The 227762-nt window shown below is 47.1% G+C and overlaps 1 protein-coding gene and 2 non-coding genes across 6 annotated transcripts; 1 reads left to right on the top strand and 2 right to left on the bottom strand.

Annotated features, from left to right (window-relative positions):
* Nucleotides 1-7627: 7627 nt before the first annotated feature.
* Trnaw-cca (transfer RNA tryptophan (anticodon CCA)) lies at nt 7628-7699 on the bottom strand. Its single transcript has one exon. It is a non-coding gene; the product is annotated as a tRNA-Trp (tRNA).
* A 1155-nt stretch (nt 7700-8854) lies between these two features.
* On the top strand, nt 8855-8946 carry Trnay-gua (transfer RNA tyrosine (anticodon GUA)). Its single transcript is given in 2 exon segments — nt 8855-8891; nt 8911-8946. It is a non-coding gene; the product is annotated as a tRNA-Tyr (tRNA).
* Nucleotides 8947-27181: 18235 nt separating this feature from the next.
* Nucleotides 27182-204098, bottom strand: LOC119461215 (protein lin-28 homolog). 4 transcript variants are annotated; one of them, XM_037722439.2, is made up of 5 exons: nt 203977-204098; nt 139594-139644; nt 97976-98127; nt 36118-36290; nt 27182-33250 (listed from the first exon to the last, which is right to left on the bottom strand). In XM_037722439.2, exons 1-5 carry the CDS (start codon nt 203996-203998, stop codon nt 33052-33054), a joined length of 597 nt encoding a protein of 198 aa, XP_037578367.1. In that variant the 5' UTR covers nt 203999-204098; the 3' UTR covers nt 27182-33051. The 4 variants fall into 4 exon arrangements, with proteins under 4 accessions (XP_037578367.1, XP_049528002.1, XP_049528003.1 ...); XM_049672045.1 differs by lacking the exon at nt 203977-204098 and adding an exon at nt 191006-191171; XM_049672046.1 differs by lacking the exon at nt 203977-204098 and adding an exon at nt 144700-144742.
* Nucleotides 204099-227762: the final 23664 nt, after the last annotated feature.

Below are 227762 nucleotides of genomic sequence, written 5' to 3'. Positions count from 1 at the left end.
CGGCTTGCTTAGCTGTGCCCCTTGTTGAAGTTGCCGCCATTGGAGATGCCCTTTGATTCCATTTTTCCATACAGTTGACGTTCAATAAGAAATGTCCCTGTACCGCAATACATTACATGTTCCTAGTGATGACACGTGTGGGACGGTGGAACTGGTGATGTCAAAGAACGCACAAACTTCGTTACCGACGTGTGATCAATGCCAGCGCTTCGGCATTTTCCGAGCCTAAAAAAAAAAAAAATGTAACTGCCTGTCGCCTTGTAAAGACTCGTCACTTGCCATAATTAAAATGAATGCCTTGTAATGCCTTGTATTATACTATTTGCTGCTACGGCGCTGCTCAAAACTGATTTACCCTCTTGTTGCACATGTAGTGCAACTTTCGGAACGCAATATTAACACCAGATTATTACTGTGCGCCGAACCTAACCTTGACATACTCGTTCTTTGATGACGACCTGTCGGGTCCACCGTTCCACGCATACGCACGCAGTGCCGTAGTATCCCCCACCGGAAGTTGATACCAACTTCCGGCTCCATTGGCTCTACATGTTGTATCACTGTATATCTCTTACTGTCAATCGTCGTTGGTTTAGCTGCACGGCTGAACTCGTAAACCGTTCCTGTTCATTAGGTTCCTTACCTATTCTCTACATTGTGTAAGGACTCAATTATCTTAAAAGAGACAGAAAACAAAAGAAAGAGGGTCGTGGCAGACTTTCATTACGTACGCACCTCTTGTACTTATTACAGGTTTTCAAATGAAGAAACTCGCCGGCTTTGTTCCCATTTCTCAAGTGTCTTTCTTTTTTTTTTCTTTTGCCCTTGCAAAGCTTTTCCTGACTTTCATTACATCGCGACATTTGCCCCCTTCACGCCAGTATTGGCGACGTGCTCTATTCTGTCGTGCTCGCCACAAGTGTCGAATGTGGAATCATAAGAAAAATAAATGTTTCGTGTCACACAAACCATACCAATGGCCTCATGTTTGAACTTACTACAAGACATATATCGCCTTCGCCAAACAAGATGCAAGAATGGACTCTACACGTGTAAGCGCTTGCTTACAAGGTAAGAAACAGAAATAAAATGAAAAGGGTAAGCATACATGCAGCAACGTTAAAGTGACATTAAAGGAAGGGGTTGAGCAGAGCTGGATTAGTAAATTACACGTAGCAGTTACTAGCTATAGCAAAACGGCCATTACGGCGAAAGGAGACTTGGTAAGCCATGCAGGAAATACGCAAAACCTATAGAAACAGGTGGCGCCGCCGCCGTGATGTTCACGCATCAGCTTGGTGTGACGTCATGAACTTTTGACAACGTACACTCGGGTCTAGGTAATTGCTTTTCGGTAAAGAAGGAAAGCATCGTAATGTTGAAGGGCGGAAAGCTCGACCTAGTTGGCTTCGAGAGCTTGCCCGGCGCCAAAATGTCCGAAATGTCTAAAATAACTTGAAATTTGTGACGTCACGCTGACGTATATACCGGCGCTGATGTTACGGCGCGATACTGTAGAAGGGAAAATTTCGCCCTGATTTCCTCTAAGCAACGCTTTTCCAGCACATGAACGAAAACCTGACTTAGTGTTACAAATTAGTTTGGTCCCTTTAACCAAATATAAAGAGTGTATAAATATAAAAATAAGCTTAAGTATAGGCTTCCGGATTTTTTATTATAATCGCAGAGATTTCAATCTCACGGCATCTCAAGGGAGCGGGCGAGATCGACGTGATAGTTCTAGCAAGCGGGCAAAGAACTCTGCAGCGTAGGATTTTTCTGGTACGCTGTTCAATTCAGGAGGTTCCACCCCCTGCCAGTTGTCCGGGTAATCTGCGCCATCGGACATACAAAAAAAAAAAAAAAAAACAAGGAAAAAGCAAGAAGAAAGGAGTCGGTCTGAAACAGAAGACGTGTACTACTGGAGGGGTCATCTGCGATGCCCTTTGCATATTGGTGTTTTCATTTCAGCATAACTTATTAACGGCGTATCGCGTAAGTATAAACATTACATGAAATTGCATACTACATAGCGTGTAAACAAACGCAAGTGTAAAAATGCACTAGGAGTGCATTTAATTAACCGATTCACTAAGGTTTCGCTTCACATAGATTCTAACACAGGTGCGTGTTGGATCAGTATATATTTTTTTGTGTGTGTGTTTTGGACTACAGGCTATGGCAAAACGTCTATAGAATGCCGGGAGCGGAACAGTGAAAATAATGTCGTTGCTATAACGCTTGTTCTTTACCCTTTTCAACTTATGCGCATGTGCATAGCGCCTAACACATACTGCATTTCTACTTTCTATGCCACATCTGGCTGTTTCATAAATTGAGTTTCAGTTTCATAAACTGAAAGGCGTGGATGTCAAAGCCGCAAATTGGCCTTATAGAGACAAGGGGCGCTATAATGTAAAATGATTCCAAACTGTTTTGATTCCAATTTCTGCAATCACCCTCCACGATTGGTCAAAACATTTTCGGGCCACTCCCAACTTCGCCTGTCTGTCACGCGACGTCACGAAAACCGCGATAGCTCCCCATCTGATATAACGTGTACACACTGATTATGCATGATTAAACCGCACAAAAGAAAAATAATCATTCTTGATTCGACGCCTTTTCACCATTAACCCTATGCTATTGGTCTAATGTTTTCTGGTTACGCCCACTTCGCCTGTCTGTCACGCGACCTCACAAAACCGCGAAAACTCATCACGTCAAAGTGACGTGTACGCGAAAAAAAATGCATTAATATGCCGAACAAAGCTGAAAAATTTTCGGAATAGCCACAGACTGCCCCGTTCCGAAAGGAATAGAAGATGGTTGCCCGCCGATCGCTCAGGCCCTCGCTACTCGCACCTGCCGGTGAGCATGTATTTATTTGCGCATGATAAAAATTTTTGCGTGGCAGTAAAACGTTATCGAGCCCTTTCTGCATGCATACGACATCGCTCTGCCAACTCTTCCTTGCTGAGGATGCGTTTTAGCGGCATTTTTATCCTATCGTAGCACGCCGCCGCGATTTTCGACCAGCCACCGCAAGCTAAGTAAGGCGAAGCGGACCAATCGGAAAAATTGGCACCACCCTCTTCATGCGGTTATCTATTTTCACTGTACTGGCTTGGCCCCATCGAAACCCTCTAGCGTGCTCCTCGCCTCTTGTCATCCAATTAGATAAGAAAAACCACCGAGTGTAGACAATGTTATTGGTTTTGAAAGCGAACAAAGGTGACCTCCTATAAACGAGGAGAGTATTTGATTGGGTTGTTCAGACAATGCTGCGGGTCACCGCCCGATGCTTGCGTCGGTGGTTACGTAAATTTGACGTCAGGAGTTTGGAATCAAAACAGTTTGGAATCATTTTACGTTATAGCGCCCAAGATTTGAGCACAGCTGCCCTCAGACTGCGATTACTGTTCCATGGGAGTGAGCATGCTCCAATCAAACATGGTCATTCTGCCTTTCTACTCATGCCAACTGCCTCCATCGTGTCAGTTTCCACCGTTATTTCCTATAGGGCAAGTGTTGAAAGCAGCTGCGCGTTCACATGACGTCTCCGCTAAGAGAGCTAGAAAAGAAAGGGATAGGTAGATAAACGTACGGTTGACTGCCCTATACGCTGGGTGAGTAGGATAGAGCAATAAGAAGATGAGAAAAAGAGAGAGGAAGGAGTGACGCAGCGAGCGTGCGGGCAGCAAAGGCCCTCACACATGCAGGTCAGTCGTTCTCAAAAAGCACGAGACTGCCTGCACAACCTTCCGAGTCGACGAATGGTGGAAACGGTACTCCAGTAGCGTATGCACGGACAGTGGACGATCGTGTATAGTTGCCTCAATGCGTGAGACATCGATCGGCTCTGTAAATAAAATCGAAGAGAGTGGCATGGGAGCTTGTCGATGCTCTCCTTGCAGCCGCGGTCGTCCATGTAGCCTTGCCAACCTTTCCAATTTAGTGCTGAGTAAGCTCCTGAGAAGGCAACTCCTAACCGCAAACTGACACAGAAGAGATGTTTCGCGTCGGTGCTGTTCGGATGGAGGTCGGACTCCCAAAGCAACGCACACGCCCTAGTGGGAGCCTCCGGATTAATTTCAACCAACAGGCTTTTCTTCTTTTTATTGCGATAGCAATTATATGGACACTTCAACCGGATTCTGCCGTCGGCGTCACCGTCGTCGTCGCCATCGCCGTTGCCGTGAGGTTCCGTACATATTCCAAGGGCGATAAAATCGTCGCCGCGCGCCGTATGCGCGTGTGAGAGCGCGCGGGGGACGCGCGCTATCACGGAGAGCCAACGCACGGCGGAAAGCAAACGCGACCGTCGCGCGAAAGGCCGTGGGGGTATGGGGGGAGGGAGGTGGGGCGACGCTGTGCTACGGCACCAAATGCGTATCTTGCAACCGAGCGCAAGGGAAACTGGTAACGCAATCTCCCACGCGAAAGCAAGAAAGCGGGAAGGCAGCGCGGGGAGGGAGGGGGGGGGGGAGCAGCTTCTACTCTGCCAACAAATACGCTTGCACTGGCTGTGGTGGCGGTCGCCCGCACCGTCTTTTATCTCCACACGGCTCTGACCTTTGTATGCGCTGTGCATTCGCCGATCAGTTTCCGTTGAAGCGATAGACCGCACGATTCTTCGCCCGCTGTAGCGGCTGCGCTTGCTGCCAGCGTTTTGACAGTCGTTGTCTGCGGTCATTCAGTGTGATCTATTCATGGTTGCTTGTGCGCGATGACACCACGCTTGTAAATTCAGTTAGAAAGCGAATGTGTCCAAGTTTATGCAGCCGATAAAACTACTATCCCTACTCCGAATAGCTCTCTACCAATTTGCTATCGCAATTGATGCTTCGCCTTTAGGGCGAAACTGCGACATTTTTCCCCTTCTTTTTCTTTATTTTTCTTTTTGTTTTTTAGCGTGCACCAAAAATACAAGTACATGAGAACTGACCAGCAACAGAAGGCGCCTTAGCCACTGACTCATCATGGCGGGAATAAACGTTCATTCCTGCTTCCTTAGCAGCGACATTATGCTAGCGAGCAAAAAATAGAAAGTTTCAGATATATGTGAACGAAAGAACTCGAACTTGGCCATGAGTTAAAGCCTGTTTTCAATCAAAATACTACAGACATATACAACTGTCGTTGTAATGAGCTGAGGTTGCCAAAAGTTTGTTCAGGCCTACCTAGTTTCTATGTCACTGCAAAGAGCACCGCAAAGAGCACCGCAAAGTTTCTGCTCACAGCCTCACTTTCCCATTGTTTACACAGGAGCATCGAGTATTGAACTGGCGCTAACACTTCAAACGACTGCCGCATGTCTTCTGCCGTTTGCGACGTTGCTCTTTTCCGCTGAACACCAAAGCATACGCTGTGGCCTGCTGTCAAGGAGGCTTCGTGTGGACCACCGACTTGCCGTGTTTGAAAAGCTTGTGCGGCATAAAAGGATATCGGTGGGGAAAAATTTAATGATGAAGGAAAAGATGTATCTTGGGATAAATTGGGGAGGGGGGTGGTGCTTTTGGTCTAATACAAGAACCGAAAAAGCGAAGGGAAAATGCCAGAAGGAGAACGCGCGCTGCCTGGGGCAGGATATGCGAATGGTGTAATAGCCCGGATTCCCTGGCCAAAAGCCAGGAGAGAGACACCAGTTTCGAGACGTCATTTCCCAAAGTTTGGAACGAAATACATGGGCGTTCCAGTTACTTTTGTGCTTCGGTGTATAAACGAGAGTTTTGCTAAAAGAGTAAGTAAAAAACACTAAAGAGCAAAAAATAACTTGATCTCCGTCAGTACGTTCTCTTCCACCATATCAAGGAAAGCAACTCCTACCGTGTCAGGACGCTCGGTAAGCCAGAAGAGACGCGACGCCAGCTTGTCAGGACGTCACGGATTTTGATGCCATCTGCTCGAGATTAGTTGAATTGCACTACGTTTTATTCTAAAAGAGCGAAAGGCTTAATCTTGGGAAGGTTCAAGAATATTTTCTGAACAACAACGGCCGAAATGGGGAAAAATAACTTTCCAGTCTGTGACATCACACACACGTACGGACTCTCGCGTTTCGACGCAAAACTTAAAAATGGAACTTTATTTAATTTCTCGTCAAATAATCAATGTATTAGCGCGAAATCAACGAAACGAAACACTTTCTAAACCGAAACTGATTCAGTTTAATGTCCCTTTAGTGCCCCTTTCAGCTGAGTGTAAGGGGGAGGGGGGTGCAGATTACGTAACGCGTTACGGGCAAGGACACAATGAAGAAACAAACGATGTATGCACCCGCCGTGGTTGCTCAGAGGCTATGGTGTTGGGCTGCTGAGCACGATGTCGCGGGATCGAATCCCTGCCACGGCGGCCGCATTTCGACGGGGCGAAGCGCGAAAACACCCGTGTACTTAGATTTAGGTGCACATTAAAGAAGTTGGGAAATGAAGTTAGGAAATTCGCAAGCGCAAGTTGGAATACGCTAGCGCAAGACAGGGGTAATTGGAGATCGCAGGGAGAGGCCTTCGTCCTGCAGTGGACATAAATATAGGCTGATGATGATGATGAAGAACCCCAGGTGGTCCAAATTTCCGGAGTCCCCCACTACGGCATGCCTCATAATCAGATCGTGGTTTTGGCACGTAATTTAATTCAAACAAACGATACAAACACACTTCCTACAAACAATCGCCGTTTCATATTCCTTGTTGCATTCTTGGCCGTGACGCGCAACACAATCCGTACCAATGGCACACGATGACGACGACAAAGGTGCAATCAAAAGTACTCGCAGATGCGTGGACACAGCAAAACCCGTTTTGAGCTTATAACTGTTGCCACAGCTAGTATGAAGAATAATATCTATAAAATACAATTGAATACAATTCAAGGTTCAGATGCATACTTGGATGGTACTCTACGTCCTGGATAATCACCCTACCATTCATTCTCGCCAGATGACACGTAGGAGGATCGCGCGTACTGGAACTTCACCAGATTTTCAGTCTCATGTGCTTTTACCCAGGCTTCATGTCCTTGATCTATTACTGATTGACGCATTCATTAGTTTCTGTATTTTTCGCAAGGACGCTAACTATGGTATAGATAAATCGAACTTCCATTTGGCAACTCGGTTATAATTCGGAAGGGTCCCAGTGGTCACCGCAGATCATGGCCATCATCATAATGCAAAAAAGCCACAGCGTCTGTTCTTAGTCTTATCTCTACTTGAAGATTTTGGCGACTTTTTAAACCTTAACATTCGACATCAGCTCGTGTACTACATACTGAATAATAAAGAGGCACGACTTGGGCCGCGATTTTGTAGCGATGCCTTTTCCGATGCCATTCCTTTTCGCGCTTCGTTGGTCAACTTCGCCAAGGCTCAGAACGACACCCGGCTCGCGTTAGAGATGGGGTCAGCTGGCCGTGAACAGTGGACGATTAGAGTAGCGTATAATCGAGCGGAAGGTATCGCCACGAACTCGCGCCCTTGCGGAATTCATATTGCAGTGTCGTATTTTGTATCTAATACGGACACCGCTGCGCGTCTACCTGGCCGCAAAAAAGTACACTTGTCCATGAGATAACGCGAACACAAATGTTTACGCCAAGGTATATAAAACACACACATAAAAAAATTTGACCCGGACGTGATTCGAACACGCAACCTTCTGATCTGGAGTCAGACGCGCTACCGTTGCGCCACCGAGTCAGCTGCAGAGCAAGGGTTTTAAAAGCACGTTATAAACCAAAGCATAAAAACTCCAACCTTTTAGTTTGTTATTTTTTTGTTGAATTGTACCATTCCTCTATACTTGGTCGTCTTACAAGTTCTGCGAGTGACATTTTAACGAGCCAGCATGCACAAGTCTAAACGCTCGGTCCACGACCGAGGCATAAAAGCTTGCGGAGGGGTAATGTTTGCGCGCGGTATGCTATTGCCATCTAGCGGTCATACCGAACACTAGAAGGCTAAAAACGTAAACGGCGCTAACGCGTCGCGTCATTTTAATCTCTGAGGCAATGTATTTGTGTTGATGTAGGCGACATCTGGCGGATAATTAATAAGCTAAATATACTGCCGAATGCGGCAATTGAATCTCAGAGGCCAAGCTGGTTCGTTATTCTATGTGCCGCAGATGCCGGCGATGCGCGCCCAGCTTGGCTACCTGCTGGGTTGTCGACTGTGGAAGCTGTGTGAGGAGTGGAATTGTGCATTTCATGTATGCAATTTGCAGCCACTGACATAACTGTGCATGTTGTGACTGCAACGTCTTGTGAAGCGTATGGTGAGCGCGGTCGCACATGGACGTTGGTAAAGGACAATGTGTGCCATGATGCGCTTTCGTGATTGCGGCAGTTTGCGCGATGTCAGAGCGCCAGTGTACTCGGTTACTTATTCTGTGGTTTCAGTTTTTAGCAGAGTAGCGATCATATTTGGGGCCATCGTATCGAAAAGTGCCCAACCTGCACGGTTATTCACGAGGTGGCGATAGTAGGATGGTAGGTGCACTCCTTTGCTTAGGCTGCAACGTTGCGATAAAGTCTGTGTTGGTGCTGTTCCAATGTAAGCACACGTGGTTGCTTTCCGATGATAACTGTGCTGAGTGTGGTATTCTCATTGTGGTGTTCACTGCCATGCAATTTGCATTGCAGCGTACCAATGAAAACTTTAGATTGTTAGGCGGCTGTCGCAAAAGATATGTCGTACCTGGGACGTTATTGTTCGTTGAACATGGCCGCCACCACCACTGCCGCCAGAAGCAGCAGCAGCGATGTCCCTAAACTTACAAAATTATATTTGTAATTGTGGACTTAAGAACACAAAATTGGCATATAAATACAATGTTTGCCCACTGCTGCGTCGCCGTCGATAGCTCAGTTGGTAGAGCGGTGGACTGTAGAGGTGAAAACACTATGGAAATCCATAGGTCGCTGGTTCGAATCCGGCTCGACGGACGAAATTTTTTTTCTTATATTTTTCTTTCAAATATTTGACGCGAGATACAGAAGCGCTACGTAACAGCGTTCTAATTTTAGAAATCGTAAAAAGAGTGCAACCTTTTTTTTTTTGTAACGAATAAAGTCAACCGGTGTGGTGGTATGTATGATCACCACATCCGAATTCTCACATACACGATATTGATAAATGACGCTTGTTTAGGGAGCCTTTGCATGTAGGCTCCCTACGCTTGTTACGATGACAGCGCTTTCGCGAGAAAGTTGCAGGGCTCTTCTGGCTAAACCACGAGCTGATTTGCATAAATGCGCGACCTTTGGGGACAATGTCGCACCAACTGGTCTGGCATGCTGGCTGGCTGCAAGTTTAGTTTGTTCAGAACTGTTGACACGCGCGCAAGTACCCGCATGGCAAGGAAAATGCAAAATAAAGAAACGAAAAGTTATTTGCAGCCACGGTTTGCCGCGCTAAGAATGGTAGTTTCATCTGTTGCTGAAAGGCAAAAGCATCGGCGATGTCACTGCGCCTCCGGGACGGTCGCCAAGGGTACAAAATCGCAAACGTAGGACGTTTTGCCGTGCATACAACATTACGCTCTGAGGCCATGTTTCAAAAATTATATTTTGTCCTTTTTATTTACGCTAGCACGAAAGAGATGGCGCAACCACTCCTTGCGCTACAGATTCCGCTAGATTGAACGACAGATGGCAGCACCATCTAGTGTGGAGTAAAGCCCTTTATGGAGAGGCGGTGGACGGCGCGCTTTGAAATGTACACGGCGGAGTTGGCGGAGTTCTGCTGTGAACGATTTAGCCCAATTTTCTGGTAACGATACGAGGTGACAGCAGTGAGCAGTCATCTCGTATTGCTCTCAAATGCCACATTTTTTTTACACGAATTACACAGAATGTTTCTATTTACATTTCACTGGGGACTCGCACTCAGCTACACTCTCCATTCGGTACTTTCTTGGGGCTTTTTGTGTGTGTTTCGCTTGCATTCCGCCTATTCCGTAATAATGTTGCGCAAATTGATTATTACCGCATTCTCCGAGAATCTTTCTCGGGTTTGAAAAGCTCCGTATTCCTGTACGACGAATTAGGGTAAAGCAGAAAGTTAATGCGCACTCTCTGCTGCTCCCTTTCTCACAGCAAATATTTGCTGTGAACTGCAAGCAGTCAATAATATCAATTAAGCAAGCTAGGTCACTGTGACTGACAGTACGTTAGTATGACCATGAGATTGCTTCAGACGAGATTATTTTATCGCCCTTGCACGGTTGAGCCGCGCACACAGCGATGCGACAAAGTTGTAATTATTTGAGGAGCTAAAATCATTATCTTGTTTGATTTCACCTAATATGGACCACTCCGGGTTGTGTCAGGCTAGAACGCCAGAATGAGGAGCGAAAGGAAATTGTAATAACCACCTTTAAACTCAATGTTATATAATCGTGTCCATAGAGAGTGCCGTGTCACACATGATCCCCGTATAATGCTATATTTTAGCTTTCATTTTGCAGCAGCTATTCAAAGAACAAAAACCCACGATTTAATGCGAGGCAGTTTATTTCGGCGTAGTGGCATCAGAACCACATATTGAACACCCACTTGTCTGTTAACTACTAACCGAGAGTCATGCAATTATCGCAATTATAATGGTGCATTTGTCGTATTGAAAGTGTATGACGCGATATGATATGAGTGCACGTTTACGATTCTTTTTTTTTTCTACTGCTGAAAGATGTTGATGCCTCCGTTTCTGTTTCGTGGTATCACAGACATTCCGGGGTGATTAACGCATCGTGACAAGTCGCTAAAGCGCGGCGTTCACATCTCGCTGGTACAACTTCATTGGTTTAAAAGAGGGTAAAATTATTCGTGTGATGTACTCGGATACAAAAAGCGATAATAAAATTTATGTGCTTGTGGAAAGCGCAGGGTGCGAGAATCATATATCCCGCGTTTGACTGAGCTCACTACAGCGAAAAGACGACAGCACAAGGCTAAATGCTTTTGTACACCATAAAAAAATACAGAGAAGCATTTACGACTGCGTTGCAAAGACGGAAGAAATGTTCTTGAAAGATATTACTGCCGTACAAGCACATTAAACACGTAGTGCTTAGCAGACGACGCGTAGCGCAATCCACACTGGAGGCCTTCGCGATCAGATCCGGCAGCGCGCTGCCGGAGCTCATCCCGGAGGCTAAGCCACACTATCAGGGGTTCAGCCAGCGCCCGCCAGGCGGCGACTCTGCTTGATCTCACAGCAGGCGTTCTCAACGAACAAGACTGCTTTACGACAACGAAGCCAACTATGCCATATTTATTGCTGAACTTTCGGGTAGCGCCCATGACCGACATAATTAACCAAATACGTGACATTTTTTTTTATTAAGACCAAATCGTTTAACAGCGTTGGTTCATCAAAGCTAATAATAACAGTGAACGTTAGAGTGAGAGTCACGTGACAAAAAAACTAGCTCAGTCATAAAAATAAAAACAAGCAATCGCGTGGAAAGTACACAATAAGCACATGGTGGCAAGCGGTGTTTTAAGGTCACTACGCGCGGCTACGCTGGGTTCGTCATCTGCTTCACCGCTCTGGAATTAGTGTCCCCGTTGCTATAACCCAGACAACACAATGACATCCTCAGGACGTCCTCAGTACGTACAACTGAGTACGTTAGGTCGTCCTCAAGACGTCCCCGCATGAGCCTCAAAACATCCCGATCAAGTCCACATGTCCGGCCTCGGCACGTCCTCGGGACATCCTCAGGAAGCATTCGAGTATCTTTTCAGTACGCGTTCAGGATATTTTGAGGACCTAGGCATTCGTTGCGCCCAGTAGATATCCTTTTATTTTGTTCACTGAAGTTCACTGTTTTTCGTCCACTAAGTGAGAAATTCAGGCTTAAAACTGCAATATGCACTTACTGCTTGACAGAGCATATACTTTTGAGCCCTGTTGCACAGGGCTCAGTATATGGCCACACGAAATGAAAACGTAGACCCATAGCGATGCACACATTTATTAATTTTACTTAATAACGGCGCATATGTCAACGTTGAAAGTAGCATGATAAATCCAGGAGACTTCACCGCTTGAAATGTCTTCGTCCGAAAACAGAGAACAGCGAGAGCCCATAGGAGACACTGAAAGAAATGATAAACAGCACATTGTCAATAAACAACTTACGTTCAGACACATAGAAATAACAAACAAAACAGTTTATGCCACATACTGGGAAGCACTGCAGCACAAAATTATTGTACGAAGCACCAAAGCAACCTCTGCTGATTGAATGTTGCTCTTTATGGCATAATCAATCCACTCGGAAAATCGTTTCTTCCATAACAAATAATACTTTTTCACTTCCTTAGCCGTGACAAGATTTAGAAAAAAAAAGATGTACAAGTACATCTACCTTTGAGGCTGAGATAGCGCGATATTTGCCGCCGGCCAGTGCTAAAATCTCAAACTGCTTGGGTGTTTGCAACAATGCTCTTGTCGGTAAAAGCAGCGTGGAAATGCAGTTGTGGTAGCGGAGAGGCTGCGAGGGACGTTACAGCGCCGTTTAAACATGGAGAAGCGACCGCCAGAAACGCTGAAATCATGACTTTGAAAATGTCCACTATCGCGACCAAGCACAAAAGTCACAAACCTATGGCAATAGCCTTGGTGATATTTTGTTCTACAGGCAAAGTGACATCGCGATTTCCAGCACCCGTTCCATCCGACACAAAGAGCTCCGCGGCAAAGTCGCGCGAAGCCGTCTGATTCACAATGTAATTAATGAAGGACCTGTCCACGCTGTTCGCTAAGTGAAAACATGTGCTAATGCGTCCATTTCTTCCCCGCACAAATCTACGTTCCGATTTCTGCCACCACGAAAAACAGGAGACTTACCACTGTCCGCTGCCATGTTTTTCTTCAATGCTGCGCTTGGCTTGGACTGGCTTGGCTTGACTCTTCAATTCAAAAGTGCCAATGTGGCCCCAAGGAAAGTAAACGGGGTGGCATGGTCGCTGACATCGTGGGATACCTCGCTGGTTCACTCTCCCACAACTGTTATCGCTGGCGGGTACTCAAAGCAATACAAGTTGCAAAAAAAAAATGGTTCCATCAAACACAGTCGTAAGGCATCAAGACCAGTTGATCAGAGTTTAAGTCCACTTAAAAAAGAAAAAACAAATACAGAAAAATCGAGCTCGATGGTCGTAATAACGACCGCACATGAAGTATAGCCCCTAATTCTTCGTTCATCAACCGAAATAATCGTAAAAATTTCAATTTCATGGTCTCTTCTAACATAAAACTAAATGTCCTCAAAAGGTCCTGCAGTGGACGTTCTTTGGACAATCAGACATCCTTAAAAAGTCCTGCAGAAGATGTTTTCAGGATGAACCAGTGAATGTCGTCCTGAGGACGTACCGAGGACGTCGTAAAAACTGCGAGGACGTTTGAACAACTTGAGGACGTCCTGAGGACGTCGAGTGTTGTCTGGGAACGGCCACAGTGTTTCCATACATCGAAGTCGGGAATTAAAGTGATAAAATGGTGGGAGCAGAAACCGAGCAGCACAAACTGAAGAAAGTGGCGGAAACTCCGGCAGACAGCGCCACTAGAAATTACCGCGAACAAAGTCACGTACGGCGTGCTCCTTCCACGATGCCAACAACCGATGCGCAAATTTCCCATGATTCACTGAGTCAAAGCGTGCAGAAAACGTCGTCAGAGGGCTTTCCAGGGACCTGACTGCGCCAACGTTGTTTCTGGCTATAGACGGAAACACTTGAATTGCCATGGAAAATGATGTACATGCTCGGAACCAGCGGTTTCCGGAAGAGTAGGTGGACATGGCTGTGGTGACATTCCACTGGGCTATAGGCTTACCTTTTTTTCGCAATTGACAATCTGCACATATATCCGTTTATTCAGCTTGTGGATCGGCGGAAACACTTGCGTTGTCACGGAAAATGATGTACATGCTTGGAACCAGCGGTTTCCGGAAGAGTAGGTGGACATGGCTGTGGTGACATTCCACTGGGCTATAGGCTTACCTTTTTTTCGCAAATTGCAATCTGCGCATATATCCGTTTATTAAGCTTGTGGATCGGCGGAAACACTTGCGTTGTCACGGAAAATGATGTACATGCTTGGAACCAGCGGTTTCCGGAAGAGTAGGTGGACATGGCTGTGGTGACATTCCACTGGGCTATAGGCTTACCTTTTTTTCGCAAATTGCAATCTGCGCATATATCCGTTTATTAAGCTTGTGGATCGGCGGAAACACTTGCGTTGTCACGGAAAATGATGTACATGCTTGGAACCAGCGGTTTCCGGAAGAGTAGGTGGACATGGCTGTGGTGACATTCCACTGGGCTATAGGCTTACCTTTTTTTCGCAAATTGCAATCTGCGCATATATCCGTTTATTAAGCTTGTGGATGGGCGGAAACACTTGCGTTGTCACGGAAAATGATGTACATGCTTGGAACCAGCGGTTTCCGGAAGAGTAGGTGGACATGGCTGTGGTGACATTCCACTGGGCTATAGGCTTACCTTTTTTTCGCAAATTGCAATCTGCGCATATATCCGTTTATTAAGCTTGTGGATGGGCGGAAACACTTGCGTTGTCACGGAAAATGATGTACATGCTTGGAACCAGCGGTTTCCGGAAGAGTAGGTGGACATGGCTGTGGTGACATTCCACTGGGCTATAGGCTTACCTTTTTTTCGCAAATTGCAATCTGCGCATATATCCGTTTATTAAGCTTGTGGATGGGCGGAAACACTTGCGTTGTCACGGAAAATGATGTACATGCTTGGAACCAGCGGTTTCCGGAAGAGTAGGTGGACATGGCTGTGGTGACATTCCACTGGGCTATAGGCTTACCTTTTTTTCGCAAATTGCAATCTGCGCATATATCCGTTTATTAAGCTTGTGGATCGGCGGAAACACTTGCGTTGTCACGGAAAATGATGTACATGCTTGGAACCAGCGGTTTCCGGAAGAGTAGGTGGACATGGCTGTGGTGACATTCCACTGGGCTATAGGCTTACCTTTTTTTCGCAAATTGCAATCTGCGCATATATCCGTTTATTAAGCTTGTGGATCGGCGGAAACACTTGCGTTGTCACGGAAAATGATGTACATGCTTGGAACCAGCGGTTTCCGGAAGAGTAGGTGGACATGGCTGTGGTGACATTCCACTGGGCTATAGGCTTACCTTTTTTTCGCAAATTGCAATCTGCGCATATATCCGTTTATTAAGCTTGTGGATCGGCGGAAACACTTGCGTTGTCACGGAAAATGATGTACATGCTTGGAACCAGCGGTTTCCGGAAGAGTAGGTGGACATGGCTGTGGTGACATTCCACTGGGCTATAGGCTTACCTTTTTTTCGCAAATTGCAATCTGCGCATATATCCGTTTATTAAGCTTGTGGATCGGCGGAAACACTTGCGTTGTCACGGAAAATGATGTACATGCTTGGAACCAGCGGTTTCCGGAAGAGTAGGTGGACATGGCTGTGGTGACATTCCACTGGGCTATAGGCTTACCTTTTTTTCGCAAATTGCAATCTGCGCATATATCCGTTTATTAAGCTTGTGGATCGGCGGAAACACTTGCGTTGTCACGGAAAATGATGTACATGCTTGGAACCAGCGGTTTCCGGAAGAGTAGGTGGACATGGCTGTGGTGACATTCCACTGGGCTATAGGCTTACCTTTTTTTCGCAAATTGCAATCTGCGCATATATCCGTTTATTAAGCTTGTGGATCGGCGGAAACACTTGCGTTGTCACGGAAAATGATGTACATGCTTGGAACCAGCGGTTTCCGGAAGAGTAGGTGGACATGGCTGTGGTGACATTCCACTGGGCTATAGGCTTACCTTTTTTTCGCAAATTGCAATCTGCGCATATATCCGTTTATTAAGCTTGTGGATGGGCGGAAACACTTGCGTTGTCACGGAAAATGATGTACATGCTTGGAACCAGCGGTTTCCGGAAGAGTAGGTGGACATGGCTGTGGTGACATTCCACTGGGCTATAGGCTTACCTTTTTTTCGCAAATTGCAATCTGCGCATATATCCGTTTATTAAGCTTGTGGATCGGCGGAAACACTTGCGTTGTCACGGAAAATGATGTACATGCTTGGAACCAGCGGTTTCCGGAAGAGTAGGTGGACATGGCTGTGGTGACATTCCACTGGGCTATAGGCTTACCTTTTTTTCGCAAATTGCAATCTGCGCATATATCCGTTTATTAAGCTTGTGGATCGGCGGAAACACTTGCGTTGTCACGGAAAATGATGTACATGCTTGGAACCAGCGGTTTCCGGAAGAGTAGGTGGACATGGCTGTGGTGACATTCCACTGGGCTATAGGCTTACCTTTTTTTCGCAAATTGCAATCTGCGCATATATCCGTTTATTAAGCTTGTGGATCGGCGGAAACACTTGCGTTGTCACGGAAAATGATGTACATGCTTGGAACCAGCGGTTTCCGGAAGAGTAGGTGGACATGGCTGTGGTGACATTCCACTGGGCTATAGGCTTACCTTTTTTTCGCAAATTGCAATCTGCGCATATATCCGTTTATTAAGCTTGTGGATCGGCGGAAACACTTGCGTTGTCACGGAAAATGATGTACATGCTTGGAACCAGCGGTTTCCGGAAGAGTAGGTGGACATGGCTGTGGTGACATTCCACTGGGCTATAGGCTTACCTTTTTTTCGCAAATTGCAATCTGCGCATATATCCGTTTATTAAGCTTGTGGATCGGCGGAAACACTTGCGTTGTCACGGAAAATGATGTACATGCTTGGAACCAGCGGTTTCCGGAAGAGTAGGTGGACATGGCTGTGGTGACATTCCACTGGGCTATAGGCTTACCTTTTTTTCGCAAATTGCAATCTGCGCATATATCCGTTTATTAAGCTTGTGGATCGGCGGAAACACTTGCGTTGTCACGGAAAATGATGTACATGCTTGGAACCAGCGGTTTCCGGAAGAGTAGGTGGACATGGCTGTGGTGACATTCCACTGGGCTATAGGCTTACCTTTTTTTCGCAAATTGCAATCTGCGCATATATCCGTTTATTAAGCTTGTGGATCGGCGGAAACACTTGCGTTGTCACGGAAAATGATGTACATGCTTGGAACCAGCGGTTTCCGGAAGAGTAGGTGGACATGGCTGTGGTGACATTCCACTGGGCTATAGGCTTACCTTTTTTTCGCAAATTGCAATCTGCGCATATATCCGTTTATTAAGCTTGTGGATCGGCGGAAACACTTGCGTTGTCACGGAAAATGATGTACATGCTTGGAACCAGCGGTTTCCGGAAGAGTAGGTGGACATGGCTGTGGTGACATTCCACTGGGCTATAGGCTTACCTTTTTTTCGCAAATTGCAATCTGCGCATATATCCGTTTATTAAGCTTGTGGATCGGCGGAAACACTTGCGTTGTCACGGAAAATGATGTACATGCTTGGAACCAGCGGTTTCCGGAAGAGTAGGTGGACATGGCTGTGGTGACATTCCACTGGGCTATAGGCTTACCTTTTTTTCGCAAATTGCAATCTGCGCATATATCCGTTTATTAAGCTTGTGGATCGGCGGAAACACTTGCGTTGTCACGGAAAATGATGTACATGCTTGGAACCAGCGGTTTCCGGAAGAGTAGGTGGACATGGCTGTGGTGACATTCCACTGGGCTATAGGCTTACCTTTTTTTCGCAAATTGCAATCTGCGCATATATCCGTTTATTAAGCTTGTGGATCGGCGGAAACACTTGCGTTGTCACGGAAAATGATGTACATGCTTGGAACCAGCGGTTTCCGGAAGAGTAGGTGGACATGGCTGTGGTGACATTCCACTGGGCTATAGGCTTACCTTTTTTTCGCAAATTGCAATCTGCGCATATATCCGTTTATTAAGCTTGTGGATGGGCGGAAACACTTGCGTTGTCACGGAAAATGATGTACATGCTTGGAACCAGCGGTTTCCGGAAGAGTAGGTGGACATGGCTGTGGTGACATTCCACTGGGCTATAGGCTTACCTTTTTTTCGCAAATTGCAATCTGCGCATATATCCGTTTATTAAGCTTGTGGATGGGCGGAAACACTTGCGTTGTCACGGAAAATGATGTACATGCTTGGAACCAGCGGTTTCCGGAAGAGTAGGTGGACATGGCTGTGGTGACATTCCACTGGGCTATAGGCTTACCTTTTTTTCGCAAATTGCAATCTGCGCATATATCCGTTTATTAAGCTTGTGGATGGGCGGAAACACTTGCGTTGTCACGGAAAATGATGTACATGCTTGGAACCAGCGGTTTCCGGAAGAGTAGGTGGACATGGCTGTGGTGACATTCCACTGGGCTATAGGCTTACCTTTTTTTCGCAAATTGCAATCTGCGCATATATCCGTTTATTAAGCTTGTGGATGGGCGGAAACACTTGCGTTGTCACGGAAAATGATGTACATGCTTGGAACCAGCGGTTTCCGGAAGAGTAGGTGGACATGGCTGTGGTGACATTCCACTGGGCTATAGGCTTACCTTTTTTTCGCAAATTGCAATCTGCGCATATATCCGTTTATTAAGCTTGTGGATCGGCGGAAACACTTGCGTTGTCACGGAAAATGATGTACATGCTTGGAACCAGCGGTTTCCGGAAGAGTAGGTGGACATGGCTGTGGTGACATTCCACTGGGCTATAGGCTTACCTTTTTTTCGCAAATTGCAATCTGCGCATATATCCGTTTATTCAGCTTGTGGATGGGCGGAAACACTTGCGTTGTCACGGAAAATGATGTACATGCTTGGAACCAGCGGTTTCCGGAAGAGTAGGTGGACATGGCTGTGGTGACATTCCACTGGGCTATAGGCTTACCTTTTTTTCGCAAATTGCAATCTGCGCATATATCCGTTTATTAAGCTTGTGGATGGGCGGAAACACTTGCGTTGTCACGGAAAATGATGTACATGCTTGGAACCAGCGGTTTCCGGAAGAGTAGGTGGACATGGCTGTGGTGACATTCCACTGGGCTATAGGCTTACCTTTTTTTCGCAAATTGCAATCTGCGCATATATCCGTTTATTAAGCTTGTGGATCGGCGGAAACACTTGCATTGTCACGGAAAATGATGTACATGCTCGGAACCAGCGGTTTCCGGAAGAGTAGGTGGAAATGGCCGTGGTGACATTCCACTGGGCTATAGGCTTACCTTTTTTTCGCAAATGACAATCTGCGCATATATCCGTTTATTCATCTTGTGGATCGGCGGAAACACTTGCATTGTCACGGAAAATGATGTACATGCTTGGAACCAGCGGTTTCCGGAAGAGTAGGTGGAAATGGCCGTGGTGACATTCCACTGGGCTATAGGCTTACCTTTTTTTTCGCAATTGACAATCTGCGCATATATCCGTTTATTCAGCTTGTGGATCGGCGGAAACACTTGCATATTCATGGAAAAGGGTGTACTGCTTGGAACCAGCGGTTTCTGGAAGAGTAGGTGGAAATGGCCGTGGTGACATTCCACTGTGCTATAGGCTTACCTTTTTTTCGCAAATGATGCTTTTTGGCAAATGAAGCCAATCTGTACAAATCGGTTTATTCATCGTGTTAATCGTCGTCAGCACGTGCATTAGCATGGGGAGCGATGTATGCACCGAATGAACGCTTTCCTGGTAAGGGGGCACCTGGTGTTGTTTCCATCAGCAGTAACAAAGAAGTTGTTTCCATGAGCCATGTCGAAAGAGCAAAGAAGTTCCTGGTAGAACGACGCTTATTGACCCATGCTTATAGGCTTATTAAAGCGAAGCTTTCTTTGTCTCACTGATGCGTCCATGAGCGCCGAAAACGCACTGCAGGATAGCCAACTTACCCAATGGAACTATCTGCGCACACAATAGAACAAGGGCGCACGACATACGTATCGTAGAACACTACAGTTTACATTCGCAGTTGTACCGATAAAAACAATGGGAACTACAAAGCCACGATACCCAGACTAACTGTATATATCTGCATTGCATTACACGCGTCACTCAATGCATTCCCGACCGTCACCATGGGTAGGCCGCGGGTGCAGCGCACGGCAGAAGAAGAGGTTGCCGTACGCGAACGTATGCGCGAGCGCGATCGTGCCCGTAAGGCCAATCCCGTGTACCGGCAACGGCAGAGCCTCTGACCGTCTACCACAGCGATCACAAGGTACTGTGTAAGTGTATATAGAGTCATCCGTGAAAGTGTGAGTGTGTGCGTGTAATGAACGGCTACATGATTTAAATAAAGGCTACGCAACTTAACGAAATGTGTCTTCATTCAACTTCAACGTTCACAATATACAATCCTAAACAAGCAATTAAATCACATATGCATCGCATCGGGTCACTCAGCATTTCTTGGGTTGCTTGCAGTGGTCGTTGGCTTTGGACTTTGATTCAGTTTGCATGGGAGAAAGCTTTGCGTTCAACCATCTTTCTTTAAGAAAGGGGCTTTGATTTATTACTCGGACGAAAAAGGTTGCCGCTATAGCAAGCAGTGCTCGGCTTTTAATCATTTGCGGCGCACGCGCACTTTGCAGAGTGTCTTTATCAGTGGTGCGCTATCGGACACAACACTTCATCCCCTTTTAATTACGTATACAGCCCAATTAGCGTCCAGCTTAGAATTCGTCTGGTGGGAGCCGATCTCGTGTTGGGTAGCGTCCTGGCCTGGGTGCTTGAGCATACTATTGGCGTACCTGTTGTGATCATGGACGGCGGTGACCTGGGAGGAGCTTGTGCGCAGCCAGTAGTGGGAAAAGCCACGAACTCACTGCCATCAGCTTCGCCATTGGTTCTATGAACAGGAGGAGCGCCCTCTGCATGACTTCGTAGATGTATAGGTCCTGGTGGCGACGTCAGGTGAATGTGCCCCAGGGAGTGGCTGCACGAACTTGGAAAGAGACAGGTCCCATTTGAGCACCAATCACAGCGGCAAGCCACGTTGGCTTTCCCGAATAATTACGTGCCAATGCTCTGTCATCCCCGACGAAGTGACGGTCGCTTCACGGGCGAGTTTGTGCCCGAGTGAACTGTTTGTAGGCTACCATATCTTCCACAGCAGGCTTCACGGTATCTAGCCGACTGCGAAAACGTCGCCCCGAAAGCGATGCCGGTGGTGATTAATGGGTAGTAGCATGATGCTAGTTGCGATATGACAGCAAAAATTTATGCAGCTTTATCTGCAGTGTCTCTCCTGCGGCGCCTTTAATTACAGTGGCCGATTTGGCGGGTTTGAACTGAAGCGTTCTGCGAGCGGTCCATTATCCGAAACAATTGTTTCTGGAAATCCAGAACACGGGTAAAAAGCTCCGTCAGATAACGAATCGTGCTTTGCGCAGTTGTCGATCGCATTTCGAAAACCTCTGGCCATTTCGGGTGCGCGTCTACCACCACTAGAAACATTGATTACTGAAAAGGCCTCACTAAGTCGATGCGAACACGTTGCCAAGGCGATGATGGCCATGAACACGTGTGGAGAGGTGCGCTCACTGGAGCGTTATATACCTTGCTCTTAACAACTGACGCAACTTCTAATGTGGCGTTCCAGGTCTGCTTCAAGGGATGGCCACCACACGTAACTACGCGCTATCTCCTTGCTGCGCACGATGGCGGAGTGGCCGTCATGGAGTTCGTCCAGAAGGGAACTTTGCAGCTTTCCAGGGACAACCACCTTTGTGCCAAGCATGGCGCATCCTTGATGCACTGTTAGTTCGTTGCGCCTGTGAAAAATTCAGTGATATTCCACTAACTTACAACGACATCACTAAATACTACTACTTGGGGCGTAGGCAATTCCCACTGCCACACGTAAAGTTGAACAGGGATTAGGCAGTCACGCTACGTTTATGGCAAACCGTATTTCGTAAATAAAATTCACCCCGAAAAGAAATTAGGAAAGAATGTAACGTGTGCGATGGCATCATTGAAATCAGACACATGCTGGCGGGCTGTCCCGCGACTCTCGCCGACCCCGAAGAAAAATGGCTTTACTGGCACAAGATGATATCAAGCCCTTCATATCAAGATCAACTACGGGCTGTCCAGAGGGTCCACGATGGCACCATAAGGCTCGGCCTGACGGTGCCGATGTGGACGCGGCCCGCCTCAGTCTGAAAAGACCGGGCTTCAGGACTCTAATAAAGTTTTGTGAATGAGTGAATGAATTCCACTTTGTGAAGGTGGATGAACAGCGACGCTGTGCATGTGGTTATTGACCATTGCTTCGGTGAAACGTTCAAAGTTTGCGGGATCGGGGCAACATGGACGGTTCGCATTTCTTTCCGCCTCGTGGTCCCGTCGAATAAAGCCTCTATATATAAAAAAGTAGCGCTATTCTTAGATCTTGCCGCCACCGCGCTCACCCCGGCGTTTCCTCCTCGTCGCCTCCTGTCGCCCCAGGCTCCTCCGCTCCCCCATTGGCCAATCTGTGTCACGTGGAAGCACGCGTAGCGCTTTTGTATATTTTTTTCTTTCCAGAGCGCTCCGACAGCCATTCTCGGGCCTGTACGCAAAGTGTTGTACGCAAAAACGGATCAAATGTGTTAGGGACAAGAACTTCGTTGTGATGGCATGCTGCTGCGCCTTAAGTTGCCGCAACCGAGAAGGCAAGGGCAAAAGGCTTTTTTTTTTTTTTTTTTTTTTAACATCCGGCGAGCGCCAACACTTGGTATTTGCGCCGTCTCGCATCGTCGCGTTGCTACTTCCCAAACGGCATTATTAAGGCCAGTTACTGACTGACGACGCAAAATCGCGCCTCATAAACTTCTCCGCAGGGCGCGATCGAAGTTATCCGCGGATTTCCTCTGGTAGCGCGTTAGCTGTCGTCTGCCACGGCAGGCCTGACGTAGGCGGCGCCACTGTCGATATCGCGCCTCGATCGTGCTGGCCGCGTCGAGCGCGACAGTGAAACGGAGGAGGAGGGAAGTGGTTGGCGCTACTTTTTATATATAGAGGTTTTACCGTCGAAGCCACCATAGCGCCAATCATAAGAGGAGCATCTCGCGGCTACACTCGGATATCGCCTGCGGGCAAGGAGGAAGCGCGGAAACATGCACGCTTGCAGTCGCGGCAGGACGCGCATGCGTGCAAGCGTCGGTCTCGACACCCGGGGTGAAGCTGCCAGAATATTTTGTGGCCGAGTGTACTCTGTCGCCTTCAGGAACCCGGTTGACGATCAGGAATGATGTTAGCCGTTCTTCGTATGACGTCCAATCATTAGCGCGAGCGTCGAATGGTTCCGTTTCGCCCAGTTGACCGGCGAACTGCGTCGAAACTGCACCGGCCTCGTTCGCGATATCAGTCCGCGCAACAGCAGCACTCTTGAAACTTCGACTTTGAAAAGAGGCTGAATGCAGGGAACAATTTTCCTTCCTTGACGATGTGCGATACTTCGTAATCCTATCTTCGTCGCCAGTTATGTTTCCATCAGCCGTGACGAAGGAGCAGACAAGTTCCCGGTAAAACGAAGTTTATTGACCCATGCTTATGGGCTTATATGACTCGCACGAAAAAGGTTGCCGCTAGCAAGCGGCGCTCGGCCTTTATAACCATTGGCGGCACATGCGCACTTCGCAGAGTAGTGCCTTTATTAGTGGTGCGCTATCAGACATAACATCTGGCTTCACGGAAATTTTAATGGGCTATATAGGCTTACCTTTTCTTTCCGTGAACGTCAATCGGTAGAAATTTGTTTATTCGTGGTGCGAATCGGCCTCAGCAAGTACATTATCATGGGGACTGATGTATGCGCGCCGAACCAACGCATTCCAGAGAAGTGAGATGACCTGACTGCGCGGACATTTTGATGGGTTTTTTCCATTTTTTTTCCATGAAAGTCAGTCTGCATAAATTGGTTTATTCATTGTGGAAATAGGCTAAGCACGTGCGTTAACAAAGGGGGCGATGCAGGCGCCGAACCAAGCGCTTTCCATATTGAGCTAGTGGACCTGGCTGCGCCGACATTTTAATGGGTTATAGGCTTACATTTTTTTTCCCTGTGAAGTTCAATTGGCACAAATCGGTTTATTCATCGTGTGAATTGGCGTCAGGACGTGTGTTATCATGGTAAGCGATGCATACGCGCCGAATCAACGCTTTCCTGAGAAGTGAGATGACCTGGCTGCACGTACAATTTAATGAGCTATAAGCTTACGTTTTTTTTTTTTCCGGGAAAGTAAATCTGCCAAAATCGTTAATTTTTTTCCTCGTGTGAATCGGCCTCAGCATGTGCATTACATGGGGTATGATGTAAGCGCCGGACCAACGCTTTCCGGATAATTTTTGCCTATCTTTATGGCCCCTGCAGGGCGAAGGCATCTCTCAGCGATCTCCGATTACCCCTGCCTTGCGCTAGCTTATTCTAACTAGCGCCTGCAAATCCCCCCACCTAATTTTCTGCCGTTCTCGACTGCGTTTCCCTGCCCTTGGCACCCATGCTGTAACTAATGGTCCACAGGTTATCGGCTCTACGCATTACTTGGCCTGCCCAACTCCATTTTTTCCCACCTGAATATATACTCACTTGCTCTTTGATCCATAACGGTCTCTTTCGGTCTCTTTCGTTCCACTGCCTCTTGCGGGGTCCTTAACTTGTTCTTGGGCTTCTTTGTTAACCTCCAAGTTTTGCCCCGTATGTTAGCACTGGTAGAATGCAATGACTGTACACTTTTCGTTTGAACAACAGCGGTAAGCTCTCAGTCAGAATTTGGCAATGACTGCCGTATGCACTTTCCTTCTCATGGTCAGGGTCCCCTGTGAGTAATTGACTATAGATAAACGTACTCCTGCACAGACTGTGGAACCTGACTGTCGATCATTAATTCTCTTTGCCGTGTCAGACTATTGAAGATTTCCTTTCTCTTCTGCATATTAATTTTCAAACCAATATATAATTTATTTAACTGAAAATTTGCAATTATAGTGTTACTGAGAATTGCGGTAGCGAGAGCAAGCGATCGATTTTTGACGCGATATTGTAAATTTCCTGCGTCAAGCAATGCAATAATATTTGGCTGACATGTTCACAGCAGCCTCTTTTACAGATCGGCAACGTTTTCTTACTATGTTCAAAAAAGTGTTTCAGGACCCGTTTAACTTTTGTTCAATGTTTAAGAGTTGAGGAACGTCTTAGCTTAAGCGCATTACCAACGAAGCTGAGATGGACTTCAACAAATATAGACGAGAACTAACAGATTAGCCAACTGAGACGTTTCCCAACTGCAAATCGAGGGACCTTTAATTGGGCTACTAGACGGCGTGTAGAAATCTAAGGCTACTCACTATTCGGCTTACTCTAGCTCACGGGTAGACATGTTAGCCTAACCAACCAGAAAGGTGCTTTTTGTGAATCTTCTCATTCCAATCTCCGCTGTGTACGATAGCCAAGATCCCGTAATTATCATTACAAGATAGCGCCAAATTATAGCAATTTTTCTGCCTATTTCTGTTGTTCCGCTGCGTGAGTTCATAGTAAAGTTATTGGAGCGTTAAACGCTTTATGCGGTCTGTACACGCTGAAGTGGGAAAATTGATTACCCCAGTTAGTTTTCATGCTGACAATATTTCTCTTGCTTTATATATAGATAAAAAAACCACGCATGCACCAAAAATGACAAGTGACAGCACGTTTTTGTTATGGCCTTTATTCTCAGGCATACAAAGTGAAAACACCCTTGCGATCGTGTCTTCCAGCTTTTATTGACAGATCACTTTTTGAAACCAACGGAAGTCACCCTGCGTTCTCACTTCAGCGTACTCACGACAAATGCAAACACCAATTTGTTCGTGTGCTCCAACAAAGCAGGTTCCGAACCAGATGTGACACAAAAACGCACTAATGGATCCGCTCGGCATTCCATAGCCGTGGGCATTGGTGCAGCGGACACAGCCAAAATAAGCGAGCTACAACGATTTCCCAATAGTGCGGCACGGCAGTAGGAGCTTCAGTTGGCATCGTGCAATCAGACAACGTGGTTTTTTAGAGGTATAGTGGCGCGTGCGTTCTTTCGATTGCACATTTCACTAGCCTTTTATAAGCAACGGAATGCTGGCGGCTTCATTGTACGAGAGAAAGCTGCTTGTTTTATGTTCATTTAGGGACATTAATGACAGAATTGGGTTGAGCTAAGTTCGTAATTTATACTATTGGAGAAGAATAGCGAAAGGTGACGGTTACAGTGAGCGGCGCGACTTCGTTAGCCACGAGACTCAAAAACGACCGACGGCTCGCGACGCCATCTTGTACTTCGTGAACTAGCCCCACGTGACGTCACGCGTTTATGACGGCGTCTGCTTGGGGCTAGCCAATTGTTGGCCGGTAAACAAGAACATTATGTCGCATTGTAAGAGGACGAAGGAATGAATCTGGCAACTTGTTTTTTGACGAAAGAATAAAAGCGACCACTGAACGAATGAAATTACTTTGAAATTTCGTGACGTCACACTCAACGAATGAAAATACTTTAGTGACGTAGCTACAGTGCTACGATTTCGTCATGACGTTCAAGCTTTCATCGTTTATAACCAACCATTTTTTTCGCCGAATACATGGAAAGAAGCACTTCACGAGTCTGAAGTGATTTGGCTTTGCTTCTTAAGGTGACGCTATGGCGTCTCTGTGTAGCATCGTTTACGAGAGTTCACACACATTCCTATCAGCGTAATTGGTTACTCTCTTTGTGTCCAAATGTAGTGAACGTATATTATGTTAGGGAGTAAGCGGAGTCTCGAAAAGGGAGTCAATTAAGGCACAACATTACTTCCGCGTAATGGAGTTGCCATGACTCCCTTTGTCATTGTATACAATGTACGCCGCGCCTCGACTGCCGTCAAAGCATCATCTGATTATCCTCCATTTCAGTTCTGGCCGCCAGAGGATGCCCCGCAGCTCCCACTGTGGTGCGCATTATTTAGAAACGCAGTGTACATCGGCACCGTCCTTTTACCGATTTAGTGTATTTTCAGACGAGTGAAATTGAAAGATCGTGCGTCTTGCACAGATAAAAAAAAGCTATTTATTGTGAAACAATAACATAATAACTACTCTTCTTAAGGGATTATTCGCTGTATAAAATGTAGCACAACCAAACACGAAAACACCGCCAAAAAAAAAAGTATGCTTTAGCATACTCACCTTTCTATATAACAGAGCCATACATAGTCTCTCTCTTTATTTTTTTTTATTTCTCAGAGAAAATTCATACAAAACACGCCCTAATGCAGGGAAATATTTGTGTTGCCCGCCTTTACAAAATATGGGCATTTTGCTTTTGTTTATTTACTTTTTTTCAATTATTTTTAACCATGTGGGGATTCGGATGAGCATGATACACGCTCAAGCCTTCCTTTGCAATTGATTTCGTTAACGCGTAATAGACTGTCAGTGATTTTTTTTGTTGAGTGTCAACTGAATATTTTGCAAAGGTCCTCATAGCTAATTGCCCATTGCCCCCTTAATCTCTAAACACATAAATTAACACATTAGTGAGTGTGTACGCAAGACATACTGGCTTGCGCACTCCGAGTATTACAGACGACCGCTACTTCTCTTTGGGCCTGCTTGTCTATGTTGCTAATAAGGGTTCGGCTTGCAATTTTTTTTGCTGCTACGTTACGTTAGGAAAACAATATTAAACATAATAAAAAGCTTGTGGCGTCGTACGGTGTGTGAAGCTAATCACTGGCATAAATTGGAGCATAATATTGCTGTCCCTAGCTCAGCTTACTTAGAAGTGCATTTGCGAAGTTATGTTATGCCAAACGTGTGAAGCCGAAGGATCGGATTGTCGTGACTGTCGCCTTCTATAGTACGTGTTTTAAACAAATATTACTAGAAACGACTGTCAAATTTAACGAAACGCATCTAGTCGGCAACAATGGGGCATTGCAGCACAAACATCTACGCCTTATCTACCAAGCAGGCCAGAAGAGAAGCTACGATTGTTGAGCAAACGCTCACTAACTTTCTACCGGCATGAACTGAAACGCGAGCAAGTATTTGTGTTCATTTCTTTTTTTTTTCTTTTCGTTTCCGCATTCCAGGTGTTTACGCTGGACCTAGGGTTCAGGTTTTACCGTATTACAGGGACGGACACGCGAACGGTAGTGCTTCTGGCGATACCTCCTGGGGAGCTGCGTTCAAGAAGAGTTTACTAAAACGTTCCTTGGTTGCACGGTAATATTTGGAGAATAAGCCGATGGTATTTTTGCTCATTTTTCCCGTGTAATCTTTGATGAACAAACATGAGTAGTCGAAAAGCCTTACGCCAATAAATTAGCTATAGTCGCACAATACGAGAAGCTGCACTTGATGTTTGCCTGAATGCAACGTCACAAGGTCTTGCCACAAATGCTGCTGTTCGCTGCTTCGCCCTGGATTTACGATAAATCTAAAACGCGTACTTTCAAGCTAAATCTGTTTGCAGAAAAGTTCCAGCATAGCATTACCGCTTATACAGTTACGGTTACCACCCTCGCCAAGTACAATTACACATACGCTCGCTAATGCGGACCACGCATACGCAGATGCAACCTGGCTCGTGCGATAGCGCTAACAGTATAGAGCCTTAACGCTATACTAAACGTTTGATTAAAGCGATTAAGGCTCGGTCGAACCCTGCCGCAGCTAATGTTTAGCAACTGAATTCCGAGCAGTACCACATCACAATATGAGGCGATATCACGCTTGAGAATTAGGTTCGCCCGTACTTTTCTGCCTCTCGGCGTCGCTGTTCTTGTACCGGTGGAATACTATGTCGAGATTTCGAAACGTTAGTAAGACACCCCTGTGTATACATATATAGTTTGTTCCTCTTTTGGCCACCTCCCAAAAATGTCTCGTTCAAGCACGCCTTTTGCGTCATTCTACAGATGGCGCTCCGTGCGATGACACCGAGACGAAACACCTATACAGTATATAGTCCTTTCATATATAAACAATTTTACAACCTGTCTTCCGCCTACAGAAAAACGGTGTTCTATTATACACTCACAGGTTTGATTGGGTACGTGTGAATGTACTCGTACCAGTGTTGCGGTATGGCAGGGTCACATGGCAGTTGCACATACAATATCTTTTTTTTTCTAACAAAAAAGAAAACGAAGAGCACATAAGAGTATACAAACTAGAAAACTTTTTTTTTGTTCTTCATCTAGACTATAATGATTGATCCTTGGCCTCCGGCTGAGAAATAATACCAACCACGTGCTGGTAATGGAGAGGTCGTTGTAGTCGATTGGCCAATAAACGGCGACGATTATTGAGCATTTCATTCGCAAGATGCTTGCGTGGCAAAAAAAGCTATATGCGCACACCAAAGCGGAATAACCAGAACGCGTGATTCTTCGTAAAGAAAGCAAGGCCAGAGTTTCAATTTTCTTTTCTTCTGAAATTAACTCAAGCATCGCTTCGTGTTATCACTTTTCACCGGAGGTCAAGGATTCCACCTAACAAGCAATATTAAACTTTCAAACGGACAGTTTGTCATCAACAAAGCTGGTCAAAGAATTAAACGCAAGGAAAGCTCAGCTATACTATATAGGGAGATGAAACGTAAATCTCGCACACCATTTCTAAGGAGGCACGTAAAAAATGCGAATAAAGATGCTTGTCGAATGATAAGCAAGTATACTTGCACTTTAAAGGGACGTTAAAGAGAAAACATACCTTGAGCTGTATTTATAAATAAATTTTGAACAAAACGCTGGCGGTGACGCCACCGTCCAATTGCCGCACTAGATCGCTGAATACATGACGTCACACTGACTTACTGGCGCTGGTGTTTCTATTGGCGCGAAATTCAACTAATGGTAATTTCACCTTCATTTTCTCTTCTAATAACCAACGCCTTATGTATACCACAAAACAGCGAGGGTATTTTTTAAAGGAATATTTTAAATTCATTTAGCGTTTCTCAATAGTGTCCCTTTTAAGGCATTAATGAAGAAGGCGGAAACCGGCTTCTCGTCCGAAGCCTTAGCACGCAGGGTCGTCTCTAGACCACACTTATAGACTTCTTTGGGATCGTTACTATACGCCCACAAAACGCGCATCATCACGCATATATGCGCACACACGCACACGCACACACAATTAAGTGTTCTTCTTTTGCACGACACCGCACACAACGGCTCGGGAGAAGAAAGCAACAACATCGTCATGTCACTCAAAAAAAAAAAAATGATAGAACGGTCTCAGAAGAAGGTCCTACACAGCTGTGGTCACCACGCAACAAGGTTGTGTATATAATCTGTACAATTTACCGGCGCAGTCAGCGCGACATGTACACACAAGGCGCGATTGAATTACACTCGGAAGATTTGGCAGCGTATCGAGTGCGTTTCATGGTAGGAAGAAAGTCCATCGTCTCAAATGGAGACGTCTCGGTGAAGTACTCGATTTTTTTTTTCTTCTAACAAGTAGGTTTCCTTGCATGCTCATTTGCAAGGACAACTTTCGTGAAGCGCTGCTTCATGTAGCGAGCCGACATTGCGTTCAACGACAGATTTATATTCGCTTGTTGCACCTATACGATACGACTCGAAATGTAATTTTCCTCAGTACACAGTCAATTGATCTTTTGGCACAGCGAAGTCTACACGTGCGAATATGCAGAAGTCAGGCAGTGGCAGTTCATAATAACTGTTCTGATAAAGCTCTCGCTATTTCTGCGAGCAAAGTGTTGCATTAAAGGGTTGCTAAAACTGGAAATCCAAAAAAAAAAGAAGGCTGCTGAAAGATCGCCCTCTTTCCCTATATCGTTGTTTTAAAACTATTAAAGCATTGCTTGAGAAAGCATCCCGTCCACCAATCAGCGTGTTAAACATACTGAGGCAGGAACCAAAGCGTGCTCTTCGAGCATCTTGCTGATTGCTATTTTTAGGTCTACAACATTTATGATAACTACGTCTGTCTACACTGTGTTTACCAATGCAGAATGCTCCCGTGTGATCCAAATTGAATGCCCTGGTAGTGATATGTTGGAGCGAAAATGCGCTGACCGGTACTGTGAATCATGTGCCACATGACCATTTCGAAGGCAAGGGCCATCAAGGTGGTCCTGTGCAGGAGCCTGGATGATTACCTTGTACACAACTGCGCGCAGGTTAAGTCCTCTCAGAGCTATCGAGAGTACAGATAGACCAAGTACGAAAATTCCTTCGCATGTCTTATTTACCTCTATCTCCTATTTTAAGTACGGTATAACTAACAGATGTTCGATTTATGTGTGTGTAGTGACACCAAAGGATCCATTCGACTACCCGATCCAACTCAGCCTTGCAAAATAATTATTTTCTCTATTCACCTGGTTTACTTTCCGTTCGCGCTAACAACCAGGCGCTTCCTGAGCAATTCCAGCGTTCGTCCTATCGATGATCGACGTGTACTGGACATTAATGAAAAAGCCAAAGCACTATGCAGCAATGCTGGTGTATGCATTTGTTGCTGCTTTGTATACGTCGAGCTGCCTTTTGCACGGTTCTCGTACACTCTGTATCGCCGAGTGGTTTAAAACTGTGCACTGCGAATGAGTATCCATAGAGCACTTAGCAAAGTCGTTGTTTTGATTGTGCACACATGAAGGCGGTTCCCCTTTTCCCCCCCAATTACGTTGATGGTCACTCACACATTCCTGGGACCAAGGCTCTTGAAGGTTTGCCAGGCTACCAGATAATACTGGCGACATCTACTAACGCTGACACTTCGCTCCGGTCTCTTTCCGTTTGTTTTCTCCAGCTTTTGTTCGCCATTAACGGCAATGGTTTCACTCACTTGCCCAGATAAGTTTAGCGCGGCAATTGATTAGTTTGCTACAAGAAAGCCAGAGTGTGAGACACTCTCTTTTGCGAGGTTACACTGATTCTCTTACATTTAACTCATCTTCGACAGTGCTCGCATCTCTCAGTGGAGTTAGGTTCAATCCTATTGGGCACAAGCGGAGTAGACGTACTCCAGCCGCACGAGAATGCTCGAAAATTTAGCTAAAAGTTGGCACGAATGGTCACTCCTGCATAAGCAAACGATCAGCATACTGTGCGGTTTTCACCGATTACCTGGCTAAGTTGGATGAAGTGTCACGTGTTGAAGGTTCGAGTGATCGTGTATAAAGTGAAACATTGGGCCGCCACTGAGCTATCCGGATTCGTTCGGGCAACGTTAGTTTCTCCAAAAGATACTTGAATGATATCCCCCTTAACTCCTCCCTTCCTGTTGCAGGGTAGCCAACAGCGACTACCTGCGTATCTGTACATACTGTCTATTTACTCCGCAATCTCCCAATGTAGGCTTCCAACAGTCCCGGCAGTTTCTATATAGTAACCGAAAAGCACAATTAGCCATTTGAACTTTCTCGCGGCTCTTGGCTCGTGCAAGCATACCCCCGAGTTTCGAGCTTTCTGCGAGGATGCGTAGCTGTCGATGCGACAGCAACGAATAACAGCCCGCTATCAGAAGCATCGTAGTTTGCTCCAGCCGTGCCATCGTAAACAATCCCTTATAAGGTATATATATCTATATAGATAGATCTGCGCTGACGGTGCCTCAAAGCTCACGCATTCGTGACAGATTACGCGAAAATAGAGAGTTTCTAGAAACAGCGGACGCAAGTGGTCTATAGCGCACTCGCTGAACAGGCGTCACCGGTGCTGCATATGCGCAGAGACCAAAACACCGCTTGAGCTTCTTTCGTGCGCAGGGCAGATAGCGTACACTTGTGGGTCCGCTGTTTCTCTAAGACTCCTCAATGAGACAATCTCTCTATACACGTTGCTTTCCCACTCTGCAGTCCGGCGAGTTTTCGCGAACAGCTGCTAACTTTAGCGCTGGGACTTTTAGAAGAGCGCCGCCTTAGTGTGTACGGGCCCGCAAAAGCGGGAAGAAATAAAGAGAGAGATAGAGATAGAGACAGTGTGAGGGGGCTCTCTTTTTACGCCTCGGCGTGTTTGGCGAGGGGCGCGGCGCTGTTGTTGTTGTCCACGGCCTCGTCGGCCGCCGTCGCGGCGTTGTCGAGGGGCTCCTCTGGAAGACTGCTGTCGCCGTTAGTGCTCGCGTGCTGCGGCGGCGGCTGGCGTCGTCGTCGGTGACGCGTCGGCGCCTCCCTTGGCGCGCTTGTCCTCGCGCTGCGGGCAGTCGGCGATCAGGTGATCGGCCGACTTGCACTGGTGGCAGCGCTTGGGCTGCGGCCCCATGGTGCACTTGGCGGCGATGTGGTTGGCGAACTCACCGCAGTTGTAGCACCTGCGCGAGAGTGGGGCAGGGAGAGGATCGCATGTGTGGTGTGACTGTGTGGGTATACGAGTTGCGTTGGCATTTGTGTGTCAGGCGATATGCACAATCGCACAGGCACAGCTTCGCTAACAACAGGGAAGTAACAGTTCACAATAGCACAAGAGACTCGTCTAGTATGGTGTTAAAAGAACATCAGACGGTAGGGCACCACAAAGATAAAGGGCTAGAGGGACACTTGAATCACACCAGCTATAGATAGCAGAAGGCCTGTTCACTCCGATCCATGACTTCACGCTTCTTGGCCCGACTGCCATTGGGATGTTCCCGAGTAAGCAGCGGTCATTTCGACGTCACCGATTCCGTCACGCCAGGCTCGGCAACGTAAATTTCGAGCCAGGTAGCATGACGTCATGGATCGGAGTGAACAGGCCTTGTGCTATTTAGGTGGTGTTGCTTGAATGCAGCTTTCGCAATAATCAGGCGCTTGTAAGTATGCGCAGTTGAGCGTGATATGATCGTTATTCTTTTAGGCTTAAATGGGCTGCCTGAGTTAGGAGGTTTTTGGAGTTTTTGGAAAGACAGATGAAAAAGTTCCAGTGGTATCAAAATTAGTCTCGCAAGCTATCGAACACTTGCTGCGTTTGGGAAAAAAAAAGAAAGAAAGAAAGCAAATGGCTGGTGCACTCAGTGTCAATTGAGAACTTAACCAAGAAGTACAGCAATTATTATCTCGTTGTTACGCTGCTGAAAGAATAAACGAACCACGGAAACCACTCTTCCCACTGTTTCTTAACGCAACCCCGTATGCTGAAAGTCGCAATACCAACGTAGAGAACACACGCGAGCTCACGCGAGACTCACTGTGCCACCTATCCCGCCAGATACCAGGAACGCTCGAAAGCTAAGGTCCCACGCAAGCCTATAGCAACAGGATGCGTACAGCGCGGCCGTCCCTCCCCGTGTCCACTCGAGAATTCCTCGCGGAGCCGTTAGAGGCTCGAGATTTATGGAGCCTTCGTCACGCCGCGATAGCACAAGGCGGCAACTCAAGTCAGAGAAGTGGAAGAGAATAAGAACACAAAACAAAACAAAACGGGAACACGGGACGAACTACAGCCGTACCGAGCACGCAGCTGCTGTGAACAGAGCAACATCGAAGTTCACAGACAGCCAAGCCATGCATCGGAAGCACGTAGAGACAATGACTAACGCAAGAAAAAAAAAAAAAAGAAAAGGGGGGGGGGGGGGGACTCAGCGGTGGGCGCGAGTGCAAAGTGTGCCCGGAAAAATAATAAATAAAATCACACAAGCTGGTACTGTGTGATTTTGGTCGTGGTCCATGCGTCTCCATCTCGCAGATCGAATGTCGACGTAGCCGCGTCTTCTTTTCGCTCTCCTGCTTCGGCACGCGAGCGATCACGCGGAGGGACGCGAACGTCGGTGCCTTCCCCTCCGCTGGGTTTTGCCCCGCGCCATGCGGACAGGACGGCAGTCTAGCGGCACCCTTGTGAGTCGTTATTTAGAGAACCGTCCCTCCTCCCACTTCTCGACAGCCGATCGACGTGGAAGCCATTAAACCGGGACGGAAACCGAGAGGACACTGCAGGAGCCGCGCGATCATCATCAGCCGTGCGGAAGGCGTTATATATACGGTCGCTTGTTGCGTGTCCACTGCCCCCTTTATCGCGGCAAGGCAGACAAGTGTCGACGCGACCACGGGACATTGGGGGATGTGGAAAGATAAAGAGAGAGAGAGAAGCGAGGGCTTGCAAGGATTTTGCTGCGTGTACGTACTTCACAAAACGTATTAAACTTTATTTATGTGCCTCTGAGTGCTGCTCTGTAAGGTGGCCCGCAGCTGTTGGTTGTTTCAGGTAAGCTTAAATGTTGTGAAAATCACGCGTTTAGGACATTGCGTAAGAGAAAGAATTATATTTGTAGAATGGAGACAGGTCTGACCAGCATCTTGCCTGCTCTAACCTGCTGCTCTGTGCTGGAGAAAGGAAAACGATAATGAAAGAGGGGTGTGTGGTGATGAGGGGATAGTGGTACGATTAATGGTGGTTATCAACGCATCAGGCGTACTTATGAACTGAAGAAAATAAATCATTTCCGTTTCTATGCCTTTGTGGTAATCAGGCCTCCACAATCGCTAAAACATTATCGGCCGAGCCCTCTTCGCCTGTCTGTCACCCGACGCAGAAGTCTTGTATCCAGTACTCTGCTGAGCAGAAACTGCATCATTGCAAGAGCTTTCTGTTTTGCTTGGGCGGACAATATGCCGTCAATTTTTATCAATCCGTTAAGCCCTGCATCTCATGGCACACATACCTGGCGGTGCTTTTCGCTACCCTATACTCTGACCGTCAACAGCTTCCCTCGTGGACATTCACGTGACAAGAAAGCGAGTTAAGAAGCCTCGAATTCACCACCTATACATAATCCATCTCACAAGTCGTTTGCAGCACTGCAGAATGTACGAGGCTGTACACGGGCAAGATCCTTGCGCAGGTGAATATAATTCTGGGCGCAGCTGTCTGATTATTGGCGGGATTAAATAGTTTTATTTCTGCCTGGTACATGACACGCTACAGCGATACGTGAGATGTTAAGACCTTTGCGCATGTAGGTCGTATACCGCGAGTTACTGTGAAGGTGAACAGACGACGCGGCGCGGATGAACACATCTCGAGGGGCATTCGGCATTCCTATTGCTCAGGAGTCCTGTAGCTTCTACAGTTCTGCAAACGACTTGTGAGATGGAGCAAGTCTAGGAGGTGTTGGATGGCGTGTAGGAGTGCAATGCTGAGAGCTCGTGTGATCGGGTATGTGTCATTTAGTTATACGTGACCTGGACAGAGTAAGGTGATGCGTACCTGATCTTTCGGAACCGCTTCTTGGACATGGGCCTCCGGTGCGACCCCTTGCAGTCGCCACCTTCGGGTCCCGACACGGCCGTGGCCTCGACGCCCTTGTCCGAGGCCTTGCACTCGAACTCCACCTCTTCGTCGTCCCCCAGGCTCCTGAAGCCGGACATCTGGATCACCGACTGCAGAGCACAAAAGCAAGAAGGTTTTCGGTTACAAGAAGAAGAAGAGAAAAATAATAACGAATGGCTAATGAAAGCCACGTATGCCAATTTTCATTTCATAAAGATGCCATAATTATCATCATCGTCATGATCAACCGTCTATGTAGTGTCCACTGCAGCACGAAGGCATCTCACAGCGATTACCAAGTACTCCAGAGCGTCAGTTGACTCCGTCATATGCCCGCGTAAATTTCCAAACCTAACCTCATAAAAGCAAGAAAGACTGTCCATACGCTACATACAGTGTGGTAAAGTCGAATGATCAATCGATCGATCGATTGAGCATGAATGAATGAATGAATCAATCAATCAAATCAATCAATCTAACTAGGTCAACTGTAGGACAAAAATGTCGCGCTCTCACGAAGGTCATCACTTAATTTAAAACTGCAATTTTCTTGACGTCATCTGTCCACGTCACTCTAACGCAACCGGCGGCATTTGCCATCCCTCGATATCTGGGGCCGAATTCACAAATCTTTTCTTTCGTAAGTGCTGTCTTGCCATTGGCCAGCCGCCTTCGCTAACGATATGTCCATCACCGCGATTGGCTGACACCTGCTTCTACGAACAGTTTTGACGTAAGAACGTTTTTGTGAATTCGGCCCCTGTTCTTTAACTCGTAGTGCACATGACATCTGTTACATGTCAGACTTATTACACGCCAACCAACTCCGCTAGTTTCGTCGAAACATCGGCTATTTCGAATATCCAGTTACTTGCGCATGCGTGTGCTCTTAAATTGTAGCTGTATTTCAGCCGTCGCCTGGGTATACACAGCACACAACGTGACGAACTGTTGCTGCCCTGTAACCATGCAGTGGTATGCTCCTGTATGATTCCCTTGACCTCGGCAGTGCTCTAGACAAAGAAGTCGAAGTGACCTCCCCGCTCCTAAAATTTCTGGAACACTCGCTAGGTTGTGCGAAATGGTTTTAGTATTAGAAGGCGCAAGCAAAGAAAGAGGGCGAGGGGGGGGGGGGGGGGGGGGGGAGTCAGGGCACACATAGCGTTTCGTGTGCCCTAGTACCCCACCCCCCTTCTCTGCACACGTCTTCGTCTTCTGGCGCACAAATAATTTCGCGATGCATAACCAACACGCCTAAATCACCACTTTCGGGTTGAACAAGCCTCAAAGCACGTCAGCGTGATAAGTTTCTTGACTTGCGCTCTGACTCGCGAACTTTTGACAAAGGCTGTACAATCTGGGGTGGCTTGAAGGCAGTGTCCTAAGCGCACAGTACTCGTATATACGCCGACCAAGTCCTCATAAAACTCTCGACATAATGACTTGAAGGCAGCATCATTTTTATGTTAAAACCGTTAGTGGGTGATGAACGAGCCAAACAACAAGCTACAAAGCATGCGTACCATATCGTACAATGGCAACGCGAACAAGTTAGGGCTATAACTAGAATGCATACTTTATAGCTTTCGCCATCGCGTGAGATGTCGGCATGATTTCAGCTTGTAACACGTGGCTTGCACGCATTGGGGTGATGCCTATACCATCTTTGAATAAGTGGCGATGCGAGGTCGTCCTCTCGAGTTATCGCATGCGAAAGGTGTTCTACGTTGCAATTACACGTTCGCGTTTCGTTTTTCCACGATGTTACTTACAGCGAGGACCGCGTAGCGTGGCGACGCTTAATTTCTCCTCCGGTAAGACTAAAGTGATAAACTTCAAGTTGATTTCAGACTGTATACATATCCCTCCTGATATACGTCGGGACAACCCTGAACCAAACATCGATTACATGATGTAACTTCGGAGCGCGGAAAAAAAAGACAGCATGGCCAATTGGTATCATGGAATACCAACTAGTCTATATCTCTTAACACCGTCGATTTGATTCGCCCTGTAGAAACTCTCCGCGTTCGCTTATTATCCTGTCGCTATGACACGATCGTTTCGTTTGCTCTCCTCACAAAGTCATCAGCAGAGCTTGCTTCGGCTGCCCGCTCTTCATTTACTACAGGCAGGTCCGCGCTGTGGAATCACATGTCGCTGCTGTTGTTGCCCGATCGAAATGGCACGTCGTATACCAGCGACATGCCATTGACAAAAATTATGCAGCAAATAAACCCCCTTGTAGCAACGATGAAATCGGGAAAAAAGCTCACACTCTTCCTTTCATGATGCTCGCATCAGAAGGTAAAAATACAGAAGCACCTGTAAACACCTCTCACGCGCAGACAGTTTACTTTGCAGGGAGCAGGTTCCCGCCTCGATCACGCGTTAGACGTTCACATGCATGTTTCGCGGGGCCACAAAAGTGGCGCCGTAATACCTATACTCGTTACGTTTAGGAACAACTCGCATTAAGTACAACTCGGTAAGTAGTAGCTGTTACGTGAGATCTCGCTGAGCGATCGAATCACGGCACAAGCGTCGTCCGTGGCCTGCCTCGTGCGTCGAACTGTCTCATTCCTCGCAAAAAAAGGCAACACGCGAAGAAAACCCGTTATTGAAAAGCAAACGCTCCCGCGATAGGAAAACGGTTTCATCACGAGAGAAGCATGCGAATCGGTTAAATAGAGGCGAATTTTGTTGGCAGCTTACGAGAGCTCATAAAACTGTGGTCCGTACCTTATCGTCGTCTTCGTCGAAAATGGGGCAACTGTCACTGTCGGTCATTTCGACCGTGGGGGCCTCTTTGGCTATGGATCTTAATTTGTTTAGATGTGATAGCTATATCTCTATAACCAGTACAAGTAAACAAATAATTAAAAAATGCGAGAAATAAAATATTTATGACGATGTAAGCGGAAATATTTGTGCCATCCTGGAGAATGCGGACAGAACTATATTCTTATGCGTTAACGTTTTCGAAGCTGCGCGAGCGGAAGAAGAAGTCGAAGAAGTTGAGGGGTTTATGGAACGTAGCCATCGACGAAGGAAATCCAATCCAATCCAATTCAATCTATGGAACGTAAGGCAGTGGGTGAGTGCCATATATTAAACAGATGTAGCAATATAATGAGAGGAAGACAAGAATATTGTTTCCTGTATCCATGCACGTTTCCTCGCGTCGAACCCTTCTGCCAATTAACGACCTGGCCGCGTAGAACAGTCTCGTCGCGGGAAGTTGCCACAGGGCCTACACGCTCCCTTCAGAGCACGTCATATATGACGCAATAATATTTGCGTGGGAGCTTCCTCTATGCAAATCGTGTGCAGGAATGCGGATTAACGTGCTCCCGAAAACATGGTGGTGCACGAGTGTTTTCCATTCTGCCTAATCAGCACACGGCCGCTGTAACGAGGATTCGAACTTGCTACCTTGTGCGCAGCAGATGAAAGCTATATATCCACTGAACCATCGCGGTTGGTCTGGCGAAGAAAGTTCGACGTTGGTAACTTTTTGTGTAACGTCCGATGAACTTTGCGTGCACGGTGAGCGACTGGCATAAGCGTGTGTTTCAGTATTCATACTGTCATCACACTTCTATTATAATAGGAGGTTTCCAACTCGGTCATGTGCTACCATTAAAGCAACCCAATATATAGACATTGAAAGGGAAGAAAGAAAAGATGCCCACATGGGAAAGTGCTTGGAACCGCGGTCGACAATTTTTTTTCTGTTTAATCAGGATACCTACTCAAGAAAAGATCTCTATATTCTAGTCGCTCTCACTTATTTATCATAATTACATATTTATACGTTCATACATCTAACACATTCTTAAATCAGGCCAATTCTTGGCCAATCTCCCAGAGCGGATAGGTGCCATCGCTTTGAAGGTCGTCATCATCATAATCATCATCACTACCAGCTTGATAACCGTTCCCTTAGGGGAAGCGGAATACTTGGACCCTGGTGCACAGCCGACGTCAGCACGAGTTGCTTTAAAAACAGTCTTCTTTTTTAAAAAAATCGGAACCGTAAATGTACGGGATCGGAGGGACTATAATCGTAGTCAGAGCCTTCACTGTGTTTGCGCACACAAATTATTTTGTATGCGCAAACAAATTTATGTATGCACAAACAAAAATTACGAGAATAGTGGTTATTACATTGAGGCGTCTGTCGTGTTTGCTTGTGGCTTCAAAATTCTTGTGAAATCATTTATTACGCTCTAACTTTTTGAAATTTCCAAGCACTCATGGTTCTCAAAACACGTCAAGGCAATAAGTATATGCGCGCATGCGTAGTCATTGCCGATTGTTGCAGTTACAACGCGATATTTTGATGAAAAATGATCAATTTGGAAAGTCACAAAGTCGCTCGAAGCTGGAGGAATACAAAGTTTATGCAAATCCATGTAGCTCCTTTCAATACCGTGCTGGCTCAGCCGCTATACTTTGCATCTCCTGTAGACACTAGGGCCAAAGTTTCCTCTAGTGCTTTTTGTAGAAAACTCTATGCTCGACGCGTGGCCTCCGCGATTAGCTCCGAAAGCGCGGTGTTTGCAACGGCGCGCTGCCGCAGCTGATCGCGGAGGCCAGGCTCGACGCAACACTATACCCGACGACAACTTTCTGTGGCAGCACAGCCAAAGCTACGCGAATGCGCTCGCACGTTTGGAGCTTCTGCTCTTATATTACTACGCCAAGTAGTGCCGGCATTTTGCTGGCGGTTTATGGGACCAAGAAAACCAGACATGGACGCCGGAAAGCCAAAACTGAGAACAGCAAGTAACGGAAATCCTTTTCATCAGCAAGCTTTCTATTTGTCATTAAGTAAATATTGAACAAGTAAATTAAAATTGTCGCCGGGTTTAGCTAGGCGTCGAAGCGCAGTGGCGTTGACCGCGCGGTCATTTCTTTCGGCCGAACTCCCTATGATATAAACGGTAGAATTACTGCATACGTTTCCATTTGTCCGCCCCCGTTCGAGGTTATTAGATTTGCGAAGTGCCGGAGGAAAGAAAAAGTGATGAACGCAGGGATCCGGTCGGCGGGTGGGTGCCATATATAATACACATGCGGCCAACAACACACGCGCGCTGTGCGCGGCTCTCGCTTGGCGAGCGGCCGCCATTTGCGGAAATGGAACGCTTCCGGGGCGGTTGTTTCAAAGTTCCGGTCACCACATCCGAGCTCTCCGCGGGCGGGCCCCGCTCGGGCGGAAGCTGACGAGACTTTCAGTCTCAGCGGTTCTCTCGTCGGCCCATGCTCGATTAGGGCTCAACGCCGGCCAGACCTCGCGTGCGCATTCACTTGTTTTGCTCGTTGTTCTTTCGTTATCGTTTTGGTGCGGCAATCTAGGCGTTATTAAGAAGCAAAACGGCGAACAAACACGTACGTATATGCGCATGCGCGACAAACTATATAGCGAGTAGTCCGAGAGCCTTCCAGGCTAGAGGCCTAATCGGATTCCGCCGCATCATGAAGCCCTGGCAGCGCTCAATTTATCTCCTTTAAGAAGAGGCGCGCCGTGTCAGTGTTTGTCCACGCAAACGATCCCTCAGAGGGCAGTAACGGTTTCCGCTGCACCCTGCCACCCGTCTCATTAGGTGCTTAGAACGGCGCGTGAAACCAGTTGGATAAAGAATTCGCTCGGGACGAACAAATACAAACGCTAATCAAGATCGTTCACACGTTCTGTCGGTCCGCTGTAGAGGTTAGATATAGCTCTTGCCTGCCCGCATATATATCGCCGTTTACGCAATGCCGGAACACAGGGGACACGCACGGTGGCAGCAGCGATGGTTGCGACATCTTGTAGTTTTTTGTTGAACGACGCTTTTTCAGTTGAAGGAAAATAAACTAACTGCCATACACTCGTGACTATGTTATTACCAACACCTTTAGGATACCGGCTAAGTTGCACGCAGCAATAGTAGTTTTGCGTGCTCCAGTTGAACTCAACGTATAGCAAGATGGCGCATACAGTGATGCTGCTGACGTCAGTGTTTCCTGTGTTCCGGTATTCCGCAAATGGTGACACGTTATACGGGCAAGCTGAAGCTGTCTGTTGCGAAAGAAACGGCAGGTGCACGAAAGTTCTCTATTAAGTAGGAGTGTATCCTCAATGCCCGGCGTTCTGGCACCTGCCACTCATGAAAGCGATCAATCGATTGATTGGTCGAGCAGCATGATAAAGATGCGATCGCCAGGACAATCGCTAATCACCTGCGGCGCTTTCCCAGAGAAAACTCTGTGAACGCTGGCCCGGGACGCTATATAGGTGGTGTCCAAATCCAGCACCCAGCCACCAGCTTCCTTGGAGTAACAGAAAGAATTCTCCAAGGCGACATTTTTTCAAAGTGTTCAGTGCCGGAAGCAATTGCAGACCTGAAAACAAGTCATAGCCGCCATGTTTTAGACACCACTTATTGTGGACAAAGTCAAATTCTGTCATACTGTCAAATTAACGATCTGGTCAACTCTGATGGGCGGCAGTGCCACTAAGCCCTCTCTGGCTGGCTCAAAGCGCAAGCACTCGACAAAGCGGCAGACTTTGTAAACAAGAGTCGAAGAAACCACCTCCGGGGTTTTGCGCATGACAAAACACAGACGAATAATGTTTGGCAAAAAAGAGAAAGAAACATGTACTCCTATATTCTTTCTTTCTTTCTACTTTTTACACGAAGCGGTGTGCAGGATAATCTAATACAGCAAGCATGGAGAGATTCAACACGAGAGAAGATGAGATCTCAGTATACATATTAGTCGAATTGGTCACTGACCAGAAATATGTAATTAACTGGTGCAATAAGTGGGCCGGCCATTTATGCCGAACTGTGCGGCATGTCAATGTATAAATGAGGAACGTGTGTGAAACTGACGTCTTTTAAATTTTGAGGGACAGCAAACGACAAGAAACGGACGTGTGTACAATGAGGAATCAATGCGCTTACGCGCGCAATTGTACAACCGGCCACAAGGTCTCAATCCCATTCTTAGTCCACACTGCGGGTCTGACATCAGCGTCTGCCCCCGCGAGATCTTTCAAACCACAATTCGCAGAAGCGGGGTCGCTGGAAAGATTATCTGTACCGAACATAAAAGTTTACCGCACAGTGCAACAAAGCTTGGATCGTGTCTCTTTCAAACCGCGGAGCCTTCAAGTGGCGCCAATCAGGATTTAGAATCGGTTGTAAGGACGTCGGTATATACATTGAACTGTATAATCCCCGAACGCCGGCGACCATACAGAACGCGACCACGCCAGAAGAGTCTGTGGGATGGGCGCTATCCGATACAAGCAGCGACGGCACTGTAAATGGAGATGGGAACTCATATGCGGTTTGGATTCGGAGCCGCGGGGAACTGTATCTCATCTTCGTCAAGTCCCTGCCAATCTTGGTTCAAGATCGCGCCCGCGCACTCTGGCCGCCGGTCGAAAGCATCACGATGAAAACGTACGTCCCTCCCGATACGGACCCGCCGCCCCATGAGACGTAAAGGACTCTCCAGAAGACGGCTGGCTTGTTCGAGCAACAACGGACCCGGAGAAGAACGTAAGCTGAACACATAGGAAGCACTGACAGGCACAGACGAACGCACAGTCGGGAGTGACTGGGGTCATCACAAGGTGGCAGCACACAACAACGGCGGTGGTCACTCGCCGACAACGCCACCCCACCACCGGCGACGGGCTCGAAAACTGAGGCTTAGGGACACAGTGGGAGGTAGTGGAGATTGGGAGGGGAGGGATGGAAAGCAGGTGGGGGGGCTGAAAGGGGGGGGGGGCACGATTTCCTTTTCTCCTCTCGGCACTAAAAACCCGTGACCTTGCTTTGGCAGCCACCTTTGGGCCAGCTGTCCACATCTGGACCAGGGCGCGAGTGACCGTTGAAAGCGAACGTGTCCTCCCCCGCCGGCCGCCAGTCAAGCGGGCGTCAACAAGAGGGGGGCTCGCAGACCGTCTTTTCCTGACCCTGTTTGGCTATTCCCCTCCGACTCCTCTCTCCCTGTTTTACCTGCTCACCCTTCAGCCTATACCCTGGGTCTCTCTCCCTCCAACCTTTCGGAAGGGCGCTCGAGCCGCAGGCTTACATCACTCGATTCGCATCTTTCATATTTCACGTCTACTTTCATTTTTCTTTCTGTATTCCTATCACACTCTTCCCTACACATTGACCTGCTGCCTTCGTAGATCTTTTTCTTTCTTCACCCATCGGTAAATTGCATACCCCTCGTCTGCCACCAGCCAACAGAAACGGCGAGGAGAATGCGAGAAAAGTGAAAGTAGGCGCATGCAGGCGATTGTGACGCCCCCCCCCCCCCTCCCCCTCTATACTTTCGAAGGCAACACGATGCGAGCGAGCGCCCGCTCCTTGAAAAGCCGGCATTATTTACGTCCCAGGACTCCTATCTCGCTGGATTCACGAAAAGCGTGCCGCCGTCGCCCGCACTACAACCACTGACCTCCGCTCCCGTTTTCCCTCCTTCCTACTCCCCTTTCAAGGTCTCCCTTCTCCCCCAATGCGCTCACCGCCGGCAGCAACTGGTCTTCGTTGCAGCCGCCGCCATTCTGTTGGCACCCTCCTTTCCCTCGCGCCCCTCTTCACCTAATGATGGACAACACGGGGTTTGGCTTTGTGTGTCCGCGTCTCGAGCGTCGGGGCCGGCGTGTGCTCGGGCGCATGTGCAAACTCCGTAACTATGCATAACCTGAGCCCACGGCGATCGTTCTTCGAGTCTACACACACACGCACGCACGCGCGTGCCCGCGCGTGCCGTAAGCGCGTGCGAGAAAGCGTAAAGTTGTGCATACAATCCAGGGCCAGCTGCCTGCCGCCGGTGGGGTCACGGTCTGCCTTGACCCCCCCATGTCCCTTCTTCTTCCCCGTCTCTCCGATCGCCTTGGTCTTGTCGCCGGCTGCAGCCTCTGACTCGCGTTCGCCCTTGGGTCAACAGAGAGATTTGGATTAGCTAGGGGACGCATGGGAGCTTGCGTATACGCAAAAACCGAAACTCTGATGGCGTCTTGCGTGGACCCAAGCGGCTTGCGTACGCAACCGTCCCCTATAGTCTAATGTCGACTGCGGCAGAAGGCGCAACGACGCAGAACGTGAGCATAGCGCAAGTAGGGTAACAGATGCTTCTTTACAGGTGGTTAATCGTGGCGCCAACGCGATTCGCAGTGTGAACTGCCAAATGTTATTGGATGTCTTGCGGTGGGAAAACGGTGGCAACGCATGATGACGTGTTTTCAGTTCCACCGCTCGGCATTATCACGGACATACGAAAAAAAAAAAAAAGAACTGATTGAAGTCTCGTGAGCTAATGGGGAAAGATAACATTAAATAACGGGCAATGAGAGAAAATGAAGAAGATAAATCCCTATGCGTGGGCACGGTTATTGTAGTTTGAACGGCACGTGGAGGATGCAACCGATCGCAAATGGAACGTAGTGCTGACGTAACGTACGAATCGCGCGTCAAGTACTGATAGTGGTGATCTGAGTTGAACAGTGGGGTGGTATTGTCACAAACGGTGCGCGACGACGATGCTGACCTATAACAAGCACGGCTACGTGGCGTGTAACCCGCCATTTGAATGCTGCGATAACGAAAGCAGTGGTTTCTATTTTAACTGATGAAACGTGCATTTCTTTTCTAGAGAGATGAATACACACAGTGAGGTTTTCAGTAATGTCCTGTCTTGTTACTATGTCAGTCATCAGACTTCATCACGTGACGAGATGTTCGAAGCCGAAATCTGACTATAAGGGTTTGCTGTGCCGCCTGGCCTTCCATAGACTGTTAACATGACCAGGAACATTGCGAACACAGTTGACCAAAGCTGAAGAATGGAGTGGCAAATACACCGCTGTCCGACTAAAAAGGAATTTGTAAAGATACATAAACCAATCACGTTAGATTATTTCCATGACGTCACCGCGAAGGCGAACTTCTTGCCTCTCGGGAACTATACGTTTCGGAGCGCGGATGTACGAATGGGAAATGCAGTGCAGTTTTTGTGGGAGGGGCCGGTACTAAATACTTAGGTTGTCAACGAGTATAAAGTGCTCCTAACAAGAGTCAATTCTTTTTTGTCTTTTGTGTTGTCGAGTTCTGTCACGTGAATTACTTCTGCGTCAAATGTCCCCTTCGTCAAGCGCTCAGCGTAAGTAGCTTGACGAAGGTGACATTCGTAACACCGCTGATCGCCTTGTTTCCTCGTCTTACTGGGAAATCAGCACGCTAAAAAGAGAAACAGGCTACTCATCGCGGGACCCAACACCAGGAAATACTTACGCCAATTGTTAAGGTATATGGTACAGTATGAGCCAAGCGTTCATTAACGGTTTTCTGGCAAGAAGTAATTAAATGGGCCAGATGGGCAAAACATAAACGAATACACAAGCGCTCGTCGAATGTTGTTCTTGGTTTCGTGCCTTTGTTGCATGGCTATAGTTCAAGTTAATTGCGTTGTTCACCTGGAACGACCCCTAAAGAAAGAGACCATATAGATATAGAACGGCGACACCAGGAAAGAGGACATAGGGACGTTTTACTCGACGCAGAATCGCCCAAATCCTGGCAACCTAATGAGCCGCTTATACGCTGCTCGTGAGACACCAGCCGAGCTTTCGGCAATTAATGTCCCGGTATACGACTCGTAATCCTCGCAGGTTATTTTTTTTTTTTTTGCTGAAGCCCCGTAATAAAGGACTGCAGACGAAAAAAAACAAACAAACAAACAAAAAACATGGGCAGCTTGCACTAGTGGTGCAAGGCTGTAGTAAAGAGCGGAGCTGGTGATCGACCTGGCTTCTTCCAGATTTTACTGGGCTCGGCTAAGTTTTGCTAGGTAATGCTAAGTGCTGCTCTTTTCAGAAGCGCTCTCACTTGTGCGCGCTTTGCCTCCGTAGCTTTCCCTTCATTGCCACAGAAAGTTGTCTGCGAGTAAAGTGTGTTCACTGCATTTTGCACCTGTAGTCGGTGACAACCTATGAATTCAGTAAAAGCTTCACCCACAAAAACGCAGTACACCTGCCTTTCACCACTGAAAAAGAGCGCCGAGCCAGACGGATTCCGGTCACAGCCTAATGACTTTGCTCTGCTAATGTAAACGCTAGGCTAATTGGAAAATAAAAGCTCGTTGTTTCAAACTAAAATATTACCTTTTTTTTCTGAACATCGACATCAGGATCACCCATAAAATTTGCCACGACGTTCAGGTTTCATCCTAAAACCAGTGACACAAGGAGAGATGCATACAGATAAAAGCACGCAAGAACGTGTTTCAGTTGGAGAGCGTACAGGTTACTTATAGATGTTTTTGAAAGGCTCGTACTGAAGGCTTGCGTCACACCAGAGAGACCACTGCGAACGCTATGTGACTGCAGACACCGGAATCACCACGTCTCTTCTCTAGAGAGCGACAGAAGGGCAATGGTTCCGCTTGCCTGCACTGCTGCCGTGCACTGTCAAGAAACCGCCGCGCGTGTTTAGCTTCTCCCACTGCTAGCCACATTCCAAGCAAACCAACAAAAAAGTAGTGAGCAAATATGAAGCTGTTAATAAATACACTGCCCACAATTTTCGCGAATATTGCATAACACCAACAAAAGAGCTATGCCGCGAGTGAGCCGCTGGTCGCGGAGAATCGGGAGGTATACGATAGCACATGATTGAAATGGAAGAGATTCCTTTGCCTCTCGTATAACCGAGCGTCGACGACCCATTATCCTGAGAGTCGCGTCCCCGAAGCGCTTTCCATAACTCCGGCCGCGATGCCGACCGGAGAACAACCGTTATCTACCTCTTACTTATACGCCGGCGAATAAGGACAAATCTCGTCCCTGGTTGTCCTCCATTCTTCTTTGACTTTCTCTGTTCTTTTTTTTTATCTTTTCAGACTCTGCCCGCCGTCCTGGTTGCTTCAGAGGAGGACCATCTCGCGTTTCTCGAAACGACTCGGCCGGTATATGTCGTCGTCATCAATTCTCTCCGACTCGATCCACTGCACGCCGGAAGAGAATACGCCGAATCAAAGAACTCTGTATACGTCTCCGCCGAAGCTGCGCAGGGGTGCGTGGCCTTATACTTTGCGTCCTGATAGAGCAGGTCGGGTTTCCAATGGAGACGGCGACGTCAACAATCGCGACGCGGCAGCGCGGCTTTTACTAATATGCGAGGAACCGGGGTCTGACTCAATTCAAGTCTCGGATCGCATTGCTTCAATTGCAGGCTTAGGCAGACGCGGATCCGGGATAACATCGAGACGGGGTGCCTCATCAAAAAGATGGCGAATGGAGAAACGAGGGCGGGGAATGAGGGGGGGTGGGGGGCTGACTGTGGTCGACCGTGCTTTTACTCTAGGGCACGCCTCACAGCACGCCGAAGCTTATCAGCGCATGAATTTCTTGGGCAACATGTGCCTATACTAAGATCGAGTCTTGTGTCTGAAGTGTATAGGAAAGAGAAGAGAAAAAGAAAGAAAGAAAGCTTCCTATCTTCTTCTAGTCGTTTTTATCTCTCTCCTAAAAAGAAGGCTACCCGAAGAATGTCGCTAAGAACTGAAGAAACGAACAACACAATCACGTAAAGACCGAAAAAAAAATGGCAAGAAACAATCGGAGGATGATTGTCAGAGTCGAACGATTGTTCTGTGGTATATCCATTGAGATGTGCTGCTGGGGGCACCTCATGATTAACTCTATTGGCAAATGGCGTAATTGGTGTCCAAATCAACGCCCCAACAATGGATATCTCTCTCGATAATAGAAACAAATCTCCGAGGCTATGCTTTTGATGGCTTCATGCGCCTGATGCGATTCGGGAGCCGAAAACACATCATAGACGCTATGTATTGGACACCACCTATGAGGCGTGTGGGAGCTATGATACCTCACTGCACCCCAGCATCGCTCCGCGTTACAAACCACATTAAAACACTCGCGGGGACATGGATTGGTATCATGATTAGACCACCACGTCGCCACATTCAATTACACTATGTTCGAGACCGATGCGGCCCAGTTTACACGGTCAAGCAGCCGTCAACGCAAAGTAGGGGGGGGGGGGGGGGGGAGTAAGAAACAAAGCTTCGCTTAATAGACAATAAAAATGCTGAAATAAATACAGCTTACGACTAATAGTGAAGCGCACAGTGCAATCAAGTGAAGAAAGTATGAACGGAAGAAAAACTCGGCCGGGTTCCCGCGCGCAGACGCTTTTAGAAGCAAAAGCAAACTCTACAGGCACGACGTACGAGATCTAACTTCAAATGTCAGTCACGCGCCTCTGGACGAATTCACGCCCGCAAAGTGGGCTGGCGACAGGAATGCCAGATTGCGGCAGGGATGTCACGACGGAGGGCGGGGCTGGCCTACCACCACAGATGGCGCCGACAACGACGACGCATCACTGACAATCTGCCGCCGCGATGATAACAAGCGCGTCAGCACGGTAAGCGAAGGGGAAGCGACGTGGGCCGCAGGGGCAGGGGGGAATGGGGGACACTTCAAAAGGAGGGGGGGGGGGGGCAGTTGAAACATTAACCCCCCCCCCCCCCCTCCGCCCTGCCCCCCTACGCCTCCGCTCTCTCCCAACGCTTTTGGAAACCTCTTCGCAATCACAGCACGTGATTTCCTTTCTTAAGCAATGTCCCATCAACACGACTTTAGTTTTCATAACTCCCGCATGGTGTTTGTTTCTGAAATGATCAACAGCTGCTATTGCAGGGGAGCTCGCCGGCTCTCCGCGACTTGGAAATTCGCGCCTGTAGACAGGGCGGAGATGCCAGCTGTTGCGCGAGATAATATTCATGTAGCAGCTGCAATCCCAGCAGTCGCCTTGTTGCACAGTGGCTGCTCAACGGGGGGCTCTGCCGCTCGGACAATTACGCCTTGATAGAAGAATCTCCTAACGCATAGCTTTACCGTCTCAGTACGGCAGGAAAAAGAGGATATATTCTATGGTACATTCGGTAAAAAAGAAAAGATCAAGAACAAGACACAATTATGGAAACAGGCAGAACCCGAGGCTGACCTGTTCTTCCTTTTTTTTTTAAATGCTCTGGTTACAATTATGATAATCAGGGATTATCATTGCGGCATTTCATATGATTATAAGCGCATCTAATCGATAGTACAGATTGAAAGTAAATAAATTATGGGGTTTAACGACCCGAAAGTGTACAGTGGGCTATGAGCGAGGCCGTAGAGGAGCAACGGAATGTGGCCGCCGGAGGCGGGAGCCGAACCTGCAACCTCGGGCTCAGTAGCACGACGAAATAGCGCCTAAACCGCTGCGGCGGGCAAATATGTAAGTTTACGAAGATATCTTACGAGTGTTGCTTTTTGTGCTATATAGTTATCTGTCAATAAGTGTGACCTGTATGATTTCTTAGGACCTATAATATCGTCTGGAAACGACGGATATTAGAAGTTTGTGCAGTAAGTGTATGCATTGTTTTTTTTTTCTTATGCAACAGTCCAGTTGACGTTTCCTTGCTTAGCGCCTTCCAGGAGATTCCCATTAAGCCCTTGGTAGCTTCGGCAGGTCTGTATGATGCGCTTATCTACATAATTTATTTTTGGTTAGGAAGCTTATTATTTTAATATTACTGTTATAATCATTATGAGCCTATTTTCAGCCACTGAAGGACGGAGCCATCCCCCAGATGTCTCGAATTACCACAGTACTGCGCCAGCTCACAGCGGCTTATGCCCACAGATTTATCAATTTCATCACTCCACCTTGTCCTCCTCCGTCCTCGGTTTGCTACCCTCGACTGCGCTTCCTTTCCCTTCGCAGCCATTACGTAACCTTATTAAACCCCCGGTCACTTCCCCTGCGCATTACATGGCCTAGCCAACCTGATTCCTTACTCTTCATCTCAACGAGAATACACTGAATTTTCACCCTTAAGGGTGCTTTCTGTCTATAACTCGCACTCTTACACTTGCGTGCAGTGAATCGGGTGCGCGTTAAGGAACCCCAGGTGGTCAAAATTTATACCCCCCCCCCCCTCTAAGGTACGGCCTGCCTCATAATTATATGTTGCAGTTTTGGCTCGTAAAACACCAGAATTAAATAATTTTAATTAGTGTGCCTTTAGCATTCCATCGGTCACTCGCACGCTGCTGGCGCTCTTCGTGGTGGCTGTCAACAGGACCTGCTATTCGCGCGCCCACAACAAATGCTTTTTTTTCCCTATGTACTAACTACTCAATGACGTTTTCAATCAAAATTACATCTTTATATTTATTGCTGTGCTCACTGTCATCCTTGTACCCTTCGTTACTTCTATAATTATTTTTACTCCCATTTTCTGTGTATTCATTTCGCTCGAATTTCATTTCGTATGCTGCATGCTGTACTGCTGCACCATATTGTTCGACTAACTTAATGCATTCTGTAACTGGAAGTCCCCTTTCCAACCTTGTGCTATGGGACCCGCTCCTGTACACTCACGTATCCATGTCTGTATTAGTACGCACATCGTATGAATAAAGGAAACCAAACGACCACACCAACGTTCACCGAAACAAAGAGCGTTGTCGAGTCGTACAACGAAGAATGCTGTGTTATTAAAAAAAAGTATAATAATATCCAAAGAGCCCGGTGCTGATCCCTGCGCGTCGGAGAGCGCCACAACGAGCCGCCACTGTCGTTCGTCGGCGTTTTGAGCGCGCCGCCCGCCAACCCCGGCGCTCGGCAGCCGCCTGTGTGCCAACTTATGCGGGCGCACGAGTGAATGAGAATGCGTTTGGCTTGTCGGGCGAGCGTGGCGTCAGCGTGGACGCCCGGCTTGGGGGACGGGACAGTTTAGGGGGGGGGGGGGGGGGGGTTGCGTGAGAGGCCGCTTTTTTTTTTAAAGCTCCGCCTCTCTCCCGGTTTTAGAGCGGAGGAGAAGCGTGCCCAGTGCAAGAGAGACAGACGGCTGCGGTAGAAATGAAAATTTGTCAGACACCGTTTCGGAGAACATCAGAGAGTGAGCTCGAAGCGAAAATAAGAGCGGAGTTTTTAGCATCGGGAGAAAAGAATTGCAAATGAAAAGAATTGCAAATGAACCAGCGTTCCGGAGCGAACAGCTCGACAGGTGTGGGCATGACGCATTTCGGACAACATCACGCGGACACATCCTATCTATGCCTGCTTAATGAAGATTACATCGCGAGCGTGCGTTGATATCAAGCCAGCCCCGTGCAACTTATCGCGTTGCCGTCGTGCGCATGTGGATTGCTTATGCCTGTTGTCCGTTTCATCGTCTTTTACTTTTAACTCTTTCGCTATCTTTTTTTTTTTTCTCTTTTTTTATCCAATGCGCACTTCTCCATCTGCTGCAATACAGATGCACAGCTATATAACGCGCATACCGATATCAACGAGCGTTTTGACGGGAACAGTTTCAAATGACGAAGCAGACGCGAAACTCGACCGCAAGGATATAGCGCGGAAACACGTGCAAACAACGTAAGCTACGAGAAGGCGTGCCTTTTATTGGAAATTGAGAACATAATTGTGATCCGCGAAAAGGAATTAAAACAGTAAAAGAAAGCGTAAGAGAACAACGCGGTGGATTCGAAGGACAGTTTCTTTCTTACTGAATTTTATCCAAGCGCACTCCAATTTTGACCAATGCTTGAACGATAGGGCGCCTTTAATACTACGACATATATGTTGTCCTCGGCTCTTCACGCTGACTCGATCATTTTGTAATTGCAGAACGGCGATAGTACAAATAAAGAAATAAAAACAAAGACACAAGAACGATAGGAAGTGGGGCGATCTGAACAGCGAGGTTTGAGGAACGAAGAAAACAGCAAACAAAGGAAGCAAGCCAGGAAACGAAAACTGAAAGTCCAGCAATACAAGTGGCGGAGCACAAAGGATTCCGAGCAATAAAATGGCCCCCCGGTCTATCGAAAAGCACCACTAAACGCACCGCGCGCGCTTGAAAGGAGACAACGAAAAGGTGGAATGGAAAATGAACAAGAGCGACAGGAGGTTGGGAAGGCGGACAGGGATATATAGGGAAGCGGATGGTGTTGAGGGAGGGGGGGGGGTGGAGGCGGTGTTACCAGCCGAGGAGGAGGAGGCGATGCAACGGCAGAGAAACTGTGGCGACATTCGCAAAGAACAGCCTGGCGTCACCGCCACTTTCGGGGGGAAGGGGGGGGGGAGGGGGAGCAATCGCGCGCGCAACCTTGAAGTGCGCCTCGCTTATGGGGAGGTAGGGAAAGAAAAAGAATGGGGAAATCGGGAAGACACGCGGGTACTTCGTGAATGCGCCGGGCGGCGCGGAACGAACCGCAAAAAAGGCGCGTGCTGAGCGCGTGCGCTGTGGCGACGGGGGGCACGCCTGGAAGTTGGGAATAAAAAAAAAAGAAAAAGAAAAACGGAAAGTAAAGGAAAAGTAGAGATACAGGAAAGAAAGGCGATGCTGCCCCTCTGCATTTAGGTGCACCTGGCTGTTCATGGGCCACGTACGTAGTTGAGGCTGTACTTCCAGACCGTCAATGCGCGTGTGGGGTCCGCATCGGGTTGCAACCTTTTCTTGGCGTATATACAGTGTCGTCGACGTTCATGTCAAAATGGAAGACGAGTCAGGGTTGGATGAGGATGCTAAAGTCGGAATGGGCAGCGCGGGCCGTGACAAATACGAAAAGGAGGAGAAAAGAAAAATCGATGAAAACATAGGTTGAGCTCTCGCTATTGAAGTGTATTTGTAGGAAGACTTAAGCAGTAGTTAAAACAGCTTGTAGAGTGCATACGTGCGTTAGCTGCGTAAGCAGTGATGTCGAAAGCAATGACGCAGTGATAATTAAAAATTAGATTATGGGGCTTTGACGTGCCAAAACAACGATCTGATTATGGGACACGCCGTGGTGGGGGACCCCGGAATTTTTTTGGACCACATGGGGTTCTTTAACGTGTACCTAAATCTAAGTACACGGGTGTTTTCGCATTTCGCCCCCAATCGAAATGCGACCGCCGTGGCCGGGATTCGATCCCACGACCTCGTGCTTAGCAGCCCAACACAGTGATTGCACGCAAGCAGTGATGTCGAAAGTATATGTCGAATGACATTACTTAGGGCGGCATTATGCCTGTTCGCATGTCAGCACGAGAATTGCTTGAGAATATAATGACGCGCTTGCGGTATAAGTGCATAACCGTATAATGAGGTGATGAAATTATAATGTCAAATGCAGTGACATGTAATGACATTAACAACTTGATGACGATACCGTATGGCACAGATGCAAATTTGCCGAACCGCCGAAATAGAAGGCCATTACAACGATAAAGAATTGACTGAGCTGGAGTCTCTCTCTCTCTCTCTGAATTGCATGTACTCCCTAAGAGCAAAAGGCTGTTGTTACTGTCGCATGCTGGGCTGAAAACTCACGTCCGCAGCGCCCCCTCTCTCGGAGATCGCACTTAATCCTCTTTTGCGCACCCATTGTGACATAAATACAGATTAAGCGACGACGGATGCCCCGGTACTATAGAACGGATGAAGAGACTATGCGATACGTGTTTTCGTGTGACAATTGTTTTGTCTTGTCTGTAGCCCACGCCCACTCGAGCGATTCACTCCCACAACTGCTTCGCTTCCAGGCTTCATTCTAAGCCTCGCGTAGAGTACGTTAGTTTCAGCGACGCTTCTTGCCTTCTGGACAGAGAATCGTCGTCATAATAGATAGATAGACGTCACCCCAAACTCTGTACTTTGTCGCTCAGGTATGAGCGTAACTTATAAGACCCGGCGAGGGCTTTCTGCGGGAAAACGCGACAACGAGAACAGAAATGAAGAAATCGCAATCGAAAAGCCGATTCGGCGAGGCTTCCTTTTCGCTTCAGAGCGGCAAAGTGGCGGAAAGCCCGCGGGCGGTGCTGCTTCTCCTCGATGCTGGAGGGAGACCTTTTGAGTTTATATCAAAATTTTGCCGGACGTCGACCGTTCGTCGGGCGAGCGAAAGGAATACAACCCGCGGGGTATTGTGAGAGAGAGAGAGAGAGAGAGAGAGAGATGGAAGCATACAACTGACGCGCGAGCGACTCCAAGTCGCTCTGGAAGCTTTTTCATGTCTCCCAAGAAGCTTAGCTCCCGCGCGATCTCGCGAGGGAAAACAGCAACGCAGCGCGCCGCGACGCGGCTCTCCTGCAGCTCTCGAGGTCGTACATAGCGGCGATGCTGATTCCGGGACGCGTTGTTTTCTCGCGGACGTCGCGAAGCCTTATTCGGTCAGAAAGCGAGACGAGTTTTCTTTTTTTTTTCTCTCTTTCTCTTATGTCATTTTTTCAGCGCCTACGATATAACTTTGGCGTGCACCCCCCTCTCCCCATAAGCCCAAGTTTGAGTATAGAGCTTTTGCTATCGACGGATAGTGGAGAAATGGAAGAACCCTGTAGGTCGACGAAATCGCGTTTCTTTAACGCATTATGTCCCCTTGGGCGGCGCAACGAACGACCCCGAATCGGCGCTTTATATATTCGGGCATGATTTCATGCACCTCCCTCGCCGAATACAGAACGGCTTTGAGGAAAGCGAAAGAGACCATGATAACACTCGTCCTATTGGTGAAACTGCCGAAACCTTCAGCGCTCACGCATTGGCAGTCCGATGGCATAGCTTTGATCTGATAATCCTGATCCTGCTATTGTTAGCTCCGCGGGACTGGCATTATATACACGCTTGATTTTCTTCGCCACTCCGTTACTCTGTACTGGCCGAACCTGCAGGTTGTATGTAGCGTGGGTGGGACTCTTCGCCTGAGTGAATGACCAAGGGCGATTCGAGTTCGAAAAATGCGGAATAGAATCACTGTGTTGAACGGTATAAACGCGCCCTCGTTCAATGGCGTCCGATTCGTCAAAGGGTGCGTCGGAAGGATACCTTCTTGGACTGGCGGAATTTGAAACCCGCCGTCGGTTCTCGGACGTGCATAGCCGGAACAGGTCACATATACAAAATTGTAAAATTTCACCACCTAGGCCTAAAGAAAAAAAATGCCCTAAAATTGTTTTCCCAAGTGTTTAGAGAGAGAGAGAGAGAGAGAAAGGATACATAGAAAGGCAGGGTGGTTAACCATATGTAGTTCCGGTTGGCGATCCTGCACGGGGGAAGGAGCAGGGGGATAAAAAGATAGTGTTTATCTGGCAATCGCGCGGGATCGGTGTAAACGATTACGCAGACAAGACTGTTCAAGCGTCAAAACAGGAAGAGCACAGCATTCCCGTTCCACCCTCCAGGACAGACGCTGCAAGACAGCTTCGCCACCTGGTACGCACACTCTCGTTAGCAGAGTGGAATACCCCCAAACATGAGGTGAATCAGACTACACGGACTGAACCCTTGGCTGCAACTCCCACCTTCATCCGAACTCCACCGACGTGAGACATCGCTTCTGTGTCGACAATGGTGTTAGGAGTTGCCTTTACAAAGGCACTAACTGGAATGACCAAAAGTGCTGCTTGTGATGTTTGCCGTGCTATCAACTGTTGCGCTGATATAACACCAGCCACAAGCTGGCACCAACCAGCGCTAATGAAACGACAAATAAGGCGTGTGTCATGCGAGTCACGTGGGATGGAGGCGGCTCTCACTAGGACACGGGTAACTGGAGACCACAATTGGAGAGGTTTTTTGTCCTAGTAGTAGACGCAGATAGGCTGACGGTGATGAAGCTGCCCAGTCAAGCGTTATAGATACACCAGCTTTAAGAACCTGTACGCACACATGTCGGAAATGGAAACAGAAAAAGAATGCGCTTCATTTTCAAGAGGGCCCTGCCTTACACGTCCTAAAACAGTCCCCACTGCCGAGGAAGGGTCAACGGATGATTGCATAGCGCTTTGTCTTTCACGCCCCGAGCCTTTCTCATCGCTACTGCCTTTTCAGCCTGGGTGGCCGGCACCAACCACCCTGTCGGCCGAGGCAGAAAAAAAAAAAAAAAGGAGAATCACGTTCGTCTCAACTTGGATCCTTTCAATCTCCTCGTTCCGTTGCCTGGTTTCGCCGCACAGCATCGTCGTCTTGAGAGAAAGCCCAGCCACAAAACAACAGCAGCGCCTTCACTCGGATTGGAGCCGAGTAAAACGGGAGGGGAAGGGGGGCTCGCAGAGAAGCGAGGAATATGTAAGGGAGGGAAGGTAAACACCACCGAGCGGAACAAGAGAAACCAATTGTGAGCCCAGGGTGTGCGGCTGTTGCCGCTCTGCTGGAGCTTGTATAATTCAAATGGAGAAAAGGCGGTTGCAGTATCCGATCCGTCAACGTCACGGCCACGGACGGCCCTTCCAAAAAGATGCGCACCATGCGACCGGCCTCGGTGCGTAACTCACGGGCACGCGCCTTTTCTGGGGCTAGCTTGTGGGTGGGGGCCCCATCTGCCGTGAACAGCCCCGTCGATGAAATTGAGACCATCCGCAATTCACAAAATTGCGCAATAATGCTGTACGATACCGATCTATCTATCTATCTATCTATCTATCTATCTATCTATCTATCTATCTATCTATCTATCTATCTATCTATCTATCTATCTATCTATCTATCATCTATCTATCTATCTATCTATCTATCTATCTATCTATCTATCTATCTATCTATCTATCTATCTATCTATCTATCTAATCTGGGATCGTGAAGGTGCCAGGTTCGATACCAGCTGAGATGCCCTTTTTTGTTCCAACACCTTTCGTAAACGCGTTAGTCTGCTGTTTGCACGTCGGCATCAGGATCAATGAGGTTAGGTTAACTCCAATACGGCGACGGGCGTACGGCAACTCCGCAAAAGCAGAGGTTATCTCCCTATACAACTGGCAATCGAGACAAGAAAGAAGAATTAAAGGCAAAACTACTGCCTGAGATCACACTGAAGCCCGTATGAGGCATGGTCGACACGCAGTTCTTGTATATAGGCAAACATAGCACAATTAAGGAAAAAAACTTAAGATCACGCCCCTACTTACCCTCGTTACTTAAATCCAGACAGGAAAAAGACAAAACGCAGTATAGGCGAGATGTCAGTGCAACGTACAGTGTATAATCGACGGATTGTACGCAATGCGCCGATTGCGTAATGTACTCAATGCCGCGGACCACGGGCGGGTGTATACATACATCCGCCGCATTCTGTCAAATTGAACCTCCCGCAGAGCTCGTAATCAAGTGGACGCAGCCCACGCGCACAAAACCCTCCCGCTGCTTCTGTGTAGCGACCGCACCACATACTGAAAAAAAAAAGCGATAGAGCGAAGGATTGGTTTGTGGAGATTGAAGACCGATCCAGCATGACGCACAGCATATGTGTGTGTGGACGGCGCATCTGGATATATATGTATACGGGAGCTTCCTTCGCCTGCTTTCGAACTTCTATACGTTCCGACCGCATAGATGAGAACGTGTATACAGTCCTGTAGTTTGTATATATGCCATCCATCTTCCGAGCATTTTTACTGCAACCCTGGAGAGATGCGGCAGGTATATATAAAAGGTTCTGCCGAAGGACGGGCTCCGTGCATATCTTGCTTTAGGATGATTGTGATGTAGAACCGGCGAGATGAGAATACTGGTGAACGTCCGCTCGGTCGGTACAAATTGAAGAAGGCGCATAGCAGGCAGTTCTGCGCATTCACTTCATCTCGAGGGTTCTCCCTTCCCTGCCTCCTTCGTGCTTGGCAAATTCGATCAGGCGGGTTTATATCGTGGGGCTGAATTTCTACGCCGGAATTTTCCGTGCACGTAAATCCAAGTACACGAGCGTGTTTGCATTTCCTTCCCGTCGAAATGCGGCCACCGCGGCCGGGATTCGCACCCGCGACCTCGGCAGCATAACGCCACATATCCACTGAGCCACTACCACGGGTATCTTCGACGTTCATTTGCTTAGACATTTTCGTATATCCTCATTCTTTCCGCTGACCGTGTTTTATTTGCGCTGTACGGGCCTTAAAGAAATGCCGCCGTATCAACTGGCTCGGATACAGGCCCTAGTTAGGGTTAGCAAGATGACCGTGAGTGTTCTCGGTGACAGCATGCTGCTGTCGAAGTTAGTGAGTCCAAAGTCTAAGTAACACTTAAATCTACAATGATGTTTTTAATGTCTACCTCTTTTTCAAGGGAACATATTATTTGCATGCAACTGCAAGCCGGAAAGAGTGCCGGTGTGTAAAATAGCGCTCTAAACGTTTCGAGCCAGGGCTGAACTTTTCAATTATAGTATAATGGCACAGTTTCCCTCCTTCCTTCCTCGCTGCAACGTCCACGCGCGAGTTCAACTGCCTGTATTACTAAATAGGTATACTCTGCTTTTTTTGATAACTTTCACCACACACTGCACCGCGCTTGCCATACATTGGAACAAGAAATACGGTGTGAAAAAGTCATGGACGATGAAACGCATGCCGTATAACGACAAGCTTCACCCTGTATACGCCAAATTCAAATACGCGAAGCTCACTGCAAAAAAAAAAAAAGAAAAAAAAAGAAAAAGCAAAGGTCTGAGCCGGAAAGGGAAGCCCTTGAGGTGTTCCAAAGCGAAGTGATAGGCATACGTCAGTAAGGGAACTCAGTCCCTCCTTGATGAAGAAAGGTCCTTTCTTTTTTGGAAGGTCAATTATTTTACATTTTAATGCGCGTGCCCAACTTTCTGCTGCTGTTGATGTGTTAAGGTTCTTTTGCTCCTGTCGTCAGTGCACTGTTTGACATCGCATGAAGAATGTGGTGGTCATCATCCTCATATTTTTATGTCCAGTGCTGGACGAAGGCCTCTCCCAGCGATCTCCAATTACCCCTGTCTTGCACTAGCTGATTCCAACTTGCGCCTGCAAATTTCCTAACTTCATCATCCCACCTGGTTTTCTGCCGTCCTCGACTGCGCTTCCCTTCTCTTGGTATCCATTCCGTAACCCTAATGGTCCACCGGTTATCCATCCTACGCATTACATGACCTGCCCAGCTGCATTTCTTTCTTCAGCTATAGAATATCGGCAATCCCCGTCTGCTCTCTGATCCGCACCGCTCTCTTCCTGTCCCTTAACGTTACGCCTAACATGTTTCGTTCCATCGCTCTTTGCGCGGTCCTTAACTTGTTCTCGAGCTTCTTCGTTAACCTTCAAGTTTCTGCCCCATATGTTAGCACCGGTAGAATGCAATGGTTGTACACTTTTCTTTTCAACGACAGCGGTAAGCTCCCAGTCAGGATTTGGCAATGCCTGCCGTGTGTACTCTAACAAATTTTTATTCCTCTGTGAATTTCCTTCTCATGATCAGGGTTCCCTGTGAGTAATATACCTAGATAAACGTACTCACGTACAGACTCTAGTGGCTGACTGGCGATCATCAAGTCTTGTTTCCTTGCCAGGCTATTCAACATTATCTTTGTTTTCTGCATATTGATCTTCAACCCCACTCTTGCACTTTCTCTGTTAAGGTCTTCAATCAACTGTTGCAATTCATCTTCAGTGTTGCTGAACAGGACAATGTCATCCGCAAACCGAAGATTGCTGAGATATTCGCCGCTAATCCTCACACCTAAGCCTCCCCAGCCTAATAGTTTGAATACTTCGTCTAATGCAGTGAATTAAGATTGTGACTTCTTGCCGGACCCCTTCCATGACAGGTAATTTTCTACTTTTCTTGTGGCCATATGTGGTTCCATATCTCCAAGGAATTAAACCAACTGATGTTTGTCATTTGTGTAGTCGATGTGTGTTTCTTCGTCTGTTTTTTTTTTTTTTTTTTTTTTTGTGCCGACTTCTTTGTTACAACATATCGCGACCAACTCACTCGTTCTATTTTCGATACGGCCACATTGATTCCGTGCCGGCAGTCGAAAAAATGGCTGCGTTTTCTCGCTTCTGGAGACGTACGTACTATACTCTACACACTAATGGAACGCTCTCTTTCGTGACCCCGGGCCGTGTGTGGTCGAAGCCAGTCGCTCTCGAAGTCCTCGTTAATGCCCTCCCTTAGCGCTCTTTTTCCTAGAAAAGAAGAAGAAAAAGAAGAAAGGACGCCAGCGATCGAGGTCTCACGTCCAAGAGTAAGCGCCGTTCAAAATTGCGCCACTTCGTTTTGTCCCTCCCCCACCCGGCGAAACACAGCCAGAAGCGTGTCGCTCGACAAATGAGCCGTACACCGGCGTGGCCTCTGGTGCGACAAGTGCGACGTCTGGCCGTGGGGATCGCGAACTGGCTGGCTGGAGTTGGCTTGTCGCGGCTATTTCGCACGCTCCGATGGACGAGCCATCCATTGCGTCGCGCATGGCACGGCGCGCTATACCGCCGCCGCCAAAAGGCGGCGCCACCAGTTAAGCGAGCGGCCGTGTCGCGCTCGCGCGGCCGAAATTACCGTTCAATGTGCCCCATTTGCGCCCACACATTAGTATAGCGTACGTATATAACAGCCACCGCTGCCAACGGAGGCGCGCGCGATGCACCGCCTTCGATATCGTCGTTTTTCTGGGTGGAGGCCGCGAAGCGGCGTCTAGGTCTTTCGATGACCGCAAAAGAGGAAGGGGAGAACGAATACAAAAGAAAAAAAGAAAACGAAAACAAGGTTTGAGAGCGAACGGCAAGCGCGATAACCATTGCGTAGCTTTGTGATATGTCACAACGTGGTATACCGTATGAGTTATTTTCCATCAGCGCAGAAGTGGAGTATTGAGGGAGGTACGGTAAAAAGGCGCTCGACGCAGCTTGACCAGCCCCGTAGCCCCTAAGAGAAAGAAGCAGCGGACTTCAGATATACAGTTTTGTTAGGAACGGCAAGATCACAAATCAAGCAGCGATGCAAAAGAGCACAGTCGTTGCGAGCGAAAAAGAGAGAAACGGACTGATGGTGAGTTGAGAGGGAAAGTGTTGCCAAATGGTTAAGTTTCATACGACCGGTAAAAGCATAGGAAAAGCCAGGTGAATTGGTATTAATTGATAAAGGATAGAGAGCTTTAGCGGAGTGTCAAGGCTTTACCGCTATACCATCGTGGCCATCCGCTATAGCATGCGTGTCCGCGTTGTTCCCGCAAGGTGAATAAGCAGTGCGATCAGTTATATGGCGTGGGCTAAGTTGGCATGTATAGCGATAACCGCAGAGCGTTAACGCTACGCTGAAACTCCCCTGTTATATGGCTCTGCTACTGAGGCGCGGGCAAAGTACACGCCCTCTGTGCCCTTCGAAACTGTCACCGTATTGCTTCCATAATAGGTGTGACGTCTTGTTCTCTATCGAGCTCCGTCCTCTCCGGACAGCTTTAAACCGACTTGACTAAAGACCGTTTGGAGAAGCCAAGATTCTTGGACTATGGCCGTGCGCGTACATCGCTGACGCAGATAAGCAGGAAGGCGTTCTTGAAGTCGACAGGTCTCTGGGTAGTGTGGTGTTTCAGTTACCACTGTTCTTATCGGTACAACTGCGAATGTAAACTGTAGTGTTCTACGATACGTATGTCGTGCACCGTTGTTCTATTGTGTGCGCAGATGCGCAGATGGTTCCATTGTGTAAGTTGGCTTTCCTGCAATGCGTTTTCGGCGCTCACGGAAGAATCAATGAGACAAAGAAAGCTTCGTTTTAAAATCCCCTACCATTCCACCCTGTGAATGCGGATCTACAGCGAAGTTGTTGCCGACGTTACACAAGCACCACCACCACAAGCGGCTTACGTCACGCGCACACGCACGTGTGCGGAAGCGCAGCATATATCCTCGTTCTCCTACGCCAAGTCTAAGCGCCTTATTGAACTAATTGAATTTCGCAAAGTAAATTGCGTCAGAAAACGCGTAAAGTACGACTTGCAAGCTGCAGACATGATAGCTTCGGATTGTAATATAAAAGAATAACGGCGTCGTCCCGTGACAATATCGCCTGATGACGTAGCCTGATATGATGACTTCATCACGTCAAACGTGCCGTCACGCGACGACGTCTTCGTCAAGTGATGATGTCACCTAATGGCGTCATGTGATGCCTCGGAGAAGTAGCACACTGTGCGCTTCCCGCTTCTTTGCACTGTCTCTGGGATCGGCCCACATTTTTGTGTGAGCACCGCGCACGCGGACACGAAAAATCCCGACCAACTAGAGGCTAACAGCTTCGCATGTAAAACCAAAATGAAATGATGACGCAAATGTGACTGCACCCGTTTAAAATAAACGACTCGTTCGCAGTTCATTCATTCATTCATTCATTCATTCATTCATTCATTCATTCATTCATTCATTCATTAATCAGCGTAGAGATATCGCAACGTATACTATAATTACGCAGTTGTTCTCGCACTTCGCAAGTATGGCAGACATTTCTATTATACCTTACACTACAGGTAATCTTAGATTCTCTCCCTCAATCAAGCATTACCGTTGCCTTGTCATCCCTCTTCACGTAGCAACAGAGCGAACAAAAGAAACGCTTCCACAGCAGTCTCCCAGAGCAAAGCTATATACGCAGACTTCGAAACCTCGTCCAGTTCGTCTCGGTCACCATATCTGTCGGCGCGCGGACCCTCCGTCGTGAGTGACCGCCTCCAGCGTGTCCACCCCGCGGCCATGTGTCGTCGTCCAGCGAGCGCCTCAACCTGCTGATGAATCGCGCGAAACGCCGCCGCGCCGAAAGGAAAACGTGACGTATGGGTGGCTGTGGGTCCGGCGGCCCACGTAATAGGGGAGCCCCGGGTCCGAGCGCGGGGCCCATCCTTCGGCGACACCGGGCTCTCGCGCACACGTCTTCAGGCGGCGAGAACCGCCGTCGCCGTGTCTTTGCGCGCCCTGAGTTACGTGTCCCCCGGAGTAACAACGGCAGCAGTAGCAGCCGGTGCGGCTCCTCCTAAAAGCGTGCCCGTACATCAGGCATCCCGTTTTAGACCCCGCGCGTCATTTGCAGCGTCCGCCGCTGCCGTTAGTACCCCCCCTCAACCCCCTTCAGGGGTTCTCGCACTTATTGTTTCCGCGACAAGCCTCCGCCTCAACCCCCCCTTGCCACCCCCACCCTTTTTTCCTCCCAACTATCCGTCCAGCCCGCAGGGTTGGCCGACCTTTGCAGCAAGATGCTCTCTAGCAGCGGAGCGCTGCTTGTAACCTATCGCAGGCCCCGGCGGCACCGGCAGTATATAGCGTTCTCTTTTAGCGTCTTTTCGGTCTTCGCTTTTACGGAAGGAGTGGGAAAGGAAAAGAGAGCAGCCGCAGAATTTTGGGAAGAGCGGTGAAAGGGGGTGGTTGGCCTTCGCATCCATATTGGCATCGCGCGTGCTTGTGTGTGTGTGTGCCATCATCGTAGTCATCTCACACTCTTCGTGCGCGCTGTGTGTTGCGGCTGTGTCGCTTGTTACGAGCTCGGCGCAGGAAAAAGGAGCTGCTTCTCGAGCTCCAAGACATGTCGTTAGTTGTGGCAGGCTTTTTTCTCCCCGAGGACAGACTGCGTTTGTCAAGAGATTGTCTGCACGCGTCGCACCGTCTTCCCCTTCTTTTTTATTTTCTGTTTTTTTTTTTTTTCAACTGATTTTTTTTTGCATGAAAAGATAAAGGCGCAAGGAACTGCTGTATAGTGCGCAAGAAAGATTATAGATGCACTAAAGGGTTTCCACACGGGAATTTTGAAGGAAAACAAGTCGTTTAGATGGCAGCAATATTTGCTGCTGATAGTCTGGAGGAAAAGTAATGTCGTTAGAAGCGAAACTCGGCGTGTCGCTCTGGAGACAAAAACGGAACAGCAAGTGCAAACCTACACGCACGGATGGGTGTTTTGAAATATAAAAAGAACATTAGGACACAAGCACTTAAATTTCCTTTTGAAGGCTACTTGTTACTCCGCATACCGTATGTAAGAGACATCGAAGACGAACAATTTTGTGAGTTTAGAAAGGTAAAGTATTTGTTTCAAAGGCGTATTTTTTTGCCCATCTGGTAGTAAAATAAAAGTTGATTATGACTTCCTTCTCTTTCGAACTTCGCGCCGAAAGCTCGGCACCGGTATCCTAGAATGACGTCACGCATTTCGCATATGTGTGTGTGTGTGTGTGTGTGTGTGCGTGTGTGTGTGTGTGTGTGTGTGTGTGTGTGTGTGTGTGTGTGTGTGTGTGTGTGTGTGTGTGTGTGTGTGTGTGTGTGTGTGTTTTCTAGTATTTGGGCCGTTTTGAAGCAGGATGGTTTCTCGAGCCTTGATAGGCTCATTTAACACCTTTGTTCCTTTAGAAGTCAATGCAGGCCTCCCCTACTATAACTAGACATGAGCAGACGATATCGAAATGCCTGACGATCTGTGACGCCACGGCGTGGTGGTGCGAAAAATTCAATACGGCGTCGCCACATGCTTTCCTTTCTGTGTCTGTTCTCGCTTACCAAGCCTCCTCTTAAGGTAAGAGCGACCATTTCAATATTGTAGAAGCGTAACTTTTAAATACAGCTTAACTTAATAATTAGAATGTCTTGAGGGGCTAGTTGGTTCATTCTAATGACTGATTGCTAAATGCGTAAAATTGGAAAACAGGACTCCACACAAGAAGAGGCACACGGAAAGAACGAGCGCAGACTACCAACTGGTTTATTGCAACGTTGGGCGTTACAAAATATAGCATCACAAAACAGCTGTATTGCGCAGGTCCATACCATTCGAAACATAGATAGATACCCTTCCACACAGAACTTTCTAACGCATCTTATTAGTCACAAAGGGCCTTTCTCCACTAAACAGTGATATAGATGTGTCACTTACACCGGCGTTACCTCTTCTTTGATAAAAAACACCTGCAAAATCTCTCGGGCACATGCGTTCTTACTTCTTCCTACTATCTTGGTAAGAAGGAAATAGCACCTCGCAGGTGCAGGCAGTGCATTTAGCAATCAGTCTTAACTTAATATTTCTTTTATTTATATATTTAACGTTTACTACTACTACTACTACTACTACTACTACTACTACTACTACTACTACTACTACTACTACTACTACTACTACTACTACTACTACTACTACTACTACTACTACTGACACTAATAATAATAATTAATAACAAATAAATAAATAAATTGATGTTCATTATAGTGTTCAGGAATGACTTATTGGTCTTCCTAGTGGCGCACTTGCCATAACAAGTCGATATAGATTAGTTAATGAGCTGACGAAAACAAGAATAATAATGCTAGTGCACGTTAAAACGAACAACTGATGCTAGTGCGCGTTAAATGAGCATTAATACCGACAGCAGAGACCAGAATAGGCAGGTAAACTGCCTTTCTCCTTCCTCGATATGTTGTATATACCAAGGAAATGTAGCAGTGGAGATTATTCTAGAGGCTTTCTGATATCTCGTGCAAAACAAAGAATATAAGAACAAATTACACGTAGGCTGCAGTCCTTCTACCGCACTCATTTAGTCTACAAAACAGACAGCGCATAAAAAGCCAAGACAATTCTGAAACCTCTAGTGGCACTCCGTCAAGAAAGTCCATCCATAACGTCCCGACACGAAGAATTGGCTTGATCCGTTTATCGCTGCGATTTATTATTTTTCAAGAAACCAGTGTGGGAGGATGGCAACAAACAAAAAATTAAAAAAAGAAGAAAAGGGGGATATTGGCTTTTCAGTCGGGACACTTGGAACCTGGTAAAAAATTCTTCGCACGTTCTGCAGGCAGAGGGGGGAGGGACGTTCTCGGAAACAGAATCCGCTGCAAAACTTGACCAAGCGTGGCGAAAAAGCCCTCGACGGCGCGTTCACAGAAGCGCGGATCTTTGCCGCGAAAGCGAAACGCCATCGCAACGATCAATCACGGTCGAGGCAAACGCGACAGTTCGCTGGGACCCGGCGTCCGAAGCCCCAAGGGGGGGGAGAGCTCCGAGTACCTTGATGGAGATGGTGGTGGGAAGAAAACTGCTGTGGATCGTCAAAGCGAAAATAAAGCAGAAAAGGAAAGCAGTGAAGCGGACAAACTTTACTGCAATTCGCGAGCACGTGTCGGCGTGCGAATTCGCTGACGTGTGTCGAAATTTGAGGAGGCTCAAGCTGAGCTCCCTGAACATCGTCGCTACACGGCAGCGAGCGTTGAAAGAAATAGTAACAAAATTGTAGGATTTCCCCTGCCTGTTGCTCTTAAGCGGCATAGCGAAATGCAACGCTATAAGTTGAAGCTGCGTAACTTAATCCGCGTGGCAAGTCGACTCCCTGTGAGTCAACTTCACCGCAGTGACGACATGCAACAGAGTTCTCCTTATGGACAGAAAGCATGTGCGCTTTTAGCTGTGACGTCACGCGCGAAGGCGGTAAGTCCACTGATAGCCATGCTTTTGAAAAAAAAAAAAGAAAGGAAAGAAACGATTTCACTATGCATGGCCTGTAAAAACCATTTTGTCTTTCAATACGTTTTGTGTGTGATACGTACAAGTGTATTTAAGAGCAGAAATTATAAAATGCTTGCATTGAAAGAGCTAGCGTTTTCAACGTGACAGCACGAGTGATTAAAGCAGAGAACTGGTCTATACAGACTTTTGTTTGTCACGATACTTTGACGTTTCTCTCTGTTACACTTCAATGCATGGAGACCAGTGCTGGAGATCTGATTTACATCAGCACTGCGTCATCTCCTAGATATTGTATAACAGGCGGGATAACACGAAGCGTCTGCTTTTCTTACTTGAAAGTTTTTTTTTAGAAAATGGTGGTGAGTGAGGCCTGAGGTCACATACTGGTCACTAACTGCTGCGTAAGTACCCATTAGGGTGCCCTTTGATATCGAACGTTACAGTTAGATTAGGTTAGCATAGATTTGTATGGAAGAAGCCAACGGGTTTAAAAAGACACCACAATTTATTATCAACTCAAAACGGTTTATGTGATCACACTTGGGGCCTCACGTTGTTTTCGCGAGTTTAACAAGATGTACACTTGGGGTAGTTGGTTGCGATGCATATTTGACATGCAGCGGTAGTGACTGCCGCCAACACAATCAGCACGTATGTCTGACGCTTTCCTCTGCTCAGATATCATGCACGAGTACAATTTGACACAGTCATAAAGGAAGCACTCAGTATACCACCATCGGTTGCAGCCGAGAAGGAGCGCGAAGTCCAGCGCAGAATTTGACATGCGTATTCATGCCTTTTTGACGCGTTATATTACACACATTTTACCGACAATGTTTAGCATATTACCACGAATCGCAGTTTTAGACATAGCTCACGACGACCGCTTTCACCAAAGTGTCACTGTTATCGGGTTATCTCTCTCACGCAAAACGCGTGTTTTGCATCCGATACTGCATGAATGTTGTCGTGATTTCGATGACGAGTCAAGCGTGTTGAATCAGGTTGCACGCACGACGTGAACAGTGTTGATAACAAAATTAATTAAATTGCGAGTTTTTTACGTGGAGAAATCACGATCAGATTACGAGGCACGCCGCTGTCGGAGACTTCGAATTAATTTTGGCCAGCTGGGACTCTTTAAAGTGCACCTAAATATAAGTACACAAGCGTTATTTCTTTCCTTTTTTTTTCATTTCGCCCCCATTGAAATGCGGCCGCAGTGGCCGTGGCCTCGTACCCGAATCGCAGCGGGCGCGAGCCGTGTCGCACAATCTCGAATCTATATTCTTTTTCTCTGGAAAGCGCGTGACGCATGTATAAATACCGGGACAACTGCAGCCTTGGCATTATTATTTCGACCACCGCCGACTACATTCATCGCTATCGCTGTTGCTATAGCTGTTGCTATCGCTGTTGCTTTAGTGTTAGTATGCTCGCTGACCACAATTTCGCCCAATAAGGTGTTAAGGTAATTTTTTTTCAAGATGGAAGAAAATTATTCACTATTTCTAGTGCAGTGTTTTCTGCTTCTTCACGGTCCCTATACGTGGTGAGAATATGTTGCCGTTGTGTTGGCTTTGTTATGCGCTTGAAGGCGGTTCATCTTTCTCTGAGAGTGGACGTCATACTACGCAGTGCGCGCCTTCAACCGGCGCGCAATCATGCTCGCTCACAAATGGGTACAGTACGCATCTTCGCGCGTGAGCGCCTAAAAACGAAACCCGAAGAGTCACGCATGCGTAGGCTAACCCTTATAAACTCTCACTAACCTTCGCCTCTCATCCCGCCCGCGAGCATCTCTTCGAGCCCGGAGATAACGGGAACAAGACGAGCGGCGAATCATCATCGTCTCGAGAAAACTCGCCAAATCGCCGACGCTGCCAGAAAGAAGAAGAAGATAAAAAGGAAGGATGAAAACGAAGATGGGGATGAAACCTTGGGATGAAAACGAAGAAGTGGACGCAGGGCTATAGTGTGTGTCCATGAGCTGGCGGGTGTAAGAGCAGAGAAAGTGCGGAGAAAGAGAGAGAGAGAGAGGGGTCAGGCAACTGAAAACCGGGCAAGTGTGAACCATTTATCCTACTCATTGCCCCGATCGCTTTCTGAAATTGAACGCGCGGGGGCGTCCGGCCGAGGCACGGCTCGCCCATTGGCCCTGCACCTATTATACGCGAGCGCCATTGGTATCTCTCCCTTTTGTCGGCCACTGTTCGTTCTCTTCGAGTCGCGGGCTACGACGGAACAAGGGCACTTGTAGCGAAGAGGGAAGTTGCGGCAAGCGTGAAGAGGGGAGAGAGAGAGAGATAGAAAGAAAGAAAGAAGAGAATGGCGCTTTTTTCGAAACACCTGACAACAAAGAACGTGCGTACGATTCTGCTAACACAAAAGAGACAACGCGCAACAAAATACAATTCTGCTGCTTGTCTTTCGTTTAAGCGAGTGTTTTTTTCCATCGAGAGGGCCGGTGGATATAAACTGCGCAGAAAGTGAGGCGACGTGGAAAATGTTGCTGCCTGCAGTGTGTTGCGGTGGCAGGCTCGCACTTGCACCGTGCTCTGCTGCGCACGGCGCGAATCGTCTTCATATATACGCTGCGCCAACCATTGCCGATACATGTGTCTTCTTTGTTTTTTTGTCTTTAACGGCGTGTTACCGGAAGCACAACGAGTGGGCAATGCGTATACGGAGGGAATGGAGTGGTGAACGTGAGGCGAGCACCTCGTGCGTAAGAGGGGTCATGCCCTACGCGGATGTTAGCTGGGTTGGCAAGCTATATGGCTTCTTAACGTCAGCGATATACCGCAAGCTACGAGTGTGGTTAGAAAACGAAAATCTGCAGACTTCTGCGTTTATACTATACCGCTTGAAAACTTATTCACTGCTAGAGAGATGAACGGTTGTATTCCGAAGAACACCGTCGTATTCCGAAGAACAACGCTCCTATTTGCGATGCACACTATACGTCGTCCTCATCTGCTATGATGAGGCATCAACATTTTGTTCGCTCCGAAACACATGCGCGGACGCTAGCATTCTCAGAGCCTGCGCTGCATTGTACGCGTGCACAGTCTGAAACAGCGTGGGAGACGACGGCGACACGAGGGTAAGGACACAGGACGAGCGAATGTCGCACAATAACTCAGTGGCTATAGCGCGCTCTTGCTCCCATGTGCACGCGTTGCCGCAACGGCGTAGGTTTAATCCCCTGACAGTGGCAGGTGAAGTTGTTTTTCTTCACGATATACGGCGGGGATGGGAAGTCTGGAAATGAGGAGGTCACCTGAAGGCGACGACTTGGCGAAGAACGAAGACGGCGTAAAGGAAAGGACAGATGGACGGACATCGAGCTTCTAAACCGCTGTCGCAGCAATGCAATACTATGCAATACTGAGCAACAATTTGACATTGCAGACAAGACAGAGAGGCTCACAGGACGATGGAGACTTGAAAGTGATCGACAGTTGTCGAGCAAGCGATGTGGCCGGTGGCAATGCGTCGACAAGGGGGCGTGTCTTAGTATGGGCGATGACGATTGATTGATTGATTGAGGATGCTATCTTTTTAATTATTTAACTGTTCTTGTAGAAATGATTGATCCAGCGATACCACTCGTTCGAGTCGCATGATTTAGCTCAGTTAACAGTCACGTATTTCTTCACTCGAGCAATACCTTCACATACCTTTCTTGAATTGCAGTCGGATGCAAGGAATTAAACATTACTGAGCTGGAACTGCAAGTGCAGGCGAAAGAAGTTTTGCACGTGAAGGAATGAAAGCGTGGCCTCGAAAAATGGACAACAGAGGGCGTAAGAAACGCGGCGAGGACGGGAACACAACTTCTGATGAAAGACGACAGCGGCGCGCCGTCCAGGGGCCCTTAAAGGAGCGCGGTCGCTGTTCTCTGAAACAAAGTTCTTTTCCTTTTTCTTCCCCCGTTTTTTATTTCTTCATCGCAGAAAAGGATAGCGGAGGTAACGCAAACAATAACTCACGTAATTAATAACGGAAGCCTGGAGATAGAAGCGTGGTGATATGAAACAGGGCAAAGAAAAAAGAAATAATAAAGAAAGCGAGAAGTGATGTGAAGGGGTATGAAGAAACCACCTATAGAGGTATATAATACGGCCCCGTCCGCGGGTAAGAAATGAAAACCATTCTTCGTCGTCTAGGAGACGTCCCTGTGTCCCCCATTTTTTTTTTTTTTCGCGACCCGTTACTTTCAGCTTGTCGCGTCCATTACGTTTGGAGCCGTTGCGTTACCATGGTCTCGGCGAGCAAGCTGCTTTTCTCCCTTTATGTCACTTTTTTTCACATTCAGGTTGTCTTAACAATGACTTTTTTCTTCCTTTACTATTTCTTTTTTTTTTCAGAGGTGCGACGCGTTTCGTTAGAGTTACAATGTTTTGTGAACATGCCCCGTCGTTTCCAATTTGTTCCGTGACCGTTGCAGTAACAGTGATAATAAATAAAGCTTACTGTTGTTAGCCGCGCCCCGAAGCACAGATCTTAGAAGGCGGGGGCGTGTTTGGGAGCCAAAGTAAGCGACGGCAATTGGTATTATGTTTATTAGCTTTTTTTTTATTTTTCGTGCGTCTGTTTTGTTTTCATCAGCAAGAATGCTGCATTTTCTCACGTCCAACAAATAATAATAATAATAATAATAATAATAATAATAATAATAATAATAATAATAATAATAATAATAATAATAATAATAAAGAAACGTGCGGCCTTGAACTAACACCCACCATGAATGGTGGCTCAGTGGCGAGGTGCTGCAGAGATCAAGGTCGCGGGCGTAAGTCCCGGCCGTGGTGGTGGCCGCATTAATCGGAAGCCTTCGACGACGGAGTCCCTCATAAACCCCGTGTGCAGTTTCGGAACCTTAAACCCCACATTTTATTTCTCTCTCTCTTTTTTTTTAACCAAATAGTTTGTCTTCGGCACAGCAGACCGGTTTCTCTCTTTTTTCTCTTTGTATGAGCAATTGCAACCACAATCTATGTATGTTAGCATCGGAGCACACCGCTCAGTTTCTGATATGCGAGTGTAACTCGGGCGTAACTTCAATGCCGCGGCATCCTCCACGGTCCGCAAACTTCAGTCCCCGGTCGTAATCCTGCGAGCCGTTTGGGACCAACGTCCTTCTCGACGTTGCGCTAGAAAAACAAGCGACGGTCTCCGCAAATACTACGCGCTGTGCCATGCGACGTTAGCCGAAGATCGTGATTTCGAAGATCATGATTTCGAAGGCTGCGGGCGAGTATTGGCTCCTCTTCGAACGAGGACAACTACGGAATTCTCGGGAGAAATTAACTGTTCAAGCAACGAGCAGGCAGGCTTTCTTGCCTCGTACAAGCGCAATCTTGTCGCTAAAGTGAAAGCAAATAAGGTCCGTACCTGCTGCGACATTGGCGAAGAAAAAAAAGTAATAAAAACATATCTTGAGATTTATCGTCCGATGTCCCCATCTTGTCCGCTCAAGCAAATAGGCGGAAATAGATTAAATGTTCTTGAAGGCAACAATAATAGTGACAAGAAAAGAAAATACGGAAGAAAAGGAAATATATAGTACCATTTACAGTAAGCAAGATGTATGTCACAAACGATACTCATAAAGCCTAGCTAGTCCGCTTCTTAAGTTTTGCCATAGAGTGTGATTTCATAAAAAAATTATGGGGTTTTACGTGCCATAACCGCTATCTGATTATGAGGCACGCCGTAGTGGGGGACTCCGGATTAATTTGGACGACCTGGGGTTCTTTAACATTCACCTAAATCTATTACACGGGTGTTTTCGCATTTCGCCCCCATCGAAATGCGGTCACCGTGGCCGGGATTCGATCCCGCGACCTCTTGCTCAGCAGCCCAGCACCATAACCACTCAGCAACCACAACGGGTCGTATTCATTCAAGCAATTAGGACATACTTCTACAGCAAACCGGCTCAATTTACCGACTGTCTCACTCACTCACTCACTCACTCACTCACTCACTCACTCACTCACTCACTCACTCACTCACTCACTCACTCACTCACTCACTCACTCACTCACTCACTCACTCACTCACTCACTCACTCACTCACTCACTCACTCACTCACTCACTCACTCACTCACTCACTCACTCACTCACTCACTCACTCACTCACTCACTCACTCACTCACTCACTCACTCACTCACTTTTAGTTATCTCGGGAAAGGACGGAGAAGTACAGAAAGTTACCAATTGTGGACAGGCAAGGTATATCGGATGACCGTTACGCGTTTTATAAGAAACAATTTCGACACCTCAAACGGCGGAAAAGAAGAGGAGGAAAAAACTGGGAACGGGGAAAGGGGGTTCAGAGAGGGATTGTACGCTGTCGCACTTGTAAGGCGGCAAACGGCGTCTGAAGTTGCACCAGCGTCTTTCGAGACACGACCAGGCCGCTTCACTCGGTCGCCATGGAAACAACATCGATTTCAGAAAAGAAATATGGCCACGTGTTAAAAGCTCAGCCATCTGTCCCTGGCGAAAAAAAAATGCGACCAAACAATATAGATGACACAACTTTCAGAAACAGAAGGAAAGCAGTCACACACCACTAAGAGCAGCAAGCACGCTTGATAAACAGAGAAATATAAAGCGGACGAAAAAGTTGCGAGCTAGATAGAAGAAAAGAGAAGAGGAATGTGCAAAGAACACACACATAGAGCCCAGAGCCCTCGGCAGACTCACACTCGCCTGCCGCAGCGCGTCAACGATAAAAACTCCCGACTCGACAAAAGAGAAACGCGCGCTTGAAGGCTAGAGTGAGAGGGGGAGGGGGGGGGTGGCGGGACAAATAAAAAGAGGGAGAGGGTGAGAGATGAAGCGTGCCTTGCTCGGGAGCCGCTCCTCTCTCGAGAGAACGGAAAGCGGGGGTGTGAAGGAACAGAAAGAATGAGCAGAAAAAAAAAAGAGAGAAAATAAATAAGAAAAGAAAAATGCAAGCCAGGTCGTCCTCGATATCGCCTCTTCTCTCCAAGCAGCCCTCGCGCGACAACGCCTTCCGAGGCGGCCGCCTTATTTATCGCCATAAATTTTTACAGCGTCCCCAAGAGCGGCGACATGTCGGAAGCCCGGAGGCGACGGGCGAGAGCTCCGCAACAGCAGCAGCGGCAGCGGCGGGAAAGCGTGCTTCACTGCGCGACGGTTGTGCCACGCGGCAAAGCCACATCTCCGGGGCTTGCGCGCGCGAGCGCGCGTTTGGAAGCAAGGAAGCAAGAGTGGGTGAGGAGGGAGAGATATATTCCAGAGCGCAGGCAGCGCGCGCTTTGCGCGCAGGGTTCGGGTACTTCGCGCCGTGTTTTTGACGCGCCAAGCACGTAGTGGGCGCACTGTGAGCGAAAAGAAACGAAATGTACAAGAAGACGACGAAACTGTGAGCGAGAAAGGAAGGAGAAAAGTAATAGTGTGCGCCACCTGTGCCGAATGGGCCGTTTAACGCTCGCGCTCATAACATGCACGCTTTTCTGGAGGATGGAAGGGAAAAAAAAGAGAGAGAGATAGAGAAACGGCTGTGAAGAAAAGTGCTCGAGCCTGCCGGGCCGTGGACGACGCGATATGTTGGCGGCATATTTCCGACGTGACTGGATTGTGACGCGAGGCCTGCAGCGTCTGTTCCTGACTTAATCGCGTCCTTGTAGAGCGAAGGAAAGACGCGATGAGGCCTGATGATCGGCGAGCGCCGAAAATTTCTGTGTTGCGACGACGCATTGGCTGCTATAAACCGTGGCGCGATTTCTAGGGTAGTGTCAATGTATCGGAGTAGTTCGTCTTACTCTTTAGCTAAACCCTTAGGTGGCCACGCAAGCGGCTTCCGTCGTTCTGAGGACTCAGTGACGCTGTCGCGCACAATTGGGTCAGTATTAGCGAAGTGGCCCATTTTGCTTGTAGAGCAAGAAAGGACGTCGGTACGATGGATAAAACACAAGAGAGAGGCTGACTAACGATTTACATTTTATTAAGAAGAACAAAGAATAAACATAAACTGGGGGTGCGTATACACTCATTGCAAGGCAGCTTTTAACAATAAGGAGAAGCGAATGGCATTGATACGCAATTACCGAACTGTCCGCCCAACTGCATGCCTTGCAGTAGCTAAGTCGTCTTAACTTGCGGCATAACATTTAAGTACTAACAAAGATCAAATCTATAGTATATGAGAATAGTGTAATACACTCGCAATAAATTTTTATTGCGGTAATTTGCCCAATATAAGAGCGCCGGGAGGCATAACTCATTCTAGACCTATAATGATACAATTCGCGAAAGAACAGAAACGATAAGGGAAAAAAAGTGAAAAAAAATCACCACAAGCTACAAATATAATTGAAATACACGATACAGCCGCAAACAGACACTGAAACAGTGGCTTCAGCGATTTCTCGCCAATGAGCGCGCAGAGCGCGCTGAAAAAGCTGCAGTACAAGGCGGTGCAGTGACGTAAGGCTCGCTCCTGAGACGTGATTGGTCAACGCGCTGCTTTATCGCTTTCCTATACTGAGGAGAACGCACAGCGATCTTGAAATATCAAACGCTATTCAAGCCAGTAAAACGAACGCGCATATCGCACAGGCTACAGGCTGAAAGGAAGGCGGTAGGGGCGCACGGAAAGGAGGAACGGAAAGAAATATGGGCGTAAAAGTTTCAAGCACTTCCCTTCTTCCTCGTTATCCGTCTAATATACTACGTCTTCCGCCCCTAAAGAAAGAAAAAAGAAAAAAAAAACAACCAGAAACGCGCAACGTTGTAGATGCTGTACAGTTGGCTACCCTCGCTCACTCCGTCTGCGTAGAACGAAGCGGACGACGCAATATCCTGAAGCTCGCCCTTGCCTCTTCCCTGGCATTTTTATCCCGGGCCTCCTTTATCAGTCCCTCTTTCCCCTCGGATTTTTCTTTTCTCTCTCCGGTTATTTCCGCTTGTTTCCAGTGTCTCTCTCTCAGGCTTCCCAGGACCGTTTTTATAACTCCCTTATCGACCCGGTGAAATATTACGCTTTTACAGACTCCATCGTTTCGTCTGAGTGGATTTGTTTTACCTCCTCTACTTTACTATTTTTTGTCTGTCTTTCGAGCGTATGTCGTTCTTTTTTTTTTTTTTTGCTCATGTATACGCTCTTGTCGCGCCATAGGGCTTGCGGCAGACGGCTGCGTTCGGCTTGCAGATACAAGCGGGACGGTCTCGGGTTCGTGCTTTATATATAGGGCTAAGATGTGCGCTCGTCTATGTGGCGTCGCACATTTTGTCTTGCGCTCAGTTAGAACTGAGGATTGATGCTGTCACGCAGCTATAATGGGCGGAAGCGTCCCGTCGCTTCATAGAAATGCTTGTCAGATGAAGCCACGAATGGTTTCGGAGAGAGAGAGAGAGAGAGCACGCGCGATTTGAAGGCGCAGATATGCGCGAACGATTTCGTGGCAGCTCCTTCTTTAGCGGACTAGACGCGCCGCGAGTAAGTACAGCATTCTCATAGCGAAAGTTCCATGCGAGCGGCAAAGCCATTTAGCGTCCCACAATATTTGCAGGAACGTAGCTGTCGCAACAAGATAGCGAGTCGGGCCGGTGCGCTTAGAGATCTGTTCAACATATCTGTCGCCTCCGTTGAGGCCGAGTGGACCAGAAAGCTATCACGGGTTATTATCTTTTATACAGTTTTCAGCAGTTATAAATGCCCATGGCAGGCGGCGGGGTTTTTATGAAGGAGGCTCGAATAACGGCTCGAATTCAAGTTTCTGTTTACAGTTTTCTCTCTTACGTTTTCTGAACACGGCAAAAACGAAAGATAACGAATCTAAATCTACATAGACGTCTCTGTCTCGAGCCTGTGAAGCAGCCGCGTTAATTTTATTAATGGCGGAAAAAAAAAAGAAACGACCTCTCGCAACCAGCGAACAACTGAGCCGAGCACCCGCAAAAGAACAAGACACGGCATCTTTAACGCCCACTATAGTTATTTAAGAACGCTACACGCGCAATCATGTTTTTCACGCACGAGATTATCTTTACAGTCTCACCTCGGCAGGTTTACAAGGTTGTTCTGTATTATTCATGAATGTTGCACGTCCTCTTGCCTTTCTGCTCACGCACTGTGTTTTTCTTTTATTTTAAGCTCGTAGAGGATGAGGAGGAAACAAAGGGAGACCGGAGGGACATTGACAAGAAAAGCGTCTGGTTGGCTACCCTGCGCTGTGCGTTCGTCGAACGATGGGAACGGCGTTCCCTGGCTACCGCACCGTGAACCAGGGAACTCCTCAAGATGTTCTTCTCCATGCTAACTAGGACTGGGCGTCCATTAAACTGTGTAACCTAGTTGAGTGCCACCCGGTTCTTCACATCGGTTATTCTGACCTTCACGCAGATATATATAAGACAAAACAACGCTTTCTGTTTCTCACGGAAACATATTTACATGCGAGCTAGTTGCATGCACACGCCTCATAATATAGAGGACAGCAAGATTTACTTCTTTCCTCTGTACCACGTACGCTTTCAGCGCTGATGCGCGTTTGTGCGCATGAAAAGCGCACGCACACAAGGCAGTGGAAGCGTGAAAGGAAAGGACGACGATAGAGACAGAATGAACAGAGCGCTGTTCACTCAGTTCTCTATCGTCGTCCCTTTCTTATTTTTTCGCGCTGTTACAAAATTTGGAATGAACCAACTAGTCCAGCAAGCAACCATTCTATAAAAGAAAGTCCACCGCTATAATAACGTCCACAATGACCCCAGTGTGCATGGACTTTTTGAGCTCGGGAATTATCCGCCCACAACTGAATGCCATACTTTTAGGTGCACCAGCTAATATCGCCCCAGTTTGTTCAGCCAACTTAACCTGATTAAGTATATGCATCACCTTAAAAGCGTTAAGTGATCGTTAAAAGTGAAAGTTAATCGATCAATCAGCCTAGCGCAGGATATAATTTTATATTACATATGCTCCTATAAATTAACATTATACAACGGGGCTTGGGTTCTGGTGGCCATATGCATTTTCTTTTAATGTAAGGTGCAAAACAATACTCTAGGAACTCTACGTAAACAATTAGCGGCCTTACATCAAGAACAGCTACAGGTGAGGGTGAATCGCTAGTGATTCATGAGGATTTCTCAATGCGATCCAAGGTAAGTTTTCTTATGGATCTGAGCGGACACACTTCAAGCGAATCGCTATAGTTTTAACACTTAATTTACTCACTATATATGTGAAACCTCACATCAGTATACCAGTCCGCTCTGCTGTTTGTGAGAATTATTCTCAAAACCTTTACGAACATTGTCTCCTGTCACGCCCGTAGTGTGACGTCAGCGAAGGTTAGCTTGAAACTCCCGTGTGCCTGATCACCCTTCCAACGCTGTTTGCAATTCCGTCACTTAATTACGGCTCTTCAGGATCTTATCAGATATAACTTAGAGCGACTCCACTGCGGACACATCCTCCACACATTCTCTGCAAACTTTAAACCTGCAACCTCTGATGGTCGGCCTGGATGGGTTCTTAGAAAATCGCCTCCGCACACATCGAAGTAATCAGGATGCATGAGGGCAAAGCGTGAACGCGCTTCTTAACGTTAAAGAAGCACTAAATACGAATGTTTAATTAGTTTTATCTGGAAAAGTATTCTTTCGCCGGGAAGTAGTCTAAGTATTTATCAAACTATGGTAAAGTATTTATTTTACGAAAGATATTCGCTCGATAGCGAGAAAAATGACGGGCGATGTTTTGCTTCATGAATTTTACGTATATACACAAACTGCCGCGTCATGTAGTGGTTAGTTTGACGTCACGGATTTCAATGTAATTCGCGCTAGTCCGGGCCGCTTACGTTCAGAAAATGTTCTCAAGAGACTCAGAAGGTTCAACGTTTGGTCCTTCAGAAAGCGATGCAATCCGTGTTTATTGATAAACTAATAACTAGTCACGAGGTGCAGCAGTGTGGGAACTGCAATGTAGCCGTCGCCATTGGCGTTATTTATTCCGTCTTTTCTGGTTAGCAAGAATCCGGTCAGGGCAAAATTGATGCATCTTGTTGATCCAGGAGAGTAAATTGCAAATGCAATTAAACTTAATACTAATCTTTAGGGTCCCTATAGCATCTTAGAGAGAATCAACAGCGCTTCAAGAGGGAACCGTGCACAGAAAAAAGAACTCTTGACGTGCTGTTATTTTCTGGTAACGCATCAAACTTCGCAACCTTGCGAAATATCCCTTAACATCTGACAACGTAAAAGTGCTGGATTGAACGATTTACTGAAAATTCCGCGGTAATCTATAGAACTTCTATACCCTCCCATGCTCCCACAGCTAGACCTGGTCAGACAAGCGCTTACAGAGGAGCCGATAGAGGAGGCACCGATGGCCGAAGAAAAAAAAATATTTCAGGCGAAAACAAGGGAAAGAGAATAGGGAGGCCAGCCGATCGATGGACACGTTTTTCAGAATCTCGGGAATCTCTTCCCCATCGCATCGCGCGTTCCACCTTTCGGGGAGGAGGCGGCGGCGATCCTCCGCCGCCGGAGGAGCGCACGCCGCCAACCTCCTCTCCAATCGCTCCTCCTTTCCACTTTTTTGGACCCTCCTCCTCCTCCTCCTTGGCGTTCTAACCTCGCCCGCCGGCGCGCGGCGCGCCAAATCCTCTCTCTCTTTCAATCGCTCTTTCTTTCTCCGCCCGGTCTAAATCGCGAACGAAAACGCCGCGCCGCGCGCGCGCTCCCGCCGGTTGGACAAGAGAAGACTGCGGCGCTTTCTCTCAACGCAGCGGCGGCGGACCGAGAAAATTCCGAAGCGTTGCCATGGAGACCGTACGTATCCCCCACTGCGTCATCGATTTTTCAAAGCGGCCAGTTTTGATTCGCCTGTTTTCCAGTTTGAGCGCTTCGGATCCGTAGGGTAGCGTTGGTCGGTGCCTGATGCGGCGGCGGCCTCGATCACCGCTGCAGCCAGCGTTGCCGAAGGAGGGAGAGAGAGCGCGATAGATTAAAACAAAATGAAGTAAAAGATGAGATCACGCTCTCTCTCTCTCTCTCTCCTCCACTTTTTATTGCTCGCGTCTCCGCTTTCTTCCGCTCGCTGTCGCTGCCGTCCCTCTCCTTTTCGTAATACGATTTCGTTCGTTAATGCGTCGGGCAGTGTATGTACCTCACAGGCTGAAAGATAAATGAGTAAAAACGTTCTTTCCCTTCTCGCAGTGCGCAACATTTCTCGCAGAAGACGGCGGCCATGCAATCTTTCGAAGCTTTAAGGATCGCAGCTTGCGAAAGCAATGCGTCGCCCTTGCCACGTTTGCGGGCGGGGTCGTGATATTTCGAACGTTTTCAACCTAGTAACCATGCAGTTGCAGGACCGGTATTTTATAGTGATGCCTTTCCGATGCTATGCCTTTTCGCGCTTTTCGAGCTTGGTCAGTGGTCAGAGCGACGGTCCGCTCACGTTATCAACGGGATCAGCCGGCCGTGAGCGGTGGATGATAAGACTAGTATAGAATAAAGCTCAACGCATCGCTACAAAATACCGGCCCAGAGGTGTGCTTGCTGCTATCGATTGTGTTATGCCCCTGTCGAGCTGGAAGATTAGATGTCATTTGAATCGAATGACATTGGAATTTACTACCATTAGTTCGCTGCTGCATTACTACACAATGTGATTAGATGAAAAGGACATTAGCAATTTCATGAGTTCGGCAAACTCATTGGAATGTGTTTCATAACACAATTTGTACTATCCATAGAAAAATAAGAATCCTAGGAAAAAAGACAGAAAAACTGGAATTGCAAAAACAACGCCAATATAGGAATGAACATTGGCGAATTTCTAAGTGGTGGCTTATTATTCTTATATACAAAGCTTTTACATAGCAAGCGACAAAAATTGTATCCGCTAAACCGCCTTGGTGACAGCGTTCATCCTGCTCCGGCATGGCTTTTTTAGTGACAAATTATTCATACCTTGCTCGGGTCTAGCCCACACTTCGTATATATATATGTCACTTGATTATTTTTGCAAACGTGATGAGAAAGCCTTAGACGGTCACCATAAATATCCAAAAGACTTTTTCATGAAAGGACTCCTCTTGCATATCCACTGAGACGCATTTCTTTGCGTCTTTTACACTTCCACACATCGTTATTGCCAGCCTGTGCGAATACCAAAACATTTATCATGTCACACCGCAGGAATCTGACGACATTTCATGTAATTCATTACCCAGAAACTGAATTAAATGTCTTGACTTTAAATTAAAAACTTGACTTGTGTTTCACAGCGACATCCGTTATGGGACCTTTACGGCAGGGCACTTTCGCTCGCGTTATCGTTAATTGTAACAGCATTCCGGCTAATAATTATTATCGTCTTCAAGCGGGCGTGAATACGACTAGACAAAAGATATGTATGAAAAGTTGAATAAATAAAAAAGGCATCTAAGGTGGTTTTCGAATCCCCGCGCCCTTCTAGTGAAAACTACCTCCTCACAAGCATTCTGCGCCACTAGAAAAAATTTTAATGACATATTGTAATGACATATTGACACAGTGGTGGGGCTTGTAGACGGGGTTCGATCTGGAAGCGGTAGCATGTACCCCGCACCTCCACAAGAATATGTTATAAAGGTAAAAGGAGACACGCGTTCCAGGTTTATTCACAGTGGCCAAAACATCTGCGCACAAGTTGGTCTTCAAGAATCACACAAACAATGCGCCGGACAGTTGACAATGCAGACATCATCTCCTTCACTCATGAGGAATGCCTTTCAAATCTCTAATGCTTAAACTAAAAGGCGTGTAAGCGCAAACCGCTTATTAACGGAGGATAAAGTGCGGTTCGAAAAAAAAAAATTATGGGGTTTTACGTGCCAAAACCACTTTCTGATTATGAGGCACGCCGTAGTGGGGGACTCCGGAAATTTTGACCACCTGGGGCTCTTTAACGTGCACCTAAATCTAAGTACACGGGTGTTTTCGTATTTCACCTCCATCGAAATGCGGCCGCCGTGGCCGGGATTCGATCCCGCGACCTCCTGCTCAGCAGCCCAACACCATAGCCACTGAGCAACCACGGCGGGTTGCGGTTCGAAGTCGTATTACATACGAAAGTAGTTCAAGTAAAGAATTCATACGATCAGATTGCGATTTTAAGATAACAATCAGTTTGGCATTCTGGTCTAACACATGCCAAAATGTTAAAGGTCTAATAGAATTAAGGATTACCCCAATAGTCAGTGTTTGTGGATCTGCAATGTCGTACGCAAGACATAGTCCATTAAACAGCACCTATAGGTAAAGATAAGTTAATCAAAGCCGACACGGGGAGAAGGGAAACACTGGATAGGGACGTTATGAGAAAGCAGAAAGCGTTGTGCTGGAAAGAAGTACGAAAGATTTCGTTCTAGACCGACATCGTCCGCCTTCTTGGAGAATTAGTTGAATTTTACGTTTATTGTTTTCCATTCGCTAAGCTAAGACACCTGAAAACACATTGACTGTTCAGTAACCATTCTCTCCCCAGTACATCGTTTTATAATATTTTTTAAACCTAGTTCAACGGAATTAGTACTAACGTCCGATATCCCCATGGCCGATACGTGCCCCGTTTGCGAAGCAAACAACAATAAAATCGTTCGCACGCCTCTTTCTACGTTCTTCGCAAGTATATACAGCGCACCTAATAGTAATGGGCTAGTTACCCGCCGCGCTGTCTTTGTCTCTACCGACAAAGCTTTTAACTAATTGCCTGATGACCCATATTGCAATTTACAAGTTCTAGCCGTGGAGTTCGGAATGCAGATCCGCTTGGAACGAATTCTCAGGATGACACCACTTTCGAAATATTAATTCCCGAACTCTGCGGAGAACTGCATTGGCGTTCCAGTTACTTTCTTTACAAAACGTCGTTTTATGCATTGAAGCACAAAAGTAACTGGAACTCCAATGCATTTCTCCGCAAAGTTCGGGAATTAATATCTCGAAAGTGGTGTCATCCTGAGAATTCGTTCCAAGTTGATGCGCCTTGCGAAATCCACGGCTAGAATTTGTTAACTACAATATGGTCCTTAAGGTAATCAGTAAGCAAATTAATGAGTGATTTTTTAAATTAGTCGATTATGCATTTCAAATTTGTGTGCAAGTAATATCCGCCTCTTCGAGTAGACCAGCTCATGAACTAGAATTTGTACTATCTGCCACAGGCAACATTTAAAAATTTTTGAAAGTGTTCGCTGAAACACCCTGTATATATAGGCCGACAGAAAGTCATGCTAAACCAGAAACAGCATATAGCAGTGAGCCGTGAAACACTCGTCGGTTACGCTTCGCGCAAACGTTGCGGGGGGCGTACGCGACACGGTCGCATACAGAGTGGCCATCTCCAATGGATTTGGACCGGACATCCTCACACTTACAATATGCTAGATTGTGTGCGTGTGTATGTGTGTGCGTGCGGAAAGGAAGAAAGAAGAACCCCCAGGAGCGAGTCTCTCGCCAAAGACCACGCAAGTACTACTGCTGACCCCTCGTTTGTGGCGCCGAAAAAACCGTCACCGTTCCAGATCAAACGCCCCTCTGTTCTCGGCGCAAAAAAAGAAAGAAAAAAAAAACGCGCTTGACGCGTCGAAAGCTGGTCAGCGTCGTGAACTGACCAAATCACCATGACAATGCACGGCTAGAGCGCCCGAGAAGTGAAAGGAAGAGAAGGACAAACACAACTATTCGGACCGAATCGAACAAGCAGATATAGAAAGATTCACTAACAGAAAGAATAGCCTTTTTTTTCTTTCTTTTTTTTTTTCTTCAGTCATTAATTCACACAGAAGCCGGACACGGGGCGCGTGCAGACCACTCGCGGGTCCGATGTCAAAGCGCGAACGTGAAGATAAGAAAACGAAAAAAGAAAGTCAAAAATAAAAGAAACTTAAAGAAAGGAAGGAACAAACGAGAGCGAAGCAGAAACCCTGCAGAGGGACAGTGTCCACGCAAGTTTCCCCCATCCAACAGGGATTTAAAGGAGGTCACAGTGGACAATAAAACGCAAGCTCGGATTTGACAATGGCTAGCGAGGTGCAGAACTCCCTCTCCTCCCCCCCCCCCTCCCGTTTTTTTTTTTCTTCTCTCACCAGTGTATAACTGCGAGGAGCTTTGCGAGAGGCGGGCGTACTATACTACAGTGGTCAAGCGCGGGTCCATAGACCAAGCAAGGAAGCAATCAAACCGACTCACACGAACGGTGAACGAACAGAAAGAAAGAAAAAAAAAGACATACAGAGAGAAGAACTAGTATAAAGACTGATTGTAAAAAAAAAAAGGGCCGCGCGCTTCGGAACTGGCCTATATACGGACAGACAGGAGGTGGTGAGAGCTAACAGCCAAGTGCGTGCGTATACCGTATATACCTACACATACTCGCGAAGCGCATACGCGTAGGACGGAGATAAAGAAGCCGACACGCGAACCCAGGATTGCATTGTTCATTTCGCCGAGCTTTACTGCCCGACCCTCGAGTAAAGAACGAAACCTCACACACGAAAAAAAAAAAAAAAAAGAAAACGTAAGGAACAAAACAAAGAAAGAGAGAGACAGAGGGACGACGCGAGGCTTGAACCCCGAGGCCGCGACGATTGTGAAATATACTTCCGCCGCGTGCGTACTCGGGCGGCCTCTGAAAGCCTCTTTTCTACATACCAATTGGTTGGGCGTACTGCATGGGTGTCTGCATGGCCAGCGGTGGTCAGTTCACGGCGGGCCGCTTGAATTGGACTCGGGGTGGTGGGGTGGAAGTTGAAGTTGCGAGGCGGAGGGGAGGGGAGCAGCACTAGCTTGTGAGAGTGAGTGCCTTTCCATCGTCCTCATATGGTCAGCACCCCAACCCTCCTCCTCCTCCTCTTCCTTCTCGATGGTCACTGCCCTCCTCCTGGTCCACACTTCACGAGAGGCCCCCTTTGGCTTCCCGCTGTCGGCACCTCGTTGTGCCGGCCATCGGCACCTTTTTTTTTTTACCGGGACCCTACGGTCCGTCTCGGCGTGTTGACGCAATCCTAACAATAGCTCCCAACTACGAGTTGACCCCTCCAACAAGACACAGCTGAACTCTAAGCTATTCGATCCCATTTTTTTCTTTCTAAACTTTTTTGTGTAGTTCGTCTCGCGGTCTATAGTCGTGTTTTCGCTTGTTTGCAAAGCCTTCGGACATTCGTTCATTCTTTCAGTTCCTTCTCGCAGGCTCTCAACACAGGGAGTAGCGGAGAGTGCCGACCAACCGCAAACAAGGCACGCCCAACAAGACGCAACGAAATGCGCGGCAACTATTCGAACCACCACGGGGAACAAGCAAGCGTGGCTGAGAAATGCTTCGCGGCCGTTTCTTTTCAACAACGTTGGCGTCTTTACTTTATTTCAATTTTTTTTTTTCAGGCGCAGTTGGTCAGCTCTAACAGAACGTTCCCATTCGCAACGGACAAACAAGCCTCTCTCATTGACACGAGTGGCGGCAACACCATGGCCTCGGTGGACTCTTCGTTTGGCGACGTTTTGTTGGGGGTCGGTGAAATATTTCGCCGAGACAAGAAGGTGCGGACAGCTTCGGCAGTTCGCGGATGCTCCTGTCGCGAAATTTTACGACTCTCGAGAAGAACCCGGGGTGGAAAAGAAATACCGTGCGCGGCGAGCGGCCGGAAGTCGCGACCCAGATGCCGGGCCGAGCGCGAGTTCGGTCCTGCAGTGGGTTACCCTGAAGCAAGCGCACGAGCTCATTTCGTATACGTAGAGCACATCTGCCGTTTGGGTATATGGAGTCTGTATAACTATAGATAGTCTCGTGAAGTACAGTCGACCACAAAATTTTACTGAACACGAGATCTGAGAAAAAGCTGAATATCTGCGCAGCCTGCAGAACGCAGCCTAGTATTCGGATTTACAGCCTCTACCAGTACATGTGAACAACATTGTGATGTTCGGTTTCACTGACTACTGTTACAGGGTGCTCGGAAATTGAACGTTTTCTGAGATCCCGTGGTCCATAAACTTTTGTGACTGACTGTACCTTACGACAGTAGCTCACAGAACGAAGTCAGACTGAATTACCTAAAGACAGGTATTAGAAACAAAATGAAAAGTCACCAGCTCGTGCATTACATATCAACGTATCCGAGTCGCACACAGCGTAGTCAACATGCGAATGAAGCGCCGAACAGCACCCATGAAAACAGACACTCCTCTAAGAAAGCAATGTGCTTGTATTAGGGAATTATCTAGCCACAGTTGTCCCGTCCAAGATTTTTGTAGTTTTGTGGAAATTATCCCTGTTTCTCGCAACATGAGCATAATTTATGCCTGCAGCTGAAGCTCTGGAATATATGACGGGGTGATATGGTTGGATCAGCTTAAATCGCAGACAATGAGTAACTATCATACGATCAGTCCGTTCAGTCGGAGTATGAGGCCATCGTAGCACTTCAAAACAAGGTCTGCAGCAAGCGAATAATGTTATCGAATATAAAGAGACAAATGTTTGTTCTACAGTGTAACCGGTCGCGTGAAGTTTCTTACACGCTTCATTTTTTTTTTGGGGGGGGGGGGGGGGGGGGGGGGGGGGGGGACGTTTACTCCTGTACGGTAGCAGCGCACATTGTTCACTTTAAATATAGTCGTTTCATGAAAGATTTACGAATGAACGGAGGCAGTACTTACGCTTCAAATGTGTTAAGCCGATTTGTCGTGATGGCGATTGTTTGGGAAAACGCTTAGGACAGCGAAAAGCGTAAAGAAATTTATATCATTAAATCATATGACATGTCGGGCATGGCTCATTGCACACGCACTTCGTTGTAGTGTGCGACCTTGACCACACACGAGAAAAGTGTGGTGTTTAACGTGCAAAAATCTGCACAGCGGGTAACTGCCTTCCAGGTGATCATTGAATGTTTTCATGAAACTTATCTCACAGTCTGTGTTGCTAGCGGTTCAGGAGCAAGGCAAAAATGATGGTTTATAGCTTGACAAGCTATAACCATCAAAATGCTCAACAAATATCTACCTGTTAATTACAGATCAGCTGGAATTACCCTATCGGATTTGACTGAATCATATGCTTCATGCTATTCAAGCCAGGCTCGCACTAAGAAAATCAGCGAAATACACCATTATTCGCGAACTGCGCAGGTTCAGTTGAACACTATGCTTCCTTATGTCACGCAACTAACTTCGCCAGAGTCAGTCGTAGGTAACAATTTTCTTCATTCAAAGCAACTGGGGTTACATTCGCGTTTTTTTTTCTTCTGAATGTTCTAGAATTGGCGAATTTTCTGAAAATTACATCAATAATCTTATTATAATCTTTCATCACTCTTTTTTTTCCCTTTCCTTTCTTCCCTGAGCAGAGTAGCAAGCCAGAGCATACTAGCTCAGGTAGACCTCTCTGCCTTTCCAATAAATTATCTCTACCTCTCTATCTTGCAGTTTTAACTGGAGAAATAAGTTTGAATAAGATTTGAATTTGTCAGTAGCAGGCAGTGTCAGTTATGTTATGTCATTACGACATAGAGTCAAGTCCATGCCATGACGACATGAAGTATTAGTGCTTATAAGTATCTCAGGTCGTGTTGCCTACCCGTATTCTGGTTCGACCTTCTTTTTTTTTTCATCTTCGGCAACAGCAGGAAGACGATCACTTTATATTTATTTTTGTGTTTTCAACATGATCTGTAATATGCGCATTTTGTGTGCCGATGTTTGTCCTAAACGTGTATTCTCCGTTGCACCAGAAATGATAGCCTCCGGCTATATGGGTCCCAATACGTCTATGCAAACGCTGTACTTTACTTCATGTGAAACAAAATTCAAATTATAGTCTCTACGCACCAGTAAGAACGATATTTGCTGCTTCTCATATATGTAATTTACCCTTCGGAGTCAAGTAATTAGGCGCAATTTTGACTCCCTCACTCACATACGCATACACTCAAGAACACACACCCCACATAGTGTGTGCGTGTGTGTGTGAATGCGGAAGTGCAGAATTGCGCCCGATTCCTTCACTATGACAATTTACCAACTAGCCCAACAGCAAATTTTACCATGTAATTTACCGATCCTCAGCTTAACGTGCAGCATTCCCATCCTTCGAATGCCTGAACAAGCTCCCGCGCGACCTCCCACTACGAGTGCGCCAGAGGTCGTGGCGCGCTGGTGCAAAAAGCCTCGAACCACCCGCGACATTATAAAAACGTTGTCGCGCCCCTGGAAAACGACAACGGACAAAAGAAACGAGACGCACCCCCTCAAAAACGCTGACATCTGCACGCGCACGTCGTCACCAACTGTACTCAAGCGTTAACAAAGACGGCCCTTAGTATCTCGGGCACACAAATAAGAATAGACAAGACGGCGGAGTAAAATAAAGGAAACGACAGCTCCAGCACAGAGGGTTGTGGGGGGAGGAGGAGGTGGCGGAGGGCCGGAGCGTTGCGGATTATATGCGAGGCTGCAGGGAATACGCAAGCTAGCAGTCGCCGCGAAGTGGAAGATGAAGAATCCGAGGAAGGGAGTGGGGGGGGGGGGGGGGGGGGACGTGGCGGCGCGTGGCACGCGGTCGTCGCTGTCAGTTCTGGGGCTCTGTGAGATGACAATGAGCCCGAGCTCTTTCTGTGCCACATGAGGACGAGGGAGAGAAGGAAAGGGAGGGAGGAGGGTGTAGGCGACAGCAAAGCATGGAGGCCTCAAGGTTCGCGGGTGAAGTGCAAATGGGGGGAGGGGGGGGGGGGGGGTAACACGCTTCTGGTGAGGGGCTAAAAACTGTCAGGAAGAAGGTACGGGGGGGGGGGGGGGGAGTACTTCAACTGGTGCACGTGGTAAAGGCATCCATTTCGCAAAAATGGCAACGCGAGTCTTGCTGCTGCGCAGGCTCCTGCTGAGGAGAGCTCCGACTTGAGCTCCACGTTTGGCGACGCAACAGGGCTGCGACGTTGTGCCTTTGGTTTGAAACGATCGAGTGGAACACGCCCTGCGGTGGGGGGAGGGTGTGGGAGATTGGCTGTGACTACCGTCTGTCGTCAAGTGCGGAGGGGGACGGGATGGTACGTATATATGAAATCAGCCGAGGGGTACTCGCGCTCCACTTCGCTAGAGTGCTGCGTCATTTTTAACGCGTGTTTGCGAATCCGCGAATTTTCTACCTCCAAGACGCAGAAGCAGCTGGCAACCTTTTCTACTCAGCGCACTATGCGAGTCGTTTAGAGCTACCTTTAATACGACTTGGAGAGATATATTACTGGCACATCATGTGTGCCAGCATGTATTGTGCCAGTATGTGTGCCATTATGTGTGCCAGTATGTATTACTGGCACATCATCATCATCATAATAATAATCGTCGTCGTCCTAATCGGTTTATTTAAGCCCATTGCGCGACATTGATTACCCCCGGAGATGTACTGTTACCACTGTCCTGCTTATAAACCATGCTGACTTCGCTCCCGTGACTTGTCTAATAGTATCTCATCATCTAATTATCTGCTGCCCTCAAAGGCAGGTTCATTACCATCCAACGATTATCTGTCTTAGGTTATATTTATCTTCCGTAGGTTAGTTCTGGTTAGTTCTGGATCGATAAGCTGCCGTTCTTGTCTGCCACGTTTCCCTTATATGCGGTCTGGAACAGGCAAACTCGCTCGCGCGACACATCGCTAATTAGGACTCACGGCCCAAACACTACCCACGGCTCACCGTACAAAACAGACGCAATTAAAAAAAGTGAAAAAAGAAACAAACAAACAAACAATAAAGCTAAACAATAACACACTTCACAAGTTCAAATCATTGTACTTCGCGGCAACCAATGTGATTTTAGCAAAGAAGTGCGAGTTAAATCACTTTTCTTTCTTCCTGTATTACACAGAAAAGCAGCAGAACTTGCAACGTAGAAGCGAACAGCTCATGCCGACGTCGACCGCCATCACGCTGAGACGCGCATATGACGCGCTCCTGAATCAAACTCCCAAAGCGTGCCGCCCTGCCCTCTCCGTCAAGAGAGAGAAAGAAAAAGAAACCGCAAAGGAAGGAGAGAAAGACGGCGACGCCGTTTTCTCGAGGTTTCCGCGCAAAAACTCGCTGACAAAGACGAGGTCTTCTTAGGCACGCGTGCCGCAGAACCACGCGCGCGCGCGCGCGCGCACCCGAGCCTGCCGTGAGCGCGAGCCGTGCACGAGAGGCGCGCCCGGGGTTCCAGCAGGCAGTGCTATAACGCTGAGGAATGTCGGTCGTAGGGTTCGCGTCCGTTCGAGCGTCCGACCGAGCCAGAGCAGGGCAGCTGCCGCGGCCGACGACGGTCGGTACATAACAGCGAATTCTCGCTCTCCGCTCCGTTCACCGGAGCATGCCCGAGCTCCTCTTCATCTTCATTTCTTTATTCTTCATCCACGCGTTTTCATCCGCATTTCGCGGGCGCGCACGTACCGCTCGAGCCTCTAAAAATAAGCGCCAAAAACGAGCTTCCTCCGAGGTCGGTCGTCGTCGTCGTCTCATCCCCGGCCTCTGGGTTTTCCCGGATTCAAGAAGAGAGCTTACATAGCTGTATATAAGAAAGAGAGAAATATACCATGCGCGAGGCAGAGGACAGAACGAGCTGGCATCTCTCGTGCTTTGCGCCAGTTGCCTGCATATGGAGCCCTGCCGGAAGAGTGCTTTGTAGATTTTTAGTATAAAGACAGTTACTGCACTTTTTTTTCTCTTTATAAGAATTTACATCCCTTCTCTCTCTTGCTTCGTTTTCGCTTGCGTAATACCGCGCAGCCCCTTTAAGATATAGTGTCGCGCCTGTCGCGTGTGCCCCGTCAGGCTCACTTCACTTTGACAGCTGCACGCGCGCGCGCGCGTTTCTTGAGAACAAAGCACTCGCGGTTGTTTAGAGCAGCGAAAACTTAACCGCGGTGGCCCTTTCTTTTTCGTTCTTGCCGGGTCGTTAGCGACGCGGGCGAATCCGCTTCGAAAGCCACAACTGTTCCGCGCGCGATTGTGTAATCTTAATTTCTTCGTCTTGGTTCACGTTTTAATGAAGCGCGTGCGCGAATTTAGACATTCTGATTGTTTATCTTCTTGATGACCCTATTGCAATCTTATAGACTTATTCTTGCGGCTACATAAAATCGTGCTACATATATATATGGACAGCAATTAGACTTTACAGTAAATATAAACCATATATGGATAGACTAAATGCAGCGCAAGCTCACAGACCTGCAAACGAGTACTTTGCAGAAAGTCTGTGAACATTAATCAACGAAAAGTGTACGGCCATCGGCGAGCAGACTTTTTAGACATTGTATAGATTTCACAGGCCAGCTATCGTGGAGTTTCTACAGAATGTCGAAAAAGCTTTTTCTGAGGGGTAGAAGGTACACAGCTGGCAATAGGGAACGCGACTATGCGAATGCATCTTTCTTTGCCCAGTGAATCCAGGCTATCATTAGCTCAACCTCGAGCGCACTCTCAAGGTTTAGGAACAAGCCTCTAAGGCTTTGATTCAAGCGACACTATTGTCAGACCGGACGTATTCATCCTAACTTTAACCTCTTTGTGCTTTAAGCCGCACGACTTATCCTTTTTTATTTGTAGCAACTTTTCGTATATACTCACTGACAACTGAAGAATTCAGTGAAACATCACTTCATAAGTGTCAGAGTACTCCTTTAATTTAACGAAACTCTGGCGTGCAAGAACTAGGGAATAACAAAAAAAAAATTTCGCGATGCGATCAAATCGTGTCAGACATCCACATATGTGAAATGTGACAGCTCCCGTTCTTTCCGTCCGCGCTGCGCCTTATCAGCACCCGATCTCCAACAGCGCCCGCCAGTCACAAGTGCATTCGCTGAAAGATAAGCAGTAAGGATGACGAGAATCGCACGTGCGAGAAGTCGTCAAGGGCGGGAACACCAGCGACGCATCGTCGTGAGCCCCTTTTATGAAAACACGAAAGAAAAATTCGCCTTTTTGTAACTCGCATTCACCACCAAGCATCAGCACTCCCATAAGAAGAGGGGCGGGACGGGAGAGGGGGGGAGGGGGGTTTACATCTCCCTTTCCTCCCCTTTATTACCGGCGCAATACGTAAGTACTGCGTCATTTATTCTACCTCCCAAGGAGTACTGCGAACGTTCTCTTACAGTACCGTGCAGCATCATGCGGCATCAGCTCTTAATTGCGTTACGAATGCATAAACGATGTAACCGAATGCGTACGTTAGAATCGGTTCGCACCGGTTGAATCCTCAATGAATCAGAACTCCGTAATGAACTAAAGTAATGAACTATAGTAGTAATGAACACTACGTTGTGACGCTGAAACTCATAATGGAGTCACCAAATAGCTCCCAGCGTTCATTTTAATTCGTGGTGTATAACGACCAGTTGTGACCTTAAATACATTACTGGTTCAACGGGGGCGCCTTTCACAGTTCTTGTGTCGGCTTGTTCTCATTTTTTGTGCCCGTGGTTTGCTGCGCAATAATCCTTTAACGTAATAACACCTAGTTACCGATTAATGACTAGGCGGGGAGCATTCGCAAAAAACTGACCATGTATACGCTATACGATGGCCGAGGCACCTACTAATCACAAACAGCGCACGACCCTACAACTCTGGCCCTTGACTTGTTCGTCATGCACTGTTTCAGACGCTCTGACAGCTACAGCGTAGCAGGCATACAAAGCGCGAACGCACCAAATAGGCCACTTTAGGCATTAAATCGATCTTTGATTCGTCGAAGCCAAGGAGCTCCCTAGCCTCCGCAGCAGTGCACGGAATTAACGAGAAAGTGCGCGGACTGCGCGCCATCTGGAGGCGCAAATGAATCGTCGGCGGTCGTGCGTGTCAGCACGCGCCTGCTGTCTTCGGAGCACGGAGCGAGGTGGAGACACATTTCGGCGGGGGCGACACGAGCAAAAGCGGGCCACGAGCGCGCGTGCGACGTTTTTTGATAACAGTTTGCACAAGCGCGCGGCGGGGTTTTCTTGGCGGAAAAGAACGGAAGGAAACGTCAGGTCGGTGGAGCAGGATGCGAACCCGGGCTGCGGAACGGGGGCTGACTCGCTCGACGCCCCAGCCGTTATGGCCCGCCGAGATTTCCAGGACGGGAAGACGTACATTTGCCGAAAATGCTGAGAGCAGAATCGTGTATTACGTTTAGCTGTTCCTTTTTCTTTCTACACCAGGCTTTTTTTCTGAACCCAGCCAGGCTTCGCTGACCATGGCTGCTGCTTCTGCTGCTGCTGGTAGTGTCTTTCTGAGTAGCTTACACACAGAAAAGAAAATAACTCGCTGCTTTAACCACGAGGCCACAGTCGCATGCATACTTCTCACGTGCCAATGCCAATAGCACTTTGAGACAATTTGCATGTGCGTCATGCCGCGCAGCACGTGTGACAGTATGTGTGCAGAAAAGCACGTGCGCATCTCAAATAGTTTTATAGCATTTAATTGACCGGCAGGATAGAATGGAACCTACTTTAGTGATTCTGCAGCGTAGCAAACCGGACATGAGTCTGGTCGGCCTCCCTGCCTTTTCATGCTTCTCTCTGTCTTTCTCTCTGATTCTCCACGGGTGACCGTATGCGATCATTTTCGATCGATTTAATTCCGTCATGATCACCATTCACCGCAGCGCTGCAGAAAGAGGCTCCTGCTCTTCTGCTCGACATTCCGAATAGACCAAAGTAAGCCGATTTCGAATTACAACCGTAATACTTCGGAGAATCCTTACAAGACAAATGGGGTCACAGGAGGATGGCGGCTTGTAGTGATTAACATTGACAGAACGACGGAAGCTTCATTCCTGAAGCGAACGCTTCGACAAGGGGATGTGTCTTTATCACGACAACGACGTCCCTGCCACGACAGCTGTTGCCCTGACGGTGACAAGTACGTTTTTCGAAAACTTTGGCGCCATACTGGAGTTCGCTTTGCTCGTCGACTGTTTATCTATGAACTGTTTTATTTATGTTTTCGGTCTCAACAGCGAACACTTAAAGACGTTTCTGTATTTAGTTCTGGACAGCTTGCTACTACGAGAACCTTTACGAGCGAAGCTTAATGCATCTACAGCCTCCACTGAAGGCTTTCTCAATATATGAGTGTGCTCATAAATTTCCACATTTGAAACCATCGCTCGTACACATGATGCGTAAACGACGGCCAGACGTCTAGACTAACGCATGGACCGCGAGGAAGTCCTTGTGCGGGACATGCGCGGTGCTCAAGACCTCTATTTTGTCAAAGCTTCACGCACCTACCCTTACTAACCTTTTCCCGAATACGCTGCACAAAGCCATGAATGTTCTGTATATGCGCCATGCAATGGAGCTGGTGCCCGACGTCACCTTGTGAACGCAACCGTGGGCTACAATGTAGGGAGCTGCATTAAGTTCCTGTTGTAGTTAAACAGAGGAACAGCCCATGAGACAGGGCACACTGAATGAACGGAGGAAGCACTGACTCTCAACCAAGTGTTGTTGCGAAAGAGGCGCTAAACCTCAATATAACAAACATCAAGATAACGAAATTCTCGATATAGCGAAGTGTATGTAACTTCTTGTCCATTAAACATCATATAAAGGCGGCGCAAGGAGAGAGGGGGAGAAAAACACGTGAAGTGCGAAGCATAAAAGACAAAAAGACACATGGGTGCCTATTATACATATAAAGGAAACGTGATTTTCTTCAAGAGTACAGCGATACCAATAGCGCACTCACGCATTTGTCACCTTAGCTGTCGATGCAAAAAAAAAAATAATAATAATATATTTCGCGCGCACATTGGTCCCCATAACGCCGTAATATCACGCAGGGATTGAACAATACGTAACTACCACAACGGGAACTATGGGCTACAAGGTGGCTATATACACTCCCCTTTATTAAACTGGCGTGTTCTGAGCTGCTCCACTTGAGTGTGTTAATCTATGTGGGGAAGCAAGCAGGCGATACACATTAGTGGCAGCCGTAATCACTGCAGGTGAATTACTCTGTAATTGCTATTTATGTTTCACTAAATTAAGAAGAGCAAAGGCGAGGCTTTTTCTTTGCCCCCTTATGGCAGAATAGAACGCAAGGACCAGCCCTGCCTCAATGGCACTTCGGAATATCCATGCCGCCCAGAATAGGTGTCTAGCAAGGAATATTGAGTATAGCTTATAGGCATATTAGCTTGATTCCCTTTTTATTTTCGTTGCTTTCCTTTTATCTTCTTTGTCTCAAATGAAATATCCATCTTATACTTACGGCTCGTCCTGCGTCTACTCCGTCATCTTACGTTCCAACTTAATTTTGCGCTTAAGTAAATTAAGTGGTGTTCTCCGGGTCACGGAGTGAACCCGACATTCGCCAGCAGCAGAACACCATAGTTCTGGGCCGCCGCAGCGAGTTTGGAAGAAAGGGTGAAATTTACACCACACACAAGGTGGCCCGAATGACTGCCGTTCTTCTGCCGGCTGGTCAACGAAGTCCAGCCAGGTACAGCCGCACAAGGCGGTCATAACTCGAACGACCGGCATACACGCACGTAGGGGAGGAACTATACCTTGACTCGGTCGTAAACGACGACGGAGTCCTCCGAGAAACGAGCGCACATATAGCATAATACTACTTTATGTATGCGTTCGCGCACGCGCAAGCGCTGCTAACGTCACGCCTTGTGAAGGCATGTAGAGAGCGTGATCAAGCGGCTAAAGTGCTGCTATCAATCGTATAACAAGCGAAGTATGTAGCGCACGGTCCAGCCCTATAGAGATCGCACACGTATGCATGATGCAAACAGTGCCGAGTTCCGCAGTAAACTACCCCCGTCACCTTCTAACGAAGTCAGTCCTTTCCTTCCTTCTTTTCCTCCTCCTCCTACTCCTCCAGTCATTGTCGTCATCATGAAATGCAGTCATAAGTCCGCAATATATTCAGTTTGTGCAGGGGAGAAGGAAGGGAGGAAGGAAGATGTGTAAGGCAGATAGGTTAACCAGGTTGAGTGTCCGGTTGGAGAAGCGCTAAAGTAAAGCATGGGATAAGGAAATGGGACAACGAGATGAATATCTCTATGTAGCCTGTGTGAGTGCAGAATGGTGAGCGTTTTCGACGAGCGGTTGTGTCTGAATGAATGTCCTTTTTGAAGAAATGCCACTGTGCGAGTCTCTTTTTCTCGCTTGTTGAGCTAGTTTCACCGCATTGCACTGCTGCTCACTACTGAAGGCAATGTGACAGCAGTGTCGTCAGTGTCGTCAGTGGCGTTTGATGCAAAAGCGTTTGACAAGGCGATAGGCCCTTCTCGAGCAAAAGCTTGAAGGCTCACGGTATCAGTAAAACATTGAATTTTATCTCCTGGTGCGGCCGGGCACCCTTGTATTAAAGAGCCAGCACACGTGCACTGTACCACGATATTTCAGGCTGAGTGTGTATGCTTCAAAAAAAAAAAAAGAGCGATGCTTTTTTTTCTTTTGTTTCGGCTGCATCCGTAGATTTTAAAATTTGCCTTGCGATTGCGTGTGCATCGTTTGCTGGTGTAGTTGTACACGTATCATACTTTTCAGAATAGCGGATTTCAGAACACGTAGAGGGGAGCAGTCGCGTTGGTGGCACCACCTTGTGGCATTGACTTTAGCCAAGGAGTATGCAGTTACAGAGACGTAACTGCAATGACCAACCATATTCTGCTTAGCGGCTGGTGTAAAACGTCAGCAACGACATAATTGTTCACATACAGTCCATTCTTTTTTTATTTTTGTTCAACCCATTCATGCAGCTGCGGCTGATACCTTGGCTTCCGCGAAGTGAGGAAACAAAGCTGTGCCGCTTACGCCTGGGCGTTGCATTCCCCAACGCATGCACATGTGTGATTGGAATGGTTGATAGCACCGAGTAGAATGACTGCGGTGTCGAGGAGACTTTATGACACCTACAGCGCTACTTCCCATCTTTTGAAAATGAAAGACATGACCTCTGCACAGCTCGAAATCAGTTGGATAGAAAACCGTTCACCTTGAACAAGATCTTCGGACCATGGCCTCGCATATCGCAGCTACAAAAGGTCACAAAAGCGTTGCTGCGGTTTTTGAAATCTACTGGATTGAGCGGCCGTCTGTGATCCGGACTGAGTAGCCGTCTCTGAGCAGAGAACTCGTACTACGTTGGCGATATCCACAGCGGACTTTCTCTTCTTCTCTTAATCTTTCCCTCCTATTTTCCCTTCCCCCAGTGTAAGGTATCCAACCGGGTTCAGTCCTGGTTAACTTCCCCCCTGCCTTTCATTTATCGTTTTCTCCCTCTCTCGTTTTTAAACTAGAACGCCAATGCAACGCAAAAAACATTTCTAACACGTCGTGGTTGGACAAATCGACGCAAGATGTCGCTACCGGCGCACGATGTCGCCCTGTGCAGTTTGGTCGCCATACCGATATGCTCGACGACGTGCTACGGGTGTGTTGAAGACGTACGTACCTGGTGGACGAACACGTCGGGGCCGCCGTCGTACGGGGTGATGAAGCCCCAACCTTTGGCCACGTTGAACCACTTGCACTTGCCCCGGCGCCGCGCATCTGCGCCGACGACGCCGCCTGGCGGAGGGGACACGGCTGCTCCACCCCCGCTCCCTGTAAAAGTGCCGCAAGAGGGCGCGCAACGTCAAACGCGTTCATCAAGCAGGCTAGGTGACTCACAGTGGAATCTCGCTGATACGACTCTGCATAATACGTTTTTCGGGATAATACGTTTCTTACTTTTCCCGATAATGCGATTTGGTTAGATAATACGTTTATTGATGCGATATTCGGATCATACGCTTTATTTTTCCAGTTCCCGTGAAGATCGTATCAACGAGATTCCACTGTATTTGTCGCCGCCCCGTTTCAAAAGGGATGGCTCTAAACATCACATTGTGTCGTTGAGCGGAATAAGGGCAGAAACATCGTAATCATCATCATCATGCAATATGGCGACACACAGCGCAGCCCCTTTTTGTTAGGTTTAGTAACGCAAACGCTCAAGCTCGTTACCTAAGGACAGCAAGTATACCAGCGTGGATAGACAATAGCCGGGAAAAAGCACATATGGCGTCGGAATTTCAAACTGAACTTTAATGAGTATCACAGAAGCGTTTAACTGGAAGAATAACAAAAGCAAAACGGAAGTCATATTATGGGAAGAACCTGCATTTCGTGTGAACAAATCATCACCGCGAGCAAAAGAAGGGTCCTCGGCCATAACGTATCCGTGTGCCGTTCCAGACGTGTATTCTGTGTATGCAGCTCGACTCTATCTCCACCACCGGTTGAGCTAACATGATGTGCAACTATTTAGCGACCGTATTTTATGGTACAACGCAGCACGAAAGAAGAACGTAGACATTTCTGTTTCTACAACTGTTAGGCGTTGTTCTTGCTAAACCTGTATTCGCAAATTTCATTTTTCTTTACTATCTCTTATTCGGCAATTAGACGTCTGATCTTTGCCGCTGTAACACTTAATAACGCAGCGAGAATCCAGAGGTGCAGCTCATGTTCTACGCTCCTGGGTCCTTTTCATGCGCATTAAACCTCTTTTTCAAACAAGCGTGACTGCAGGACCGAATCTCGTAACGATAACTTTAGTTTTCATATTATTTTCACCCTTATTCAGTGGCTTGGATACCGAAGGGCCACCGTTATTTCTGAAATTGTCACTCGGTGCGACTTCTGCCTCCCCCCCCCCCCCCCAAACAAAAGAAAGAATATTAAACTAAATCGAAGAAGAATCGTCACAGGACCTGTCTCTAGCATGAACTGGACCAGTATAAGTTGGCATATAAACCTGCTTAATTTTTCTCTATGAAACTTACAAAATATGGATGGCATAAACGTTGCCTAGATGACATACTTATGTGTTCCCTACATCATATGTCGATCGGCTGCAATGGTACTGGCAGCCGTCGATATGAGACCTCGACACATAAAAGTCCGCGCTTGTTCATTTTAAAAAAGAAAATTCTGTCTATATATAGACAGAATTTTATTTTTAAAAATGAACAAGCGCGGACTGTGTCGAATGCATGCTGCCTCGCCGATATAGCCCTGAGGCACAGTTTACGGTGTCATCAGCTGAGCCCCGACGAGTTAAGATCTTCATTACTGCAAAGACAAAGAATGCAGCATGCAGGACACGACCGGCGACGTCTCAGCCCGCCGAACATCACGGCATCAGTTTTCGTCGACACGCTCGGGTGCGTATAGCAAGACAGGCACGTGTCAAGCCAATCCAGCAGCCACATGTTCGTCAAGCCTCTCCCGTCGGTTGAGTCAACCCACAACACCACGTGAGCACCAGATGAGCAGCAGTGCTGCACCCCATTCTGTATAGAACGCGGGGCGCGCTGTGTCCCGTGCCGGCGGTCGAAATGTAACGCTCTGTGAAACTTTAAAGCGCTCGCGTGACGTAATCAAAGGCGCCTCGAGAGGTCTGCGCCCTGTCGCGCGGAATTTATGGTCGTAGGCACTCACCACCAGAACGCAGCGACAATAACATGACTCACGGAAAAATTTTTGCTCACGTCGCCAGGAGCATGGACGCAAATAAGCTGTGAGTCACCGAAGCATTTAAAAACGCAGTTGGGTGACGTCGACCGCCGAGGCATTCCGCGAAGAAGCCACTGTTCGTTTGATGATGCCAAGAACATAGTTGTCTGGCCCACGTTACAGCTACATTAAACGTGACACTACTGTGTGAGCGTAAGATCCAGAATGCAAGCACGTTATAAAAAAAAAAGAAGTCACTAGCGCTGTAAATCCGCGAATCACACTGCGCGTGTTTACAGGTTACGTAATTAAGAAGCTTTGAAAAGCCTCTTCCCAGTCAGAACTGCGTTGGTGTTGGTATTAGGTGAGCTCGGAGTATCGGTATCAGCGCTGGTGGTTTAATTCACCGAAGCCCCCGTCACAACTCGCCCAGTCTACTGCGCGTATATGCCTCTACTCAATTAGCCGCACCACGAGTCTGTGTGTATATCCTCGCGAATCTCGTAATGGGCGATAGCAGCAAGACAGAGCTGATGCGAGAGAAAGGGTCGGGGCTGACGGGAGAGACCAGGAATGGCCAGGTCAATGCTGGCCAGAACCGAGAGGCATGATTGGTAAAGGAGGAAGAGGAGGAGAAAGACAGAAGTGGAGGAGAGAACCTCGGAGAAGACGCGCTGGCTGGCCTGACCGCCAGCCTTCCGGCCATTCCGCCAGCGATCGCATGCCGCCTCGGAGATTTAAAAAAGGAAAAAAAAAGTAAGAAGAAAGACTACTTGGGAAACCGATTGCGTTACGGGCTCTCCGCTGACCTTGCAATGGGACCACGCGCTGTACTCACAGACGCATGCACACACATACGCACGCACACAAGCTGTCGTGAATGCTACTGGCGTGCGCGCACGCGGGTACAGAGGTGTGTCGTCATCGCGTCCTCGGTGACTCCACCTAGTCATAGTGTAAGAAGCGCGTAAGCCCCTCCGGGATGGGGGAGGAGGAAGAGGCCCGACGATGCCGATTGATGACGAAGGAATGCGAAGCCACGGCCAACTGCGCCAGCACCTGCGCGTGCGTACGCCGCGGCGTCTTGGTAATGCGCCATGCGAGTCGCTGCCTTGTAGGAGAAATTAAAGGCTATACAACCTCCCTCTTCTAGATACAGAGTGTCATACTGTACCCGTGTCGTCGTTAGTCGGCGCCTTGTGCCTGAAGGCGACGCACAAATGAGTTCGTTTTTGTTCGAGTAACGCACGCAGTGTTTAGATGTCGATCAGGGCGTCTCGAAGAAATGGGGAAAAAGCGAATGAAAACTTTGTGAAATACGTATTGGCCGCTTATAACGAGGTACGTATACAGAGAGGAAGAAAGGTTGACGACAACGCGGGTGGCTTGTGGTTTTAATTCCAACAAATATTTCGAATGAAAACGTATTAGTAAACAAAAATTCATCAAGAGTGCTTCTTCTTGGCCGAGATCGTGATTCGACGTCGGCGTCATAGTGTCATCACGTCATTCTCATTTACTCGCGTTGACAGTGGGGAACCGCGTAACATTTTGCGCCATACGTACTCAACCGCAAGCAAGCGGTTAAAACCTGAGCCGACTGACGGCCACAGTGGTTCCCAAATATGATAAGAGTCAGCTAGCCCAGTTGAGAGCCAAGTTCAGCCAGCGCTAACCGCACTGACCATCGTACCATACACAAGAAATTGAAACAGGCGGACGTTTATACCGAGTGTCGTAGAATTCTGGCCGGTAACGAACACAGTCGACTTTGCTAAGAATCGGCTTTCGAGCGCAAGTAATGAAACGCGCACTTGGAAACCTTTTTTGCGACTTGACGTCCCCCTCCCGCCGACACGAAGAAGCTAATAAAAGCACATCTTAATAATTTGCGTGTGCGGACTTAAGAAAAACCCAACGTAATTTACATCAAGCGCATACGAAAGCATGAGTAAGTTTTCCTTCGCGCAGGCGACCTTCCCCGTCGATTTTCCAAGCATTATGCCCAGCCGCCATCTAATTTGGACAGCAAAATAGCCTGCATCGTCTTTTACTTCGATCGGTCAGTCTTCGCGAAGCTGTCTCCTTTGCAGGCTTCTTCAGAACTGCATAGGAACGAAACTCATGATGGCCGCTGTCCGCTTAGCCGTCTACGGTGAGTATTGTTCGCAACACGGCCACCATAGTGCATCTAAGAAGCACGCGACACGCTATACAAGATCGTCGGGTCCTTTGAGTTCGACACAAGGGCTGTTAGAGCACTCACAGGAGTCCGCATGTCGTACGCATGAATCATATTGTACGATGCGAAGTACAGGATATAGATGATGGAGCGATAGAATTTTCTGTGTGCCGCTTGCCGTACAGCATGTTGCAACACCGCCTGCAACGCTCACCGTTCCGGCATGCGGCTAGCGCGAGTGATGAAGTACGGAGACGGAACCATTCCCATGTGAACCTGTTCTCCGTGGTTGCAGAAGTGACCTTATGTCTCCTTATCTCGCTGGAATGTCTACCCGGGGAACAGGAAATTCCGATCGTGCTTCCCTCTTGACGTTTTAGATCAAAACTTATTTACATCAGTGGCATACACTTAGCGAAATAACTTCGGTGATACTGAAAAGTTTGAAACCGTCGCGGGTTTTCGCTACCGGAAGAAGAATAGGCATGCACAGGTATATTGAGCATTGCCCTATCAGCCATTGGTCCAACTTCACCGCAATGCACCAGGGTAACTCAATGGGCAGTACCCTCAAAAAAACAATATTTCAAAAGCAAAGGTAGGCGAAAATTATGGATCTAGCCAAAGGTCCTGGCCGAATCACTGCAATAGAACAACAGGGAAGTTACGACTATGTGCCGTAAATGCGTATGTTATTAGAAGGGATTAAACCACTCGACATTGCTAACTGCTTGTCGCTGAAACTTGGCGTATTTCTTGAAATACTTTTCAAAATGCAATGCGTACGTTACTAGGAGGAAGTACTCTCACGACACTGCTAACTGAATAATGTTGAAATTTGACCTATCTTTTGGAATATCTTTGAAAGTGCTGCTCATTGAGTTGCACTGGTGCATTGCGGTGAAGTTCAACAGGTGACGAAGGGGAAGTGTCTAATATTTCCGGGCACGATTGATCGGCTATGCTGTATCAGACACTGAGGGCTTTGAATTTGTATACTGTGGTGAACAGCACCCCAGACGAACGCTCAAGAAAGAAACAGAAAACACACGCGCTGACTTACAACTAACGATTTTATTCCCAATGACGCGGAATATGTAGCATCCATGTCCCGCACAAATATGTAAACCAAATAGCAGAACACGAAGGAGAAACAGTAAAGCAGAAAGAAGATGAGAAAGAGGACAGAAAGACGTCGAAAGTTTCAAGCCTTGTCACTATGTTGCAACAACTGAATAAAAACACCATAAAAATGAACCAGAGAACCGTTCCCCAATAACGTTAGCGACGACTTGACTCGGCGAAGCGCGGACACGTCCGAGCCCGAAAATCTGGGAAAATTGCGTCAAACTGTATACAGCGAGGTTCCGAGAAAATGAGGACGTCGCTGAACGCTACACTTAGGTGAAAGCGTAAGAAGAAAGAAGATGAAAAGAGAGAGAGAAAGGAACTGCTGTAAAAAAAAAGTGTTGATAGGCGTCGGCTTTCCTCTGGAAAATCTAGCCCTCTCTGCGAATTTGCCCCTGTTTTTTCCTTTTCTTACATACTTACTTCACCATCCTCGAGTAATCGCCTCTTATATACTATAGCGTATAGGGCTTCTCAGAGCGCGTCGCTTCAACGGCTTCGTCTAGCCGTTCGCGAAACAAGAAACAGGAATCCCGGTTGTTTAGTTGGTCGCAATGCTCGACAAGAACGGGTCACGTACTTATAGGGGCCGTTCATTTCCGCGTTGGTGGAGCTAAGAGTCTCACACGCCCCTAATAAAGGAACATCATCATAACATTCTCTCTTTCGCGTTCACTCCGGTTAAATCCGAGCGGTAGAAGTGTTTAGCGACGGGCCTGCCTGGAGGCTAGAGGATTTGGCTTCTTGCGGCTGAGCACGGCCCGTAAGGTTTGGTAGCATCTCAACAGAAAATCAATTGAAAGTAACAAAAGGTCAACAGAAACTCGCCTTATCTTTGACAGTTCTTGCAAGCGCGAGGTCGTGGGTTCGCTTACGTATCGCGACGGTCGCATTGCGATTGGGACGCAGCGCTAAAGGACACTCCAGTAAACAAATATTTTGGTGCATGTTGAAGAAGCCCATGTCACTTACGGGATTATTAAGTATTGCCCCTCTAGGGTGATTACGCGCGATTCTGGGGCTTAAAATTCCCGAATAAATTTTCCTTTAGCGACATGTTATTAACAGCTGCGTAGATACTCTCGTTATGAACGCTAGGACCGAATTACGTAAATATTTTTTTCTTCGTGCTTTATCCTTCTTGTCCTTGTGACTGGCTGGCACAACGCCACGTCAATATTGCTATCGGCAATATCTGCCAACTCGACGCGATGGCTTATGAAAAGTGGATAGAATCTAACGAAAACAATCCTTACAGAGTGTTGCTGTTTTTCACCCGCGAGATTACGGGAAGTTTGGCAAAGAAACAGTGGCGCACCGACCGGAAGGGGGAGGGAGCGGTGCCCACCTGAAGAAACAATTGAGAAATTAAAGTATTCATATAACCGCACAGGCCGGACCTTGCTACTAGCTACACAATATGTAGCTGTCATATAGGTAATACAGTATAGCCCTTCAAAAGCAATCATCGAGTTCTTGCTAAAACTTCAAGGCCTCCGCAGACGACTATATTGGGTGCGCTAACTTACGGAAGAGTTTACGTAGGTATATAGACAAGAAAATTAACCTTTCGTTACCTGGGCAATTTCTCTCAATGATTCGAGATTAAAATTCTCGGAAACTGGCCTACACGAACATCAGCGCGAGCCGCTATAAACGCGTCGCTGTGTTATTTCAGAAGATATCGCGGACTGTGTTACAAGTTTTGATTGTGCACTGTGTGACGTAAAATGTATTCGTGGGACGTTGACACTGTGCGTGACTACGCAACGCCTTCGCAGACTGTGTGACAGTGACCACAGGGATAGCTCTGTACTGTTTCTTTGACTGCTTCATTTTCTCTCAACTTTCGCACCCCTGTCCCTCTTCCCTGGTACAGGGTAGTCAACCGGAGACATCCTCTGCGTAACCACCCTGTCTTTCCTTTGCCTTCATCTCTCTCTTTCGTTCGCAAGTGTTCTTTGTCATTGGCCGGTCGCCTTTTTTGGCTAATGATGTCCTGCTTCAGGATTGGTCGGAACTTTCTCTTACGAAGAATTAAAGCGTAAGAGCTTTTTTTTTTCTTCGAATACGTGTCCTGACTGCAGGAGCCGTGTACGCGATAACCTTGCAGGAAGAGCAGGTGGAGCGATTGTCATTCAATCCTGACCTCAACTCCCTACAGCCACACCTTACAAAAACAGTTATAGAAGTTCTGTTGTCCTTCTGGTAACTTTTTATTGTCCTCAAACTACTTTTTGTTGAGACGCGCCTGAATATATCGCGCATGCCTTTTGCAATCGAATACTCCTTCAACAACCATGCACCGCTCCATTTAGCGCTCTTCACGCTCGAACCTTTCAAGCCTAAAACATGAATTGCCGACTATCCCGGCGAAGCTAATATCGGAAACCTCCGTGGCAACACACTGCATGCCAGGTATCCGACTGTATACCCACACCCCGGCGTCGATCGCAGGAGAAACCTGCGCGACGAGCATTGAACACGAAAGTGTGCCAGAAGGTCCGTTTTTTTTTTCTTTTTGTTTCTTTTTGACTGCACTGACCGCGAACACGAACAGAGGAAGTGGCCTTTCTCGCCTTCCGCTTCCGGATTTTTTCTCTTTCCCCTCTTCCGGTGGGCCACAAAGGGACCATGTCGCGCCGCGCCCCGGCTTTCTTTCCTCCCATCTGGGAAGCACCTGTACTCACTCGCACGAGCACGGGATGCAGCCGCGTGGCCTTTCTCCGTCTCATTGCCTTTTTTTTTCCGCACACGGGTCCTCTTTTTCGCGTCTTGGGCGCAGAAAATCAACATTCGGCACGCTTTTTCTTTCTTCATTTTTTTTTCGGTCTATGATCGTCCTGCGTAACGTAGTACGGTCAGGGGCGCAATCACACACCGTCGCCGACCGCGCCCCGCTTTTTCTTTCTTTCCTTTCTTGGCGACGGTTGCGGGACGTCCGAGACGGCTCAGTGAGTCCCCGTCTACAGCGAACCTCCGGTTTATACGTCCGTCACTGGGCGCTCCCCTGCAAGATGTCAGTAGAAACGTCTTTTCGTCAACACGCCCAGCTCTTCGCAATCTGCCTCGAATGTATACGGACCGTCCGCCTTGGAACGGGCTTGGAACGAACTTTCTGCATTTTCTTTGTCACTGCCTATATAGTTTATAGGGATTATTATTATTATAGGGCAGCAAGGATTTACAGAAAAGTTAGTCTGTACCTTGAAACAAAGAACAAAGCCGTAATCAACGACAAACACGACACAACATACCGCGAGAGAAAGCAAAGAACAAAGGAAACTGAGCTAGGATTTACAAAAAAAAATCTATTAATTTAAATGTTCACATTTTCCCAGCGGCATCGAGAATGTGATAGGAAGTAATTGTCAAGTAAAATATCGAGAAAACAACAGCAGCAGCTACGTAGGAAGTTAAAATGCTATCTTGTCGCAGTTTAATGAAATTGAGCAAAATTAAGTGAAGTGGGAGAGCAAAGAGCCGCTTCCTTCGCTCGATTCCTCAGATGGCGCTGATCGAGTCTCTCGCCACAGTAATTCGCCACACACGAAATGTCGAAGCAGCGACGCTCTTCAGTTTTGTCTTTCTAAACAAAACACCCATCCTCCTCCAGCATACACTTTAAGGTCCGCTCCAAGTGTCTCGAATGTAGGTTGCGCGGTTATGTTTAGACTCAAAGCAAGCCAACAAACTCGGGCAAAAGGAGGATCGCGAGAGTGAGAGGCAGCGGAAAGTAAAAACGAGGAACAAGAACGCCCGTACTGCTCCTTCGACGCCGAGGCTCGCTGATATCTCGGCGGCATCCGAATTCCGCGCGAAAAACGACGCGAAAACGGAACGATTGTGCGTGCGTGCGCGTTCACATACACAGCCGGCGAGCCGCAGTGCGTCCCGGCGTCCCGACGACGGAACGCATCATTAGGGAGGGGAGAGGAAAAGACGCGGTTAAACGAGCCCTTTGTCTCCTCTCCGCAATCCGCGCATATAGGGAAGGTGAGTTGAGAGAGGGTATAGAGGAGAGGGCGCGTGCGCGACTAGATGAGCGCGAGCGCAAGCCGTCCGCTCGCCGTCTTGTGACCGACTTGATGTATGACTCGTCGGGTTTTCTCGTTCTGCCGCCCTCTCCTCTCTCGTTCTCTTTCTTCCCATACCTATGTGCTTCCGAGCTTCTCTGCAGCTTCGTGCGGCATGGGCGACGCGAACAGCGACACGGCAGAGGGAGTCGCTAAATGCGGTTTCCGCTCGCTGCAGCGCCCATAGCCGCCCGCTGCTTCTCTCTCTCTCTCTCTCTCTCTTCGTTTTCGGCAGAAAAACCTCGGGATTCCCCCCAAGTCACGACGTCGCATATATCAGGGTCCCGAGCGCGGCTCCACCGCGCCATGAGCATGCGCGAAGATGCTTCGGTTCGTGCATTAGCGCATAGCCACTCCCCCCCCCCCCCCCCCCTCCACTACGCTCTTCGCTCTTACGAGCCGAGTATACTGCGAGTTCAGACAAAAGCAGATCGAAACAAACAGAAACGGAACAGGGGCTCTCGACGCGGTCTCTGTGTGTGTTGTCCTTTACGCGTTCGAAGCCACGCGCGGTCCTGCCAAGCCTGCCGTCTATATACCGCACTCCATCTTTCACGGACTAGCGCTTTCCTACGACGTCACGCACTATATAGAAGCGTGCGCGAGAAGCGACGTGAAACGGCGAGAATACGGGACGCGCAGCTGCAGTTTGGCATCGCGCGAGGGCCGCTGACAAGCGTGCGGCAGTCCGTTATCATTTGCAAAGATCGCGCGGGCACGGTGTGTCTGTGTGTGTGTTTGCGTGTGTATAGATGAAGCCAGCGCGAATTTTATGGAGACTCACGAACCAGGCTATGCAGTTATACTATACTGCACGCCAGCGTCCGGAAGAACAGAGACGCTTCCCGGACTCTTTGCTGATGGACTTATGAGTGTCGGTCGTTCCGTATGCGGCGGTGGTTGGAGGACGAAAGAGTTAACGAAAAGAAATGTCGCGCTGCCGTCGCTCGGCTGTCACCAAATGTGTAGGCGATGTAATGAATTTACGCTTTCGATAAATACACGTTGCTTGCCGGCCATCTCTGCGCGTTCTATATTTTTGCGAGGCGTGTGTGACGGAGGCGGAAGGTAAAGAGAACTGTATTCAAGGCTATTTACGGGTTACTTAGAAGTGCACGGGCAGAATGAATGGTTGACAGCTCGCGCGGACAGAATGCCGCCTTCATCGTTCCGGTGGTCGCCTGATAGTCCTGTCACTCCGTAACAATATTATTGCCACGCCTCAGACTCTGCGCGGTCTCCTTTCGCGATGCTAAGATGCAGCATCGGCACGTTTTATTTCGTTTATTAATTTTGTTTGTTTGTGTCCAAATGCACGTTTTGGTACCACAGCGCATTAAGTTATCTTGTTTGCATCTAGAGGCGATGTGTCATGTGAGCGCCATGGTATGTCATCATCATGATATACTAGTATCCGGCAAGCGTACCAGCCACACCTGGCTTTGAGCCCAGATTATAGCACGTACTTATGACTAACGTCAGCATCGCTGATATGCCTTCATCATATCTCTAAATTAGTTTACTGTTTTGCGTTACCATAATATTGTACTAGCCTCCATCACCCGATACCTCAAATAGAGGCGTGTAAAATAACTGAAACAAATTAATACCTCACAAGTAGCTTTCATCGTAATTAGGATTTGCAATTCTATAAGAGGTTGATAACGAATGGAAGGAGCAATAGAAATTAGCAGACACAGCGCCAGCCAATGTGCAATTTGTTAAACGACGTTTCCGCTCCCCCACAGAAACTTAGTATACAATGAAATAGTAAAGTATATATACGCCTTATCAGATGTTGGAAGCATAGCGCATCCCCCTTCAATGCGCACTGGAAATGCAAACTAAATAGAAAGTTAAACAAAAACTCACCAGAAATCATCAGGGCATTATTGTCTAGTCAAGCGATAGTTTCCCGTACGACCTTCCCGATCCTGTAAGCTCCCTACTCACTCTTCTAAAGTGTTTCTCTCCGCGTCGTGCTAATATACATCTAATTATTCAATCAAGTCAGTGTGTTCTCATGCTGTTTTTCTGTGTCTACAGCGTTGTGCGTTATTTTCCCAAATCGCAGTGAGTGATTTTTTCTCTAGTTTACCTCATGAATCCCCTGGTTGTCTAAATCACCCCTCCTCCTCCCACTTTTCTCACTATTCTTGGCATTGCCCTGGTGTCTACTTTGCTGGAGCACTGATTGTACAAGGATCTGGGCCTTAGTCAGGCTCATGTTAGTGCCTTTAGTCCTGACCAGTTTGGTTTTCTGTAAGAAAACTAAAGAACTTATGAATAAAAAAAAATTTTAAATCCACGATAGTGCCGTCCAATCGGTGCACGTCATGACCGTGGCAGCTTAGGGCCTTAGGCGCGAAATTCAAAATGGAGACGCTGAGCGTCATTCTTCCCGGTTAGTGTTTCATCATTCGTATTTCATGAACTGCTTAGAAGTATTCGTCTTTGTCTTTATTGGTCGTGTGCGCGGGTGAACTTCAGAACTGTCATCACTTTATTCTTTTCCTACGTTCCTTGCTTGAAACATTTAGATGGTTTAGTGCTCATCTGTGAATTAAACGAAGGGTACCCGATGCATTCTACAGGCTTCAACACCTCCTTGAACGGAGATAGCAACGAATATTGAACAATATTGTGGTCGCACTGCAAATGATTGCGTTACTACGCTGCTTTGCAAGAAAGCCTTGCACTTTTTGGGGCTTACGTTTTCTTCAAACAGTAATCGTCATCATCTGGCGTAACTTCCCCTGCTGTAACGCTGCGCGACTGGTACTTTCAGCTCGCGAACGCAATCCGGGTATCAACATGAGGTAGCGTTCTTGACAGGAAAGTGGCGTGCGCAGAGTTTTGAACAAAGGAAACGAAAGCAGGGGAGGTTACGATCGTTTGGTGATAAGGTAAGTCTCAAAGAGTGCAAACCTTTTCTTAGAGTGACAGTTAACTGCTTCATCCCCGCCTTCTCTTCCACGTCCCGTTTTCACGCTCATTTTTTTCACCATAAAGCAGTACGCCAACAACCTCAAGTTCAGGCGCTTTTGCAGTATACATCTCTTCGCGGCCGTTCAGTGTTTTTTCGTGAAAAACGAATGCGCGCAGCGCATAAGCCGACGGTTGTTTGCGGCATTGCGGTGACCGAGCACGCGTCTCTAGCGATCCGCCGAACCGATAAATGAGCGCATGGCCCCGCGCTCGTGGTGATGGTGGCCGGAACGTCGGCATGCACCGGGACCCCGAGTAAGGCCCCCCCGAGAAAAATTCCGCGGCCGGCGCCGAGAGAGAAAAACGCAATGGGGTGGGGGGGGCTGGTCTCTCAGCAAGGAATGGCGCTCCCGCCTTCTGAACGACCGCGGGCACGCGCCTCAGGAAGAACAAGACGCCTGCACGGGGAGTCGAGGCAAACGTAACACGCGGTTTAAGGAGGGGTTGGCAGGAGAGGGAGGCGGGGGTCGAGGGAGGGGGGTTAAGACGAAGGTTAGTGAAGGTGGGCGAGGGTGCGGCGGAGCGAGGGGGCCCGAGAAGCTGCGGTGTGATTGCATTACACAAGCACGCTGCGCCGTAATAGAACGCGGTGCACGGACTATGTATGCTCGATTTAGACGCAATCCATTGGGCGTAAACGTGTTGCCTTTCTTGGGGAAGTTCCTCGCTCGCCCTGCTTGCGGACAGCGAGTGACGGCAAACTCTTACGGAGGTATGAAGCAGGCGAAGTGAGGAGAATGAAACGCCGGAAGCGCCAGATCGTTTCTGGAGCTTTTTTTTTTTTTTTCTTCCGAGGCTGCAATCTAGCCGTTTATAGAGCCGGGCGCGACTGTTGTTTGTGGCTCGCGGTGTATTTCGCTTGAGGCCGACATCGAGACGTCATCGTTGTCATTCAAAGCGGTGTAGTGGTGGTATTGTCAGTTTGCGCATATGCTCCGGAACGCTTTCAAAAAGCTGTAGTGTGGATAGCCATGTATTCAGATCGCCTCCCCTTACTTGAACTTGTTAAACTTCGTCGCTTTCCCGTACGTGGGCATCTTCTCCTAATCGCCTGAACGTGCCATTCGCTACAGCAGGGTCAATGTCGCTGCTGCGCCTTGAGTGTTTACCAACATCAGTGATGCCATAATTCCATGTCGTTGCACAAATTGTAATGTTCTGATTCAAAAATATTTTGTAACTGTGTATAGTATGTATGTTTCAAATTTTCCGGGGTGCAATATACTTTATTGCAATACGCTGTCTGTCAATGTGTAGCTTTTCTTTTTTTAGCTAAGTGCTGTTACCGCATCGGGATCATTACGGGTTTGCGAATATGTCAAACTCTTTTAAAACCGCTTTTCAAGCGAAGCTTGTATACGCAAGCCTGCGCCGGCGATGTAACGCTAAAAGAAACAGCTGCTCTCAGAGCTGCTCGATCATCATCTTCTTCTTCCGCGTAGGGCTCGTGCTCAGCACGCGCTCGTGCCACTGCTCCCGCATTCGTCGTCGCCGTCTGCTTCCGCAGCTGGCTGCGTTGCCGCTCGTCATTCCAGCGCAGAATTTCACTTTTCTATCATCGCAATGGGGAGGCCGCGTGTATGAGCCACTGCTCGAGGGGGTATGAGTCATTCATTCTCTTACGTAATGGACAGATTTAATCTTCAAGCAATTTAATTTCGAAGAATCGCAAGCGGCAATGGTGGGCGAATTAATGCTGCTAACCACGCAGCCGAGCAAAGTCGAGATTATTTTCTCTTTTAGCGCCATAGCGTTAAGGCCCCGCGTCGCAGAAAATCCGGCGTCGGTGTTGGTGCCGGATTCGGCGTGGCGTTAAGCATCGGCGTCTGGTTGAAAGAATCATTCCGAACCACATCATCCCGAACCACCCCGACCACACAAGCCCTCCGCGTGGCGCAAGGCGTTAATTGAACAAAAATTGAATTTCGCAAAGTAAAATCCGTCAGAAAAATCGTAAAGTACGACTTAACTACGACCTACAGGCGTGATAGCGTCGGATTGTAATTTGAATACACGAGAAAAAAGCCTGAGTTTGGCTGTACTTTGGTTCAAGGCAACATTGAGGGGAATGCTGAAAACCGAGCCTTTCTAAATTTTGGACACGCGCGCGCCTCGGGCAACAGCAAACAATTAATAAAACAATGAAAAAAAATGTCCTAGGGCCTTCACATTTTGATATAAGACGGCTTAAATTGCTCCTATAAAAATGTCTTCCCAGAATTGAACTTGTGTTTAAAAGTGAAGCCGACTTTAAGGGTATCAGTGTAAGCTTAGTTTTTGTAAGCTGGCTTTACCACGTTTTGTGTTGCAGTGAAGCCTACTCATAAAGAAAACTGTGATGCGAACGGAGCCCGATAACGCTATCGCGTTCCACGCTTAAAGGCGAAGCTTAAGCGTCCTCCAATTTTTTCTTCACAGTCCTTCTTTCTGTACCTTACCAGAATTAAAATATTCTTTGATTTCATTTGATTTGGTAACATCATCTCAATCTCCTCTATTTGAAAAAAGCGAGCCTTAAGGGTGTACGCAAAGCAAAGTTGACAAGTTCACCTTTAAGTAACCTATCGCACTCTCACTCGCACACACAACGGATACCACCACCTTCTTATTAACAAACTTGCAATGTCCACGATGTCGGCTTCATCCGCTACAGCAATCATCTGCTGTCATTGAAATACCTATACATGCACGCGCTCCCACGACTCCGGGTGGCCACCTAGACTACAGTTCCCTGTGGCACATAAAACGCCGGACAAATTGCCAAGCTCCCAAGGCGTGCTGCGACACCGCAGTGGTTAGTGTACCCGGCTTCCAATTTCACATTGCCGGATGACGAGGGGGCCTAAATTCGACCCTCATTGGTATACCCCTTCCTCCAGTGCAGGTTCAGCAAACCGGACGTGTTTCAGGTTAACCTCCCTGCCTTTCCTCTCTTCTATTTCTCTCTCTCTCTCGTTTCTTTTTTCATCCTTTTTTCAGCCATACGGCGAGGTTGAAGCTGGTGATGGGGACGCAACCCGCTGAGGACGACATGCATTACTATGACGACAGCAACGTCGCCGTAAGGGCGGACGGACGCGGCGAACCCAGGAGACGTATTCTGCGACGATCACTTCCGGCGATACTATAGCCTTCATCTGACGTAGTGCTCAACCGGCCAATCAGCTCACCCAGTTTCACTCAGCCAGCCAATCAGCGCACACCTGATGGCCGAGTAGACAGTATCCGCGTAAGTGATCGTCCCAGAATACGTCCCCAGTAGCGAATATAGCTTTCGTTGGCTCTATCCCCCGTTGTCGTTGTGGTCGATGCTGGTTGAAAGATAATCTACGATATCAAGGAGCGCATGCAAAGGGCACGTGGTCTTGCGCAACCGTGCTGTGGGAAGCCTCCGTCGCCGAACGCGAACCATTTATATAGACGCTCGTGCATTCGCGCTAAGCTTTGGGGAGTACTGATGGTTTAGATGTCGTGGTGGAGCGCTAGATCTATATGCTACCGATACAGGTGCGCCGGTTAACGGCTCTGTTCGCTGTATACGGAATTTGCTCAAACGAAATAATGAACAATACATACCTAAACATCCTAAAACGCGACAAATATACGTCTTCGATAAGCGCATCTCATTCGTTTAATAAAGCGAATAGCTTTTCTAAAAGCGTTCGCGGCTATTCGCCTACATCGACAATCATTGTCGGTGATTTTCTGCGTGCTTTTTTTTTTCTCTCCGGTCGCACAAGTAACACAAAAACCCGAGCGGGCGGAGCCCGCAGACGGGCATATGTACTACGTTCCGTAATAATGAGATGCGTGCATGGAAACACCGCGCTATCGGCGCACGGACGAACCACCGCTCTGAACGGAGAGAGCGCGCGGGAGGCGCGAGTGGCGGCGGTCGCACAGTGCGCGCGCGTTGCGTAATGCCGCGGGCGAGAGGACCCGTTCGACGAGATTAAATGCCGCGCATTTCTCAGGCAAACGGACGAGCGAGCGAGCGCGCGCGCGCGCCTGCGTGCGTGCGCAAGTGCGCGAGTGCGCCCGAGGGCCTCCGTGGGAATCTAGTGTGCGCGGCGGCGATGGTGGCTTGCAGCGGTGGCTTTGGTCCGGTTCCTTCAACGTGGCCTCTCGAGCACCGCTCGCGCCGCCCGAGTCGTTTTCGTATGTGTACTCCCCCCCGTATCAATAACTCGGTCCATTGCAGCGAAGGCTCGCGCCAGCTAATAATGAGCGTCCGAAATACTCGAAATTCGAAATGACGAGTCCAAGTGTTGTCCTGTCCAATTCAGTTATCAAATCAGATGTAGGATTTATTTATTTATTTATTTATTTATTTATTTATTTATTTATTTATTTATTTATTTATTTATTTATTTATTTATTTATTTATTTCCTACAGCGCCTACATGGCGATACAGGTTGCGGAGATAAAACGGCTTACAGAAAAAAGTTCATCAGCCATACCACTCTGTGAAGGTGGGTGACCAGTGAAGCTGTTTAGCGCACGACACACAGGTGACACAGAATTTTGAACAAAGGTACGAACACATTCTTTTTGTCCTGATCGCTGGTCAACGTGACGATATAGGTACGCACACACATTCGCGTATTCACCTCTGTGATTAAATCTGTCCGTCCCGTAAGACAGTGAATGGCTCATACCCCCTTAAGCAATGGCTCACACCATCCGTAAACGCGGCCTCCCCATTACGAGGACAGAAGAGAAGTGAAATTCTACGCTGGAATGATGAGCGCCAACGAGCCAGCTGTGGAAGAAGACTACGACGCTCGAGTCCATTGCTGATGATCGTACTTTTTTTCCGCGCGGACGCCACAAAACCCCATCTCCTAGCCATAGACAGCTGCGCCGTAATACAAAACAAGGTAGCAGGTCTAACAACGGCGTGATGATCGAAGCTGATATTTCACACTAAAATGTAGTACGGATTAGGAAAAAGAAGAAAACAATGGTTCTGCTGATATTGCGAAGCAGTGACACGATAGCTGGCGAAATATTGAACACAGCAAGTATTGCGCTGTTTCGTGCGTTATCGGTCGGAGTAAAAACATTCGCCGATGCGCGCGAGTAATCTGATTTCAAGAAGGAAAGTTCAGTCAGTGATGGCTCTAGACTGAGTCGTCTTTGTTTGTGTAGGTGGCGCCTCGTGGTGAAGAAGAGGATGAAATCATCATCATCATTATGTGTATGCGGCGCTTCGTGGTGAAGAAGAAGAGGAAAGGCACGACTCCTTTCTTCCTCATCTTTTCTATCCTGGCTATCACGTTCTGTCCACTGGCTTCGTTTTATCACCTCTCCTATCACCTAGGTGCTAGTTTGGGAATACGCTGCAGAGCATGGCATCAGCCAATCATTAAACACGAGAAGGCCAAGCACCTGCAGTACTATCCAAGCGCGGTATTCTTTGCTGCGGCATCAGCGGAGTGATTGAGAGGTCGAGCCTGCGGGTCCGGAGTTCGAATCCTTGCGGAGCAGTGCAACTTTATAAAATTCTGATTAATATATTTACAAAATTCGCGCAAAGTACACGGGGATTCCAACGACAGACAGCGTTGGACATCAAAACGAATAGGAATGTGGGCCCATATACAGCTATCGCTGCAAACGAAAACATATTAACAGCAAGCCAGCGCAAACAAACCATACGAATGCTAATGACAACAAAGATCAAGGGAATCATTGAGTAGCTCGGCGCACCCATATCCGACAACAAACGAAGGGAAAAAACGTTGAGAGTGCAAGAATGAAATATTACTACACACGTGCGTACGATCGCCCGAAAGAGAAACGTAAGAACAGCGGCGCTTGTTTGAATAGCACGGAGAACAATCATCACAAGTGAAACCCAAGATCAACAGGTACAAATTGTCAGTATAACGTAGTCAAGTGTTCGAATACGAACTCCTCGGGCGAGAACGGTACATGGTCAGCTGCTTACGCAAGTCTTTAGTTTGTTTCACCAAGAAAACAAATGTTTGTGTTACAAGTTGCTTTACCAAAAGAGTTCGGCACCCGCCATATACGGTTCGCCGAAGATTCAGAAGCCAGAGGTCCCAAGGCTATAGCGGTATAGACTCCGCACTCTCTCCCCTGTACGAGTTATCCGGCTATACGTGCACCGTGTCGTGCGCGCCTTGGTCTATATAGACGCACGTCCGTTTACGTCAAGAATCTCGCACATTTCAGTGAACCTAAAAGCGACGCCACCGTCTACGACGACAAGGTGGTAGTTTCTTTTTTACGTAAAGTTTACGTTTACTTGCGTCGCTGTCGATTACGTGGTCAGTGTTGCAAGGGGCTTAGTCTTAACCTTTCGTAACCTATCGATGTCGTCCCCCACACCATTCGGGGCGCAATAATTATGCATTTCTGCTTAAATAACACGTATTTTGTCTTCTATACGAAGAGTTACGAGCAGCTCTTTGGAACGACAATGGGAGCATCTGCTTCTGTCTTCTGTGCAAACATGGCCCTATAGGCTATATGTGCAGGGCTACAAAGGCGCTTCTGCGTTCGTTTTTTAAGGTGCACCGGCCTGCATGACCACCTGTGACTAACTCAGCGACGAACCGCAAGGCAGCTTCGACACCTGGCACGCAGTCTCTCACTGACCGAGTGGAACTCGCCAAACTTACGACTTACACGACTGCATTAATTAAACCCGTCACTGCAACTCCGACCTCCATTCGGACTTCCTCGACGTGAAGCTTCGCTTCTCTGTCGCCTTTGGTTACGAGTTGCCTTCACAAAGGCATACTCTACATTAATTGGAGTGACCGACAGTGCAGCATGCGAGGTCTGCGGCACCGACGAAACTATTGACCACCTGCTGTGCCACTGTCCACGATATGCCCAAGAAAGACAAGAACTCGCTAACGCGCTAAAAAAACTGGACAATCGGACACTTTCTGTGCAGGTGCTCCTGGAACACCGCCCCCATCGCTCGTCGGCCCATCAAGCGGTGAAGGCACTTTTGTGCTTCTTGAGGACGACGGGCTTGTGTCAACGTCTGTGACTATTAGTGCACTAACACACGCGTCAGCGAACTAACCGCTCATTTCCCATCTTTCCTTCCCTCCTCTCTCTCCCTGTAATCTTTGTGTTCACTTTTCCCATTCCCCCGGTGTAGGGTAGCCAACCGTACGTTATCCTGGTTAACCTCCCTGCCTTCTGCCTTTCTCTTGCTTCCTCCTCCTCAGCGACGAACGCTTGACTGTGCAACAGTGCAGGGTGTGAACGTCTCTCTTTTTTCTCCTCTTTCAATCCCCGTTCCCCTTTCCCCAGTGCACGGTAGGCTACCGGGCTAAGCCTGGCTAACCTCGCTGCTTTTCCCTTATGACTTCTCCCCCCCCCCTCTCTCTCTCTCTCGCTCTGCGAAAGCCTTGTACGAGTTGGCTCCGAAACTCTTCGTACGATACATAGACGATTGCTTTTGCATGATACGTCGCCAATACGCACTGCCTTTCCTTGAGCATCTGAACTTCTTCATACAGGGTATCCAGTTTACCAAGGAAGACGACAAAAAATTGGATGGATTGCCTTCCTCGATGTCCTCATAACACGTTCGTCTAGGAAAATTTCGACTAGTGCGTATAGTAAACCGACCCACAGAGGAAGAGAGCTTTCTAAAGCTGCTGCGCTCTCTTCCCGCGCATTCCGTATCTGCTCCGACCCTGGACAGTGCAAGCTAGATCGATATAGCCGTGGTAAAGAAGTACCTGTCCAGCAACGGCTACCCTTCACAGCTACTGAGGACGCGAGAACCGCAGTCTTCAGTAACTGCACAACGCGAAACGGGGTAAAAAATGAAAAAGAAATACAAAAGGGAGAGAGAGAGAGAGAAACAGAAGGGTGCAGCCGTCTCCTACGCGCACGGAATCAGTGAGGCACTTGCAAGAATCTTTCGGACACACGTTGTAAAAACTGCCCACGTGCCGACAAGAAAAACTAATAAAGCAACTCGTACGGGTGAAACATCCATAGGAAATCTTAAGGCTTCCAGTGGTAATCTACACAATACCGCGCAAGAAATGTGACGCGTTCTGCTTAGGCGGAACCAGAAATTTTAAAAAGAATAAATACATCAGCACAATAACGACGTCAGAAAAGGCAACGCAGGCTCGAATGCCTTGGTGGTCGATCACATGTCTACTAATCGCATATCGTTGACTGGCATTCTGCTGGCGTAATAACGACAGAGAAGCGTCTATCTTCACGTCTGCTCTGTGAGTCTTTCTACGTTCGCTCGACATTACACGTGATAATCCGAACGCGGCGTAATCTTTTCGAGACTGGCTCCACCTAACGCAAAAATAATCAACCCTCTCACGCTCGAGCTCTTGCCTGTGAACGTATAATTGACAAACGTATAACGAACGTATAATTGACGTTTCTGGTATGCTATATACGGGGCCTTTCCCCGTACAGCGGACACGAAACGTCAATTATACGTTTGCTTTCTTTCCACCTTTGGCGAGATGGTCGTTCTATCTTGACCCAATCGTCGGTAAGTGGTCGAACCATCAAATCATTTGGTAGATAAGAATATGTTTTCGAATCGTTTCCGAATCTTTCAAGTCGTCAGCCGTTGCGCGATAAAACATCATAAATTTGGACCCGACGCCGTGCTGGCGCAGTGGCCTTGTCGTTGCGCTCCTAAGCACGAGGGCGTGGGTTCGAATCCCGGCCGCGGCGGCCGCACGCCAATTCAATGGCGGCAAAATGCAAGAACGTTATTCGAATATTATTGGAAAGGTGTGCGATATTCAATTCAGTGTGTTTCCGGCAAGGCAGTACTAGTACCTCGTTATAGAGAACACGCATGTAGCGTATTAGCGGTTGTTGTGAAAAGATACGACAGCCCCGTTACAAGCACATGGGTATTTATCCACCACAATAGTGAATACGGCTGTAATGAAAAAACTTATATATATATATGTTTGCTACGTCTGAAATGACGTGAATAATTTTGCCGTCCAAGAAAGTATAAGAAAGCAAAAGGTACGAGAAAACATGACTTCGTGATGACGACGGAGTAAAGAATGATCGCACTCACCGTGCTTTCAGCATACTATTTCAGTAACTATCCGTCAACTCGCGCATTCCTTTCATTCTTATCAGGTGGCCACCAAGCTTACCTACCAGAGAAACGCGGTGGAAGCATCCGTACGTGTAATGATAACAGCCTGCGAATGTGTGCGTCAACAAAGAGCGAAACCAACTGCGCTTATCAAAATGATATCTTCGAATCCAGGCCCCGGCGGCCACATTTCGATGGGGGCGTAATGCGAAAACACCCGTGTACGTAGGTATAGGTGCACGTTAAAGAGCCCCAGGTCGTCCGAATTATTCCGGAGTCCCCCCACTACGGCGTGCTTCACAATCAAATCGTGGTTTCGGCACGTAAAGCCACAGAATTTTAAACCTTTATCGTCTTTTACAGGATGAAAAAATGGTGAACTTAGGCTACGGCAAAGATACTGTGATATAGATAAGATTTTTCCCGGTCCCCACGACTTCACTACAACGACGCTTTACTGTATTTAATTCGCGTTCGACTGGCATTCGATTTAGTGTAAAATAATTATTTTTTGCACACCTCTAGTGCCAGTCAGTTAGTAAGGAGAGCTGCGACGTGATCGATAGAAAGAAAATGGACTTGCCCATTGTGCGCTACTAATCTAACCGGAAGCGTGGATTGACCCCTGGTAGCTAGGAGGGCGATGTTCTCTTTTCTAAGACGAGAACCGAGGGACGTGACGAAGCAAGAATGACCTCACACTTGGAAGATTTTTTCAACTCCCTATCTTTCTCTGTGTGTGTTTTTCTTCTTTATCTTTCTGTCTGCCCTTACGCCTTCCCCAGTGCAGGGTAGCAAACTGGATACATATCTTCCGGTTAACCTTCCTGGCTTTCGCAGATCATTTCTTTCTTTCTCTCTATCTAAGACAAGTTTGAACAGCTGAACTGAAAAACGCGGGATTAAGAGAGACAGACAAGGACATCGCTAGCTTCTGTTCTCTGGTTAGCTTACGCCACCCACAGCTTTCACTACACTGCGTATTCAAATAATAATAATAACGAAGAAAAAAAAAAACTCGGCGTTAACCGAAATAATATTTTCTGAATGAAAGAATATCTGCAGCCTCCGTTTGAAGAATTCGTCTGCAGTAAAAATAACAACGTTGTTCTTGCGGATATACTTTTATCGAATGAGCTCAATAGCAGCTGAATTGAAATTCTATTGCGCACAATCAATTAGTACTTCATTGTGTCTATTCAACACGCCCGCGTCATCACCCCACGCTACTCCCACGTCATCACCGGTATCAACCCCTTACAAAAACATTATAAAGATCATCATCATCATCATCAGCCTATATTTTATGTCCACTGCAGGACGAAGGCCTCTCCCTGCGATCTCCAATTACCCCTGTCTTGCGCTAGCCTATTTCAACTTGCGCCTGCAAATTTCCTAACTTCATCATCCCACCTGGTTTTCTGCCGTCCTCGACTGCGCTTCCCTTATCTTGGTATCCATTCTGTAACCCTAATGGCCCACCGGTTATCCATCCTACGCATTACATGGCCTGCCCAGCTCCATTTCTTCCGCTTAATGTCAACTAGAATATCGTCTATCCCCGTTTGTTCTCTGATACACACCGCTCTCTTCCTGTCTCTTAATGTTAGTCCTAAGATTTTTCGTTCCATCGCTCTTTGTGCGGTCCTTAACTTGTTCTCGGGCTTCTTTGTTAACCTCCAAGTTTCTGCCCCATATGTTAGCACCGGTAGAATGCCATGATTGTACACTTTTCTTTTCAGCGACAGTGGTAAGCTCCCAGTCAGGATTTGGCAATGCCTGCCGTATGCACTCCAACCCAATTTTATTCTTCTGTAAATTTCTTTCTCGTGATCAGGGTCACCTGTGAGTAGTTGACCTAGGTAAACGTACTCCTTTACAGACTCTAGAGGCTGACTGGCGATCCTGAATTCTTGTTCCCTTGCCAGGCTATTGAACATTATCTTTGTCTTCTGCATATTCATCTTCAACCCAATTCTTACACTTTCTCTATTAAGGTCCTCAATCATTTGCTGTAATTCGTCTCCATTGTTACTGAATAGGACAATGTCATCTGCAAACCGAAGGTTGCTGAGATATTCGCCGTTGATCCTCACTCCTAAGCCTTCCCAGTCTAAGAGCTTGAATACTTCTTCGAAGCATGCAGTGAATAGCATTGGAGAGATTGTCTCTCCTTGCCTGACCCCTTTCTTGATAGGTAACTTTCTACTTGTCTTGTGGAGAACCAAGGTAGCTGTGGAATCCTTGTAGATATTTGCTAAGATATTCATGTATGCCTCCTGTACTCCTTGATTACGCAATGCCTATATGACTGATTATAAAGATACTGTTGTGTTTTAGTTGTCTTTCTGTTGCATGTAATATAATGTCTGTTGAGATGCAATTGAATGTCATGCATTATTTATTTAAGGCACCGGTGGTGGATGACAAGAAAGCAAGCTAATCGAGCGAAAGGAACCCTTGCATTATATCGCTTTCGTTTTGTGAAAGATAGCTCTGTGACTTAATTCAGAAAGCTTTTCGTTACTAAGAGTTATTTGCAATTGACCGGTCAGCTTAGCTAATAATATTTCCAGCATTAGGATTGGTTGTAACTTCTTTCTTACGGGCATTTGTGACGAAAAAGCTTTTCGTGAATACAGGCCTTGATCATCAGATGCAAGTGGCATAAACTTGCCATTGTACAATGAACAGATTTAGTCGGTTGGTGTCGCTCAGCAAATTCAGGAAAGCACTACTCGTTCGAGACGGTGAGCCATTAAGCCGTCGAATTTATTGTTTTTGGTACATTCTATATCATAAATTATTATATCGTTTTTAAAGCGGTGACAGTATTTACATCGAATGAGTTCAATCATTGCTGAGAACAGGTTGGGCTCCTTAACTGCCATATGACAGTTGCATGATGTGACCTGAACCTATGAGTTACCACAGAAATATTCTTGTACAGCAAAAAAGAATATATATATATATATATATATATATATATATATATATATATATATATATTGTTGCTTTACGGCACTTGCAACGAAAACAAAACTTTAATGTCAGACAACGGCTGTTGGAGCCTGGGATTGAACCCACAATCTTGTTGCAAGGTGCCACTAACACAATATAGGAAAACATGATTAACTAATTAGTTATCAAAATAAATACAGTTCCAAATCAACTCTGGTTCAAAACTGTCTTGAGGCGCGAGAAATCCCAAACCTCTAGGAATCGTTAATCTTGAAGAATCGTGAATATCTGAAAGTTGCTGAATTGTATTATTGTAACTTCGATCATGACGCTGTATTTGTCGAAGTGAATCATTTTTTTTTTGCACCATATTTATATACATGTAGTTCCCGTACTCACTCTTGCTATCGTGTTCCTGTGACTCTTCTGTGTGTATTTGTGCGCTCTGCGTTTTCAAAAAACAAAAGTCACCGCGTGTAAGTCATCAACATGAACACCCGAACGCTTGCAAACTGCTCAGAAACAATTGTTTTTGTTGAGTGTAAGTTAACTTTAGAACTGTTGTCGCTATAGTACTTTCTCTATTCTTTGTCCGACACATTTTTCTTTAGCTAATCTACGAATTAACAGAAGGGTAGTAGTAGTCGACGCTGTCTAACAGGCGTCAACACCTCCTTGCATACAGTTAATAACAAAAAAAATATTTAAATTAACTCAAGTTATGAAATCCCCAGTTTGCACTGAACAACAGAAAACACGCGTGCACGGCTTACGGAGAGATAGTGTGGAACTCCCGGTAATCAGCTTGAGCACAAATAAACATTATCTTAATCTGCAGCCAGGCGGGCTTAAACAGATCGACGCGTCTCTTTGCCATGGACGCCAAGGTTCCACACGCTTATCATCGCTGACCGCTGAGATTAACCTTCCTGTTGTGGACAAGTGGAGGCCGTCCGTCCAAAAGTCACTGCCGCATCTGATAGCGCTCAGCGGAGGGGCACTTCAGAAGACACGCTGGACATCTCCAAACATGAAACAGATCGACGTGTGCAGCTTGTTTCGAAAATTTGGGCGCTCGGCACTTGGCGGTCAAACACTTGCATGCGCTCGTGCACGCGTTGCCCAACAATAAAAAAATAAAATAAAGGAAACCATATAAGGAGAAGAAACTTGAAGAAAATTATAGTGCCCAGTACCTACTAGGCTGTGTTCCACATTATCTGCTTAACTTATGGGATTTTACGTGCCAAAACAACCATCCGATTATGAGGCGCGCCGTAGTACGGGACTCCGGATTAATTTGGTCCACCTGGGGCTTTTTAACGTGCACCTAAATCTAAGTACACGGGTATTTTCTGCATTTCGCCCCCATCGAAAACACACTCAGCTTCAAATATGCTTGAGATTTGACGCTGTCGAAAGCTGAAAGTAAAGCTACGCGTTATACCGTTTTCTGCCTATGTTGTTTTGCCATAGCCTATAGCGACAACGCCTGAAAGACTATTGAAATGTTTTTAAGCTCAGAATGCCACGCATCCGTTTGATATAATGTGTTTTTTTGTGTGTAGCTATTTGTTTATCATTTCAATTTACATATACTATGATCATTCTCGTATGTGTGATTATTTCGTTGCATTCCGTGTTCTGCGCCACAAACCGGCTTTTAACTTCACCCATTCTTTCATCCAAGATTATCGCGCCTGGTTAACTCAATCATGAAAAAAAAAAAAGATAACAGATGACGTCTACTGGCATAAACATGAGTTCTCAGAAGGATATATGAGCGTTAGACGGTCTCAGTAAAATTTTCGCTAAATTTGCTGTAATTTCATTACAGTTAAACGGTACTATTGTTTCGTGATGTTCACAGGCAGTCGAATGCTCTGACATTCGTAACGTATCATACAAACTATTTCATTCATTCATTCACATTGATTCATTCATTCATTCTTTCATTCATTCATTTTTGCAGGCCTTTTGGGCATGATAACCTTATGGGAGGTGGAAAACATTATTTTTTTGCTCACTTTCGTCTGTAAATGTAAAAGATATACTGTGCTGATCGCACATATTTCTGCCGACTGCAACTAGCTCCCAATTAGACGCAATGGGCCCTGGATTCGCTGGCACTGACGAAACGATGGCAAATTTTCATCTGCGGTACACGTGCTATGAGATACATCTTAGAGATAAAGCTGACAGAAATGACGATTGTGTTGAAATCGGCAAAATTGACCAACCAAAAAAACGAAATCAAGGTACGTATTACACGAGCCTGTCTTTTATCTTTCTGCAAATGCTTTCAGCACGTGCACGTTTACTTTTTTCCCCTAATCGTAGTCGTTCCTGCTTTTCTTCAACGGTGTATTAATACTGCGGGTGTAGATCAGAAATAAACTGAATCACTATTGAAAGCTGAGGGAGTTGCTGCTTGTTCAGAGCAGTTGTCTATGCAGCGTACGTCCCGTGAAATTCCTTTTTGACATTCGTCTTAAGTGGGAGCGCTACACAGACAACTAACTATTGGGAAACAAACTGGAACCACATCGGGTACCTCCGCCTCAATTTTTCAAAGTATTTATCTCGTTCGTGTAATCAGCGGCGATCAATATAAAATCCACGATAACGTTACACGACGGTCAATATCAAACTCGAAATGGCATCTGCAGAGCACCGATCACGTGGCACTTTAAAACTTTCCACTCGCGAGCTCCAGAATCGCTTCCACGCTCTTAAGAAACATAAGAGAAAGCGAAGGTAAATTTATGAACTGCTGTTTCGACCCACGGACCGTATAATCGGAAACATTTCGCGCCTTCCGGGCAAGTCAGGTGCTTCAGTGACAACCGCATGTCAACGGCAGTTCGCCACGAAAGACCCCGGCATAAGTCGATTCGTGCGGCAAGTCAAGGCGTGGCCCTCTTGCCACCCGCTTGCATATATGCTAGCGCGCGCACACACACCTGCATAGCGACCGAGCGGATTCTAGCAAAGTGAGCACAACTCTGTACCTTTCTTCGTCCGGGTCTGCTGTGACATTTCGGGCCGGCTCCACTCGATGCCAGAGAAGCCCAGCGGCGGCACAACAAACAAACGTTTGCCGAGGTCAACGCGTCGACGACGGGATGATCCGCGTCTTGGTCGTGGTCGTCGTCATGCAGGCGCACGGAAGGTCATCGGGGCCGGCGACGCCCCCGACCGACAACACCACCACCGCCACAATCGGCGCCGAATTCCATTGATGATGCGCCGCCGCTACCGCGGCCAACCGAAGGGGGAAAAAAACTAGCCGCCTTCTCTCGTGAGCGTTCGGTGAGCGCGAGCCGCCACACACACACACACGCACGCACGCTCTTTCTCTCTCTCACTCTCTCGCTCCTCTCCCTGAAGTCTCCGCTCGAGGACGCTGAGAGAATGAGGCACTCACGAACACGCACGCACGCACACGGAGAGTCCGCGCGGTCGCGATCACGCAACGAGATCGGTAGGCACGTGAAAGCTTTGGTCGACCGAGCCTGCTTCCAGGGGGCTCGCTTCTCTCACGGGAGTCGCAAAAGTGTACCGACACTTCACCGTCCCTGACTGGAATCGAGCGTTGCCGATGGCCAGTACTGTATAGTTCTTCGAGTCCTGGAACGGGTCCCGGGACCACTTTGGCTGGCGAGACGGAGGATCCCAGAAGTGACCACTGCAGGGGCGGATGGCGGTGAGTACGTCGTGGTCGCGCTGCCAGCTGAGAGTGTGGATACGTTGCGCGGCTTCTTCGTTCGTTTCGGTATAAAGCTTGCCGGAGAAGGAGGTGAAGAACCAGGCTACGGTAGCCGAGGGTTGAACCCTTCCACCTTCATCGCCGCCGCTCGCGCATTCGCATTCGTAGACACAGCGGCAAGCACACACACGCGCGACGTGTTTCAGAGGAGGAGGTCTCTCCGAGAGGATGCCCCGCCGAAAACGTGAAACAAAAACGAGATCGTGGCTCGCTTGCGTTGCCAACCGCGAGGGGGGGTAGGTGGGAGACGGGGTGGGGTGGGGGGGTGGGGGGCGGGCGGACGTCGTCGCGGGACGGCCCGCTGGTTTCCGGTTCCGTCGTCTGCTACTGCCGCCGCCGCCGCCGCCGCCGCCGCTCACTTCTGCTATTTCAAAAGGCGAGGCGCGCGAGCGCGCGAACGCCCCAAGAGCGGAAGACGCGCAACCAGAAGGCACGTGCTCCGCACGCCTCCTCCGACCCCCTCCCCCCAAAATGTGACCCCCCCCCCTTCTTCCCCCTCCACCCCCGACCCCCACCCATCCACGTCCCCCCTCTCTCGGCTCCCGTGTGAACAGGTGAACGACACGCAGTGTGCGTCTTTTTCGCGCCGGTGTGCGCGGCACCGTTTATATGCCTCGGCGATTAAGCGGTTAACTACATAGGAACGTATTTCCGACGTACTTGAGGCGCGCGTCGCCGTTGGTTACGGGCTCCATACACAAAATTACCTATTGGTCCGCATTTGCAGACTCTGTAACTGCAACTGCAGGGAACGCATTTCCAGCGCACATTCCACCTTTAGCCGTTCGGGCGTTGCACGTGCATTTCGCACTGCGCCCTAACTGCTCCCTCATGATGGCTGCAATGGAAACATAGAGCAACTTTTAGACATTTTATATGATGGAAGTACCGACTCCGTACCATAAAAAACATGTACGTCTTACGAAACACAGTGTCTACATGTGATACAGTCTGCCGAACATTCTGATACCTGAGATATGAATATTCGACATCGGAGCACAAAATGGTTAGTGCGGGTTGTATACTAAGTATGATGGGGTCAGGGCAAGCTTTGCATGGCTGATTGCGAGGAGCGGGGTGTGTATATATATACACACAGTCTTAGAGATGAGCGGTTGATTTCAAGCCGGAACTGGACGGTTAGTAGTCACTGAGATAAATGCGGGAGGGAAGCCGTATCGTAGTAGTAAACAACTTTATTCCGGAAAACCGTCCATATAGTACTTGCCCGAGCTCCATGCATGCAGCCCGAGCAATAAAGCACACTTTGACGGATGAGAATTACCGCGAATAGCGCGTCGAGTGCAATAACACGGCGCCGTTTGTGGTAAGGGGGCGTCTATTTTTGAGCGGAGCTGCATAAAGAGCTTCTCTTTTGTCAGCGCGTTTTCGAGTTTGTATAAGCGGGCGCGCGCAAGAGTTCAACGCCCAGAAAGGAAACTTTTCACCGCGTCGGTGGCTTGGCGTTAACGCGCTGTCGTGACGCACAGACGTACGTCGTCCCCTGCGTTAATGCACTCGCTTTTCCCATTGCTCGCCGCCGCGCTTAAGTCGGCTGCCTTTGTTCACGGAGGCGTGTCATGATTCCTGCGGGCTCGCGTGACGGACTTCGCAAACGCTGTTAACTTGCATTGTGTGGTGCGCGCTCCGCCATCTTCGCGCTGCTCTTGTTTTTAACCAGTTCCTTTTCCCCACAGGCAGGATAGAGAACCAAGACAGCAGATACTTGATATTACTGGTATTTTGATTGCTTGTAAAGCGTCTCGACAACAGTCGCATGTGGTTAATCTGCCGGGCTTTCTATAAACAACCGTATGTCAGACAAGGGTGTGTGTGTGTGTGTGTGTGTGTGTGTGTGTGTGTGTGTGTGTGTGTGTGTGTGTGTGCGTGTGTGTGTGTGTGTGTGTGTGTGTGTGCGTGTGCGTGTGTGTGTGTGTGTGTGTGTGTGTGTGTGTGTGTGTGTGTGTGTGTGTGTGCGTGCGCGCGACTGTTTGTTTCCGGGGTGAGTGCCACTCACTATCTCTCGTTCAATTCGCTGGGCGCGCGAACTGAGTGGTTATCTTCCTAACGATATTCACAAATTCTGCCTCTACGCACTATTAACTCAACAATAAAAGCTCGTTCCATTGGCTGAGCTCGGGTTCGCTGCTCGCTCGTTCCAGTAGCCAGGGCGTATGGTACAGGAGCGAGCACTTCCAGACATCGAGGGAGATGAAGGCGTCACTCTGCGAGCTGCTGGCGAGAGCTGAGTACAGCAGGCACTCCACTGCATGTCTAGGGCACGTCCTTAACGTACGTAACAAAACGCTTAGAATAGCTTTGCGTGCGGCTATAGCCTTCGTGACCTTGTATAGTTATGGACGACAGCTCAGAACGAGCTTATGGCGTGCAACACCGCACAGTATGGGTGCATACTATAGAAAGAGCTCCGGAACTACACGCGAGTGGTATTTGGGCAGCAATTCTGCAAACCGTGGGTGCGCTTTGTTGGCCTCGAAAATCTTCGTGAATTGACGCTCACGCAAGGTTGGCGTATAGACGTTCCGCGTCGGTGAGCCGACACCTGTATGCGCACGAAGTATACGCAGGCGATCGGCATACTGTACGCCACCAGTCGCAGTAGGCACGACTTCTATAGCCGTCGACGAAATTACGAACGTGACAACAACGGCGAATGGGGCAGGCTGGTTTAAGTGCGTGATGACAACTACAGACCTGGAGCCGAGTTCACGTTCGGTCGTAAGTGCTTTTTGTCGTTGGCTGACCGCTTTCGCCAATTACGTGTCCGACATCGCGATCGACAGGTGTCTCTTATTATACGAAGACAGTTATGGCAAGAACTTTTACAGTGAAACTGTTAACCTCTAGTTGGTCGGGATTTTCTGTGTCCGCGTGCGCGGCTCCGGAGACAGTGGAAAGAAGCGGGCAGCTCACAGTGTGCTGCTTCTCCAAGAGGCATCACATGACGTCATCAGGTGACATCATCACTCGACGTAGGCGTCATCAGATCACGTCATCAGGCGATATGGTCACGTGACGATGCCGTTATTCTCGTATATTCTAATTACATTCCGAAGATATATCATGTCTGCAGCTTGCACGTAAGTAGTATTTCACGAATTCTCGGACGCAGTTTACTTTATGGGAGGGCCTAGAGGAATAAGCATGTATGCTGCACTTCCGCACACGTGCGTTCGCGCGTGTCGTAAGTCGCTTGTGGTGACGGTGCTTGTGTAATGTCGTCTAACGTCGATTACAGCTTCGCTGTAAATCCACTTTCACAGGTTGGAATGGAGGCGGATTTTTTTTTCTGGATACGGGCCTTTTCAATTCAATTCAATTGAATTCACGTTTATTACATACCTAAACAGGTTACATAGTTGTGCATATTGATAGCTTTCACCTGACGTCACGCATCCACCTTATCTCCGTTTTGGGGCACCAACATGGCGACTACGAGCACTTCAGTCCAATCCATCTTATTGAAAGCTTTCACGTGACGTTACGGACCCAGCGTATCATCGTGTCGGTGCACCAACATGGTGGCTACAATGACGTCAGTGCAAGCCAATTATACAGAAGGAGGTCCCAAGGTTTTAATCACTTTGGCGGGACCTCCAGTGCAAGTATAAGAAGCAAAACTACAAAGTAAAAAAAGCAAGCAAACGAGAGAGCATAAATATTACAAAGAAATATTTATGCTCACGCAAAGGAATATTTATGCTTACGCTCTTGCAGCAGAATTCAAATAACTTCTCGCAGTAAGAGAGCCTCCCGATTGACCTGCGTTCGAGCGACTACTACTCACGATAGTGATCGACGCCGTAGCGAGACGATTGCCATATCGAGGACCAGTATATATCGGACGGCCATTATTTAGGAAAGGTTCCGTAAATACAGGTCCGGCTAGCGGTGGCAATGACGTTTTGCAGCTGAGCATGGAGTCAAAGTTTCAATCTCTGCAGCGTTCGCATTGATATGGAGCTGAAACGCAACAATTCTCGTGTACGGAGCTTTATGTGCTGATTAATGCCAGGCGGACATGAAACCATCTACTATATACAGCGGCTGTCAGAGATCCTGCGTTGCATAGTGACGTCAAACCCAGCATTCAATAATCAATGAAATAATGATTGGAACTCAACAGCACGAAGACGCATGATGACCTAAGAAGGTGGACAAGGTGAGCGTGTGTCTTCTCCTTTAGCCCAGCCGTGGCTATGCATGCTGTTCGCGCGGCTGAGAGCATACGCGGCCCAGGGGCTGTATCTTGGATGTAATCTGTGGCGGGTGCAACACCAGAGATGACTGGTGGCTTATGCGCGCTTTCTTCCTTCGCGCCTAGATCGCGTAGTCTCAGGTTTCCGAGACGTGGTGAAGCGGTAGGCATGACGAAGTGTTCGCTCCCCGCTGCCAGCGGGGTTTGCACTGGTTTGTGAAGCGTCTTATCTGAAGCGTATTCTGTATCATATGAGCCTCCGATATGCCTAATCACGCACCTTTCTACTTGAGACAGCCAGTTATACTTAGCGTTCGCATTAATTTCTATCAGCTTTTCTAATGCCTCCTGTCCGTCATATGCCTGATCAATACTAAAACACTAATAAGAACAAACAATGAAATGCTTCGGAAAAAGACGCAAATGTGTGCCCCGGAATCTCGAAGGCAACAGCAGTTTCAAGATGAATAGCCGTAATTCGCCGGGTGCGTGTTATAGATGGCGACACAGTACCGCTCCGCAACAAACACACAGACCTCACCCGGGCGCGCGTAGTATCTGCAGCTTGGTGGCGCAAGTTCGTCAACGGACGCCTGAATCGGCGATTGATGAGCACGAGCACGCAAGTCAGCAGCGCTGTGGGCTACCGCAAGTGAAAGGACTCGCAGTTGCAGTTTTGTGCAAATTGGTGTAAGTTTTCATTTTGCTGTGTTGTTCCAGTCTCCAGTCTCACCGCACGGCACACGGCAGCGTGACAGTGGCGATGGCGCGGTGGCGTTATAACAGAGGCCGTGGGCCGCTGGTAGAGGCGATCTCTCGGGGATGCCTCTGATTTCACGAAGGAGGAGAGGTGTGGGATGAAGGGGCAACTGTCAGCTGAAGCAACCGGCTGTGCGGCAGCCGTCGACTGTTCCCAGCAGAGAACCAAGCAGAGAGCTAAAGTCTGTCGCACCAAATCCGTGCAGTGGAGCGAAAGACATGGGCCGCGTAAGCCAACTAAAAAAAGAAAGAGAGAGAGAGAGAACCAGAGGAAGGTGTTCCTCCATTTCCCTCCTATTGATAGCCCTGTGTACGACGTCGAACTAAATGGAAGCTTCACGGAAGAATCAGTAGCGTACAATGGGCAAGCCATCTTCTCTTCCTCTTAAAAAACGCAGTGCAAAATTGACACGGACAAGAACGAAATAAGTAGCGGGAGAGGCACTGGACTCGCAACCTCGGAGGTTTATCGATAGCAAAACATTTCAAATACACAATGAAGTCACGTGAACTCTGGGGACATGATACACGAACAAGGGCGAGTGTCATGCCATTTACGGGAGCATGCTCACACAACCCGGACGTCGAGAATAGGTGCGGGAAGATCAGGCGTGATTCTCAAAAGCGAAGTCAAGTCCAGCGCCTATCCCGTGGCTTCTTTCGCTATTGTCGGTGTCTTTGTTTGTGCTGTAGTTACGAAGGATGTAGCTACACCAACTCGCCCAAATTTAGTTCCGTTAAGCCATACTTCCCTTCCCTGGAACACGCAGCCGGTTCTCGTCACTGATTGGCTGCTGACAAGAAACTTAGCATCGGCTGCACTGCACAGAATTAGCAAGACAACGTATAGAAGACGCGCGCGGCGTTGACGTAGTACACTTGTGTAAACGAGACGCACAGCTGAATTTGATATCCGTACGGAAGAAGGGGCGACGACAGTGCTGGGGGAACCTCCTTTGCTCGCACTTTAACGAATAATAATAAAAAAAAAGTAATCACGGAAATGGGTAAGGCGTCCAGAGGGATTTAAGGGGAGGAGAGTGGGGGGGGGGGGGGGGCTGAAGTGAACAAAAAGAGAAAAGCAGAGAATATTGCGAACTCAAAATGGCGTTTTCGTAAGCTGACACGACAGAAGAAAACGCGTCTGAAGCTGCACATGAATGAAAGTAGTCGCAGTACGTAGTAGTAGCATCAAGTGGGGAGGTAGGGGCGTGAGTGAGAGGCGTCGTGAAGGGTGCCTGCGCAGGAGATACGCTTCCACCATCTGCAGCCGTCTGTGACGCGGCCTGACCGCGACTTCCTTTGGATGCCATGCTGCGCTGCCTCGGCGCTACCGTGATATACAGCGTTTGGTTTTATATTCACGTAGAATTTAAACCATGGGTGCTGTTTCCTTTCCTTCCTTTTTTGTTTATTTCTTTCTTCGTGAAAATAACAGTTCGAGGTGTTATGCTCCTTAAAAGCTAAGTATACATTGGGTATGAGAGACGCCGTAGACGAAGACACCAGATTAGTTTCAATGATGACAGTTTCAATCGAAAGACTGTCTTACCTAACGTGCCTGCTACGCCTGCAAGAGGGTCAGGAGATGAGCGTCCAAAACTACACAAAGCTCGGGACAGCCGGGAGTGTGTACATGAAATGGTATACAGTCAAACCTCGTTATAACGAAATGGAATATAACGAAATAATGGATATAGCGAAGTAAGTGAAATTTCACTTGAAATCCTCATTCATAGTGCAGCGTATGCAATAATGAATATAACGAATTAATAGATATAATGAAGTAATTCTCGCTACAACTTCGTTATAACGATGCTTTAGTAAATCGGCGCAAGGCGTCACGCGGAACGGCAGGGTCGACTCGCCCCGTTCGTTTCTTCCCTTTTCACTTCCTTTATTATTACGTGTTTTGTGACGCGTGATTGTCCTCAATTTGTTGCGCAGAGCCAATCGCTGTATTACGCACTAGCACGATTGGACGATTGGCGTTTTTCTACAGACAAGATGTTAAAACGCAGTCGTCGCCGTTCGTGCATGAGCGCACAAGGCTATGCATCAATGCTCTAGTTGCGTCTATTCCTTTCTTTTATATATCACCGGGCAATGTGATCGCCTATGCCCACGTGACACTTGCCTTCTGTCCGCATGTGTTTAGGATAACCTGCTCTGATTTAGGGAACCTTCTCGTGAATACGTATAGATTTGGGTGAGCGCTCAAAAAACCCCAGGTGACGGTGACAAGAACTTTTATTGGTCCTGATAAACTGGCCAAGGGGAGCCGAAGGCTCCCTCAGGTCAAATCGGCGGCTCCGCCCACGATGGCACCGGGAGGCCCAGGTGGTCGAAAATAATGCGTAGCACTCCGCTACATTGTATCTTGTAGTTGGGAGTGTTGCTTTGGGACGTTAAATCTGATGAAAGAATGAATCAATCAACCACTCAATCAATCAATGAATCAATCTCTCCTTTATATTTTCTATTGTCCTTTCCCCTTTTAGTGCAGCCAACCAGAGGCCTTTCCGGATATTCTCTCTACTCCCCTCTTTCTGTATATACTCAATCTCTCTCTCGCTTTTTTTTTTGCCTTTGTCAAAAGCCCGAAAACCATCCGCAAGTTTAATACTTTCATGCATACAATTATTAGTCAGCATGATCATAAATTTGATCTTATTTCGCGCACACTTTTACTGGAATCAGTGTCGGCTATGATACGGTTCTTGCGTATAATTTCGAACCGCCACTTCGAGTTGTTGCTCCGATTCTTCGTTCGCATATATATAATCGAAGTTTGCCACTCTGGGCGGCAACAGCACAAGCTGCTGACGGAGCAGCAAGACTAGAGGATGAGGAGGAAGGGGAATCCCCCCAGAGGAGGACGAGGAGCAAGAAGAAGAGGAGGGCCAGAGGGCTTCGGAATTCTCTCCCCCCCCCCCCCCCCTCTCTTGTATCTCTCAGTCGTCCTGGAATTCCGCGACTGACCCCCGCGCAAGTTGCCCGCACGCACAAACGCGCACGGACGCTGTCCTGTTTTGGTTTGGACCGCCGCGCGCCTCCGCCAATGCACTGAGTTGCTTCTTCTCTCGGAGTATACGTGCGCCCGCCGCAAAAATCAAACGGACGGAGAGAGCTGCAAGCACAAAAAAGTTGTCGCAGTTTCACCCGAAAGGCGAAGCATCAATTGCGATAGCAACTTAGTAGAGCGCTATACGGAGTAAGGATAGTAGTTTTATCCGCTGTACAAACTTGGACATGCAGCAGCACCGGCAACACACAGCACTGTTGTCGACGCCGTCGGCGTTTTGCCCGCGTTCGCACAAAATGCGTGCGGCGTTGGTGACTGTTGCCGGAGCCTCTGATATAAATAGGCACTTAGTGCCGCAGCTAAACGTCGCCCCCCTTCCCTCCCCCCCCCCCCCCCCTCACGGGCTTTCGTGCGTCAGAAGAAGCCGCGTTTGCTCTACATATATGCTGATTGTAAAGGAGGAAAGAGACGCCTACTTCTGCAGCCCTTAAGGGAGCACGGCACAGAACGCGCGTTTGTTCTCCGCCGTGCGTTCACTCCCCGTGAAAGCGCGCGTCCCTCGCTCCCTTTCACTCGCACATACAGTTCGGCGGCGCGCGGCGACGATTTCATCTCCATTGACGTCATACGGAACCTCACGGCGACGGCGACGGCGACGGCGACGGTGACGACACGGCGACGGCGACGCCGACGGCAGAAATCTGCTTTTGAGTGTCGCTATCGCAATAACTTGCACAAAAGTGCGGAGCCAGCGCGTTTCTCGCACGGGGACGCGGGGAAGACACTTATCGCGAAACTTATCGCGCGCGTTCTCGCCGCCGCAAAGTATTTATTTCTCGCGAGATGAACGCGAAAAAAAGAAAAGAGAGAGAGAGAGGGAGAAAGCTTTATCGGTCGTTTCGGGCGAATTTGGCGCTGAGCCGTGCTCCCTCAAGGGCTGCAGAAGATAGCGCCAACCTTTCCCTTTCCCTCAAGAACCACTTATCATCATCGAATGAAAGCTGTAGCGACTGATACCAAATGAATGGCGGAAGAGCCGACCTTAGCCTGGCTCGGCGGTGGGTCTTCCCTCCCTCCCTCCTCTCTCTCGTTCCACGCGTTCGAGAGCCGCGCGCGGTAAATAAAAAGAAATCGGTGAATTGTAGCTTCAGGTTAGCATGTAAGAAATAAGAAATGAAAGAGATTTTTTTTATGTCTCCGGGTGAAGGCGCTGTTTCCTTTTATTTATTTTTTAATTATTTTTTTTTCAGATGACATATGAAACCCCGAATAGGATATCTCAATCGATGGAGGCTCTGGTTATACGTTTTCGGTGATGAGCTAGCTTGCTTCAAATATATGCGCTGGCCGTTTCCTGGGGGTGGATGAGCCTTCCTCGGGGCGTCTGGATGTATACTTGACTTCTGACTCGTTATATATTTTTAACGAGAATGGTCCTCGTATGAACGTAGTCGCAGATCTAAGTGACAGGGTGTTAAGCGGACGATATTTATCCATTTCCGTCTCGTCGGTCCGTCTTCAAATGCGCAACTGCATTTTTTTTTTGCATAATCTGAAACGGAAATCAGCTAACGCCGTTTGCTCTCTGATTCATACCGGCGTTTTGCTTCTGTGACATCAATATACGCTGATCCTTTTTCGTTCCATCGCTCGTTTTCGATCTGCTATATAACACAAGCATAACGCAACGAGTATCGGCAAATTACTCTTCTGTAATGGCGGATCAACCACTCCCTCGTGAAGAAGAGGTTTGGTAAGCCAGAGAGGACAAAAAAAAGAAAGAAAATAAATAGAAATGAAGCAAGTGGTTTCGCACCATACCTCGCCGTAACGTCAGTGATTTATAGATAACTGTTACTTGTATCTGGTCAGCAGCGAATATTGCTACAGAAGTACTGCACACTGCACTGCAAGTGAACCAAGAACAAAATCGTTTGTGGCCTAAATATCCAACGTAACTGAATATCCTATCGCCTATGCGTGAGAGGCGAGACTAAATATCCAACGAGGCGAAATATCCAACCGCGCCTCTTTATCCAACCGCACGGACCAAGCTTGAATTGATCACTTTCGGATAGTCCGTCTTGGTGGATATTTCGTTTCGTTGGAAATAGAGGCACGGAAATGAACTCAATCTAGCATGTTACAAGAACTTCATCTCTGTAAGAAAACGGCCCAAATACGGGAACATGACTCAAAATCTGGGATGTTACACCGGCGTACAAGCGCTGAGGCTGAGGCCCGGAAGTGACTTTACAATTGCTAGGCAGCACAGCGGGGCGTGGTATTTCAGGAATCGCTCGACGTTTGTGCGCAGGCGCGAGTAAGAGCGGGTGCGAGAGAGAGAGCATCTGAGGGCTTTTGCTCCTTGAGTATCTGACTTTGTCTCGGTACTACGGAGAAGTTTCTTTGCTCGTTTTGTATGCATAAAAAAAAAGCGCGACTGGACGTACGCGGCAGGACGTAGTAACAGGAACAAAGACACATGAAGGTGTTCAATAGTTTCGTCGATTCCGCAGGAGTCTCACATTGGTTCGTCACTCATTCCAATGCGGAGGGAGGAAGCTTTTACAAATGCATGTAATTTCCTAAAAAAAAGGTTATGCGAATCAGTTCAACCACTGAAAAAGAAGGCCAGGAAGAGAGGCCGAACGAAGCGGACAGATTACGCGACGTGATTTCAGGACAGAGAGAGAGAGAGGGAGAGAGAACAAGCGCTCCATTAGTTATGTTCTTTCTCTCTTTTGTAGTTTTTCTTTTTTCTTTTTGTGAAGCTGTAGCCTCTGATTGGTGCAGCCAGGCGACGAGGCCACGCGATCTTTGAGCTGAGCCGTCCCCGCTCGTTTTTCAAGCGCGTGAAAGTGCGTGCGTGCGTGCTGGAACATCGCATCGCGCACTCGCCTCCCCCTATCTACCACCCCCTCCTCACCCTCTCTCTCTCTCTCCATCTGCTCTTCACGTCACGGCCACGGTTTCGGGACCCACCTCTCGGCATTGATCTCGCAGGAGCCTCGGGGCAAAAAATGCGGCGCGTGGCCCGACGCACAAAGAAGACCGTTCGTCGTGCGCGTACGGCCTTCCTGGGATGGGGGAGACAATGCGTGCATCCAGCCCACCTCCCACCGTCATCGCTCGGAACAAAATTGTTATCGTGAATAAGCGAGCGAAAAAAATAAATAAAAAAGAAGCTTGCGAACTTTATTTTTTTCGGCGTATTTCGCAATTTGTTGTAGTATCTGTTTCAACGCTTGTAAAACACTTGCACATAAACTTCTTTTTTTTTTCGTGTATTCTACTTGTATGTATAATATACTGTTTTTGGTTTGCCTTATGTCTGTGACATTGTCTCACTGTTTTAAGGTTTATCACTAGTAAGTTGATGTGTTCTAAATTTTGCAGCTGCTAATATACATTGACTTTAGGGGTCCACAATAGCCTTTGGCTACGGGCCTAGCAGTTTTATTTTTTGTACAAATCCATGTATGAATGACAAATAAATGAAACGAAATGAAAACTTTGGGCGATGAGCCGGCGTTTGTACATAATACCGTTGTCTCTGGTGGCCCCGAGCGAAGTATAAGTAAGCGCGGGCCAAACACGAGATATGAACAATCGCGTGATAGATAGAAGGGTGCACAAGACAACCTTATATATCTATGGAAACTCTCACGATGCATACGTTGAACACAGCCAATTAACGGGCATACTTTGAAACATGCCTTTACTGAATTTCGCGCTGATACCTCACCGCCGGTGTAATACGCCACCGTGACGTCAGCGATTTCAAATCATTTATCTGGTGTTTGAGCCGTCCTGGTGTCAGGAAATTACCTAGAAATTTGCTCGTTTGAGCTGTTTGATCCTTTCGTGCCATTAGAGCACATTTCAATTCTTCTTCGGAGACCAATGATTAAGTATATCCATGTAGACGCTGTCGAAATCAGCATACGGCCATTTGCTGTGGGAACTGAGGGTGGCGTTGCCATCAATGTTCGTTTCCGCGTCTCCATTGCTTATATGCACCCTGCATAGGCTAGATGGCGCTCTCGCTCTTCCACTTATGACACCAGTGCCGCCAGTACCAGCCGCTAGTGTGGCGATGAAAAAAAAAAAAAAAACATTTCTTTTTCATCGCGACGCACCCCTGTATCTTCACTCGATTCACGGCTGCACGCCAAGCTTTCCCGAGCTTGAAGATCACGCTGGCCACCCGTCGGGTTGTTCGTTCATTCTGCCGTGTTCGAGCGTGACCATGCGTTATATCATCCCAGCTCTGTTAACGTAGGATAACATTTGCGCGTCTCGGGCACTCTTACCTAGCGATAAGCAATCGAAAGTACCAACCCAAATCTGAATCGCGTCCCTCCAATTTTGCTGTATTCGCATAGCGATAACGTATTTTATTTAGGAATACAGCTTCACAGTCATCTTTAGTGTTCCTTTGATGGACTCACAAGTATTTTGAGCACTTTTCACTCCCTATCGGCAAAGTCTCAACCTGCTGCTTCAATCCGCCATCTTGCGCAGGTTCTTTGCAGAACATCCCGGCCGTGGCGGCAACGTTTCGATGGGGGCGAAATGCAAGAACGCCCGTGTCCCGTGAATTGGGGGCACCTTAAAGATCCCCTGGTATACAAAATAATCCGGAGTCTTCCAACTACGGCGTGCCTCATAATCAAATCGTGGTTTTGGCACGTAAACCCCCAGAATTCAATCCGATTCAATTATTTGCAGAACGGCTCAGTTTCCGCCCTGTGACATCGATTTCCCGTTTGACGGTGACAGTTTTTACACCGGATTATCACTGTAATCGATTCGTCGCCCGGAACAGTTGACGCTTCTTCCCGTATTGTCACGTTTCATTTCGCAATTTCTCGACACATTTCTCAACTTCCCGACGTTACGCAGCTTCTTGACGTGCTAGCGCGCGAAGATGGCGGCCCCGATGACGTCAGTGCAAACCATCTATACGAACGCCAGACTCGCAGATGGAGTGATCATGACACCACCGAAACTATTGCCATCAATCCATCTTCGTGGTTTCGACGTCGTCATTCGACTAAACACAATCAGACATCTCGGAAGATTTACACCACTAACCTAACGCTTGACTTAGACAATTATCTCAAGGTGACGTTTGACAGACTTTTTTTTTTTTTCAATTTATACTTTCCTTGACAGTATACCATTGTTCTGACTTCGTAATGGAGCTGCTTACAGAAGAAATCGAATCGTCGGTGCCTCCGAAGGAACACACAGTTCCAATCCAGCTTAGTTCAGTACAATGAAGTGTAGTTTTACTTCACAGAGCGCACATTCGTAGCATGCATATTGTATAATATCGATGGCAGTCCATGCTGCTACTTACCGTTGATACTGCTTTCCGTGCATCCGTTTGTGTGTACGATAACCTCGGAACCTGCAGGAAGGAAAGAGATAAGATAAAGATTAGCACGAGTCCTCTACCACCTTACTACAAAGTCTCGCAGTGAAACGTGATTATAGGCACCGCGCACAGTCCAGATGGCGTTGCGGCTGTTTCAGCTTTCTACGTGTGCTGGCGACACCAGCCGCTTGGACAACCACGGGAATTTGACGACGCTCTGGACAGCAACAGACGCGCGCCCGTCTCACACTTGATGAGCGAAGCCTTACCCGGTGCACGTCACTGTTAAAACGCATATTTAATTCGCCACCATGTTGCAAGTAAAATCTCGGCAATGGACATTGGGCGAACGCAGCCGGTGATCGTCGGATCGAATAACGTGGCTTACAGTTGACCCCTATTTATATATCTGGCATCATCGTGGGCGCTCCAAATCGATCCCAGCTGTATTCTCGACGATTTCAGCAGAATCGGATCTGTGTAGCATGTTCATGCTCCGCGCGCATTCAGATAACACAGCGCCCCCTTTCGGAAGCGTCCGCAACGATCGCGATGCAAGGAAGCACGAAGGAGCTGTTGCGGCGAGCGCGTTTATCCCGCGAGATGTAAAACCATGACAACGGAAGTTACGTACGTAGCAAAAGAAGCACGAAAAAAAATAATAATCAAAAAGAAAGAAAAGAACGAAAAACGAAAACGAAGTCATTATCGAGATGAATAAGTACACAAGTTAGTGTTAAATAAGTAAAAGACAGCCCAAATATGCGTGACAAGGCAGAGTCGAGGTGACGTTCAATCAATGTGCTCAATATTCGCATCCTTCATATCACCCTCACCATCAGCAAAAATAACCAGACGACTCCCTATGGCTGAGAAGTTCAATAAAAGAGAAATTACGCGGATACCACGAGTTGTGGGAATCGGTTTAAGCGAAGATTTCATTAATGATTGCGAGGAACGCTGCTCTTGTTAAGCGACCATTTGCAACTATAGAGTGCACAACCAAGTTGGACACATGTTTTCCGGGGAACCGCCTACCTCAATATAAACTTGTGGCCCTAAAACGTGCGGTTCCCACGAAGGAATGACAACGATGGTATCATTCGATGATCGTGTGGTCACAATGGCACGAAGACAACGCGATGACGACGAGGACATGACGGCGAAGACATGACGGAAATGGGATGACAAAGACGCAATGACGACGAAGAGTTCACGACAATGACATGACTAAGATGGCGTGATGACAATAGGATGAGACCTCTGGACAAGTTAAGACTCTATCATCATCTGCAGGTGAAACTAAGGTTGGACTTCAGCGAGTTTTTCTACGAATTTCTGTGTTCCAGCACGCAATCTTCTTAACACAGGTGTCCTCGGTCACGCATGTATACGGGGTCTTGAAGGTTTAACAATAAATAACAAGAATCCGGAGTCACGTTACGCTGCATGCACACGGGGCATGCTTCTCCGTGTCTGCCTTCTGCAGAAGGCTAAAATGACGAGCACATATATGTCGTCTTCAAGTCACCCTACATTTTCTGTCATACTATTTGAATCCGAACACAACAAAGTCGGATAAAGTGAATCGTTCCTTTAATCGAACACGCGAAACTGACTGACCGATATACATGCAAACTAACTCCTTCATAACATGCGGGCCCCTGATTAATCATACTTGCAGCGTCCGCTGCCAGCTTCACCACTTGCACATGCAGGAACAAAGTGTTCAGGGGAGATATTTCCATAGTATTTCCTTTATTTTTTTCATACTGTTTTTCTTTCTTTATTTTTCTGGTCCACTGGAGCACGTCTACACAATTTTGAGCATCGAAAACGCCGTTTTTAGTGACGCTGAGAGAGAGTTCAAGGCACAGGCAAGAAACTGCAGCTTACTATGCGTAGTTTTGTTTTCGATAAATGGGTTTCCTTCCCTGTTTTCTCCACTGATGATAATATGTCCGTTTATAACGAACTCATCCCGGAAGTTGGTTTAATTTCGCTATATGCTAGTTTGGGGTGTATCGAGTTACTGAATATATCGAACTATTCTTCGCGCATAATTCCTGCGCGTTATTACCGGGTTCGACTGTGTGCTAGACCACGCTGTATGGTCAGCCCGAACTGAAACCCTAAGACAAATAAATGTAGATTGAACGCATATGATGGAATCTATCTGGAGCGAAACTCTAGTGAAGCGGTTATGTACAAATGCCATGGAAATAAATGCGGTGCGCACACACTCCTGTTCGTTGTCATTCTATGTGACATGGCGCTTGAGCCCATCGCCCGCACTGTACTAACGCGCACAAACGCGCTCCTTGTGGTTGCAACATTAAGGCCAAACTATACGTACGCCTGCCGGCGCGCGATAACTTCCAACCGCGCGCCTCACGCATGCGCAGATGGTGCAGGACAGATCGTACGCGTCGAAGCGCGCCTCGAGCCAAGAGATTTTCTCCAGACAAATATCGGTACTGCCTCACAGAAATGCGAAACGATGTATAGCAAGGCGAAAATAGTGAGCCAAATGGGCACGCGCTGGCGCTCGTCATTTAGGTTCAAACCGTCACTATTCGCGAGGCGCGGCCAACGAAAGGCGCGCCGGCACGCGTACGTGTAGTTGGGTCTTTACACTTCGCGCAAGCTACCGTCTCTAAACTTTTGCGAAAGGCTACGCTGGTCACGCGGCCTGACGTGGGGGGCACCGTTTCCAGGAGACGCGACGCGACACGCCCGAAAGAGGCGCCGAAAATACGCTCCTTGTGGTTGCAACCTTACGCCTTCGCGAACTGTGATCGCCAAACTTTTGCGACAGGGCTGTTTTTCTTCGCGTACGAACACAGTCATCCACCCACCGACATCAGCCGGCGGGCTGCAGCGGCAGGGAAGCGTATAGTTGGTGCAGCGACCCCATCCACAAAATCGCAACGCGTAGTGAAGGTGGATACCGTCACGCAGAAACTGAGAGAACGAAAGAGAAGGCCCGGTATCATCGTACACACACACACAGTACGTCGCCAACACGACACGCACGGCGCAGAACAAAGGAAGCCGCTCGCGGCGCCGGTTCGGCGCCGTAAACTTCCTGCCGTCGCAATAGACGCCGAACCTTACTCTGCGTGCGCCCGCTCCCTTACGTCTCTCACGCGGCCATTGCTGTGAATGAGCGATCCGCGTGACGACGTGCGAAACGAGAAGCGGCCGGAGGCACCTCAGCGTGCAGCCACGTGCTATTGGATCAGCCAAGTTGAGCTTGTCACACGGCTGGACTATCCTCTCTCTCCTCTCTCTCTTTCCTTCTTTTACGCAGCTCAACTTTCTCAGTAGAAAGGAGGAAAGCGACCCTATCTCCGGCAGTCTCGGCTTCCCTTGGCTTGTTAAAACATCACCAACTAGAAATACTCGAGGGACACGAGAGATGACTGAGAGAGACTGTGTAGAGGAAAGGGAAAAAGAACTGGAGCATGATGGCTGACGACGAGTATAGAGGGGAGAGGGGAAGGCGCATGGCGAGCGGGTGTAATCTTGGACTCAAAACTCCAGCTCTTTTAGCAAGAAATCTCTGAGAAATGGAGTAAGGTGTGGCTGGTCCTAAAACTAGATTTACAATCTCGCCGAAGGTTCCAGGTATAACTTGCTCAGACAGCAGCTGGCAATCTGCAAAACCGAAACGAACGGTTACCAAGCTGGATCAAGCGGACAGTGAAGATATGCGAGGTCGTACATTGCCTTCGCTATCTATCTATCTATCTATCTATCTATCTATCTATCTATCTATCTATCTATCTATCTATCTATCTATCTATCTATCTATCTATCTATCTATCTATCTATCTATCTATCTATCTATCTATCTATCTATGTTTTCTTTAGCAAAACCAGAGGTAGGTTAGAATATAACCGCTGCAGAGATTTTCCTCCACTATATCCCCAATAACTCCCCAAATCGAAACGCAATGCACGAGCAGTGGGAGATGGTGCTGACCAGCTCGGCACTGGAGGATCAGCGAAAGCTTATCGCCAGAGCCGAAAGTGCTGCCACCGCCGCTGGGGCCCTGGACTGAAGGCTCCACCCACCACGGAGATCGACGCTTCTCCGTGCCTCATCAAAATAAAGTTTTGTCTCTCTCTCTCTCTCTCCACTGGGCAGACTGCGCCAGAACTGATTTTCCGTATCGGAACAACTGGGGTCCAATTAAATAGGTTGGAAGCAAAGCCGCTTCCGTCATACCTGCAAAATCTTCCGATTTGTCCGAGAGACTCCTTAATTCGAACCAATCCTCCCGATTGTACGGAAACAGCCATAAATCTCCCCAAAAACTGCCCCAACCCCAACACGAAAAAATGCAGCACAGCCGCCTCGGAACTGCCATTATGCGCTAGGTAGCTAGCCGAAGTCACATTTAAATTCAGTCAATTTGCGTGCACGCAGTGTAGGACTAACTCAGTTCGCTTCAGATCGAGACACGCTTTGAGGAGTGCGCGTGCGGCAAAGGTCTGATATGCGTTGCATAATGGGTAGTCCTCGTAAGTCAGCCTCGCCTTTGTGCAGCGGTGTTAATGCGGTGAGGCATATTAAGACTGGAATGGGGCCAATGTCACGGGATATACGCGTTCCTTAATTATACACGCGCACATGCGCCACCTCCGATCACAGTACGAGCGCAGAGCCGGCTAATAACTGTACTGGCGGCCGTACAGAGCTGTGTTTGACGTTTCTGTGGCAACGAAAAAAAATTTTCTTTTGTCCTACCTTCGCGCATTTCCGTAATTTCGAGGTCCCCAGGTTAGCCGGTAAGGCTTCCCGCTACTTCATTTCATTTATGGGTGCCCTAAGAACGTGCACTAAGAGGGATAATAATAAGATACGAAAGTATCAAACAACAAAACTTTTTTTTCACATTCGAGGAGATATGTTTAAGACATAGCAGAAAAAAAAAAATGGTGCAACACAGCATCGTTCAGTAACTCCAGTAAGGCTCCGCGCAGTGCGTCACATCAACACGGGAAAGCCCTAACACGTACTTGAAAGTGACCAAAAAAATGTGCGCAGTCTCATAGCAGTATAAGGAAGGTGACGCTCACATTTCCTGAGTATCACGATGAGGCACCAGGCGCTCGCACAGAGCGGGCAGCACCGCGCTCTTCATCCCAACGACACGACCCCGCTTCTTCCACTGTTGTGCTATCGCGGCGTTCGGGCATGGCGCTCTGAGCCCACAGTGACGTCACGATGGCAACGTAGAGTCACGTGTCCGCTATTGGTGACGCCGACGGGGGAGTTGGCGCGATTTCGTGGAAGAGGGGTGTTTTCAGTGACGGTGTTTCATTTACCTCACTTCGACACCGGAAGGGCAGCTTCCCTATTTTCACAAAGAGAAGGAAATGCTGGTTTGTGTGGCTGCTTTATCGAAGTGGAGAGTTGCGACAGTCCAATGATTGTCTGTAGACTTCAAGTAGACCATTTCATTATGGCCATGCTGCGTTACGTTAACTGAAATGTAGATCATGCTATATTCTTTTAAAGGTACATTATGTAAGAATATTTAAGTGAAGCTGTATTAGTAAACTACGCTTCTGAAGTAAGCTTGAAAACAAACACGGAAACGAAACACCGGTGTCGACGCCACCCGAAAGTTTCAGTGTCAGCGTGACGGCACATACATACTGTTTAGTTCAGCGTTTTCAGTGAAACAAAAACTACTTCGCATTCTAAAAGAACTAAGAACTCAACCTAGCATACTTTCAGTTATTTTCCTGCAGCCAAATACGAGAGAATAATTTAAAAAATAACGTGATGCCTCGTTGACATTCATGCTCGAAATTCCTAGAAGCAAAGTGCCTGCCCTCCATTTTCTAGAGTAACAGTCAATTTTTTCCCGCCAAATAAATGCGAATGGAGGGCTAAAATAATGCGTCACCATCCTAAACTACAGTCAAACCTCGTTATAACGAAACGGGACATAACTAAATAACGAATATAACGAAGTTAAGTGAAATTCCCCTGGCAATCCCCCTATAGAGCTTCACATTACGGCACATGTCCATAAGGTATATAACGAAGAAATTCTTGCTCACCCTTCAACTTCGGTATAACGAGGTTTTACTGTTGTTTACAGGTTGCCCTTTAGTGTCCCTTTAGACTTGTATTCAAGAAATCTCTCGGTTTACTACCTCTGTTGCGGTTAATCACACGACTTCCCCTCCAGGGTATATAATATAACGAGTGCTCTCCGCAACGCTGTCGTTGCCCGCCTGTCCAAGCCATCAGCCACTATATTGCCGGCAGCAGACGCGCCAGCCTGCGGCTTGGGTGGCCCGCTCGCGGTCCTGACCAACCCCCGGCGGCGAACTTAAAGGACAAACACGAACCCACGCTCCTCCTGTCGGATCTGCGAGCAGAGGACGTCCTTGATTCACTTTTATTCTTTTCGTTCGCTTTTTTTTCTCTGCCTGTTTCTCTTTCTCTGTTTAACTCAATTCGCAGCCGGTTGCAAGCACGTGTGACACTTTGTTGAATTTCGTCTGCGCTTAAGTCCGTCTCTCGTTTTGCGCTCTTAATTATCACGGTAACCTTTATCAAATCGTGCACAGTTTCGTAGTTAAATGCAGCCACGGTTTAATGTCGCGTCGCCTGGAGCCCCAGTTGTCTACATTGCCCCTGTAAACATGAGCCATAAAAGAAAGAAAGAAAGAAGAAGAAAAACGATTTGGAAGGCCAACATATATGTATAGGTTGCCACTATGATCCAAAGAAGTGTCGGCGGTGCCAGCTGTAAGTGTGAAATTGTGCGCCATTATGAAAGTTACATTTATAAGTAAGGTTGTTGCGTGAAAGAGCTTCTTAAGTAGATGCATTTGTTTTAGGAAGATTGGGGGGGGGGGGGGGCAGGTAGTTGGTTATAAGATTGTGATATCAGTGTCACATGTAACGCCAATGGTCACTGAGCAGTGGTCACCTCCTCCTTTTTCCTTGATCACACCCTCCCCCCCCACCTCTCTCTCTCTCCCCTTCAGTGCACGATTCTCGCACTCCGTCCGCACGCAGTGCCACACACTGCTGTATCGATGACACCGAAAGACGACGTCCTTGAGCTGCTCCCGTCAGTCGTTTCCTAGTCACAAACACAACCGCTTGCTGTGTATACTGCCGGTCCGTCCAGATGCTGCCATTCGGCTATTGTCCAGATTCTCCTCTTTCTTTTCCTTTCTTTATTTAGGCGTGCGTGCGGGTCGTCAATGCACGCACCCGGCACGCGAGTCACGAATGCACTGCGCGCGCCAGTGTGAAAGGTTCCGCCCCGTCATCGCCACCGCAGGGTCAGCCGTGAAAACTTCGTGCACCGCCGCCGAGCACGAGAGCGCGCTGCCACAGAGCCGAACGCCAGCCGCATTGTGTACAGGAGGCCGCGCGCGGCAGCATCCCCAGGGATACATAGCGAAAGAGAGAGAGAGAAAAAGAAAAGGACCCCGTCCACCCCCGCAACGGTCATTTCGCTCGGACCCCGCTGCTCGGACCCCGCTCGAGCCAAGGCCGAACTTTTTGGCTGCGCCGTGGCTCGTGCCACGGTCGGTGGGGTCGTCGGGGTAATGCTGCCGCTGTTATATGGTCCAGGTTCGCACGTATATCAAAGTGCGCGCGCTGTGAGTCTCGACCCTCCACCCCCTTTTTTGCCGCTGCCCGTGCAGTCGCCCGATTACTGGACAGCTGCCGGGTTGGTTGATCATGCGTTGTCTTTCCGCGTGCCACGCCGCGTCACACCTGACTCTCGACGCGGAATCGTGAGAGCTTTAAGCGGAGAGCCGAGAGACCGCATCAACGAGCCAGACGAATGCGACGATCACCCGAGCTTGAACGGAGCGAGAAGGAACGTATCGGTCTTGATAGGAGGCACGTGTGTTCACATGTGCAACTGTATACGTGTTCACATTCTGTAGGTCCCTGGACTCATGTACAGAACTTTGTTAAATTGCTGACTCATTGTTGTCTTTGTTGTGATACTTTTCTGCCACATTTTGCCACAAATTTTGTGACAATTTTTTTTTTTGCTAAGCAACTATGAGTATCTGGCGCTACCTAAAGGCGCCAACTTCTCCTATTACATCGCGTCAATGATATGAAAGTAAAAGGCCCATTAGGGGAGAACATTAGGGAAATCAACTGTACGTGTACAAACAACGCGTGATATTTGACGGCTTCTGATGCGTCTGTGCGAGCCCGTGATGGGTGCCTGCGCTGCGAAAGACTGTAGCGCGTCACAAGAGCCTGCGTTTCTTGCATTTGCTGGGAATGAAAGCTGGCAGATCGCAAGAAAGATCATGAATACATATCGCGACAAACAACGGCGATTTACACCTTTTCTTCGTGCACTTGTGTACGTGTGTGCGCATGCGTCCGTGTTCAGCGCTGTTGCGTGTGCGTGTGCTTAGCCAATGCCTCCTAGATAGCACAAGGCCTGGGCACTTGATCCATGACGTCATGCTATACTTGCCCGACTGCCATAGAATCTAATGGGGATGCTGGCGAGTAAGGCGGGGTGATTTAGACGTCGCCGCTTTCGTCACGCCAAGTTTGACAGTGGAAACTTCGGCCCAAGTAGCATGGCGTCATAAAGCAGAGTGCACAGGCTTTCTATCTAGGAGGCGTTGGCTTAGCCCAATCTTCTTCCCCTTATCGACTCCCCTAAATAGGCCTCGGGCCATCATTTCAATACCTTCTCCCCCCTCTCTCTTTCTCAATGCGTGCACGTGTCTCTCTGTCTTTGCTTTGTTGAACCTTATCACTTATAACGATACACATGCACAGGTTTCTGCCGGAACACGCTTTCATTGGCAGAATGTTCACTGCGCAGGCACCTAGAATCTCCTAAGAAATTTCAGGAGTCATTTCCTCAGAAGAGTTGGCCCTCAAGTATTAAAATCGGTGCGGCACAGTTTGCGGCGGGCAGCACGGGCCGAATGGGAATTGTACGGAGCGAAAACTGAGAGGAACTAATTCTCCATGCTTTTAAAAGTAAGCGGGGAAATAACCAGCGCACTTCAGTGATTCCTCCAGCTCTGAATTCATTTGCTACTGCAGTGACAAGCTGGTACAGAGGACATCTGTCATATGGATTGCTCGCTCGTTTGCTTGATTTTCAAATATTGGTGTCATCTCTCTCTCTCTCTTTTATTTGCCTGGGCTGCCACGCGGCATAATGTCTGAATGATAAGATAAGTCTGGAGGCCTGTTTCATGCAGGTACGGCAAAATCGACTTATAAAAAAAATCTTCATAGTCTTCAGGTTGGTCACTTTTCAACTTAAAAAACAACCCCTTGGCAAACTTTAGCGGGCTGGCTTTGTCCCAGGATACGTCCAAAGTATATGGCGGGCATCCGCTGCAAACGCAGGAGCCGGAGAGACTTCGGACACTCGACATTGTCTTCATATAGCTGACCTCAGGTAAGAGTGTTGGCTGGTGTAAGAAGCCATCCCGGGCCCGAAGTCTCCGAAGATAAGACTACCTCCGTCAGAGAACGACTGTGGGGAATGAATCGGACACGCGAGGAGATAATAGAGAGATTTAGATTAGGGGACGCGAGCGGCTTGCGTACGCAAGGACTAGGAGCCAGGGTACTGCGCATGCGCAGACCAAGACGTGGGGGTATGCGCATGCGCAGTACCGTGGCTCCTAGTCCTTGCGTACGCAAGCCGCTCGCGTCCCTAATCTAAAACTCTCTAATAAAGCAAACTTCTTTGTGACGCTCACAATGTCTTCGTCCGCTACGCTATATATACTGCTTGTTGCGCCTTCTTAGTTGCGCGAATGTTGCGCAGTATATATAGCTTAGTGACTGGCGCGTCCGGTTCTTAACTGCTCACTCCCGTAGGGGTTTGATTTCGATCCTCGATGAAAGTGGCGGGCGAAGTTCTTTTTCTTTGTCGTCACGCGGTGGAACGTGAAACTGAAAGAGGTGGACTGACAGCGACTGCAGCGGTGGCGTGATGACGACAGCGTATAACGGAACGGAAGAAAAAACAGCAAACTCAGTTTCGATCAATTTGACTATACTGTCGTATAGTAAAAATAGCAATACGATGTATTTTTTTGTTTCTTTGTTCAAGGGCAGTTATACTGGCATTGAACTACACTACTACACGGCTGTCTCGAAAAATTATCTCGCTTCTCAAACAACAACGAGTGTAAAAGAGAAAGAGAACGTTATTTCTGGGTTTCCGTGGAATATTCACAGCAGCCGTCGCGGACTATATTTATGCCCATCGTATATGTGCCCTGTCCGCATCCAGTAACAATACATATAAAGACCAGACGCGTAATACGCTCTTTACGTGAACTCCAATAGAAAAAAAAACAAAAAAGAACGTGCCCACTAGGCGGCGCACACGCATGCTTCGCTCAACAAACGCTCCGTGGGCGCTAGTGCGCGCGCGAGCCGACGTCTTTAAGCCTGCCTCCCAAACAATGTCAGACACAGATGGATCCGGACAGCTAGATCGAGATCGCAGGCCGCGTCTCTCTCTCTCTCTCTCTCTCTCTGTATGTGTGTGTGCTGGTGTCAGCCTGTGCACGTATAAACAGGGTTGTGAAAGAAATGACAGGAAAAGAAGGGGGGAGAGAGTGTAAAAAAGAGGGCGAGAGAGCAAGATGGGAATAAAAAAGGGCGAGTATAGGACATAACGGCCCCCGAAAATCTTTGCCCCGCGATATATATACACACACACCAACGGAGGCGCGCTCTGCACGAACGACGAATGCGGGCCGCTCTCACCATACGTACACTGGGTAATATCAATTTGGACCCCATTCCGAGGAGCTCCCACTTACCTCCTCTCCTGCTTTCTCTCTCTTTCTCGTGATCTTACACGACCGGACGGCCGATATGGGGCCGGCTGTGGTTCTTTCTGGCCGTCTCCTCTAAATGCGCCGCAGTCGCTCACTCACTCTGCGTTCTTGCCTACACACCATTTTATTTGTCTATGTTTGTTTCCCGTTGCTTTCGCGTTCCGCAGTTGGGATGAAAAATCTTGAAGCCCCCGCGATACTGAGCGTCTCGTTGGCGGCGGGGGCGCCATGCTTCCACGGCGCTCGCAGATGCTATAGCACCGAAACCCCGCGCGCTACATCCCATAAGCGGGTCCGGGAAACGAACGGGCAAAGAAGAACACCACGCCGCGCACACACTCCTCCACGGGCCTGGATCCCACGCTCCATCCCGCGGCGTCGGCCCGGGACAAATGAAATAAGAGTTGTCGGGCGCAAATTGCCGCGCCATATGTATGTATACGGCTCGATGGAGAAGCGACATTTGTCTCGTCGCAAATGGACGCTGTGTATATCTATAGTACGGTATTGTCTACACGCCAGCTTTCGACTTTCTTTTCTTTCTTTCGTGGGTTTTGCTCTCTTTCTTCTCGGACTCGTTTGTGACTTATCGGGGGGGAGTAGAAAGAACTAAAATGGCGAACGCGTGATGTGTTGTTCGGTTGAACGGCCCGTTTGGCACACGGCGTCGGGGGCACGCGTTCCAAAAGTCGTCGTTTACTGCGCGCTGTGGCGGCAGTTTCGCCGTATAGTCATCATAATCATAATCATCATCGTTCCAAACGTCATTAAGAGGAGGGGGATGCACGGGAACCAAGCATAGAAAGAAATGAAATAAAGACAGAGAGAAAGTGAGTGAGGGCACAGCAAATAGATTGGCGTACGTCACGGACCATCGTGGAGCGAATTCAGAAAGCTATTTTGGTGGTAACGACGTTCTGTCCTTGGCTGACCGTGTTCGCCAATATGTTCGCAATAACGAGTGGCTGACGTATTTTCGTATGAAAAGTTCTTTCGTATGAACAACTTTGTGAATAGAGGCCCTATATATATGCTATAGTACGTATGGCCGTTTTCTCGACTGCACCACGAAGTGCACAGAAGTGCGAACGATCCCCAGAGGCGTAGAAACGCGTGTCGTGCAAAAGAGAAAAATGCTCGCGCAAATACAACCCAGCTTTTCAAAGCTGCGTGATCCAACGATACGTCTTACGCAACTTTCCTGAGTTGCGCTGCCCGACAGCTATTTGAAAAAACAGGTTTTCAGAAACCACGAAAGAGCTAATGCAATAAGATATACCATGAGGTGGTGCAGACGTATCCTCGCAAAAAATCGTCTGCGTTGTTCAAATTGTATCTTTAGAGTATCAATTGTATTGCTAATGTCTCTATCGAAAGCAATACTGAAGGCAACAAAACTCAGCAGAAACCCAACAACATTCCTATATTGACTTTTGTGAGGTATCTACGCTCTACAAGCACAAACGCCATTCCAACACACCCAGGAGACGCACGGAATACCAGAAAGAAAACCGCCGTTCGCTAAGTAAACTCCCCAAGAAATAAAGAATACGGTTTACGCAACTTCCCAGTGCTGCCGCTTGACTACTGTTGCTCGCGAAAACAGCTGTGCATGGAGCAAAAAAAAAAAAAAAAATTACCGGACAGAATAAGAAACTTGAGATATGGAAACGTATACTCCGCACAAATCTTTCACGGCATCCAATTGCATCCCAAAAGAAAGTAAATTGAAGGCCACAGAGAACTCGATCGAAACGCAACAAGATTCTTACGGCGACTTTTGTAAGAGATATACGTACTACAACGATGCAACGTCATTCCAACCACAACACCCAAGAGACGCACGAACAACAACTATAGCGAAAACCGCCCTTCGCAAAAGAAAATAGCCCCTCAAAAAATGGGCTTGGTCGCAAGAAGGCCCGTCCCACGCACAAAGCACAGAGGGGCGTCGGGAGTTTGCAGTGGTGAAGTAACGGGACATTTTGATTGGCGACTGAAAATTTCAACTTTTCATTGCTCTAAAACGGGAACGCGCCGCGCTCCATGGTTCGGCCCGCCGGGGAGCCCCTCCCTTTTTTTTTCAATGCGATCGATACGGTACGCTGCGCGCGCGCGCCCTTCTCCATTGAAAAGCGCTCGGGCGCATGCGCTACCGAAATAGAAGCGTGCCGAAGAGGGACAGCCATTTTGACTGTAGGCGAGAAGGGAGATTGGTCGTGGTCTGAAAGAGGGAGGAAAACGTTAGGGGGAGGGTAAACCGTTAGAGAGAGAGAGAGAAGAGAAAAAAATGGTAGCGCATCATTCGTTCAATTTTAAGGCGTCCATGTTGAACCATGACGTATAATGGCGCGAACTTGGACAATGGACGGCGAAAGAGACAAACGTAGACAAGCGCTGCCCCAGCATATTGAATTTGTTCAAGAAGTTGTACCGGTGCCAGTTTGCCTAAGCCAGCTTTACTCGGTTATGCTACACCCGTGAATTCGCTTCAGTGCAATTTTTTTAAAGAAAGATTAAGTTGTTCTCCTTATTAAGCTTGTCTCGTTAAGCTTTCACAGCCGCACTGCACTGGCCAGCTCAGCACTGTACCGTCGTGCACTAGTCATATAGCGTCATCTTCTTGTTCACCTTTAGAATCGCCGGTAGGAGACGGGCATGCAGGCAGAGAAACCACAGATCTCACGATGAATGTATGCATACGATACAGATGTATGGATATCTATAAATGAGTGGCCCACATATGTGCATAGCCAACGCGTAAGTAATTAAGACTGCAAGCGTAGTGACCTTCACGACGTGAGACTGCAAACGGGATTCCTGATGAAAAAGCAACGCTTAGACGGGACGATGTTGTTTGCTGATCGGAGAAAATAATAAGTGTACAGCGTGCATGATACGAAATCAACTGCACCGCTCGCCTACGCAATGAAAATCCCTGGACAATGAGCAGCGAATATTCCGAGACAGTAGAGCGGAGAATTAAGACAGGCCATTTTGAACGGAACTCATTGTTGAAAGTACAGTCGTTTGTAAACAAAAGTTGTCTCTGTCTCTCGCTTTTACTCGTCACGTTTACCATAGTGACTGTCATGGATCACAGCGCAGCGAAGCCACGTTTTAAGCGTGACGCCCGCCGTGATGTGGAAGCATGCTCCCAACACAACGGCAGCTGAATTCGCCTAGAGTTCTTTCGTACAAAACTTTTTTTTTATGACTGCTCGGCAGCCTTTGCTAATAATATGCTTGCCGTCACTATCGTAATGTTTTTGCTCGTGAGATATTTTTTTTTTGTGAATACGGGCGTAAGACATTAGCAGTATCGTACTGTTAGACTAACACTACACATCGCGAGCGCGATTGTGCTAGTACGAAATCGCTTTAAAAATTGCGTTCTATACTTCATCAACGGAAAGAAATACACATTCTTTGTATTTTCATTGTTACAGTATGCAGGAGCCTGACACCAGCGGATTGACGAGTGTTTTTCAATGAATCACGAGTTGATGCAAGATGCACACTGCACCAGTACTATACATTCTTAGGCTGCAGCAACTTGTCGCACAATCAACGCAATGCTCCACGCCGGCTTTTTGTGGAGAAAACCACCACCTTAATTTTACGCACTTAAATGGGAGCAATATAATCTAAAAAGGCATATATCTGTCACAAAAAGTCGCACAACTCACACTAGACTGCAAAATTATGTCGTGTGACTGCGCTACGCTCTCTAGTTTGTGCGCGAAGATGATTTTTAAAAATAATAATAATTCTGGGGTTTTACGAACCAAAACCACGATCTGGTTATGGGGCACGCCGTAGTGGGGGATTCGGGAAAATTTTGACCACCTAGGGTTCTTTAACATGCACCTAAATCTATGCACACGAGAGGGTTTTTTTTTTTTTTTTTGTATTCCGCTCATCGAAATGCGGCCATAGTGGCGGGGATCGAACTCGTAACCCCGTGCTTAGCAACGTGACGTCATAGTCACTAAGCTATTGCGGCGAGTGCATGCAGAGGATAGTATAGCCGTCAAGAGACCTCCTAGATGAACAAAGTGGTAGCGTGAGCTGCAACGTCAGACAGCGATATGCGTAAGCTGATCGCGATCACTTTTACATGACAACTTTTGCTACGGACAGTAACGTCGCTGAAGAGTACCTTGTTGAAACACCTCTTCGCGTCTTCTCCATATTTCACTGAGCACTGATATTTAAGCGCTACAAAGGATCTCTCGTTGGAGCGCATCTTTCATTCTACTGCCTTCGTGTCGACGCCGCGAGTACCTGGTTTACAAAAAAAAATTAGATAAGGAATCACAGAAGGTAATTATTGAAGCACAGCGACCACTTAAATCAGGCGGCTACGCTGTTTTCCACAATCTAGAATCGAGAAAGAAGACAGAGTGACGAAATGTTTACAAGTGTGGTTTGGTCAGATCATGCGGTTACCCGAATTACTACTGCATCAAAACGACAATGACGATGAAGACTAAAGCAAAAATGGGCTTCCCCACACAAAGCCTGTTAGAGAGGCAAAGCCAGCTTCAACGAGCACTCCACACGCTCATGGGCTCGTGCACGATCGTCTTCATTTGTTGCGTCGCATGCAACTAACTATCACGCCCGCATGAAACGACAACAACGTTGAACGAAAATGAATGTATTTAAGGTTAATTAATTACGCAATATGTTATCGTGCCATATCTTGGGGCTAAGTGCGCTCTAGCTTCAATAATGCGTCTCTTAATAACCACATTCATAAAATGCATCTTAACTTGAAGCCCTTGCTTGACTTTATTTGCATGACGCCTATCGTGAACGCGCCGAAAGAAACACAATGAGCATCCTTGGCACGTTCATACCAGGCGTCATATAAATCAAGTCAGGCATGTGCTTCAAGTTAGGATGCATTCATTAATACGAGGGTAAGTGATCACATCGAAGTCATACGAGCAAGCACGCAACCACGCACATACATACACGCGCGCGCATTACTAGTGAACTGGGTAAAATAAATATGAAGTTTATTTCTTTCTCTAGTTCACCTTTCATCTCGGTGTGATATTGCCATTATAGACAGCAAAACCGTAGAGGCTTGCTCTAAGTATTGCATGATCTCTATATACGCATCGCCATGGCGCGCTCAAACTACACGGAGTGTTATAACGCTACACGCCTTACAACTCTCCCGTTTCTTCCACACGAAAGCGAGGGCGCCATCGAATGAAATTGCGAAGCCCTGTACAAGGCGAGAACGCCGGCGTATCGAGGGAAAAAGGCGATGGAGCGCTTGAGGAAAAAAAAAAAAGGGGGGGGGGGGTGAGGAGAGCGAAGTGAACGAAAATAATTTATGGGAGGAGACGACAGCGAGCGAATGCAAAAAAAAGTGGTAAAAGAAACACGACCGGTCAAGAAAACGGGGCCGGCCAAAGGGCGATAAACGGCAGAAACAACCGAGCCAGACGGAACGCGAAGCTCCAGGGCATTAAAGTGCGCAAGCAATATAAGACGCAATGCGTGGAGGGGGAGGAAAGAACAAATGTGAGGGGGAAAAAAGGGAGATGAAATAAAAAAAATGAAATCAAGAGTAACAAATAAGAGGAACACAGGAGAACGCATCCGTAGGAGCGCGCGGAGCGGATAAAAGGGACCGTCCATCGAAAGCGTGCGGAGAGCGAAATGGGGAGGGGGCGGGGGAAGTTCGCTTAGAAACGGGAGGATGAAGGGAAAAGGCGCGCTGCTACACGAACATAAACAAGCGGCGATAAAATTGAAGCCGGCCGGAGAAAACTGGGAAAACTATTGCGCGGCGGCGGCGGGGGAGTTGGAAAAACGCGAGGGAAATAAAAGGCGAGTGCCTGCGAGGGGGAAAGAGAATTTTGAGGGAGAAGGGGAGAGGGTACGCGAGGCGTTGTGCGCGAAGGTGAACATGGGAGTCGAGCGGGCGGCAGGAGAAGCGTGGCAATGTCGGCCTTCTATTGGGGAACAACAATAAATGAAGCAAAAAGGAATGCGACAAAAACAGAAAATCGCATTCGGGAAACTGCCGCTATATCGAAAAACGAGGCGAAGAGCGAAATAAAGAAAAAAAGAAAGCGCTTGAAGAAACAAGAGAGGAGCGGCGGGCGGTTCGCGAGGCTGGAGTGGGAGTCTGAGGCTGGGGAGATTGGGAAAAAAAGGGAAGGGGGGGAGGAAATAAAGTGCGCAATTTTTGAGAATAGACGCGATTGGCTGCCAACGGCCGGGCACGTGATCGAGACGAACACGATCACCATGGCAACCCGCCGCACGCCGGGAGCCGACGGGCAGCAGGAGCAGCAGCAGCAGCGCGCGCCGCGTTTTCAGTTTTTTACCCGTCGCGCGGCACAGTTCCCGTTTCTTCCCGTCCCACCCTCCTTTTCCCCCCTTCATCTTCCCCATTCTCTCTTCTATAGCTGCGCTCCCGTTACTTCGCTCTAACATCCCTTCCCTCTCCCCCTTTCCCCATTCCTCTAGCTCACGAGTTCGTCGAAGCGGAATGGAGGAGACCTTTCTCTTCCCCTTTAAAGTTCCATCTTTCTCCGGGCGCAGCGCGCCAAGAACGCCCGAGCGCCTCTCAGGTGGATGAGGAGAGAAAAAGGAACAAAATGTGGAAGATGGGGGAAAAACGAAACACGATCGAAGAACGAAAACGGCCTGCGTAAGCTTTGCGGAGCGTCGGCGGCGAGCGCAAACTCCAATAAGACGAAGAAGCATCAGCAACAAAAGCGAGGGGAGGAGGGTATAGGGAGAGGGCAAAGCGCGCGGCCATCGAACAGGAACAAAATTATAGCGCGGCCCAGGACCGGAGACAGCAAGAAGCTGCGAGCAATACATACATAGATACGGCAACGAGAATGTGAAGGCAGGAGGGGGGGGGGGAGGGAGTACGGGAGATGGAGAGGGAGGGATGGAAAGAAAGCGATGGCCCGAGCGAAGGCGATGGAGTCGAAGTGAAGGCCCCCCTAAAAAAAAGAGTAAGACGAAGAAAAGTGGACGGAAAAGCGGAGACCTGGGCGAACAAATAATGCGAAAAAAGAAAAACGCAACGCGAAGCGAAGCTTGAAAGAGAGGCGCAAGTAGCGCTGGAGTGTAGTGAAGTGTGCCAGTGCGACAAGGGGGGGGGGGGGGGGGTAACACAAAAAAATAAAGGAAAGGAGAACGCATGGACAGAGAGGCAGGAAAATGTATTAGTTTCAAGTGAGGGGAAGAAAAAATAAGGAATGACTCGGGCGTGGGGAAGAAAAGGGAGGAAAACAGAAATAAGACGAGAGCGCTAAAAGGGGATCGAGGGAAAAGAAGTGATGAGGAAGAAGCTGCGGCGTTGTTATCCGCGAAGGCGAGTTTTTTTGGAGCGTCGTCGGGATTGGTTCAAACTGGAAAAAAAATAGGGTGGGAAAGAAAGGAAGATGGAGACCGTTTGGAAGGAGAATTGAAGGAGATAAAAGAAGGAGAAGCGGTGGGAAAAGGGTGATCGGAGGAAATAATCACGAAAAAATAATAAAGCGACGCGAGCGCGAAGGCGACGTGAAGAAGCGTATAACGGCCGGATCAAATCCCTTCCCAAAGAAAACAGGGAAAAATGGCCAGGAAGGAGAAAAAATAGGGAGGTATCCGACACTCTCTAAGAAAGAGGAAAAAGATGGGGAAGCCGGAGAAAAAAAGAGGGGAAAGTGGGTGGTATGAAGGGAAGAGATAAGCGGGATGAAGGAGCGAGGGAGACAGGCGCAGCCAAGAAACGGAGCTTTCAAAGTGAAAAATGTTGCCGCGTCGTATAGAGAGGCGAGCTTTTATACCGGCCTATTTATATTTATACACACACGCACTGCACACAGTGAGCCGGGCGTGCGCGCGCGCGCGGAGAAGGTTTTTGGAAGGGGAGGAAAAAAAAAACGTGGCTGCCGCCTCCGCCACTGTTGCTCGCTTGCTAGATGCTGTTGTTGCAGCGACTGCGCAGGATGAAGAGAGGTGACGCGAAGAGGAGGGAGGATGTGGAAGATGCTGCGCGGCGCGTGGAAGTTATTTCGCTCTCTTTCTTTTTCGCTTTCCCACTCTCATTTTTGTTCGCTCGCCGGCCCGAAACGGGAAGGCCGGCTCGAGTAGAAAGATGGAGAGCGTGGGGCCCGGGTCCAAAGAGATGGAAGTTAGAGGGAGAAAAAGGGAGGTGAGGGAATGGGGGGGGGAGAGGGGTTCGAGGAAAAATGATGCGGAGGCGTTCACCGTTGGACAGGATAGGAAAACGACGACGTTCGAGAAGCGTAAACATTCTCCGCCTGCTTCTGCAGCTTCTTCTCATTTATTTTTTGTCTCCCATCATTCTCTCTCTCTCTTTCTTTTTTTTTCGCTTTTCTTTGTCTATTTGCGTCTCGTTTCGCTCGCAACGACGTTTCGTTTTACGTTACTCTTGCACGGTTGAGACGAGGCGCCAGTGGAAATGAAGAAAAAGGTGAAGACGTCGATCTATTAGCGCGCGCCTTTTGTGCAGAAATACAGAGAGGAGGGAAATGGAGGAAAGGGGAGAGGGAAGAGGGGAGAAGAATGGGTGTGAAAGGAAGAAGCCCGTTGTTGCGTGCGATGAACAACAAATGAGGAAAGAGGAGAAGAGGAAAAAAAAGTGGAGAGACGTGCCAATCTCAGCACCGTAGCTCGGACTGCTCTGCCATAGCTATATCCCCCCTTCCCCTTCCCCAGCCACGCCACCCGCTTTCCACCTATGTTCATCGCTTCTCGGTCCACCATGTGTATATACTGCCACGTTCAGCACGTCTTACAAATGCTGCTGAGCAGCGAACGCGACACGCACTGCTGAGCGTTGCAAAATATGACATCCCATAGCGGGGCCCGTTCAGGCGCGCTTTTGCAGTTCTGTACCCGCTGCTCGAACACCCCGACGCGAGATGTAGAGAGAGGAGGGGATGAGAGAGAGAGAGGCAGGTTTGGTTCCAACTGATGCGACGTGCGACACGCTTGTTTGCCGCGCGCTTTCGGTGTATTTACACGACCGCGTTTTCTCCGCGTATACACAGGCGCAAATCGTGCCGAAACCGGACGACGCTGCAGCCGGGCGATTGGCTATAGTATTTACGCATCCCGCTGACGCGGCTGACGGCACCACCACTGCCGCGTCGAGGAAAAAAAGAGGGCGAGATTCAGTTTCGCAGCAAGACTCACGTTACGCCTGCGGCATATTCATTTATTTATATATTTCGATAGATTGCAGGTGTGACCCAAGCAGGAGTCTACCTACAAGATACAAAAAAAAAGATCACGCAGAAACTATTCCGGGAGTTGTCCAAGTATATGCGTAAGCATTGTGCCACTTTCTCATCTCCACGCAGCCCGGTGTCATTATCAATGTTATGAAACCTGATCCGACCAGTATAAACGACAGCGCTGCGGAGACACAAACTGCATCGGACGGTGGCGCAAGGTGAATTGATGACGCAAGCATACTACTGCAGACGGTGGCGCCAGGTGCGCTGATGACGTTCCGATCATTATAAGACGTTATCGCTCTTTAGCGCATTACCCATCCGCGTCGAACAATTATCAACCGTGATGAACCGTACTTCGGCGGCGGCGGCGGCGTATGGCGGGGCCGCGTAAGAGAGGAAAGCGGGGAGGAAGCGCGCCGTCTTCTTCCATCGCGTGCAAGGCTCCGGATGGGACGAGGGAGGAAGGGGGGGGGGGGGGGGGGGTTACTCCGGCGGCGGCGGCGTATGACGCGGCCGCGCAGGCCAAATCTTGAAAGCGATCTGCGACGGGAACAGAGAGCGCCGGGTGCTGAGAGCTTCGTCTGCGCTGGTTTCTTGCCGCTTATAGTTCGCGTTGAAGAGAGACACGCGGGCCCTATGTTGAGGGCGATCGCCTTACATGACGGACGGACGGTTTTCCTCGTTGGGCAGGCATAGAAATGCTTACGCGTTTAAATGTACCTACAAGAATTAGCACAGTATCAAGGATGCGCAACAACAAAGAAGCAGAAAGAACACACACTGACAAAAAATTAAGCGTCATCGCAATACTGAAGTAAAAAATAAATTTGCTATGCAAACATCTATAGAATGATGCACATATACAAACATGATGCAAGTTTTTGCACAATTTTAGCTCTACATTAAACACAAGATGTGTTCGAAGTTAAACTAGACGACCAGCTTAACGACTATGAAGAATTATCTTTCCCTTTTTGTGTTTTTTAGCTAAAGACTGCGCACTGTCTTTTAATCCGAGCACTCAGTGGTTCTTCAAGAAACAGGAAGTGCAAAATAGCATACTTAAAGATCGTACCACATAAGCGTACATTTGAAGCTAAACAACATCAATCTCGAAAGTGATATGGGATGCAGGTGCACTCTAGCGAAGGGATGTTCACGGGGTACGCCAGGTGAAGGAGATTCGTCTAGACAGCTCGGTGTATAAAGATTTCAAACTCTTTACAAGCCGAGCATAGTGAAGAATATACAATTCGAACTCGATCTAACGAAACCCGATTTTACGAAGTTTTTGCTGCAATAAATAAGTAAAAAAAAGTGGCGATTTCTTTGTAATTTTGACAAAGACGGGTTTTTCTTCGAGCGTGCGCTCCAACGCTATCACCTTAAAACATCTAGGCGCCCTAGTCACGGCCCTAGCTTTATTTTGACGAGTCGTAGCGCTCTTACGTACCAGATTTCACACGCGCAGGCGTGGGTTAGCGGCAAATACAATGCCGCGGTCGCTTCTGGGTCGCTACGCTACAACTTACAGGCTTCGAAGGAGTGAAAAATCTCTTTCTCGATTTTACGAACTTCCCGATTTAACGAAAGAATACGAGCGTGTTTATCACTTCGTTAAATCAAGTTTCAACTGTAGAAAGGTGTCTGGACAACGGGGAGCAGATCGACGAGCTACTTTGAACTAGTTTAGTGAAATGGGCACTAAATAGTAAATGTTAAATTAACCTGCGACCTGAATTCGCACAACTTTTCATTCCTAAGTGCTCTTTGCCGTTGGCTGCGCGTCCTCGCTAATATTATGTCCAGTATCAGGAATGGCTTAAATCTTATCCTACGAACAGCTCTAGATTAAGAGACCTTTTTGTGAATACGAGTTCTGAACTAGCTGATAACACTGCCGGGATACGAAACAGGTAAGCAATTGCCGTGATCGGTGGTTTGTGAAGTCAGAAAAGAGAGACAAAAGAGAAGAGAAAGGTCGAGAGGTTAACCAGAGTGGAAGACCCGGTTTGCTACCCTGAGCTGGGGAAAAAGGGGAGGGGGAGGTAGAGTGATGGGAACGTAGAGAGAGAGAGAAAAAGGAATGGAGCACAGATCCACAATCACAGTCGGTCACTATCCCTACACTGTCACCGCACATCACAGTATCACTTGTAGCGCTATAAACATCAGTTCAGGGTTCAGGTGTGTTGTCCTTAAAGACTGCAACAGTGCCTTTGTCGCGTTCCACTGCGATGGCTTGTGATGTCGGCATTCTAAAATGATTTCCTCTGTTAAAAGTTATTGATCAGCAACTCCACAGTGTTCCCCCAGAAAGTAAACGATAACGAAATGCAGGTGAAGAGGCCATCTTGAAGTTCATGCGCCAACTCCCGCGACGTGATAGATTTAGACGGAATCTACGTCGATCTAGTTAACTGGGGCTGAATTCGCAATGCTTTTTTGTGGGCAAATTTTCTTTTCTGTTGGTTAATTGTCTTCGCTAGTAATATGTCTAGCGTTAGTACTGGTTCGAATTCGCACTCATCAACCATTGTAGGGTTCGCTAGACAAGCACAATTCGCTCGACAAGCTCAATAATAGAAAAGAAATGGCCAGAAAGCTCGAAAAAAGACTTAGCACGGCACTTTCTTTTGTCTCTCGTTTCTAATTAGTTTGAAATGAATGTGAGGGAAGCCCGCACATGCCACCCACCAAGGGTGCAGAAGCCTTGAAACGATCGAACTTAACATAATCGTAGTTAAAAATAAGCCGGAACAGAAAACGCGAATTTTTAATCAAAGCAAATTAAGAAAAGTTAATGAAGTGTAAAGTCTGTAGCTTTCGGTTGGAATAGCCGGCGTATATTTTATAGAAAGCGAATGAATGTGGGATACTATTTTTGGCGTGGTAGAGCTTCGTACTTTGAACTTCCGCTCTTCAATGAGAATTTATTAGAAGAAGAAATAAAGAAAGGAGATAAAATAGAGAATCAATGTAAATAATTAGAAAAAATAAGAAGCAATAGGAAAGGCTAGGTGCGAACGGAGAGCCATAGGAGGCAGCCGTAGAGCGCAAAGTCAAGCTGATAAGTACGACTGATAAGTAGACATCCCGTAGACCGTGGTTTCCGAAATAAAGCGGAACAACGCGCGCACGCAGACCGGTATTCGTGTGTTTCCAGCATGTAATCACATACGTGAAGAAGATAATCCTCATAATCCGCCTATTTTTATGTCCACTGCAGGACGAACAAAATAGCGTTGTACAATTTTGCTGGCCACCGTTCAAGAGCCACTCAGAAATTCAATGCTTTCTTTGGATCCCGTGGTCCGCAAACATTTTGCGCCAACTGTACAATATAATGGGGATGTGTATGGCTTCGTTCTTTCTTCTTTGTGAAATCGCACATTTTGTGTGAGCATTTACATATCTAACGGCGCGAAATGTTCATGTTCGACCACATTATTAAGCAAGTCCTATAGTTATCGGCGCACAATTGCTGCACGCGTAAAAAAAAAAAGCTACGCGCAGTTGCATCCCTCATCCGACAACTTCAGGCCCTCGCCATCCCTAATGAGTATATGACGTAATCATTCATCACTTTGAATATATACATATAATCATATCATAAGAAGCCAACAAAAACACCAAGGACAACATAAAGGAAATTACCTGTACTTTCTTATCGAATTAAAGAAATGATAGATTAATGGAAATGAAAGAGGATGGAAAAACTTCCCGCAGGTGGGGAACGGTCCCCCGTCTTCGCATTACAATTGTGATGCTCTTCGTTGAGCTACCGCGGCGCCGTTTTCCCATCCACTTTCTGGGGTGTTTATGTTTGACTACTAGAACTAACCCTGGGAGTGTTAGCCAGGTTCACCACTCCCAAACCTTGGCGGCGGATGGGGAACATCCTTTCTGCCGCAGGCATCACGAGTACGTGATGTTGTTGGGTGACTGCAACTGGTCAATAAACCCACACGTGCTACGTGCAGGCGTCAATGCTGCCGGACTCGAAACCCTTGTTATGTACCAGTTGACTGTTGTTTGTTGGCTGCTTACGATATGATTAATAAATGTTCAGAGCCCTTCCCCTATCGAGAAAAGGGGGGTAAGCGAAGTTTGTGGCAATACGACGCTGTCGCAGGCATTCCGCTTCGTTTGCCCTAAATTCAGGGTCGGCGGCTCTTCGCTCAGTTCGCTAACGTTTGGCCTCAACATCGCGCTCCCGCAACTCGGGGTCCGCGGCTCTTCGCTATAGAATCGGCACGTCAACGACGAGCTCTTTCCCGAGCGCGTTCACGGCGCCGTTGCTCAAACACAGCCTGCTCTTCGGCGGTACGCGCCACGCGCGGCCTTCCCAACCGGACGCCGAAAGTGATTTGAGGCGAAGGAAGCCCGGCGGAGCGCGTGCCAACCCCCTTTCCTTCCCTTTTCCTCCCCGTGACACACCAAACGACTCTGATTGGTCGGGCGTGTCACGTCATCCGGCGCCGGCGCAGCTTTGCCCGCACCTGTTCTACTGTGATAGCAACCGGGCTTTCTTTCTTTCTTTCTTTCTTTCTTTCTTTCTTTCTTTCTTTCTTTCTTTCTTTCTTTCTTTCTTTCTTTCTTTCTTTCCTTCCTTCCTTCCTTCCCTCTTTCTTTCTTGTGCCTGGCTAATACCCGCATATCTAATGCGGGCATGCGCCACACGTGATTTTATTATCGTTAATCGAGACGTAACTGACGAGCATGTGATGTTATTAATGTCATAACCTATCAGTGATGTAAGTCATACATCCGTGCCCTTCCATTATAACTAGTGAACGAGACGCGAGTGTTCGACTGGTTTTCGATAGGGTTATAGCGTGACACCACCACCACCAACGCCGCCGCCGACACTTGTGAGGCAATACAAGTTTCGCTTGAAAATCGATCCCCTCGGTTTTCTTTCTTCTCGTTCATTACAACCCCCCCCCCCCCCCCCCCCCAAATCCGTGATGGCCAACAGACCGGCCCAACACATTGGTCGAGTTGGGCGGTACCATCCGAGGGCCTGCGCCAGACTGTGTAGCTTAGAGTTGCTGTATAGTAACTCTAGTGTAGCTGCTCTTGTAGCGCCACGTACGTTATATATACGTATTCGAGGAACGATGAAACCCGTCGCCACTTCACAACCGGAGCGCGCTACCTCCAGAAACGGCGACGGCATCGACTAGTGTTCTATAGTACACTATGTAAGAGTTGTCATTTAATAGAATATCCTTCTCGTTGGCTTTCCTTTTACTGATGGTGCATACGCACTGTGTCGAATTGGCCAATTGTCAGATTGCATTAGTAAAAAAAAAAGAAAAAGTTTAGTTATACCTAAAAACAAGAGAAAATTTTCGGAATAAATGCATGAAAAACAACGTGCGAACAATTTTTCAATAAAATCACTTCAGAGCAACCAAAAATTCCTCCAGTGCTGAGCAAACATCCCTGTGACATTGTTCAAGAGATCTTTATCTTCATCCAAGTGATTACCTGCTACTTTTGGAATTCGATGTTTAATGAAATAGAGCTAAACTGAAGTATCGCCGAAGTCGCGGTCAACGATTTTTATAGCCGTTTTTTAAGTTGAGGTCTGTCTGGCCGTAAAAGTTCCCAGGCACGGCCGGGACGTGATCCGGAAGAACCACTTAAGAAAAAAAAAAGCTTCACTGAGACAACATTGTTCTTCTAAAACTGTGCTTCACAGACTCGTACATGGGTTTCAGCGAGGAAATTTCGAAGGCATCAACAAAGATCGCACTAAAGACCCAGCACTGACAAGCGCTGCCGGGGACGACGAACCATTAAAGGAGTAGAAAGTTCTGAAATACTCTCCTTGGTTGTCAGCTAAGAGGAAAACTATTAGAACACTAAGTTGCGACTGAAGAAATACAGAGTTTTAGAACTGGAGCTCCAAGACTTTAGGGCCCCAAGCCACGATGCGTTAGTTGCTCTTGGGTTCGCAGAAGCATCAGAGGTTTAGAATTGGGACAAGAGCAGCGTTGGGCTGCGCGCTCGGGACGCCACAGTGGTGAAAACAGAAAGCGCTTGTAAGTCGAAAAACAAGAAGAGCTTTTTTTTTTTTTTTTTTACAAGTGAAACCTAAAATAATGCATTTTTAAGGAAAGAAAAGGTTTGGAATAGCTCTGTAAAAAAATAATGACTGTGTTCTTATTTGTAACTGTTTCTGCCCCTTTAAGCTAAGGCTGCTAAAATGACGCCGACCCGAGCTAAGCAGCCGTCTTCATGCCTCTAAATATGCCGAAAATCACCCGGAACACGGCAAGCTTGCTCTGCAACCAACTTGACAGAGCGATACGAGATTTTAATGGATGCGGCTCGTATATCTTTCTTGGCTTTCTCGCGATTTCTCGTCGCCCGCGAGGGAGACCCAAGAAGGCTTGGGGACCCACGCTAACTTTCGATTTTCGGGTCTTGGGCTAACGCGAACTTAAGGACCCAATACTGTCTTCGGTTCTGCGCGGGCGCACTTGCGGCCCACAATTCTCTTGGGTACCCAAGCCGCTTGGGTCACCCAATTCTAAAACTCTCTAATAAGCATAGAAGAAACTGTACTGCATGGGCTACACGTGTAGCTAAGAGAGAGAAAGTTTAATAGTATCTGGATGGGTTCACACATAACTTACAGCAAACACTGATATAGAGAAATGCGCATCTTGCTACTCTACGTTTATGCTGTGGTATCAACCGCGGAGAAACGTTGTTCATCGTGCGCCTGATACTTTGAATTTTCGCACGCAGTCATCAGGAAGACACGCTGTTCAAGGAGAGCGTTGAAACAAACGACACGAAGATTCATTATTTCTGTTCCTGAGCGCTTACAATCACGAAGCACATGGCTTTAATGCGTGAAACATCTTTGCTGGCCTCGTTAGCTTCCCGCGCACTGCTTCAAACAAAACTGCGCGATGCAGCAACACAAGAAGGTTAAGTAAAACATAAAAGAAAGAGAATGGAGTAAACGTACAGACTGCAAAAAAAAAGTATAGTAGAGACGATGTACGAAATTCCGATCTAAAAAAAGCAGATCCTTACAGAGTAGCGCATGCGCTATTCGCCGCCGCTGCGCCTTCTAACAAAGAGAAATTGCTCCGGGCCGCCTCCATTCCATTCCAAAAACAACCGGCCAAGATCAACAAGTATACACAGATAGAAAACTCAACCACCGAGAAGATGTATCCGCAAAAGAAACGGCTGTCGCGAGCCGAACGGCAAGCTGGGAGAAGGAGGATCGGCATCAGGACGCAGCACTAAAATGAAATTGGGCGAACAGAAAACAGAAATTCATTTATTGGCAGACGCTCCCATGATTCCTCTCCTATCCTGGCCCCAGTGAGCGCGGAGAAAGAGCCTGGGGCGCTCACGCAGGGCACGCGAGCCGGCTAAAACAAATAAATGCCCGGGTCTTAGCCGGAGCCGACACAAGCAAGCTGGCTTCGACAATAAAAAAAAAAGAAGGCTAGCATACGAAAAATTAAAGAAGGAGCTAGCAGACGAGAAAGAATAAACTAGCAGACCAAACGAAAGAAAGCTAGCGGACGAGAATAAAAGACTGATAAAGGGAACATGGGGACGAATTGGGATGAAACCAAGAGAGTGGAGCAGAAAACTGCAGAACGAGGCGGTGAAAGAAAAATAGAGGTGGATAGGGACAAACTTTGGGGAGGCTATGATGCGGGGGCGGGTATATATAGAGGAACGAAAAAAAAAGAAATATCGCCAAGAAAGACGCCGCGCAGCATCAGCAACAGCAGCAGCATGGGGCTTGCACATGTTCGAAAAAAAAAACGGGAGTGCGCGTGGAAAACGCGCCGCGAAGAACAAAACGCTTGAGAGAGGAAACGCGGATTGGGAACAAATGGAAAAGAGGGGGAGGGGGAGGTTGAAAGAAGGCACGCGATTGGAGGATGTACAGAGAGAAATGCGGCAGTTTTCTGAAACCTGGGAAAGCAAATACAGAAGAGAGAGAAAAAAAAGGGAGAGACGTGGTAAAGACAGCGCTCGCTCGACCGTCCGTATCGCGAGGGGAAGACGACGCAGCAGGGAAAATTGGACGGCGAAGGAAAGAACGAACATGGAGTGAAAAAAGGGGGATCGAAGCGGTGGAATGGAGACAGGTGGAGAAGTGAAAGTACGAATTGAAAGGGAAAAAAAAGCATCACGCATCGAAAGGACCAAGAGGGGAGACATCGAGGTTCCCGACCGCCTCCATCCCACGTTTCCCTTTTTCTTTCGCGACTCGAATCTCTAAAATTACATCGAAACGCCATCTCTTCTTGCCATCCGGTGGGCCCCTTCCGACTTCTCATCCCACCTCTGCTGTTCGTTCTTTTATGACTCCTATCTTTCTTTGAACATTGCGCTCCGTTGTTGGTTTCATTTTCTCATGCTTCCTTTTTTTCCCCTTCAACCGATACACCGTACCAGGAGGCTCGCGTTTCCAGATTTCTAGCCTCTGCGTCGAGGCATCCCTCCTCCAGCCATTTTACTTTTCTTTCCCTCCCCGCCAGCCCTCGATGTCCCACCTAGCCCGGTATCCAGTTTTTCTTCCCCAATTTCGTCTCTTTTCATTCGCGTTTTTCCTCCTATACTTCTTGCTCCTAGACCGTTTCTGCTTTTCCATCCTCTTTGCTTCGAGATTGGGTTTGTTCTTAGCGGACGCGCGACGGATGCTTGCGTTTATTTTTTCAGCTAGAAAAGAGACAGCGTTTCAACGAGCCTCGCTTGTTGGACGAAGGGGATGGAAAAGTCTGTAGGAAAAAGGGAGTTGGTGGGGAAGAGTGGAAAAACTGAGGTGCGGGGGCTTCTGCTCGAACGCGAGAGCTCGCTCGGCAACCATGTCCTAAGAAGCGCGTAGCGAGCGCTGTATATATATATATATATATATATATATATATATATATATATATATATACCACCAAAAGTCCTCTGTTTTCATTTCCTCGCAACGACGCCGTCCCTCTGTCTTATCCTACCTTATTTTTCCCGTTTTTTCCCCCTCGACGCTTCTTTTCTCCTGTACCTCCGTTTTCACCGCAATACATCGCTTTATTCTCACTCCTCTCTACACGATTTTTTTAGTCTACTTTATTTTCATTCGTTCGCGCTCCGATGCCAGTTCGAGCAGCAACTCACCAAGCAGCCGACGTCTTGCGAGCGGTTCCCCAACTCCCCATTCCTCTCCCTTTTTTTCTCGAGTCCTCCCGAAAAAAATGAAAGTCGAAGCAGGGTAGAGCAAAAAAGACAGCAGTTTCGTGTTCACGTCCTCAGCCACCTTGTTTCACAATTTCGCCCACTTTTCTTATATTATACGGTCGTGCCTTCTAGTTTCGTTCTTCCCTTTTTTTCTCTTTTTTCCCTTTGTTTCTTTCGGTTGGCGAAAAGTCGAGGCTAGCGATGAGAAGAGGACAACCGCGTCGCACTGCTCTTTCGAACATTGCCAGGAAGGATGGTAACGATAATAGCAATAAATAAGTAAATAATATAAAAGAAGGTATACGCCTAACAACTTTCTTTTCGCGTCCTTTTTCAGGACGGCTCCAGTTTCTATATAACTCCTCCTCTTTCTTCCATTGGTCAGCGCAACGTGGCTAAGATCGACAGCGCTTATTTCACTTTATTTATTTCATGTTGTTTTCTTCTTCTTTTGTCTGTTTTTATGAGAGGTATAAAAGTGAGCGAGCCAGATAGGGCGGATGTTACCGCCGTCGAATCGATTTTACGTCGCCGTCTACAGAAAAAAAAAAGAAAAACAGGCACTACGTATCTCTTGCGCAGTTTTTCTCAGGTTGTCTATGGATGCATTTTTCTAGGGTTCTGGTTATTTTTGTTTTCCAAGGTTTCAGCCAGCTTTAATAAAAGCATGGTTGGGCGCGCACAGAAAAGATAAGAATGTTTTCTTTCTTGGGTAGTACACAGCTGCTGAGAAAGAGAGAGAGGGCAATGAAAAAAATAGAGAGGATAACGTATATGCATCAACGCCGTGGTCTGCAGTTGGTGTTTATCTCTTTTCAGTTTTTTATTGCTTTGTTTTTAAATATGGCCAGGCGTTACATAACAGAGAGGAAATGCGCGGTCACTTGAAGCGGGCGGTAGGCGTGGCTATCGACTTCTCTCGTGGGAGGAGCCAACATTTAAAGTTGGAGCGAAGCGCATTTTAAAAGGGCACGCCTATAATGCCTGCACGCCGATAGTTTTATTTGAAAAGTTTTCAAATCTTCAGTAAACTTTGTGGGGTCAGTTTCTATTCTGTAGCGTCATACAAAAAACATACAAACGCTCTTATTGTTTTACAGGTAGAATCCATGTAACCGGAAACATAAGCTACTAGGAGCATGAGCGGCGTCCGTGTCGGGGCCATGGAGTTTTGGGGACTATACATTGATGCGAGAACTGAGTAGGAGAGCTCCCGCCGTTCTCCATTGCTTCTGAAGGGGCCTTAAAGAAGAATCAGCCCCGCTTCGGCGATTTACACGACTCTGAAACACATTTGCTGTGACTGTGGCAGGTTCTCCACAGCAGACACTGTCATCTTCTCAATAACGTTTTCTTTGCGATGAGCGCAATAACATCGCCCCCGCTTCCAAGACGGATTTAGAGAAGCGGCTGATCGAGTGGCGCTGTCTTGGGCTGTTAACAAGTTCCGCCATCTTGGGCTGTTAACGCTGTCATTTTCTATCTGTAACAACCAAACGCACGGCGTACCAGAGCCGAATTGTGTGCACGAAAATGGCTGTACGGATGCGTTCTGTGTTTTATGAGCACTTTAATTCGACGTCACAGCGTACAAAGCTGAAAATTATTCATGTAACTGAACCCAACATGGCGGCGCGCATGAAAATAACATCGTGTACCCACTGTGGCTGATGAAAAACATGCACACATTGCTCCCTTCTCTGGTTCTGCGTTGCGAACCAAACCCCGCCGAAAAAGAAAGAGAGAAAGAAATCTTAAGGGAAAGGCAGGGAGGTTAATCAGACTGTACCCGGTTGGCTACCCTGCTCTGGAGAAAGGGGGATTGAAAGATGTGAAGGAAGAGAGAAGTGCAAACGTTGCACTGGTGCTCCCACAATCGAGCGTTTCATCGCAAAGTCATAACCCCGCGCGGAAATTCCTGAGTGCAAGCGCAGTGCGATAGCTGCGTGGTTATAGTGCGTCTGGTTTCCGACTGAACATTGCCGCAGGGGCGTGGGTTTGAATTCCCAGGGGTGGTGGTTGATGAAATTTTGATTTTCTTAACCGTATTGTGGCTAAGGATGAGGTGGTGGCCTGAAGACAGCAAACCCTCTTCCAATCTTTTAACCTAGCTGAGTCACAGTGAAATCAACTAAGACTGTCCACCAATTGTCTCCTGACTTACTTGACAACAAAATATTGTCGATAGAGAAAAAGCCAGAGAATTGAGCCCAGTGGCAGCAGTTTTGCATTCCAAAACGACAATCTTATTAACTAAGACAATTGAGTGAGTTCAAGAAAAAGGGGAGAAATAAAAAAAAAGAAGGAAAGCAACCAAAGGAGCGCACAAATGCTATCGACAAGAAAGTGACAAAATGCAATGTACACATATAGGCTAATATAACTAAATTATAGGCCTATTCATGTCCTGACAGACTTGTATCTTGGGCTATGTAAAGTATAAGCACTGTCCATAGGCAGCAAGTAGCTATCAAGTACAATTCCTTATGGATGGTTTGTTATGGCATTTTGAGGTGGGCTGCTTGCAGAGAGTCAACTGCCATTAATCGATAAAAATTCGACAGGCAGTTTATAGACAATTCGTAGACTTGACATAAAAACATTATCTATATATTTTTTTTAATTGTCAAAGGAAACTATTGCGAGGTAGCGAGAGAGCAACACGCGGCCGACAAAATGTCCCGGAGTAAACAGCGGTCATACTTACAGTGGCGTCTCTTACGTTGGGAAGCGCTGGACAGACACGATTACGTGGCATGTCCTACGAGAACACCGGATGAGTAACAAATATATACAGTCGGGGCCGCAGTACTAATTAGCCATGACTAGCCGCACTTATCGCCTTTGCAAGAGCCACGGGTCGAGTCGTTAACGAGGGAAGTTTGGCAGTTCTAACCATTTAGGTTGGTCGTTATCTTGAATGCTGTTCCTGCACGTCTCTTTAGAGTTGCAGGCATCAATAACGCAAGCGAGTTGTTGAACTAATTGGATTTCCCAATGTAAAATGCTTCAGAAAATTCGTTAAATACGACTTACACACAAAATCTACAGACGTGATGACATCGGTTTGTAATTCGAATATACCGGAAAACATAGTTATGTTGCGCGCAAACTCAAACACAAACCCCTTTTCTAGCTGCAGTTCCACCTTCACTGCCGATCCTAGCTATCTGAGCGGCCGCTAGTTTTTTTGGGTGAGCACCCCAGAAGAAATCCCTTCCAACTAGAGGCTAACAGCTTCGCTGCAAAACTTCGAGCACTAGAGAAATTTAAAGAGCAATGTCAGCGATAACGCCCGTCGTTTGTTTGTTTGCTTGGCTTATTTTCTATTGTAACCAAGAAGGTCTTCAAATAACTTTTTTTTAAGAAACCTCCTTGATTTAAATGCAAAATGAGACATCCACCCAATCGTAGGCGGTAGGAAGAAGACATTTTAATAGGCGGGAAGAAAAAGACGACCATGTGCCTAGGAAGGTCACACACGGTGACCCTTCAAAATTTCCTGCGGATGATGGACGCCCACAAACTCGTTAAGAAAAAAGTAAACAGAAAAAGGTTTAGGAAGACAGAGAGAGCGAGACAGAAAGAATCGAACACAAAGACCAGAGCATACGGGAAAGGACTGCGAGAGGCACCCGTTTTCTGTGGTCGCGTCTGTCCATCCGTCAGGCCGGAAGGTTCACCCATCGAGCTCGGCTACAAGGGTGGGTGGGCGCTGAGGGAACGAACGAAGGTCAGCTGGGGATAGAATTGCCACGCTTGCCTCTTCCTCCTCCCTCGCAACGGTCAACGGGCGAACGGAGGACGTCACCCACCCAGCCCTGGCTAGCCGAGCCACCCGCGTCTGGGCCACCGGTTCGGACGACCTAGCTCGTGGCACTCGGACCAAGGCGAGAAGGATAGGGATAGAGAGAGAGAGAGAAAGGAGGGAGGGGGGGGGGGGGTGGCGCGTAAACAGCGGATGCAGCTGGGGGAGTCCCGCAACAAACACGGGCCGACGCACATCTGCGGGCCAGCAGCAGCAGCAGTGGGTTGTTGTTTTGCATCCGACGACGCCTGCCACACGGATGGGGCTGCCGACCCGGCAAGGCCGGCCGCACGGGACCCTCCGCTGATCGGAGTGGCAGCCTTTTCAAGGTCGCAAAGGCGTGTTTCCGCGCACGTGCAGTGTGAAAGAAAACAAGAACGCGAGAAAAAAATACCGTTCAGCGCGCGCTGAGCGCGCGCGTATGTCGAGTGAGAAGAATGATGTGGAACCGAGGGAAAAGTGAGGCGTTAGACTTGATGTGTTAGTTACAGCAGTCATATAAAGCAAACAATGAAGCCAGACGACCTGCAGGGGAAAATTAAATGTTACGTTTATTTGAAATATAGAAACGGCAAGAACAATGGAAACGAAAAGGGACGAAAAGACGACCTGATGCAGGTGGGAGCCGAACTCGCCTCTTCCGCATTACGCGTGCGGTGTATTACCATTAAGCAACCGGCAGCGGCCCTCCTCCGTTCAAATCAATTAGGTATCTGTGCGTGTGCACTATGGATTAGCTCTGGGAGTGTTAGCCAGCGCCACTAACGGCCTTGGTGGCGGTTGCATTCTTTCATCTGCAGGCGACACGTAATGCGGCCAATAAACCCTGGTATGCAATGTGTGAGGAAAATGAGAGGAACAGCTAAAGGGGCTCGATCTTTTTTTCTTGGTTACAACCATACGAAGCAAACAGACAATAAAGCCAGAGTGAACATAGATTTTGTGCATGTGCGTGCGTGCGTGTGTGTACAGTCGACACCAGAAATTTATGGATGTACGAAGAATCTCGATTTTTGTGACACCACTGCGCGCGTGCACTAAAATTCAGAGTTTCCGCCTCCTGCGGTGCGGCCAGAACCTTGGTCTATTCTTTGAATAGCTGCTTGGCCCTAGGTGCGTGAAACTTGAGTCAACCCGCGCACCGGGTGACTTGGTGTACGCACGTTCGTGAGTGTACAAAAGCTCAAACTTGGGCGAGGTTGTAAGAATTCATACTTGACTTAAGCGCGAGAAAACGAGGAAACATGAAGGAAGACCAGACAGGACGAGCCCTCGTCCTGCCTGGTCTTCCTTCTTGTGTCCTCGTATTTTTTTTTTCGTTTTTTTTTACGCTTATGTATGAATTCGTGAGTGTGTGGTGCACATGCGCGTGCACGCGTACACGTCATGTGTATCGACAGGAGGAAAGAGAAACAATTGCTCCCGTGCACGAGGAACGCTTCTGAGTAACATAGTTTGAGGAATAACGATTACATGTTCTATCAACACTGCACGTTATCAAGGCCGCTTTCAACTACCCTGCCTGGATTACGGAGAGGTGACAAATAAACGTAGCCGAGTTCTCCATTCCAACGAGAGCCGCTTAGGGGCCTGCTGCTGCTGCTGCAAGCCTATTTGGTCAGAGCATTATAAGAGTATAGCAGGCGCATTCCCTGCGTGGCGCGCCCCTGCAACGCGCACAATACTGACTAATAGTGACATTCGATGATTCTAAAGAGGCGGTGAGTGCGCGCCATGCAATTCTGTATAGAACACGTATCGTTCGAAGAAGCACTGCGATGACAAGCCGTAGTCTCTTAACAAAGCTCTAGGCTGGTCATATCGATGGCGATATCCAGCATTGTTGTCGAATCACGACGCAACCTGAATGACAATGCTTTCTCTCAATTCCTTCTACGAGCTGTACGAGACGCAATACGGGCATGACTATGGTGAAGAATAAGCGCGTGGGTCGAGTTACCACGGCATGTAATATTTGGTAAACAGTAGGGGTCGCGATGGTCGTGGTGGGTGGTGCTGGCAGTGTCTTACTACTGGCTCTGTCACGTTTGAAATGCGTGCCTGAGCTTCGTCGCTCAAGCTTGAAAACATTCACATTGCTTCGTTTTTCGATTTCGCCTAAACATAAAGCTCCGCTGTTAAACTCCTGTGTGCGTTGTGAGGTTCAAAGTTGTTCTAGTCTTCCATCGCTCTCTGCCGCGTAACCGCATGAATAGAACGGCAATGTGTCTCACAGCCATCACGTTTCATTACGAAGTTTTAAAATTAAGGGACCGATAGTTGGGGATTGATAGTTAGGGGACCGATAGTTAGGGGACGCTATCATTCAGGCGTAGAAAATAATATAAATGGAGTAGGAGCGAACGCAGAAGGCGTACAAAGGAGTTTGTGTTTTTAAAGCATCCAAAGCCGCTAGGGGATGATATTTCTAAACTACCTATTTGGTACCCTTCTGTGTAGCGATACATCTCCGGCCCGTTTCTTAAACTCCCTATTCTGCAACCTACTGTACGATACGTCTTCGGCCCAGAAGACTGCAGCATTGAATTAAGCTTGACATTATTTAAAGGAAAAGCGATTACAATCTTCTGCGACCTTCAAGCCCTTCGTACTATCTTTTGAACGCCTGCCCCACTTTTAACATTGTCGGGCGTGTGACGTGTGCGCTCAGGCAGGCAGTACAGTACAGCACGGGATTCTATTCCCGTGTTACAGGAGCCAATGGTGAGACGCTGCTTCCCGGTCTCATATATGACACCGAGACCATGCATACAGAATAACCGACATTTACTACCTCTTCTCGCGAAGCTATAGTCTAGTTCTAATCCTCTGTGCATTGTGGGTGCGCGTACACCTCAGCTCGGACCACTCTCAGCTTGACACTTGTTCCTCCAGCGGCCACCAGAGGCATTCCGAAACTGTTACGCAATTTACCTGAAGTCGCAAGAGAACTTTCACCTTTATCTCTCGACGGGCGTTGAAGAAAGCGGTGCACATTGCCGAAACCACCGCAATCGCGCTAACGAAATATAAAGTATGCCCCCCTCTCGCGAACGCACCGCGCAGCATTGCTAGTTCTCCCGAGTTCACAAGGAGCTTCGAGCGCACACGATTCGAGGTCCGAACGAGAAGCGGCAGTTCCGCTCCTCTGCTAGGCTACGGCATTAAGACTCCGTCTCCCCGCTCCCAAAAGTCCGTCTTGCTCGATAAACAGAGGGAGAAGAAGCACGGGGCTAGAAACACAAGCAGAGAGACTTCGCTGGGCGCTGTTCATTCATCCCCGGTCAACCGTCTTCTTCTTCTTCTTTTCCTCCTACAATTCCATCCCGTTTGAAGAAAAACAAGAGGGGGCCGCTCCAGCGGCGATCAGCTTCTCTCGCTGGGAATAATTGGGCGGACGACGACGACGTTAGATATCCGCCCACAATTCATTCCACTCAGGACTAGACGAGAGAAAGAGAGAGAGAGATCCAAATACGGGAGATGGGGAGAGAAGAGGGATAAGCAAGCGGCAGGCGCTTCCACAGAAAGCATGTATATTGCACATACACAAGCACGCACAAACACGTATCCTCTCTCATCCCGATCCCTCTCTTCCCGTTGCTTCCAATCCCATTGCTCCTTCCGCTTCCCCTTGTTCATGCTCCTCGGTTGAACCGTTCCTCCCCAAACGCGTGGTCCCGTTTTTCTTTTCTGAAAATAAAGCCCCCGGAGACGATCCAAGCTACATGCGAGCGTTAGAGTTGTCGGGGCAACGCAAAGAAAACAATGACTAGAAAGAGAGAGAGAGAAAGAGATCGGCTTTGGGTGCACACGCGCAAACAAGCTGCACCGTCACGTGGCGAAGAGAAGAAAAGAGGAGGCTACACACGGGCCCGAATATAGGCTATATGGTGGAAGACTTCAGCAAGAAAGAGACAGAGAACGGCAAGGAACAGATTTGAAGCTATGAGAAACAGAAACTATAGTAAAAAACCGAGACGTCGTTGAGTAGGAGCTTGTAAGAGAAGTATAGACAGAGCGGAGCGTAAGGCTTGGCATGCCTGCAGCCGCCGCGCTATGAACAGAAACGGATAGAAAGAAAGAAGGTGGGACTGAGAACACTGAGATGACTATGTACAAAAAGAAAACGGGAATAATCTTGAAAAAAGAAAAAGAAAGAAAAAAAGAGACAAGCGTTCCTTTTTTCGATCCGACCCAATAACAAGCCGAGCTTCCTCCGCGAACGCGCAAGCGCCGCGGCGAAGCTGCAACCTTTCGCTCCGCTTCGCCGAGTGCCTCCCTTTTTCTTTCCCTTCCAACCCTCCTCTTCCCCTTTCTCGAAGCGACGCGGGCCTTATTTTTCCAATTTTATACGAAGCGGGAGAAAACAGCGTCGCTCCGCGAGTCTCTCTCTTCGTTCGGATGTGAAAGGGGAGAACGCGCGCGAACGCGCAGCTCCGGCGATAGAGGAAATGAAATCGAAGGACGGCAGGAGGGGAAAAAAGAGGGAAAAAGGGATCACGCGTCTCCTCGAGACCTTTCCATGGTTCTCCCTTTATTTCTGCTTTTCTCCATTTTCCCCATTTCTGTCTGAACGCCCTTTATCACCGACTCTTTTTTTTTTCCTCTTCTTTTCCGTCGTTCTTCGCAATGTACTCCATTTTCCACATTGCTCCCTCCTTTTTCCATTTCACATCCCTCGCGCTCCCTCGTTCCCTCTCAACGACCGAACACACACTCTTTCTACACGGCCTGTACTACTTGGAGCGAAGCCTGGAACTGCAATAGCTGAGCGCTGCTGCTGCTGCTGCTGCTGCCGCGTGTAGAGAGCTTGTTGTCCAATAACGCCAAGACCGCCTCCTTGCGAGCTTTTCAACCAATGGAAAAACGGCGGTGGCGCCCCCCCGCGGCGTCGAATCTTGTGCGCGCCTGTTCCATTAAACTTTATGCGGGCGCGCCGCCTCTCCATTCCGCAGTTTTATTTTATTTATTTCTCTTCACTATTCTGCAGTTGCACGCCGATGGAACACGGCTTGCTTGCTCGTTCGTCGCTGGCATCGAAAATGGAAGGACCTCTCTCGGAGTGGAATCGAAAATGACCATTCGAATGCAAGAAAGAAAGAAAGGGGAAAGAAATATAAAGAATCATGAAGCATAGTTGAGAATGTAAGAGCCGAATGGCGCATGGGCGTGGCCCTTCCTGTATACAAAACAGGCGCGTGTACTTCTATTATAGAGTTTTAGCCGTGCTACCGTTTTGGCTGTAGGAGTAATGCGGCAGTCCGCTTGCTTGAACTGATATCACGTCGCATTGTTCATCCAGTTGTGACCTTGTTCCTTTTTTTTCTCTTTCCTTCCCTCGTTCCCATCTTCCCTTTGTACGTTTCTGTCTCTTACTCTCCGAAGAGCAGGCAGGCGGCAGTTACCAGCCTGCTCCTTGTTTTTCATTTCCTCTATTTCAAGTATATCTACGTTTTCGAACCGAATTATAATAAATAATAATAATAATAAATTAGGACACATTAACATTTCCCGAGGCCTCGTGCTTTAGAGGTAATACAGGATGGACGAATGAATCTGCGCCGGAGAAAATTAAAAAAAAAAACTACCTGAGTGTCGGTGGCGTAAATGTGCGACACACATAATTTACAGTACCACAGATTTCTCCTAAAGAGCTTGTATAACACGAACAACGAATGTACGACAACCGATAAAAAAGCTCGCAGTGCGGCCAAACCATCACTAGTATTATTTGATGGCACGCTTGATGATGTCTTTTACCATGAAGTATTAGCGAAACCATCATTGTTTTATTTAACTCCCTTAGCAATTTGGCCATTATGGACGCCTTTCTTACTGTTTTAGTTTTTATTAGTTATTACAGTTAGCACGAGTTAAGTCGTAGGCTCGGTATGAGTGGTGACTTGAATTTACTGCGTAAGTGTCAAATGACCCATTGAGCGAAATGCAACCAACCACTAACGTGGAACCTGGGGAGGTGCGAAGCATGCAGGGATGCACCGCTAATGGGCTCGTACTGCCTTAAGCAATGCCTCATAACCCCGTAAACGCAGGCCTCCCCAATACGACGACAGAAGAGAAGTGAAATTCTACGCTGGAATGATGAGCGGCAACGCAGCAAGCTGTGGAAGACGACGCGGGAGAAGTGGCACGAGCGCGTGCCGAGCGCGAGCACGAACCGCTTGCTTACCGTGACTACGACAGGAGACGCCGAAAGCCCGGGCGCATAAGGTGCTTCGCACCTACAACACAGTATAGGAAACGTAAATGCAGCGACATCAATGGAAACAGCCACCCACGCAGTTTCGGAGGAGACGAACATTGAAACACCGGAGAATATAGAGGGCCAATTTCGCGAATCTTTTTGTTCTTAAGAGTTTCTTGCCATTGGCTGGTTGCCTTCACTAATAATATGTCTGTCGTCACGATTGGCTGCTTTCTGGTTTTAAGAATTGTTCTAGCGTATGTACTTATTTGTTTCGGCAGCAGGAACATAAACATTATCGTAATGTAACTTTTTTCTTTCTTTCGTTTCGTAGTTGGACAAGAACTGTCATGCTACATAGAAAACCGTTTCTTAGTCTGCTGTGGTTGAACAAAGTGACAGGAGATCGCTGCCAATGCCGATACTGGCAGCGACAGCATTGAAAGAAGAGAAAAAAAAAAGATAAAGGAGATGTTCACAAAAGTGATAGAATGAAAAGCGTGTTTAGCATACCTGATTAACTCAAGCAGGCTAAGGGACTATTTGTCACCGCCCCATTTCAAAGGGGATGCCAATGAATCATGATCATAATCATCATCACTTACTATCCACGCATACAGTGTTTCAGTATTCCGTGAGCTGCAACACGCTTATACGAAACAGGCTGAGCCTTTCAGTTATTACTCCCAGAAACAAGGAATGCGTTCGCCCTTTAACCGGCACTTATTTAACATGCGTGCCAGGCAACAAACGAAGGCGAGAAGACATGAAGAAGAGAACTGTAACAAAAGGTTGCGGGAGCTCTGGTACAGAGCGAACTATACTGAACGCCCACGGTCTGCGTTTCCGCCCTGCACGCGACAGAATTCATTTCGATATACCGCCACTTGCGTAACGAGCCAGCTCACCGTCGTTCCTTGTTTTTTTTTTTCTTCTTTCTCTCTAAGTACTGGAAGCGAGCTGTTCTATTCAAATTAAGAATAAATATACCGTGCTTACGTATAGGGTACAGGATAGGTGCCGCATGCCTCCGCATCGTACCGCTTCATCCTTATACGCTTTCTATTGTATACCTAAAATCGATTATGTCGAGCGACTCCGCTGGAGTACGACAAACACACCGTATAAATACTCCGTGAACATATTCCCGTTGCACAACCTTACCGAGACACGAAAACGCCGGTCACAGAGACACTTTCAAGGAAGAGAAATAGAAAGCGAGAAAAAAGACGACTAAAATACACATAAGTAGAGCTACAATATCCTTCTGCATATCAAGACCACGCGCTTTGCTTCTCCCTGCTAGCCTGGCGAGACAGACTGCAAAAGAGAGAGAGAGAGAGAGAAAGAGAAGCAAAGATAAATCCATTTTACGTAATCGGGCATGCCTGAAAACGCGCGGTCTTTCTTATTGATCGCCACGGGTTGAGATTGCATTTCGCTTACATTTCCCGGTGTCAACAGCGTGTTTTTCTTATTCTTTCTTTTTTTCTCATCTCGTTTTATTTTCTTTACCGTACTTCCAGACCCTGCTCTCGGGCTAAAGACGAAGATCGAGGACTTCGGAACGAGTAAGAAGCAAAAATAAGAAAATAAGCGGTTCCAGTAACGAAGCGATCGGGGCTGCATATATAGAAGATTCCCAAATAATAAGTCATCTCCAAGGAATCCTCAACAGTCTCAAGATGACAATGGTTTTTCTTTTATGCTTTTTTTTTCATATGGCGTTTCTTTGGCCGACTACATCTCCAAGCCAGAAACAGAGCGCGGGGCGAAGCAAGGACGATTCAGAGAAAAGAGAGTGAGGAGTTGTCTCTGTGTCGGAGGAGAGAGCGGATGCGTACTCACCACGGAGCCTGGAACGCGTGCAACACAATGGAGCGCGACGCCTGGTTTGGACAGCGGGCGAAAAAAAAAAAAGGATTTGTTCAGTACCTGCACGACGTCGGTGTTTCGTCTGATAATGTTTCGTCTTATAACAGCGACAAACGCTGTAAGGACGGTACGGTTGCATCCGCGGCAATGCGCATGCGTAGTCACCGATGTAGCTCCCCCCCTGCTACGGTCATCATCACGTCGCAATGCCGACGATAAGGTGAGGTGTCTGTAAATGAAATCTTACGCAACTGCACGGCTCTATTAGCCACTAAGGATGAAAAAAACTAAGTCGGTTTGGAATAGTAAAGAATTATTTTGAAAAAAAAAGTTTACTTGGATTTGTTTAGAGTGAAAACATCGATCGTTAGCGGAGAGAATGGAGGCCGAACTTTACCGTCCTTGAATTTCGCGCCGAACTGCAGTGCGGGTGACGTCAGTACAGTGTCACGAATTTGACTGCGCCACGCACGTATTTAGGCTTTATACATTGTATTAATGAAAAATTACGGTCACTGACCGAGTCAAAAATCTAAAGTTTTTTACGTTTCGGAACCTGTACAGGTTCCTTGTTCAGAATGCATTAGACGTAATGCCGTTGTCCAATTAAATACGCAGTAGATGACGTAATTAATGGGCATGAACTTGAGGCGTGTTTCCATTCGTCCTGGTAACGGCATCTGGCGTCGTCTGTATCAGCAGAGATTTGAGCAGCAGTCTGGTTGTCGTGCTTCTTTCTTTAGCAATGTTTGCAGCATTTTGCCAAGCGATGAAGTGGTGACTCTTGTGTGCATGCTCCGCGATTTGTTTTCGTTTGTTATATGACACATTACAGTGATACGCGACACGTTAGGACCTTTGCGCGTGCACTTCGCATACCGCGAGTGCAGCAGACGCTGAACAGAAGACGGGGCGCGGATGAAGACATCTCGATGGGCATTTGACCTTCCTATTGGCTAACGAGTCCTGCGGCTTCAACAGTGCTGCAAACGTCTTCGGAGATGGAGCTCTTTTATTTTTGTAGTATATATATATATATATGAAAAAGGTCGGTCCACCGACCGAAACTGTTGGGTAAATAATAAACCTAAGATAACCGCGAAGTTGTGCTTTTGATTTTCCTAAATACGCTTGGCCCATTGAAAAATCCAGTTACTACTATATATATATATATATATATATATATATATATATATGCGGTTTGTATTCCCAGCGCCACTGGCAGGCAAACTTTCATTTTTACAGCGAAGCCGTTAAAAATAATTCCGCGGCTTTTTTTCGTGCGGTGGTGAAGGACAGAGTGCGGCCGCGCGCTCAGTGGGTAATGTCAAAGAACAGAGAGCAACGCAACTTGCGCGCGAACTTTTACTGCGAAACGTGATTGTAATATAAACGTTACCTTGCGTCTACCACACTCGAATAAACATCATCTCGACTGCGCGTATTTGTTTTGGTTTTTCTTTTGCGAGTAATCTCTAAATTCTGTTTCTCACACCGCATTTTTTCCGCTCCATCTGGGCGGTCCGCTAGGAGTTTGTACGGTTACAGTGAGGGAAAGCTGATCGCGTGGGTTGCAAGTAGCAACCCTGCCTGCGCGGAGGACCCGCAGCACCCGTATATATGACCAAGGCGAGGGTGACAAATCATCACAAACACGAGCCAGAAAACAGACCCCTAGTATACTTCCAAAGTGTGTGAAAACTCGGTTCGCTGTCTTTGGTTTTTTTTTTTTTTTTTCTAGCACGGTGAAGAACTTTTGCTATCTTTTTTTTACCGATAAAGTATACCTAGTGACCTGACGACGACTTGACGGCAAGTCACGGATAGACGGACAGACCTAGCAAACCCAGTTAGGAGCCTTTAACTGTTTTATTACCCCGAAGAATCTGAATTTTCGGGATGCGTTTAGACGTTTAGACGACGAAACAATTGAAAAAAAAAAGTGCTAGCTTTAAGTACCCGCGCATGCTCAGGGACCAGTCGCCGTTTCTCCATTGTTCGTGATGCCTCGGGCACTTCGGGACAGTTCCACTCGTCGTCAATTTCACAAGGACTCCCATCGCAGCTATACAATATACTCTGGAAGAGAGACTCGAAGTCTCTTCGCGGAATCTCGCAGATGAGCTTTCACGAAGAGGGCAAAAAAAGAAAGAAAAAAAAGATCTCGCGCATAAGGCAAATCATGGTCTTTCTCGTTATTGACTTCTTGCTTTTTTGTTCAACGATTTCCGGCGCATTCGAGCTCGGCCGACGGAGTATGTATGTATGTTTCCTCCCCGCATAGTGTCCTCTCCTCTGGGAAATGATTGCAATGGGCGCCCACCTCCATCCAGCAGTGCTCGTTCTAAGCCTGTGTCGCGCGCTCCCAGCGGCGACCAACAACACCATCGCGTAAAAGCCATCGATGCGAGACTGCGCAAGCTGCAATCGCCCGAGATCGCCCCTTTCTTTAAATGTGCGCGCGCCCGCGCATGCATCTATAAGCGCTGCCGCGGAGACGGGTGGGAGTCCATTTTCATTTCGCAGGCCGGCTTACACTCGTTCTGTTCTTTGGGGGGTAAACGTTGAAGTGTCTCTGGTGCCTTTCGGAGAAGGGATAAAAGACGGAGTCAGAGTCCTAATGGGGAAATGCTATAATACATACGTCCTCTCATGTAAGCGAAGGGTATACTCTTCCCTGTTGGCTTCGCGACGCTAAGGCGTCGGCCCACTATGCTGTACTCTCTATAGCAAATTAGTCTTAGTTCAGCTGAGTGTCCGCGCGTGCGTAGTGGCGCGGCTTCACGACGCTGAAGTGCGCCGGGTTTGTTCGGAGCGGTTTCGACAGCGAAAAGCATTGATATCCGACGTTCCAGTGGAAATTCGTTTCATTAGGCGATGTCATGTATGTAAGTGCAGTGAAAACAACCGAGGTCATTGACCACTCGCATATTTCCCAAAGCTTTTCGTTCGTAACTGCTGTTTGTCATAGGACGACCGCCTTCACTAATCATATTCCCGATATCACAATTTTTCTGGCATTCGAGTTTTCCTGAAAAACTGCTCGTAAAAGCAGACATCATACAGTGCTGATGGTGGTCATATTAAGAGCAACCGGAAAGCTTTGTGAGTTCGGATCCTATTGACCCTTTTCGCGGAGTAGATTGTTTTAGAGAAACGAGATTGCGCTTACGGCGGCGCGCCATACGTCTCCTCAGCGACCGCGCACGAATGCGAAATCATTGCCGCTTCTACCTTGTTTCTGTGCCATCAGCTGTTGTAAATGCAACTGAGTTTTCGCTAACGCACTGTGCTCCAATCATGCTAGATTGAATCATGTGGATTGAAGACGCGTGCAGTAGTTGGCTGCAAAAATATTGACTGTCATGTTAAGGAATGCAATGAATCTGTGTGGCCAAGTTCGCGGACCGCTGCTGCAACTGTCCGAATGTGTTACCGGCACTCCCAGATGTACGGATTTCCTCGAGGATACAGAAATTTGCTCATCCGCCAGCCTTGTATCGCGAACCTTCGAAGAAAGAGCTTCAGCCCCAGAACGTCGGCAAGAGTGAGTACCACTCGTTAAACAATGGCAAAGGGAGTAGCACCGCTTCCTGTCATAGTAAGTTTCGCGCACGTTATCTATACACCTCTATCCCAAATGGCAGGAAAAGTTACGCTGCTCTATTGCCAACGTATCAAGAATAAGTGAATGGGTGCACACTTGAATATATACGCACGATAAGTGACGGTACTACATCGATAGCGCACAAATGGTCGAAGCTGAATGTTTCGTGACGGTCCACAAGAGTAAGCGAGTTACTAGCGGTAATATATATTTGCTACAAGGTATTACAATGTACAAAACAGCTACGTTTCAAGCCTTGTGCGCAGCAGGAACAAATCTATCGGAAGTGAGCACACCCGCGAGCGATTAGGCAGAAAATAATCAGATAGTGGCCGCACCGAGGAACTTCACTGAGTCAGAAACTGGCAAGCCGCTGCTTCAAAATATTTGCCGAATAAAGTACAAAGGGCAAAACACACTAATCCTGATTCAATTCATGAGCGGAATGTTTGGATAGCTTGGAATACATATTTAGCCCCGCTTTTAGAACAAGCACTATATACGCTGCTTGCGCCGTTTGGACATAGGTTAATCAGCTCCGAAAGCGCTTTTGCATGTCCCCTGAAGCTGTGATCAAAGCTTCGTGTCGTTCACCCAGTCACCGTCTACGATATCTCCCAAAACAGAGGTTTTCTAAGCCGCGCCGGCGTCATACACTTCCATTGTAAACAAGGAGGCAACGGATAGGCAGTTGAGGCAAGCAATGGAAGCGTCACCATGTGATCAAACATGGCAGCGCCCACGGGATCACCGCGAAAAGGGTCAATAGTGGTCTCTCACAGTGCGCGCGTTCTCACGGGTAGCACAGTACTGCAAACGTCGTTAATGTGTACATAATACGAATAGCTTGACGGGTCTGGCTATTTGATATACCGAGTGTTCTATACTATAGAAGAAGATAATTCATTCGCGCCGACGTTTGCGGTGAACTAATATGCGCTGTACTATTGTAGCGATCATAAGACCTGCAGACTGACATCGCTGACCGTAAAAACAACGAAATCGTTGTCGAGCGATAAAGCCACTCAGAAATGGAACTGCATGCCTACATAGATACTTGCTTTTATCATTCTTAAACAATGACAAAAATATTTTTGTTTTTCACTAGGCTACGACCAGGTGGCATAATTAATACTGAGAATTGCACTTTACGTTATCCGGCGCTTTATGAACGTTAATGTGAATACTTGAAAGTGAAAATACGCTCCGAGCGCAGTCAATAAGACTCCGAGCACAGTCGAGTACGTCACCTCCGGCGCTGGCGCCATCTATACTTAGCAGAATTTGGTATAGCATATTCGATGATTATTTGATGTCTAATCTCGGACAACCCCCCTCCCCCCCTCGCATGATAAAAATAAGTAAATGAACAAACAACTTTATTGAGGAACGCATTTGATTGTTTTAACTGACGTGCTCGCATGAGCGCGCATACGCATGTCTTTATGACGCTTAATTTTTTGCGTATAGGATTGATTCGGCAGTTGACATTACGCAAGAGGTTGACCGCAATGAGTGAACAATTTTTGGATGTATATACCAGCACTGTAATTTAATTATAATTGATAAAGGTATAAAAGTATAACGCTTTACTGAAGCCTTGCGGCACTTACTTCTAAGTTCTCACGACCGCGACCGGCCTTTTCATTGCGTCGAGGACCACGAAACGCCGCAGTTTCGAACGGCTGGCACACGTCCGTCGTGTACCGCGGAAGTACGCATTCGAATTCTGCGTTGCTACGCGTACTCCGTGCTAACCGTCGATGCGATGTATGGGGCTATACACTGCGGTGGTGCGCCATAATGTTTCGCAAAAATGTATACTTCGCTATAGTGCGAGGGTGAGGGAGGGTTTACGAAAGCGCCGAGTACATATAGCGGTTCAACCACCACGGACATGGTGTGTGTAGTTTACGTGGATTTGCTTTAAACTCCGTCCTTCTTTCGGGCTTCAAACGACGTCGTGGCTTTGCGAATTGACCGTTCCGAACATAAAATACAGCGCTATACATGCAGCGGTATACGTTGCGATTGTTCATGCCTTCTGAACACAGGCTTATCATTGCCTTGGCGTATTTAGAAAACGACGCGATTCCTTGAAAATTTACAAAAAAAATGCAAATAAGAATAAAGCGTATAATGGATGACGAGACAAGACTACCTGAAGCTTAAACAAATACAGTCAACCACAAAAGTTTACGGATCAAGGGATCTCAGAAAACGTTCCATTCCCGAGCATGCAGCCTGTAGCAGCAGCCAGTAAAACTGTATACACGAACGACAATGTTGTTAGCATATTCTAGTCGAGGCCCAAAATGCAAATACTTGGCTGGCATTGTGAGGCTGTAGATATATTCAGCCTTTTCTCATTTTTCATGGTCCGCAATATTTTGTGGTTGACTGTGCACGTGCTACTCGTTATTGCCACGGTATCTGAAAGATAGCGTGGCAACAGTTCCCCATAACAATTCTTGTGGGAAATTATGCGGCACGTGAATATTCGGTCCTACGCATGCACAAAGGCGGCGTCGCAACGGTCGTTTCGTGCTACCAGCATGTACCACGCCGTTCACAGAAGGTAAGAAAATGCATGCCGATTTGAAAGCGCAAAAAAAAAATTAACAGAAACTAGGCCAGAACTTTGCACCGCTATAGTTCTCTAATAGAGTACTTAGATTGTGATGATTGTGATGTCTCGACGGCTGCGCTCGCGCTTGCATCACGGGCGAATATTTCCACAATCACATTTATAAAAGCGACGTTCCTATATACATCGTATCCCTTTACAAACTTGAGATTTCGTGCTTCATATGTGATGCGCTCGCGTACGCTCAACACGCCTCGAGTTGTCTGTTAGATACTTACAACGTAGGTGAAGTCAACGCCTCCTAGATATCAGGCATGTGCACTCTGCTTTATGACGTCATGCTACTTGGACCGAAGTTTCCACTGCCAAGCCCGGCGTGACGAAGCGGTGACGTCAAAATCACTGCGGCTTACTCGGGAGCATCCCCAATAGATTCTATGGCAGTCGGGCAAGGTATCATGACGTCATGTATCGAAGTGAACCGGCCTTGCGCTATGTAGGAGGCGTTGGTCAAGTGCGCATATAATGCTGTGAAGTAATGCGCTGACCCGATGGTGCAGATGGAACGCGTTTTCCGTCGCAGCTGGTCAACATGTTCTAACGATTAGGCCGCGACCTCACGCACACTTCTCTCTTGGCAAAGTGTACGTAGCTCTTTGAAACGTTTGGTGCCTGCGTCGCGTGCCAGTTTCTCTCGTTATTCCCTCGTGACAGCTAGCGCTTCGAGACGCTGCGTTATATCGCACTGCCTACGGATTCTGCCCACATTTTTCGTGAGACGGACACGTACAAAGTGGATGCCGTCCGTCAATAACGCTATCTTTAAAGATCAACAGACTTCAGTGTTCCCTCCGCCTATGAATTCATTACGCTGCGGCAGCAGCTGGCTCTGAATGTGGACACTGGCACCTTGTTGTTGTTGCTTCCTATAGAGCAGAAATGGATGGAATAATACAATTTATCTGCTTGCTCACTCGCTTCTCTAATGATGCCGCTGTCTTCAACGCTATGGGCCGCCTTGCCTGCATGTCTCTCCAATCTTCTAGATGTACAGATTCACGAGACACCGCAGCGCACCTCATCACCGACGTCTTCGTGATCACCGCGCGCGGCTGTATTTATAATCATGATACCAACTAAAAGGTAGCCCGAAAGGAATGCCTTTTTTTTTCTCCCTCTCTCTCACACTCCTAAAAAAGTACTTTCTTCTATACTTGACACACAACAACGTCCTCCTCGTCTGCTACAGTATACTGCATGCATACCGCGAGCCCTCAGAAAGCCGCGCGCGGACTCCACCATTCTCAGAGTCCGTGTGCGTGGCCTGCACAAATTGTCAGACACTAAGGTTGTTCGATATCTCAGAGAGAGAGAAACTTAATTGCTTTGAATGCGTCAGTATTTAGCGCACCCAGTTTCCTACTGCGCATTGACGCAGGGTTATAAGTATGATCCCCAGTGCCAGCGGTGGCGGTTGAAGTTTTGTTTTTTTCAACGCCGTGTATGGTGAAAACGGTCTTGTCTCCATGTTCTTTCGCGCTTAAACAAAGAATATGTTACCGTACCAACTCGCCCAACTGTCCATCGTTTTGTGTATGCTGAAGGTGAGGAAGCTGAGCGTGAGGAGGTTGTCAGACGGCGACGATTACAAACAACGTAGTGGAAAGGAAGTACGAGCACGACTAACCCATTTAACAAGCTGTTTAACTGCTGCTGCAGTGAATACTTTTTTCAAACTTCTGGAATGTGTGACCTCTTCAGATTGCTGTATACCGGCTATAGCGAACGCTGGCTATATCTGAACGCGAACCGAGAGTCGTGAGCATGCATGTAAATTATTTTTTTTATTATAACTTACGATAACCTATCTATTTCGACAACGAGTAGCGAAATAGGTTTGCGTTGGCCGAGTGAAGAAAAAAGCGCTGAAAAAAACAAAGTGCCCGAAATAGCCCCCGTCTCTGACAAGCTCTTTACGATTATCCCAGCGAAGATAATTAATTATAATCGAGTGATTCCAGGGCGACCCACGCTATATAGATACGCATACACGCGTCCGTCACAATCGCGATTGCATTTACACGCTATTTTAAGCATTAGACTGCACCTCAATTCCAGTTGTGAGACGCCTGGGATCATGCAAGAATCGTGATGATCAAAAGATTCTGCTTCGAGCGAAAATAAAATTAAAATTTTTATGGGAATTGTGCGTATTCTACGCGACATGTACATAAAAAGGAAATGTGAAATACTGTGTATCAGTCATCGATGCGCACGTTTCCAAAAACGGAAGCAGGAACTATCGCCCAAACCACAATAAAGCGAGAAATGAAAAAAGAAAAAGAACGGCGAAGAATTCCATAACAGTATAGCAGTTGCACCCGTACATATAGGCATGACGTTTACACCGAAAATGCGAGGACAGTGAAGAAGTGAATGTAAAATCTCCACGGCCCATATTTACAAAACAGTTCTTACGCTAAGACTCTTCTTAGGAGAAGGTGCCAGCGAATCGTCATGTAGGACATATTGTGAGTAGGCGTGGCCGGCTAATGTCTCATAGCACTAAGGAAAGAAAAGTTGCATGAATTATGTGCTAGGTATTCTTGAACTCGGAGCATATTCAAAGGGTATTGCAACACGAGAGCACCTTAAGCTAATGTAACATTCACTGAATTCTTATTCATTTATTTACGGAACCATGCAAAGAAAGTCAAAAGAAAGGAAGTCTCTAACGTTGAACGTTTTCTCTCTCTTTCACTTTTCTTTTCTTTCGCATGCCTGTGAATACTGTAGCCTATGGCATCCTCTTAGACATTGCAACGTACCGCATGTCCTTTTTTTTTTTTTTTTGAGCTCGCAAATTGTGAACCTGAAATGATTAGGCATGTCGATATTCTTCTCGGTGATACAGTCTTCGACCAAGGAAGTTGTGTACTTGAAACACGACTCCCGCGTAAGGTCGTGAGCGCCGGACTCCCTTTTCGAACTTGGATTTCTACTCACGGAGCTCGCCAACATCAGATGCAATCAAAATGCCGACGGTTTCCCACCAACTCCTTCAAACTTCGCGCCTAGATGCGCGCAAACCTCTTACAAAAATAATCTGCACACGACAACGACTGCACATTTTTTTTTTTTCTTGCTACACCAGCGTCGTCAGAACGTGCACGCGACGGACTCGAGCTGAATGTCGATCGAACTATACACTTCGATCTCGGCCCCCGATTCAGCACGAAAAAACTTACGAGAAAACAATCGGCACGCGACATCAGCTGCTGCCGAAATCCACGCATTAAAAACGCGCGCTGTGAAACTAGCAACAAGTGTGCGAGCGTCGTCCGCGCAGGCCGGCGCATCGCTTCAATATTCGCGCCGAGTCCCACGGAGACCGGGGAGCGCGCGATACGAACAGCGACACGGTTTAGCGTAGTTATCGGTTCGGCTCGACAGGTTTGCGTACGCGTTCCGAAAGGTGTCTCGCTGAGTGTTACACGAAAGATAGACGACAGCCGCGAACAAATTGAGACACGTCACGAGAAGACAAGGCCTGGAAAGCCCGCAAGGTGCTCCCGCGAAACGCACATGGCATCCGAGCGTCCTCCGTATACACGCACATCGACAACTAGTAGACGTCGCGGTCCTGTCGACAGCCTAATGTGGATCAAGAATCAACAGCCTAATCTGAATGAAGAGTGGAATACTGATCGAGCTCGAACTGAGAGGCAGTTAACATTTTCTATATAACATGTAACTACAACTCGCCTCGTGTAACAGCTGATTTCGCCACCTCATTCAATAGAGAGTCTGATTCTGTGTCCTGTCGCTTTTTTGAACTTGTATCGGCGTGTGTTGTCGATAAACCTTCGATTGAAAGAGAGCACCCGCTTCGACCCTACTTATTGCGTGCATCTGTCTATCTTGCTCCGTAAAACACGAACCTAATCTTGGTCTTGAAAAGAATTTTAAAAAAGGAAAGGCTCGTAGTGCATCGTCGAGTACGTACTGATGATGACGCTTCGGCGGTGTGCCGTGAGGACCTCCCAGCAAGCTGCCGCGGCTGCGGAAGGCGGTGGAGGCGACGGCAGAGGAGCCAAGCGCAGAGACACGAGACTCGAACCGACGGCGTGACACGACGCGGCCAGGGCAGCGGTCATCGTGGCGGTGGATGCGGCGGTGGCCACTGGGTGGTGCTCTGGTCGGCGGCGCGCGGCGAACTGGCCGGTCGCTCCTCTCCGGCAGAACGCGAACCGCGGTTCGCTCGCCGCCCCCTCGCCGCCGACGCGTGGTGGCGTCGGGGGAGGGGCGCCGCCATCTTGTCACCGGAAGAGCGATGACCGGATGTGACGTTGCCGTGTCCTCCTCCCACTTGTTTCCAGTGGGTGCTGACCATGGGTCGGAGCGTGGCGCTGGCGACTGCTGGTGGACAGCGGGGCAACTAGGCTGCGCGTTACGGGAACCGCGGCTATACAACCGAGGGGGCGCAACGTGACCGATGACCCGCGGGAAGTTTGGGGAAGCTGTTGAAAAACGAGAGAGTTTGTCGACGGCCGAATGGAAAAGCGAACTTCGGACCTCATTCGGACTTTCCTTCGGGTAGAAAACGTTCTTCTTTTCTTTCCGCAACACGGCGACTCCTTGAGTATTTCACAGCTGTAGAAAACCCTCGAGGTAACATCTGAATTTGTGTCGGCTTAGTTGGTGTCGATGCGGTTGTATTCAAGGGTCGGGATCAAGAACTTCAATTCGGTCAAAATGTAGGCGCCAAAAAACCTGATTGTTCATTCGGTCGTGCGGCGATCCACTCCTCCCTGGAGAGGAAGTGAAGAACTGAAGCTGGCGGTGTGTGCAGTGGGTGATTTTGATTTGTGCGGTTTGTTTACAATACGCACAAGTAGGCTTTCTAGGTAATTTGGCCCGTTCGCTTCTTTATCATCCGTTTAAACAGGAAGAGCTCTGCTAAGATCGTGTCAAATGTCATCTGCTCGTTGACAGTTGCGCCAAGGTGAACAGCAAGCGACCAATCTGGATACATAGATGTGGATGCTACATTAGATGCAACATTTTTTTCCAAGCCTGAGTTTCTGTTTTGTCAGTACTGTCTGCCTTGCGCAACCGTTCTATGCTGTTAGAAAGCTTTAGAGTTACAGAATTTCCAGGAGACCTTAAGTAGTTATGAGGGACTGTATTCTCCTGCTTGTAAAAATCCAGTATGCTCTGTGTTCACTTACTCGTGCTGTTTTTGATGTACTGTATTGCTCAGTGCATACACGACTAACATCTGTAAGAAAAGCGAACATTTATGTCAAGGAAGCTCGGAATGTTCAAACTCAGCTGTTCTCTCCTGCATATGCGATTCCCTACAAAATTCCAGTAAGGCAGTCTACAAAAAAGTCTACAGTTGCTTTTAAATGAAGTCCATGGAATGTTTGTAGACAGCCTGCGGACTTACATCCTTGAACTTTTGGCTGACTGTTGTCTATATACTTTCTAAAAAGGAAACAATGCACTCGGAAGTCTACGAATAGACCAGAGGAAGCGCGCTTGTGAAAATTTTTCACCTGTGGAGAGCTCACGAACTTCGCGTGGGCAAAAGGCAGTCTTTTTTAATGTAGCAAATCACCCGAAGGGAAGTTTCTAGGCGATCAACACGCTCTCCAAATGTGTTAGCATGACGTCCGGAAAGTTACAGAGCCCGTTATTTTTATACACTAATCTGAAGGTAAATCCGGTGGCATCTTGCGCAGACTCAACTACGAGAGATGATAATAGTCTTCACAGGTATGCATCAAGTAAGCGAAATGTGCTATACGAACTTGAGTAGACGACCGCACTCGACTCAGCACTGTGCCTTAGGGGTTACGGCGTGCTTTTTCTCTTCCCTATTCTTTCCGCCTTTTATTTCTCCTTCCCCTTCCCCCAGTGCAGGGTAGCAAACCAGAATCTTTTCGGGTTAACCCCCCTGCCTTTCCCAACACGTTTCTCTCTCTCTCTCTCTCTCTCTCTCCACCGCGCACAAGGTAGTGGGTTCGACTGTGGTTTGTGGCAGTCACATTTTGAGGGAGGAGGGACGAAAAAAAAAAAAACGACCGCGGACTGAAATTACAGCGCCCATCGAAGAATTGAAGAAGGCCGAATTTTGCGAACATTTCCTTATCATACAAGAGTACTATAAGCAGAAGAGTACCCGTAGGTTTGAGGATCAGCAAGAGAGAGAGTGAGAGAGAGAGAGGGAGAATACAGAGAAATAGAGGGATGTTAACCAGGGGCCGAATTCACGAATCGTTTTATTTATTTTATTTTTTTGTTCGTAAGAGTCCTATGTCCTTAGCCAATCGTCATTGACCTTTGGTCCATCACGACTGCTTTGCATCTGTTCTTACGAATATTTCTAGCCGTAGTTATACCTTGAGAACTTCTTAGTGAATACGGGAAGCAGATGATAATATCCCGTTTACTACCCTGAACTGGAGGAGCGAAAGGGAAGAGCATAAAATGTAAAGGAAGGAGGAGTACAGCGACAAACGGAGTACATTGCCTGCAGCACAGGAAATCAGTTTGGTGAAGGATAAAAAATTGGTAGGCGAAACAATAGTCTACATACGAGAAAATGTCATCCCCATACGTCGCAACAAAGGTTAACAGAAATGGATGCGATAGTTATGACCCTTGTAGCGAGAAGAGACAATAGTTGAGAAGGCAAGGACCTCTGACTACGGTGAAAAGAGTAATGAATGTCGACGTAAAAATAGATACCAGGTCAATTATGCAGAGGATATGAACAGCAGGACATTTAGTAAATAATGAATGATAGACTGGAGCAATGATAAATCACTAAAAAATTTGCGGCTTAAGTGATTCAAAATTGGCGCATGATGGCGTGAACAACCAAATAGCGAACGCACAACTTGCCCGTCACCTGGAATTTCGAAGCCAAAAAAAAAAACAAAAAAAAAACAACGATCCACAAAAAATGCAACACGCACAACAGGCATAAAACACTGCTGTTATTTCTTCTTCTTCTTCTTTTATTATTATCTGTATTTCATTTGTTTGCATCTTGATGGTATCGGCATACACTCCAGTTTTCGCATCCCCCAAGGGATGATCTGCAACTTCAGCTGGCGTAGGCATTGCTCACGCGCGATCGCTGAGTTGCATTCATCCTGTCAAAGTTATAAAGTGTAAATGGAATTATGTAATTTTTAAGGCTAATAGGTACAATCTAGCCTTGCCTTTCACACACACGTCATCTGAAGGCCTGGGAATATTTATCAAGTTAAAAAAATACGAAGTTAAATTTTCAGAGCATAAAATGTGGATTTTCTACGGGGCACCTCCGCTTAAACGCCACGTAAACTTCACATCGCGTCATCTTTATACGCTGATCCTGAACGCCGCGCTCTTAGAACCACTTTGCGCGCGACTTCAGATGGAGGTCCTAAATGCTAACTCAAATTTTGTTCTAACCGAGAAGCACGCACATCAAGGTCTAGTAGACTCAGCCATGCTTGATTGATTAGTTTATTTGTTTTGATTTTATTGCAAATGTTGGCTACTACTTTTGGGGGTTGCTGCCTCCGCCACAAGCACTACATTTTTAAATGAATAATGATTAAAGGATTGTGAGAAGATACGAGATAACTTAGACGATAAAGCAATTTTCGAAAAAACAAAAACCTTCATGGAAAGTCAAATATTAAAAATAAGAATCAGCGTCAAAATGACACGTTCTGCACCTACTACAATTAGAGACATGTCAGCAAGCAGCAATGATAGGAATTCAAGAGCGGTTGAAAAAAAAAAATACTAAGAAGTCCGAGGCAAAATCGTTGAGTCATGGCCGCGCCCATCTTCAACCCAGAAAGATAGGCGTGTTCTAATGACTTTGCTAAAATCACACACACGTTCTACTGTGCACGCGAACTCTCTCTCTCATTTTGCTTTTCCCGCCTTTCCTTAAATCCCTGAATTCCTTTTATTTCGTACAAGGTAGCCAACCGGACAACCATGTGGTTAACCTAAGCTACCTGTTTTTCCTTGTTCAATCTCTCTCTCTCTTAGCACTACCTTGTTTCTGCCTCAGCCTACAGTAATACGTGCGGTGATCCTCTGCCTCGCAGTTACTGCGTTTTTGCCTGTCGGAAATGACAACCGTACGCGTCATCGATGCAGCTCCCTATTGAACAGCACTCCGCATTACGTTTAGAGCGGGGATAGTTCAGTGCGCCAGCCCCGATGCCTTGCAGTTGCCGCGATCGATCACGAGATGGAGCTAGTCGCCAAAGAAACGCCTTTTTGCGCCGCCGAGAATTATACTGAGTCTTCCTTTATTTAACGCCGCTTTGTCTATATCAAGCCAGCCCATCTCGTGTTGTGTAATAAACTGGCAATGCTGTCATGCCGAAAGTAATCATTTGTAAGCTAACTGCATCAAACTGAGCATCAATGCATAATTCGACTGTGTACGTCTTCGTCTCGTTCATTAAACAATAGCATCTCTCTGTGGATGAGGACGAGACATTTACGACGCAGTTAAACGTAAAAAAGTTATTCATCACGCCTCCGCGGTCTGTTCTTTAACTGTTCTCCGCAAGCCAATAAAACTGGCAATGTTTCATTTTATTTCTTTCTCTTTTTTTTTCGAATAAAAGACAGAAATACAGTACGTCCCAGAGAACGAAAGAGACCGTTCGCATAGGCGACCTTTCAGCGAATGCGATGGGAACTGGTACCCCAATGCCTTGTTAAAGCACTCGGCATGTGAAAGCCACATTCAGAATATTGCCACGTCAGTATAGGCTGCTGATCGACTTGCGCCACTGAGTACATTGTATAATAGTCACAAACTTGGTCGCGAGCACTGCAGGTATAACGACGTTCAAATCCAACTCGCTGTAGTATACTTATACGTATACCGAAATGCATGCTTATATCTTTGCACCAAATCCCGTACTGCTGAAAGCCGGAGGTCCGTACAGTGAATGAAGTCGAATCGTCAAAGTTACAGTCATCTTATAATGCGTCTATGATGAGTGATCGATGCAGCGATACTAAAATAAATTGCCACACGGAAACAGTTATATCCCCGCTTTAATATATATAGAGAGCGTGAAATAAACCAGCCAACAAACTAATATACGAAATTAGTATTTTACGGTGCACTAATATGCTTGTGCGGTGTGGTGAAAACGAGTTCATGTTATCCAGTTTCAAGCATTTAACACACACACACCTCCCCCGAACATCCAACGCCCGAAATACATAGGAAGAATAACTTCGACAAGTATTTTTGTTTGCGACAGTTAGTTTAGCGTTCACCTTTCACTGTTATTCGTATTAAGTGTTCGTGCATCCCGCTTGCTTACTTTACGTCTTGCTCTACTGTCACACGTTTTAACAATATTTCCACACGACGCCCTAAGAAACGTATCACTGATGATCGATGGTTTTTCGAAATACCGAATGCAGGCTATTTGGAGAACATCATTTGGTCTGCTTTTTTTATCTGGCCTGCTTTTGTAAACGGGCACTGGTTGCTTAATATTTGTTAGAACGAAAGAAGTCCGTCAACGAGAGGCAATCGGCTTAACAATGTTGAGCACGATTTCAGGCAGAAATAATTTTGCACGTAAATATTCTTTACAGTGGGAAACATAAGTAAGCGAGATTTTTTCCCCATTTTCCATGAGTCTAAGTAACGTGCTGGCAGATGAAGACTTGAACTGTGAGCGAGTGATTTATTCTGACGACATTGGAAATGTTGGCAGCTGTTGTCTCGGCGGCTTTTCCACAAACAATGGAATATCCAATGAGCAAAGGATGATAACCATGAGGTTATATAAAATAAAAATAAAACAATCGGGCTATACAGAAAATTTCGTAAACATGCTGAACAACGACACGCCAATGTAGAAGAAAAAAAACAGCACACAAATCAACCTATACTCCTTCATATCGCTGCGACATAACCATAACACACAAGGACATACAAAGTGTTAATACACAGATACAATGTCACTTTCAGTCAAGGTTATTAAAGCTTTCCGAGCTGATCACTGTAATGGTGTGTTATTCCATAGACCAAGCCACTTTTCCTGTGCCGAAAGGACGATTATCAAGGTTCATCAACGTTGCGTTCAAAACACATCTTTGCTGCTAAAACTTAGGACCAGCTTACTAGAACGTGTTCTACGTCCTCCCATGAATGGTCGCACGTGCAACAATGCATAGCTGAACGTCGTATACCTGTATATGTCACTTCTAAGTTGATACGATGAATGAGAGAGTCTATATCAAGCCCAGCACCAGCAGAGATAGGAAACTGTAGATGGGGGAATACTCTGTACAGGAGAATATTCATAGAATTGGCGTCAAATGGAGAAACTTGTTTTATAGACTTGCTTAATTGTTTTGTTCTAATGTTAGCATCAGCCCTCGTGAATTTAGTTCATGTGACAGGGGCGGAATGATGTACTTAGCGAGCCATTTCGAACAAGAGACGTCTAAACCCGGAGCCGACGCTCCGACAAGGGGACTTGTTTTTTTGTCAGTGTTAGCTAGCCGCTATTCGTTAACACTCCACGCAGTCACTGATCGCACACACGCACAGCCCGCATTAGATACCGCGTGTTATGCGTTGTATATCGCGCTGTATACTGCATCGTAGTGACGTAGCCAAGTAGCCGAACAGGGGCCAAGTTCACAAAGATTTCGGTCGTAAGTGCTTTTTTTTTCAGTGACCGACCGCAATCGTGAATTATTTACCCAGGGTCACGGTTGACTTGTAGCTGCTCTTACGAAAACTGCTAGCTCGAGAGCTTTTTTTTTTCTCTAAATACGGGCCCGGGGCCCGTATTCACAAAAAGGTTTTGACGCTAGAATTGTTCCTAAGAACCAATTTCAAGCAATCTTGGCACTGGATGCATTATTAATGAATGCGGCTGGCCAATGGCAAAAAGAACTTACGCAACAAAAATCTTCGCAACGAAACCACAACGCTGTTTGTTCAACGCTCAGGGTGTCGTATTTCGTTTCGGTAATAAAGTATTCTACTATTACACCTACGAAGACTAATTTTGTCTACATTTTAGCACCCGGATGGCGAAAGTGACGCATTGCCCTCTGGCATCAAAGTTTCTACTGGAAGGTAATAAGAGAGAAATAAAACTTTGCAATGATTTATGTGTTTTTTTAAAAGAAACACACAAAATCAGGGTAGTTCGTTACAATCTTGGCTCACAAAACATTTCTTACGCTATAACTTTAAGTAATAGCTGATGCCAATCAGTCGTGATATTGGATGTGTATTATAAGCGCAGGCTGCCACCTAATAACGCAGTTCCATCTAACAAGAGTTTGTCAATAAGGTCCCTGGGCCCACAATCACGAAAAGATCTTACACTGGAAATGTTGGTAAGAGCAAATTCCGGCCAATACTGATGCTTAAAGCTTTGTTAATTAGGCTCAGGAGCCAATACAGGGTATATTTATTTTCCTTTGCGTAGATGCATAGTCAGCATGACTATCATAACTAAGGAAGACTGGTCATAGTTGGGCAAACGAAGCAGGCGACTACATTTCGAAAGTCCGCGCACTAATTTTTTGAAAATACCACGAGGCGAACACTTTGTTCACTGGTTATGCCCTTCTTAACTGCGTTCACACTTAAATGCGATGCCCGAGGCCCTACAACAGCGGTACGACACAGCGGTAAGCATGAAAGAAACCGTTTGACTCGGAGCTCTGTATATAGGAAGAACTCGTTAAACAATGAATATAATAACCAAATCAATCGGAAAGAGGAGGAGTATCTCTGTGTTCTTGGGTATGAAAGTAGCCTTGACTAGGCAAACAATTATCAGATTTCAACAGAACTTAAGTTCTGTTGAAAGTGACTATTCTGTTGACTAAGTGGGAAAACATTTCATAAAGGGAAGAACCCTGGTAATCACGTGAATGTTGCTCATCGATAAGAAGAAAAATAAAATTGACGTCTGAGGAACCCGCACGAATTCTCTTTGTAGATTCATGTTACTTACAGTTGGAGACTATAGCTTTATCTTTCGAGAAAGTAACATCTATCGCTGAAAATACGATGTTTTCTTCAGGACGTTCTTTCGCACTTTCAGTGCACATTTATTGAAATTAGAATGCGAACCTAGAAAACAATTAAGTTAACATAGCAACCATAGCATCAGTGGCACGGAGAGCAACATTTATGCTTTAAAACGTCTAACGAAACGTTTCATTGCTGAAGAAAGTATAATATTCAAGAAATAATCGCTTGAACTCGGGACTAAGCGCGGGTTTGACCGTCTGTACCTGGCGTGCACCTCTACTCCACTGTTAGTCAGCCGTGGCAAGTCGAGACTCTTGCTCGCTATGACATACAGGGAAGTATGCACGGCCCAGTTATATATACACTATCGAAAATGTGGTACCGGAAGCGTTTGTTTTTAAGAGTTCAAAAAAGCGCAAGCGTAGCGCAAAAGCAAAAGCACTGAACTCACGATAGCCAGCGCATTAGGCGCCTCCTATCTTCCTTGATGAAATGAACCCAAACCATTATGGCCCATTTCAAAAATACTGCCTTAATACTATGTGCGCAAGGTTTCATACATCCAGTGCACACACGTCTGTAGTTCTTATGGCGGTAGCGTGATGCGTTGCATCGCGTCCGCTCATCCCGCTATTTCTTGGGATGTTGTCAGCCAACCAAAGAGAGTCTATATACAGCGCCAGAGGTAAGAGTTCTAAAAAAGAAATAATGGTTCAGTTTACCCTTATTACTCTCTAACAATATCGTATGCATATCGGTGCTGTGACCTAAGAAGTCTGATCTGCAGGGGTCATGGTGCATAAAACGTTCGACAGTTTAAAGTAACGTCCCACCACCGTTACTTATGTCTAATACGGAACTACACCGCATAATTGTCAAGTGTGGCCATCGTATCAAATGGCTATACAGCTTACAAAGACCACTGTGGTAATTAATGTGCTAACTTGGTGAGCATTCTCTGTGCACGGTTTGCCATTCTGACATTTGACACGAACAACACAAGCGTGCCGCCTCGATCCACCTGAGAAATTATGTAAACAAATTGCTCAAACTTGAAGTCAGGTGCATGCGGCTCCAATATAAATGACTTGCTTATCTTGTTACCGCTGGTTTTTTCAGAACATGAATAACACTTCGTCTGAGACCATTGTATTTTATTTATAATACAATGGTATTTTATTTATATTACATTGAAGTTTATTTATAATGCGATGAGGCGACGCTGCTATCCACGAATAACAATCAACACAGTAGCTTTTCTGTTGCATTTATCAATGGGTTTAGGCCAACAAGAAGTTCGTTAAAGTCTAGCATTGTGTCCTGTGTGCTTCTCGCTGTCGTGCGACGTCCTTTTTTGTGCTAGTTAATAACGTCTTAAGTTTGAAGTAAGGCAAACAGGAACTTTCAACTTTCTTTTTTATCTAAATACACAAGCGATGGTCACATTGTAAACGTATGTGAAGATGTTGTGTGCACGTTCATGTGCCACTTAACCAAACAACAGGTTTTCCAGACACTAAAGATAGAGCTTCGACATAGCAACTGGATATAAAAGGTATTGTGCCGCTAATATTTTCTTGAGACTCAGGAGGCTACACGAACTTTAAACCAGTGGTTTAAGTTCGTTTCTTCGTTGCATTAGAGAACAATAAAGCACAACGAAACTTAAAGGCCTTGCAGCTGAGAGGTACGCAGAATCCTGCTTTGATCTGTCCGCTACCACGTTAAAGTATGCACTCAAGTAAATATGCTTCTTGAGGCCTACTTCTCAAAGGCATGCTTACTCATGACAACATCTCGAAGCACTGTACCCTACGAGTAACGCATTCATATATATATATATATATATATATATATATATATATATATATATATATATATATATAGCTGGGGCAAACACCTACCCCAGCTGTGGCTATATCTTAATCAACTGCTTCATAAAACAGGGTATTATATGCATAATTACCTGTAAATACAGTATCCCTGCGAATTTCTTTTGAATGGCGCGAACATAGCGCTACTATAACCAAGTTCATCATGAATACATGAAAATGAAATCGTAGTAATAATGGTCATAAGTAGATGCGCCAGCGTAGGCGCGGTTTCTTGCCTTCTCCCCAACAAGAATAAGAAAATATGTCGTTAATAGCATATAGAAAAAATGTCGCTAAGAGCAGACAAAAGAATAAAATTACCTTTGCTTTTTTTTTTTTACTTCTTCAAACTTAAAAAAAAGCAGACCAGTCCATGACAACGGAAGGTACAGCTCTCTCATCGACGTAGCGATGCTCTCTACGAAACATGCTCGTCATGCGTCTATGACAAGTCAAGTCACTCTTTACAATGCATCCAAAATGAGGCAAGCCCACTAATCACTTTAATAGACTTCCGTTTAAGAGTCATGTCCTCAGATACTTGGCGTTACCATTTCTAGAATTCCTTTTCTAACAAGCACACACCAAAAACAGATGCTGCGTGACTCTACGGAGTGTAATCTTACAGAAAACCCACTGTTTGCCCTTACGCTAATAACGCAATACCTTATGATAGATAAATACGCTCAATTTATTGCTAAAATCTTCTGCATAATTTTTGTGCACACTTTGAACGAAATTGCGCAGCACTTGTGGACTCAATGTCTGTTTGGTTATTGAAACATTGGACACACATCCCACTCTGAAGTGCGGCATGGTATGTAGTACGTTCGCAAGTACACATTGCATTTAAAGAACTCAATGCGAGCAGCAAGGAGCACATAAGCCAGGCCTTCAAATTGGATACAAGGTCATCTAACTGCGCAGCTAATGGCATGCTTCCCGTTTCACAGATTTCTCGTGATTTTTTTTTTCTTCCTTGAAAAACATTTTGCAGCGTATATTTCTCTGACTTAGTAAAACATGTAGTAGTAGTTCCAGACAAATAATGTGCTATGCAAATTCGACTTCCCTTAGTCCTGACCAACTGCGCTGTTTGTTCAATATGTCGATGTTCAAGTAACTGTTCCAAATCGCCATTATTGTATGAGATTGACTTCAGGATAGCGGCAGTACTTATGCACATCGGAACGCACTTTTCAATTTATTTCGCAGCACAAGATTTGTACTTCTGTGTAGGCTGTATCGTACTAAACAGGTGTGCGTATAAGTATGAAAATAACGTTATGCAAAATAGCCTTAAGTGTAAGGTAAACACAAATGATCGCCCAATAATTTGTCCAAAAAGCAGCATAAATTCTAAAGGAAGTGAACATTTTTTTTTTTTTGTTGTTTTTTAGGAATTGCAAGACGCTCTCTGAGTATGCATATTTATGGTTGACAGAGTTAAGGAATTGTTTTAATCAGGATATATACTGTAGCTAGCACCGCTATACTCGATCGCTTCATGATAACTGATACACAAAACAATTTCTCAAAAAAAAAAGCACTCGTACTTCATGATGCATGGCTAATGGCACTCTGCATAATAATCTTGTATTAATATAAATACCAAAGGTGTGTCACGTTTGTAACTAGGCACATTTACCTCTAATCATTCAACGCCCTCAGTGTCAGAATCTGATAATCGACGGGATCTCCAAAGCCTTCAAAATACAAACGCTGCAACCCGTAAGCGTGCTCTGCCTCAAGACAGCAATGTGGAAGGAAAAGCACCGAAGAGTTGCACGGACCCGTTCCGGCTCGCTTCTATAGGTACCAGAGAACAACGCTAAATCACTTCCTCATTTAAAAATCGAAACACTTGCAGTGCCATTATTATACCGCCACATGTAATTACCTTTCATGAAGCATAAATTATGTCCGATTTGGCGTATTGCTATAATAAATTCGAATTTGCGACCGACATCGAAAGCAACCTAAAGCCATTGCATTCAGTGCACGATAGCCGAAGGCTACTGATAATTCATAAATAGGAATAGTATTATGTAATTAGTTACACATTTACATTAACTGTAAGTTATGCCGCTTTTTTTCCATCTAACAATGATTAGATCCAAGGTAATTTTATGGCGTTCGGTCAACATCGACCGAAAACTCTGCAATATGCTACGTGCTTTGGCTATCTCCACATAAACGAAAAGCTTAATTGGCAGTTTAAAGCAAACCTATTAGTAGTCCGAAAACCATGTCAGAGCTACTACAACTACTGCCTGCACCTGCAACAATTGGTTTAAGCACCAGTTTCTAAATCAAAGCTGGAGGTGCAGCCGTAAACTCTTGACATTATAACGTCCACAACGCTTATGATTTATACGTTTAAATAATATTCAGAGAAAAACCTAAGTTCATTAGCTACAAGCTCTGCAGGGTTCTGAGTTATAGGAGGTATTGAATAAAATACAAATGAAACTGAGATACCTACATAAGTGTCATTTCTCGTTTCGTTCAATTTGTGTTTGTTTTGTTTTTTGCGCTCTTTTCCGCAACAGATCCGGCACAGCTAGGTGTGTTTGACGTAAAAGCACATCACGCACATAGATACGCAAAACGTCAAGGTCACATTGCCGTTATTCTCGAATGACAACCTTCGTATACAAGCGATGCATCATAAAGTTACAATCCTTCGAGGCTATGTCACGACAGCGCTTTGCGATTCCGCAATTTATTTGGAAATCGCACAAACGCTAAAAGCAGTTGCACACAAATCGTCAAGCTGTGAATCTCGAAGGAAACAACGACGTATACCGACGAAATCGCATGCTCTTCGGGAAAGATCAAAACAAAAAGAAAACAAAAATTTCCCAGTCACGTGGCTGGCGCGAGGCGTGAAGACAATCGGCGGCAGCGCTTCCCGGATAGCGCGTTCCGTTTCTCCGGAGGGCCTCCCCGATAGGCGAGGAAAACGACCGTTCGAAACGGCGCGCCCTTCGAGGACGCCAAATCCTTGTTTCCTTCCCCGTTCGCGGGTGTTGTCCTTACCTCCTTTGTCCTGCTGACTCATGGCTGTGCCGTCCTGTGCGGGCCTTCCGGGGCCGAACCCGCAATCGCCGTTGGTATTCCGCGGTTCGGCCTGACGCTCGCTCGGTCGCCTAGCTTTCTACAGGTCTCGCGCCTCTCTGACTCCGGAGGCCGACGCAGCACGCTACACTCCTTTCCTTTCTTTCTTTATTCCTTCTTTTCTTTTCTTTCTTTCTTTTTCACCTCGCCGGCGCCTGACCCGGCGGGCGCGCGAGCGAGGCGAGCGAGAGGCTGACGCGTGGCCGCGCGCGCCGCGTCTCGTCCTCTCTCGCGCTCCCCGCCTCGATTTCGTTGCGCCCCCCCTCCCGCTTCCATTTTTTTCATTGGCTACCGGCGCCCGCACGGCGCCAGCCATTGGCCGGGATGGCCGCGGGCGCCATAACGCTATTGGTAGCACGTTAACGGCACGTGTCGGCGCGCGCCCTTCGCGTGCTGCGTCGCGTTGTGCGCGCGCGCGCGCGTTTGAAAGAAAGGAGAAAGCGAGGGAGGATGAAGTGAGCGGCGGCGGCGGCGTCGGAGACGCTTCTCGATTTTGTGTTTTCGCGCCGACTGCGGGCGTTAGTGGAGGATGGCGAGGCGGCGTGCTTCGTTCCGGTTTGCAGCTGCAAGGCGTCGTCGTCATGGCGGTGGTATAGTTCGCGGGCGAGCGAGCGGGGGTGTCTCTCCCTTATGACGGCGACGGCGACGCGATAAAAAAGCTCGTCTCCTCCTGGGGAAGGAAGCCGCCATATTTGAAGGCGTGGAACCGATCGGTGCGTCGCTCTCACTCACTCTTCTGTTTCTCTCTCTCTCTCTCTCTCTCTCTTCCTCGCTTTATTCTCGCTTTATTCTTGGTTGTGCTTCCCTTCTGCACCGACTCGCCATCCTCTCTCTTTCTCGCTTTTAGATAGATGCTGCGTCGTGTATTGTTCGGTGTGCACTTGCTGGCGGCGACACCGACTTGGAAGGGGGGGTATCGTGTGCTCTTTGTTGGTGGCGGCCCCGTGAGCGCCATTGTGCCGATAAACGGGACCGATCGTGCAGGAACGCCCCGGAGATCGTTAGAGGAAAGATTAAAGGCCCCGGTTTAACGCCTATCGCTGTCTCAGTATACGGTGCCACTCGGTTGCCTTTGCTGGAGATTGCGACTGCATCCACGGTGCGATGAGATGATTGGTTTTTTCGGATGCTAAGCGCTGGAAATAGTTGGTTTATTAAGGCGGAAAGAAATGTGGCCATTAGGGCTACTTATGTCAGGGAGGACGGGTAGGTGAGGGGGGTAACGGCGATGTACCTTACCGCATAAATTTGTTTATTTGTATACTTTCTTTCTTTTAATTTACAGCGCAGGACGGGGTAGATGGTAGGTTATATTCTAACACGAGGTTCACCCCGTTTGCTTCTTCTTCTTTTGTTTTAGAAGAGTATTTGCTTCACATGAGAGCTGACCGACATTGTTCGGTAGCTCCTTACATATAATTCAACTTCTTTCTGTGTTACGTGTCATATTTTTTGTTAATTAATGCAATGTCCAATGTGCGAATCTTTCATTTAGGAGGAAGGTGACAAAGATGCTTAGTAGGCGCCGTCCTTATCATCAGTATCTACCAAACATGCAAATTCAACTGTGCATGTGCGCTAAGTGCACCGTTCACTGTCGTCGATCACTGTGACAAAAAATAGCACACATCTAAGTAATTTTGACCTTAGCTTTTTTAAAGCCCATATTTTCGGTCACTCGTCACTAAAAAATATTGTCGGGAGAAGAAGGCATTGCTTTATTCGAACAGGCGAAATGCCAAACACTGTAAAAATATTTACACCCTTAAGGTGTGTGCTTGTCACAAGGATAACACCCCTAACAGTTAGGGCCTTACAGAAATGTATAGAGGACGGCAACGGAGGTCTAACTAGACGTGCGATGACAAAAGACGCAGTTGAAATTTATGTAATCATTGTTACAGGCTTGGGGCACGGAAATATCCGACAAGAAATTTCTAGAATTTCATAGATATGAAACTTTATTTGATGCACGTTTTATGTCGTCTGTCACAGCTGTCATCATTTTTACTTGCAAGAAAAAGTCTGCAAGCAAGATGCCATCATTGGTTCCAACGAACAGCTTGATCTTACCCCTTAAACGTGATGGTGTTAGCCATGCGACAACCGAACACCCTTTTTACACCCTTTTGGGTGTAATAAGTATTACTGTGAAGCAAAAGCGAGAGAAATAGATAAGGTTTAATTATCTCTGGAAAGGATATATAGCTTATATAGCCAGACCTGCTATGCTATACATGTGAAATGGCGAGGGATCAAACGAAAGAAGTGAAACAAAGCAATAAAGCAAAAAAAAAAAAAAAAAAAACGAGCGCGCAGACTAAGAAACACGCGTGCGCAAAATGCGCTAGCTCATCAAGTTATTTACAAAGTCTCACTGAGGCCAAACGAGAAAACGTTTGTAAGAAATCAGTATTTTTCTTTTCTTTTCCAGGACAGTCCCCTTACTTCTAAAGATATATCCTTTCAGTGTCCGTTATCTTTGTTTTATCGGCTATTGTTTAGTTCCTTCATACCCGTAACAGCTGCAGTTACCAGCTGGACTTATACATTAGTGCTAGCACCGTTAGGCTTAGTTTTATCACGTTAAAGCATGTATGATTTTACTAGTGCCCTGTTGCCTTTTCTTCAGAAAGAAATGGAATAGCTTCGTCTTGAAAGGCGGTATACTCCTTAATTTTTGGTAATAAATGCCGAGGAGATGCACAGGTACCGGTTATTGGCGTTCTTATTTACTGCTGCTACTATTATTATTTCTTGCTGTAGCTCTATAGCTACTTGTTACAATTATTTAGCTACTCGAAGGTAAAATCTTTCTTTTCGTCGCATGTGTATAAATAAACAGCATCAGGAATTATAGTTTCATTTGAGCTACACAGCATGCGATAATATTTGGATGAAGTGATTTGCTTGGATGAATTTGGAAAAGCCGGCTTCTCCTACAAACAAGAAATTCTTCCATGATCAAAGGATGATAACAAGAGGTGATTTGAAAACCATTAGGGAAACATTTCACAAGGGTGCCTAAACAGTCACTATATTAAAAATATAATAAACAACAACAAAACAACACGTTCTGAGGTTGCTGCCTTTTTTAAAGTGACGCCCAGCCACATGCGACTTACTTGCGTCGCATCCAGATAAAACAGGCAGTAATCGAAGGTGTCTTTTTTGTGCAAAGCAATATCCTTCCGATATTCCGACGAACCGTAAAGGTTTGGGCGAGTTTAATAACACATGATTCTGTGTATACCATAATATGCAGCACCATAAACGAATACGAAAGATACAGGGAAACGCACTGCGCTAACTTTCAACTGGTCTTGAATATTAACATTATTACTGCTACTATACGCGAACTCTGAACCATTATAAATGGTCGTCAGTGCTCACTCAATGGACCGATAAACCTTGTACTGAGAAATTTTCTCTAATACTGTATTTTCAGATTTTTCTGATAGCGTCATTGAAGATATAGTTACCTCAGTGGTTACATAACCACTAATTCGATATTTTACTGAAGTAGAAATGATATTGCTACACTTGATGATCTTTGTATGTCTAAGTCGACATTCATGTTCTCGAAAAAAGAAAAAGAATTTCGGAGCGTAAGATCCATGAATGGCATTTCTAGTTTGCCACTGAGAATCTCCGCCGCATGCCTGAATTCTGTTCATTTTAACACGGGGACGGCAAGTCAAAGCGTTAATCAAAGCTTTCATCAACGTCATTTGCACCACACCGGTGTACAGGTGTTAGCGTTATTTTAATCTTTTACCCTGAGGTTTCATTTGTCTATGGTGGTAGATAATCACTGCATTTTATTTAATTATTGGCTTTTTATGTAAAACATATTCCCTTTGCTACGCTAATCTCTTGTAGTGTAGATCTTTTCTTTTTTCTTAGATACTCTATTATGTACACGTAGAACCAACTTAATTTTTAATTTCAAAAGCCAGGTGTCACGCGCGAAAAGGGAAAAAAAAAGGCAAAAAAAAAAAGACGAGACTCAATCTAGAATGGCCATTTGATGCATGATATAGTCGCACCTGTCTTAAAAGGGCAACTTGTATATTTTTCTCGCGTCTTAGTTTTACGATTATTCCACGTACAGCGAATTAACTGTACACCCTGGCCAACAACAGGTAGGGTATTCGGGTTCGAATAATCAAAATGCCACATATAACGAAGAAGCTATCGCGCATTCGGTCCGTTAAAAGCGGGTTCCACATAATCATCAGCCTATTTTTATGTCCACTGTGCAGGACGAAGGCCTCTCCCTGCGATCTCTAATTACCCCTGTCTTTCTCTAGCTGATTCCAATTTCCACCTGCAAATTTCCTAATTTCATCACTACCGTCCTCGACTGCGCTTCCGGACTTCCCTTGGTACCCATTCTGTAACTCTAATGTTCCACCGGTTATCTGCCCTACACATTACGTGGCCTGCTCAGCTCCTTTCTTTTCTCTTAATCTCAGCTAGATAATCGGCTATCCCCCATTTGCTCTCTGATCCACACCACTATGCTCCCGTCTATTAACGCTACGCCTAACATTTTTCGTTCCATCGCTCTTTGTGCGGTCCTTAACTTTTTCTCGAGCTTCTTTGTTAACCTCCAAGTTTCTGCCCCATATGTTAGCAGCCGGTAGAATGCAATGATTGTACACTTTTCTTTTCAGCGACAGTGGTAAGCTCCCAGTCAGGATTTGGCAATGCCTGCCGAATGTACTCCAACCCATTTTAGTTCTTCTGTAAATTTCCTTCTCATGGTCAGGTTTCCCTGTGAGTAATTGACCCAGATACACGTACTCCTGCACAAGCTCTAGAGGCTGACTGGCGATCCTGAATTCTTGTTTTCTTGGCAGGCTATTGAGCATTTCCTTTGTCTTCTGCATATTAATCTTAATCTTCCACATATTCTTCTAAAAATTGCTACAGTAGAGCTTTGGAGCTGCGAGTGACTCCCTGCAATGTACTCGCCTTTCTTCCCAATACTTATATCCACGCACTAATTGAACATGATACCAAAGAAAGCACTGTCATTGCGCGCTACATAGCCAAGGAAAAAACAAATTTTTATGAGAAATGTCTGAATGGGTCAAGTAAAGAAGTACATTATTGTGCTAATGAGTATGTCGACAGATAACGTAATGACACCCTCACGTGAACGAATGTGATATTCGCAAGCCGGGGCTGCGGTTTTAAAGAATCGCGACATCCATTTAACGGAAAGGCCAAACGCACCGAATATTTGGACCGCATAAGAATCCTATTTTAAGATTGTGTGGATAGGGTGCAGGCCTCAGTGCAAAAGTTTACGCTCGAAATCCGAATGGATACGTTACGAACAGCTCTCAAAAACAGACGTTCTTGAAAGCGACATTGGGGATGAAAAAAAGATAGAAAAAGCCCCATATTACGATTTTGCCGGAAATAACGAAGAATCTGTAGAATGCTGATAACGAGCGCGGCTCCTCGGCATGACCTCCGAGATTCGGGAGCGCGCCCGCGTCACGCTCAAGTCTCGGAAGCTATGTGCTGTGATTTGCGCCACCTCGGCTAACCGCCAGGCGCAGGCGTCCTCTGCTAAGGTAGCACTTAAGAGACAGTTTCATAAGGAAGGTAGATAACTACCAGTCCTACGGCTTTTTCCGCGATCAGTGGCGTAGCCAGAAATCTTGTTCGAAAGGGGGGGGGGGGGCTCATGTTGCACCGCGGCCTCCTCCTTAGAGCATTTGACGAGGGATCAAATTAATTAATAAGACCTGCATTGCCAATGTCATTGTATATTAGATGCTGCAAACGAATTATTGAACGCTACACACTGTCAAGTAAAATATGTATTTTTTTCATAAAAGAATATATTCGTATGTCCCAAAAATAGTGGCAGAAATAACCGATATCAATTCTTCCGCGCTTTTTTGTCTATTTAATAAGTAAAGAAAATATCACACGAACTTTAGCCCTATATTAGTTCGAAACTAGCAAATTAGTGCGTGCAGCTGATATGAAAAACGTAAAGGCAATGAAAAGAACAAGTTACGGACAAATATTTTGATGAATGTTTGTTATTCAAGAACCTTGTTTACATTTTTCTACATGTGCAACGGCCAGGGAAAAACCTCAACGACGCTGTCATTTGTTGCAATAGATTGCGCAGGAGCAGCTGTTACCGGTCGTGTATTGTAATTACACCGAGATTGTAGTCGCAACAGTGAGAACATATAAAAAGCAGGAGTTCTGCAAAATATACATTATAAATTCGAAGATAGAATGGATTATACAAATGCGAAGATACAACTTGATAAAGTGCAAAAAAGTGCCACAGGAAACAGTTCACTGCTTGGATATACAACACCTCGCAACAAGTTATTTAAGTATACGTATAAGTCTCCAATAAATCTACGTATTTAAGCAAACGTCACTGTATATAATGCGTCAAACGAGACAAATCAAGTCACAGATACTAAACTTTACGCATAAAAAGACAGACGATCCAGGCACGAACAAAACTATGATCGCAGAAATCGTGATATGTACTTGGGCCATGCGGCGGTCGCGACCGCATCATATATGGTAGAATAATAGCGGAATAATGCTGAAATCAGTACGAAAATGTGTAATTTAACTGCCTGCAGAGCGGCAACAAATATTCTGCATCCAAAATTAAAGAAGGGTATTGTTTCGGTTCAAAAAAGAAGTAAAAGCAGGTAGCTAAAAAGGAAAGAAAAGGCCAAACGAAAGCCACAGATGATGCGGCAAGTTGAACTACCGAATATCCGAGTGTGTTTGTTGGGAAACGCCGCGTGGGCCGGGCTTTCAATGAGCAAGGTCGGTCAAAATTGGCTATTGATGTCCTCGTAATTTTCGTATTCGCGTAATAATTTTGATCATGATGCTAACTATTAGAATAAACAGCGAAAATTTCTGCGGTTTTAAAAGCTAATGAACCGTCATACGTTTGTATAATTACGAGTTTATGAACCTGATGAAACAGAGCTTTTATTTGCATTGATTTTTGCTGCTTCGCTATCTAAAGGACAAACTTCAATCGGCGGGAAAGTTTAGCGAAGCGGTCAATGACTTCGGACACGTTGACGCCAACGTCTGTGTGGGTGTATAGAAGCGCCAGCCTAACCATGCGTTCCTCATACATTGTGGAGCGCAAGTTTTTTTTTTTTTTAGTAATCTCATGTTAAAAAATATTCTCTCTGCGCTGGCAGTGGTCACTGGAAGGGTGACTAGAATCTGCAGCAGTTGGTACACATTTACATAGAACCTGCAGTCGCAATGAGAGAGGGCATCTATTCCGGTTCTAAAACCTAAAAACACTCCTTCGATATCGTTGGCATCCTTGTTTAGGTACCTTGCACAAACAGTAAGCTGTTCGATTCCAGCAATATCCGCCGTTTCGTCAGCAAGTATAGAGAAGCAGCCTGCAGCGTTTACTTTTGAATCTAGGCTTTCTTTGATAATTTCTCCACAAATTTCTATAATTTGGTATTGTACATCTTGGCTTAAATACGATGCATTACTGGGGCAACTTTCCAAATGGTTCCTCAGATATGTATCTCCACAATTAGCTCGCATGCGAAGAAGCCGCTCTGAAAATACCAGTATTTTCAGCGGGGCTTTGCTTAAATCTATAGGACCACTGTTCTTATGGCTACGGAGAGCCAGACCTTGTCGCCCGCAAAAAAGAACTGCCTCAATAATAGGCCGTTAAGTGTCTTCTGTTTTCCTTATTTTACTATGCCTGCCCTGGTCCAGCTGATCGATCACATTGGGTGCGCTTCCTGAAAATGGTAGGAGAAAATTATCAGCTGCCAGCTGACAGTCACGGTGATACTTAGTATTTTCGTGTGTGCGGAAGATTGCGAGCACGTGCTTACACTTCAGCATCGGCTTGGACGCGAGGGATCCAGTGCGCGCATGTTGGCCCAAGTATATAAGAACATTAACCCCATAAAGTTCCAGAATTGAAAATCTAAAGCAGGCCTTTGGAAATGTCAGTGCACTAGTCGCGTCAAAAGTTTATGACAACTTTATACCCATGAAGTCCCGGAATTAAAGTCCATGCGCTTCGTAGATTCCGCGGCCGCTGCGAGATGCCGCAACGCGCCCGATCGCTATCGAAAAGCCCTTGAAAGTTTGTGCTCAGATGGGGCTCCCTGCGTTATGTGACTCCAGGTGCAAGGGTGTTGCCCCGAAATCCAGCCCGAGTTCGCAATGTTCGTGCCGAAATGTCTTTTCGAGCGTGAAAAAGACAATGTAGACAAAATAAAGAATGATTCCTGACGCCGGTGGTTGTTTTGGTCGGCGGTGCATGCCAGCACTAAAAAATTTCGGGGGTGGCTGAGGCCCCATCAGCCCCCCCCCCCCCCCCCCCCCCCCCCCTTGCCTACGCCCCTGGTCGCGATTACTGCAAGGGTAAATACATTTTTTTTTTCATCAGTGCGGACGGGCTCAGCGTCCCGAAACTGCACACAATGTAAAATAAGTTATACCCTTGAAGTTAATTAAGGGTGTAAATGTGTGTATAAATCAAACATTTACGCCCTATATAGGTGTAAGGGTGTAAAATGGTGTATAACTCACGCATTTACACCATTGAAGGGTGTAAGAGTGTGGATTGGTGTATAACTCGCACATTTACACCTTTCCTGGGTGTAAGTATGTGAGTTACAGACCAATTTAACACTCTTATTCACTTTTAAGGGTGTAAATGATTTTACAGTGTCAAGCCAAGTCAACTTAAGTGAAGTTTATTGCAAAACAGTCATGTTGGAGTTACATGGTGATATTATTACAGCAGGAGGTCCCAGAGTTTCGAAAAAACTGCCAGGGGGACGGACCTCCTATGATTACATAAATATGCTTATTATACAAAAAACAGCAAAGAAGTACGGTCGTGTGAACAATAATAATAATGATTAGGTAAGTCGATCATCTACAACTGGTAATTAAATACATAAGTTCATTGCAATGCTAATTATTTAAAAATATGAAAAATAATCGGAAGCGTGTGAACAAGCAGATAACAACAAAAATGAACAAGAATAATCAATCTGACACCCGGGACCAAACTCGTTTCATTATCAATAATAATAATTACTTATACAAAAACAAAAGGTATACAGCAACATGACTAACATATTGATAAGTAATTACGAAATTCAGGTGTGTCGATTAATTCCTGAATGAAATATTTCTTGGTGCGCGCGGAGAATGTATGAACGTTGTGTGAACATTTTATTTCGAAAGGTAATGATTTCCATATTGCTATGCCAGAGAAGTGGGCTGTGAACTTGCCGTAATTCTTCCTTACGGCAGTTAAAAGAAAACCGGGTAGCAAGGTAGCAAAGAAAACCAGGGCGCAGGAAAAACCGGGTACTGTTGTTGTTAGTAATGTGCTTAGGATCAATACATTCAATGACGATGTTGTGTGTGATGAGCCTATAAGCAATTATGGATATTTTCTCACGGAATAATTGTCGTAACGGGAGAATGTTAAGTTTAGGAAACAGTGACCTCCAGGACAACTCAAATGGGGTGAAAGTCATTAGTCTCATAGCTTGGTTCTGAAGTCGCTGCAGATGTTCAATATGCGTAAAATACGTATTGTTCCATGACGATACACAATACAAGAAATGGCTATGAATATAAGCAAAATACAAAAATCGTACGATGTGAGGTGGAAAATAAGTTCTTGTCTTGACGATAATGTGGATGCCAAATGCAATCTCTGTAACAAGGGATCAGATGTGTCCATGAAATTTATTTCAGTATCTAAGATGACACCGAGAAACCGCGCTTCGTTAGAAACCTCTATGACCTGTATAATCATCAATGTGAACAGAAGGTGACACGTCGATCGATTGAAATTCGCGGGGATTATCATGGTGCCAAATTATTCTTTTGGCACCATAAAGCAAAATTGTTTACGTCGGTGTTAAGGTTAGACTGGAGTGTGACAATTGATTTACTGGATGTAAAGATGGTCGTGTCATCAGCGTAATGTATGCACTTGGTCTTAACAAGAATAGTGGATAGATCATTCATGCATCTTCACCACCATCTCATGCATCTCATGCGCCAGTCGCGCGGCAATTCTGCGTGTCTTCGCGGGCTCCTTTCACGCTCGGAAAAACACTTTTATGTAGCACGTACTGAGCAACAGAAAGCTGTATCGGGAGTTTTTCATGTTGCTCTACAATTTTCTCATTGACACTGTGATAATTAGGACAGTACTTCTCGAGTTAGATAATTAATTAGAATCGGCTAAAAAAATCTCAACAACGAAAAAATTACTGGCGGCTACTCCACTGCACTGGAAACAATACGCACTAGGTTTGCTTCGCGTAACGCAGTTCCTATTTTTTAAATCGTGCTGCGTGATAGCTGGGACACCTTGTATATATATAGCGCGAGAGAGAAGCCATAAGGGAAAGGCAAGGAGGTCAACCAGATAACCTATATTGTAGAGAGTTCTTGCACTGCATGTGCGGTCAGGACAGGAACATAATGCGTAAGAAGGACTTGGTTGGATTTCAGACGTTCCGACAAGCATTCCTGGCAATTGTGGGTTTTATTTTTTTACCACGGAATTGTCCATTGACTTATGCGCCACAAAGGTTTACCAGGATAGAAAAGTGTCAAGCCTAGAAGTGCTTCAAGCATAGAAAAGCGCAAGAATAGCAGTGCTTCAAACATTAAAATAAAAGTCATCTAGTGTAGGAGTGCTCCAAAGATACTATAGTATTCTTGGAGCGCGCTGCAAACACTGTGAAGTGTTTGAATGATAGAAAAGCGTGATCACGGCGCACTGTGCCAGTGAAGACGATTTTCTGCCTGACAGCGCGGCGAGCCCACGTCTTCCAGTAAAGTCCTTATAAAACCTACAATCTAAATTCAGTACCTCTCTAGCAGACATACTATATATTCCGCCTCTCTCACCTTTCTTTTTTGTTTTGTTTTGTTTGATTGGGTTCGGTTTATCATCACAACCGTACAGAACCACATGGAGTACGTGTCGAATGCGTGATCAACGGGATACCGTTGTCCTTCGACGACCTCGGTCGTTCTCGGGCAAATTTATGACCGACGCCGATGGGAGAGTCGCCGCGAATGGGGAGGCACTTCCACGACGACCGAGCATCAACGCAAAAAACCGCAACAACAGAATCCGAGTGCAGTCGTGCGGCAGGCGCAGTTCGGACACCCAACCAACAAGCACTTGGAACGAAGCATAATACAGAACGGAGCGCGACCAATGCGACCCCCCTCCTGCTCACGTTCCGCGCACGCTCAATGGCGCACGAATTAGGTACCAATCCCCCACGTGCACGGCCATTCAGTTTTCGTCGAACCGTGCACTGAAATGGTTTGAACGAGCAGCGCAGGTGTCACCTTTCCGGCGGTTTCCTCAGAGGAGTATACGGAGATGAAATTTTCGACTTTTCATTTCCTTGAGTTCTGAGCGGTTCTGAACTTCGACACGCCAGGAAGAAAAAAAAATAGTGGTAATCTTCAAGTGTCCTAGCCTAATTTGCTATAATAACGTTTCTATGAACCTGCTTTGGTTTCGTTTCCGAGGAGGTGTATGGTGGCATCGTGACGTTATGACATAAGGGTACGTGTCCATGTGGGAGCGGGTCATCACGACATTTCGGCACACGCTCTATAGCCGGGCTCGGTGGTCTGTCATGCACCTACATCGGGCCGTTCAACTTTCAAACGATCCCCTTCGTGTACTTTACGCATACATGCTCACAGGACCGGTTCAGTGGAGCCGCTCGCGGCTCCGGAAGCGAGAGCAGTGGTCAAGGTCTATAACTACGGCTGCTTGCACAGCGGTGCGCACCCTATTTCTCTAATTTAGAAGCCATCGACTAATGTGCCGAGATGGAAAGCGCTGGCGCGTTGCTTCGAATAAAGCGCTTGGTAGCTTGGTCGGCCAACGTCTTACAAGGGATGGAGGTGCGGTGTGACTCTTAAAGAATACGAACCCTCTCTGTACCGTAAAATAATTTACACCCTATTTAGAGTGTGAGCTTTAGACACATTTACACCTTTTTTTTCCTTTTAAGGGTGTAAATTATTTGCAATGGGGGGGGTCATGCCCCTTCAGGCGGCCGTCATAATCCTGTTCGACATTTGTTCATAGCGGTACAAATAAGACACCTACTCTGAGCCAGAGTTCACGTCCCTGCCACTAAAGGATAGCTGTCGTTTATACCTGTCTGCTCCGCCGACGACCGCCGCTGACAATGCACCGTCGTCTCTTAATTGCCAAAGAGCGAGAAACCTCCGAGCACGTTTTAAGCGCTCGAAAGCGACAACACCAACAACGAATAGGAAGTAAAAGAAAACAGTACACAAACAAGCGGCCTGCTCACCCCAAAGAGTGTATACCCTTAACCACATTGCTGGTTTCGGCTTCGCGCTCACGCTCCAAGAGTATACCATAAATAGATTCCCGGCGTTTCCGCCCCCGTAAACACCCCCGTGCCGATTCACACACACACACACACACACGCACACGCAGCGCGCATTAGCCGCGCTAGTTAGAAACGGGCAGTCATCATTCCCTCCTCCTTTCCACGTTGTGTGCGGTAAACAGCGAGCTTCCCATGCATGGCGTCTCTACAATGGGAAGCGATAAATACACGTCGTCTCTCGCTGAACGCGCTCGATGGCCTTCGTCGTCACAAAAACACACCGTGAGCCATGCGCAGCCGCGGCCCCTTTTTTATGTGTTGCGCAGCTGCTGCCTTTACATGCATCCCCCCCCCCCCCCTTCTTCTCTTAAGGGCGGCCAACCAAGCAACCAACCAACGGAACGACTCAACAACGTGTCTAGCAGACCTGAACGGTTCTTTACCGTCTGCGGTATGAAAGCGCGTATACAGCGAACACGTGCGGTCGTAGTTCCCGCGAATATATACGTATATACAGTACATCGTAGTGTACTACGCCGAAGTGGTCGTATAGGTATACATTTATAAGTGTACGAACGGTTTGCGCTCCCGAACCGTTCGGCGAACGAAGTGGAACGTACATGCGAGGCCGTTAAGAGCGGCTGCGCACACCGCATGTTTTTGGGAGTTAATGCTTGCGCTGTCAGCCCACGAGATCGGAAGAAAATGCGCCTACTTTAAATGCCCGGCATCTTTAAGAGTCGAAAACGAAGAATTGCTGTGTGGAGTTATAAATAGGTAGTTTAGTAGTAATATGGATAAAGGAAGAATGGTAACGCAGAAGAGGGATGTGGATTGTTAGATGCGCAACGCGCAACAAATGCTCCACTCCTAGACGTGCCAACCCAGTTCAGTGTTACGGATGAATCCACCGAACAGCTCCTTACTGCTAGAGTATGCAGCTGAAATGAAACTTAAAAAAACACTGCTCGTACATCACGGCCTTGACGTTTTTAGTGTCGTTATGACGAAGCAGGAAGCCCGCCCGCGTCTACTTTTTATTGTCGTTAAATACAATGATGATGTAACGACTGGTCAGTGCGTGGAGCACTACAGTAATACCAAACGATTTGCTCGGTCTTTTAAGCACAATTTTTCTAAAATGTCTCGTTTGTCGCACAGATCTCACCTTGGTGTGTCCATTTACAGTGAAACGATGGCTTAACGTCGTCCTGTAGACTGAGATACAAACGTCTTAGCATAGCTAGATAATTCCGGTCACTAATTTGAGGACCTCCGCAATTTCTTTGAGCGCGTTGCTTACTCGCAATGAGTGGTCTGATTTCTCATTACTTCAAGAAGCTAAGTGCGGGAAAACACGAGTATACGGAACAAAGGACACATAAATAAAACCTAATTTGCATATTCGTTCCGAACTTCTCGGTGGACAGAGCACAGAGCCATCATGTATGAAAATTGCTCAGTATATCGCTCTGCTTGGATGACGTTAACCGTTTGTAACATGGAAAATAGAACGGCGTCAGCTGATGAGTAAGTATTAATTAAGTCCCAGGGTTTTGCGTGCTAAAAATTGCGATATGATTATGAGACACGCCCTAATATGGGGGAGAAGGGGGAGGTTCCGGATTAATTTTGACCCGCTGAGAGAGAGAGAGAGAAAGAGGTTTATTTGAAGAAAGGCAGAGCGGTCGGCTTGGGCGTTATTTTGTTCTGGCCTGCTACTCTACACTGGGAAGGGGGGGGGGGGTGATAAAAATAGCGATGAATGATGATAAGATAAGGAGGTGCGTATATACATGTCCATCACGTTGAGGTGATACTAGAGTCGTGCATCGAGTCCAGTGGCTTGAAGGAAGGCTATAGTCGCTTCGATGACCACAGCTGCGCTGTTGGCGTCAGGTCAAGGACCTAATACAATCTCATCAGATATATTTTAGTCACTCGTTGAATGGTAGAAATAAGTCTCTACCGTTCTCGCGCGTACGCTGGGCATGAGCAAAATATGTGCTCAAGTGTTTCTGGCGCTTGGCAGTGATCGCATTTGGGACCAATGTCACTGCAGCCGATGATGTGCGTATAACGCCTCGTGAGTGCAACACCAAGACGAATCCGGTGTATCATACTCGTTATGCTCCTCTTCAGTTTATGAGGCATGTGGAACTTCATTTCTGGGTCCCATTTGTGCAGTCGCCTGTGTCGTCGATCTGGATTGGTCCAATGCTCAAGTTGTCCGCATAACGCACCGAAGCAGGGCATTCATGTCTGTTCGTGAGAACGCAATGCTTACTTCTGGCGCATTATTTACAGCTATTTTAGCTTCAGCGTCTGCTTGTTCATTTCCTATCACGCCACAGTGTGCAGGTATCCACTGAAAGGTGAAGTTTTGGCCGCTTTTGGTAGCAATGTCTAGAAGCTCTGCGATTTCTAGAGCTAAAATATAATAAGGGTCTTGTCTCATAACGCACTCAATGGCTTGAAGAGCGGATTTGGCGTCGCAAAACAAAGTCCATATGCGAGGAGGCTCTCTTGCAAGGAATCGTATTGCCTCGCGGATAGCAACAAGTTCGGCGGCAGTTTAAGTGGACTTGTGGTCTATTTTAAACCGTCGAGCGATGGACATTTGCGGGATGACAAAGGCTGCGGCGGAGGCACATGGGGTAACAGAGCCATCGGTATACACGGGTGGAGTACCACTGTATGCTGTAAAAATGTGCGATAGAGGGTAAGTTGCTTAAGGCCAATGGATGAAACGCAGGACTTCCTCGTAATCCCATGGATTTGAAGTTTAACAAGCGGTTTAGTCAGGAACCACGGAGGTGCTCTAGGAATGCACGGGGAAGAGAATCTAAATGGCAGAATGTTCTCATGACGCAATATAGTTCTTGAAAAACTGCAGTTTGGGTGTGTGGCAGGGAGTGCTGATAGGGGATCGGTCGGGTCACTGCGTAGGGGATAGGGACTGGTCGGGTCAACAAGCGTAGGTGCACTCGAAGAGGTTCGCAGAGCATATATATCTTGATGGGACAAGCCCGAGCTGCCGCGATGGTTCCATTGGTTGAGGTGTAGCGTGGTAGGCCCAAGCACGTGCACAATCCTTGAGCTTGTATACTCTCTAACGTGCGCACACAGCTGGGTCTCATGTTCGAGAGCACCGGCATGCTGTATCTTATATAGCCTACGAACAGGGCTTGGTACAATTGAAGAACAGACGATTGACCCGCTGGGTTTCTTTAACGTGCACCCAATGCACGGTATACACGTGGATTCTTTGCACTTTGTCGCCATCGACAGAGTATCTAATGATAAAAAAGGCGTCATCGCCTTGTTTATCATACACTTAGATCATTAGATATCATTAGATACAAAAGCGTAGCGGCGTCACCGCTTGAGACGTTTCTGTTCTAGCATGCATCTTCCGTCGTCCGACTGCAGTTAGTCCCCCAATTAAACCTCATTACACAGCCGTGTGGAGACGGACGTCACTCGTTTTACCAGCTTTTGCTAGTCGCCATGACAACGCCAGTCTATTCAGCAGAATGCCTCACTGACAGCAAAACAAACAACAAATAATAAAAGAAAAAAATCCCCAAAGGACCGTGACGCGTCGTTTCCTTTGAGTTCAAAAGCGAAGCCTCTGAGCGTGCGCCTCGTCAACAGAGGCAAAACCGTGAATGCCGCCGCCTCTCGTGCGAAGAGTGAGATTACGTCTGCTCACTGTAAAGCCCTACACGTATGTGTATATATATAGACACACATACACACACGATGACCGCTCTCGACGGTGGCCCCCTCGACGAAGAACCCACTCCAAGAATGACCAGCTCTCTTTCGTCTTCCTTTGTCGCCATTCCCCCAGATGCCCGCAGCCTCCTCCCCGAAACTCCTATACCGCTTCTCTTCCTTCCTTCCGCATTGAAGTATGCGGAAGAAACTTCCTTCTCTCTTTAGAGAACCTCTCTCCGTTTTACCTAACCTTCTTTTCTTAAGTTACGGAATCCTCATGTGCCACGAGACTTTTTTTTTTTCCGGTTTACTTCGTGTGAGGTATCCCCTTTCTTTCACTTCGCGTGATCATCGCACTCACCGCAGGTCCGAGCTTTTAGAAACGAGAAGATGCAGTAAAGGTGGAAGCCTGAGAGGGCGAGGAGGAAGCGAACCTCTCTCTCTCTCTTTCGCCTTTCTTAAGTTACAGAATCCACACGGGGTATGAAAGTGCTTTGGTCATCTTGGTATACTTTAGTCACACAAACAAATTTCTTTCTTGTCCATGACCAGCGCACTCCCTGAAGGTCAGAACTTAAAGAGGCAGAAGAATGTAGGGAAGATGGGGAGGGTGTTAGGATCTACGTAAAAAGGGAAAAAAAAAAGAACAGAGACAGCGAAAAATGTTCAACGTAATCTCCCTATGAAGGCGTCGACAGCGCGCGCGCGCGCACGGGAGCGCGAACTCAGCACTTCCGGCATCTCCTTCCGCCCTCTCGCGGCCTAGGGCGTCGGGCCACTTCCGCTTTGAGGAAATAGAAAAGAAGGCGGGGGGGTGGGGAGGGGGTCTCTGTGCCGCCCAAGAAAGGGAGCCGCTGGTTCCATTAGTGTCCAGGGCGGCGGCGGCGGAGAAGGCGGAAGCGAGGCGTTCCTACTTCCGGTCAGACGTTCCTCCCGTATTTCCATCATTTCTCTCTCTCTCTCTCTCTCTCTCTATATATATATATATATATATATATATATATATATATATATATTGCCCCTGTGTTGTACTGGCTGGTTATCTTGTGCCTTGGGGAATAAAGGAGGCCCTCAAATACATATACCCGTTTTCCTCAGGTCATCGTCTGGATATTGCTTTCTAGCCTCAGTATTCTTTTTTCTATCTTTCTTCTTTTTTTTTATTACGAGGACACAGATGACATATTGGCGCCTGTATGCTGCTGTGGTTGCTACTGTTTGAAAAAAAAGAGCTCAAATTAAAAAAATAATAATAATAAAGGATGCCAGTGCCATTTAATGATTTCGAGAACGAAGGTACGGGGCCCACACGGGTTTGTACACCATGAACTAAATTACACCCTTAAGGATTCTCAAAGAGACGTCTCTTTAAGAAATACTGCATTCAGAAAAAGTCAGAACATAATCAGTTACAATACAAGTCAGAACCTCAATCGCTGCTGTTTGCCGTACAATTTCCACGTTTATGAATCCAACTCATAGATCTATTTTCATTTTGGGGTAGAAACAAGTAAAAATTACGTGGTTTAACCACGAATCTGGTGTTCCCTTTCATGTAGGCGCACCGTGTACATTTGAACACGTACACAACCGCACATAAGTGTCCTCTCCTGTACCCAACTTAAAGGGTAATTCGAAACCATCGAAAAGAAAAAAAGCAAGATAACGTGATAAAGCTTGTACACACGAACTCACAAAGAATTATTCAAGTAACTCACCTTAGTAGGAAATCACGTAGAACTTTGACCGCTGGCCTTTGTTTTTTTGGAACACTATCTCGACACATACACTTCATATGGCCTTCGAATAAGCTCAGTGTAGGAAGAAGTTATTTATCACACACCGAGATAGAATAGAGAGAATAAGAGATGCAGATAGAAGAAATATTCAAGTTACAGATGTAAGCACAGGAAATACGGACGGACAGGCGGATACAAGCAACCCCAGTTTGGAGCTTTTGATTGCCGTCGCTGTAAAACACCGAAGCGCTAGCTTGTTCCCAAGAGCTAATGACCCTCCCGGTCCTCTTGGGAACGACACAAGCTATTGGGCGGATTCACATGCTTTCTATAGAAGTCGCTTATTACATGAAACTATTAACGTGCCCGATTTATAGCTACCGTTATCTTAACGAACGCGTTGATCACTATCGTCAAGATCAATGTGCGGAATTTTTTAGCGGTCCTTTTTTCTTTAGAACGATGCTTTTATTTCCTCTATACCCCCCGCTTTTTTCAGCGCTATCTTGCCAATCAGACAACTTAGGTGATTGTGAATGTCAATAAAACTTCGGTTGGGGCTAGCTGGTACATAGTATATGAAGGTGTGAATAATTTCAGCGCAAAGATCCAGGATAAACCACAAGGAAGAAACGAGAGACAAGCACAGCACCAGTGCTTGTCTCGTCCCTTCTTTGTGGTTTGTCCTCGGTCTTTGCGCTGAATTTTTCCACATTGAAATACATTGTGAAAGTGCCCGTTCTTGGCAGATTCCTCAAAATGGACATGCGTCACTGTGACACAAATGGTACAGAATATTTAAACGTGTATTTGAATGTGTGTCGTGTATTTCCCTGGGCATACACCAGTCATAAACATTCTTCCCTCGTAGAGAATCGTGCATTGTATTTGGCCTGGTGACGCAGCTGCAACCGCTACAGGCGACGAGAATATATGTTCGTGTCATACGCTACTGCCTCGCGAACTCAAGCAAGCTTCGAGTCATTTCAACTGCAACATTCAGTTGGATCTGCGTATATAGAAGGGAAAAAAAGGTATATGCTTCTTGCTGTTATGTCACTCGAATAAATGGGAGAGAGCTATCACGTTTAAATCGACAGGGAAATTATCCAGAGAGCACTCGTTGGTGCTGACGGGAACTCCACTATTGCACATTGTTGTTTTTTTATGGAAGAATGGAAAGAAATGTTACGGAGATTTGGACGATAACGAAGCATAAAAGTGCAATCGAACGTTACGCATATCATTCATTGGTACTGTGTGGGATTGCCGGGATTGCAATGCTGCTAGCCACTGCGTTTCACGGCACTTGTATCCGGGTTCCCGTGCAGTATGGGTTCTTTCTTTATCTTCTTTCATAAAAAGAACATGTTTACTATACTGTAGACATTTATTGCTATAAATATGCGCACGCAGCTTGTGCACAATGACAAGCTTATTGCAGTTATGAACACACGACGTCTTTAGAATATACTCATAAAACTAACATAACGAAGAAATGTTCATACCATAAATGCGAGGAAAAAAGAAAACATTGATTAACGACACCACCGCATAACGTAAAAGGCGGTAGTACAAATAAGCAACGTTGATAGGAACAGAATATTTATTCATCTATAGTTGCATGCATTGATTAACGACACCACCGCATAACGTAACGTAAAAGGCGGTAGTACAAATAAGCAACGTTGATAGGAACAGAATATTTATTCATCTATAGTCGCTTGCAGCCAGAAGGGCTTCCTATGATGTCTGTACATCTACAATAGTGCCCCACAATGCCGGTAGCTTGGTTTATTTCTCAGAGCTATAGTAGGCTACACTTTCGCATCACTACTGCTATGCCAGTGAAATGTAGTAGCCGCAATGGTTGCTTTTCTCACGACTCAGCCGCAAAACAAAACTAGACCGAGTTCTTTTTCTGTTTCATTCTCACTTTCCTACTTTTAAAATATCAAAGAAGGAAAAAAAAGATGAGGCAAGGCCAAAACTAATGCTATAAAACAGAACTAATCACTTTAGTCCGTTCGAGCATATGTTTTTTTTTAGTGAGACATTCCTTATTGCGCGAATCAGAAGCGGGTATACGTTGTTACAAGTGCAGCGACCCTGCGCACAATTTATTTTTAGTACGTGCAGACTTAAAGGGGACAATCGCAAGCAGATCAAAGCTGCTGAAGCAGCCCTGCAGGTTACGAATGCGTGAATGCGGGACAACGGCGGCAACGGAGAGTCCTTCTACCCCCTTCACCTCGCCCCCTCCTTCGCTGTCCGGCTTCCTTGCTCGTGTTCCCCCTTCGGGGACTTCCGGTCATTCGGGCAAGGTCCAAGGAGAAGCCGGCGAGGAGCCGACGTCCGGCCCTACAGCCCTTTCACTGTGCGGTGGTCAGACTCCGCACACACACACACCACACACACACAGAGACGGGTGAGAGCACACATCGCGGGCATCGGGGCATAGACGCAGCACGAGCTCGCATAGCTCGCTGCTGCGTGCCGAAGCAGCGCGTGCGTCCTCCTTGGGCTGTCTAATCGTCGGTTCCCCTGCGAAGACGTGGCCCGGTGTTCGTCCCGTCCAAGTTATAAGAGGAGGGGTGCGCGGTATAGGCAATGCGATGGTGGTCCAAGGCTTCCGTGTGCGTTTCGCGGTACCAAATCGTGACCAGTGGTGGAGCTCTCGTCCCAGCGTGCTACGGCCTAGTTACAGCGCACTTGCACTAGTTTACAATGTGTTGAAAGTGCATGTGTGAGTCGTGTGTGTCTTGGTGTGAAAGCTGGCGGGAGAACAAAATCCGGCAGTATATAACCCTACCTCTGCGAGGCCCAGAGAGGACCCGAAAGTGTAAACGTCATTGACATCACCTACCACTGGAGGAACGGAGCCGTTTTAGTATTTTTTTTTTATTTGTTGATTTAAGAAAGGAAGAAGTGACTACACGGATTGGTTGCTGTGAGGCGTTATGCACTGCCAAATTGTCGTGAAAGACCGAACAAGGTGAGAAGCGCAGCAGGTCGTTTCCTGTTCCCCTTGTGTTGTCAACTTTTGCTAAATTGTTATTTCATGAATTGTTATTGAACAATCAATATATGTTTGAGGTGTTGTGCTTCAAGAGTACTATGTCATATGTGTTGTCTAAAAACAGAAACCTATGTCATATGTGTTGTCTAAAAACAGAAACTTTATTTTTATTACTTTTACCAAAAGTCACGTGCAGTCAAGGTGCTATGATGTCAATTGTATAAAAGAGCCCGGGACCCTTGTCAAGCTACTTCCACAGCTTTTGGTGCCGTGTGCTCCTGTTTTGAAGTGATAAAACGGAAACTAAAGAACGCATTCTTCTTTTTTTCGGGGGGGGGGGGGGGGGGGGGGTCTTGTGGTTGTTGGCGCACATTGAGGATTGTTTTCATAATGGAGAGTTACTGTCTACGACAGAAAGCAATTAAGCGAAGAACAATAACTCATAATCTACGTCGTGCGTTCGACGAGGGCGTGAAAGGAATGCAACCAGCGCGTACATGACATCTAAGAAGCGAGGTAAAGCTGGTGATCCCGCCAGCAGACTTATAGGATTGGCGAAGGTTATCACGGAATGCGACAAACTACGTCGAACCGAATATGTAGAGTTTTCACTTTCGCTTTCTGGTTTACTTCGATAATATCTCGCTGTTTAACAAGTAAGGAGTGTTTAATGCCTGATTACTATTTCACCTGTCGTGGCAAGCGGTTCCGAATTACACTGTCGAACTCAGCAATAAAATGCTGTGGCCGTGCGGCCGCTTTTGAAACAAGTAAATGTTCGGGTTCAAGGTGGCACCCGACAGCACCTGTCCAGTATGTCAAATGAATTCCCTCTCGCGTCAAAATTATAGAACTGATTGGAAGCACACTAAACATTTTTCTGTGTTACAGTGAAAAAATACAGTAGCCAATTGTTACGGCCATCTAAGTACACGAAAAGAAAATGTCTATAAAATAAAAAATTAGATTTAATTTAATGGTGGCATTTAGTAAAATAAAAGTAAATAGTGCTGCAAAAGCATGGTTTGTACGCACACGAACAAGTCCCTTCAATCAGCGATCTGAGAAAACCGGCCATCTTTCTAACTCGGGCGAAATTTCTAGCCAGCATTCACACCGACTTCCTTGCAACTGCAAGCACACACGGAATTCGACCCGTATGATTCGAGGGCATTTCAATAAAAGAATTAAAGGAACATGAATGTCGAGGACGCACCTTACATTTAGAGCAAGCTAAAATTGATTTTAAGAAATAACTATTGCTATCGGTAGCTTACTGGTCACGATGTGACGCAGCAAGGCATCTCTTGCAAGCCCGGATTCAAGACGCCTTTCGTATGCAAATGGTTCGTAGAGACCCGCAGCGGTACATTACGATAACGACAGAGGCAGTACCGAAGATCGAAGCTGCCTGTCTGTGGCAGAAATTTTTTACAGGCAAGAACAGTGAGGATTCTGGTAACCCGTTTTTAATATAAGACAAATCCAAAACAAGCTATACAATATTTAGAAGTCTATATATAGTGTAGTTGGAGGTTAACAAAGAAGCTCGAGAAAAAGCTAAGGACAGCGCAAGGAGCGATGGAACGAAATATGTTAGGCGTATACGTTAAGAGATGGGAACAGAGCGGTGTGGATTACAGAGCAAACGGGGGTATCCGATATTCTAGTTGACATTAAGGCGGTGGTCCCACACCGGCGGCACGAGCCCCCCGTTTTCAGTACTTTTGGAGTAACCGTGGCGGCTCTTTTACTTAGGATATAAAGTTGTGGTATATACCATAAAAAGCTTAATTCTTGTAGATTCCAACTATATATAATATAAGGAAATTGATTAATGCGATTTAGAAATAAATGCTCAAGAACAAGCATGAGATCCATGGTTTTTGGGAACTGTGTCTCAGTTGTGACCATATTTAGAAGAAACTACCGCACTTACTGCATTGCGGCTTCCTCTGTAGCTTTAGGACATATTTATCTAGTTCCTAGACGTAGCAAATCAATTTTTAATTTTTACTTTTTGGATAATTTGCTTTTGAAAATTGCCAAATGTTGCAATCTTCTGTTGTAAGCAGCCCGGCAACTACATGCTCAAGGAAGCTAAATTTTGGATAAAATATAGTTAAAGGAATTTCCATTTAGGACACAAAATTTCATTCATGTAACTTTATTAGTTTTAAAGCACAGCTTCGCAGCATTATTACCTTCCCGCAAAACTGGGCAGAAATAAAACCAGAATTCTAAATATTGCTTATTTTCGGCCGCATTATTAGGAAAACTAATAAAGTTACACGAATGAAATTTTGTGTCCTATATGGAAATTCCTTGAGCTCTACTTTATCCAAAATTTAGCTTCCTTGAGCATGTAGTTGCCGGGCTGTTTACAACAGAAGATTGCAATATTTGGCAATTTTCAAAAGCAAATTATACAAAAAGTAAATATTAAAAATTAATTTGCTATGTCTAGGAGCTAGATAAATATGTCCTAAAGCTACAGAGCAAGCCGCAATGCAGTAAGTGCGGTAGTTTCTTCTAAATATGGTCACAACTGAGACACAGTTCGCAAAAACCATGTATCTCATGCTTGTTCTTGAACATTTATTTCTGAATCACACCAATCAATTTCTTTATGTTATATATAATTGGAATCTACAAGAATTAAGCTTTTCATGGTTTATACGACAACTTCATATCTTAAGTAGAAGAGCCGCCACGGTTGCTCCAAAAGTACTGAAAACGGGGGGCTCGTGCCGCCGGAGTGGGACCGCCGCCTTAAGAGAGAGAGAT

The sequence above is a fragment of the Dermacentor silvarum genome, chromosome 8 (assembly GCF_013339745.2).
Source record: "Dermacentor silvarum isolate Dsil-2018 chromosome 8, BIME_Dsil_1.4, whole genome shotgun sequence".
Lineage (NCBI taxonomy): Eukaryota > Metazoa > Arthropoda > Arachnida > Ixodida > Ixodidae > Dermacentor > Dermacentor silvarum.
This window is presented reverse-complemented; position numbering and strand designations above follow the sequence as displayed.

What these genes read in the sequence shown, in the direction of transcription:
- LOC119461215 (XM_049672045.1), bottom strand. Translation starts at nt 191,156, where the DNA reads ATGACCGCTGCCCTGGCCGCGTCGTGTCACGCCGTCGGTTCGAGTCTC. An exon ending in CCGCCGAAGCGTCATCATCA is followed by an intron (nt 139,645 to 191,005) that starts GTACGTACTCGA and finishes TCCTTCCTGCAG; the next exon opens with GTTCCGAGGTTATCGTACAC. An exon ending in AAGCGGTTCCGAAAGATCAG is followed by an intron (nt 33,251 to 36,117) that starts GTACGCATCACC and finishes ACTCTCGCGCAG; the next exon opens with GTGCTACAACTGCGGTGAGT.